Below are 259,107 nucleotides of genomic sequence, written 5' to 3' on the forward strand. Positions count from 1 at the left end.
ATTGAACTGTGTTGGGTGTTTAGAGCCATATCAAGTAGGATTTTGCTCCATGGTACCTCTCAGGTGAGTGTTGAGGCCTGAACAGTAGAGTCTGAGCTGGCTCAGCGGTTCTCAGGATCACCCTTGACCCGTGAGGAGTCTGTGGCCAGAGTGGCCAGCTGTGCTTCACACAGGCAGAGAGGGAGAAACTCTGCTTCTTCTGAGATGGCTGCCTTCACTGCTTGCCAGGGATACTCACCGAGAGCCTGCCATTGTCTGCCAACCTGAGACAAGCACACTTCATGTGTGTACGTGGACTGTGGGGAAATCAAACTTCCTTGGATTTCTCAGTGCTCCTGTAAAAAGCCGTAGCCTCTTGAGACTTGGAGATATATGTGCCATAAAAGATAAGAAAATTTTGCTTTCACTTTACCTGGAAGGCTTTTGTCCTTCACACAGCACAAGAATGAGATGATAGCTATTTGTTTAGTTAATGGTTCTGTTCCAAAAGGATAATAAAACATATATAGCAATTCTACTTCTTTGTATATACCAAAAGAATTGAAAGCAGAATCTTGAAGAGGTATTTGCATACCTATGTTAATAGCAGCATTATTCACAATAGTCAAAAGGTGGAAGCAATCCAAGTGTGCATTGAAGGATGGATTGATTAAACAAAATGTGGGATATACATTCAATGGAATATCATTAAGCCTTCAAAAGGAAAGAAATCCTGATACATACCACAATATGCATGAACCTTGAGGACTTTATGCTAAGTGAAATAAGCCAGTCACAAAAAGACAAATAGTATACGATTCCATTCATATAAGATACTTAGAGTAGTAAGATTCATAGAGACTGAAAGTAGAATAGTGGCTGCCAGGGGCTGGGGGAGAGGGGAGTGGGGAGTTATTGTTTAAGGGGTACGGAGTTTCAGTTTTGCAAAATGAAAAAAGTTCTTGGTGATGGATAGTGCTGATGATTGTACAACAACGTGAATGCACTTAATGCCACTGAACTGTACACTCAAAATGAGTAAGACAGTAAGTTTTATGTTATGTGTATTTTACCCCCCCCCCACACACACAAAAGATAATAAAACTTCTCTATTTCCCCAAGGGGCCAAAGAGTTACAGCCAGCACTGGGTCCCAAGGTTAAGTCCCCAAGGTTAGGATGAGAGTGGACACCGCCACTCATGCAGGAGATTTTTTCCACTCGGCTTTCATCATTGGGGTAAGGTCTGGGGCAAGAGGGGCTGATGCACCTATAGTTTACTGTAAAGTAATTGGCAAGAAATCGGTCTCTGTTCTATGTTGTGTGTGCATTCTGGATAAAATGAATAAAGATGAATATTAAAAACCCAACCTGTGCGTGTGTGTGTGTGCACACTCAGCTGCTGGCCTGTTGGGCGAGCAAGGGTTGCTCCCTTAGAGAAAATGAAGGTTCGTGGAGGAATTTCTGTACTTAAGGAGTGGAGAGGGGAGAGTGTCCCCACAGTTGCTGTGAGTGTGAGCATGGGGGGCACAGAGGCCGGGTAAAGAACATCCTTTGCCTCAGAGCCCACCTTTGGCAGACTCCATCCTCGGGGGTGAAATGGGCCCCAAGCTGCTCTTTCTACAGCATCTGTCCCAGATTTTTAAAAAGTGATATTAATTTGAGAGCCAAGAACTGTTTCTAAGCCCTTTATCTGTGTTTCTTTTGATCCTCACAATTCTGTGAAGTGGGTTCTATTTATATCCCTTTTATAGTTGAAGAAACTAAGATAGAGATTAAGGGATATGTTCAAGTCAGATTTCAGTTCTCACTTCTCAGGACATTTGGGGAAAAAGTGTTGGAACCCCTGTATCTTAGCCCTTTGGTCATAGCAGACCCTCTCACTTCCCCATTTCTCATCCCCAAGTGGTGGCCGAGCAGCTGGCCCTGGCAGGTGGGAGTCAGTGAAGTTTCCACACATGCAGGGAGTGAGCCCCCATCATCCTGAGCCGCAGGCTCCTCCCAGGGTAGGGCACAGGGAGAGGAAAAGGGAAGAACAGATGGAAAGGAGGGAGAAAGGGAGCTTCTAGGGACAGGGGTGATTAGTGGGCACCCCTTTGTGCCTGCCCAGATCCATTTCCCCTTTACTGTAACAGCACCCCCATTTTCCTTTTGGAATCACCCTCCCCCTTTACTTAGTCCATGTGGTGCTAGTGGGCTGACTCCAGGCACTGACTACATGGGTGGACGTGTGACCCTGGTCTGGCCAATCAGGGATGGCCATACCCCAAGGTGAGCTAATTAGAATAAATCCTCAGAGTTCAGCTGGAACTACTGGGACAGAGGTGTGCTTTGTCCTCTGGGGTTGCACTGCCAGGTAGAATACATTTAGAATACTGGAGGCCACCTCAGCATCCTATGGGAAGAGCCTGTGGGAGAATGAAGCCAACCAGAGGAGGGTAGAGCTGAGAGATGGTGTGATGGTTAATTTTGTGTGTCAACTTGGCTAGGCCATGGTACCCAGATATTTGGTCAGACACGTCTGGATGTTGCTGTGAAGGTGTTTATTAGATGAGATTAACATTTAAATCAGTAGAATTTGAGTGATTGCCTTCCAAAATGTGGGTGGGCCTCATCCAATCAGTTGAAGGGCCTTAACAGAGGAAAGACTGATGTCCTCTGAGGAAGAGGGCATTCTGCTGGCAGACTGCCTTTGGACTTGACCTGCACTATCACTCTTCCCTGCATCTCTGGCCTGCCAGCCCACCTTGCAGACCTTGAACTTGCCAACCTCTATAATTATGTAAACCAGTTCCTTAAAATAAAAAAAACCCGTCTCTCTATATGTGTATACACACATACACACACACACACACACACACACACAGGTATATAAAAAAAAATATATATCTACCTATATATATATATACACACACACACACACATATGAGGGTACTTCAAAAAGTTCAAAAGTTCATGGAAAAATAAAATTAAAAGATAATACATGAACTTTTTAATGTACCATCATATATCTCCTGCTGCTTCTATTTCTTTGGAGATCCCTGACTAATACAGATGGCCTGAACAGATTCCTGATGTCATTGTTTTAGCTCCTGGATCCAGCCAAACCTGACATCAAATATTCCTGGAATTTTCACTTCAGTAGTCCCTCGAGTAGGGTTTCTGTCACTCAGAACCCAAAGGGTCTATCTCAGGAGGGAGCAGTGAGCTCACACTGGCTGAGCTCTCATTCCATGCCAGGCCCAGTGCTCCCCTTTTACCATTGACCTAGGCCTTGAAGGATGCGTGGAAGTTCACATGGGCATGAGGAAGACAGGGTGGAGTGAGCAAGTGCAAAGCCACAGAGAAGTGGTGAAGCATAGCAAGCCCAGGAAACCAAACTATGTGGCCAGAGCGAAGGAAGTGACTGGCAAGAGACAGGGCTGGCGAAGTTGTCAGGGGCCAGGCGACGAAGGGCTTTGGATGCCAGGCTGAGGAGTTTGGACTGTCCTGAGGACAGTGAAGGAGACATTGAAGAGTTTTAAACAAGGCAGAGACAAGATCTGATTTATACTTTGGCTGGCTCGTTCTGCAGGGTAGAAGACACAAGGAAGCAGAGAGAAAATAGAGGCAGGGAGGAATAATTTCTGGCTGGAGTTTTTACTGATGCTTCTGAAATCAGATTCTATATGTCGTTTCTTTCTCATCTACTTGAAGCAGTACAGCACAGAGGTCAATAACATGGATTCCTGGATGCCTGGGTCTGGCTCTGCCACTTTCTATTTAACCTCAGGCATGTTACTTAATGCCTCGGTGCCTCGGTTTCCTCAATGAAGATAATGGCATTGTCTACCTACATAGGGTTTGTTGTAATGATTAAATGAGTCACTACACGTTTAGAGCTCAGCACAGTGTTTGACACATAGTAAACACCTAGTAGTTAGCAGCAATCTCATTCCTACTAAGGCTGCGGTGGGCTCCTGGGCTGCAAACCCCAGGCCCCAGGAGGACAGCTGCAGCCCTCTGCCCTCTCCCTGCACCAGATAGCCCCACCTGTCTTCCCTAGAAGGCTGTGCCTGCCCCCATGGGTTCACACAGAGGCATGGCCAACTTGGGCCCCAGGGAGCCGGGAAGTGTCAGAGATTCTTATCCAAATCTCAGTCCTGGGAATGAGGCTGGAACTGGGTGAGAACAAGCTTCCCAGTTCACACGGGCCCAAAGGGAGGGTCTCAGAAGCACAAAGGCCGTAAACTCAGGCCTTTCACCTCCAACCTCAAGATTCAGAAGTGAGAGACTCAAAGCCAGCTCAGCAAACCCTGAAGACCAACTTGGGAAGCAACTTCAATGAGATGAACAGAAAGCCAAAAGTTCAGAGTCAAAGGCATCCTCAAATCCTCAGGCTTTCTAGGTGTGTTTCCAGTGTGGGGTGCAGTAGAAAGGGCAGCTCTGCCACCCACTCACTTGACAATCACTCCCTCCTTGGCTTCAGTTTTCTTGAATTTCCAGTGATGGGGGTTAGATTCAAAGGTGACAAATAGGCTTCATCTTGTGGGCCAGATCTGATGAGTTGCTAGTGGCTGCCTGGTTGGCTGGTTAGAGAGAGAGCTGGGGTGGAAGTGGTGGTTCTGCCATGCGTGGGAGGGAATGGGTGGCACATGGGCAGTCCTTGGCCTGGGTGGGTTAGCCCTGATTGCTCAGTCTTGATCACTAAAGTGGACCCCATGTCTGGCCCAGTCGTCTTTGTGGACCCTGACCTCAGCCATGCTTCTTATGACTCCCAAAGCGGGTCAGGAACTTCTTTAGGTCCCCACTTCTATACAAATTTTCTGGATCTTTCTACTTTCTTACATGATTAATACCAGCTCATCTGCTGGGGAGAGCTGTGGGTTCAACATGGGACAACTTTCTAAAGGGAATTGATTTCCTTGATGACAATGAAGAGGGAGTCAGGCCTCATAAAAAAGCAAGCTGAAGCTCATTACAGTCCACACATCCTACCTGCCCTAGGCAACCTTACGGCTCAGAACTTGTCATCCATGTCTCCAGCCTCTTCTCAGTCCCCTTTCCTGCCCTACCCAGTGGCATACTTTCCCTGCCCTCTCCTCTAACCAGGGGTTCAAAACTCTCTTCATTGTCTCACTCGTCAAATTCTGATAAGCACCGATAAACTCATTTGCTCTGAGGTGCCAATAACTAAGAACAGCTGGAGAGGAATTTCAAATGGTAAGATTCCTGGCATCAACAAGCTGAAGGACTTAGCAGCAGTATTTGTGGGTCACAAGAGGGGAGTAACCATCACTGAACACAGAATATTAGCTGTATTCAAATGTTTGTGTGTGGGGTATTGTTGTGCCAACAGCCCAGAGTTTGAGACATTCCAGTGAGGGTTGCCCTACCCTATACAGCACATGGTAGAAAAGGGTACATACGGTCTCTGGAGCCATATTGCCTGAGTTGGAATCTCGGCCCTACTACTTCCTTACTGTGTGACCTAGGGCACAAATCACTCGACTCTCTTTTTCTTCTCATTAAACTTTGTTTCAATGGGTCTCAAAATTCTGTGACAGATTTTTCATTACATTGTCTCCACTAAAAAGTATTGATTTTAAAAACTAATAACTTAAAACTGCCACACAAAAAACCAAAATGGTCCATAAAATGTTCTCCTTCCCTTCTGAAGGCTTTATGATGCATTGTTATCATTAACCAGTCTTTTTCTATTAAACTTAAATGGCCAATTGAGATAAACAGTGCTGAGACAGTTCTTCCACCACTGGTTAAGACTGGGGTGGCAGGTATTAGGGATGACATTCATTTAGAATTTTGAGCTTTCTGGGCAGACTTGGTGACCTTGCCAGCTCCAGCAGCCTTCTTGTCCACTGCTTTGATGACACCCACAGCAACTGTCTGTCTCATATCATGAACAGCAAAACGACCCAGAAGAGGATAGTCAGAGAAGCTCTCAACACACATGTGCTTGCCAGGAACTATATCAATGATGGCAGCATCACCAGATTTCAGGAACTTAGGGCCATCTTCCTGCTTCTTACCAGAATGCTGATCCATCTTTTCTTCAGCTCAGCAAACTTGTGAGCAATGTGGGCTGTGTGACAATCCAGCACAGGGGCATAAAAAGCACTGATTTGGCCTGGATGGTTGAGGATAATCACCTGAGCAATGAAGCCAGCTGCTTCCATCGGTGGGTCATTTTTGCTGTTATCAGCAATGTTGGCACGATGAACATCTTTGACAGACACGTTCTTAACGTGGAAGGCCACGTTGTCTCCAGGAAGAGCTTCACTCAAAGCTTCAGGGTGCATGATAGAGTTTGGACATGTCCCCAGCAAAACTCATGTGGAAATCTGATGTCCAGTGTTGCAGTGTTGGGAGCTGTTTGAGTCATGGGGGTGGATCCCTCATGAATGGATGAATGCTCTCCCTGGGGGAGGGGAGCCTGAGTGAGATCTTGCTCTATTAGACCCACAAGAGCTGGTTGTTTAAAAGACCCTGGCACCTACCCTCTCTCTCTCTCTCTTGCTTTCTCTCACCATGTGATCTGCTCGTACCTTCTGCTGGCTGCTGTTTTCCGCCACAAGTAGAAGCAGCCTGAGGCCTGCACCAGATGCAGCTGTCCCAGAATCGTAAGCCAAACAAACTTCTGTTTTCTATAAATTACCCAGTCTCGGGTATTCTGTTATAGGAACAGAAAACGGACTAATACAGTGCATTTCAACAGACTTTACTTCAGTCGTAACATTGACTGGAGCAAAGGTGACCACCATGCCAGATTTGAGAACACCAGTCTCTACTTGGCCCACAGGGGCGGTACCAATACCCCCAGTTTTGTAGACATTCTGGAGGGGCAGACACAAGGGTTTGTCAGTTGAACGAGTTGGTGGCAAGATACAATCCAGAGATTTAAGCAGTTTGGTTCCACTGGCATTGCCATCTTTATGGGTAACTTTCCATCCTTTGAACCAAGGCTTGTTAGCTCTTGGCTCCAGTATGTTGTCACCATTCCAACCAGAAATTGGCACAAATGCTACTGTGTCAGGGTTGTAGGCAATTTTCTCAATGTAGGTGCTCACTTCCTTAATGATTTCCTTGCCTCTCTTCTGGCTGTAGGGTGGCTCAGTGGAATCCATTTTGTTAACACCAACCATCAGTTGTTTCACACCCAGCGTGTAAGCCAGAAGGGCATGCTCACAGGTCTGCTCATTCTTGGAGAAACCAGCTTCAAACTCACCAACACCAGCAGCAACAACCAGGACAGCACAGTCAGCCTGAGATGTAACTGTAATCATGTTTTTGATAAAGTCTCTTGTGTCCTGGGCATCAGTGATAGTCATATAATACTTGCTGGCCTCAAATGGCCACAGGGAGATATCAATGGTGATACCACGCTCGTGATCAGCTTTCAGTTTACCCAAGACCCTGGCACACCTGAAGGAGCCCTTTCCCTTCTCAGCAGCCTCCTTCTCAAACTTTTGGATGGTTCTTTTGTTGATCCCACCACACTTGTAGATCAGATGGCCAGTAGTTGTGGACTTGCCCAAATCTACATGTCCAATTATGACAATGTTAATGAGTCTTTTCCTTTCCCATTTGGCTTTGATTTAGTGGTGGTTTTCACAACACCTGTGTTCTGGCAGTAAACCCGTTGCGGAAAAAAAAAAAAGCCACTTAAGTCTTTATACACCAATCTTCTGTTAATAACACGGGTTTGATGACAATAATAGTACCTGCCTCATAGATTGTTGAGGGGAGTAGATGAGCTCAGTGCTTAGAGCAATACCTGGCATACAGTCAATGCTGTCTAAGTGTTGGCTGTTATCACTGGCTTCTGAGGAGGCCATGCACTAGTCCCAGGTATTGCAGCTTGAGATGGCAGACACAACGGTCCAGCCCTGGCCTGGCACATATCAGGTGTCAGCAAATATGAGCTCCCTCCTCCTACCCTGGTTTGAACTTGTGTCCAGAGCCAGGTTAGACACGACATAAGAAAACACAGGGGACTCTTCTGCATGGCTCTGGGAGCCAGTTATTAGAAAGTCACTGTGGCTTTGTCTCCATTGAAGAGATCGGAAAGTCTGGCCATCTCTCTCCTCTCTCTCTGTCCCTCCCATTGATTTCTTTCAGTCCCGCATGTAGTTACTGCATTTTAATCTGAGCCCCTTCCCCCAACCATGAATCTGGGAGGTCTTGGGAGCAGGAGTGTGTCTGTTTTATCACTGAGTCCTCAGGATCCAGCTTGGGTTCCACCCATTGTGGAATGAGGTGGGGGATTCAGCTGAACATGAGGCTCGACTCAGTGAACAGGTGGTGGGTGTCCCTGAGTGGCTCCCTGCAGCGTCCCACCTCAGGGAAGCTGTTTTCCTGTGCTCCCCTCACACACGAGGCACTCTCCCCTCAGCTCCTTTCCTTGGAACCCTGGTCAGTTTCCTTTTCCCACGCAGGCTTTGGTGGGGGAGGAAGCACACTGCAATCATCCTTTAGCAGGGCTGGGGATCATGACTTGCTGCCGACAGTCCCTCCTGCCTCAGCAGCCATGTTAGGTGGGATGAAAGCCCACCCCCAGCCACAGCTGATTGGACCTGGGATTGTCTGTCCCTGACCCAAGGGCTGCCCACTCGGGTGAGCTGGCCCAGTCAGATTCTACCTTGGGAATTAAGAATTGGGAAATGGAGGCTGAGCCAGACAGTGGTGGAGCTAGAGCTGAAAGGTCGCCTAGAGGTAGACAGGTGATTATGATGCCAGGTTCAAGCTGAGCTCTGAGGAAGCAGAGGAAGCTGGTGGCAGAGACAGGAGGCCTAGCTGTCACATAGCAAGAAGCTGAGAGGCTGTGAGGTAGCCACCAAGGGACAGAGAAAGCTGCTCCTCCAAGACACCTTAAATCGGAACCACCTTCCATTTCCAATTCTCAGGAGGTCTGTGACACCGTGTCTCCTCATCTTGGATTCCCACGAGACACCTATACTGACACTGCCCCACTCTCTTCCATTGAGCTAGTGTCTCTGGTCCCTGTAACTAGGAAGGCCTTGACTTGCCCCCTGCTGGGCCCTTGGAGTTACACATCCTGCTTTAAGCCCTCTCCTCCTCCAGGTGATTCTGCTGGATGTCATTTCATGGAGAGAGTGCCCCCTGCACCTTGCTCCCTCACATACTGTCTTGGTGACCTCACACCTCAGAAGCAGCAGTGGCCTTGCTGTCCTTGAGAGAAGCTGGGGTATCCTGCACCTTTGGGGCTCTTGCCTCCAGCTATGCTTTTTGGAATCGATCATAGTCCCTGCCACATGGATTTCATTTCCTGCTACCTCTGTTGAGAAGATACTGAAGCCCAGCCCAGCCAGTCTGCTGCTGCCTCAACCCTCTGTTCCAAGCCATCCCTGGTCATTGGATCACGTCCTTCATACCAGATCCAGATCACAGCACTGAGATCTGTTTTTCACTGCTATGGTTTGAATGTTTGTGCCCTCCAAAACTCATGTTGAGACTTAATCCACAATGTAGCAGTATTAAGAGGTAGGGCTTTTAAGAGGTGATCAGGTCATGAGAGCTCGGCCCTCGTGGATGGATTAATTCATCCATTCATGGATTAGTGGATTAATGCGTTATCACAAGAGTGGGTCTGTTCTAAAAGCCAGTTTGACATGCTCTTGCCCTTTTACCATGAGGTGTCCTCTGCCATGTTAAGAAGGCCCTCACCAGATATAGCCCTTGACCTTAGACTTCCCATCTTCCAGAACTGTAAGAAATAAATTTCTTTTCTTTATACATGATTCAATCTGTGGTATTCTGTTGTAACAATAGAAAACAGACTAAAACACCACCCTTGAATAGGGGCAAAACCTTATGGTTTTTTTTTTTTTATCTGACAGTCTTGAATCTGCTGCTCAAATCCACACTCACACTCACTCTCATAAACTGGAAAAGAAATCTCTTATTTTATTAATGAGCTCAAGTAAGGCTTGCAGCAGTGATCCTGGCAGCAATTACAGCAGTAGCAGGAGGAGAGGGATGGAGAGAGACTCAGGAGTTGGGTCCTATTAGGGCTTAAGGCAGGAGTCCCCCAGGACTGGGAGAGACCAAATTCACAGGACCAGATCCCTAAGGCCCTCTCCAGAGCTACTGGTTGCTCCCTCCCCCATCGTGGCCCTCAGAAGAGAGGCCCTCAGTGTTTCTTATCCAGCCCTAGTTCAGGGCCTGGTTCAGTTTGAAATTCCTGGGTGCTGGGTATGAGTTTACAGGGATGCCTTCTGGTGCCTGCAGGCTGGACTCTTTCAAGGATGGTCATTGGCTTTTGTGTTTGGGAGGTGGGTCCAGAGCTCATTGTCTTCTAGGGGTGAATTCGGTTTCTCCTTCTGGACTTCAGAAGAATGTCCTGTGGGGAAGAGGAAATAGGCCAGGTGGGTGCAGGCCTTTAGGGAGCCCATTCGGCCCAGAGCAAGATGCCACAACAGGCCCTGTCAACCTCCAGAGGCCCCTCTTGGTGTGGGCCCCAATGGTCACACACCAGCCACAGCCACAGCACACAGGAGGCCAGGGAGAAAGCAAGAGGGACACCTAGGAAGGGGGAAGGAGGGGACCAGGAGAAAGAGTGTCGGGGTTCCTTGCAAAAAGCAAGTGACAGAAAACAGGGCCACTTAGGCCATCCCAGAGGACATGGTATAGCAGGCCAACTGTCTTGGGAGCATGAGGCCCTAATGTTTTGGGAAACGTGTAATAGAAATATCAACAAGTCCACGCCCAGGTCTGCCCCAGATACTGCCAGCTGTGCGCTTCAGGCCACATCGGACACCAGTTCCACAGCCACCTGCCAGCTCTGTCCATGGGCACAGCCCTGTCACAGGGTGGGAAACACATCCCAAAGGTAGGCTTCACATTGTGTCCCACAGATAGAGCCCAGAGTCGAGGGAGGGAGAAGGCACAGAGAACAGTTTGGTCTGAGCAGGGCATAGGCCCTGACAGGGCACAACAGGACATGAGCAACTCTAATCTGCAACCCTGGTTCTTTGGACCAGCCTTAAAAACCTCTTAATAGTCCTGGCTCTAGCCAAGCATGGCGGCTGGGGTGGAGCAGGGGCTCCCAGCAGGGTGGCAGTCACAGGAAAGGGCAGCACATTTTTCTGAGGACACCTCTGGGAGAAAATTCTGGCTGGGCTTCCCGTGGGCTCTCCCAGCCCAGCATGCCTGGTTTGAGGCACTAGCTGTGCCCAAGAGGGAATGGTGCTCAGTGCTCCATCCTGCTCATTTGGATGCTGTGTGGGACCCGAGGCAGGTCCCAGGGGCTGTGGTGTGTCAGGATGCCTGGGTCCCACGCAAGTGCTCCAGACTGAGATCTGCTCCACTCCCTTGAGTGGGAAGGCCTTTGAGCCCGACAGAATTCCGGTGTGGCTAATAGCAGACCTGCAGCGCACTGCAGGGATGGTGCCTTGTGCACTCCTACAGATGCCAGTCCAAAGAACCTGCCGACAGCATGGGCAGCAAATGGCCACTGCACGCAGCATGGACAGACGGGGCCCCGCAGCCCTCCTGCCTATTCACCGTGGGCTCCAGCTGCAGGAGGAACCCATGTCTGTGCACGGGAGAATGGTCTTCAAGGAGCTTTCGGACTGGCTGGGGGCTTTCAGCTGCAGAGGAGGGACGAGAAGAGCTACATACACAGAGCAGAGCAGGAAACACAAAACAAGGCTCAGTTATTCCCTGGCAGAGCACCACTGGACCTCTCCATTCACGCGGCTCCTGCCTTGGGTCCTGATGAGGTCCTGGGTTCCAGAATTAGCAGCCACTAAACCTTGGTGTCTCCAAGACATGCAAGGAACTCAGCTTCTGCTGGGCAGGCACAGCCATGTTGGGCAAGCAGGGGTGTGACCAATGAGTGTGGAGGGGAGGTGATGTCATTAGGTGAGGCAGAGAGACAAAGATGGAGAGAGAGAGGAGGAGAGAATATAGATCCGCACAGATACAGAGGCAGACACGTAGGCGACCACAGAGAAAGAAAGACTGGGCCAAGGCTGTCTGGAGGTCCCACCAAGTAAGGACAAAAGCCTGTGGTCTTGGCTGTCTAGAGATGCAGCATGAGTGAATGTAGCTGGACATCAGGAAGACCTTCCAGAGAGTGAAGGATGGGCACAGAAATCTTTAAATGTTCTGATAATGTTAAAGGGGATAACGTTCTGAGTGGGGAATCAAAAATCCTGAGTCTTTGTCCCAACTTCACAGTTTACCTATCTGAGACCTTATCTAAGTCTCAGTTTCCTATATATAAGGAAGAATTTGGACAAGACAGCCTTGGAGGCAGCTCTGACAATACTTGAGGACCGTGACTTAGTTCTAGGATTTCTCTAGCCCAGGAGTTTTCTAGAAGCTATGACTACTAGAAGCTGTGTGCTTGGGCCATTTCTTCAGGCTGGATGAAGCCTGGGGGTGGGCTGAGTGGGCTAGAGGAAGGTGGCCAAGATTCTGGAAGAGAAGGAAGAGGAGGTGGTGGGCCAGGTGCCCGCACACACTTACAGCTCATCGTCGTACTCCTTGGGGGGGCAGACAGCAACAACAAGGTCAATCCAGTCCTGTGGGGAGAAGCCGTGGGACTTGGGGTGTGCTCAGGGGTGGATGATGGGTCTGCCCCTGACACTCCATCCCCATTTCTGGGCATCATGGCCCAGGATCAGCCAGCTGGGTCTTTCTTCCCGTGGGGAGGCAGGTACAGGCAGGGCTGGAGGTCCTCCTGTTGGGGACGGGCTCCACTGTAGGGTCCACGGTCTGGGGAAGTTTCTAGTCTCTGAGGCTCCAGAAACATAGACGCCAGTGTTGCAAGGCCCCAAATGCTTATCTATGGGCCAGGGCCAGGCAGTAACCTCAAAATCACTTGGGGGAATTTCTTAAAAGTGTAGACTCATGGACTTGGCTCCTGAAAATCAGGGGTGGATTGTGGGAAACTATTTTTAACAAGTTCCCTAGGCAATTCTGATGCACAGCCAACTGGGGAATTTCTGGCCTAGCTTTTTGATCTTAACACTGGATTCCCTTCATGGCATCACTGCCATCCTTGGCTCGCCCATCATTGTCCATCCTTGGATTGGGTATATCCATTGAAAAGTATCTGAAATTTCACTGGGCCCCTCTACCACGAGATAGCTCCTAATATTGAGCTGAAATCTCTTTCTCTTCCCAGGACTTCCTTCCATCCAATCCAACTCTGCCCTCGAGAATCACAGAGAACACTTCTGCTCCCTCTACCCTAATGCAGCCCTTCAGATAGTCAAAGACAGTCATCATGTTACCCGTAAGTCTTCTCTTCTCCATATCCCTTCATGTGGGTCCCAGGCCCATCTGGTCAGCATCCTCGGCACTGAACTTAATACCTCAGACTCGTCTGCCTGCATACAGTTGCACAGGTTGTGCATTGCACATGAGTGGGCACCATTCACACTATACTCTACAGGAGGGCACCACCTCAGATTGTGCAATGCACAGTCTGGGAGACCTCACGTGGTGGCCTTAACCCAGGTGGGTGTCTAATGTATGCAGAGCAGACTACCACAAGCCCCTCCTTCATTTTGGGTTCTCTGCTTCTGTTAATGACTTCTAGTAGCCCCAAGCTGTCTTGATTCCTGTTCAGTGTGCACTTAGAGAAGACCTTATGTCTTTTTGGGGGGTGGGCTGCCATGACCAGTCTTCTGCAGTCTGTGATTCTGCCACTGTCCTTTTGGACTCAAGGTCAGGAAATGATATTTATTTTTCCAAATCCCATCTTGTCATATTTAGACCATCAGCTGGATGGGATATGTGGGTGTCACCCAAGAGTTGCCTAGATTCTGGGTACTGGTCGGGTGGGACATCCTGACTATAAGTCTGACTGCAGAGGCCAGGGTTTGAGGTGGGCAGGCAAGGGAGGGAGAGGGAGAGTGGGCTCATTCTTACCCCACCCTGATTCCAGGCCTTCTGCAGGGTGGCCTCAGCCTCGGCCAGGGTGTAGTCTGTCACGATCTTGCCATTGATCGCCATGATCTCGTCCCCTTTCACAATGCCACCTGCAGGATGATGATGCTGATTGGCCAACTGGGCTGTATGTGGTATGGGCCTGGCCTGGGGCTTGGCAAAGGCGGTCACGCTGGGGCCACAGAAGAGGCCTGCTCCTAGGTTCTGAAGGCTCACATGGACTCGGAAAGCACAAGGGGAAACTATCTACCCAGTTACTCAAATGATATTTCCTCCCCACCTATCCACACACCTTCACCCCAGCTCAGTAGAATCAGGACACCAGTGACAAATCATTGCCACCCAGCTCTTGTACAGACCTCTGTTACTGCAGAAAGAGACAGACCTGCATTTCCTGAGGTTATCAGAGACACAAGTGATGCAAGCTGTCCTGCTCTGTGGCCCAGCCATGCTGATCTGCTTCAGGTCCCTGAACATGCCAGGCTCTTTCCTGCCTCAGAGCCTTCACGTACAGTTCCATCTGGAATGCTTGCCCTCTCTCTTCTCTTCTTCCATGTCTTATGAAACATCTCCTCCTCAGAGAGGTCTTCTCTGACCCCCAACTCAATCTAAAGTAGGTCTTCCCAATTATTTTCTCACAGAACTCTGATCCTTCTCTATATAGCATTTTTCACAATTTGTAATCATAAATTTATTTGTTATTTGTTCACTGATGGTCTCTCCTACCATACTGTCAGCTCCACGAGGGCTTAATGTAATACCTGGCACAAAATTGAAACCTAACAGATATTTGTTGAATCAATGAGTAGTGTTAAAAGCTGTTTCTGGATAAGCTGTTCTGTCACCTAATAATTTTGGGGAAAAGCTGAGTTATAAGCCAAACATAGTTATTGCAGGACTTGTCAGAGCCTTGAACATGCTAATATGCATTACAACTCTCTGAGAAGTGGACAGATCGTGCATGGTTTCCCATATCTCTTAGACATCAGAACCCTTTTTTGAGGAATTTTTCCCAGTCCTGATGTCCACAGAACATTCTCTGGGTTACATTGAAATAGATCACCCAGAAGCCTTGCAGGCATGATGGCCCACAGGAATGTGGTGTATGTTAGTAAAGATGGTGGCCGTGGTGGCTTAAAACACATGTGCTCCTGGGGAAACTTCCACGAGCTGCTTGCATGACAAAGCAGGGCGAAATACAGTTTCCTCTGCACAGTGGGACTGGGGCTACCTAGGTGACTTTTACTTTTCATTTTGTAAAAACCCAAGATGGGGCAGTAAGGCAGTGTTTGGGCTGGGGCTTTTTAAGTGGGGAGGAGCAGGAAGAGCCACCCATCCATCCTGGTCCTCTCTCCTTGCTAGACACCGGCAGACGGGTGGCCTCTTTGGGCCAAGCAGCAACCCCTCCCCCAGGTGGCACAGAAATGAGGACAGAGGAGGAGGGTTTGGGCTGGGCGGACAGCAGTGGGCCATGGTAGTGCCTAGAGGAGCAGCCCCTCCTAGAGCTGAGATGAAGGCTCAGAATGTGGCTGAGAGGGGCCTGGGGTCACCAAGGCCATGGGTGGCAGAGCTGGACTTGCACCCAAGGCTCCCAGTGCCCGCACCCCACCTTAGTAACCCACAGAAGCCTGGCTGCCTGCCAGCAGGTGACTTTCCCTTCACTCCATCTCCTGCCTCAGGCCCTCACCTTCTACCACCTCATCCTACCACTGCCAGCTTGTGCGAAAGCCCGACTCCAGCCCAGGGTCCCCATAGGGATCAGAGCATAGGCTTCCCTGCTCTGGCCTGGGGAGGTCGGGGCCTGGCACTCCCCCTCCGAGGGGCACCTATGCCTCCCCAAAGCACTTAGGAGCACTGAAGAGCCTCCTTGACTTGGAAAAAGAAATGGCTAATGGCAGGCTTTCAGACACGGACAGGTGAATGCGTAGATAATTTGAAGCAGGAGACCGTGCCTGGGGTTCACAGAGGCTCCGCTCATCAGCAGAGGGTGTTTTTGTTGATAAGGGGATAAAAGCAAAGCAAGAGGATCCTGCCACAAGAGAGACATGGGGTGCATGGGGAGCTGTCTGGCCCTCTAGGAGGGGACAAGGCTGCAGATGACCTCAGGCAGAAGTGGCACTTGTGCTGGGCAGTAAAGCAACATGACCAAACTGCCTGGATTCAAGTCCTGCCTCCACCTTTTATTGGCTGTGGGTCCTTGAACAAGTACTTTAAGCTCTTTATGCCTCAGTTTCCTAAACTGTAAAATGAGGATGATAACACTGCCTATGTTTGGGGTTGTTGTGAGGATTGAATGAGTGAACACACTGAACGTGCAGACACAGGGTTATGTGCCAGATACTTAGAACGGCATTTGGCACGTGATTAGTTCTCGGCAAGCATTTGGCCCTTTTCCTCACTGAGAGGATGGGTAAGGTTTGGATGGTTTCTCTCCATCTTCCCCCTGTGCTGTTCCCTCTTCCTGAAAGCTGTTTCTCATCAAACATTGACTTATCTTTAGGGCCTCACTCTTCCAAGGAGCCTTCCCAGCAGCCCCTGCTCCTTGGTGGATTGGGGGCTCCTCAGGGTTCCCACAGCTTCTGTCCACCACTTAGTTCCCTGACACCTTTAGCAGACTGCACTGTTATTGTCAGTATCTGGCAATTCAGAGCATGTTTATGCCATTAGCCTGGGAGCCCCTGGATGGCAGGGTGGCATCTGGCTTAGCCCACAGGTCCTGGTACCACCACGTGCCCTCAGGCAACGTGTGTGCAGGACTGGGCAGATGGCTGCATGGATGGCCTGGGTGAGAGGGTGTTCTTGCACAACTGCCAGCCCACTCCAAACAGGCAGCTGTTTGCTTTCCCAGGGGCTCCATATAACCATCGCACCATCCCCAAACCAGGGCATGGCTAGTCCCCACTTACCGTGCCGCTCAGCAGCCCCCCCTTCATAAACAGCCGAGACGACCACCTTCCCAACTGGGGAGTCCACACCGCCTTCCAGGGCCAGGTCTAAGGATCCTTCCTGTTTAGAGGAAAGCAGGCCTTAGGGAGCCAAGCAGACAGCAGCCTGTGAGCACCTGGACACCAAGAAGCCTCTTGACGGCCACAGAGACAGCAGGAGAAGCCATGGGGCCTACAGCAATGCCATCCCACCACGGGTGAGGCATCCCCAGAAGGGAGGGGAGGAGAGTGGGGACCTGAGGGGTCACCTAGGAGAAGCAGGGAACCAAGGTGGGAAGGGCAGGTGCAGACAAGGACAGTGGCCTGCCTGACCTCTGTTCCCAGGTACCTTCTTAATGCGCAGGAGCCGGACATCCTTCCCTGCGATCTGCTCTGGGGTGAACTAGAGGGAGAAAGATAGTGAGGAGTTCTGAGTTGGCCTGAGGGATGGGGATGGGGGCAGGGGTGGAAGGGGAGGCCAGGCCCCTGTGGGACACCGAGCCCCGCAGAGTACATGGACAAGGGGACCTTTCCCAGCCCCACCCCCACTGGTCTTCAATTGGGGGTCCCAGGCCCCATGGGGGACAATGGACACACATGCATGTGCACACACACACACATAACGTGGTCACACGAGTCTCAAATTCATTCTTCCCAGGACTACTGTGAACACTGAGCAAGAGCTGGCCTTGTAAACATACAGCACAGTGCCCGGAGTGTAGTTAGTGCCCAGCAAGCGTGACTGTTATAAACCACACACACACACACACACACACACGCACACGCGCGCGCGCGCACACACACACACACACACACGTGTGCCATACAGTTCACACTGGAATAATGCCATTTGGAAGGAGCCTTCACAGGAAAGAGCAGTTGGGGTGTCCTTGGGGCTCCTCATGTGCCCTACCTCATCCCCGGGCCACCCAGGGCCCAGAATGCACCATCAAACACTCTAATTCTACCCTCCACCCCAATGCTTGGGATTGCTCCCCCAGGGAAGGAAAGTTCTCTCTTACCATGGAGTAGGGGTCAAAGCCTTCCTCATACTTTCGGAAATCCTGGAGGCAAAGGGAGGGTTTTAGGGCCACAGAGCAGAGGCCCCTTGAGGGTCACTACAAAAACAGCCCCAGGGCAGAGAGGGCAGGTGGGGAGTGGATCAGATGCAAGACTCAGGGGTAGGGGAGAGAGGAGCAGGCATGGCCTGGGTGGGGAATGCAGGGAGGAGGCTGGCAGCCCCAACAGCCAGAACACGCTCACTCAGGGACCAGCAGGAAGCTGCAGGAAGTGTTAGGAGAACCCCGGCCCTTCCCTGCTCCTGTGGGGTGGGCGTCTGTGGCTACAGGGGCATGGTTGGCGTCTAGATGGTCTGGGCAGGCAGTCCTCCCTGCTGAAAGTCTTCCCAAGACGGAAGGGGGTGCTGGGGGGATCTGTGCGGCCTGGGGCCTAGCAATATTCATAATATAATGCTGACTAGAAGGTAAGAGGTCTCCCCAGGTTCCGGGAGCCCAGGTGGGCCCCTCAGCCAGAGAAGGAGGGAGGATATGCAGCTCGTGGGACCTGGCTTAATGGGGTTGCTATGGGGACAATGTCCCCAAGACTGAGAAACAAGGCAGTGAGGAGAAGGTAGCAGAGCCAGAACACACAGCCTTCTTCAGGAGTCACCCATAGTGAGTGGAACCTTACACAGGCCTGAGTGTCCAGGATGCTAACTAAGCCCGAGGGCAGCAGGGCTACGGCTAGTCCCCTGGGAAGGTGGAAGTGAAGAGAGCCCTTAGGCAGGTGCCCACACAAGCCTCGCCAGACTGAGTGGAGCCGCCCTCAGCACACAGTTCCCTAGGCCACACCAAGTGTCCCTGGGGCCTGTGTTCAGCATCACGGTGAGGTCACAGACCCCTCTATCCCTAGCCTATGGCAACCAAGCTCTCAGCACAAGATGAGGGCCAAACATCAGCAGATGGATCCCTGGGCACCTGCCTGCCATCCCTTCTCACTAGCTTTTGTCCCCCAGGCTCAACCCCAAAGAGGTCTTGAGCCTGGCCCAGTATGGAGGCCACATCCAGGTCAGTCTGTGGGTGTTGGGGCAGCATCCAGAGGAAGGGGTGCAGCAAACCCATGGGCAAGAGGGGACATTAGGCAGGATCTGAGGTCTATGCTCTTTTGCTGGGAAGGGCCTGCCTACCCTGGCTATGCCTTCTGGAAAACTGGGTAGTGCTGGCGATGCGCCTACTCCGGCCTGACCCTGAGAACCTGCTCTCAGGGATGGGCCAGATAGCAGGTTCTTGTGTGTCTTGTCTGAATTTAGATCAGAGGCTCATAAGCTGATCAGCCCTTAAAGAAGGAGCCCAATCTGTCATTTAACAGATGGAGAAACTGAGGCCCTGAGAGGTGATGCTCAGGCTCAAGGTTACCAGTCAGTGAGCAGGGGAGCAAGGGCTTGACTCCAAGCTTGGAGCTTCAGACTCCTCACCTCCTTGTTTCTCTCACTTAGGGCTGTTTGAGTCTTAAATAACTAGGTCCTTAACACCTATTTTATAATGGTGGTGCTTTGAGGGGCAGGGTGGCATAACATTTAAGAGCACAGGCTGCAAAGCCTGACTTCCTGGATTCAAATCCAGGGTATGACACTAGCTGTGCCATCACAGATGTGTTTCCAAATCTCTCTGCTTTAGTTTTTCATCTATAAAATGGGGATGATGATAATAGCCCTTACCTCCATTTGCTGCAAAGATTTAATGAGTTAATGTACATAAAGTAAAGAAACAGTGCTTAGCACAGCACACCTTCTGTTTTAGTTGTCTCCTGTCACTCCCCAGTCTGGGCTGGGCGCAGCCTCTTTACAGACACCTGTGTCTCACTGTGCAGCTGACATCTCCCTTTTGCTTCCTGCCTGTAGTCAAATCAGCCTGCAGTTTGATGGCGGGTGATCGCAGGAGGCCAGAGAAGCCAGGGCTGGCTGCAAGATTTTCCTCTATCTTGAGGCCTCTTTCATTAGTGATGAAATAGGCCAATGAAGCCAATCTTTCCTTCTCTCCTAGGCTGGAGCAAGGGCCTGTGACCCTCTGAGGGTTCTTGTGTCCTGCTTCTCGTTGAACTAATTAGCAGCAGCAAAAGAGGTGAGCGCCCAGGGATCCTGCTGCTTTCTCAGCCAAGCACAGGGTCTAACAAGCCCTAGGTCCCCTTCTGATGTGATACCCTCCCCAATCCCTGCTGCAGGCGATGGGCTCCCCAGCAGATGGCGCTCTGGACTACCTGGGAACCCACCAGTACTCTCAAAGAGAGAGGAGCAGAATGGGAGGGACGGGGGGTGGCAGGGAGGACCACAGGCACATGACGGGTATCACTTTACTTGTCTGAATGCTGTCTGATAAACCACCATCCTCTTCAACATCTCCTGAGGCTGCCAGAAAAAAAATAGTTCCACACCAGACATTACCAAGGTCTCGTCTGCCCCCTGGTGCCAGACCCCAGGCCTGCCAGCTTAGGGCTGCTCTGCCAATGCCCCTCCCAACAGATACTGCCAGACAGATGTTCGGGGCTGCTTAAGGCCCCCAGACACAGCAGCTACCTGGTCATAGTCAAGCAGACACCTCCCCTTGTTATTAACCACAGAACGAGATGTAAATGCAGCCACAAGCTGTCCCAGGAGCCTGAACTTTGCTCTTTGCGGAGCTGACAGGACAGCTAAAGCTCAAAATAAATATCTGATCTGTCCTGCCCTAACATTTGGATAGGGTTTCCTTGAAAGAGAAATAAAAATTCTGGCATGAGGCTCTCTTCTCACTGTGCATGGGAGGCCAGTCAGTGGCTGGCACCTCTGGAGGGCGCACCGGAGTCGCAGTTCCCTCAGCTGTCAGTGACTGAGGTGAGCAGCTCCTCCCCACCTCTGCAGAACCACACCTTAGGCTCTCAGGCCTAGTAAGGAGCGAGAAGTGAAATGGAGTAGGGGAGGACATCTGCGTAGGCCAGTTCCCTGTGAGATGTTCCACACCATGCCACCACAGGCATTGGGGCAGAGGCCAGAGCAACTGGGATCTCTGTGGGTTTTGGCAAGATGGCAACTTGGCTAAAAGCATGGGCTTTGGTGTCCAAAAGACTTGGGAGTAAGTGGTAAGTCCTTGGGCAGCTGACCTACTGACCTACCGCCTCTAAGCCTCAGTTTCCTCAAGTGTTAAACAGGGGTGACAACAGGAACCATCTCACCAGATTGTTGTGAAGATTAAATGAGACCACTCAGAGCCTGGAACACGGTAGGCTCTTAATAAATCTTAGCTATTACTATTATTATTATTAATCTTGGATGGAGCTCCAGGCTGTTTGGTCAAGTGAGGAACAGGAATTCCTCTGGTCATGTCAACATCCACTTATGCCCATATAGACTCATCTCTTGACCAATGAGGTTACAAGACGGCACCTGATCTGAGATTGTGTCCCACCTCACTCTCCGTCCAGAGGCAGCAGAACCCAGGGGAGACGGCCCTGGTCTGCTCCTCTACAGATGCCCTGGGGGGGGGACCCAAAGGGCTTACCAGGACCTCGGATTTTACAGCTGGCCTGTAGATGAAGTTAGGCTCCTGGTGGACCATGACAGGTTTGGAGATGGTGGACACGCCAGGGCCTCGTGGAGGCTGTGGGCTTGGGCAAAATGTCTATGGGGTTAATTTAAGAAAGAGCCATGTGAGGTCACAGTGGGGGTGGCCAAGGCCAGCTGTGGCACATCTACACACATGCAAATTCACACCCATGCACACGCCAAGCTGGCCTTGTCCATTCCCCCTGCTGGAGGTCCTGGGTTGTGATCTTCAGTGCAGCCTCGTGTGGGGGAGACAACAGCCACTGTTACTCAGAGGACACACTTTCAAAGCTCTCTCTCCATGGCCATGGGTGCCATCCAGTGTCCCATCCCTTTAAGTGCTATCTCCTTTGACCACAGTTCCAGACCCTAGACTGCAGCACAGAGCATCTGCTGTTCCTGGTGGGTGGGCACAGAGTTTCTAGAGGCCATGGAGTGAGGACCAGTATAAGTGGAATCCAGGTGAGCTGGTGTAACCTGTCTGCTTTGCTCTAGCCCATTTGATTATCTAAGCAAGGCCTATCTGATCCGGTCGCAACCCTGCCCAAAACCCTTCCATGGGCCCCCACTGACTCCCGAGCTCCGTGGCTTGATTCCCAAGGCCCTTCATGAGCTTCTCTACCTTCCCTTTCAGTCTCAGCCTTCACTCCTTCCCACCCTCCTCACACTGCCTAATGTTAGCCTCCAAAATGCCAGGCTTTCTTGCCTTGAGGCCCTAGCACGTGCTCTTTCCTCCTTCTGCTTTACCTGTTCAGGTCTTAGCTTGGATGTCGCTGCCTTCTGGAAGCTTTCCTAGAGCTTTCCTCTCCACCCGCTCATCACAGCACCTGTAAGCCTCGGTCTCCACCCTGGTCGTGTGGTAGTGCCCCACTTACTTGTCCTCCTCCTCACCAGACTCACTCAGCAGGGGCTGTGGCTGCCTGTCTGCTGGTGGTTCCCAGGGCCCAGCACAGTGCCTGGCATACAGTAGGTGCTCAATAAGCATGTACTGAATAAATAAATGAATGACTTGATAGTAGGGTGGGCACACGGGACAGTGGCTGGGGGTAGATCTGGTCCTGAACCTCCCTGTGTCAGGTGCTGGTGCAGCAGGCACACGTGTCAAGCCAAAACAGGTGTTCATCTCCACCACCTGATGCCACGGCTGGGCTGACTGTGTAGACGTGCGATCACTCACACTTCCTGTGGCAGCACTGATGACAACTCACCAGGGGCATGCAGGGGGGAGGAGATTGGGCAGGGCAGGTGGTACAGGGGCCACAGAGCTGACACGACCAGGATGAAGCCAACCAAACAGCAGCCCCTGGCCTTTGAGTCAGGGACTACCCCGGCTTTGATGTCGCTTAAGACATTTATGGTCCAGTTCTTCAGAAGCTCCTGGTGTAGGGGCTCTTTTAACCTTCCCTGTGCTCTGATCAGGAAATAACAGTGGGACCTTCATGATTCCTTGAAGAATCAGAGAAAGCTGGACCCTGTCTTGAATCTTGACCTTGCCCAACGTTTGGCTGAGATTATCTCCAATCCCATGTCTGCAGCTTCACCCACATTTTCTTGTACTCTGGACTGTCAATAGCCATAGCTCATGTCTACTGAACACCCAGTGGTGGACAGGTACTATGTGCCTGCCACTATTCTAAGTATTAACTTAAAATGCATTCGTGTATTAAGCATTTGATTGTCATAATAGGTAGGTGCCATTAGCATTCCCGTTTTACAGACAGGATGTCCAGGCTCAGATAGATGAAGTAACACATGCCCAAAGTCATTCAGCCAGTAAGTGGCAGAACCAGGATTCAAACCCAAACAATCTGACTCCCTGCTGTTCCTCTTGCCATCTTCATGTTCCCTGTACCTCCGATGCCCTTCTATCCTCCATGTATCGCCATCCCTCAAGGCTCAGCTCGTGAGCCCTCTACTCTGCAGAGGTGTCTTCAACCTTCCATTAGAATGAATCCCCCCTACAGCACATGGCCTATGCCTGTTTCACAATCCTGCCTGGGCAGCTGCTCATCCTTCAGATGGCAAATTCCTGGAAAGCACAGGTGTGCCAATCTCCTCTGTATCTCCTTCAACACTGCTCCCCTCTCCCTCAGACAAGCACAAGACAGGCTCAGTCAATGATTGCAGAATCAAATGTGTTGAGGAAAAGCTACTCCCTATCTTGGTAGGGGCCATTTACAGAGAAGGATGTGGCCCTCTGTGCCAGGTTAACTCAGCTCCCTGCAAAGCAGCTCCTGCTGGGCTCTGGGGAAAGAATCCCCGGAACAGAGAGACTTTTCCCTGTCAGGGCTGCAGGTCTCAGGACCGTCACTGGAGGTCCAGAGGGAGTCTCTCTGAGAGTCTCCTGCTGGAAGCTGCAGCCTTATTGGCATCTGGGACTTTCTTCATTCCCATTTTCCCTCCCCCAAGCTCTCCCAAGTGCTCTGAAATGCTTATTCTGCTCTCCATGCAGGAACTCAAATCCGTGCAGGGAAGGTTAATAAAATCCACTGGTCGGGTGATACTGACTACGCCCTCCCTCAACAGCCCCCGCCCAAGGCTGACCTGAGCTGTTTTAGTTCTGATTCAAGCCTGGCCCCACGGCTATGGGAGCAAAGGAATATTGTGTTTTTCCCTCCACAGGATCAAAGCTCTATGTCTTCTTTGGGGATTGCCTCTTCCAAAATGATCTTTGGATTAAGAACAATGAACAAAAATATGTCTTTTTTGAGAAAGATTGCTGTTCAGCCTCCAGACATCCAAGAAAAACATCCCTAGTCTTTTAATAGTAATTGGGAAATTTCTAGGAACTCTCATCGTCTTTTTTTTTTTTTTTTTTCGTAACTGGAAGTTGGCCAGAGATTTCTGGGTATTAGGTGTCTAGCCATTGTAATTGGCCAGTGCCATAGAAAATAGCACTGTAATGTCCTAATACTGCATTGGACAGTGTTATCACTTCATTTACAGAGCCTAATATCTGCCCCCCCCGCCCCCTGCCTTTTTTCCCTATTAAACCAGAAAGTCATTTCCCCCATTCAAGGCTTTCTGGGATAATATCAAGAAATGATGTGACACAGAGCTGGCTGGCTATTCATTAAAATAGCCTTGCAAATATTGCATTGAAAGTTATCAGTCCACACTAGCCAAGAGGAGCTAAGAGCAATGAATACTGAATGGATACACTGTTGCTCACCCCAAGGGTCACAGGTAATTCACCACACAATGTAGCACTTCAAAAGCAGCAGAAACCATACACATGCAGGTTGGGGGACTATTCCTGGCAAGTGGAGCGAGATGATGTTTCCTCCTTTCTCCACGCACGGGAGCAGTGGAGGACGTGGGAAACAGCAGCTCTCTCCACCCTTCCTGCTTCCAAGCATAGCATGCAGAACAGGGGCAGTACCTTTGGGGTGGGTGGGAAGCTCCGTTCAGGGACAGGGGAATTGGTGGGCTTGCCACTGTGGTTCTTTGCCTCCCAGTCCTCTGTTGGATTGCCTGTGTCCCCAGCACGGAAGGGGTGGTTGCCCAGTGCCTCTTCCAGTGCCGTGGGCAGTGGGCGGGTAGGCGTGAGGTCTTGGGTGGGAATGGACGGTGGGGGAGGGATGGGGATGGGGGGTGGAGTGTGTTGTACCCAGGGCGAGGATGAGGTGTTCACATGGCCTAATGAGGGAAGGACAGGTGGCGCCAGGACCTTGGAGGGTGGGTTGGAGGGTGGTGGGTGGGGCATCACAGGCAAGGCAGAAGGAGACTTGGGGGGATAGTAGAACATGTCCAAGGGGATGTCATCCAGGTCGGTGGTGTGGAGGTGAAGTCCACCTGTGAAGCGTCTCAAGGGTGGGGCCAGGGGAGACACAGAAGGCGGGGGAGGCGGGGGCCCTGTGGTCATCTGGGGGGTTGCAAGGAAGTTCTGTAATTGTCCATGCTGACTAGTGCTCCACTTCACAATATATCCAGTACTTTTCTAATTGGTTTCCATTGCTGCTGGGGACCCACCACCCTCAAACCAGAACCATGGGGGTACCACTTCTCTGCCACCTGGCTGCCCAGCTGAGCCCATGCTAGATAGCTGGTAGGGCGTGCCATTATGCCATCTGTGGGTGATAGGTAAGATGATCACATAGTTCATACTCTAAACTGGAACACACTTGAGAGTGTAGGGGACAGATTTAGTAATTACACCAAGACAATAGGCCTAATGGGGGCCATCTCAGATGAGCTGGGACTTATTGGTCACTCTGGAGATAAGACCAAAAATACAGACACGTCCCCTCTCCACAAGAGAGGAAGGGGGACGGGGCTGGCAAGGGTGGGCCCTGGACAGTGGAATGGGCACTGGTGTGGCTGGTGACACATGCCAGTGGCCATCTTGCCTCTCACTGTCCCCAGGATGGGTCATTCTGAGGGCAGCAGGAGGGTCTGTGTGGAAAGAGGGCTCTGTTACCTCTGAAATCTCATTATCAGCAGAGGAAATCTGCTCAAGGCGAGTCTGACAGAGCCTTTCCACCCAATACTGAATCTTTTCCGATTCCTCAAGGTCTTCCCGCTCTGTCTCAGACACCTGGGACCCAGGACCGGTGCAGAAAGGAGAGGACAAAGGGCACACTTGAATCACATGTGGGCAGCAATAGCACAGAGCACTTCTTTAAAGACCTTGGAGTACTGCTAGGTGTGCCAACTATCCATAAAGAGACCCAACTTGTTGCACCTGGCCCCAAAGGAGGTGGTGTGGTGGCGAGTTCACTTCACAGCCCTTACAGGCAAAATCAGAGAAGGGGCTTATGTACAGCATGGGATTAGCTGGGCCCCAGGAACGCCACAAACTCTGAGGCTCTTATGATTCTCCAAGAGTGGTCCTCTTGTAGCCTTCTAGCACATTCCAAGAATTTAACATTACTCTTTTTTCCCCCTCCAGGATGCCTTGTCCTCAGAAGCACAGATTGGCTTCATTTTTTATTTTGTAGTGAATTTGTTCCTAATGCCAGACCTAATGCAGCTCACATTTTCCAGGACTTCTCTGGTTTTATAATCGAATCAGCCTGGCATTCTGATTCATGGAAACATTAAAGTGAAGCAGAAACAATATCTCCTACAGCTAGGGAATTAAGGTCACCCATCTCACCTAGGAGATAAGAATTACTCAGGCTTTTAGATTGCTTTTGACATGTCTCCAGGGGACAGCCTTAGATACATTCCCTGGTTGAAGAGGTCTAGCCTCAGACACACCCTATGTTCATGGAAGCAGCCTCAGACTCACAGTCTGATTATCTGGGGCACAGCCTTAGACCTACCACCTACATAGAAGACTTAGCATCTGACCCGTACTCCCAGAGCCAAGCCAGGTTGGGAAGACCTAGTCTTGGACTCACAACCTGGGTAGAGAGGCCAGACTGACTCAGACTATGGACAGGTGAGTGGAAGGCTAACTTCAGATCTACGAGCAGGGAAAGGGGTTAGCTTCAGACTCATGCCCTGAGCAGGGAGAGCAGCCTCACAGCTTCACCTAAGAGGGAGAGGCCTGGCCTGAGACTCATACTCTGGTTGGGTGGGGTGAAGCAGCAGACTCAAACCTCTAGCCTGGTGTATCGGGCTAAACTGAGACCTACAATCTGGGCAGAGACTAGCTTTAGACCCATACCCTGAGCAAGAAGGCTAGTTTCAATTCCAAACATGCACCTAAGCTAGGAGCTAATCCCTGATAGCCCTGGGCAGGTGGGATGATCTCACTCTCCAGACTGGATGATCTCAGTCTCCAGACTTATCCCACCCTCGGACTCCATTTGAGGAGGGCAACTCTGGCTGGCCCTCTAGGAGCATCATGAGGAACAAATTCAATTGCGTCCCAGGGATGCTCACCTGCCTTGAGAACAGGACACATACCTCCTGAGCCAGCCGGTTGATCTTTAGTTGCTTTTCCTTCTCCAGCATTTCCTCTTTCTCTTTGTAAAGCTTTTGCTCAAACTCCAGTTCCTTCTTATTCTTTTTCAATTCCTGCAGGCTGTCATACTTGGTTTTCTTTTTATCTTTTCCTTTCTGAGCAGATGTGGCATTGTTCACATGACAGGGGTTACCAGTTGACACTATCACATCATAGCAAATAGGGCATCCAGTCTTCAGACAACACCAGGCAACGACCCTACTGTGAACCCCTCCCCCAGCTCTGCCCCACTGCACTGGGCATCGGACTTCAGGTTCAGGACAGACAACCACTGCTACTCATTGTAGCATGGGAGACACATTCCCTTTGCCAGCAAGAACTGGCTTATTAATTCACTAACTAGCTGCGTGGACTTGCTAAGATCCTTAACCTCTCTGGGCCTGATTTGCCTCATCTTCAAAATGGGGGAAATACCTCCCCACAGGCTTTCCATCCAGTGCCAAAGAAATAACATCTATAGGAGAGCTTTGTAAACTTCAAAGTTCTATATTAATAAAAAGCATTGTATTTATTTCCCAGGATCTGGGCACATGCCTTCTCCATTATCTGGGGAGAAAGGCATCTTGTGTTGATGATACATCCTGGGAGATTCTAGAGAAAATGTGGGAGAGCTGGCAAAGCCTCACCTGCACAGACCCTCTGTCTTGAGCTAGAGGAGGTGGGAACCAGATTCAGACCTGGGCCTCAAAGCCAGGGATATCAGATGTTGTCCGGATGCTTAAGCTCCAGACCATTTCATGCTGGAGAGTCCAAACCCATGGTTCCCTCTGAACAAGGCCCCTCAACTGAGGACTAGCGGAAGATATAAGACTGGGGGATTGGGGTGGGGAGGGGGGCAAGGATAACCAAACTCCTTTGCACTGGCCATAAGGGTTTGAGAAAATTTGGGGAGGGTGATGAAGGGCAAATAGACTCCCCTTTTTCCTGTTGGAATTGGACCCACAGAGCCGCTTTCCTGCCTGTTTCTTCCATGGGGTTGTAGGGAAGGAAGAGAATGAACATTTATGAACTGTCCACATACCTAGGGATTTGCATAGATTATCTCCTATGTAGGTATTATCCCCATTCTCTTGATGGAGGAGCTGAGGCCCAGAGAGGTGAAGTCCCTTGCCTGATGTCAGATATCTAGTAAGTAATGCCATGATTTAAACCTGAGTCTCCCAGGTCCCACAGTTTTTCTACTGTGCTGTGATGAGCTGGGGGCAAGGGGAACACAGCAGGAGAGGCAGGGGTCAGCCCCCATCACACAAAGCATGAAGGACAGATCACTCAGGAGAGGGATGACAGAGAGAGTCAACACCCTGGACAGTTTCTGGGGAAAAGAAGAAACCTCCTATTCACTGAGCTCACCCTCACCTCCAAAGGCATTCCTAGGGTCTGCCCTCAGATTTCTTGAATCATCTCAGTATCCAAGGCCAAGTGTGAGGAACTGAGTTCCCCAGCAATGGACACACAAATTTTATCCACAGCTGAGTTGTGGGTAATTATGGAACTCTGAGGGATTCATCCTATCTCCCCTCCTAAAGACAACCTCCACCTATGTGCACAGCTAATGTTCTTTGGAGGTGGTCCTCTCTAGGACCCACCTCCAGAGTAGTGTGAGTCTCTTGAAAAAATGGTTCTCATTGCTTCAGACTCCTGCTTGTTTTCTTGCCTACCCTATTCACAAGACTTAGCTCAGTTGATATATGAATCCCCACCATCAAGTAATAAATTCAGACAGCAATTTTCCAAGAGGAGCCAGAATCATTCTGCCTGATGGCAGCTTGCTAGAATAAGGGCATGGCTTCCCACAAGACCACCATAAATGGCTATTCTATTGGGCTAAAAAAATGACCAATGCTAAGATTTTACAGTTGGGTTCCTGGGTGAGGCAGGCTGACAACAGACAATTTCTGTCCCATCCCCAAGAAAGTAGCATCTGTTTACAGATGCAGAAGGGCAAGCTGCCCCACAGCATTGCCCACTGATCTCATACTAGCCCCCCATACAGGTAACTTCAGAGTGTGTGAATCTGCCTGCCTCCCCTGCCAGACTGTGGGCTCTTGCAAGTGGGGCTGGTCTGTGTGATTTATCCTAGCAGTTCTGGTGAAAGGGCTTAGTTAGAACCCTGAACCCTTCAGGTCCTGGCACTAACTTTGTGGGGCCACAGGATGGAGGGCCTTAAGCACCAGAGAGATTTACTGCCAGAGTTGGAACAGAAGACATTGGATTTTCATCTTCTCAAATAAGGGGAATTCATGCTTTTATGATCATGGCCATGGATAACCACTTGTATTATCTGGGGACTCAGGGTTCCAGCTGCTGGGAGACAAAGCATCTCACATAGCTCTAGAAAAAAGGATGATGGATTTTCAGAGCCAATGTGAGAGACATGGTTCTGCTGTCCTTTTAGCTGTCAGTTATTCATGGCAAATATTCCTTTGGGTCTAGACTGAGAGGAGAGGCAGATGGGGTAGCTGAGCTTTTGTTTCTACCTAGCAGCAATTTTTCTCTCTTTTGGAAATGAAAATAAAAACCAAAATACCAGCTGTTTCTGACTGAACTAATGAATAGGGGGAAAGCAGCCCTATCTCTTTACCAATAGCAATTTTCAAGTGACACGACTTCTGATGGGGGTGTGTGTGTGTAGATTCTAGTCCTTTTACATTTACATAATTATTAGTTCCTGGAAAAGATTTGACCTATTCATTTCCTTTTTATTATTTTTTTCCAATAAAATCCTGTGTCTGTGTGTGTTCTGTCCTCTCTAGCTAAGTTCTAGTAGAGACAGTATACAGAGAAAAATTAGAAATCTAACCCGATGACATATCATATGCAAAAGAGTTGGGCTATAAAATGTAAAAAGGAGAGTCTTATGAGACCAAGTCCTTTCTGAGACCATGATGGTATGGGAAGGAATCCCCTGAGGAGCTCTGTTCTAAGTTTATTCAATGCTAGGGCTGGCCAGTTAGCTCAGTTGGTTAGAGTGTGGTGCTAATAACACCAAGGTCATGGGTTTGAATCTCCACACCAGCCAGCTGCCAAAAAAAAAAAAAAAAAATTCCCTAACTCTGTTTATTCAGTGCTATATAAATCATGATCCATGCTCCTAGATAAAGAAGTTCACCTCTGTCAGGAATAATATTGCTGTCTGTTATCTTAACAGTAACTGTGCTGGAGGAAGGGGGTAGACGTTCCCAGTACATCTGAGATTCCCATTTATAGGCAAGGAGAAGTTACCTATCATCTGGGCATCCAGCTGCCAGTGCTTTGGTTTCTCGAGGGCCAACATCTTGCCAGAAAGAGCTGGTCGAGTGCTAACATCCAATTTAGTTCACCTAGATTTATGTGGATGCCTGGTTTCCAAATACCAAGTCATCTTGAATATACAATCTACAGATATCAACAGTGGTGTTTTCATTATCAAATGTCAAAGTGACTCAGAAAGACAAAGGACGGGAGAGTTTTATGGGGCCTGGAGCTACTGTAATAAGATTTAGAGAGAAAATTAAAGGCCCCGGAGTCCAGAAAAATGCATTATCCTGGGCACACGCAGAGACGTTTCCAGGAGAGAGTGTGACTGCTATGGTTCTCTGTCCCCTCTGAGGCAGCAACCTCCCCCTGCTACCCCCTCTACCTTGGCAGCCAGCCTGCACTGTGTACACCAACCCCACATCCCACTTTGTCTGACTTGGGCTTCTGGTCTTGGCCTGTAGTTCTACTTGGTAGAGAAACACAGCAGAAGCTTCCTGCCCCCGCCCTGTGCCCATCGGGGCTGGTGCAGACCCTTGCAGTGCCTGATATTACTTGGGCAGGTTTCATGCCATGAATGCCTCCCCCAACGATGCCTCTGCAACAGGGCCCTGCCATTTTACATCAGCCTGACAGAGAGGCACAGATGGGGTTAGCCTCCAGGTGAACAGGCCGGCTCACACTGTTCAGAGTTGACAGGAAAAGAAATGTTTGGAAAAGGCCAAAACCCACAGCAAACTCAGCAGCAAACCGGCACAGCTCCCAGTCCTGTCCTACCTTCCGGATGGTTGGGAATTTGCCATCGTAGCGATAAAACCATCCGAAAGCTACAAGAACACAGAGACCAGAATGATAAGACACAGTTCAGTCTGGCTAGAGCATCCGTGGACAGGAGCTGGGAACTGGGTTCCCAAGAAACATGTGGCTTTGTGAGACGTAGAAGGGCGCTGGCAGATCCAACAGCAAAACTGCACCCCATCCACTCTCTGCTTACCTGGCCTCACTGGGGTTGCAAAGCAGGCCCACGACCACCTAAGAAAAGCCCCAATTCCCAGGCTCTGGGTCACTCTCAAATGGCTCTCCCCAGGACACTGGCTTCAGAAGTCAGTGCCAGAAAATCAAAGAGAACACCCTGTGGAAGAATAAGCCTTTCCAAATCACAGATGTGGTCTCTAAACACAAAGTCCTGTTGAAAGAGAATGAGGTCTCTCCTAACCAATGCCTGGTCCCTCCATCCAAGAAATGGCTCAGGGCAAAAGAGAGCTTGGGTCTTTGCCTAGAACTGTTGTCAGACAGAACAAAACTGTCTTGTCTCATAGTGTAGGCCAAGTCCTCCGCTTTCAACATGGAAACAGAAGGCAGCGTCTGGGTCAGCTCTGGAAAGGACAGTTCCGGCATCAGTGGGCAGATGTACCCACAGAAAAGTGTATCCCTTTCCAGGCCACATAACCAGGCACCAGCCCCCTTCCTTCCCCAGCCAACAGCATAACAGGGCAATACCCCAAATCTGAAGCTCCCTGGGGCCAGGGGCAATGCCTTAATTAATTGCCTAACTTTGACCAGCCTCAGTGCTGGAATGGGCAGTTGAAAGCCCCCTGCTGGTCCAGGCACTACCCACTTAGCTGCTGGATGTGGGAGGAGTGGTCTAGGGAGTCCCCGGGGAAAGGACAGGGGAGCAGGGGAGGACTTGAGCCTGGGCAGTATTTAAATATTTGAACCAGTGGTTCAGTTGTACTGGTGTGCACCAACTGATTTTTCAGCCTGGTCATGAGTCATGTCCTCAGGTTTTATGTACAGTGCTTGGGCCAAGCCAGGGCTTGGAGGAGCTTTGCAGACCCCATACGTGTTTCCCCTCAGAGCTGGTTGTCTGCCCCGCTGTCAGGAGCAGTGGGCAGGGTGAGCAGAGCAGCAAGGCCAGGGAGCGAAGCGGGGGCGCAAACCTGCTCTCCCTGCTCCTCCATGCCTCCATCCAGGTCATCTGTGGGTTCGAGCTCAGGCTCAGGCTCCACTCCCTGTTTATCTACCCAAAGAAAGGAGGAAGCTGATGAACCAAGAGGGACTCAGAAGTTTGAGAGGCCAGAGGTGCTTCTCAGTAGCCTGAGGACCTGTGACCAGCTTCCTCCAGGGAAGCTGTGAAGTCAGGGGCAGGGACAGGGAGCCCAGAGCAAAAGTCTCTTGCTCTGATCTGACAGCAGCATGAGAACATTTTGAAGGGTGTTGGGTTGGAAGTTGGGAGGTTCAGTGAGAAGAATAGGAATATCTGAGTGTCATACACATCTGAGGGCAAGGGCTTGTCATGGGAGACCAGCTCCTCCTGCCTTCTTCTTACCACCCTTGCCTTGGAGTTCTGCGTCCCCTGGGAATGTCTAAGCAGTGTTGGCAGCAGATGGGGCTAACGGTCCCAAGGAGGTGGGAGATCCCCAAGGGTAAGTAGGACACATGTGGTGAGGAAGACATGAATTTTAACTTAATGTGGAGAGAATAGCACACTGTCTACTCCAGTTCTTTCCAACTTGGACTCATGCCTCCCCAGGACCTTGAAAGATAGGTACAAGTCTGCTTGCGAGTGGCTTTTTAATATTTCAAAAGCTTAAAAGAACTTGGCTATTGACCTATGAAAAGGTGTATATGAAGTTCCTTTGCTTTTGGTTTGAATTACATTTACTTGACAGTGGAGCACTAATGTTCCCTTGCTAACAAGGACTACTTAATAAAACAACGAGAACACAAAATGATTATTTAATAGTTTGGTAGGGAAAAAAACCTCAACTTCCAAATCATAGGGTTGATTGTGGTGGAGGGAGGTAATTGATGGAGTCCTCACTGGGGAGAGAAGGCTAGAGACGTCTTGTTTAAACCTCTTCATCTCTTAAGACTCCTCCGGTTTCAGGATCCTTAATGGAGATCCCTTCACCCTTCCCTTCTCTGCTTAGCTAGGGAAAGGTCTTTTAGGGGCCTCTAGGAAGGTGTGTCATGGCCTTGAGGGCTCGGCAGAATATTGGGATTCTGCTGGGTTGGCCATGGGTAGGTGGGAACGAGCAATTGTAAGAATCCCCTGGGGCAGGTAGGGGGAGCAGTCAGTCCCACCTGCATCATTAGGAAAATGGCTTCATTTTCCAAGTAAGAGATGCTCCACACTCTTTCCTGTTTGTTCATCCACCCCTTGCAGACACAGAAAACTGAGTCAGGTATTAACCTGCTGGCTGACCAGGTGGCAGAGTTGAAGGGTACGTCAGGGAGGAGCTGGTTGGGGCTGGTCGTGCTGGCCCAAGATGGCCGAGACCGTTCCAGCCTCCTGGAAACAGGGAGTGAGGCAGGAGAGAGCGGGCGCAGGGACCTTACTGCATTTCCTGACTTGTCTCCAAATTAGAATTAAATTGTCGGTGCCTATGGAGATGGATGACGGTGGCAGCTGCCCCGGCTTGGCCAGCAGACTCAGGCCAGCAAGCCCGTGCTTTGTGGTGCTGCAGTAGAATCCATTTATCTTGAGCAAAGGCAAATTCTTGCTCCTTTTAGTCTAGAAGCTTGATTTGGTTACAAAGCACTAAATAAATAGCTAGCTAGAAAAAGAGTTTCATTTCTAGGAAGGTACTAAATTGACTAGGATGACTTTCATGAGAAGCAATTAAAATTGATTTCTCTCCTTTTAAGGCTCCTATTTCACTCAAAAGAGTAAATTAGCTGCCCAGCTAAAACATGGATTATTCACTGGGAATTTAGCTCTGGCCACATCCTCAGCTAACACTGAATGTCATGGGGAAAGCTGATGAGAGCACGCTTTGTCTTTCCAAGAGGACTGTGAGATGACACTATGCTCTGCTGCTAGGAAGGAATGTGCTGGGAGCTGTCTGCCCTGCACCAGGGAGAGCTGAAATGGAACCATCCAGATACCCTGCACCTCTTCCTTGGTCCAAGTGGCCTGTGTTGGCAAGTCAATGTCCCTCTAGGGCTTGGATATGTTACAGAGTTGGGGACAGAGCTGTCCAGACCCCAGCACAATATCCCAAATGGCTGCCACACAGCAGAGTTGGGGAACCTTTGTTCTTGGGTCCAGATTCACCCCCTTTCTGGAGGTTCCCAGGTCAGCTGAGCACAATCAGCTGGAGTAAATCTGTCCATGTCAATTATAAACCAGAACAGCTATAAATGGGAGTAGAGACCCAACCAGAGAAATACTGAGATTGATACTCCCATCTTGCCCTGGAAGTGTGGGCTGCCTGATGAAGAGCCATCCTTCTCTTGGGGTTGAGAGTAGGTGGACAGGAGAGTAGTTGGTGGAGGCCTGGACCGAAATTGGAAGTGAGAATATAGGGCAGGTGGAGAGAGGAGATGGTAAGGGTGGTGGGAGCTGAGGACCCAGGATAGCACAGCCCCCAGACTGCAGTTTGGTGCCTGGAAAGGGCCTCCCTCCATCCTTGGAGTGGCATGACAGTGGTCCACGCACAGGAATGCAGGTGATAGGGACACTTCAGGGAAGCTCCTCCCAGTTTCCCATCAACTTCAGACCACCAGAGCCCTTCTTTGATGTGAGTTCTTTCCTTTCATCACTACTGTTAGCTTCACCCCAGCCCCAGCTCAGAACCAAGCAGAAAGAGGACATGACACCCAACTAACTAAGATGGTAATCTCGTGAGCTAGTTCCACTTGCCATAGCTCTCCATCTCCCTTCAGCAGCCCAGTGGCATGAGGGTCCACCTGCCTGAGTCTGCGTTGTTGGGGAGAGCCTGGGAGCTGGGTGTGTGCAGCAGGTCCCCGGATAAGGAGAGAAGACAGATTCTTCCCATGCTGATGCCCCGCACATGGCCCCTGACACATGGCTGTCCCCTATGAAGACAATGCAGCCCAGAAAGCCATGGGCTATGCATCCACCAGGGAGGTGGTGGTGAGTGGAGGGAGACCAGCAGTTCTGTCTAGTCCCCTTAACCCCGAGGCCTAGAAGGGAGCCCCCTCCCCTGGGCCCACGATACATACACTTTGGCTTGCGAAGTGGTACAGGGTGCACCTCGGCTGTGATGGTTTTAGGCAAGAGCAGCTGTTCCTTTGAGCCCCAGTCTTCTTCCCACTGCTTCTTAAACTTCTCTTCCTCCTCCACGATCCTGAGAGGAGACCCCCATGCCTGTGACTGGAGTCAGAACCTCCGCAGGCCCACCTCCTGCCTACCAGAGAACCCCAGCCAGCCTTGGGAGAAGCCTCACAGTTCTAGCTGTGGAGAATGAAACAAAGTCCCTGGAACTTGTATTTTAAACTAAAGTGTGAACATCACCTCAGCAACTACATGAGACTATGTTCTAGTTAAGCTAGTAGATGGCTTTACTAGGATTATGGAATGACTACAAGTAAGGGAGGATCCACCAGGGAAGGGAGGGTCAGGTAAAGTGGGTCTGGAGGTGGCCCGTGGCTGGCCACACTTCCGCGTGTACTGTCTTGTTCACACACAGACAAGTGTGTGCAGACACACATGGACCCCAGGTACTCACTGTTCCATCTCCTTCCGATATCTCTCATTTTCCTCTGCAGCCTTCTGGGCAATTTCCTTTCTCCTTCTGAAATACAAATGCAGATTGGCATGTTTGAGTCTATGCAAGAAAAGTTAACGCTTCTTTGTGGCTAATTCCTGATTTGAGAAAAGTTTTAAATGTGTTTTCAAGGCTCCCTTCTAAGGATGGCTGGACCAGCTTTGAGTTCGGGGAATTTTATTCAACAAAGTCTGGGCCCCGTGCTCCTGTGCAGTTTCGTCTGGCACTGCTGAGCAGAGACTCTGAGCTGCAGGAGCCAGGAGGCAGGTCCACATGAGGGTCACGCTCCACGCATCCACCTCCAAACACTTAGGTAAAGTGGCTCACCACAGGCAGGGTCCTGGCTGGATGAGGGTCCTCCCAGAGGGCCTCACCCCCCAGTGACTGCTAACCAGTTGTATTCTCCAGGCTAATTCTGTGATGGGGCAGATGGGCAGATCCTTTCTTCTTTCCTTTTCCAAATACTTGTTAAGTGCCTAGAATGTATCTGAATTTGGATTTTGATAGTAATTTTTTTTAATTTATGAATTGCTCATTCCATTTGTTCTCTCAGTCCCTCATTTTAACCACCCCTGGGGGGAGGAGGGCTTGTCACCATAGGTGGGAAGCCCTGTGGGGATTGCCAGGCTCTTAAACCAGCTTGGCCATGGGTGACTTTGGACACAAGTGGTTTAACCTTTTTGAGTCTCAGCCTCCCCTTCTGTAAAATGGGGTTAATACCATCTACCTCCCAGGACTATTGTGGGGATTAAATTAAGTAACATAAACAGGCCCTGATATAGCACCAGTCATATGGTAGGTACTCGATAAATGTTAGCTACTGGTAGTAGGATCCTCACTTTCCATATTCCTGGAGTCTTGGAAGCCAGGGGCTCTCCTCAGCAAGGAGGAAGGGGCCAGGTGGTCAGAGGCAGAGGACATACACGCTGACCTGTCCCTGAACCACCTGGTCTGAGGGCAGGCCTTGTGGGGAGGGTAGGTCAGCCCAGGACGCAGTGGGCAGGAAGCAAGGTGGGCGGGCTGTACGGTGGTCTGGGGGGGGGCATCCTGGGCTGGCCACACTCACTGCCGCTCCATCTCCTGCTGCTCCTGGAGGATCTTGTTGGACTCCATGGCCAGCCGCTTCTGCATCAGAAGCTCCTGTCGCTGCAGCTCACGCTGCCGCACCTCGGCCAGCCGCTCCCGGTCTGTCATGAACAGCTCTCGGCCCTGGTGGGGAGAAAAGAGCCTCTTCACTCAACCCCCTGGGGAACCTGGGCATCCACTGCCATAGACTTGGGGGCGAAGGTGCAGGGTGTCTTCTCAGCGCTGTGCCCCCAGGGTCAGGCACTGCAGCTCCTGTGGTCTCTGACCCAAACATCTCCTTGCTGGGCTGAAGTCCCCTCCCTCTGCTCTGTCAGAGCTTCAGGGAAGAAGACCTCTTGGCTCTTCTTGGGAGTGGGGAGTGTGTGGCAAGGATCAGGAGTCAGAGGGGCTGGGGCTGGAGGTCAGGGGTCATGGGACCCCCACCAGCTCATTCTGGACTTACAGCTCCAGCTACAATGGAGATGGTCAGGCTGCGGCTACTCTTCAGGATGTTCACGGCCTGTGGGGACAGGAGGACAGTCAGCTGAGGGCTGACAGACTAGAACAGTCCAGAGAGAGAGTGCAGAAGATCTCAGACACCATGGCGGTGGGGGTGAGAAGTAGCAGGGGGAGAGGATAAGGGCTGTCAGGTGAAGACCCCCAAACTCACCTCCTTGTGGTCCAGGTTGGAGAAGTCGATGCCATTGACTTCAACAATCTGGTCTCCTGTCTGGTGGAGAAAAAGAGAAGAATTAGTGTGTGTGCCCTCTCCACACACTCACCCATCTGCAGGAAGGGTTCCCCCAGGGTGCCAGGGTCAGACATTGGGTCTTCAAGTGGCTGCACATCAACTCTTGCTGATGAGTAAAGCAGTTGGAAAGCTCTGATGGGGTCCTGGGAGGGGATCAAGCTCACCCAGGCACCTCCCACCCCATAATTGTCTTATTGGCCATTAAATACATCATTAGAGGGTCATTTTTTTTGGTTAAATTTTTGACATTTGCTTTAAAAATCTGTTTGTAGACACAGGAGCCTTTGGGCTTCTCATACAGCAGAGACTATGTTGAATCATCATAATAGTTATAATAGATAACATTCATTGTCACTTACTATGCACCTGGAACAGTTCTAGCATATGTATTAATTTAATCCACACAACAACCCTTGAAGGAAGGCTCTATTATGCCTGTTCTATAGGTAAGGAAACTAGAGCACATAGACATGAAGTAACTTGTTCATAGAAGAGGCTAAGGGTTCCCGCTCTGGCATCAGACCACCTAGGTTTGAATCCCAGCCCTAATAAACTAGGCACATGATCTTGGAAAAAATCACATGCTTTCTCTAGGTCTCAGTTTCCTCATCTGTAAAATGAAAATAATAATGGTACCTAATCCTCAGAGTTCTCGTGAAGTGTAAAGGGCTTAGAGCAATGTCTGATGCAAGTTGACACTCACTGAATGTCAACTCTTTGATTATTATTACTGAATTCCCAAGCTCAGGAGTGCCGACTTTCAGAGCTGGAGAAAACTGCAGAGGTGTCAAATGTCACCCCCTTGTGAAGCCTTCCTGGGGGAGTGGGTTGGAACCATCAGCCAGTGACTGCAGAGAGAGGGCTGTGTGTGAAGGCATGCGCCTCCACCACCGAGTGCAGTCTGACCCTGTCCCACTGGGTCCCCACTGGGGCCAGCCCAGGGTCACTCACCTCCAACCCCACCTCAGCAGACAGGGAGCCAGGCTTCACATGGCTGATGAAGATGCCGGGTTTCTGGATGGGGCCACTGGAAATGCTGTGGAGGATGGGAAATGTGGGTCCCCTGCAGCCCCTGCTCATTCTCAAAGTCCTGTCCCCTCTGCCAGGGTATCCAGTGCTCAGGATACAGGTCACCCCTGAGCTCAGTACCAAGGCCCACCACTGCCTAGCTCTTTAGTCTCTGTCTCACAGAGAACCTACTTGCCATCCCTGACCCAGAATATAGCTCCACTAGAGTCTTTGTCACCCTATCTTGTAAATATTTATGTGGTTGCTGTCTATGTTAGGCTGTTATCTCCTACAAAGGAGGGATTTTTTAAATCATTTATCCTTGGCAGAAAAGTGTTAAATAAGTGTGAATAAAAGGAAATAATGAGAATAACTTAAATAACAATAGCTAATATTTTCCAACTGCTTACTACCTGCTAGGCACTAAGCTTGGTACTTCACTTTCTCCGCAACAACCCTGTGATGTGGGTATTATTATCCCCAATTTATAGAAGGAGAAACTGAGGCTCAGAATGGTTAAGTAGCTGGTCCAAGGTTCCAGAGCACGTTAAGTGGTAGTTCAGGGCTGGGACTGAGATCTGAGTGACCGTAGCACCCGCATGCTAAACAAGATCTCCCTGAGTGGCCTAATGCCTGTTTGGAATTTCCTGGCTGCCTCTTAAAGAAGCTAGCAAGGTAATAAGTGACAAGGGAACTGTAACAGAGGTGACCAGCTGGAAGGTTCAAGGGCCCACTAAACAAACATAGTTCTGCTTCTGGGCCTCAGTTTCCTTATCTGTAAAATGAAGCGTCTTAGAGTTGCCCCTCTGGCTCTATGGAAGGGAAATCAGGCACCAAGAAGTGCCATCACCCGTGGACAAATCACACTACTGGTAGACAAGCATCTCCTCAGATGCAGCAGTGAGGAAGAAGAATAGTGTTAAGGGCAAATGAGTGAGCGCCAGGGCGTGCCTGCCACCCACCTGCAGCCAAGGCCCCGGGAACCCACCAGGCTGATGAAGACCTTCTTCTCCCTGTTTTCCCGACTCCCGAGGGAGCCTAGGCTGCTCCACCCGCCCTGGAGGAAAGATAGAAGTGGGGTCATTGAGTGTCCACATGCATGCAAGTGGCCTCTTGAGCTCGTGAGACCTTCAGGGTGAGCGCTGCTGAATTCACACAGGCAAATCGCCATTCTGTCCCCCTGGAGGCATGTGTCTGCACCAGCTGGTATGGCTGAGGGCCTGCCACCCCACAGGAGCTTTCTGGATATCCTGGGGGCCCATTTGAAGCCCCTCAGGGCACATCCCTAGAGCAAGTCCTCCTTTCAGGACCAGCTGGCCCTCCTTGAAGACCACCCCACCCAAACCCCATCACAGGTGGTCCTGGCCCTTACCCCAGATTCTGACACAAACTGCTCCACATACTGCCATTTGAGGGGCTCGTCGGGAGAGCTGATGCGGAGGGGAAATAGAAGGTGGTTGTTAGGGAAAGATGTTTAGGGGACCAGGCCCTGAGTCCATATCTGCCACAATTGGAGCCTCCAGCCACTGCTGGCCCAGGAGCAGTGCTGGTCTTGGGGGAGCCTGACCCCAGGACCGATACTAGGACTCTGAACCCACAGGGAAGAATCTGCCTGCAGAGGAGGGTCCTGCTCACCTTTTCACAGGGATCAGGCCAATGTCTGTGGGAGAAAGGCACCAGGGTTAGGACGGCTCCCCTGCCCTCCCTACCTCCCCCTGGGTACCCCTCCTGCCACCTCACCCCACCATCACTGAGCCCCACCCCCCTGTGGCCTCACTCACATCTCACTTTTTTTTTTTCAGAAATAACGTATCCCCCTTTTGTCTCTAATTTGTTACTCACGTCTCACTTTGATGGACACAGTCTTCTTGGTTCGGATGAGGTTGATGACCTCCTCGTGGGTGCAGGAGGAGATGGAATATCCATTGATCCGGACAATCTCATCCCCTACCTTGGCCACAGAGAGGGAACAAGCACCACACCGAGGGAGCATCAGGCACCTGGGCAGGCTCACCACAGTCAGCTCTCCAGCAAAGGGAAGGACATCTATGCTGCCCCCCAGAGTACACCTTGATATGTGCCCTAGTACCTTATTACAACCAACCCACCCTCCAGCAGCCTGAGGGATCCCAGGGCAGGTGGCACTTCCAAGCAGTCTACCTGCCCCATCTCACAGATGAGGAAACCAAGATGGGGGTGAGTGGCACAGCCAGTGGGTAGCAGAGCTGGGAGTAGAACTCAGGACTGTGTACCCTCACTCTGGGGCACCATCAGGTTCTGGAATCCATGCAGCTCTTGCCTGGCATTTGCCCCACACCACCCCTGAGAAGCAGGCTACCCTGTCACCGTTAATCACTATGACAATGTAATTGAGTCGGGATGGGGACCTTCCATGACTCCTGACCCAAGCTCACATCACCAACACTAACACATGATCTCTTTTTTTCCACTCTATGGAAACTTGATAAATATTTTTAACTTTGCCATGGCCCTGACCTCTGAATTCCTATTCTGGGAGCAAGCAAAGAACAATGAATGAGCACAAGGCTTTGGCATCAGATATCCTGGGTTCAAATCCCTGCTTTTATTCTTATTAGCTGTGTGACCTCGGGCAAGTCTCCTGAACTCTCTGAACCTCAGTTTTCCTCATCTGTAAAATGGGAAATACTGTGGTTGCTGTGAGAATTAAGTGAACTTGTGCATGTAAATCCTGCCAGTGCATGGCACACAGTAAGTGCTCAATAAATGGTTGCTACTGTTTTCATTAGTTAGGCCTAAACCCACAATACTCTTCTCAGATCCCTCCTCTAAGGAGTTAGGCAACAGCATATAGGAAATGGGGGCTCAGGGCCTGAGGGACCAGCCCTGGATGCAGACCCATAGTGTGATTGCCCCCTGCTGGACACTGCTGCTGGCTCCTCCAGGCACCTTGGCCTTGGGGATCAATTTTGAATTTCCTCATTTAATAACCACAGGACTGAAGGATCCTCAGACTTCAGCTGAAACTGAGGCCCAGGGAAGTAATGTTTTCTCCAAAGTCACACAGCCAATAGCTGCAAAACAGGGATTGGATCCTGGATGCCCTTCTCCAGTCTGAGGCCAGTGCAGGTCAGCTAGGGTCTTAACTCAAACCACAGGTGTTGACCCCTTGGGGACTTGTGGGTACATGGGGGGACAGAAGCTGTACTCCCTGTGGGGTCTGGGTATGTAGGGGCTGGGCAGGCACATAACCTGTGAGGGGTTCTCTAGGCCAACTCCCATCCTTTATCACCCCCACAGAGTCACCTTCCCGCTATTGCCAGGAGCAATTCCCTCCCCCTCCTGGACATCAGATGGGAAACTGAGGCTCAGAGAAGTGAAGTGACTTGCTCAAGGTCATCCAGCTAGTGAACAGTATTGCTGAGATTTGAAGTCAGGTCTCCCTGACAGACCACAACCTTGTCTCTTGGGTGTCTGGAAGCAGAAAAGAAGGGCACCTGGCCAAGCCTGGCTGCAATTCCCTGCATCCTGCCCTCTCTGGATCCTTGCCACCTCTGAGAACCCTCCAGTCCCATGGGAAAGGCAGGGATTGCTCTGTCCATTTTACAGCTGGGACAACCAAGGCACAGAGAAACATTTTCTAGCCCTAGAATATATAGCAAGTTGTATAGCACGAGCTGCACTGTGCAGGACAGAGGATGGAGGTTAACACAGGATGCTCTTGAAAAATATCTAAAGTATCTCCAGCAAGGGAACAAGAGTAGAGGGATGGATCCCCAGGACTAGGTCCTACTTGAGGGTCCAAACCCCCTACATAGGGCCCAGCCTCACAGGTCAAATCAGCATAGGGTCTTCAGCCCAGCCGGGCTGTATGTGAACCTTCCCCTCCCCTGCCTTCCAGAATCTTCTCCTAGCTTCCCCCAGGCATGAGACCTCCCCAGAAACATGAACCCCAGACAGGCCAGCGGATGCAGACATTTTCCTCAAGCTCCTCTGAGTGAAGTTCCCTGTCTTGTTCCTAAAGGGACCCCAGTCGAATGATTCCCACACAGCCCGTGGCTCAGGTTGCAGAATCAACTTTCCTCTCCCTTTCACTCCTGTGTGGAGTCCTGCAAAAGGCCCTTTGTGCAGCGACCACAATGATATGATGATCTGAGGGACAGCAGCACAAAGGAGAGACAAGCTGCTCAGCCTGAGAAAGGGTTGATAATTCATAAGCCTGAGAAACAGCCGGGAGGTAAAACTCTGAGCTTCATTACAACGTCCCAGTGCCCCCAATCATCGAGGCCCCCTTGAAAAATGCTTTTCCTAGGGGGAGCATTCACCCTGGAAAAAAGAGGGCCTCAGCTGACGCCAAAAGAAGAACTCATTATGTTTTACTCTGGCTGCGTTTCTGGGCTGGAAAATGTGCTGCAGAGGACAGGAATAATGAACGGGCTGAAATTTCAGATGCCACTGGCGAGCCGTGAGACAGGGATTTAGAACAAAGTGATGTCTGTCAGCTGCCTGTTTCCACCCCCCACTCCACCGTGTCTCGTACCATTAGCCCCTGAGCCCCCTGAAGCCCCTGGCTTGGCAGCCCAGATTGGGATGCTGATAACAAACACGCTGGAAGCTCTGGGAGGTAGGAGGAGGGTCTCCTTTAACTAGACACACAAAAACACAGCTCTGGGCTCTAGTAGGAGTGGGACCTGGAGGTCTGCCCATCTCTGCTCAGACACTGAGGTGTGGGGACCCCAAGGGAAAGGCACATGGGGTGCTAAAGAGAGATCCCTGGGCTCAGCTGCCAGGAGACCCAGGTTCTAATTCTAGCTGTGCCACTTACTGGACTCTGAGCTTCTATTAACCCTGTAATGGGGATGATACATCCCAGGCATTTCCAGACAACTTGTTGTGAGTATGTTACCTGGCACATTATAGGTGTTTACTAAATCTCCTTCTCTTTGCTTGTTTAACAAACACACAGCACTTATGCATCAGGCACTGTTACAAACAATTTCTAATATTAATTCATTTATTCCTTATAACAAATTGATGAGGTAGATGGTATTATCCTCAACCCATTTTACAGATGAGGAAACTGAGGCATTTTGCCAAAGTCACACAGCTTAATGAGTATCAAAGCCAGGATTTGAACCTGGGTAATTCAGCTTCAGAGTCTATGCTCTTAAGCATCACACTGTATTGGGCTTTATTCCCCCTGTGGTAAAAGGTGACATGTCCAAAGCTTCAGGGGCCCAGACAGACTATGTTCCTCCTGCCGGAGGTGGGGAGGTGGGGTGATGTGCTGCCATAGCAGCTGGAGGAGGCAGCAGCGAGCTTCCCTGCTTGACTCAAGTAGACAGGCAATTGCCTGCGGCCTGATTTCTATGGTCTGCGAACACCATCAGGATGTATCAGCCTCTTCCTCTCCCAAAGGCTCAGAAAAGCGGGTGGCCACATTGTGCCACACAGCCGAGTGGATGGTAAGCAGTGATGCCCTGGCCCCACGTCCCCCAGACTCTGCTCACTCACCTGCAGCCCGACATTGTCTGCCTGACCGCCTTTGATGAGGTGGGAGATGAAGAGCCCACAGCCAAACTCGAGGCCCCCACGCACACTGAGGCCGAGCCCTTCGGGGTGCAGACGGTCCAGACGCACCTCCTTCAGCTTCCTGCCCCGGAGGAGAGGTGGGTGACGGCCCCACCACACGTGAGGAACTCTACCCACCCCAGCCTGACCTCTCCCACCCCTGCCTTGCCTGGTGGCTCCCTCCGCACCTCGAGCGCCGGGGGGTCAGCTGGTCGTATTCTACCTGGTGCTTCAGTGGGATCAGGGGCCGAATGGCATCAAATAGTGGCAGGCGGCTGGGCTCATTGATGACCAGCTTCAGGTCTCCCACGAGCACAGCCACATCCATGGTCCTGTAGAGATGCGAGGGATGCCTGGAGCCTCCCTGCTGACCGTTACCTCTGGGACCCAGGGATTTCCAGAGAAAGCAGTCTCCATCTGGGTCCCCACCCACCGGGCCAAGGCCTAGGAATTGAGGAGAACTCTCCTGAAAAACCCAGAGCCCCTAACCCTGGGCCGGGTGCCTCAGAAGGCTTCATTCTCATATAAATATCACAAGGAAACCAGTGAGCTGGGATTATTAACCCATTTTACAGATTAAATCAAGCCAGGGTTTCACACTCAGCTCTGCCTAGTTCTGAGGTCTAGGATCTTTCCAGATAGGAAACCTCTGTGTGAGATGCTGACCACCTCAATCATACCCCTATCTTCCACTCTGATCTGCTGCTAAGCCCTGTAATTTCTGCCCTTGTGTATCTCTCATATGCCTCCCGCTTCACGCTGTTCAGACATCTCCAGCTGCCTGCCGACCTGCTCACTCTCATCTAACTTTTTCTTTTTTTTTTTTTTTTAAATTTTATTTTGTCGATATACATTGTAGCTGATTAATGCTCCCCATCACCAAAACCTCCCTCCCTTCTCCCTCCCCCCCCTCCCCCCCAACAATGTCCTTTCTGTTTGCTTGTTGTATCAACTTCAAGTAATTGTGGTTGTTATATCTTCTTCCCTCCCCCCCCCGATTTGTGTGTGTGTGTGTGTATGTGTGTGTGTGAATTTATATATTAATGTTTAGCTCCCTCCAATAAGTGAGAACATGTGGTATTTCTCTTTCTGTGCCTGACTTGTTTCACTTAATATAATTCTCTCAAGGTCCATCCATGTTGTTGCAAATGGCAGTATTTCATTCGTTTTTATAGCTGAGTAGTATTCCATTGTGTAGATGTACCACATTTTCCGTATCCACTCATCTGATGATGGGCATTTGGGCTGGTTCCAACTCTTGGCTATTGTAAAGAGTGCTGCGATGAACATTGGGGAACAGGTATACCTTCGACTTGATGATTTCCATTCCTCTGGGTATATTCCCAACAGTGGGATGGCTGGGTCGTATGGTAGATCTATTTGCAATTGTTTAAGGAACCTCCATACCATTTTCCATAGAGGCTGCACCATTTTGCAGTCCCACCAACAATGTATGAGAGTTCCTTTTTCTCCGCAGCCTCGCCAGCATTTATCGTTCAGAGTCTTTTGGATTTTAGCCATCCTAACTGGGGTTAGATGGTATCTCAATGTGGTTTTGATTTGCATTTCCCGGATGCTGAGTGATGTTGAGCATTTTTTCATATGTCTGTTGGCCATTTGGATATCTTCCTTAGAGAAATGCCTACTTAGCTCTTTTGCCCATTTTTTCATTGGGTTGCTTGTTTTCTTCTTGTAAAGTTGTTTGAGTTCCTTATATATTCTGGATATTAATCCTTTGTCAGATGTATATTTTGCAAATATTTTCTCCCACTCTGTTGGTTGTCTTTTAACTCTTTTAATTGTTTCTTTTGCTGTGCAGAAGCTTTTTAGTTTGATATAATCCCATTTGTTTATTTTTCCTTTGGTTGCCCGTGCTTTTGGGGTCGTATTCATGAAGTCTGTGCCCAGTCCTATTTCCTGAAGTGTTTCCCCTATGTTTTCTTTAAGAAGTTTTATTGTCTCAGGGTGTATATTTAAATCCTTAATCCATTTTGAGTTGATTTTAGTATACGGTGAGAGGTATGGATCTAGTTTCATTCTCCTGCATATCGATATCCAGTTATCCCAACACCACTTGCTGAAGAGGCAGTCCCTTCCCCAGTGAATAGGCTTGGTGCCTTTGTCAAAGATCAGATGGCAGTAAGTGTGTGGGTTGATTTCTGGATTCTCTATTCTATTCCATTGGTCAGTGTGTCTGTTTTTATGCCAGTACCATACTGTTTTGGTTATTATAGCTTTGTAGTATAGCTTAAAGTCAGGTAGTGTTATGCCTCCAGCTTTATTTTTTTTGCTGAGCATTGCTTTGGCTATTCGTGGTCTTTTATTGTTCCATATAAATGTCTGAATAGTTTTTTCCATTTCTGAGAAAAATGTCTTTGGAATTTTGATGGGGATTGCATTGAATTTGTATATCACTTTGGGTAGTATGGACATTTTCACTATGTTGATTCTTCCAATCCAAGAGCATGGAATATCTTTCCATCTTCTTGTATCCTCTCTAATTTCTCTCAGCAGTGGTTTGTAGTTCTCATTATAGAGATTTTTCACCTCCTTGGTTAACTCAATTCCTAAGTATTTTATTTTTTTGGTGGCTATTGTAAATGGGCAGGCTTTCTTGATTTCTCCTTCTGCATGTTCACTATTGGAGAAAAGAAATGCTACTGATTTTTGTGTGTTGATTTTGTATCCTGCTACTGTGCTGAAATCATTTATCCATTCCAACAGTTTTTTTGTAGAGGTTTTAGGCTGTTCGATATATAGGATCATGTCATCTGCAAACAGGGACAGTTTGACTTCATCTTGTCCAATCTGGATGCCCTTTATTTCCTTCTCTTCTCTGATTGCTCTGGCTAGTACTTCCAACACTATGTTGAATAGGAGTGGTGAGAGTGGGCATCCTTGTCTAGTGCCTGTTCTTAAAGGAAAAGCTTTCAGCTTTTCCCCATTCAGGATGATATTGGCAGTGGGTTTGTCATATATGGCTTTAATTATGTTGAGATACTTTCCCTCTATACCTAACTTATAGAGGGTCTTTGTCATGAATGAGTGCTGAACTTTATCAAATGCTTTTTCAGCATCTATAGAGATGATCATATGGTCCTGGTGTTTGAGTTTATTAATATGGTGTATCACATTTATTGATTTGCGTATGTTGAACCAACCTTGCATCCCTGGGATGAATCCCACTTGATCATGATGAATAATTTTTCGTATGTGTTGCTGTATTCTGTTTGCTAGTATTTTAGTGAGGATTTTTGCATCTATATTCATCAAGGATATCGGCCTGTAGTTTTCTTTTTTGGTTATATCTTTACCTGGTTTTGGTATCAGGATGATGTTTGCTTCATAGAATGAGTTTGGGAGATTTGCGTCCGTTTCAATCTTTTGGAATAGTTTGTAAAGAATCGGTGTCAATTCCTCTTTGAATGTTTGGTAAAATTCTGCTGTGAATCCATCTGGTCCTGGGCTTTTCTTTGTTGGGAGCCTTCTGATAACAGCTTCAATCTCCTTTATTGTTATTGGTCTATTCAGATTTTCTACGTCTTCACGGTTCAGTTTTGGGAGCTTGTGTGTGTCCAGAAATTTATCCATTTCCTCCAGATTTTCAAATTTGTTGGCGTATAGTTGTTTGTAGTAGTCTCGAATGATTCCTTGTATTTCAGATGAATCAGTTGTAATATCGCCTTTTTCATTTCTAATTTTTGTTATTTGAGTCTTCTCTCTTCTTTTTTTTGTTAGCCATGCTAATGGTTTGTCAATTTTATTTATCTTTTCAAAAAACCAACTTTTTGATTCGTTGATCTTTTGAATTGTTTTTTGGTTTTCAATTTCATTCAGTTCTGCTCTGATCTTAATGATTTCATTCCATCTGCTAACTTTAGGATTGGATTGTTCTTGTTTTTCTAGTTCTTTAAGGTGAAGTGTTAGGTTGTTCACTTGCCATCTTTCCATTCTTCTGAAGTGAGCATTTAATGCAATAAATTTTCCCCTCAATACTGCTTTTGCAGTATCCCACAGGTTTTGGTATGATGTATCATTGTTTTCATTAGTTTCAATAAACTTTTTGATTTCCTGCTTGATTTCTTCTTGGACCCATATGTCATTAAGTAGAATGCTGTTTAATTTCCATGTGTTTGCATAGTTTCCAGAGTTTTGTTTGTTATTAATTTCTAGTTTTAATCCATTGTGGTCTGAGAAGATACATGGGATAATTCCAATTTTTTTGAATTTATTGAGACTTGATTTGTGACCTAATATGTGATCTATCCTGGAGAATGATCCATGTGCTGATGAGAAGAATGAATATTCTGAGGTTGTTGGGTGGAATGTTCTGTAGATATCTGCCAATTCCAATTGGTCTAGAGTCTTGTTTAGATCTTGTGTTTCTCTACTGATTCTTTGCCTAGATGATCTGTCTAATATTGACAGTGGAGTGTTCAGGTCCCCTGCTATTATGGTATTAGTGTCTATTTCCTTCTTTAGGTCTAATAGAGTTTGTTTTATAAATCTGGCTGCTCCAACATTGGGTGCGTACATATTTATGATTGTTATGTCTTCTTGATGGATCAGTCCTTTTATCATTAAGTAGTGTCCCTCATTGTCTCTTTTTATGGTTTTTAGGTTAAAGTCTATTTTGTCAGATATAAGAATAGCCACTCCTGCTCGTTTTTCTTTTCTGTTTGCATGGTAAATCTTTTTCCATCCTTTCACTCTTAGTCTGTGTGAATCTTTATGGGTGAGGTGGGTCTCTTGTAGGCAGCATATAGTTGGGTCCTGCTTTTTGATCCAGTCAGCCAGTCTGTGTCTTTTAATTGGGGAATTTAAGCCTTTAACATTAAGAGTTGTTATTGAAAGGTGTTGATTTATTCCTAGCATTTTATTGGTTGTTTGGTTGTCTTAGGTGTCTTTTGTTCCTTGCTTTCTGATTTACTGTTTGGTTTCTTTGTTTGTTGGTTCCTTAGGTTGTAGATAGTGTTTTTGTTAGCTTGTTTTCTCTTCATGAATGCCACTTTTATTGTACTAGCGGGTTTAGATTTTTCTTAGGTTTTTATGGCAGTGGTAGTTATTTTTCGGGAACCAAACCCAGTACTCCCTTGAGGATTTCTTGTAAGGGTGGTCTTGTGGTAGTGAACTCCCGCAGTTTTTGTTTGTCTGAGAAATATACTATTTGCCCCTCATTTCGGAAGGATAGCCTTGCAGGGTAGAGTATTCTTGGCTGGCAATCTTTGTCTTTTAGTATTTTGAAAATATCATCCCATTCCTTTCTAGCTTTTAGGGTTTGTGATGAGAAGTCTGATGTTAACCTGATTGGGGCTCCCTTATAGGTGATCTGACGCTTCTCTCTTGCAGCTTTTAAGATTCTCTCTTTGTCTCTGAGTTTTGCCAATTTGACTATGACATGTCTTGGAGAAGGCCTTTTTGGGTTGAATACGTTTGGAGATCGTTGAGCTTCCTGGATCTGAAGATTTGTGATTTTTCCTATACCTGGGAAGTTTTCTGCCACTATTTTGTTGAATATGTTTTCAATGGAATCTCCATTTTCCTCCCCTTCTGGAATACCCATGACTCGGATATTTGAGCGCTTGAGGTTGTCTGATATCTCTCTCAGATTTTCTTCCATGTCCTTGATTCTTTTTTCTTTCTTTTTGTCTGCTTGTGTTATTTCAAACAGCCCATCTTCAAGTTCAGAGGTTCTCTCTTCAACTTCGACAAGCCTGCTGGTTAAACTCTCCGTTGTGTTTTTTATTTCGCTGAATAATTTCTTCAGTTCAGCAAGTTCTGCTACATTTTTTTTCAGGACATTGATTTCCTTGTATATTTCCTCTTTCAGATCCTGTATACTTTTCCTCATTTCATCATGATGTCTAGCTGAGTTTTCTTGTATCTCATTCAGTTTCCTTAGAATTATCACTCGAAATTCCTTGTCAGTTATTTCAAGGGCTTCTTGTTCTATAGGATCTAGAGTATGAGATTTATTAACTTTTGGTGGTGTACTTTCTTGATTTTTTGTATTTCTGGTGTCTTTTTTTTGGTGTTTATTCATTGTGGCAGGGGGTTTCACAGTCCACCGGTTTGAGACTAATGACTAACTAGGATGTTGCTGTGGTTGCTAATTTGGTATGGCTCCCGCCGTGACTGTTCAGTTGGCCTCTAGTGTCTTGTGTGTGTGGTTGCCTCGGGTCTTGGGCTTCTCCCGGGATCCACCTTTCTGGTCAGCTTGTACTCTGCTGGGCTGGTGGATCACGTACCACAGGGTGTGTGATCTCTGTTGAGCTTTCACTTTCTGTACAGGACTTCTCCCCGTTCCGTGTGCTCTGGCCCAGGCTGTTAGATCGTGCAGTGGCGACCCCACCGGGTGTGTGGTTTCTGTCGAGTCTCCCCCCTCTGTGCACACTGTGCTGGGCTGGGGCGTGTCTTCTGCACCCCTCGTCTATCAGCTGGGCCTTCAAGACCCTGCTCAGCACCGCCTCGCCCAGGAAGTCTATCAGGTTTCTGCTAGGCACAGACAACCGGTCTCTCTGGGTGCCTTTGTAGCACTGTGTAGATCTTTCTCGGGTCTTGTTCACCTTTGTATCCCCCCGGTATAAACCGAGTCTAGTGCCTGCCTGCAGCCTGCTCTCCGGCAGGTTCAAGCGGACCTGGGAACTCTCCTACCACACTATTCCCAACCAGAAATTCGTTAGGCTTTTTTCCAAACTGGTGGTCGCAGAGATGTTATCTGCCTCCCAGTAACAGGAAGTTTACCGGGCCGGAGTCCAGGGTGTGGTGGAGTGACAGTCGGCCCGCCCGTACTTTCTAGCCCTCCCAACACTGGTCGGGACGCCCCACACCCCCAGCCCCGCCAGAGAACCGCGGAGGGAGTGGGAGAGGAGGCCGGCCCGCAGGGTCCGGAAAGCCCCGCGCCAGGCCAAGCAAATGGGCTCAGTGATGGCCGAGCAGGGCGGAGCTGCCCGCACCTGGGAAAATGGAGGCAGCACCGGGGCAGTGAGTGGCCTGGTGGTGCAGGCGGGAGCCGCGTGGGCCAGGGATCACTCACAGTGCTGTGCCAGGTCGGGCGCTCGCTCTGTCTCTGGTTTGTTGCCTTCCGTGTTCTCGGCGCTGCCGCCTCGGGCTGTTCAGTCGCGGCGCCGCTCGGGCGCTCCCAGGAATCTTCTTTAATGCCGGCCTGAAACCTCGAATCCTGAATAGGGCAGCTGGCCGCCTTCAGTGCGGCCCCAGCCTCCGGGATCCTGGCTGCATCCACAGCAGCCCTGGCGCCGTGTTCCCTGTTTCAAGACTCGCTTTTGCAGCTAAGAATCAGTTCTTTTCCTGCTCCACACTTCAAAGCTGTTGCCTGTAAATGAGGCAGCCTCTCCTGCCGGGGGCCTCATCTAACTTTTTCTAAACGTGAGTCACTCCCCTTCTTGAAACCCTTTGTCCAAAGACAAAACCCATTCTCCTTGGCAGGCACAGAGCCCTCCATGGCCTATCTCCATGGAACTTCTCCAGCCTTATGGCTATGTATGGTCTCTGTGTACCCCAGGTCCTACTCCCCCTGATTACTTACCATTCCCCATTCACACCCTGGGCTTTCATGCCTCTGCACCTTTGCTGATGCTGATCCCTCAGCCTGGAGTGCTCTTCCCTGATAGTCCACCTGCCAAAATCCTTCAAAGCCCAGCTCAAGCCTTCCTGTCCTCCCCCAGCCCCCACAGTTAGAAGTGAAAACTCCTTTCTTCACATTCCTACCTCTACTTAGCAGTTATTCTACTGTAATTTCTATCAGCATTCTTTGTGTTTGTAGTACTGTGTGTCTGTCCATCTCTCCCTACCAGCCCACGAGTGACTCAAGGAAAAGAAGTGGGTCTCATTCATTCCCAGATTCTGCATGGTGCCCAGCAAGTGGCAGGAGCCTGTAAATGTGTGCCAAATGAATCAAAAAGCAAGTGTGTGATCAGAGATATCTGACACAGGGGCTGGGACCAGTTGGCATTTCTTGTTCTGTCCCAACAATCACGCTCTATTGAGCCTATCTGGCTACTTGACAGTCTCTCCCATCAGTTGTGAGAAACCTGAGAGCAGAGACCAGTCTATCTTGCTCACAAGTGTAGCCCCAGCCCCTAGCACAGAGCCAAGCACTAAGTATTTGTGTAAATATTTGCTGAAACGAGCGAATGTCATGTCCATTTGACTCCCAAGAGCACTGAGAATCTGCCTCCTGAGCTCCTCTGTCTCAGAACAACTATTCTCGGGCTTCCTGAAGACAGAGGTACCCAGGGTGGTCCATGGAAGCTGGACCCAGCACACTTACTGATGGTACATCCGCAGCACGTCATAGAGATAGTCCTTCTCTGCATCATTTTCAATCAGAAAATCCACCTGGAAAACCCAAGGGCAGGATTATAGCTTAAGGCCCACCAACTCCGTATAAGACCCCACAGAGGAGAGGCCACCCCAGGGACCACCCAAGCATCTTCTCAGGGCTGGGTTTGTGAGGAGACCAGGGAAGCCAGAAGCCAGGCTGTCTGTCTGACCCCAGTTTGTCAGACCTGAGCAGACCACCCCAACGTGGCCACAGGGGTACCTCTGCACATCCAGATGTGGCTAGGCTGAGCCTTGTCCCTGGTGTGGTGGCAGGTGTGCACACACAGGGATGCACATACATATGCACACATGTGAAGGCCCATGTGACAGTGACACACCCCTATTGCTATGCCACCTGTACCTGGAAGCAGCCCATGTCTTACCTGATGGTGGCTGTAGTGCAGGATAAATGCTTTCAGGAAGGATTTGGGCCATTCACTCAGATAGCACATCCTACCCACTGGCAGCATCCTGCCACCAAATTCTGTGATACCAACAACAGGGAAACTCCACCTTGCTCTGTCCTGGCCTAAGCTGGATTGGCCTTGAGTTCTGTCCATTAGTCAGCCTTCTGGCCACTCCTTCCCCCTCCCCAGGTCCTTTCACGTCCCCTGTCCCCCGCAGGGGGAGAGTCAGGTTACATCACTTCAACTTTGCTGACGTCAATGGCTGGGGCTCTAAGGTCAGGTTCAGGAGCTATTTTATTAGCATCTCAATCCCAGGGGAGCTGGTGGGCCAGGAGCTCTGAATACTACTCCCTGGGATAGCTCAGTGTGAATCTCTATGCACCATGTCCTTGGCTCTCTCTTCAGCCCCAAACTGGGCAACAGGGCAAGGTGGAAGCCTGAGGGATCAGAAGGTCCCTCCTCCTCTAGGCTCTAGTCCTCAGCCCTTCATGGTGAGAAGCTGCTGCTGGAAGCTGCAAGATTCTACCTGATTGGTTCTCAGAGGAGGGCCAGAGCAGCCTTATTTTTCTGTGGGTATCTCAAGGGTTCTGAAAGACCAGGAGCAGTCTGTCTTTCCTAAGACAGGGAGGACATGCTGGGCTTAGCCCTTGGGATTTCTGAGCCTGAGCAGGGAGTACAGAAGGCAGATTTCTGGTTTCCCTCTGGCAGACCCCCTTCCCTCTAAAATCAGGCTGAGCATTTCATTGAAGATGAGAACAACCTAGCAGGCTTGCCCTCCGCTGACCACAGCCTGGGCTTCAGGTGCTACAGAAGTTCACCCCACCTGCTCCAGTAAGAGCACCCCTGCTTTTTCCCTACCTCAAGGGGCTCCCAGCCAGCTAGAAGATAGGGAATGTAAGCATCTGCTTGATGCATGGTACTATATCTTAGGATGGTAGACTGGGCTCTTGCATACACCACACAAGTGAGTACCTCCAAAAGCCCATCTCTGTAAAGACACAGCCTAGACTCTCTACACACTCTACCTGGGCTGCCCACATTGGGCTATGCTGGAGGAGTCTGAGCAGAGAAATGTATTGAACACCCCAAGGACTGGGGACTAGAAATATCTTTATAAATTAGATCATGTAACCTGCTTGCTTAATAGTTTCTCATTGCACTTAAAACCAAATCCAGACTCCTCACCTTATTAAAGCTCAACCAGCTCTCCTACCACTCTTCCTGGCTACACGGGCCTCCTTTTGGTTCCTCCCACAGGCCACACTCTCTTCAGCCTCAGGGCCTTGGGGTAACGCTGTTCCCTCTGCCTGGATTGTTTCCCCCCTTCCCTGCATGGCTGGCCTCCTTCCCCAGAGAGGTGTTCCGTGCCCATTCACAGAGAGAGAACCCACTCCCACCCCTCAGAGATGTTTCAATTCTGTCATCACATCAATTACAATTTGTAATTTAAGGTTTGCTTTTTTCGTGAATTGTTTTGTCTGTCTACTTCACTAGATGGAAAACCCCACAAGGCGAAGGATGAGGTTTGTTTTTTTTTAAATTCCTTGTGCTTAACACATAGTAAGTGCTCAATAAATAAATATTGAGTGAATTTGTCCCCCTGCCTCCTGGTATGCCTATACAATTCAGGTAGGAGGAAGGGAATCATGGGACAGAAGGGGAAGGGAAATATTTGCAGAGTCCCCGTGAGCTCCCATGCAGTGGCACCAGGAGCTTTTTATGGGCTTTAGTCCATGTTTTATCACACCAGCCCAATGAGGTTGATATTTTCACACCATTTTGCAGATAAGAAAACTGAGAATCAGAGAGGTTAAGTGAACTCACCCAAGGCCCCACAGCTAAAAAGCAGAGCTAAGATCTGAACCAAGGTTTGACTACAAAGCCTGTGCTCTTTCTGCTGCACCATGTCCATTTAGTATGACTGAGGCCTTCCAAGGGAAAATAACTCCTAAAGTTCCTTTAGGCCAAAGTTTCAAACCCTTTGCTTTCAAGAAATTCTTCCTTATCTTTAATCCCCATCTTGCTTTTGGCTTGGTTCACAATGAGTGAGAAAACAGAATATTGTTTGAATGACTCGTTAGGGAGCATAAAAGTCCCATCTGATTTAATTGGAAAGAGGATCCCTGACCTCTCTCCAGCCTCAGGGCCTTGGAGTATGCCATTCAATCTGCCTCTGTCTCTTTGCCCTAGAATTAGGCTCTAGCCTTTGGTGATGACACAAGAAAAAGGAAAGAGCCTCATTGCCTGAGGCTTTAGGACTGAAGTTCTCTGCCACCCCTCTTGGCAGAAATGCATTCAGCTGCATCATTAAGTTTCAATTGTGACAGGCTGTCCTCAGTAGACATTGTTTATTACGCACTAAGTAGAAGTAGAAGACTCAGGGAATTTCCAGCTTTGGGGTCTAGGATTATGTTTTTCTGCCTTCCCTGGGCCAAGCACATATTACTTGAGATGGTCTTTGTAGATAAGAGCCTGCTACCTACTTGGGGTCCCTGGATCCTGGCCCTTGTGGGCAGCCCTCCAGAGGCCCCCATCCAGAAATCGCACCCTAGCAGTTTCCTTCTGAGACAGCTCACAGAGTTCAGCTCTTCAGCCTCATGTCCACACACTCTCACCAGTTAGGTCATTCAAACCCTAGCTTCGGTCTTCCCTTGCCTGCCTGCTTCTCCAAGGTCATCTCCACCACATCCCAAGTGGGACTCAGGCTACAGCTGAACAGACCCTTCTCCCGACACACAGAAACCCCCATCCTCACTCAGAAAGTCCCATCTACCTCTGTATCCAACTCATCCATTAAAAAATTTCTCTATATAACGTAACAGCAGCGAAAATAGATCTGGTTTATGTGAATGCTCTTTAAATATGAATCTAAGTGAAAAATAATTTTTAAAAAAAGTTGAAAAATGGTTTCTGCACAGGAGATCCTACACATGGAGGGATCATTCCCCAGCTGGAAATGTCTCTGCAGAGAATCAGAGGTAACAGCACTGCTTTAGTCTCTGACCACACCCAAGTAAAAACACATACTCACGCCTCACTTTTCGGGCTTTAACAGGCACCAAGAAAGAAAACTGAGAAGGTTGGAAGTTACTCTGGAGGCCCTAATGTGCAGTAACATCACCACCATAACTCAAATTTCACTTTTTATATATTTAAAAAGTTATATAGGGGCCGACCCCGTGGCTCACTTGGGAGAGTGCGGCGCTGGGAGCACAGCGACGCTCCCGCCGCGGGTTCGGATCCTATATAGGGATGGCCAGTGTGCTCACTGGCTGAGTGCGGTGCGGGCGACACCAAGCCAAGGGTTGCAATCCCCTTACCGGTCACAAAAATGACAAAAAAAAAAAGTTATATAGTACCCTCTCCTGGAATTCCACCTAGCACCAGTCCAAGGGGCAGCTTCGGGGAGCCTCTGACAAGCCTCTGGGATCCCCTCTCCAGGGCACTTTGTGCCGTTCTCCCAGCAACTTGTGCTCAGGGCATGTAAAGCACCCTGTGCCTGGTGGGTCTCCCACACTCATTTCTTCCCTGCCCTCCACCCATGCGCTTTGTTTCCCTGCTCCCAGCACCTTGCTGTGCACATGGGCATGCAGTGCTCAGGGCTGTCTGTTGAATGAGGAATGAACTCTGCTTTCTCTAGTCTAGAGCCTTCCTTCTACCCTGTTGGCCCAGTGCTGGGTCAAGTCCCATGGCTCCTCAGCACCCATCTGCCACAGCCTCCTGGATCTGTCTCCTCTTAGTTCATGTCCAGCTTGTGACAGAAGACCAGTCTGCAGACCTGCGCAAGATGGACTCCCCTCCCTCCTGCCATGTGAGCTCGCCTTCATCTAAGGTGAGGTCCAAGACTCTTCTAGAGTCTTTCCCAATCACGCCAGCACAGAGCCTCCTCACCTGCCTCCCAGACGCTGCTTACTGATTGTCTGCCGTGACTGAGGAAATTTACAGATGAGAAACTAGAGGCTAAGAGAAGTGGCAGAGGTGAGACTTTAACCTAAGCCTGCTGGCTCTAAGACCTCTGCTTTTTTTCAAACCACCACATGGTATCCATTTACCATATATCACTTTTTTGTATGCATTGTCCAATATACATTTATCGAGTAACTACTGTGTGTAAGACACCAATTTTCTTTCTCCAGCTAGGTTTAGAAAGCATTTCCTTTTCTTGGATTCCTCTTGATGCTAGCTAGGCACAGAAACCCCAAGGAGTTTCTACAAGTAAGTGTTGGGGGGGTCTCTTTATCACACTAACCTCCCATCCTCACCCAGCATTAGCATTCTCTGGCTGATGCTCAAGTGGCATTGTGCTATCAGTCTGTATGAAGGAATCACCTCCACCCTCACAGTGTTCAGGCCCTTGCCTGGGGCTTTGGAGGCAAAATCTGGGCCGCCTCCTCTCCCTGTATTCCCCCGTATAGAGTAGCCCTTCAGGACAGCTGCACAGGGAAACCACACAACACTTAACTCTTGCAAATTCAACTTTCTGTGTGCACCCAGCCAAACAGGGAGACAGAGAGCAAGAACAAATTGAATAATGCATGTTGTTCCACTCGATGAACCCTCCTTAGGCTGTTGTGGGGATTCAACGAGTGAGTACGTGTAAAGCACTTACAACAGTGCCCGAGACATTTCAAAGGCTCCCAAATGTGTGCTGGATCTTTTCTTTTGTGTCTCCAGCCTTCTCTGCCCTCTCCCAGGAGACTCTGCCTGGTCTCCCATGCCCTCTGGCTTCCTGCTGTGTCCAGCCATGGGCAGGCACAAGCAGGAGAGGAGAGGGCGCTAGGAGAAAGGAATTGTTCTTAGTCCCTGGCTCACTGATTGCTGGACCACGATTAGGCAAGTCCCTCCACCTCAGGTTGCAGCTCCTGTCTGGGCCTCGCTCTGCAGCCCTGGTTCTCTCCAGTCTGGTGACCCTCCCTCCCCCAGTCCCTCATGGGTGCTGGCTTCCTGCTGCCAGCCCCAGGGTGTGTGACCACGCCTCGTCCTTCAGGTATCCCTGCCCTTTTCTACACTGTCCCTTCATAAAGCTCTCTTTGGTTTCCCCTTTGGATGAACCATCTGCTCCCTGCTGCGACCCTGGCTGGTATGAAACATTAGCCATTAGTGTGGTGGTACCAGCAGTATTTCCTCTCTGGGGACTCTTCCTCTACCTGTAAGATTCACCTCAAATGTCCCCTCTTCTTGTTTAAGCCTTTCATCAGCCTCCCCCACAAAGTCTGTAACATCATTCTCTGTGCGTGCAACAGCACTGTGTCCCCACCTCCGCCATGAGACTCTCCGAGTTGTGTTGACCTTCTCTCTCTCTCTTTTTTTTTTTTTTGGTCTTTTTCATGACCGGCACTCAGCCAGTGAGTGCACCGGCCATACCTATATAGGATCCGAACCCGCAGGGGGAGCGTTGCCGTGCTCCCAGCGCCGCACTCTCCCAAGTGCGCCATGGGCTCGGCCCGACTTTCTCTCTTTATCTGCCTGTCTCCTACGGACCTGTGTGTGGCCCAGACATAGGTCTGGGGTATGAGTGTGGAGGAGCCAACAAGTCCCTTCCCCAACCGGGTCTGCACACCTGTGCCTCAGTTTCCTCATCTGTAAAATGGGGATAAAAGTCTCTTTTTTATAGAATTTAATCCTTCTATGAGAGATTAATAATTGTTTTTATTATTAATTCAATGAGTTAATAATTATGAAGAGTTTACAACAGTGCCTGGCAAGTAAGTCCTATGTGTTTGTTAAATAAAAATAAGTAAGAATAAAGGGATGCAAATTCTATATCCTCAGCAGCTGGCAGGGAGTGGCCCTCCATGAATACTGGTGGGATGAATGGATCCAGCCACACTTCTTTCCAGGCCCTCATAGTGTGCACCCCAGATATACTGGGTTTATTTGCCTCTTGCTTTATTATTCTCTATCTTTTCTTTCTTTGATATTAAAACCACTTTATTTAGGTATGATCGATATGTAAAAAGCTGTGCATATTTAATTCATACAACTCGATGAGTTTGGGGGTAAGTATACACCTGTAAAACCATCACCACCATCAAGGCCATAGACATACCCTTCATCTTTTCAAGAGTCTCTTCTCTTGCCAGCTAGTTTGTAGCATTTGACCCAGTGCTTGGCACGGTGGTCATGTCTTCCTCCTGGTTCTCCTGCCTCATTTGCTGCTCCTTCTCCTCCGAAAGGTGGAGTGCCCCAGGCTGTCCTGGGTCTTTGTCTCTCTAAGTGACCTTATCGGTCTCAGGACCGACCTATACTCCAAGGACACACTGTTGCTTATCTCCAGCCCTGACCCCACCGGCCTTCTTAGTCTCTTCTCTACTTGAAGGTCTACATCTGCTCTTTCTCCCCAAAGATGGACTCACCTTTGATGTCTCTCTCCATATCCACAGCCTGCCCATCAGCAAAGCCTGTCAGTTCTACCCTTAACATGCATCCTCTGTCTGACCTGTTCTCACCTTATTCCAAGCTTCCGCCTATGGCCTGAGCTACTGCAGGAGCTTCCTGACTTGGGTTCCCCTTCTATTCTTGGCCCTTTCTGTCTGTTCTGTTCTCTGCAGGGCAATCCCTTTTACAGCGAATGTAAATTGGCCCTCCCATGCTGGCTTCTCATCACACTTCGAACAAAAGTCAAAGTCCTAACCACTGCCTACCAGGCCCCAACCCCTCTGACCCATTTATCACCGCTCTCTACTCCATAATTCCTCTCAGACACACTGTCCTACCTGCCGCTCCTAAGCACAACAAGCATATGCCTGCCCCAGGGCCTTTGCACTTGCTGGTCCCTCTTCCTGGAATGCTCTTCCACATGTATCCCCACGGTGCCTCCTCTCACTTCTTCCAGGTCTCTGCTCAAATATCACCTCTTCAGAGAGGCCTTCATCACTATGCTATATAAAGTACCATCTCGATACTCTCTTTCCCTTCACCTGTGTTAATTTTTTTCATAGCATTTGCCACTACTTGGCAGTATATGATACTTTTATTGGTTTACTTGTTAACTGACTGTCTTCCCCACTAGCATGTACTCTCTAACAGGGCAGGGGCTTTGTTTTGTTTTTCCATGCTTACAGTACTGCCTGGCACGTATTAGGAGCTCAGTCAATATCTATTGTATGTGTGAGTAAATGAATGAGTAAATGAATGGTTAGTAAATTCCTTGAAGGCAGGGACTCTTTCTGGCCTTACTCATGCTGCCCCACCCCCAGATGCCTAGTCTTGGGCAGGGTACAGTAGAGATGTCCATAAATGCATGATTGGTGAAAAGGTTGTAAATACTTTTTGAGCAAATGAGTAACCAAGTTCCTGCAATGCGCACGTGCTGTGAACAGAGGAGCAGTATTTCTTTGAAAAGCTGGTTCTCTGGGGGAGAAACCTTAGTTTCTGATCATGCCAGCCCTTCCACTCCTCTTCCTGGCCCAAGGCTGTTACCTGTTACAGGGAAGGGCATGTAAGTGCTGCTGGGGCCCTTGGGCAAACTGCACAAGCTGAGAGAAGCAAATGCCTGGGACCTATTGGCTCCTACAGCAGGACATCCTGTAGTCATCGGCTGGGAACAGTGTGGTTACTGTGGGCCCAGAGCACCAGTACTTGAATCCTGTTTAATCCTGTCTCATGAGGTAAGCACTAGGAATCCCATCTCACAGCTAAAGAAACTAAAGCTCAGAGAGATTAAGTGGCTTACCCAAGGTCTCACTGGCAGTTAGTGACAGGGACATTTGATCCCAGTTCTGTAACTCCATAAAATATACAACAGTGGACATTTGTTGAGGACTCTCAAAGTGCTAGGGTCTATGTAAGCTTCCTGCACACATGTAGATCTCATTCAGCACTCATGATATCCTTATTAGTTAAATATTGTTATCCTCATTTCACAAATTAGAGCACTGAGGCACAGAGAGGTTAAGTAACTTGCTCAAGGTCACACAGCTTCTTCTATTATAACACACTACCTTAAATACCACCTCTAACAACTAAGGATTTAGATTGCACATCATTCCCCAGGGGGATATTTGCTCCAAAACACAAAGAAAGGGACATCTAGAAAGCAATCAACAGCAGGCTATAAATTTCACCCAGCATCTTCTGCTGCTTTCTCTTCTCTCCCCAGTTCCTGAACGATCCCCAACCTAGGAGGGGAAGGCTGCTGCTGTCTCTGAGGCAGCAGGGCACAAAGTCCAACCCAGGCCTTGCCCAGCATGGTGCCTGCCCTTCCTGCACACACAAGGGCATTAATAGGCAATGACTCTTGTGATGAGGAAGAGCAGGGCTGTAGAAACACAGAGACCTGAGGCCATTTGGAGCCTGTGGAGCCTGGGGAGAAAAAACAGGGGCAAACTCAGGGGTGGAGTCAGGCACCAGAGACTCAGAGGTGATTCTCGCAAAACAGGCAGAGTAGGTACCCACTGGAAGAAGGCAAAAGAGAGGCTGACATTACAGTGCAGGGGCTGTAAAGTGAAATTCAAGCCCAAGTCTTGGGGTGGGGGATGAGAGGTTGAGCTCCTTCTAAGTGGGTTGCCTGAAATCTACACTCACCAAATGTCCTCAGTGGCTGAAATTTCTCCCCACACATCCTTTTGAAACAGGATGCACTGGTGAACACTATCTCATTCTGCTCTTGATATTTGCCAGCTGAACTCTTATGGAACTTCCAGCTATTTCTCAGCCCTGGGAGCAGGATCCGGGATGCCCAAGGCCTTGTTTTTAGGAGACTTCTGCCATTATGAGCTGTCCCTTGTGTGACCCTACCAAACATTGGTCCCAATAATCAACACCCAGCCGTGGGTAATTACTAGCAAAGGGTCTGTCTCCCACCCACACGGCCTGCAATTTGAGGGTACAGACTGGGTCTGGCACAGAATAGGTGCTCAAAACATGTTTATTAAATGAATGATCCTCAGCCCTGGGTCCTTAGCCCCTGTGGCCCACATTGGCTGGCTTCTTGGGTTTCTCTTGGCCTCTCTATGGGAAGGCAGGGGTTAAGCACCCTGACCTTGCCTGCCTATGCTCTGCCCCTCAGACCCAGGAAGGGGTTTGGCTTGGTCTAAAGACACTCCCCCTCTGGGGCTCTGGGATGGCCTCAGAGCACAGTTGACCACCTCTCAGGCAGGGCCTGTGAGTAGCTCCAGACACCTGTGGTTTCACTCCAGACTCTGAGGGATCCTAAGGCCTGGTGGGGAGGTCCACTGGGTCTCTTCAACGGTCCTCTGTCCCCAGGGCCTCAGCAGATCCTGTATAGCTTTAGAAACAGTTCTGGAAATGCCCAGCTTCCCATGATAGTCTTTTAGGACCCCGGACCACTAATGAAGTCCCACAGCAGGGGAGATGTGGCTCTGCCTGAAGGATGTGGCTGGCTAGAGCCCAGCTCCTCACACTCTCAGTACGTCCTCACTTCTTCCCCACTGCACCCTGGCCATCACCAGTTCCTCAGTTATTTCTCAGGCCCCGAGAAAGGTCCGGAGGCAGGTAGGGGACTCCCTGAAATGCTTCTAACTTGCATTTTGAGGTCAAAGGGCAGAGAGAGTACACACAGTTTCCTTCTCCCAGTCCTCACCTCTCAGATACTGCCCCAGACTCTCTCCACAGGCTTCAAAAGTCCTGAGCTGGGGGCACTAAGAAGCGGGGGGGGGGGGATTTGCCCACTATGGGGCATCTCAGAATGAATTCCAACCCCAGAGCCATCCCGGCCCCTGGAGGGCAGGAGAAAGGACACTTTGAGGAGATCAGTTTAGCAGTCCTTACACCTGGACTCGCAGTGCCCCCTTTCTCATTTTATTGGGATCCCTGTTGCCAGCCAAACGACCCTCAAGGGTGCCAGCCCACCCAGAGCCCTCAAGCTGGGCAGGAAAAGAGGGGTAGTACTGGAGCTGTCCCCCCCGACCCCCCGGGACTCTGGAGTCCCCGAAGCTGGGGCGCCTCTGGCAGGTCTGACCTTGTGCCGAAATTCTCGGGCCACCTTCCGGTCCATGGCTTGGCTGGATGGGGCCACGTCGTTGCACGACCAGCTCCCTTCGGGTGCCCGGCTGCCAGGAGCTGGCAGGAGCCAGCCGAGCAGCCTTCGGGATGGGGCGGGGCCTGGGAGCTGTGGGGCGGGGCCTGGGTGGGGAGGAGGCGGGGCGGGGCCGCTGGGAGGCGCGAGACACCTGTCGTGAATCGTAGTCTGTGTGTGTGTGTGTGTGTGTGTGTGTGTGTGTGCACGCGCGCGCGCGCGCTGCTGGTAGCAGTAGCGGGGCTCGAGGCTGGCGTTCCTCTTGAAATGGTCCCCAGTCACACGCGGTTAAGGACGACGATCGCGGAGACGTGGGGAGGAGGTTTGAGGCTTTTTTGAATACAGAGGTCTGGAGACTCTTCACATCGGTGGGTAGGAGGTGGGCCCCCTAGTCAGTTTTCTTTGGATACACGGGTAGAGACCCATCCGCCTTCCTGAGACCGTCACCCCATGTCACACATCTCGTCTTCAGCGTACATCCATAATGACCTCCTCCGTGCACTTTCCCCACTAGGAAGAAATCAGTCCTTGATCTGTGAAATCCCTGGGGGCAGGGCTGGGGCTTATTGGAGCCCCAGGGGCCTGAACCAGTATGGTAGTGCCGCCTCAACTGACTTCCCCTTCCACCTTCCCTAGGCTCCCCCCACTTCCAAAAAAGTAAAAACAAAACAAAAAAACAAAACCAAAAGAGAACCAAAACCGAATCGAACACACTCACACACATTTGCTGAAGCATGAAGAGACTGGCAGTGACATCCTGATTTATGGGTGACCTTTACCCGGGGTCCAGACTGTCTGGTTCATCTGATTCAATTCAGCCAAAGTTAGCTTAACTCTAGTGCTGGGTGCAAACACAGTAATGAACCGGGCCTGGGACAGACTGAGAGGAAAAGGGAGGGTCAGGAGAGGGGTAATCAAAAGTGTGAATGTATGTGCTTGGTGGGGTGGGGGGGAGGGGCTTTAACTGTGGGGTTTGTGCCCAGACTTAACCCAAGACAGGCACCTGACCTGTTTGCACCATGTCAGGGGGCAGGGGCAAGGAGATGGACAGCAGTCCAAATCAAGTAACCACTTATCCTTATAACTTCAGGAGCACCTAAAGACCACCTCTCTGCATCTCTCCCCCAATAACTGAAGTTTTGCAAGCTGACTATTTTGGGGCTAAATTATTGCCTAGTTTAAGATGCAAACCCTTCTGGAGAAGCACCTTAAAATACTATTCATGTTCTCACCTTAGCATTAACTAGTCAAGACAGAGATAAAAGATAAAACTTGTGGGATTTTCAATGGTCCAGAAAAGACCACACAAAATATATTCGCCTCCAACTACTTCATTGATTCTCTACATTTCATATGAGGGCACTTCCAACAGTTCATGGAAAAATAGAAGTAAAAGATAATACAAATCTTCTCATGAACTTTTTGAAGACCCTTCGTATAATCATTTATTTCATATTTAGAATCTAGGCAGAGTGGGAATTCCCTTACCAGGGGAATACGGTCCACTGGCCACCTCAGTCTTTCCTTTGCATAACCACTACTCCCACAGACTCCCTCCTTCTTAAAATGCTCCTCTCTCAGTTTTGAGGACAGCACTGAGTTCTGATCTCCTCTCCCATGAATGTTCCTTTTCAAGCTTCCTCTGAGAAAAACCTGCCTTCACCCATTACCTAACCAATGTCCTTTAAGGCTGCACCCTTGGCTCTCTCCTCTTCACCTTTCCGTCCATGCCCATGCTTCAGGTACCCTACGTAAGGATAGCTATGTGTGCTTTAGCACTACATGCTTAGAACAGTGTGTGGCATGGAAGAGATGCTCAATACACTTGTTGAATGGATGGATGAATGAATGAATGAATGCATCTTAAATCTGTATCCTTGCCCAGGGGTCTCCTGTGGCCAATATCATCATCATTATCTGCAAGCCCTGGCATCTAGTTCGTGTTCCCTAAATGTTGGCCCAGTGAGTGATGCACAGGTTCCCAAACCTCTCAGGCCCACTTTTTCACCATTTAAAAATTTATCCCAGGCAGAGATTATACCTGGTTCACAAAATTAAAGTTGTTTTTTTGGTATGACGTTTCCTCAAAAGACTTAAAATAGAAAAAAATACCATATGATCCAGCAATCTCACTGCTAGTTTCTAGTGTAAGGGGCTTTCAGGACCCAGGTTAGGGGAGCTGAGGGCTACACAGGCTGTCTCCTTACTTCCCCAGGGGACTTAGGGCTGGGTGATCTGGATCCAGTCTCCCCTGGGGAGGGGTAGCCACTGACCAAGAAGAGAAGAAGGCGAAGGCTGGGCCGTCGTCTGGCGCCTAAATTATGGTAATGAGTTGGGCAGTCCTGTCACTCTAGCAAGGGGAGGAGCCAAGTGCCTGGGAGGAGGGGCCGAGAGAGCCCTGGGGCATGAGAGCCAGAGGGACAGCGCCCGCCGCTGCAGAGCGAAGGTGTGACCCTGCCTCGTCCCGGAGCGGCACCGCGGGAGCCCGGCCCTGCGCTCAGGCTCCCTGTCCCCGCGCGCCCCGATGGGAGCCCCAGCGCCCGCGCTCGGCTTGCTGCTGGCTTGCGTCTGGCTGCCCCGGGGTGAGCCCGCAGGAGAGTCCCCTGCCGGTGCAGCGTCTCTGAGAGAGGAGTGTGGACTCAGGGAGATCGGGACTGGGGTCACGTTTAGGGGAACGGGCCTGGGCAGTTGGAAAGACGGAGAAAAGAGAGAAGGTCTGAGGGAGGGCAGAGGGACAGCCAGGGAGAGGGTCGGGGAGAGAGGACGTGAAAGCAAGAGAGGCAGACCTGTGACCCAAGGGGATGAGTCCCAAGTTAGGCAGGGTGGAAGAGATCCAAGGTGGCGAACTAGAGAGAACTGGGGCCCAAGCAGTGGGAGGAAAGAGGGAGACCCTTGTTGGAGAAGGGTCACTAGGGAAGGGGAGAAAGGATTTGAGAAGGCTGCAGGGAGATAGAATGGGGAATGCTGAGCGATGTGGGAGAGGCTTCCTACAGGTGGGGGACCGGTGGTGGGAGGCCCCAACAAAGGGAGGCATAGCTTGAGTGGAGAATAATCTCCTCTCTCCAGCTGCAGCACCCACCCACAGTGCAGAGCCAGCCCGGGAACCCAGGTGAGTAGCAATGAGTTTGTGGCAACCCCCCATCTTTATTCCTGACCCCGGGGGTTTAGCATGGAGGATGGGTTGGGCCTGGGTATGGTGGGGAGCATGGCCCATTTTCAGCCCTCCACACACACCAGACTTGTTTCTCATCTAGCCACAGCCGCCAGGAGGCGACCGTTGCCACAGGGGCTGATACAGCAGTGATGGGAGGCCAGGTAAGGGGAGACCTGGGGAAGGGGGCTTCACTGGGCAGGAGGTTTATTTCTGTCTGGATCTGAGGCTGCCAGGAAGGTCTGTACGTTACAGGAGGGCTGTCTCTGGAGTTACTCAGAAGGGAACAAACAGGTTCCTAGCAAGTCTGAAGTGTGCAAATTCATACACCACTTCTATTCTCACTTTTCTGGTCTCTTGGGGACCTGAAGCAGGCTCAATTTTTTTTTTTTTTTTTAATGGGAGGTGGGCACCAAGGCCCCTTCAGGAGACAGCTGAGCTCTCCCCTCCCGCAGGCGAAAGTAGGAAGGTGAGAGTTTAGGAGAGTGCAGTTCTCTTCTCCCTGCCTGGCCTGCGAAGGTCTTCAACTCTGTCACAGGCTCCTCTCTGTATCTTGAGCAGTGCCCTGGGAATGCTGCTCTGAGAAGCAAGACAAAAATGGGGCCACCTGGTGGAGGCTGCAAGGAAGGATTGGCTAAGAAGCAGAGCCCTGAGCTACTTACTGTCCTTTGAGTTTTGACCCCTCCCTGTTGTCCACCCTCCCTTTTGCCCACCCTCCTGGGATCCTCTGTGTTTGTTGCAGTTTTGTTTTCTCCCTTTGCCAAACTTCTTTGATCTCTGGATCAGGTCACTCAAATCCTCTTTCTAATCCTGGCCAGCATTTGTCTCCTTTCTATACCTACAGAAATGTTCCAAATGCAGCCTACCTGCTGCCAGGTCCCCCAGAGCAGCTTGAGCCTCAACTCAGGCTCCCCAGCCCCAGCGATCAGCTCTGGGTAGCCCGTTGTGCCAGCAGGTTGGGGAGCATCGTTTATAATAGAAAACAGTGAGTCTCAACTGCTTACCATTTGGAAATAGATAGATAATGAAGGCCCCAAGCGGGTGAGGAACATGCTTCTTCTCTAATGTGGATTCTCTGGGTCTTTTGTTTCTTGTTTTCCCACTCTTTCAGGTGCCAAGTTTTAGAATCACAGGCAAATACAGTTTGAGTTAAAAGGTAACATAGTTATTCTTTCCATAGATAGGGAAATGGAGGTAGGTGGATGACTTGCCAGGGCCTCGCAGTGAGCAGGTGCAGCAAAGTCTCCTGGTGAAGTTAGGCCTGTCTCTCTGTACCACAAATGCTCCATGTGACTCCACAAATCCTTTCATTTTAGTGGGGAAATGATCCTTCCTTCCTTGCTGGTTTCCAGGGTAGGCATATCCCCTTTTCCTTGGGGAAGGGTCACAAACATCTGGGCCAGGTGACCCAGGCAGTTTTCTCGCATTACTCCTTAAAGCAGCAAGGAGTTAGAAGGGCCCTCCTCTAATGGGACTGGAGTGGGGGTGGGGGGACTGGGGGCCATGTACCAAGGACACTTCGAGAACTCCTGTCTGGAATGCCCCAGACACTGGAAGTGGGGATGAGTCCCAGACCAGCAGCTGACCAACCTTCATTTCAATGCTGCCCCACTCCTACAGAGGTCAACCATCCTCCAGAGAATTGGTGGTGTAGACCAGGAGGTTCATGAATTTGGATGGGGAAAAAAAAATGCATTGCTATTTACAGGAACCTCAATCCAACTGAAATCTAGCATCCCTTTCAGTTATCACTATAGGCTACAAACCACAGGTATATTAACAGTGTCTGTGATGGTCACCAATAGAAATCACAGATACGAGAGTACTTCAGAAAGTTGTTGGAAAATAGAATTGAAAAATAATACGAATCTTTCTATGAACTTTATGAAGCACCCTCGTATTTTCCTATCACCTTATATCGTCGTTGATGCCTCAAGATAGCATTAACGCTCAATTTTGGCAGTGATAAGTCTTACCAGGTCTTGTTATTTAAGATGCTAATAAGAAGCACAAATATTACTAAATCACACATTTTTATGAAACATCTTTATAGCTGTGTTGCAGTGTAATTGATTTCCTTTGTACTCTTATGTTTTATTTTATGTATTTAAAAACATTGTTCTGAGAAGATGTCCACATCAGCTTCACTAGATTGTCAAAGGTTCATGGCATAAAAATGATTAAGAATCCCTCGTTGATCCTGAAGACTAATCATTTGGACAGGATTTGAAGAATTCTTTAAAAAGGCTTTGACTCTTTACAGCAGGGCCTGTCTTATCCCCATAACATGAGTCTCAGAGGCTATGCCATATCTGAGGTGGGGCGAGGAGGGCATGACACAAAGACTGAGTTTAATTAAGAGCTCTCTTGTGGCTGTAGAGCGAGATGAGGGTGGTGACTGTTTCCCTCAGCCCCACCTTCTCCTACTTTCTGTGGTCTCTAAGGGCTGGGAAGATAGGTTACTACCAGGATGGGAGCCTGGCTGCGTGGGCTGGGCCTGGGTCCGGGTCTGCTGGGTAAGGATTGCTGGGGAGAACCCAGGAGCCAGGCAGGAGCCAACGTGGGGCAAGAACACTGAAACCTGGCAAAGGATGGGCCGTGACCTCCCAGGGAGCCAAGAGGACAGTGAAGAGGAAGGGTATATGTGTCAGGGGACAAGGTAGAGAGACCATTTGCCGAGGAGGGTACCAAGATCTGGGGTTGGGCTCCAGGGACCCAGGCTTCTGAGTTCTTCCTGTGCTCTAAGCCCTTTGCTGGAGGCTGGGGTTCAGCCTGGGTACGTGGAGATGACAAGGGGGCAAATGTGTGGGACAAATGCCCACAGTGTGGTTTGTGGCTTCTTGGCCCTGTGAACAGAATACAAGCTCCAGAGGGCTCAGACTTTGTCCCATTCACTGCACCTAGTGCAGTGCCTGGCACACGGTTCTGGGGATATTGTCTAAATGAGGAGGTTGAGCCTCTGAGCTCAGGGGGAGCCACTGTACTGGGGTCCCACTCCCAGGGGACATGAGACACCTTGGACTGGAGCTCTGAGAGGTTGGTGTGCACGTCATCTAGCTGTGTGCTGCCTGAACACCCATGATGTTTGGGACAGTCCTAATTTCAGATGGTTTATGTCTGGAGAGGCCACGTATTGGGATTTGTGTCTGAACAATAGGGTTTCTTAGCCATGCCTCACCCTGCTGTCAAGGAGCTGAGTTCTGAGGACAGGGGGTGGTGATCTGTGAGGCGCTGTTCCTGCTTTTGTTGGAAGAGCCCCAAAGGAAGGCTGAGGTGGGGGTGGGGGTGAGATGTTCCCCTGACCTGGGGCCAGGGGCTGCTTTTGTTCCTTAGCTCTGCCTCATGTTTTTCTCCAGACAAGGGGGTTTTGTGGGGGGCTGTGGAGGACACAAAGTTTTACTGGGGAAGAAGGGAGGTGTTGGAGCCTGGAGGAGGGCATGTTTTCAGGCTGTGGGCCTCACTGGCCTGCCATGGAACTGCCACTTTGAAGGGTAAAAGCTGAGTCTTTGCTCCTCTGGGCCTAGGACGGGCCTCTCAGAGGAGGCCCAGGGAGGTGGAGTGGCTGTGGTAGGAGGGGCAGGGGAGCTCCCTACCTCCAGGTGATGAACAGGAAGGGCTGTGACCTCCATGAAGGCCACCAGTAGCCAGCCCTGAGGGCAGCCCTTGACTGGCCCTCTTCTTCCTCATGTCTCTAAAAGGAGGCTGAAGCCCTGGACTCCCTGGCCATATCTTCCTGGGAAAGGCGGCTTCATCGGGCTAAGTGTGCACCGTCGTGTAAGTGGCACCCTCCCTGTGGCTGTGGGCTGTGTGTGGGAGGGCCCTGGCTGCACAGAGGCCTGTGAGCACAGACGGGGGCTTCCCTTGGTCCTCCTGTGGCCTCTTTTCCCTGCTTGGGGTCTCCTTCCCCTTCCCCAGCCCAGCCTTCAGCACCACCCTGCCTTCTCCCTTCTGCCGGAGCAGCTGTCTCTCCAGAGTCCTGTTCCTGTGACCATGGCTCTGGGGCCTCCCCTCTACTGTCTGCCTCCAGGGGGACTGTGCTTCCGTGCTTAGTGCTTGTTTTCCCTCCACCTCACCCTGTGTCTGTGGCCTCTTCCTACTTCCTGTGGCACGGACCTTCATGCTGTCATCTTTTCTGTGGCCTATCCCCTCAATCTGTCCTGTGTCTGTGCCTACCCCCAGCTCCGTCCTATGTCTGTGGCCACTGCTCTCACCTGTCCTGTATCTGTGGCCCCTTCTCTCCTATGTCCTGTGTCTGTGGCCACTCCACTCCCCTGTCCTGTGTCTGTGGCCCCTCACCTCACATCACGGCTCCTTCCGTTACCACTCTCTGCCCTGTTTTGTCTTCTCCTCATCTGTGGCCATTCTCGCTTCTGTGTTGCACAGGGGAGGCCTGTTTGCCAGCCCCTGGTCTACACCTTGGCTCTTTCCCAGAGCTGATGGAGCAGTGAGGAAGAACTGCCACGGGGATCTCCAGGCAGTCTCCCTGCTCTCCTCACATACTCCATATTCTCAGTTCCACCTGCCTCGCCTGCTAGCAAGGAACGTAGTTGAGAGAACTGAAGGCCCAGGTGGGGTTGGCCTGGGGGCCACTCGGTGCATGCTGAAGGCAGATACTCTGTGTCCCCACTCCACCTGCCTGCCAGAAGGAGACAGGGCTGTGGTCTGAGGCACCTCCCTTGTGCACGCACTCAAGCTAGCTGCTGGGGAATGTTGGGGCTGCCTGTGATGATGGTCTGAGTTTTGTGAGGCCTGGGAGGGCTGGGGCCTGGTGCCCTGGTGCGAGGGAGGGGCTTCATCACTGGGTTCTGCCAGGCTTGGCTGGTGGGGAGATGCCTCTGTGTTTCCCTTGCAGACTTGTTCTCCTGCTTCAATGGGGGTGAGTGTGTGCACCCGGCCTTCTGTGACTGCAGACGCTTCAATGCCACTGGACCACGCTGCCAGATGGGTGGGTCTGGGCTCCATCCCACCCTCGGAGGGGCCATGGGTGCAGAGAAGGCTGGGGGAGAAAAGGGTGGCCTTGTCAGGGATGGAACCTGCCAGCCTCTGGCTTGGTGACCACTGCAGCTATACAGAGAGGCTCTCTTTTCCTTGCCTCAGTGTACAATGCTGGCCCTGAGCGGGACAGCATCTGCCGGGCGTGGGGACAGCACCACGTGGAGACATTTGACGGCCTCTACTACTACCTCTCCGGAAAGAGCAGCTACACATTGGTGGGGCGCCACGAACCCGAGGGGCAGAGCTTCTCCATCCAGGTGAGACCTCTGCTGCCCTGCTTGTCCAGGAAGGCAACCAGGCTCTGAAGGCTGGGCTGACCCGGGCTCTGCCTGTCATAGTTAGAGAGACTGACTCCTTCCTCCTCCCACCCCCCAGCTCCTGCCTAGGGAGTCTGCACAGCTCTCGCTCACCCACTCCTGGTTGCTCCTAGCCATTCATTCATTTAGTCACTTACTCACCAAGAGCTTATTAAGTGCATACTCTTTTCCTGGCACAAGACTTGGTGGTGCGAGGCCCAGTGGACAACAGCATAGATATGGTCTTTGTCCTCATGGAACTTATAGTCTAATGAAGAAAACAGACATCAAATGAAATGGATCATTTCAAGTGCAACTGAGTGCTACAGAGGAGAAACGTCAAATGCTAAGAGCTTGTGATGGAAACCTAATCTTGTTTATTGGGAAGGATGGTGGTGGTCAGAGAAGGCTTCCTGGAGGAAGTGACATTTCAGTTGGGATCTGAAGAATGAACTGAAGTTAGCCAAATGAAGAGTGGCAGGGGTGGGGTGGGCGTAAGAACATTCTAGGCAAAGGGAACATTGGGTGCTAAGGGCCTGAGAGGAGAAAGAGCATGGCCCCTCAGCAGAAATGATGGACGTCCTGGATGACTCAGTTTACGGTCCCCTCCTCTAAGGAGCCCCTGACCTCCCGAGCTGGCTGAGGAGCTCTTCTGTGTGTAACCAAAACTCTGCATCACGACCCTGTCATTGCATTTCTCTTGCGCAGGTCTGTTTCTGGGTTGGTCTCTTCTACCAGATGCAAGCTCTCTAGGCTCAGGGGCCATGTCTTTTGGTTTGGTGTTCTTACTGCCTAGATTAGTGCTCATTAAAAGTCTGTCAAATATACGTATACATGTGTGAGAGTCCCTGTCAGGCTGACCTGATTTACACACCTGCCCCTGTGTTGAGTGGGGAATCACACAGGTCACAGGTCAGTACTCCCCCACTTGGAGGAAAGTCTACTTGGGGAGCCAGCTCTGCTGGAGGCCACCTGGCCAGTACAGAGTTAGGGCCAAAGGGATGGGGATTTGGGGAGATCCTAGTGCACAGTGTCAATCTTCTGCCGGCTGAGTGTGATCCTTCTATCTCGGGCATAGACTTACTGTGAGGCTGCCCTGGGGCCATGCCTGGATGGGCCGCAAACTTCAGTCAATTCTCCCCTCTCTGCCTCAGGCTGCCCTACATCAGAGTTTTTCATGACCAAGTCATTTCATGATGGATATATTACAATTACTTAGACTAATGGGTTGCCACACATTAGTGGGTTGTGAAATCAAATTAATGAGTTGCAAATAGCATCAGAAAAAAAAAAAAGGAGAAGAGAAAAACCAGAAAATATTATAAGAATGCATTACACATTAATAGGGGTAAGCACTATTTTATAAAACTTAAAAAAATTATATATGTATTTCTTACTGTGAGTCATGGTCAAAAAAGCTTCAAAATCATTTGCTTAGACCATGAAGTAGCTTTTGCAGGTTCTGCTTTCAGTTGAAGTGGCTCCGGCCTGCTTAACCACATTTAACAGTAATCGAGTGGAAGTTTCATTCCTGGGAAGGGTTTCCACACAAGACAGGGACACATTTTCAGACCTTTTCTCTAAGATCTGGGCACACTGTGTCGCCACCTGCCTTGGGTCTATGTCCTTTGAAGTATGGGTTCTGTCTGAGCAGGGGGCAGAGGAGATATGTGTGTGTGACAAGCGACACAGGAGCAACATGTGCCTGTGTGTGCAGAAGAGGACTAGACTCTACCTGCCAGGGGCGCGGCAGGAGTGGAGAGTATTTATAGTGTGTGCACTGACAGTGCCTTGGGAGTACCTATGCAGGGTGCATATGAGGGTGTGTGTTTGTGTTTTGTACGAGTGTGAGAGGATGTGAATCAGCCTTCAGTCTGATGGGGTAACCTGGGAAGAATAAGCAAAAAAGTCCAGAAAGAGGGAGCTGGCACAATGGACTGGAAAGAGCCCTTAAATCTGAGCTTTCCAGACCAGGGTTAGAATCCTAGCTCTGCTATTTCCTAGCTCTGTGTGTGTGTGTGTGTGTGTGTGTGTGTGTGTGTGTGTATGTGTGTGTGTGTGTGTGTGTGTCAGAGAGAGAGAGAGGAGAGGGAGAGAGAGAGAGAGAAGGAGAGAGAGAGGGAGAGAGAACTCAGTCACGTCACCTCTCTGTGCATCAGCTGCCTCCTGCCTAAAATGCAGATAATCATTCATGGCTCTTCTTCCCTGCGGTGTATGGGGACTGGGAGAGATCACAGAGGAAACTCAGCCCCTCAGCATTAGTGGAAGCTCAGGGCCAGGCCTATGGCAGGAGCCTACAAACCAGCCTCTGAACCCCCCAATCAGGTGCACAACGACCCGCACTGCGGCTCCTCCCCCTACACCTGCTCCAGGTCTGTCAGCCTCTTCTTTGCGGGTGAGCAGGAGATCCATCTGGCCAAGGAGGTCACCCATGGAGGCGAGAGGTAACTAAAACACCTTCCTCCCCGAGCTGTCCTACTCCCCAGCGCTGGTGGTGATGGGCAGTTAAGCATCTGCCCTTCTCAGTCCTAAAGGACATTGTTTTCTGTGGGCAAACAGCAATTTCCACGTTGGGGCAGAAGCATCCTGGCAGGTCAGCTGGGTTTCTAGTCTGGGGTTTGCAGGAGGATGAGACCCTTGTGATTTTCTGGAACTCTTAGACCCTGTGGGTTTTCAGACAGTAGGTTTTCAGGAAAATAGCAGAGTTTTCCAGAGAGTTAAGAGTGTTACCACTATAAACATGCTTACTTTCTTGCCTTATGCGATTTGATGGAAATCTCCCCAGATGGGTCATACGCAGTTCCTGCCTTCTCAGAGCAGATACTGAGCACACTTTCACCCTTTTCTGATGGCATGGTGTCATTTCAAATGTCACTTATCTTGCTGAGCCAGCAGGGTTGCCTGGGGGACCGCCTGAGGGGTGAGGACTCTTTGCTCTCACACTAAATGGCCCCAGATGGTGGTCCTTCTGAAATCTTTCTTGCATCTCTTCCTGGCTGTCCTTGCCTTCCTCATGTTGCTGTCAGGGGTCCTCTTCCAATGACATTTCTCTCCATTCTCCTCTCCTGCTTCTGGAAACTGAGTAACCAAGCATACTGGGGCTGTGTCAGATTGAAGGCCCAAGGGTTTCTCCTGTGAATAAGGGGTCGTATATGAATCTTTAGGCTGGTTAGATAGCACTTTTGTTTCCCTAGCTGATTTTAAGCTGGGTTGCAAGTTGCAAGATTCCAGATTGGCTAGGAGTCCCGTGGCAGTAGAACTGGCAGAGCAGTCAGGAGTGCTGGAGGCTTGTGCCCTTCCTCGCACTCCCAGTCTTCCTCCTCTCTTGGCTTCTCTTCCCATCAAAGAATAAAGCAGATGTCTGCTTATACCATCTCTTCTGTCTTGGAGAAAGGAGCTGGAAAACTCAGTTACTTTAAGATTTATCCCTGCCAGGGAAATTGCAATTTTGAAAAGCCTCTGAAGACAAAAGAGTCCCTCTCTAATGGTGTACTTCCAGGCATCTGGGAATTCTGGGGATTCAGAGGAAGGGAATGTGGGGGTCTCAGATCATGGGTGTGGGATGGCTGGTCCTTTGGTGGAGGGTCTGGGCTAGTGGAGGTGGCATGGCCACCCTGCAGCTCTGGGCTGTGCCCCACAGGGTCCAACTGCCACATGTGATGGGGAGCGTGCGTCTACAGCGGCTTGCTGGCTACGTCATCGTGCGGCACCAGTCAGCCTTCACACTGGCCTGGGATGGCGCCTCGGCTGTCTACATCAAGATGAGCCCAGAGTTCCTGGGCTGGACCCAGGGGCTGTGTGGGAACAACAATGCTGACCCCCAGGATGACCTGGTGACCAGCTATGGTGAGGCACAAGGCAGGCAGCCTCTGAGTGGTTTTGGTGGAGGTGGGGGACAGGTCAGGCTGGGAGGGGCTGGAGGGGACAAAGGCAGAGCTCTCGTGTCATGGTCATGGTATATGAGAGGCCAGGGGCCCTTTCCTAACAAACGTGTGGCCTAGGCATGTTCTTAACTACTCAGTTTCCTCATCTGTAAAACAGTCATAATGAGAATTCCTACTAGGGTTGTGTGTGGATCTAATGGGCACTTTGCCAGGTGGGATTGATCCTGCAAGGTGGGGTGGGGGCGGGGGAAGGAGAGGAGCAGAGGGCCACAGAGAGCCAGGAGGAGAAAGGGCCCAGCTGGAGCCGAAGGTACCTACGGAGGAGAGGTAGGAAGTAAACACGGAGGCTGCAGGGACAAATCACGGCAGCCTTGGCCAGAAGGGAAGTGACATTTGAGCACCTACAATGTACCAAACACTTCACATGCACCATCTCACACAGTCCTTGCAATAATCTCATGGGGGGATTATTTCCTCTACTCTGCATTTGGGGAAACTGAGGCTCAGAGAGGTGCAGGAGCTTGTTCAGGCTGCCATACCAGTTCTACTTCCATTGCCTGATGTTACAGTCCCTGAGTTTGGAGCAGCAGGGAGCCACTACAGGTTCCTGAGTATTCTTTACTATTATGATCAAACAGCTTTTTCGGGAGAATGGCTCAGCTGGGAAACTCAGATTGGGACGGGAGCTCAGGAGGCTGGATTCTTCAAAACTCCTTTCCCATGGCTCAGAGCCCCTGCCCCTCCTGTCCCCCTCCCACCCCATGATTATGCTAGCTCTCCCCTACAGGGAAGCTAACAGACGATGTGGCCGAGTTTGTGCACAGCTGGCAGGAGCAGGCCCCCAACCAGCCTCCAGGGCCCACAACCTCCTCCCCGCCTCGCCCACCGTGCCTACAGCAGAGCCTGGGAGCCATGCAGGTCTGGACCCTGGAGAGAGTCCCCCCAGTTTCCTTTCCCCCACTCCAGTGCCTGGCTTGAGTTGGTTTCCTGTCCAGCTCTTGGAAAGCAATTGGCTGTAGGGCCCAGGGTGCTGGTGCCCAAGGCTGCTTTCTCTCCTCTCCTCCCTCCCACCCAAGCTGGAGTTCCATGTGGGGCTGGTAAAGTCACAGGGCTGTGCGCAGCCCTGCCAGTCCCCAGACCCGTGCCTTGCCCTTGCCCCAGGGTGTGTACGAGCGGTGTGAGGTGCTGCTGCGGCCCCCCTTTGATGCCTGCCACGCCTACGTCAGCCCTCTGCCCTTCATGGCCAGCTGTTCCAGCGATCTCTGCCAGTGAGTGGGGTGGTGTCAGCTTGTGGGGAACTCCTCCCAGTACTGTGGTGAGCGCTCAGCATGGGGGCCACTGAGTCTGATATCACCAGGCACTGATATATCTGCTTCCCAAAGCTCTGAAATTCCTATCTGCCTAGGGAGGACAGAGCTTCCTCATTCAGCTGAGGCCTGGAAATGGGGCCTGACCCCCTCAGGATCACACAACGAGTCAGTGGCAATGCCAGGACTAGAATCCTGCCTCAGGAATCTAGACCCGATCCTACCTCGGGTCTGGGGCTCTGCACCCCTAGATGCAGTCCTGGCTCCCTTTCGCATTTGGGTGGGGAGGAGGAGTGCCTGAAGCCCCTGTCTGTCTCTGTGGGGTGCTGGAGGGCTGGCAGCAGGATGGGCCTTGTTCCATGTGCCCTTGGTTTCCCTGTGCAGATCAGTGGGAGATGAAGTCACCTGGTGCCGGGCACTGGCGGAGTATGCCCGGGCGTGTGCCCAGGCGGGGCAGCCCCTCCAGGGCTGGAGGACGCAGTTCCAGCAATGCAGTAGGTGCAGCTGGGTGGTGGGCAGGGAGGAGTTCACACAAGCTCTGACTTGGGGCTGTGGGTGGCGTCCTCAGGCCTCAGCTCAGTGTCCTGTCCCACTCAGAACCACAGTTGCCAGAGTTTTAAGCCCTGAGTTTCCATCCTCATGTGACAGATGGGGAAACTGAGGCTTGTAGCAGGAGGGACTGGCCTGGGGCCACAGAATGAGATGAGGGTGGTGTTCAATCTCCCAGACCCTTGCTAATTTCCTGGACAGCCAGTGCTCCCTCTCGGACTAGGAGATCAGGAAAACCAAAGCTGTCCCACCCTCACCCCAGGGCCTGGGGGAGGGGCTGGATCCTGGCAGAGCTGGGACCAGTAAGGAGTTGACAGACCATGGCTCCCTCCTGCCCAAGCCGTGCACTGCAAGGAGAAGGCCTTTACCTACAATGAGTGCATCGCATGCTGCCCCGCCTCCTGCCAACCCCGGGTGTCCTGCGTGGACAGTGAGATCGCCTGTGTGGACGGCTGCTACTGCCCCAATGGTACGCTAGGGATGGAAGTGGGGGTCTGGCACTATCCTCCTGGCCTGGCACAGATGGGCATGAAGCAGGGCCTCAGAGGATGCCTGCTTGTGAAGTGAATAAAGTGAGCAAACAATAAGTGAATAAATGAATGAATGGTGTAAGGGAGGTGAGGGAGGGGTAGAACTGTGGCCTCTTGCAAGATTTATCAGGGTATTTGATTTCATCAGAACTGAGCTTTTCAAGGTGGGTAGATGAGGATAGGTCATTCATTCATTTATACACACATGCATTTGTTTACACATTTATCCATGTACAATTACTTTATTCTGTTTTTTATGGTGTGTAAATTTGCAGCACATCTATGGTGTACAACTCACTTGGCTAGGCAGAGGGTTGAGATAAAAGAAATATAAAGGTATAGGCATTGACTTTAGGGAGCAGAATCTGGTTTCAGGGCTAAGACACTCATACCACTCCAGTCTGAGGTATGATGTGGTAAAGGCCAGATCAGGGATTCAGACAAGAAAGATACAGGAATGTGGTATGGGGAAGGTTTTCAGGGAAGGCTTCCTGGAGCCTTATATTGGTTCTAGATGCAGTGACAGGCTTTCAAGAGGTGGTGGGGAGGTTAGTTAGTGTGTAAGTTTGGGGTGGGGGGAGGTGGAATTATTGCTCAGAAGGTGTTCATGTCTGGCCCAAGCCAAGGATTTATAGAGGAGAAAGTCTGAAAATGGTCTCAGAGGTGAAAGGACTTAGATAAGGAGATCTTTTTTGCAGGCCTTGGGGAGCCACGAACACTTTCTGAACAGGGGTGGAGGTGAGTTAAGTGGGCTTCTGCTGCCACCTTAGGGCTGATCTTCGAGGATGGAGTCTGCGTGGCACCAGCTGAGTGTCCCTGTGAGTTCCACGGGACCCTGTACCCGCCTGGCTCTGAGGTGAAGGAAGACTGCAATGCCTGGTCTGTATCCACTGCAGGGGGTGGGGGGAGGTAGGGCACTGCTGCTGGGGCTTTCCATCAGGGCTGCCCATATGGGGTCTGGGAGCCATAATGACAGGGGGACACTCACTCAGCATCTGTGAGTCTCAGGGGATCTCATTAGATCCAATCCATGGGGGGAGTCTCCATCACCCATTTTAGAGATGGGAAGACTGAGGACTGGAGGCAGGAGCCCTGCAATCTCCCAGCATCTAGCCCAGGGCTGGAGGGATGACCCCTTGCCTCCTTGGTCTCTGTCTTTCAGCACATGCACTGCGGGCAAGTGGGTGTGTAGCACAGCTGTGTGCCCAGGTACATCTGACCCCACCTTGGACTGTACTCCCTTCCACTGGACTCACAGGTTTTTGGGCAGGGAAGTTTTGGGGGCTAGGCCTCCTGGGGGAGCTTACTCAGTTCCATTGGCTAAACCTGCTCCCTTTATTTCCTCAGTGCCACTTTGCCTGGTTAAGGGATTGCTCCAGCCCCTGCCAGGGAGGACTTTACATGGGGTCCCATACATCTAAGGAACTTCCTGAGCTTGGGGGATTAGTACTGAGACTGGTTCCCAAGCTCAGGTCCTGATCTCCCCTCAGAGGGAGATCCCACTGACCAGGGCTCTCAAAGGGAAGGCTTGGCCTCCTTACACTGCTCTGGTTCTGGAGGACAGGGTGGTATGTCCTCTTCATGCTTGGAGCCTGCAGGGTGGACACAGCCCTCTTGGGGCAGCTTGCATGGGTCAGCGGCCTTCCTCTGCCCCTCAGCTGAGTGCTCAGTCACTGGCGACATCCACTTCACAACCTTCGACGGCCGCCGGTACACGTTCCCTGCCACATGTCAGTACATCCTGGCCAAGAGCCGTTCCTCGGGCACCTTCACAGTGACATTGCAGAATGCCCCGTGTGGCCTGGTAAGAGCTGGGGACTTCTAGGCCCAATCTACCTAGCTACCCCATCCACCACCCCCTAGAGAGACTGGGATTTAAGGCAGGGCCCTGGTCTTTCCATGGCCCATCCACCTGTTACCTCTTCTCTCTGGGTAGAGGCAGGGGCAGGTGACTGGGTTCTGGTCCCAGCTGAGAGTCACTTCCCTTTCCTGGGCCTCAGTGTTTTAAAAAATCTCTAAATTTGGTCTAATTCAACTTTATCATCTCTGCTTCATTGGATTGTACCTTTAACATCTCTGCATGCATCCATTAATTCATTCATTTAGCAAACACTGAATGCCAGTTTGTACCGGAAGCCATGCTGGGTCTTGGAGACTAGGAGACTGGAGTCATTAGACTTGACTTTGCCTTCCTGAGGCTTATAGATTGGTCAGTGAGGCAGGCAAGTGAACCTATAACCCACCATGTTATAGCAGCTGTGAGGACATAGGAGAATACAGGGTAGACTTCCATGGAGGAACTTTTCATTGTTTTTATTTTACCTGGGTATTGAGCAGCAAGGAGTTAAAAATGGATCAGGAAAGTCTTCCTGGAGGGGGTGACCCCTGAGCTGTGACAGCCACCTGTGAATGAACTGAGAAAACAGCCACCTTGCAGGCTTGGAGTACAAGATGTGTGTTTGTCTCTCAGTGGCGACTGCCTTGTCCCTGGGCTGACTGTCCTCAGTGAACCCTGCAAGCCCTGGTCTGGACTATGCCTAAGCTCTTCTCTGTACCAGAGAGCAGGGGCTCACACTCACAGCCAGGGCAGCTGCCCCCCAGTCCTGCCTCCCTGCTTGCCCTGCTCTGGCCCTCAGCACTGAGGGCCCTGAGTGTGGGCAGACATCAGCTAGAGGTGCCCCTCTCTGGCTCTGGGGACACAGACTGGGTGGAAGGCTGGGCTTTCTTCCTCTTTTGGCCTGAGTGACCCCCTCCCCTCTCTCTGTCAGAGAATGCCCTACCCTGCCTTTGGCTGCCCTCTGAGTCAGGAGACTGCTTGCCCTCAAAGGTGGGGTCACTCACATTCATCCCAAGGGTGGCAAAAGAGAAGGGACAGCAGACAGACACAGCCCAGCTGGACTCCTTCCTACTCATGGAATTCTAGAGTCTTAGAATACCTGAGGGCTGTGGGGCTTTAGGGCTTCCTTAGTCAACCTTCCTTTCTACTATGTCCTAGATAGGTGGCCAGCCAGCCTCAGCCCGAGGTAACCCACTTCATTGCTGGTCAGTGCCTCCTGATAGCGGGTTCTTTTTACCATGAGCCAGGTCTCCTCCTGTGACTTCACACTGAGGAACCGATGGAGGGCCAGCACGTGCCAGCGCAGTGCTGGGCACAGTGCAGGTTACACAGATGCATCATACCCTGATCCTCCCCCTCCAGGAGCTCACGCCCTGTAGGGGAGGCCAGTGGTACTGATTCAGACCCCTTCAGTATGAGATACAACAGGATTAGTGCCATAAGAGGGGAGTTCTGTGGAGGAAGAAATAGTCCTACAGGTCAGAAGAAAGGATCAGGCAAAGCCTCACGGCAGAGGTGGCATTTGAGCTGAGTGACCTAAAAAGTGTACCTGAAAAGACAGAAATAAGATATGTATGTGTGAGGACGGGAAGAAGGGCACTCCAAGAGTTGATTAGATTGTACAAGAAAAGCAATGAGGTTGGAATTCTAGAACTCATTAAGGCAGATGCAGAAGGACTTGGCAACTCACCGTCTGGTAAAGTAGGAGGTGTGTGTGAGAGAGGAGGAAAGTCAAAGACGAAGCTGTCACTTCAATCCTGGGTGACCAGGAGGGAGTGTGTTAGGGACATTAACAGAGAGGAGGAGCAGGAGGATGATGCTACAATATTTGCACAGTGCTTTGAACTTTTGACTAATCATTTTTGCACACAACATCTAATTTAAGGCTCAAAATACCCCCATGTGTAGTTATTATTATTCCCTCCATTTAAAATATGATGAGACAGTCCTGGAGAGGCTTGGGGCTTTCTTGATGACCCACCCCAGAATCAATGTGGTGCTTACAGTCTTCAAAGTGTTTTTAAAGTAGACTTTATTTTTTAGAACAGCTTTAGATTTACAGAAATATTGCAAAGGTAGAATTCCGATATACAGCCAGTTTTCCTTATTAACATCTTACATTAGTATGGTACATTTGTTACAAATAATGAACCAATATCGGTACATTATCATTAGCTAAAGTCCATACCTTATTCGTATTTCCTTAGTTTTAACCTAATATTTTTTTTCTGTTCCTGCATATAGTCAGTTTGCCTCCTTAAGCTCTTCTTGGCTGTTTCAGTTTCTCAGACTTTTCTATCTTATGATGACCTTGAAAGTTTTGTGGACTACTGGCTCCTCTATTGGAATTTGTTTGATGCTTTTTCTCATGGTTAGACCGGGGTTATGGGTTTTGAGTAGGAAGATCACAGAGGTCAAGTGCCATTTTCATCACATCTTTTCAAGAGTGCATATTATCAACATGGTTTATCACTGTTGATGGTGATATCGATCATCTGGCTGAGGTGTTTGTCAGGTTCCTCTACAGTAAAGTCACACTTCTCCCTCCTTTCTATATTGTACTCTTTGGAAGGAAGTCACTATAGGCAGCCCACACTTAAAGAGGGGTGTTACGCCCCTCCTCCTTGAAGGCAGGGAATCTACATAAATTTTTTGGAATTTTTCTGCATGGGAGATTTCTCTCTTTTCCTTCATTTATTTATTCAGTCATTTATTTACATACGCATGAACTCATGGAAATTTATTTTGTACTTTGAGTTATAATCTACTACTTTATTTTGTTATTCAAATTGTTCTGCTTTGGCCATCATGAGATCTTTCAGTTGGCTACTGTGTCCCTTTGACATACCTCATGAATGTGTGTATGTACATGTGTGTGCACTTCTTTACTTTCTGGTCCCACAAGATGCACCAGGCTCATCTTGTATGTTTCCTGTCCCAGTTCTCTTATCATTCATTTCTCCAAAAATACGTGCTTTCCTGGTTCCTTTTATTGGAGGATGGTACTAGAAACCAAGATCTTGGCACTATGTGTGCTCATTGCTACTGGAGCATCATTTCTTTAGGCCCTCTCAGCTGACAGAGAAAGGAAATATATGTACGAGGGGTCCTCCCAAAGTTCATGGAAGGATTAGTGTTAGCTTTTAACCCAATTTTTCCACAATCTTTTTGAAGTGCCCTTGTATAATCATGTACATCTTTGTATAACCAATATGTATATACACATCTATAAATATTTCTCTATATAACCATCTGCACAAGGATACGTCAAAAATTTCATGGAAAGATTCATATTACCTTTTATTTCTATTTTTCCATGAACTTTGTGAAGTACCCTCGTATTGATATGTGCTAAACATGAGTTCATATTGATGCTCCATCTCTAATCCATTACCATATGGATCATTATAGCCCCTCCCCCCACCTCCACTTGCTTGTCTGTAAACCCCCACTCCAACAGTAAGAAACCTGGCTTCCAAAGGTCAACACCTTTCTTCCTACCCCATTCAGTAAGGTTATTTCATACATTTGTAATACAGTTAGATTCTTTCAACACAGTCCTCATTCCATTCTGAGATCCCCTCCTGCATGATTGTTTAAAATTTGCATACATTAGGGTTTACTCATGGTGCTGTAAAGTTCTGTGGGCTTTGATAAGTGCAACCTCCAGAGTATTTCATGCATATTTTTAAATCTGTTCCCAACCAGGTAGGACCAACCAAGTATTGTATCTCTATTTTACAGGATAGAACTGGGGTCTGGAGAAGTTAAATGACTTCTTTAAGTTCTCATGCCTTTCAGTGACATCAGGACTTGAACGTGAAACTTTGACTAAAGGGTGTGGGCTTTCTTCTTGTACCAGTGATATGTCCATAGGTAAAAGATGAGTGAGTTGGACAAAGAAGGTGATATTTTAGACACAATAATTTTGGGCCGTTTCAGGAATTTTCTGTTCCCCTGAGCAGGAACTCAGAAGGATAGTTGTGGCTTGTTGCATGGTGTCTTTCTGAAAAGTTTCAAGCCCCAATTTCAATGCATTTGATTCTATTACCCTCCTGTTACTCTTTCTCTGGGTGTCTGTTGGACTTAGGATAAAGTCCAAAAATATTGCGAGGTGCTGCCTAAGCTCTTCCCTGCCTACCTCTTGAATCTTATTTTAAACCACTTTGTCCAGTGGGCTCTGGTCCCTCCGGTCTTCTCTATGTCCTTGAATGCATCAAATGCCTTCCTGTGACAGGGTTTTAGTACAGGCTATTCCCTCTGTCCAGATGTCTCCTTCCTACCCATCTCTCTTTGCACAGGTAGCTTCTCCACATCCTTCAGACTTCAGCTCAAAGGTCACTTTTTTTTCTGTGCCTCAGTTTCTGATCTACAAAATAGGGATTGGATACTAGTAGTACTTACCTAATCAGATGGCTGAGGATTAAGTGAAAGAACATATATAATGAGATTAGAACATAACCTGAACATAGTAACTCCATATTAAAGTTAGCTGTTATTATAATATCATGATAATATTGTGGTGTTATTAAGGCTTTTATTATTGTTATGATTATTTTCACATTATTATTATCATTCACAAGGATGATCTTTCCTACCTCTGCAGACTAAGTCTGGTTCCTTCATATGCTTTCCTAGCACCCTATACCTGCTTGCAGCACTTATCCCAGTTGTAATTAAACAATCAACTTTATAATTACTTATTTAATGTCTGTGTCCCACGCAAATATCTCTGTGAGGACAGGGATTATATCTGTCTTGTTTATCACTGTGGCCATAAAGCCTGGTACAGTATGTCTCGCACATAGTAGGTGCTCAGGAAATGTTTAAATGAATGGGTGTGTGGATGTCTTCCTGTGGAAGGGAGGTATGAATGGGCCCAATGTGTACTACCCATTTAGGAGGTGAACAATCTGAGGCCCAGAGAATATTAGCTCACTTCCTGCCTGCCTGTCAGTGTAGTGCAGGATGTGATACATAGAAAGAGCTATATAAACACACATAAAAGAATGAACTTAAAGTTATGGGTGTGGTCAGGTTGGGGATGTCAGTGTTTTTGAGGCTATCTGAGTTCCATCTCTGCTCTGTGTCTTTAGACAACCTGAGAGTCGACTATCATTTCTGTTACTGTTATCCCAGCTCTGCTACCAACCTTCTCCAATCTGAGCCACTGCCTGCTGGTTTCTCAAATGAGGGCATTTGGCTAGATGATCCCTAATATCCTCTGGGGCTCTGTCTGTCATTCTGAAGAGCCTACCCCTCAAACTGGGGTGGGGTCTCTGTCCTTGGAGGGCTCTGTTGGAGCCAGCAGGACAGACAGAACAGCTCTGCCCCTCTGTTGGCTTCTCTCTCTCCAGAACCAGGATGGAGCCTGTGTCCAGTCGGTGTCAGTGATTCTGCACCAGGACCCTCGGAAGCAGGTGACGCTGACCCAGGCAGGGGATGTTCTTCTGTTTGACCAGTACAAGATCACCCCACCCTACACAGACGGTACGGCTTGGGGTGGGCAAGAAGGCTAGTCGGGAACTGGCTGTTCTGGCCTCTTTTCCCAGGTTCCTCTGGACAAAAGCACTACTATATGGGCATGAACACATATTCTAGTACTAGGTTGCTCAGGCTAGAGGGCGCTTTGTTCCCAGGAATGTGGATTCCTAAAATGTGTCTTTGTCCTCATCCCAACATGACAGTGGGCTTCACAGCAGTATGATGGCTTCTCCTAACATTAGCATATCCATGGGGCAGTTTCCCATTCTGAGTCTCAGAATTTGTTTATTAATTACTTGCTATCCTGTCTTGATTCCACAAGATACTTACATGTAGCTCATAGGAAACATAACAAAAGTGGCAAGACTATTAAGAAATAAAAACCCAGAACCAAATGAAGATTTTTTTTTTAAAAGAAAGAGAGAAAAATGAAAAAAGAAAAAAAAAAAAAAAAAGGGCTCAAGATTGAGAGGAGTGGGGATGCATTGGCTTTTAAAAGGCTACAGAAATGCAAGCCATAAAAGGTGTAAAATTTGCTACAATTAAATCTAAAATTGATTCGTAAGTTTCCACAATAAAATTGTATTGTGGCTGTTGTGAAGAGAGTGAGTAGTTACAGAATTCTCCTTGCGCTGGAGGAGGAGCAAAGCTTTCAATGGCACTTGATGCTAAAAGAGGTTTCTCTGCCACTGTGGTAGGTTATCCCTGGGTCCTGATGTCATTAGTGAACAGGGTTTCCTCAACATCCCCCAAACCAACCCCATGGAAGGGCTTCACTGGGTCTGAAGACGGCTGGGTGTGGGGATCAGAGTGCGCCAGGCAGGTGGTGACGGTGGGTGGGGTGCGCATTGGCTGAACTTCCCCCCTTGGCTTCCGTGCCCAGACACCTTTGAGATCCGGAGGGTGTCCTCCGTGTTCCTGAGAGTGAGGACCAACGTGGGAGTGCGGGTGCTCTACGACCGCGAAGGGCTGCGGCTCTACCTGCAGGTGGACCAGCGATGGGCAGAGGATACCGTCGGCCTCTGCGGCACCTTCAACGGCAACACGCAGGATGACTTCCTGTAAGTGCCCCTGCCCCGGAACCGGAAGGAGAGGGGGCGCCCAGTATCCAGAGGCACTGACTAAGAATGTCTCTGCTAAGGGCCCTCACTGTGCTTGCTGTGCAGCATTAATGATTTATTTCTCTACCTTTAAATTTAAATGTATGTTTCATTTATGTTTCTATTCTTTTCTTTTCTTTTCTTTCGGCTGGCTGGTACAGGGATGAACCCTGGATCTTGGTGTTATCAGCACCATGCTCTAATCAACCAAGCTAACCAGCCAGCCCTTTCATTTATGTTTCTTGAAAGCAGTGGTTCACAGACTTCTGGTTGCAGAAGAGTCACCAGGGGAGCTTGTTAAAATGCTGATTACTGGGTTCCACTTCTCAAGAATTTGATTTAGTGTGGGGCCCGAGAATCTCACTTTTGATAAGCACGACTGTGATTCTAGTATATGAAGTCTATGGACCATACCTTGAGAAATCTGTTGCATAGTGAAGTTTTAAAACTGAGGGACTCAGGCTGCATTTGATTTGTCTCATGGTTTTGCTTGTTTTAATTGACTGTGAACACCTTTAGGTGAGTGTAAGCTTCTAGAGAGCTAAGGACACCAATATTCCCACTTCCTATCCCACTAGGCCAGTCTGACCCATATACCTTTCCTACCTGGTGCTTGAAGGCTTTTGAGCTTTCACCCTGTGAGTCTCCCAGTATTCAGGGGGATGCTGTTTCCCATGAGCTGACAGACAGTTGAAAGACTCTTTGGGCATGGTTTAGGAACTTGGGAGGGGACAGGATCAGACTTTCCAGAAAGGAGAACAAAATGATGATCCTGAAAGCTGGAGGTTCTGGCCAGTCCTTCAGTTGCATGCATTAGGTGATATAGAAGGAAACACTGGGGTCATTCTTTAGCCAGAAATGAGAATTCAGATTTTCTGTGAAAAACAAGAAAAAGAAAGAGCTGAGAGATTTCAATGCATGTACATTTAAAGATATAGCTTTCTATTTTCTCTTGCCTGGTGGCGCTGATGTTAGGACAGCTGGCCAAAATGGTGGGGCAGACCTTGGTTTAGTGTGTGGGCTGCTTGCCACTCTCCTAAATGTGAACTCTGGGTAGGAATATTGTTCTATGTAATGTGAGTGCTCTCACTGCCTTGGAAGAATATGGGCATGGTGGGGAGCCAGGTTCTTCCACTCTACCGCCTACATTGGGCTTTGGTGACTCTTGGAGACTGGCAATGTCTATGAAACATGCTTGTCCTCTTTCCTCCCTGCACTGCCCTCGTGTGACCGTTTCCTACCTAGAGACCCAAAAGGGTAGCCAAGGAGTTTTCAGGAACTTCCCGCGGAGAAGGGAGGAGGGAGGAAGTCTTAACTCGGTGAGGTTTTTTTGCTCTTCATGATGTCCCTGTTTCTCTCTTTCTGACATGAAGAGCTGGGAGTGGGTGGTGAAGGTGAGCAGTGTGTGGTCCCAAGTCCATTTTGAGACCTTTTGAAGCCTGTTAAATGTGAATAATGTGTGGTTACTTGTGCTCATATCCATAGTTGTATGTGTTTGAATGTGGCTGCATAGACTGTCTTGGCTGTTTGCATGTATGGCATATATTTGTGCTGTGCCCATGTGTGTGTATGTTGAGAATGTGTGCAAGTGGTTTATTTGGGCCTATACATGTTACACGTTTGGGTTAGCACCAGTGTGCCTCTGAGTGTGTGCTCATGACTCTGTGTGTGTGTGTATATGAGCAACTGGGTGCTCATCTGAGTGTGTGCTATTTGTGCCCCCGGGTCCACATGGACAAGTGTGTGACTCTCACAACAAGTGCTGTGCCATGGCTGCAGGTCCCCAGTGGGTGTACCTGAGAGTACCCCACAACTCTTTGGCAATTCTTGGAAAACACTATCTGCCTGCTCCCCACTGGTCTCTGGCTCCCCATTGGACCCCTGCGATGTGCACCTGCAAGCTGGTGAGGTTGAGGGGGGCGATGGAAGGGGGAAGGGGTGAGGGGGTTGGCTTTGAGAGAAATGAGATGGGAACTCTAGGCATGACGATGCAGGCCAGATTGGTAGGAGTCATAAGAAAAGGAACTGTGGGGAGGGGACAGGAGAGAAGGTGAAGGCTAGGCAGACAGGAAGCTTCATGTTCCACCACTGTCACGTACACACACATTTAAACCGGCTCCCCCATCTCAGGGCGAAAGCCACAGTCCTCCACATGGCCCCACCAGGCTCTCCCCTCTCTGCCCATCACCTCAGCTCACTTCTACTCCTGCTGCCCTCCCCTCTGCTCTGGCCACTCTGGCCCCCTTGCTGTCCTTCCTACGGCCAGCCCTGCTCTCCTCTCCAGGCCTTTGTGCTTGCTGTCGCCTCCCCCTGGGATGCTCTTCCCTCAGATAGACATGTGCCTCTGTCCCTCGCCTTTCACATTTTTGCTCAGACATCACCTTTTTATGGAGGCCTTCCTGGCCACCTGAGTTAATATTCAGTTACCCCTCCTGCCCCACCTCACGCTGCCTACCTTCCTTCCTAGCATTCTGTCGCTCCTTATATTCTTCCTCTTCCAGTTTACTATATAAATTGCCTAGTGACTGTCTCCTCCAACCAGAATGTAAGCTCCATGAGGTCAGGGATTTTTGTTGGGTTTGTTCACTCTTCAGTCTCCCTTCACCAGATGGATTCATGCCTGGCACGAGGTAGAATGCTTTGCATGAATGCACGCACACAAACACATGCATGCACACACACACACTCTTTCACCATTGTATACGCCCGTGCTTATGGCCAGCCACATATTCACACCCAATCTTACTAACCCACAACCTACATTCCCAGCCAAACGTGCACTGAGGTGCCTTCCCACATCCCTACTGTACACACACGCATGTACACACTGCCACACACACACTCCCCTGAGTTGTGGGGAGGGAGGGAGAGAACGAGTCCTGGGGTACCCTGCAAACAAGACTCCTGACCGCTTGGCCCTGTTCTTCCTGTCCGCAGCTGCCTACGCAGTGCAGTCCTGCAGCGTGCTCACAGGGGAGCTGTTCGCGCCCTGCTCTGCATACCTGAGCCCCCTGCCCTACTTTGAGCAGTGCCGGCAGGACACCTGCCGCTGCGGGCAGCCCTGCCTGTGTGCCACGCTGGCCCACTATGCCCACCTGTGCCAGCGCCACGGGCTCCCTGTTGACTTCCGTGCCCACCTGCCAGCCTGTGGTGAGTGCCCCACCCTGTGCACCCATGTATGGATGGACTGGAGGAGCCCGAGCTCCAGACTCAAGTGTCCATGCTCTCTACACTCTCTGCTGGGATATTCCCCGGTCTCCTGCAGCCTGACTCTCCCCCTCTTGCCCTCTCCATGCCTGCCAATGGCCCCATCACGTCAGTCACCCAGGCCTGACACTTGGGTCATGTGACTCAGGGCTGTTCCTCTTACCCTCACCTGCAATCCATCTCCAAGTCCTAAGTCCTGCCAATCCCAAATTCACCCACTGCTCACCACCTTCACTGCCACCACCTTAGTCAGAGCTACCTTCCCATTGCAGCCAGAATGAGCTTTCTAAAGATCACCGGCTCCATGGCCCTCATGGTTTAGCGTAAATGTGCCCACCCCCACCCCGACCCCAGCTACATACCTCCCCATGTCTTAGTCCTCTCTGTGCCTTCAGCCCCAGTGCAGGGACCACCCCTCGGTCAGCTTTTAGTAAATGTTTGTTGACTAAATGAAAAGGTACTGCATGGGGAGTCAGGAGGCCTGAGTTCTATTTCAGCTCTGGAGGTAACTTGCTGTGTTTCCCTGGGCAAGGCCCTCTTCTTCTCTGAACTAGTTTCTCCAGAAATGATTGAGCAAGACCAGTGGATCTTATCTCTGACTGCACATTAGAATCACCAGGATAACTTAAAAAATGCACATATCTGGGTCACATCCAGTATCAACTGAAACAGTGTATCTGGCAGTAAGGTCCAGGCATCAGCATTTTTTAAAAGCTCTCCAGGTGGCTTTGATGTGCAGCCTGGGTTGAGACAACTGAGCTTGACAGTGGATCTATTGGGTTTGATAGAGTGTGGGAGATCCCTGGGGGAATGGGATGGTGGCCAGATGAGGAGAGGGCAGCCCTGAGTCTTGGGACAAAGGGCCCCTAGAGGCTGCTAGAGAAAGCACACTTGATCTTCACAGCCTGTGTGTGTGATAGCCACTGGGGTGAGAGGGGTGGAAGCTTGTGTGTATCCACACACCCATGCGCATGCATGTGTCTGTGTGAGTACTGGGGCGGGTGCCGGGACATAAGGGGATGGTGAACTCTACCCCTCCCCTAATATTACTACCTAAGAGGATGGTCCTGTGGGGAAAAGGAAACACCTACAGTTTTCCAGGCTGAGCTTAGAAATGGGGCCCTCCACTGCTTTGCCATTCCAGTGTAGTGAGAGACAGAGGGACTCTGGAGTCAGGCCTGGGTTTATACCCCAACTCTGACCTTGACCTGTTATGTGACCTTGGGAAAGTGTCTTAACTTCTCTGGGTTTCAGTTCTCCTCATCAGGATGACAGCCCCACCCCACAGAGTAGTGGAGAAGAAGGAGATAAAGCATATGTCCCTTTCCCACTGCAGCACTGTCCTGTGAGGCCACCAAGGAGTATAGCCCTTGTGTGGCCCCATGTGGACAAACCTGCCAGGACCTGGCCCATCCTGAGGCCTGTGTGGTTGATGGTAGCAGTGACCTCAGCAGGGACGAGTGTGTGGAGGGCTGTGCCTGCCCACCAGACACCTATCTGGACACCCAGGCTGACCTCTGTGTCCCCAGGTGAGTGGGCGTGCTTGACCTCTGAGTTGGGTAGGGAGATAAGGCTTCGAGTCTCCATGGCATCTGAGGCTGGGGAGCCTGACTGGGTCTCTCATGCCCCTACTTCTTCTCATAGTTGGAGGCCAGGCCTTGGTGGATAAGGTGGGTAGGTGGGTGGCTCTGTCTGAACGTCCCTCTCAGGTCTCTCCTCAGCTTTGGCTCTTCAGGCCACTCCAGCTGGCTTCCCCACAAGACAGTATAACCCCCAAAAGTCAAGAGGGCCTCTCTCCCCTCATCTTCCCTCTCCTTCCACAAGTATTTACTGACTTCCTAGTAAGTTCCAGCCTTTTTAGGCCCTGGGAACTCAGCAAGGAGTGAAACAGAGTCCTGCCCTCATGGAGCTCATACTCTCAGGTGGTGAGACAGATAAACAAACAGACACGTAACACTGATGGGTAACAAGAGCTACAAAGTCAAGTAGGGCAAAGTGAGAACAGGGAGTCCTGTCACTGTTGTGTTATGTGAGGGGAACATGGAGGAAGGCCTTCTGCTCAAGTGATGTCTGAGCAGAGACCTGATAGAAGTGAGGACAGAGTGCTCCAGGCAGGGGATGACTGAGGCCCAGCTGGAGGAATGTCCTAGTGCAGCTGGAAGGTGGAGTGGGAGGTGGCGACCCCACATGATCCAGGTGACTGGCAGGGCTCTTGGTCCCCCTCCAGGCTTCTGTAAAATGGTGTAACATTCAATTCGAGCTGAAAATGGTGTAACATTTGATTCATGGTTTCCAAGTGGTGGGGGGCTGGGGAGAGGTCCCTTTAGAGGATAAATAGGAATCACTCAGGGGCCTTTTCAAACTACAAAATCCTCCCTTGAAATCCAGATGTGCACCCTGCCCCCACCCACATTGAGTGTCACCCACAAAGGAGGCCTCTGTGGGCTCTGTGAGGGGGAAGGAGGCTGTCGAGAAGCACTGAGGTGGGAGGAGTGCAGGCGGCCCTTCCGGCCTCGTGCTCTGCTCCTAGGCCTGCACGTGCAGGTTCCGTGGGAGATGTGTGAGGAGGAGACACAGCCTCTGCCCTCAAATGACCTACACAGAAGAATCGTGAGTTGGCATGGGAATCCCTAGCTTACAAGATCCCTGTGAGGAATCAATGAGATCTTGTATGTGGAGGTGCTTAGCCGGGTGTCCCTGGCCAGGTGTCAAAAATTTTAACAACCAGTGGGGCACAGGCACTGATCAGTCAATAGGTGCTGGGTGTGAAAGACCAGTACAGCTGCATCAGGATGCAATGCCAGCTGTCCCGGACCTGGCATGGGCACAGGAAGTGGTGGTCCTGTTCTTAGTGCCACTCCCTTCCTTGTTCCAGATGAGGCTGGCCTTGGGAGTGTATGGAGAGCAGTGAGGTATCCTCATCTAAGTTTGGTAGATGGCCACTGAATCTGGTACCCAGCCCTGACCTCTGTCCTTGGTTCCAGGCTGGCTTCCCCACTCCCTGGAGAGGTGTCACATGTCACAGCAGATGCTGTTACTTCTCTCTTTGTCCTTATGCCCTTGGCTGGCTATGGATGGGCCCTGTCCTTGGCAGTCTCTGCCTTAGCTCCTGAGTCAGCTTGCCTTTCTCTGTTTCTGGTTTTTATAGGAACCAGTGCTCCTGCCACTTCCAAGGAGTGGACTATCCCCCTGGAGACAGCGACATCCCATCCCTGGGCCACTGGTGAGCTCCCTAGGTGGCAGCCTTGCTGTGCTTTCTAAATAGAGGCTGCTGACGGAAGACAATGAAGCTGAGTGGAACTTTACACAAAGTGACACCCACCCCCCGCTGTGCAGGGAGTGGGGACAGAGTGAAGATGACTGTCTGAACCCTGCAGTGACCTGAGTGCAGTGATGTGGGTCCTGCAGTGAGGGGTGGGCTAACCCTGGTGCCACTGTCTCTCTCTGTAGCCACTGCAAAGATGGAGTCATGAGCTGTGACAGCAGAGCCCCAGGTAAGGATGACTGGCAGGGTGGGGCCCTTCTGGGACTCCCTGTGGTAGCGGGGTTATAGAGAGGAGACTGGGGAGCTCAAGCATGACCAGGATGAGGAGAGCCCACCCCAAGTCTTGCCCTACACTGGGCCTTCTGTGTTTCTCACCCTCTTGGCAAAGGCTCCAGCTTGGAGGGTGGCATCCTGAAACCCTGTCCCAGCCTCAGCCCCACCCTAGCAACTGTCCTTTCTACTTCAAGAAGAGAGACTAAGACTCTGTCTCCCTCAGGGACAACCACCTGGGGTTTCTGGACAGTTTCTTGACCTGCCTTGGGCTGGATTTCCTCGTTCTAAGCCGTGAAATATCTGTTGAGGCCATCTAGACCCAACCCGGCACTGGACACGGGGTCACAGAGATGGGGAAGACAGTCAGGGCCTTTGAAGCTCTCCCAAGCAACACAGATGGGAGCAGGGGTGGAAAGATGGTGGTCAACCTGCGAGGAGCTTGAAGGTGAGGTAGAGCTTGGGAGCTGGAGCATTTAGGGGAGGCCTCCCGGGACGGAGGAGCCCACTAAGGATACAGATTAGTGCAGATGGCACAGGAGTATAATCATATGGCAAGTGGTTAAGAGCAGAACCTCCAGGGTCAGACAGCCCGGGTTCAAATCCTGCCCAGCACTCACTAGCTGTGCAGCCCTGGGTAACTCACTTCACCTCTCTGAGCCTCCATTTCCTCTTTTGTGTATAACCTAGATTCCCACATCCTCCCTACATTTTGTGTATGTTTCTGAAAATGTTTTTCTTTTGGTCACTTCTGGCTTTGGATTTCTGCCTCTTTGGGACTTTTATCTTACCTCCTGTGGCTATTCCTTTCTCTCTGCTCCATCCCAGCCTGGGTATGGAACTGGACTCCCCTTTACTGACTTCCCTAAAAGGATCACTCACACCAAGCATGAATGTGCATGGCAGAATTTACTGAAGGCTTGGGGAGAGAGGGTGGGTTTATGTCACAGAAACAGGTAATGGGAAGTTGACTGTCCCTGTTGTTGAAGTCCTCTGACTGCCCTGCCACGCTGCTTAGCTATCCTGTTTCTGGCTCCTCTCCTGGTTCCTCTGGGCACTTCCTCTCATTTCATGATGCCTTTTGAAGGCAGAAGTGGCTTCACTCCATTATATGGGAAATGGGGGATAATAATACCTCACAGAATAGTTGCAGGATTAAAGAAGATAATGCAGGGGAAAGTGCCTGGAACAGCACCTGGTCTGGAGGACATGTTTAGGAACTGGCCCTTGTGGGGTGCTGCTATTGTGTGACTACACACACCCATCCCTTCCCTTGTGTCTGGGAACCCACGCAGTGCACCAGGAGCAGCCAGGGTGTGAGGAGGCAGCCGAGTCCATCTCTCCCTACATCCTCAGGCTACAGGACCCCAGGCCTCCCTGGCCACTCCTGCAGCCCAGGAGCCCACCCCAGGCCTGGTGCTCCAGAGCCTGCCTCCTTCTCTTCTAGCTGCTGCCTGCCCTGTGGGCCAGGTCCCCGTGAACTGCAGCCACCTGCATGCTGACCCTGAGCTGAGCAGAGAGAGAACATGCGAGCAGCAGCTGCTGAACCTGAGTGTGCCAGCCCATGGCCCCTGCCTCTCGGGCTGTGCCTGTCCCCAGGGGTATGTGTCCATGCTGCTGGGTCTCTCACTCCCAAAGGCTGGCAAAACCAGGGACCACAGGGGGTTGGGGGGAGGGGAGCAGAGAGGAGCAGTAGGGGGTAGGGCAGAGAAAACCTCGCCCAGCCTTGCAGGCAGGCAGTAGCTCAGAGCTGGCCAGTGGTGGCCATAATGGCCAGTGAGAGTCTGGGAAAGAGCAGCAGCTTGGGGATCCAAGATGGAATGGATTCCACGGGGCTCTGCTTCTCACTGAATGTGAGGCCTTGGACGAGGAAGGGGCCTAGAGAGGCTCAGTTTTTCATCTATAAAGTGGGAATAACAATACTACCTCCCAACTTAACAGGTTGTTGTGAGGATTCGGTGAGGCGCTGAAGTGGAAGCTCAGAGCGGGTGTCTGGCATGCTCTAGAGGAACAATGGGTTGAGACCGTGCCCAAGAGAGGAAACCATGTTTCAGCTCTCAACCTCTTTCCCTGCGCAGATCTGAGCAGAGTCCTCAGGTGGGGGCTGGTGCCCCTGTAAGATTCAATAAGAAAAGCCCTGCCCTGAAAAAATAGTCTTTCTTCTGGGTCCCTGAAACATTCGGGTGGCTGAGGGGCCTGGCGCCCAGTTCTGCCCATCCTCATTCCCAGGGCTGAGCCAAAACCAGTTGGGCACCTCATGTCATGACTTGGCAGCTCTGTTCTGTGCCCTTCAGCCTGTGCAGAGGTTAGTGGTCAGCTGGGAGTCCTGGCCCAGGCCTGGCAGCCAGGGAAAATGAGATAGAGTCATGGTTTCGAGGGTGGGAAGGGGAGGGGACAGTCAGTTGGAGATTTACTGTTTATAAGACACTTTGATGTTGTTACCCTCTTCAGTCTCAGAGCAACCATGGGAGAGAAGAGGGGAGAATCATTATTCCCATTTTGCAGATGAAGAAACTGAGGCAAGGGGGAGGGTGGAGGGAAGTTGTCTGTGTAAAGAACTATGACTCAAACCCAAATCTCCTTTCTCCAAATCCTGCCCCTTGCCCAGAGCATGCTGGCTCCATGAGGTCTAGGGTCTGGTTCCCTCCACATCACGAATAGGTAATGAGCCTGCCCCTTTCCAGGAAAGAGCATCCACAGGAGAACCTGCACAGGATCCTAGGCCTGACCACCTGCTGCTGCCTAGGCCCCAGCGGAGCTTGTGAAGAGTCTCTTTGTTACTGAAGGCTTCTTGTGGCACCATCCTGTGTGCACAGCCTGCCTCTTGGCCTGAGGTCAGGAAATGCTAGGGCTTCCAGGGTTGAGAACTGAGGGTCACTCACTGCCAAGCATGGTAACAAGGCCACAGAGGCACAGTGGGAGGAGCACTGCACTGGAGGCTGGGAGCAGTTCTGCCGACGCCTCATTGTGTGCTGTATTAAATTCCCTGTTTTGAGCTTATGCGCATCTCACAGGGGCTTATCCTTGGGAAGTTGTTATGGTCTCAATTTGTAAGGGAAAGGTAGGCATTTCCTATGATCCTGGTATACTCCTGTGCTGGGATAGGACTGCCAAAGATGCTCAAGTACCATTCCTAACAACCCCTGCCTAGGACCCTTAGTGCCCTCAAGTGCCATGCTCTCCATAGTGTATCTAAGAATCCCTGGGTGCTGCGTCTTGCTGCAAAGGACCCTGGGGCCACTGCAAGGGTCTGAGGAATGTCTGTGTCCCTCTCTATTTCTTTGCATCTGGGTGTTGAGCCAAGGGTCCTGGGGCCATGAGGCAATGAAGCACAGTGGTATGAGCACAGGCCCTGGAGTCAGGCTTGAATCCTGGCTCTACCACTTACTAGGTGAGTTAGTTAACGCTCATTTTTAAAATGGCACAGAGTAAACACTCCATGTGAGCAGACAGCATTTTCTTTCCTCATCTGCATCTCATGTATTTGCAAATGCCCCCGTCTGAAGGGGGCCCTGGAATGAGAGGGTCCCCTAAAAGGTGAGGGGAGGGTACTCTACAAATTTAGAGCACCTTGAGGACAGAAGCTGAAGTCTTTGCATGCCCTTCCCTGTGGTGGGCACACAGCAGGTGCTCAGGGACACAGGCAGGTTTGCCAAAGGCAGGTAGCACCACTGCTTCAGCCCCGTCCAGCAGGAAAAAGGTGGCAAGAGTTTCTAGAGGAACCAAATCAGAGACTTTGATCTCAAAGGCACCAGGAGGGGTAGATGCATAGTGGAAAAAGGGAGATTAAGTGAAAGCCAACTGGGACCCTAGCCCTCTTCCCCAGCTTTGTTCCCAAAATAGTGACATCAAAGCTTTTGCCTCCCAGGCCCAAGATGAAAGAGGATTCTTTCCCTGAAAATTGACTGAGCCAAGAGAAAAAAGCTACAGAAACTGAAACTTTGGGGGACTCCCCAATAAAATGGTTGGTTCCCTTTAAATATGGAGCCTCCAATCAGCTTTTAGTACCTCACTGTTTTTTTCTTTTAATTTTTTAAGAGTCAGACATAATTTATTTACAGTAAAATGCACAGATCCCAAGTAAACAGTTTGCTAAGATTTGACAAATTTATACCCTCTTGCGACCACACCCCTATCAGGATATAAAACACTTCCATCACAAAAATTCCCTCATGTCCATGCCCTTTTCCAGTTAATTCTGCCCCCACCCCCACCACCATCGTACTGCTTCGTTTCAGCATAGATAGCTTCTGCCTGGATAGAATCATATGGTATATCCTTTTCTAAAAAATTTATTATTTTTTCATTTTACGTGTTTATGGGATACAGTTTGTTGTTTCAATATGTGCATATATAGTGTAATGATCTAATAAGAATAGTTATCATATCTATCACCTAAGCATTTATCATTTTTTTGTGGTTACAACATTCAAGATCCTCTTTTCTGGCTATCTTGAAATATACAACACAATATTATTAGCTAATTCAGCCTAAGGCACCAGAATTTATTCTTCCTATGTAACTGTAACTTTGAAACTTTGCACCCGTCTACCATCCTCTTCCCGGCCCTCCCTACCACCTCCCCTTTCCTGCCTCTGGTAACCACTATTCTACTCTGTATTTCTCTTTTTTTTCTCCCTTTTAAATTTATTTTTCTTAATTGACTCACAATAATCATATATATTTACAGAGTACAATATGATATTTGGGTGAGTTCATGCTGTATGCAGTGATCATATCAGGGTACTTAGTATATCCATCGCCTCAAACATTTGTCATTTCTTTGTGTTAGGAACATTCAACATCATCTCGACTAGCTATTCAGATTCACAGTACTTTGTTGTTACTGTCGTCTCCCGATATTACTATAGAACAGTAGATCCCATTCTTCCTATCTCCCTGCATTTTGTATCCACAGGCCACCCTTCCCCCCCCACCCTCAGTCTCTAGTAACCACTATTCTACTCGCTACTTCTATGAGATCAACTTTTTTAGTTTCCATGTGAGTGAGAACATGTGGTGTTTCTCTTTCTTTGCCTGACTTATTTCACTTAACAGAATTTTCTGCAAGCTATCCATGTTGCTGCAAATGGCAGAATTTCGTTCTTTTTTTATGGCTGAATAGTATTCCATTGTGTATATAGACCACGTTTGCCTTATCCAGACATTCATCAATGGACATTTAGGTTGGTTCCATCATATCTTGGCTATTAAAGTCTGTTTTATCTGATTTAAGTATAGTTACTCCTGCTCACTTTTGTTTTCCATTTGCATGGTATATCTTTTTCCATCCCTTCACTTTCAGTCTGTGTGTATCTTTGTAGGTAAAGTGTTTCTTGTAGGCAGCATATGGATGGGTCATGTTTTTTAATCCATTCAGCCAGTCCATGTCTTTTAATTGGGGCATTTAATCCATTTACATTCCAGGTTATTATTGACATGTGAGTTCTTACTCTTGTCATTTTGTTGGTGGTTATTCTGATTGTTTTGTGTATCCTTTGTTCCTTTCTTCCTCTCTTATTGTTTATCCTAGTGATTTGGTGGTTTTCTGTATTGATAAAGTTTCATTCCTTTCTCTAATTTGTGTGTCTACTCTACCAGTAAGTTTCATATTTTCAGGTGTTTTCATGATTATTATTGTGGTTCTTTCTCTTCTAGAGGTAGGACTCCCCTAAGAATTTCTTGTAAGGCTGGTCTGGTGGTGATGAATTCTCTTAATATTTGCTTGTCTGAGAAATACTTTATTTCTCCTTCATTTTTGAAGGATAGCTTCGCTGGGTATAGTATTCTTGACTGGCAGTTTTTTTCTCTCAGTACTTTGAATATACCATCCCTCTCTCTCCTGCCTCATAGGGTTACTGTTGAGAAGTCTGCTATTAGTCTAATGAGTAATCCTTTATAAGTGACTTGACATTTTTCTCTTGCTGTTTTTGGAATTCTATCTTTGTCTTAAACTTTGGATAGCTTGACTACAATGTGTCTTAAAGATTACCTATTTGGGTTGAATCTATTTGGGGACCTTTGAGCTTCCTGGATATGCTTGTATCTTTCCTAAGACTAGGGAAGTTTTCAGCTATTATTTCATTAAAGAGGTTTTTAATATCTTTTTTGTTTTCTTCTCCTTTTAGAATGCCCATAATTTGATATTCTGTTTGCTTAATAATAACCCAGAGATCTTGTAAGCTTTGTTGATTCTTTTTCATTCTTTTTTCTTTGGCTTCCTGTGTTATTTCAAAACTGCTGTCTTCAATATTAGAAATTCTTTCTTCTGCTTGATCTAATCTGTTGTTGAGGCTCTCAGATGTATTTTTTATTTCATTCAATTAATTCTTTAATTCTAAGATTTCTGCTTGTTTTTTTTTTAATAATGTCTATCTCTTTGTTAAGTTTCTCATTCAGATCATGAATTGCCTTTCTGATTTTGATGAACTATTTGTCTTTATTCTCTTGTATCTCAGTGAATTTCCTTATGATCATTAGTTTGAATTCCTTTTCTGGCAGGTTGGCAATTTTTTATTTTTTGGGTCAGTTACTGGAGCATTATTTTGTTTTTCTGGTGGCGTCATGTTACCTTCTTTTTTCATGTTTCTCGTTTCTTTGTAGTGATATCTGTGCATCTGGTAGAATGGTCACCTCTTTGAGTTTTGTGGAGTAGCTTTTGTGGGAAAAGACTTTCACCTGCAAATACATCCTAGGGTATTGATTGATTAATTCACTTTTGCTATGTCTGTGAGTTATTCAGTGACCTATGCTTGGGAGGTTTGTGGCAGTTGCGGTGCAGTTTTGCTGGGGGAGGTATTGCTGGGTTGGTTCACAGGCTGGGGTTGTGCACATGCACCCTGTGGGTCAGTCATCTCAGGGGCTGGTTCACTGGGAATGTGGTTGCTGGATTGATTCTCAGGCCAGGGGTGTGGGCATATGATGTGTCAGTGTTTCTGGGACTGGTTTATCAGTGGCAGGGTCACTGTGCTGCTTCTCTGACCAGGGGTGAGCCTGCCAGGGGCACATCAGCCAAGCTGTTTCTCACTTGGATGTGTGTGCATGCAATGGCTCAAAGACTTGGGGGGTGGGACTTTCATGGATGTGACAACTGAGTTGTTTTTCTGAGCCAAGGGCATGGGTACACTTTTGCTTGGCTAGTTGAGTGCAGGTCTGCTGGTGGCCCTTCTGCTGTGCCACTTCTTGGGGGTCATGATTTCCTTGGTCGTCCAGGAGCTGGTCTGCCATGGATAGAGTTTCTGCTTCTGGGTGGTATGTGGGTCCACTAGGAAGGCCTGCAGTGAGAGGGCCTGTCCAGCTGCTTCTGAGACTATTGGCAAGGCCACTAGGTGGGACTGTTCAAGAGAGAACTGCCTGGCTGCTTCTCTGGAGCAGAGCACTTGATTTTCACTGGCCTGAGGGTATATTCATTACGGTAGAGACCCATGAACTGTTTTTCAGGGTTGGGGGCTAAGCTGGCAGGGCTAAGGGTTAGAGGGAGAAACAGGGAGTGGTCTGATCTCTGGCCAAGGACATGGGGGGTGCGTTAGTACAGCAGGACTAGTGTTGGCTTCCCATATGGCAGAACTAGAGTCACAGCCGCTGTGAGCCTGGGCTTCAAGCCTCTGGGATCAGGGTGTTACTGCCTCTCCTGTGAGTACACTGGGATGAGGGCAGAGCCTTAAGGCTGGGAAGGCACTGTGGCTACTGGCCCCAGGGCAGAGTGCCCTCTAGGCAACAGCTCTGGTTTCAAGATGGCACCATCCTGCATCAGCTTGGGTCACGAGAGTCAGGGTTGGGGAATGCGCAGTTTGTGCTACTGTTCTAAAGCAGCGCAGCTTGTGTATTCTAGGCCACTCCCCACACTTGGCTCTGGGCTTGTTCTGCCAAATGACCTGCTGGCCTCTGTGGTGAAGGTGAGGATTGGTGTGGGCCCTCTGCCTACCTTTTCGTCACAAGGGAATATTCTTCCTGCATTGATCCCAGTGTCAGAGACATGATGGTTGAGACCAAATGCCTCCTCTCTATGTTGCCATCTTGGGCTTTCGTGCTCCATAGAGATCTTGCCAATCTCTTGTTGTACTCCTACGCTCTCCCACAGATGTTCACATCAGCATTTAGCTGTCTGTTAGTTGTTCTTTACCTTTTCTGTGGAAGGAATGCACCTGAGCACCTCTAGTCCAGTATCTTGCCCTGACTCCTGGCTGTTCCTTTTCTGGTTTTTATTCTTCCTGTCTTCTTTTGGTTAAGTACTTTTTAGTATTCTATGTTATCTCCTTTTTTTTTCCATTTTAACTATACTTATTGATATTTTTATTTTTTTGTGGCTTTCTAGAGATTACAATATGTGTCTTTCACTTATTGAAGTCTACCATGAATTAATGTTTTACCGCTTTATGTATAATACTTGCAACAGTGTACTTTCATTTGCTTCCTTCTTGTTCTTTGTACTATTATTGCCATACATTTTACTTCTACTTATGTTATAAGTCCCAAATTTATTAATAGTAATCTTGCTTTAAATGATTAGTTATCTCTTAAAGAAATTGAGAATTAATTTATTTACGAACATATTTTTCATTTTCAGAGCTCTGCATTCCTTGACGTGGATCTGAGCTTCCATTTTCCTGAAAAACTCCCTTTAAAATTTCTTTTAGTTCTGGTCTACTGGCAACCAATTCTTTCTGTCTTTTCTTTATCTGAAAGTGTTTTTATTTCACCTTCACTTATGAAGAATACTGTATTAGTCAAGGTTCTCCAGAGAGACAGAACCAATAGAATATATATAGACATATGAGAGGGGATTTATTAGGGGAATTGGCTTGTGCAATTATAGAGGCTGAAAAATCCCACAATAGGCTATTACAAGCTGGAGAACCAGGGAAGTGGTAGTGTGGCTCAGACCAAGTCCAAAGGCCTCAGACAAGGGGGGCTGATTGTGTAACAATCAGTCTGAGGCCAAAGGCCTGAGACTCTGGGGATAGGAGGTGCTGCTGCAAGTCTTGGAGTCCAAAGGGCAGAGAACCTGGAGTTCTGATGTTCAATAGCACGAGAAGAAGGTTGTCCCAGATTTAGAAGAAAGAGAAAGAGAGACCTTTTCTCTGCCTTTTCTCTATCTGGGCCCTCGGCTGATTGGAAGGTGCCCCACCCACGTTGGGTGAGTTCAGATGTTCTTTATTCAGTCCACTGATTCTATTGCCAATCTCTTCTGGGAACACCCTCACAGAAATACACAAAAATAATGCTTTGCCAGCAATGTGGGTATCCCTTAATCCAATCAGGTTGACACCTAAAATTAACCATCACAAGTGCTTTCACTTAATATAGAATGCTAGGTTAACAATTTTTTTCTTTTGCTAGTTCAATTTTTATCATGATTCCTTTGTTATGTAATATGTATTGACTTTTTATAGATGTCCTCATTATTACTGTCAGCAATTGAAAATCATGTGCGTAAGTATGTTTTTTTGTATGTGTTTATTTTGCTTGGAGTTCATTGAGCTTCATCAAATTTGATAATGTTTTAGCCATTATTTTGTTAAATATTTTTCTACCCCCATTATTTCCTCTGGGACTCCAATTGTACTTACATTAGAGTACCTGATATTGTCTAAGTCATTTAAGATCTATTTATTTTATTCCCCCAGATGTTTCTCTCTTCTTCAGATTGGACTGTTTCTTTAGTCCTTCTTTCAAGTCTATTAATCTTTACCTCTGAGTATTTATTCTGCTCTTATGCCCATTCAATGAATTTTTTGTTTAATATATTACACTTTCAGAATTTCTTCTTTTTTATAGTCTTCATCTCTCTCCTCAGATTCTCTTACTGTTCACTCGTTATATCTATCTCTTTTTTAATGCTTAACCATATTTATAATAACAAAGTTCTTGTCTGCTAATTCCATCACATATATTATTTTGGGGTCTGTTTTAATTATTGACTGATTTTTCTCCTAGTTTTGGATCACATTTTCCTGTTTCTTCTCATATCTAGTAATTTTTCACTGGATGCTGGACATTGTGAATTTTACATTGTTGTGTATTGTATTTTGTTGTCTTCCTTTACTGAGTGTTGAACTTTTGATATATCAAGCAGTTAATTTATGGGTGCATTAGCTTGATCCTTTCAAGACTTGAGTTTGAGTTTTGTTAGTTTGTCTAGAGTAGCTCTGTTCCTAAGGCATGGTCTTTATGGTATCTCAATGGAAGGCCTGGGGTGTTAAGGGAGGTTTTTCCATCCTAGCTGCTCATAATCCCTATATCTCCCAGTAATGCTTTGTATCGAAAATTCTATTAATCTCTCACCTCCTTAATAGCCATTTCTTGTGAAGCCTTCAGAAGGCTTTCACCTCATGCACAATTTAGAATTTGGTCAAAGACTTAATGTAACTTGTAAGCAGAATTCTGGAGTTCCTTCTCTGAGCAGTGCCCTCCTATTTTATTTCTTGACATGCATATTGTAGCCACATCAGAAGCCCTGAAATTCAATTTCTGTCTCTGCTCCTCAGTGAGACATTGTGCTCTGCTTGTGTTCCATCATCCTGCATTATAGTCCAGAAAGTGCCTCCAGGCAGAAAATCTGGATATGGGGAGGAATTAACAAGGGACTCTTTTCAGTATAACTGTAGCACTCCTTCTCTTTGCCTTTTAAAAACATGTACTTATATTCCTTTGAGAAATAAAATAAAATAGGAAGGTTAAATAACTTGTCCTAGGCAGATCCTGGATTTGAACTAAAAATTGCTTATTGTCAGAGCTTTTGTTCTTACCCCTGCCCCAGACTTTACCCTTCTCATGCCTGCGTCTGGCGTGAATCTGTGGCCTGAGAACTTCAATAAATGCCCTGAGATTTCCTTGGCTTCTGTCTGGGAGTGGGTCAGATTTCATGGAAACCAGACAGGAAGGCGGGAACACTACAGCTTTGGGGCCTGTGGTCTGCAAGCTCCATGAACCACCTGGGCAGGAGGGTCAATGCCCATGTCTATGGTCTGTTCATTAGCATACAGTTTGTGCCTAAGGAGCAACTGGCATCTGCCAGACCAGGAGGTCTGTGGCTAGTAGAACTGAGCCTTTCTTCCTAATGAATAGTAGAGACTTCTGAGCTGGGCCTAGTCTCTAGTTTTTCCAGTTACCGAGGTGCCTCTGAACTTCATTGAGCTGTAGCAGGGTGGGCAGTAGGTACATGGTCAGTCTTTTCTAGGGCAAATGCTGACAGCCACTCCAGGGCATCCATGTGGGTGCAGGGTCCTCCATAGATGGCAGATATAGGAAGGGTGGTCTCCTGACCACCTGTGTGCTGTGTCCCTACAGCCTGCTCAGACATGGGGATGCATGTTTCCTGCCAGAGGAGTGCCCATGCACTTGGAAGGGGAAGGAGTATTTCCCTGGAGACCAGGTGATGTCTCCCTGCCATTCCTGGTAAGTGAGGTCCCCAAGCAGACTCTGCTTTTTGCTGGGAGGGTCATGGATATGGGGTACATGATCATGAGTATACTCTAGCATTCCCCTTCCACCATGTTTGTATTCATGTTGCATGTTTGTGTGTTGTGTGTTGTATAGAAGTTTGTGTACATATACAAGGGTATACATATAAAGGAATATTTTGGAGTATTTTTTTGTGAGTGTTTACATGAATATGAATTTGTTCAGACATGTATATGAATGTGTGTACATGCATATGTAACCATGACATTGTGTGCATATTTATATGAATATATAGGTATGGGTGAAAATCCAAAATACGTAGACTGCATGTGTGAATGTGCATGTATATAGATGTATATGAAAAGGCAGGCATTTATAAACTGAATATGTTAGTGAATACATACAATTAGGAATTCGTGTATGTATGCAGGTGTTTGTATATATTTGTGTGCAGATGCATCCTTTTAGTTTGTGTGCACATGTATGTGCAAAGTGCACAGACATATGTGTGCGTTGGGTATACACATTTGTATTCACATGTGAGTGAACATAGATGTATAAGTGTGTGTTTGTGTTTGCCTGTGAATATGTTCATGCTTATATATAAAAATGAGTGTATATATGAGTATGTTTGTATGTTCAGTGATGTAAGTACACATATGTGGGAGTTTGTGCACCTAGACTGGGCTAGTTCTGCAGCACCTGCTCTGAGCAAAGCAGCAGGGGTAGGCAGTGGGCAGAGACTCGGCCTCCTGATGGAGAGAGTGCTGGGGGAAGGAATGAGAAATGATAAAGTAGTGCCATCATGTTGGAGAGCAAACTTGGTCACTGTTCTAATATTGAGAACCAGCCAGAGATGGCCTGATATGAGCAGAAAGCCCTGGCACTGGGCAGAGGAGCTGAGAGAGGTTCCATTTTGGGAACCCATTCACTTAGCTAGAGCATGACCCCCCAACCCCTGTCCCATTCTGGGGTTGAAACTATCCTGTTTTTCTGGCCCAGAGGATGGCCATGGCATTTCTTTCCATGTTAGCATCAGGGTCACAGTCAAGCCCATCCGCTCTAAGGCTGGTTTCCCCAGATACATCAGAGTGTATCTACAGGGCCAGAGCCTTGGCTGTCTGACCCCAGAAGTCCCTGGGTATAATGTCAGGACACAGAGCTCTGCACAGGCTGTATACTCAAGTGTTGCAGGATTTTATGACTATGGCGGGCCATAGCTGTCCAGGAGTGCCAGGTGCCCATGGCAAGCAATCAGGGCTGGCTGGCCTGGATCCACCCAGGTGCTCAGGCCCGGGCCTGCCTCACTTCTATCACTTCACTGGATTCCAGCCCTTCCACCTGCATCAGCACCCCCACCACAGACAGGGGATGTGTAATACTCTCCTGTGAGCACACTGTGCTCAGAAATCAGATCCAAGGAGGAAGGTGGTAGATAGAGTCTGGAGCCAGGGCCAAGGGGCTGAGACTATTTTAGGATTTAGAACCCTGACATGAGGAGGCTTCTGTCTTCAAAGACAGGCTGTCTTCACGGGAAAGGCTGATTGGCCATAGGATAGGTATCCTCTGTCCCTTAGGAGACTGGGAGACGTATGGGCAAGTTCTTACTTTTTAACTCAGTTTTAAAAATTCTCCCTTCCTAACACATGTACAGACCTTCTCAACATTCCCTCTTGAAGGACATGCCACTGTGTCCCTGATTCCAGCTGCTCTCCAGTGCGGAGGTGGGTGGTGGACTGTGTCTAGGCTGGTGTGGCTTGAGCATTAGATAGGATCTGTTGACCAGGATGGGGCCTGGCTGGCAGCCACTGTGGGAGTGCACCGTAGAGATAGCTGAGTTGTAAGTCACACAGGTGGGTGTGCAATTGGATGCACACTCAGGCTAGGGAAGATGTGAAGTCAGTGAGTGACTGAGTGTGTGTCTGACGTGAGGTTGGAGAGAGCCTGCCCTCATTGTTGCTGTCACACATGGATCCCCAGATCATGTCTGCCCCTTTCCTCATGAAGATTTTGGCCCTGGACTCACTATCACTCTGTCCAATCCTACTCCTGTCCTAATTCTTGGAGATTTCAATATCCATTTAGAAATGTTTCTAGTATTTCCTGACGTCTCAATGTCTTCATCTTTTTTCTTCCAGTGATCTTTCTACACCTTAGTGGAGGGACTGGTCATCCTGTAGGTCTTGTCATCCCCAATAATTCAACCAGCCTTGATGATCTTGCTTCATGTTTTATAAGAAAATTGAAACCATCAGAAGAGAACTTTCCAAGACTCAGTACCCACGTATTGTGCCATTCCACCTACACCACAGAGGAACTAAGTGTCTGCTCCTATCCAAAGCCAATCCTTCCACTTGGGCTCCAGATTCCAGCCCTTCTCACTTGTCCAAAGGCAACACTACAGCAGCTCTCCCTTTTCTCTCTCATATAATCAACTTGTCGTTCTCTACTGGATCCTCCCCACTGCATAAAAATACCTCCAAGCAACTGCTGTATTTCTTTGCTCTCATTTTATTGCAAAACTTCTCAAAAAAGTTGTCTGTACTTGCTGTTTCCAATTCCTATTCTCCCATTCTCCATTAAGCCCACTCTAGTCAGGCATTTTCCCCACCATTCTATTGAAATTGTTCTTACCAAGGTCACCCGTAGCCTGCATGTTGCTACGTCCAGTGTTCATTTTTCGGTCCTCATCTTCCTACTCCTGTTAGCAGCATTGACACAGTTGATCACTTGTTGTCCATTCCCTCCTCCTTGCTACCTTTATTCATGTGGCTTCTGGGACACCACACCCCTTTGGTTTTCCTCCTACCTCTCTTCCTGCTCCTGCTCAGCTTCCTTTGCTGGTTCTTCTTCTCCAACCTCTTTTTGGGGGGTGGGGGAGGGGCTGGCCAGCGTGGGGATCTGAACCTTGACCTTGGTGTTATCAGCACCATGCTCTACCTAGTGGACTAACTGGCCAGCTCACTCTTCTCCAACCTCTTAATATTGGAGCACCCCAAGGGACCTCTTCTCTTTGTATTTATACCCATTCCCTCAGTGAACTCACCCAGCCTCGTGGCTGTAAGCCCCACCATATGCAGACAACTCCCAAATGTCCAACATTTGACTTCGTAATATTGATTTTTTGAAAAAAATAAAATTCACCTCTTTTCTTATTCTTTTTCCCCACCTGTAGTCCAGACCTCTCTTCTGAACTTACACATCTCTTCTGAACTTGACATCACCACATGAATATGTAATGGACGTCTCAAAATCAACGTGTCCAAAACTGAACACCTAATCTTTCACCTCAGACCTGCTTCTCCCTCAGCCTTCTCCATCTGGGCTGATGAAGACTCCATTCTTTCAGTTATTCATGCCAAAAAGCCTGGAGTCATCTTTGAGGCCTCTCTCTCACTACCCATATCAAAGCTGTCTGCAAATCCTTCTGTTTCTACCTCCAGAATATATCCAGAATCTGACCACTTCTCACTCCTTCCACTCCTGTTAACCTGCTAGGAGCTGCCATCATGTCCTCCTTGATTTGCTGCAGTAGCCTCCCAACTGGGCTTTCTGTTTCCTCTTGACCCCCTTCAGCTTAGCCTCGGTGCAGCAGCCAGAGCAGGACATAATCAAATCATGTCGTTCCCATGACCAAATCCTCCAATGACTCCCTCTTTCATTCCTAGCAAAAGCTTTTTGGACCCATGGCATTTGGCCCTCCATCATCCCTTGGAATTCCTCTCGTGTGCTCCCTTCTAGCAATGTTGCCTCCTGAGTGTCTCCCAGGGCCTTTGCAAAGATTGTACTTTCTGCCCAGATGTTCTTCTTCCATAAGTCCATATAGTTAACTCTCTTACCTCCTTTAAGTCTCTGCTCACATGTCTCCCAACCACCTTATTTTAAAATTGCAACCCACTCCCACACAATCCCAATCCTCTTTATCCTGCTCTTCCCCATTCTGTAGCACTCAGCTTTGTAACACACTATAGTACTTAGTTATACTTACTTGTTATTTTTTAAAGTTATTTATTGTATATCTCCCCCTTCTAGAATATAAGTTTTACAAAGGCAGAGGTTTGTTAGTTAGGTTTTTATTGTTTTGTTTTGTTTTTCCTGTTTTGTTCACTGATGCATCTCAAACTCCTGGAATAATGCCTGGGATATGATACGTGCCTAGTATTTGTTGAATGAATGAATGAATGGAATGGTAAAGAGAGTGTGGACTTTGGAGTTAATTAGAGTTGATTTAAATCTCAGCTCCATTGTGGATTGGCTGTGTGTCCCTTAACCTCTCTGAACTCCAGTGTCTCCTACATAAAGTGGGGATCCCAATCCTGCCCTTCAGGCTTCTGTTAGAGGTTGATGACATTTGCTAACTCCTTGCCCTAGGGCACACAATGTGCATTCAGTAGACAATGGCCCTGTTGTGGGTACTCAAGTACAGGGTGTGGTGTGCCCTGCAAGCTGGTCTGGGTGTGTGTGTTTCAGCATGTGCCAGCAGGGCTCGTTCCAGTGCACCCTCCACCCATGCGCCTCCACCTGCACTGCCTATGGTGACCGACATTACCACACCTTTGATGGGCTCCTGTTTGACTTTGTGGGGGCATGCAAAGTGCACCTGGTCAAGGTGAGTTCCAACTGGCTCCATGGGGAACCAGAATAGCAGGGGCTAAGGACCTTTCAGGACATGTTGACAGTCTGGACTCCAGTCTCATGCACAATTGGGTGGGCAGAGAGATCTAAGCCCTGAGGTGTGGCTGCTAGAGATGAAAATAAGTGCTGAGAGCAAAGCTCAGGGTTGGAAGGAATCTGCCAGCCATAAAATACCCCACTGCCTGTCCACTCACTGTTGTATTCTGGCCACATTGGGTCCTCATGGTTTTGCTCTCTATAATAGTAAGACCTAATGCTTTTTAAGCTTTTAATATGTGTCTAGTGGCCCACTGGGCCATTTTTGTGAATTATTTCACTTAATTCTTGCGGCAACCCTACAAGGTTGGGTTAATTGACCCCATGTTACAGATGTAGCAACTTGGGCATAGGGAAGTTAGGTAACTTGCCTGAGGTCACACAGCTAGTCAGTGGCAGAGCTGGGGTCAGGTTTGAAGCCAAGAAATCTGGCTGGAGAGTTAGCATGCTTCAGGAGTCACATGTGAAAATCGTTGCTCACCTGGAGGAAGAGGACTGGAGATGTGGATGGCACAGTGAAGGCAGGATCCCCCTAGGAAGAGAAGAGGGGCACCAACATGGTTGGGGGGAAGTTCCAGACACACACCCAGGGGACCTTGGTTTTGCTAAAGGCCTGTCCATCTCATCATGTAAGAGTAACAGTAATAATAATAATAATAATAACAACAGTGACAAAACCTTTTATGGAATGAGCCCTAACTATGAGGCAGGCACTATACTGGGGTCTTTCACATAATATCAATAACTCCACAAGATCAAGGTTATTGACCTTATTTTGTTTATTTTATAAATTTCAAAGGTAATGCATGCTCTTCACTAATACTTAAAACAATATAGGAGTATATATTAACAACAAATATTCCCCTTCACATCTCTTCCGTTCCCCTCCCTGCTGAATAACCACTCCCAGCAGTCAGGGGTGAGTCCTGCAAGACCATTTTCCATGAGATATGCAAACATGCACATACACGCACACGCATGCGCACACACACGCATGCGCACACATACTCTTTGTTTAGTTTATATGAATAGGATTCTGCAATTTGCTTTTTTAACTTAACAGTGTACCTTGGACATTATCTCATATAGTCAGTACATACTGTTTTCTTTTTAACAGCTGGGTAGAATTCTACAGAAAGTACTCTAGTTTGTTATTATTATTATTTATTCCCCATTGATGAAACTTTAGGTTGTTTCCAGTATTTAAAAGCTGCAACAAATATTTGTGTGGATGTATCTCTAGGTTTTTGGAAGTGGAATTGCTGTATAAAAAGTTATGTACATTTAAAATATTCTGACAAACCGCCTTCCAGAAAAGGCTTACATCAAGAGGGTCTGAAAGACAGTGCCCCTTCCCCACACCTCTGTCAACACCAATTGTTCTATTATATATTAATTCATTGATTCATTTACCAGATCCTTTTGGGAGAGTCACTACATGCTAAGCACGGCACTAGGCACCACAAAATGAAACTGAGCTTAGGAAAACTGAAGTAAGTTGCCTAAAGTCAGACAGCTAATGAAAAGTAAAAGTGGACTGAAAACCACTTCACAGTTCTTTTCCCTCCACCTCTGTGCCTCTCACAGGATCTCTTTGCTCTCTGGTTTTATTGGGCTCATTTATTTTCTCCTCAGAGCACATCAGATTTGAGCTTCTCTGTGATTGTAGAAAATGTAAACTGCTACAGCTCTGGCATCATCTGCAGGAAATTTATTTCCATCAACGTTGGGAACTCACTCATCATCTTTGATGACGACTCAGGAAATCCTGTAAGGCCTGGTGCTGGTGAAGGTTGTATAGACAATTTACAGGTTACAAGGGAACTGGGGGCAGAAGAGGGCTAAGGACTTGTTTCCTTACCACAGCAGTTTCTCTTGGAGCACCACTGAGTTAGGAGCCCAGAATGAATTCCTTGGCCAGGGGCAGGAATGCAGAGGTCAATGTCAGGGCCTGAGAAAGGCATGGGCATTGGCGAGGGTGCAGGGTTGGGTAGTGACTTGTAGCCAGGCCCAGCTGACCCGAGCTGGCTTTGGAGGGTACTTGGGCTTCAGGACTGACCATCTCTGTCCCCCTAGAGTCCCAAGAGCTTCCTGGATGAGAAGCAGGAGGTACACACATGGCGAGCAGGGTTTTTCACGCTGGTGCATTTCCCACGGGAGCACATCACCCTCTTGTGGGACCAGAGAATGACAGTGCACGTCCAGGCTGGGCCTCAGTGGCAGGTAGTCATATGAACAGTGACCCTCATGGGCTCCTCTGCTCCTGCCTGGGGCAGAGCTAAGCCATGGGGTGTCTGTGCATGAGCCATACACTCACTGAACAGCCATGAAGAGCATGACTCTGTCCCGTCTGCTCCCACCCTACTCTGTCCCTTCTCCTCTGACATTGCCCCTATCCCTCTTCAAATTGTGACCCCAGCAGTTGCTTCTGGGTCCATGACAGAACCCTGGGCTTGTGGTGATGCCTTTGCCTACAGCTCACCTCTGCTGTGCTGGCGACTGACTGTGGTAACATCTCTCTTTTCAGGGACAGCTAGCAGGTCTCTGCGGGAACTTTGACTTAAAAACCATAAATGAGATGAGGACCCCAGAGAACCTAGAGTTAACCAACCCCCAGGAGTTCGGCAGCAGTTGGGCTGCAGTCGAGGTAAAGCCTCCCTACACTGGCCTTTGCCCCTCACTCAGGTGGGCACTGGTCCACACTGAACCGGGTCCCAAGTCAGGGAAAAGGGACATCAATGTGAGGCTGCTCCTGCAGATACTCTCTCAGCCTTTGGCCAGCATCGCTAGCCCTAGACTCTGTCTTACAGCCTGAGGACTTGCATCATTCCATCTCACAAATCTGCTGCCCACCCTGCCCTGGACCAAATACTGGTGGGAGAATGGGGGTGGGTGGGAAGGAGACCAAGTCTCTGTTCCCCGAGAGTTGGCCACCTAGTGGGGAAGGTGAGGCTTGTTGAAGCATGGCCATCTTACCCATCTTGCCCGCCCCCCGCCCCAGTGCCTAGCACTAGGTCTAGCACAGGGGAGAGACCAAGAGAGACTGATATGGGTTGGAACAATCAGAGAAGGCTTCCTGAAGGAGGTAGAACTGGTGCTGGTACTTAAAGGATAGATCATATTCAAATAGATGAATATATCAGAGAGAATGCCTCTGACAGGGAGAAAACATTAGCAGAGGCTAAGATGAGGGGAGTGTCCCCTCATTTGGTTTGAGAGATGTCTGACAGGCTGCCAAGCTGTGATCTGCAGGGAAAGGAGTATTAAATTGAGAGCAGGAGGCCTGGTTTCTTGTCTTGCATCATCCAATAACTTTCTGGGTGATCTTGATCTGTGGTTTTCTGTGAAGTGAGAGGGCTATGCCAGGAGAGGAAAGATGAATAGACTTTACTTCATGTGAAAACTCTGATCACTCAGAAACAGCTGCCTGGGAAGCTGTGTTGAGAAGTATCTAGGACTTGTGTCAGGCTCAGCTGGAAGGAGGACTGTGATTGATTTTTTATGTCTGCCATGGGTGCAGTGGTGGAGAGAGGTGACATGAGTGTTGCATTTTTGCCTTTCCTGGATTAAGTGATCTTAACTGTCTGCTGGGGAGTAGACGGAGATGAGCCCATGTAGACTCAGATAGAGGAGCAGTTGGCCATAGCCTGGATCTCTCAATGTAATCCTGATGTGAGACAAGGCTGTTCCCACAGCCTTGAAAAAGTGTGTCCTAACCTAACCCACCCCTATTTTAGAGAAGCTGGGTGGGTGACTAACTTTGTTGTCCTCCTACCGCCCATATTTCTCTCTTGCTCATGCCCTTAGGCCTAGTCTGGGCAGCTCTAGTGAACACGCAGGTCTGGGGAAGGAGATTCAGCAGACATTGAGGAGATCTGTATTAGTTATCTATTGCTGTGTAACAATATTATTCGGCTTAGCAACATTAAACAACATGTGTTATCTCAGTGTCTGTGGGTCAGCAGTCAGAGCCCAGCTGGACTAGGTTCTCTGCTTGGTGTCTCACAAGGCTGCAGTCAAGGTGTCAGCCAGGGCTGGAGGCTCATCTGCATGCTCAACTGGGAAGGAATTGGTTCCCCACCTGCTTGTGTGGCAGTTGGTGGCCTTCAGCTCCTTACAGATGCAGGACCGAGAGCTTCAGTGTTTTGGCTAGCTGTTGGCCAGAGACCACCCTCAGCTTCTAGAGACCACCCACACTTCTTGCCCTGGGGGTTCCCCAATCCCTAACATGGCTTCTTGCTTCCTTACAGCCAGCAAGGGATACTCCAGCAAGATGAGCTCTTTGACCTTATGTAACATAATCATGTAACATGTGCACAAAACCACTTACGTCCCATCACCTGGGCCATATTCTGTTGGTTTAAAGCAAGTTATAGGTCCCTCCCACATTCAAGGGGAGGGGAATTGTATAAGGACATGAAAACCAGGAGGCAGGGATCGTGGTGGCCTGAGTCTGTTTGCCACACCAGGTAATGGGCATTTGGGGGATAGGAGGTCAACAGCTCTGCCTTTGCCCCTCAGTGCCCAGATACCCTCGACCCTCGGGACACATGTGTCCTGAATCCTCTCCGAGAGCCATTTGCCAAGAAAGAGTGCAGCATCCTGCTCAGTGAGGTGTTTGAGACCTGCCATCCTGTGGTGAGTGACCCCAGCCTCAGCCCCTCCTGAAACTCCTGCCCCCTTTCCTGGGATCCCTTCTACTCTCAGGCTCCCTCACGCCTTGGAAGAGACAGCTCAGGTCTAGAAGAGAGACCATCTCTGCCAGTCTCCTGCCTCCAGCCTGCTCAGATGAGTCCCTCCTGTTTCCCCAGATGACCAGGGACAACAGTCAGGCAAACAGAGCTTCTGAGCTCTCTTCTCAATCTGGCTTTTCCTCCTTATCAGGAAGTTCTTCTGAATGGTGAACCCGATCCCCTCATGCTGCACCATCTGTTGCCTGTTCTTGCCTGAGTGGAGACAGGACAGCAGTGCCCACTCTGCGTGGCACCCTCCAGGGCCTTGAAGTCAGACTGGCTTTGGCTGTCTCTGGCCTGGCTGGCGGTTCAGACCCTGCATCTGTTCTTCAGCCACTCCCTTACCCCCTGCATCAGACAGCCAGGCTCAGGGTAGAGGATCGCTTAGTTCTCAAAAATGGGTGTCTGCTTGAGCTCTGGAGCTCTTGGTTCCATCCAAGCTGCCTGCCTTTCTCTCCTCACCCCACATGGCAGCTCACCCTATCCCACGGTCCCTTCATGTTTGAGATCTGCCCTCTGACCTCTGACTTCTGACCTCTTCCAGGTCGATGTCACTTGGTTTTACTCAAACTGCCTGATGGACACATGTGGGTGCAGCCGGGGTGGTGACTGTGAGTGCTTCTGTGCCAGCGTGTCCGCCTATGCCCACCAGTGCTGCCAGCATGGGGTGGCCATTGACTGGCGGACCCCGCGCCTCTGCCGTGAGTGTCCCCTGTGGATGGCCAGTGGGATGCCATCACTCTGGCTAGTATTTATTGAGTACTTGTTGTGTGCCAGGCACTAGCTGCTTTGTGTATATGATTCATTGAGTTCTTACAACTACCCTTTGAAGTAGGACTCTATATTCTTATTGTACAGTCGGAGAACCTGAGCTTAGAAAGAGAGATTAAATAACATGCTCAAGGTCACAAGAGTTAGAGGTGGAGGAAGGGTTCATCCCCAGTTAGTCCTCTTAGCCACTTTGCTAGAAGAGTCAGGAGCCCTGGATTTCAGACCCAGAGCTGCCATTTACAAGCTGTGTGACCTCAAACAAGTCACCCAGCCTTGCTGGAGCTCAATTTTCTCATCTGAAAAATAGGAAAAGACCTGCCCCACAAGGTTTACCATGAGGATCAAACGGGATAGTAAATGTAAGAGCCCTTTGTCAGCTGAGATGCGCAGGTCCCACCAGAGGCAGCACGGTTATCACTTCATTCAGAGCAACAGTGGTCTGCAAACACTTTTGATTGCACACCCCTGTCAAATAAAAATATTTGGAACACACACATATGCACACATACATCTGCACACATACATCTGCATACATAAATGTATGTGAATATGTATACTATTAGTAGTGTAATTGTATATCACAAAACACATACAAAATAAATATTCAAAAGATGAAATAAATATTCAAAAGATGAAATAAATATATAGAAGTTGAGTTAGTAATAAATTTATCATGTATTATTTATTCCTGCACGCTGATGGATTTTTCTGGTGCAAGAACACTCACTTTGGGGTGCGATGGCAATTACACAGACTCTATCTGGGTTCAGACCCAAATTCCACCACGCTGGGTAGCCTGGGGCACGTACCTTATACTACAGGTTTCTTCATCTGTAGCAGAGGGGTGGAGATAACTTGTAGGGTGCTGTGAGATGTAAATGAGACGATGCATGTAGAGCACTTGGCACAGTGCTCAGTGCCTCCGCAGGGTTGCTGTTGTTTTCACGGAGATGTGGGTGCTGTCATGTCCTGAGCTCTGGGGGCTCCAGACAGGATGACCCCAAGGAAGATGGAGCAGAACCTGCCTTTGGCCTCTTTTTTCTCTGCCTGTTTTTCCCTGAGAACTTCCAGCTGCCTCTCCCTCCACTTCTCTGATAAAAATCCTTTGGGAAGGAGAAGGACACATGCATTTACTGAGGATCTACTGTGTGCCAGGCCTGTGCCTTATGTGCATTGCCTCATTTGGTATTCAGGACCAGGGTGAGAAGAGCAAGGCACTCACTTGGGGCATGAGATTTAAGGGGGCTCCCAAAAACTCAGTAATCAAGATAAATGATATTTAGTGCAATATTTTTTGAACTTAAAAATTAATGCAAAAATATGCTTGGTGAACAAAATATCAGAGGATCAATATTATTGATTTTTCTTTTGTCTCAGGCTCCAGCATGGCTCAACAGGACACTGTCACCGATCCTGTCTTTATCTTTAAATTTTGTTCATCATGGATTTTTTGCATTAATTTTGATATTTTTTAAAATATTGCATTAGAATAGTGTTTGTCTTAATTATTGAAATTTTGGGGGCCCCTTAAATTTTGCACCTGAGGCAAGCACTTTGCCTTACCCTCGTCCAGGCCCTAGCAAGTCTATGGGGCAGATGCTAGTAGTTGTCCCACCTTAGAGGGGGGCATTAAATTTCAGAGAGGCTAAGTAACTTGCCCCAGTATGCACAGCTGATGAGTGAGAGAGATGGGATTGGAACTCACGTTTGACCCTAGAGAGTTGACTTTTAATGACTCTTCTGGGCTACCTCCCATTGTCCTGGTACACACTAGAAACCAGAGATTTGGTGATGGTCTAATTTTCTAGTTCAGTCTTCTGAGTCCACAAATGAGGAAAGATAGGTACTTGCTTATGGCCTCCTGACACCTTGTGCTCTTTCCAGAGGGCAGTGCCAGATATATTGACCATGGGGTATGGGATGAGGAGTGGAGTTGGTAGTGCTATTCAGACCATGCTTAAGTGTGAAGCAGACCCCTCCTCAGCCTTCATCCCAAGCCTATCACACTGGCTCTTCATGGCCTTGCTCCTGGCTGTAGGTGTCCCCTGCTGTCCCCCCAGCTTACCAGTGGACTGAAGAATCCGTAGCTGATAGACCTCCGAACAGGCTGTGGTGCTGGGATGGGCCACTAGAGGGTGTGCCAAGCTCACGCTTGCAGGAGCTTGGAACAGCCTGGCTGGTGGAAGCACTTTTGCTGAGCAAGGGGACTTGCACAGAGGGGCCTGAGGAAGCCTGAGATCCAGGGAGTCCCTGGTCCCCTTCCCACCCGGGGCTCTTGGAAGACTGATTTCCATCTCGTGCTTGCGTCCCTCCAGGGACCTTCTGCAACACTTCTGATTGGAGCTCCCACCCCTTGGTTCTAATCCTGCTCTTTAGGGCCACACAAAACATATCTTTCTGTCCAACATTTATTCATTCATTCATTCATTTGACACATCGCTGAGCGCCTACTCTGTGCCAGGCTTTGAGCCATTATATTCCATCCCTCCTAAGACATCTGAATCCAATGACCATCCATGAATCTTGAATTTGGGAGGCAGGTCAGGACAGGCCCCTTGGGGCAGGAGGGAAGCTGGGATGCTAGGGGCCTTGCCCTGTCCATATGTTCCAGGCTCTGGGCCGCTCTCAAGAAGTCTCTATTCTCTCTCTTTCAGCGTATGACTGTGACTTCTTTAACAAAGGTAAGCCCATCCTACCCATGTGGAGCTTAGGGCCCGGGGCACCACCAGCCCTGCTTGAGGCCACATCAGCATCAGCCATCCTGAGGTGCTGCTGGCCCTGGAAGAGCCGTGACACTGGGCTGGAAAGGACTCCGTCATGCTGAGAGCCCTGACAGTGCAAGGCCCAGGGATGGCCCAGAATTCTGTCCCCAGTGGTTCCTGCAGCCCCTGTCCAGGGCCCAGGCCAGGCCCCTCCTGGGGATTGTGCTCATGCAGGGCAACTTCACCAGGAAGCAAAAACCTCATTTGCACCATGTGCCAGCTCCTGGGACTTCACAATCTAGCTCACCAGGCTCACATATGTCATCTTGGGTTCCCTGAAGGTTTGAATTGGCAAAAGCAAATGCAAGCCACTCTTTCTGAGGATGGCTGGGGCAAAACAAGTGGCCTGTAGGATGCATCTTCAAATTCAGCCATGGTCGCAGGGTACCAGAATGTTCTCCAACATCTAGGTTAATTAAAACACTGGTCATGACCGAGGACCCAAGGGAGGTTAAAGACCAGTGTTAGAGCCAATTAGTCAGTTTAATCACTGGGGTTGGGTGGATGGGGGAGGGACAGGGAGGGGAGGGCTTCCCAACAGTAGTTCTCAGCACTGAACTTCATCCACTTGGGTCAAGGTCAGGGTCAGCCTTTGGCAGAGTTAGATGCTCATCTGGTCCTGGGTGCTGTTCACCTCTGACTTCCAAGCACCCCCCCCCCCACAACCTCCAGGCACTGTCCTGCCAGGAACAGGCCTCTGTGGGGATAGATCCAAGACTTTGTCGTCAGTTATCTGCAATACCAGATTTTGGTTTGAGCAACATCACCCTGGCTAGAGTATGGGGGTGAAATGGAGGGGGACAGATTAGAAGCAAGTATACCAATTAGGGGGTCTGCAAGATGAGGGATGAACCAGGGACTGCAATCCTGCCAAAATGTTAGCACCTAGGACTCTTTATGGTCAAAACCCTCCAACCCCTAAAGGGATGAATCTGTAAAGGGACAGCTGCAGTCCCTGGGACAGGCAGGGTCTGTCTGACATCAGGCAAGACATTTCAGCAAAACAGCTCTGAGCAGAGTTTTCTGTGACATTTTGGATGGCAGTAACTGGCAAAGGACAAGCTGTTTCTCACATCCTCCACCTACCCACCTGCCCACACATCCATTCCTTGCTGCGTTCTTCTACCAACATTTTCTGTGGTCCAGGCCTGGGAGCGCTGGGAAGGGAAGGGTAAATGAGACCTGTCACAGCGGTGGCTAGAGCCGGCTCACACTGCCTCTCTGGCACCAGTTGTGTTCTGCACTCTGCATTCAGTTGGTTGCTTGAAATTGGCCACAGGTGGAAGTATTTACACCATGGAGATCAGCAGACACCACAAACTGGTTTTTGTTTGTTTTTCTGAGAGCTGGTTGTTAACCATTTACCAGCACAGCATTGCCTGTCTCCCGTCTAGTGGGGGAGACAGACATGGGCCTCTGATCCAGATCCTCATCATAAGAGCTGTGATTGGTGTGTGCCATGCTCCCGGGCTGGTGCAGCACAGGGGAGGAGAGGGTGCAAGGAGAGCTCCACCAAGGAGTTGACATTTGAGCTGGGCCCCAGAGACTGAGTGGGCATTTGCCAGGCACAAAACAGGGAGACTACTGTGAGTGGGTGGAACAGCATGGATGGAGACACGTGTGAAATAGCACAGTTCCTCGAAGGAAGAGCAAGAGAAGTTAAGTGTGGCAGGAGCCAGGTGTGGGGAGTGGGCGGGAGGCAGGCAGGGGTTGGGGATGAAGGGCCCCTGAATTCAGGCCGGGCTCTTTGGAGACTATCCTGATGGCAAGGGGGAGCCACTGGCAAGTCCCAGCAGGGAGTGCGGCTGGGAAGGTGACTCAGGCAGCTGTGGGGAGGAGGCATGGCAGGGGGAGGGGGGCACAAAAGACAGGACGATCAGATGCAAGGCTATTGCAGTTGTTTAGGAAACTCATGACCTGCTCCAACCCATACTGACAACTACAGGGACCCCAAACACACAAAGTGACACATATTTGAAATAAATAAACACTGACATTGAGCCCAAGCCTTCCTGGCCTTCAGCCCTTGAGTCTTGGGTGGGCACAGACTGGGTCTGATGCCTTCTCCCAGATGTGACCTTGGATAGAGTAGTAGCTGTCATGGTAAAGTTTCAGGCAGTGGGACAGGCCATGGAGAGACATTTGGGGGCCCAGATGTCCCTTGTGGGTGGCCCTTTTCTCAGGCTCCCTGTGAAATGATTCAGGCACTGTGCACAGGGTCGGTTCCCTCTAGGGGCTGGCAGCCTGGGGTTCCTGTCCCTTCCTTCTCATGGGAATCAAGGTGCCTGGGGCCTGGGATGAAGGAAGCCACCAAGAGTCCCTGCTTGGCATCCTCCCTCTTCCCCTCCCCTCCAGGTGGGGATGGGAGGTAGGCAGAGGCCTGGGAGGTAGGCTGTGACTGGGCCTCTTCTCTCCAGCACTGGGTAAGGGTCCCTACCAGCTGTCCAGCTTGGCAGCCGGTGGTGCCCTCGTGGCCGTGAAGGTGGTGGGTGATGACATAGTCCTAGTGAGGACAGATGATGTGGCGCCAGGGGACATCGTGAGCTTCCTGCTGACAGCTGCTCTGTACAAGGCCAAGGCCCACGGTAAGGCCCACCCTGGCCCCATTCTTGCCCTTTTGGGAGGGAGGCAGATGCTGAAGGAGGGGAGAGTGCTGAAGCCTTAAACCATCTGTAGTGGCTGGAGAAATTGTGCCCTTTCCCAGTTGAGATGGTTTCTGGGTCAGTCTCTTAGCCTCTGGGAAGAGACACTTTCCATCTTCTTCCCCCAAATGCTGGGGAGGCCTTCATGCCTTGTTTTATGCCATAGCTGTGTTCCAGAAAAGTCAAATGGCAACAGCTCCTCCTCCCTCTCTTTCTCCCCTCCTGCTTCCCCTCCTTTTTTACCTCCCCTCCCTCCTTTCCTTCCTTTCATTGAGCCTTAATCCCATGCCAGGCACAGAGCTGGACACTGGGGAATCAGGGATGTAGGAGACGCAGTCCCTGCCTAGCAGAAGTCCACAGTCCCATAGTCTTGTCAGGGAGACAGACATGGCCAAAAGCAGTTGCCACAGCTGTGGGAACACTTAGGAGATTCCCCTAACTTAGTCTTGGGGAGTCAAGAGAGGCTTCTTTCTTTCTTTTTTCTTTTCTTTTATTTTATTTCTGGCAGCTGGCTGGTGAGAGGAACTGAACCCTTGACCCTGGTGTTACAAAGCTGTGCTCTAACCAGCTGAGCTGACCAGCCAGCCCCAGGAGAGGCTTCTTGAAATAAGGGATGTTTGTTCCCCTGGGGTGAGGAAGAGTCAGGAAAGGACTTGTAAGCTAAGCTCAGGAATTGGGACTTTATCCTGAGGGCAATGGGGAGCCATGGAAGGGCTTTGAGGAGGAGAAGGACACCCTGGCTCCTGCCCAGCTCCAGGCATAGCCAAGGTTCCCAGCTATGGGTGATGTTCTATAGTATGAGCCCAGGGTACAGCAGGGTTGCTGGGCAGAACCATGTAGCTGCACGTGGAGGTCTGGGAGTGAAGAGCCAGGGCTACATGGGGGACAGAAGCACTCCCACCACCCCGAAGAGAGCGCTTCCTCCTCAGACAGTTCTGATCTCCAGGTCTGTGTGCTCCTGCTTGAAGAAGGGTGTCACAACCTTCCAGATGTGGTGGGCCATCTGCTTAGTGAGAATTTTCTGTTCTTCCTTCAATATCTTAAGTAAAGTGTAGTCCAGAGGGAGTGTTGACTGGTGGTTTTATGGTGGTGCTTAGCAGAGCCCCAGAGTCACCTGGCCTTGGAGAACATCACCGTGGGAAGGATCCCTAGAGGCTGTCAAGTCCAGGCTCCATCTTGCAGATGGGCCTGGGTCTAATGGGCACAGTGAGAACCCAGGCTCCCCGCCCCTATCCTGTGCTTCTTTCCTTGTACTGTGCCCAGGGTACTCAACAACAGAAGAAAAAATGCCTTCCAGGTGAGATCTGGGGTGGCTGCATGGAAGAAGTGTACTTGAGTTGGGCCTTGAGGGATGGGAGAGATGGAGATGGGAAGAAATGGAGAGCAGAAAATGTCAGAAGGGAGGATTCAATCATCGAGGCCTGGGCTTCTCACTCTGGGGGGTCTTGATGTCCTGAAGGGACACAAGCCACAGCCCAGCACATCTCCCTGGAGTGTTGCTGTTACTTGAAGATACTGGGGGGATGTTACTTATTTATTAATAATTCATTAATAACAATAGCTCACATTTCTTTAGTACTTACCATGTGTCAGGTACTGTTCTAAGTGTTTCATATATAATAACTATTTCATCCCCACAACAACTTTAGGAGGTATATGCTATTATTTTCCCAATTTATAGGTGAGAGTACTGAGGCCTAGAGAGGTTAGGTCATTTACCCAAGGATATATTGTTCGTTAGTGACAGGAGCCAGGCTTTTGGCTCCAGAGTCCTTTATCCTAACTACGGTGCCATGCTGCCTCTCACACAAAAAGATTAAAAAAGAAATACAGTTTAGAGAATAGAAGTAGAAGTCACTTGAATGTTTAAGGTAAAACACAAAACTTTGCACCTGAAGGTCTGGGTTTCAGCCCCTGTCCTGTTAGAAGGACTTCAGGGAAAATGGCTGAGAAACTTTATATGGGCCAACCCCCGTCTTGCTGAAGGAGGAAACCAGGGCCCAGAAAGGGTAGGTGACTTGCCTGAGGTCACCCAGTGAGTGCGAGTGGGGCTGGGCCTGGGACTCGGTGCTCTGTCCCCCTGTGCTGCCCCTGCGTGCTCTTGCATCCTGTCCCTGGAGCTGGCTGTGAGCTGGTGAAGTCAGCCCGCATGGGTGCCAATCCTGCCTCCCTTAAGCGTGTCAGTGTGACTCTGGGCCTCGCTTCCCTCATCTGTAAAATGGGGATAGCAATATCATCACCTTCTAACCTATTACAGAATTTACCTGTTCATTATATTTATCTTCCCCCCACTTGAATGTAAACTTGTTCCCTATTATGTCCCCAGCGCTGGGAAGAGTGCCTGGCACATAGCAGGCACTCAGTAAATATTTGCTGCTCAGTGAATGGATTTACCACTTCACAGGGTTCTCATAGGAATTTAATATAATAATCTGCTGGTAAAGGACTCGCTTAGCATAGTGCCTGGCACATAGCAAGTCATTTATAAGGAGCAGTCATTATTATTGATATTAACAATGAATTCTTCCTCCAGTTATCCCATGTCTTCTCATGGCTGCCCAGGGAGGCATAACAGGAACACTATAGGTCCCTCCTAGGGACACAGGGGACACACAGGCCCCTGCCAGGCCCTTCACATACACCTTATTGGTCATGGCTCGCGACAGCCCAGAGTGCTAGTTCACTTGCCCACACACAGCTGGGTACTGAACTGGGACCCCAGGCCCCATGTTCAGACCTTCAGGTGTGGGGGGGATTACCCACCTAGTGGCCAGCCCCCATGCCCTAGAAATGGGCATTTATGGAGATGGAAAGGTGGGTCTCTGCACAAGCCACTTCCTCTGTCTGGGACACTTTCCCCGTCTGTGAGTTGGACTGAAATCCACCAGCTTGGACGCTCTGGGATTCTGTGAGGAGCAGGACCAAAGCAGAGGCACCAAAATGTGGCAGATCACCAGACCCCAGCTAGTCCCACATGTCCAGAGTGTAACTCCATCAGGCAGCTGCTTCTGTCTGTTTTATTCGCGGTTGTATCCCGAGTGTCTAGAATAGTGCCTGGCACACAGAGGGTGTTCAGACATGTTTGCAGAGGGAGGGAGGGAGGCAGAGAGGTAAGGGGATGGGGAGAGAAGGGGACAGTTCCCACCTTCTGAGGCTCAGCAGTTGGAGACTCTCTAGCTCTCCCCTCTCCCTTGGCAGGGGTGGTGTGAGCAGGGGCAGCCAGCAGGTGGGCTGCGGGAGGCAGACAGGTATAAGGGAGCGGGGCCCGAGGCACTGAGAGCACATACTGTGTCGCCCTTCCCCAACAGTCTGGATCCCCCCTCTGCACTGACATTACCCATGTGTCTCTCTGCAGACTTAGATGTGGTGTCCCTGGAGGCAGCAGACAGACCCAACTTCTTCCTCCACATCACGGCCAACGGATCTGTGGAGCTGGCCAAGTGGCAGGACAGCAATGCCTTCCGCCATCATGCCTCCTTTTCATTGCACCAGAGGACATGGCGGGCGGGCCTGGTGGCCCTGGAGTCCCTGGCAAAGCCGGGCTCCTTCCTTTATGCGCTGGGCCCTGTGCTGGCCCTGCGGCAGTACGAGCACACGGAGGCGTTCCGACGGGGCACGCTCTTCCGCCTTCTGGGTAGGTGTCCCCCTGCCATCACCCTTGACCCTGGCCCTGCACTCTGCCGTGCTTCTTGCCTCTCCCCACCTCACCTTTCTTCCATTTGCCCCCCGAGAGATGGGATCCTCATTCTCCTAGCACAGGGAGGCCACACAGGTGCCGCCCCTGAGATGGAGGGTGGCCCAGCTTCCATGTTGGTGGCCTGGGAGCCATGGGCAGTGTGGCTTGGGGTCTGGCCAATTTCTTGGGTCCTGCCTACTGCTCCAGGCCAATGATATGGTCTAAAAATACAGCGGCTTTGTGGAAGTGAGGCAAGAGGTGATCCTGGCTGGGGCTTTGCAGCCTGCTGGCTCAGGTTTCTTGCTGACAGGGGCATATGCATGCTCCGGAGCTCCAAGACTGCCCGCTGGGGCTCCAGACTCAGAAGCCGCAGCCTCCTCTCTTCCAATGGGAGGCCTAGGCCCCTGGGCAGTGAGGGGGCAGCTCCCTGACTTCCCACTGAGGCCAAAGTTCCCAGGCTTTGCCATCCCCCTGTTAGGTGGGTCCACCCCCCAAATATTGTTCTGTGCCTAAATCCTAGAGGAAGCGATCATAGTTTCTCTACCACTCCAGGCTGCCTCTCTGTCCTGCATGTATGCATGTGTTTGTGCCTATGAAGGCATCATGTACTGTATGAGGGGACCCAGGTACACGGACACATACGTGAATGTATCTGCAGCCAGCCTCTTCATTTTGTCACCCACCTTCAATCCAGGGCTGGTTCTTCACATTCTTACATTCAGCAGTTATTTATTGAGTCCACCAGTGAACCCCACCCAGGACAGAATTATCGCTGCCTGTGATGACAAGGCTTTCTCATAATAGGAATGCTTGTATCCCTCTCTGGAAGACACTGGGGCAGAGTGGAATGAGCCCGGGCTTTGAAGCCAGACAGCTTTGGGTTCAAATCCCAACCCTGGTCACTTGGAGGAGAACCCGCATCTGCCTGTTTCTTTACCTGTAAAGGATGTTTGCCTCAGAAGGAGTTGTAAGGCTTGACTGTATCTCAAGGGCTTCACTCTGGGCCTAGCACATAGTAGGTGCTCCCCAGGCTTTTGGAAAAGCAGTTTTCTAAATGGTCAGCAGCAGTGTGAGGATTAGGGTGTCACGAAGGGGCTGCCAGGGTCAGGCTACTCCCTCCAGCCTGCTGCAGAGCCTGCCCATGCCTCCCCGCCCAGGCCGTGCTTTCAGAGACTGATCACTTGTGCCAAGTAGTCTGGGGTCTGCCTCCAAGCCCCCCATAAGCCACAGACCTTCCCTCATTTATTAAGGCACTGGCCACAGGGCCTCTTTTGAGAATATCTCCCCTGGAAAAGTTTAATTTTCCTGTCATCATCTGTGCCTCAGTTTCTTCATGTATAAGTTGGATAATAATACTACCTTCTTCAGAGGACCATTGAGGATTGATGAGTAAGTACCTGTGCAATGACTGCTGTAGTGCTTGGTGCTATTTGAGGGTTGGCTATTATTGTTATTATTACTATTAGCCACAGCTACCGGGAGCAACAAGGGCCGTGCTCAGACAAGCTGCATCCCAGGTCCTGAGAGGCTTCTCAGGGAGGGGAACAGAGAGAGCAGAGCTTGGAGAAGGGCAGCTCCCTTGTCCGTCTGGGGCCAGATACCTAGGCCTTGGGCTGAGAGAAGGGATCCCTCAACATCTCGTCCATCTCTCAAGGGACAGTCTCTCACCTCCATGGAGGTCTTGCAGGGCAAGGAGGAGGTGACTGTGTCCTGGGGTGCAGGGCAAGCCTGGGACCAAGGGCCCAGAGGGGCAGGGATGGGCAGCCTTCCAGAGAAGTCAGGATCCAAGCCTCATCATCTCCACCCCTCACATCCCAACTCCAGCTGTCCACGCCAGAGCTCCCCCAGTCCTCAGCCCTTCACCAAGTTCCCAGAGCCCCATCCCCAGGACCCCCAGGCGCTGACCCCAACCATCATGAATGCAGTTTTCATTTAGCTTGGCCTTTTGGTCTTCTTCACTTTTCCTGCATGAGTCCATTTGTCTCCTCCGGGGGGCAGGGAGGGCATGGGCTGAGCTAGGATTGCTTCTGCTCTGGCACCTGGCCCAGAGCTGGTGCCCAGTCTCACTCAGTCGAGGGACTCGGGTGGGTCTCCTTTCTAGATGCCAAGCCCTTGGGGGCTGCCTACCCCATCTGTGAGTGGCGCTATGATGCCTGTGCCAGTCCCTGCTTCCAAACCTGCCAGGACCCACGGGCGGCCAGTTGCCGGGACGTGCCCAGGTGAGGTGCCAGAGCCTGTGGGCATGGAGTCAGGTTGTGTACCAGTATGCATGCTGTGTACACATGCACATGTGTGAATGGGTTTGTATGTGGTCTGTGGCATGTGCATGAGTGCATACTGAAGCGTGCGTGTGTATGTGTGTGTGTGTGTATTCACCTATACTTGAGTATGAGTGTTTCATGTGTCATGTGTATGGGGATGTGTGTACCAGAATGAATGTACCTTTATACATGTGTGCCATATATATATATATAGGCACATGTGAGTATCTATTTGTGCATGATGTGTGTATAGCTGAGCCTTGTGTGTGTTTGTGAATACAGCTACGACTGTAGATGAGCTATCCACACCTGCGTGTATGTGAGTGTTGCGTGCAGCTGTGTGTGCACGACACTGTATACAGTGATGTTTGTGGGAGTCTGTGCAGATGTACATGTATGTATGTGTAAATATTTTGAAGTCCTGCAGGCTTGGAGGGGGTATATGAGGCTGTGTGAGAATGTGCCTTGGTGGAGACACATGTGACCAAGTTCATAAGTGTGTGCATAACCATACCTTGTTCATATGTGTGTTCCCCTCTCGGTAAGAGGGGCAGGATTTGTAAGAGTGTGCAGCATACACATCTGTGTGTGTGCGCTCCTGTGCACATGGGTCTCTATGGAGGCTCATGTGAGTGTGTACGTAAGTGTGCATGCACACGTGCATGTGTTATAAGAGAGGATGAGGCCTGTGCTCTATCAAGGTAAAAGGAGGTGACCCTTCCCATATTCCAGACCACTAACCTGCTCCTGGCTCCATCCCCAGGGTAGAAGGCTGTGTCCCTGTGTGCCCCTCCCCCAAGGTCCTGGATGAAGTCACACAGAGATGTGTCTACTTGGAGGACTGTAAGTGCCTGGATTTCTCCTTCCCCAGGGTCTCACTGAGCAGTCAGGCCCCAGAGCCCAGGTCCCAGAGAAGCAGGGTCAGCATAGAGGCCTCCGGAAGGAGAACACTAGAACAGGCAGAGAGCACATTTGGCCCATTTGCCCATTTCACAGACACAGAAAGGGACAAGCTTGAGGTCTTACACTGAGTAGGTGGTACAGCCAGACTTAGACCTGAGGTCTGTTGGCTCTGGGCTCAAGGTTCAAAGTCTGGGGCAGAGTCTAGATCTGGTGACTTCTTTGAAGTCACCCAGTGCCACAGGACAGACCCCTTGCTGCCTGACCAGTGGAAATGGCCTTTGCCCCATCAGCGGGAGCACCAGACCTTGAGCCCATATGACAGCCCTGCCCAGTGATGACCCCCAGGCCAGCAGTCAGCTACCTTCTGAACCTCTCCTTTTGTCTGCTCAGGTGTGGAGTCAGTGGTTTTGGTTCCCCCAGAGGCCCTTGGCAATGAGACCCTGCCTCCCAGTCAAGTGCTGCCCACCTACAGTGACAAGGAGCCGCAGCTTTTGCAGGAGACTCCCAAGGCCCCCACCCACAGACCAGCCCTTGCCCCATCTGCCCCACTCACCACAGCCCTGAACCCAACGATGGCAGCCACTGAGGGCCCAGTGCTGCCTCCAGGCCCACCCCAGGTCACCCTGCAGCAGCCGTTGAGACTCACTGCATCCAACCTCCCTGCCCACCCCACAGAGGCCCCAGCCGGCAAGGGAGTGACTGCCAGCTTCCTGGCCACCCCCAACACCCTGGAGTCCTCATTCCTACCCCTTTCGCTGCAGACACCCGTACCTGGTACTGTGCCAGGTGCCGTGGAGACAACCAGGGTGACTGTGACCTTTGCAGGGAGCCCCAACATCACAGTCTCCTCCCGGTCACCCCCCGCAGCTCGCATACCACTCATGACCAAAGCTGTGACAGTCCCAGGCCACGGCTCCTTGCCTGTCAGGACGACATCCCTACAGCATCCCTTGTCAGCAAGTCCCTCCTCCAGGCCTGTGGCTTCCCCTGGAGTGACTTCCAGGTCCCCCACCTCCTCGGGATCCCACAAGGCTTTGCTGACACCTGCAGTAACTAAGGTTACAAACAAAACAGGGATCCCCGAGCTCACCCAGGCCCAGAGTGTTTCAAGTCCCAGCAGCCCCGCAACTGTGGCTAGAACAGCAGCAGAACAGATTCCCCTCAGTTCCCTTGCAACCCAGAGAGTGGAGATGGTACCACCCACAGAGAGGGATGAGCCTGGGCATGGCCAGCCCATGGGCCTGCCTGCAGCCACACTTCCAAGCCCACTCCCCACGGCCCTGTCCCGTCCAGCCCGGCACACCACCACAGCCACCAGGCCTCCAGCCCTGCCCCCAGGGACCCTGGCTGCTGCCAGCCTGTCCACAATTGCTCACGGGCTGGGGGCCACACCCTTCGTGCCTCTGGAGTCAACTTGGCCATCCCAGCTCCTCTCTGGCCTGCCTCCTGACACCAGCCTGCCCCTGGCCAAGGTGGGCACATCTGCCCCAGTGGCCACACCCGGACCCAAAGGCTCTGTCATCAGTCCTGCACTCCAACAACACACCACGTCTCTGGCCGTGGCCATGACTGCACCTGCTCAGACATTCAGCCCAGCACTGCCTCTCAGCCCAGCCATGGCGGCCCAGGAGCACCCACCCAGTCACACAGCCCCCCAGGCAACAGGCACAGCTCCAGGCCTGCCTCTTGAAGCCACGTCACCAACCTCTGAAGTCGTGGCGGTGGCTGAGGGGGTGGCCTCCATGGTGTCTGTTGCCCCACGAAAGAGCACCACACAGAAAATGGCCGTCCTATCCAAGCAGGTGTCTCCACCCACCTCCATCTACGACTCTGCCCAGGGCAGGCCTACAGAGCTCACGCCAGCTGTGACTCACAGCCCAGCACCGCCGGTAACTGAGGCTGAGGGTCCCTGGGCCAGCACAGGGCCACTAGTGCCCACATCCTATCCCCTGAGCCGTGTCTCAGCCAGGACAGCCTCCCGAGAGAGCTCTCTGGTCCTGCTGCCTCATCTGGCTGATGCCCAGGGAACGTCGGCAGGGCCTTGGCCCCCAGTAGAGCCAGCGGGCAAGGCCACCACTGTGCAGTCTGGGCGCTCAGCCCCGACCCCGAGCGTCACAGAGGGTTCTGCTGAGGCCTTGGCAACCACCACAGAAGCCAATGCATCTCACACCTGTGTCGTGAGTGACTTGTCAGGGTTCGGCTACCTGTGTGTGGGCCCTCCTTCCATGGTTTGGACACCACCACACCCACATTCCGAGGCCCGCTGCAGCTTCTGTCTCTTAACCAGCTGCCAGGCTGCATGCAGAGTCTCACTCACTGTCCTCACCCTGTCCCAGGCTCCTGATACCTGAAACATTCTCCAGTCTCCTCTGGGCCCCTGACGCCATAGCAAGGTCCCACCCTGCCCATCTGGGCCCTGGGGCTAATGGATGGCTTGGTGTGATGCCCAGGGTGTAACAGTGCAGGTGTGCCGGTGTGTGCATTTTGTGTCTGTGTACCTGTGTCAGACTGTTGTGCACATATTTGTGTTCGTGTGTGTGAGACAGCATGAGCGCTCATATCTGTGTGTTCTTGGGTGTGCGATGGGTGGTGGTGTGAGACATCTTTGTGCCTTTGTGCCTTTGTGAGATAGAGAGGCGGGAGTGCGTGTGCATGTATACTTGGGTTGCTTGGAGTATGAGCTAGTGTGTTTGTATGTCTGTGTACCCGGAGCTCTCAGCAGAAGCCTGACAGATATGCAGAGGTCTCAGGGAATCATACCTCTGATCCCCAATCTCATACCAAGCGCAGCCCCAGGTCCCAGATGGCTTGTGGGGTGGGTGGAGAGTGAGGGCACCATTCCCTAGTAATTTTACCTCAGTGTCCCCTGCCCTACTAGAACCTGTCTTGTGGTCAGGATCTTGTGCCCTCATGGCTGGGGGCATGGGGTGGAGTAAGGCTGTAACCCCTGGGGTGGGCACTCACACTGTCCCTCCACCCTGTGCTCTAGCCAATCGCCGAACAGGACTGTGTCCGCCACATCTGCCTGGAGGGCCAGCTGATCCGTGTGAACCAGTCCCAGCACTGTCCCCAGGGCGCTGCACCTCCTCCCTGTGGGGTCCTGGGCCTTGCTGTGCGAGTGGGAGGGGACCGCTGCTGCCCCCTCTGGGAGTGTGCCTGTGAGTCCCCCTTGCGCCTGTGAGCTCCTGTGTCCTCCTTGCACCCTAACCCCAGTGTGCCTTCTACCCCTGATCTGTGTGCTCCCCAGTCTCCCCTCCTGTGGGACCTCACATCTTAGTATAACCCTGACCTGGCAGATTTTCTACCCTTGCCACCTCTGATCTCTGTGTGATGCCTGACCTGAGTGACCCTGAAGAACTGCAGGGCCTCTGAGTCATCAGGAAAGGGCCCAGGTCCCTGCCCTGCCTTCCTAAGTGGCCTTGGCCTCAGAGGCATCCCTTTATTCTTCTCTTGCCCTGCCTTTCTCCTCAGGCCGATGCTCAGTCTTCCCTGACCTGAGCTTCGTGACCTTCGATGGGAGCCATGTAGCCCTGTTCAAGGAGGCCATCTACATCCTCAGCCAGAGCCCAGATGAAATGGTCACTGTCCATGTCCTCGACTGCAAAAGTGCCAACCTGGTGACCACCCCTTCCCTCCCTGCTGGGACCTAGGAATAGAACTAGGTTTAGAGGGGAGACTGAGCAGTGAGCTGGGCTTTGTGGGGTGCCAGAGGTGAGGACAGATGTGGAAGCCCCAACGGCAGCTCCCTCTGTCTTCCAGGAGTCTCCTGGAATGGAAAGGGCCTCCCAGCTGCAGGCCAGGTGACGGGTCCCTTGGTGACCACAGGGAAAGAGTGGATGGAGCGTGCCATCTCCTGGCCCCTCCTGGGGCCTGCACTATTCCCAGCTTCTTAGGTATTCCCAGCTTCTTAGGCCCATGTGGAATGGCGCTGAAGTGCAGAGGAGCTGGGATGCCACTCCAAGGATGTGGACTGTGGTCATGGGTGCCAGATGCAGGGGATTGCTTACTGGGATACCCTATGAGCCAAGTGGAAGGATGCAGATTTTTTTTTGACTGGGCTTGCATGAGATCAGGTGGGGCCAGAGATGTTCCGTGGGATTTTGTACACCATCTGCACCACCCAGTGGGTGTCCCTGGCATAGTGAGAGGGTGGGGAGAGTGTGCTCACACTTGCTGCACTTGTCAACCTGGAGGGGGATGCAGGACAGGGCTCTGGTTGATGAGGGCTGGGCTCTCTCTGCAGGGGCACCTGAACTGGCCCCCGTTCTGTTTGGTGATGCTGAATGTGACACACCTGGCCCATCAGGTCATCATTGACCGCTTCAACCGGAAGGTGAGTGCATCAGAGAGCTGGCCTCCAGGGCAGGGCAGCACCGCAGTCAGCAGAGAGGCAGAGTGTCCAGGAGTGGAGGGGCTTTGAGGCTTAGTCACTACTGGGGGCAGGGGTGGGAAGGGGACCCTGTTAAAAAAATGCAAAATTAGGTGTATTTGGAAGTTATTTTAATTAGAATGTTTGTGGCCATTCTAATGTCAGTGGAGGAAATGTACCAGGAGGTTTATTGTGCCAGAGAAGAAATCAGAATGGCTAGAGACAGTGGCCTTAATAACTATGCTTAAAATATCTCACTTTTGCAACTTTTACAAAAACATATAACCATGTGAACATATTACCAGGGCCCCTTCCAAGCAGAGGACTATATAAGTGAGAAGTGAGTAGCCTTGAATTTTAGCTTTGTTAGCTTTACGTTAAGTCCACCTCCATCAAGGAGCCCGGGGTGTCCAACAACAGCTCACTTGTGTAGGGTACCCTCCCCAGAGGTGGGCGAGAGGGACTGATCTGTGTCTGCCTCAGGTCCCAAAGTTGTGACTCCACACCCCTACCCCCCATTGCTGAGCCAAGACCTGCAGCCTTCCTGTTGGAATCTGCCCTGAAACACTGAACACAGGGTCTACCACACTCTGTGGAGCTCTCAGGAACGGGGGCTGAGGACAATGGGTTTTACTCCCTGAGTTTCATCCTTTAGTTTTTTTTATTTTTCCATTTTAAAAAATTAAGGTATAATTTACATACAGTAAAATTCACCCTGTTTAGTATGCAATTCTACAAGTTTTAACAAACACCTGCAGTCATGTAACCACCACCACAGCCCTGATGTAGAAGTTTCATCACCCCAAACACTGCCTCGCAACCCTTTGTTGTCAACCCCTCCCCCACCTACCAACCTCTGCCTGCTGTCCTGACAGTGCTGCCTGTTCCAGAATGTCATTTCAATCGAGCCAGAGTATATGGTGAGATTCATCCATGTTGTTGCATACATCAGTAGTTTGTTCCTTTTTATTATTGAATAGTATTCCATTGTGTGGGTGTAGCACAGTTTATTCATTTACCAGTTAGAAGGCAGTTGGGTTGTTTCTAGTTTGGGGCAATAACAAATAAGGCTGCTCTAGACATTTACATACAGGTTTTGTATGGATAAAGTCACCATAAGTGGATCTCTGGGTTGTATGGTAAGGGTACATTTAACTTTTCAATGCTTGCCCAACTGTTTCCGAAGTGGGCACTTAGCACTCCCTCTGCTGATGTAGGAGAGCTCCAGTACCTTCAAACCCTTGCCAGCCCTTGGCAGTGTCAGTTTGTTCATTTGTTTGTTTGTTTAGTCATTCTAGTAGGTGTGCAATAGGACCTCATTGTGGTTTTAAGTTGCATTTCCCAAATTACTGATGACGTTGAGCACTTCTTCATGGGTTTATTTTACATGAGACTTGTTCCGTGGTGAGGTGTCTGTTCAAATCTTTTGTGCATTTTAAAGATTGTTTTATTGAGCTTTGAAAATTCTTTGTATACTTTGATACAAGAGCTCTATCAGAAATAAATATTATCTTCCATTCTGTATCATGGTTTTTCATTCACCCACCAGTGTCTTTCAGAAGGCAGAAATTCTTAGTTTTAATGGAGGCCACTTTATCAATTTTCTCTTGTGTGAATCATGATTTTAGTATTGTACCTAACAATCCTTTGCCTAATCCAAGGTCACAAAGATTTTCTCTTATGTTTCCTTCTAGAAGTTTTATAGTTTTAGGGAATGTTTCTAGGTGTATGTTGCATTTGAAGTTAATTTTTGTAAACAGTGCAAGGTACGGATCGAGATTCATTTTTTGAATATGGATACCCAATTGTTCCAGCACCATTTGTTGAAGAGACTATCCTGTCTCCATTGAGTTGTCTTTGCACCTTAATCAAAAATCAATTGCCTATTAATGTCTGGAATTATTTCTAGGCTTTTAATTTTGTCCTATTAATTTGTCCTTTCATCAATGCCATACTGTCTTGATTATTGTTTCTTTTCATTAAATCTTAAAATCGGGTAGTTCGAGTCTTCCACCTTCTTTCTTTTTCAAAGTTGTTTTGGCTATTGTAATTCCTTTATCTTTCCGTATAAATTTAGGATCAGCTTGTTAATTTCTATGAAACATCTTGCTGGAATTTTGATTGGAATTGCATTAGATATATAAATTGTTTGGGGGAAGAACTGAAATCTTGACATTAATGAGTCATTCGATCCATAAACATGGTACACTCTATTTCTTATTTGATTTTTTTCTTCATTGGTGTCATGTAGTTTTTAGTGTAAGGATTTTGCATGTATTTTGATAGAGTTATCCCTTAGTATTTTATGTTTGGTGCTATTGTGATTCTGTTGTTTTTATCCCACTTTCCAATTGCTCATTACTAATATATGCAAATACAGTTGATTCTTGCATATTGACCTCGTATTTTGCAATATCGCTAAACTCTCTTATTAGGTCTTTTATTCTTTGGGTTTTTCTACATAGACAGTGATGTCTTTTCCACATGGAGACAGTTTTATTCTTCCTTTCCAATGTGTGTGTTTTTATTTATTTTTCTTGCCTATTGCACTGGCTAGGACCTCTAGCATGATGTTGAATAAGAGGGTTTGGGAGCAGACATCCTTGTCTTGTACCTGATCTTAGGGAGAAGACATTCAGTCTTTCACTACAAAGCCTAATGTTAGCTGTAGTCTTTTTATAGATGTCCGATATCAGGTTAAGAACATTTCTTTCTATTCCTAGTTTGTTGAGAGTTTTATTACCATGACTAGAAGTTGAATTTTGTCTAATGCTTTTTAAAAAAATCTACATTGAGATAATCCTATTATTTTTCTTCTTTAGATTGTTTATATGATAAATTCCATTGATTTTTGAATGTTGAACCAGTTATGCATTCCTGGAATAAACACTTGGTCAGGATATATTATCCTTTTTACATATTGTTGTCCTCATGGTGGGTATTAGTCTAAATTTTCTTTTCTTTTAACGTATTAGTTTATTTTTGATATCAGAGTAATGCTGGCTTCATATAAAGCATTAGAAAATATTCTTCTCTTTTCAATTTTCTGGAAAAGTTTGTATGTACTTGGTAATATTTATTCCTTAAATATTTTGTAGAATTCAACAGTGAAGCCATCTGGGCCTGGGCTTTTCTTTTGGGGAGGTTTTTTAAATGCACGTTCAATTTCTTTAATAAATATAGAGCTATTCTAGTTACCTGTTTCTTCTGTCATCTGGGCTGTCCGGTTAGCTCAGTTGGTTAGAGCGCAGTGTTGGTAACACCAAGGTCAAGGGTTTGGATCCCCATACTGGCCAAAAAGTAAAAAAATTTTAAAAATAAGATATGGTTCGGTTTATATATATTGTGTTGCTGTTTGTTTTCTCTTTCTTCTATCTGTTCTTCGTTCCCTTTTCTCTTTTTTTCCGACCTTCTTTTAGATTATTTTAAATTATTTCATTGCATTTCCTATGTTGGATTACTATCTATACCCCCCCCCTTTTTTTTCTATTTTGGTGATTGCTTTAGGGATTATAGCATATAATATTAACCTGTCACAGTCTAGCTTCAAGTAACGTTATGTCGCATTGCATATAGCATAAGACCTTTATGACGGTACATTTCCATTTCTTCTCTCCCAGCCCTTGTGCTATTGTTGTTATACATTTTACTTCTACATTTGTTATAAACTTTATAGTGCGTTGTTATTATTTTTCCTTAAGCAGTCAATTATCTTCTAAAGTGATTTTAAAACAAGAAAAATTTGTATTTAGCTATGTGTTTACCATTTATGGTGCTCTCTATCCTTTACATAAATCTGGATTTTTATCTGATACCATTTTTCTTCTCCTTGAAGGACTTACTTTAACACTCTTATAGTACTGGTCTGCTGGTATGTCTGAAAGTCTTGATCTCACCATTTAAAAAAAATATTTTCACTGGGTATAGAACTATAGGTTGTTTTTTTTCTTTCAATAAAGATTTTGCTTCCTGTCTTTTTAAAATCGAGGTGAAGTTGACATAACATAAAAGTAAACGTTTTAAAGTGGACAATTCAGTGGCATTCAGTACATTCACAATGTTGTGCAGCCACCACCTCCCTAGTTCCAAAACATTTTTACCCAAAACCCATCCCCCTTAAGCAATTGCTCCCTATTCATCTCTGACCCCAATCCCTGTCAACCATCAATCTGAATTCTGTCTATGGATTTACTCATTCTGGATATTTTATATAAATGGAGTCATATAATATTTGTGTCTGGCTTCTTTCACTTAGCCTCATTGTTTTTGAGGTTCATCCATATTGTAATATGTATTGGCACTTCATTCATTTTTATGACTGAATAATATTCCATTGTACGTATGTACCACAATTTGTTTATCCATTCATCCATTAATGGTCATTTGGGCTGTTTCCACATTTTGGCTATTGTGAATAGTGTTGCTATGAAGTTCCATTATCTTTTGCCTTGCTTATTTCTTATAAGAAATCTGCTGTAATTCTTATCTTTTATTATTATTATTGAAATATAATTGATGGTGCATATATGTGGGGTACAGCATTGACTACCCATACCTGTGTGCAGTATGTGATGTTCAAATCAAGACAATTAGTATATGCAACATTACACAATAGACTCATTTTTTGTGGCCCCTTACCAGTTTCTAGCTAGCTCCTCTCCCCCTCCCCCTTTCCTACCTCTGGACGTCTCAGTTCTGTTCTCTCCTTTTGAAAGTTCAATGAATTATTGTGACAGTTGCATCTTTCTCTCTTTTCAAAATTTATTTGTTTTTGTTTTGTTTTGTTTTGTTTTGTTTAGCTCCAACTTATAAGTGAGGACATGTGGTATTTCTCTTTCTGTGCCTGGCTTATTTCACTTAACATAATTTTCTCTAAGTTCATCCATGCAGCTGCAAATGGCAGACTTTCATTCTTTTTTATGGCAGAGTAGTATTCCATTATGTATATATACACCACATTTTCCTTATTCAGTCATCCATCAATGGACCAAGTTGGTTCCAATTCTTGGCTATCTATTGTAAATAGAGCTGCAATGAACATGGGAGTGCAGCTATCTCTCTAACATGATGATTTCCATTCCTTCAGGTATATACCCAGAAGTGGGATTGCTGGATCATATGGCAATTCTATCTGAGTTGTTTGAGGAACCTCCATACTGTTTTCCATAATGGCTGCACTAATTTACAGCCCCACCAACAGTGTAGGAGGATTCCCTTTTCTCTGCATACTCACTAGCATTTGTTATTCTCTGTTTTTCTGATAGGAGCCAGTCTAACTGACGTGAGATGCTATCTCAGTGTGGTTTTGCTTTGCATTTCTCTGATGCTTAATGAGGTTGAGCATTTTTTCATGTGTCTGTTGGCCATTTGTATATCTTCCTTTAAGAAATGCCTCTTTAGCTCCTCTGCCCATTTTTAAATTGGGTTACTTATTTTTTTGCTGTTAAGTTGTTTGAGTTCCTTGTATATTCTGGATATTAATCCCTTGTCAGATGCATAGTTTGCAGATATTTTCTCCCATTCTGTAGGTTTACTTTTTGCTCTGTTAATTGTTTCTTTTGCTGTGAAGAAGCTTTTTAGTTAGGTATACTCCCATTTGTTTATTTTTTTCTTTTGTTGCCTTTGCTTTTGGGATCTTATTCATAAAATCTTTGCCCAGTACTACTTCTTGAAGTGTTTTCTCTATGTTTTTTTTAAGGAGTTTTATAGTTTCACATCTTATATTTAAGTCTTTAGTCCATTTTGAGTTGACTTTGATAAATGATGAGAAGAACGGGTCTAGTTTCATTATTCTACTTATGGATATCCAGTTTTCCAAGTACCATTTATTGAAGCAGCAGTCTTTTCCCCAATGTATGAACATTGTTGCCTTTGTCAAAGATCAGTTGGCTGTAAATATGTGGGTTGATTTCTGGGTTCTCTATCCTGTTCCATTTGTCTGAATGTCTATTTTTATGCCAGTACCATGTTGTTTTGGTTACTATAGCTTTGTAGTATAATTTGAAGTCATTTTGTGTTATGTCATGTCATTCTTATCTTTGTTCCTCTGTACATAATGTGTCTTTTTTCCTCTGGCTGCTTTTATGATTTTTGTTCTATCACTGTTTTTAAGCAATTTGGTTATGAAATGCCTTGTAATTCATTTCTCTTTTGGGGATTCTAATTACATGTATATTAGGACACTTGAAGTTTTCCCACAGATCACTGAAGCTCTGTTCATCATTTTTTTCAGTCTTTTTTCTTTCCATGCTTCATTTTGGATAGCATCTATTACTCTGTCTTCAAATTCATTATGCTTTTCATCCACAGTGTCTGAACATCTATTAATCCCATCCAGGATATTTTTCAATTTAGACATTGTTTTTCATCTCTAGAAGTTTGAATTGGGTCTTTTTGATATTTTCCACATCTTACATTAACATTCTTTTGCCTTTTTCTACTTTCCTTTTTTTTTTTTTTTTTTTAAAGATGACCAGTAAAAGGATCTCAACCCTTGACTTGGTGTTGTCAGCACCACGCTCTCGCAAGTGAGCTAATCAGCCATCCCTATATAGTGATCCGAACCCTTGGCCTTGGTGTTATCAGCACCACACTCCCAAGTGAGCCACGGGCCAGACCCTTTTTTCCACTTTCTTGAACATATGGAATATAGTTATAATAATTTTTTATGTGTCCTTGTGTACCAATTGTAACATATATGGCATTTCTGGGTTGTTCTGAAACATTTTTTTTTCTTTCATTATGGATTGTATTTTCCTGATTTTTTACATGCCTGACAATTTTTTATTGGATTCCAGACATTGTGAGTTTTGCCATGTTGGTTTCTGGATATACTTTCATTTTATTTTTTAAAAATATTTTTGAATTTTGTAGCAGTTATGCTACTTGGAAACAGTTTGATCTTCTTGAGCCTTGCCTTTAAGCTTTGTTAGGTAAACCCAGGGAAGCCTTTATTCTAAGTGTAATATTTTTCTTCATATTCATTCTACATACTGATTCCTCACTAATGAAGCAATACCCTTCTTCATAAACTATTGTATACCCTATGTTTACGAGGTTTTTCTATTCTATCTAGTGGTAACTCCAGCTATTCCCAGCCCTGTGTTAGCTCTGAGGACCTTTCTTTCTGTTCATTTCAGGTGGTTCTTTCCCTAGCCTCAGGTAATTTTCTCATCTGCTTACACTGATCAATATTCAGCTGAAAACTCAGGATAAGGTCAGGACAGGGTCAGAGGACTGCAAAGCTTCAGAGCGCATTCTTCACGCTCCCCCACCCCCCACCCATCTCCAGCTCTCTTCTCTTTAGTATTCTGACCTACAAACTCTAGCTATCTGGGCCTCTGTGAGCACCCGGCTCTTGCCTTATATACTCAGGGAGACAACCAGGCTCTGCCTGGGTTCCTCCTCCCTGCGCTGTGGCCTAGAAACTCTCTAAGCATTAATCTTGGGCAATCATAAGGTTCACCTCATTGTTTCCTTCTTTTTGGGGATCACTCTTCTGCACTACCAACTCTTCAATGTTGGAAAACTGTTGTTTCATATATTTTGTCCAGTTTTTTGATTGTTTAAGGGGGCAAATCCAGTCCCAATTATTCGATCTTGGTCAGAAGTAGAAGTCCAAGTACTTAGTTTTGGAACTTTTGTCCTTTGTCCTTACTTGGACTTGGAATCCCGTGAATACAGGTGAGGCTTTCTGGGCTTCAGGTATGGATATTCACTCCCAGAACTTGGAGAGCACTCATGGATCACGGAGCCCAAGACCCTATCTGTGCAAATGAGAAGGCTCAGACTGTGAGGGAGCTAGGGATTTCCCAAGGTCACAAAGTTTTCTGACTCCTGGGCTGGGGCTCTTTCTACTCCAATACAGTAGTTCACGTACTGGATAATTTGCAAAGTGACTAATAAAACAATCTATTCTTGAAGGGAGGAGATAAAGTCATAACAGATATTTTTAAATCTTAGTATTTTAATCTCCCATTTTTACAGCATAAAACTAATAATCCGTGATACATCTGAATTTAACCTTGTCAATATGTAGTAGAAGTTGTAGCTTTGGATTTAAAGTGTTTGTGAATATTAGGCTGTGTTGCATATTTAATAAATGTTGATTAAGCCCCCAATTTATGTCAGGCCCAAAGGCAGATGCTGGGGATTCAAAGATGAATTAGACAGAGTTTCTGCCCTTAAGAAACTCACAGTCCACTGGGGATATTGATGAGGGAACAAATAGATTCTGTCATAATAATCAGCACAGAGATGAGGAGACCCCAAAGGAGGGGTGCCTAACCCCAAGATATGGAATTTAGAGAAAATCTCCCAGAAGAAATGACCTGAGCAGAATCAGGAAAGAAGAGAGTGATTGGGAGGGCTCAGGATTTGTGTTTGGGGGCATTGAGATGCAGCCTTCCTTCTGCTGCTGCATTTCTTGTTTCATTGTTTTTTTCTTATAAAAATATTTTCAGAATCCTCCATGCCACCTTGGTCTATGTCTTGGTTGTATGTGCCTGAAATAGAGCCGGGCACATAGCAGGTGCCTAATAAATCTTTGTCAGATAATGGACAGATGGATGAGTGGATGGACAGACAAGCTGTGCTCACACGGAACCCCTCCTCCCCAAGGTGACTGTGGACTCACAGCCTGTGTGGCCACCTGTGAGCAGGTATGGGTTCAGAGTTGAGGACACAGGCCACATGTACGTGATCCGGACACCCTCACCTATACAGATCCAGTGGCTCCATAGCTCGGGACTCATGATCCTGGAAGCCAGCAAAGCCAGCAAGGCCCAGGGCCATGGCCTGTGTGGTGAGATGGGACCCAGCTGGGGGGAAGGGATGTTTCCCAGGTCCACCTCCTCCCCCAGACACAGGTTTTGGACCAGGAAGGGCTGGGACAGGGTACCAGGCCAGAGGTAGGATCAGCAGAGCTGCCACATCTGGGAGACCTAATGTCCTATATTTGGGGTTGAAGTTGCCAGCAGGGAGATGGTGCAGGGCTCTGGCCTCAACCAGTTGTCATTTCAGCCAGGATTGTCTGTCAGTTTGCCTGACAGCCTCCTAATGCCAGATAATCCTTTCCATCTGCATGCGTCTGGGCACTTCACAAAGCACTTCTACACTATGATCTCACTTATTCCAGGCCATTTACACAAAAGCCCTGAGAGGTGGCCATTTATTCCCATTGAAATAAACAAGAAAGGGGGCTCAGAGAGGTTAAATGGCTTGCCTAAGGTCACACAGCAGAGCTGCCACAACTCACAGAACTAGTGCTCTTCACGCCATAGCATGATTGCAGAGAGCATGCTCTAAGGAATGGGATGTATTTTGATAAGAAAAAGGGATGCAGGAGGAGTCTGGGTGTGGGCTGCTACTCCTTGCAGGGGCACAACCTCATGGGCACCCTTGCGGCACTCAATGACAGGCTATCATGGTCATGATGATGGGTGATATAGGAACACTTACACACACACACACATGCATGCCTTCCATTCTCCACCTGCACCCATTGTGTTCATTCACACTCATGTCCCAGTATTCATGCCTCTACACATGTGCTAACACATGTGGGTCTGCTCCATGCTCATTCTTTCCTTTGTGCAACACATACTTACTATGTACCCATCACCAGGGACATAACAGTGAGCAAAACAGACAAAATCTGTGTTATGGAGCTTCCATTCTTACTGACAGAAACACCTCTCCTTACACACACTCACCCACCATCACTGCCATCCTTTTCTCACCATTTCTTGCTTCTACTTTGTTCATCCCTGGCAAAGAGCACTGTGGTCAGCAGTAGCCTGGTGAACCAGCTCCTCCCTAGGATACCTTTGTGACACCCCGTAGTGACTCAAAGCCAAGACCCAAAACATGTCCATTGGGACTATTAAAATCTGAGAGCTTTGCTTTAAAACATGCTTTATGCTCCTCAAATAGTGGTTGGAGGTGTCAGAGTAGAAGTCAGATCACTCATATCTCCAATTTTATTTGAACTAACACTTGATATTCAGGGCACCCTGCTAGGGGAATGCTGAGATAAATGAGAATCTAAAGGAAAATGAGTCTTTGCACTCAGAGAGCTAAAATCTTTTGTGAAAGACAAACCTGCAAACTAGTAACTGTTATACAGAATTAGAAAGGTCGTGGTCGGGTGCATCCGAGGTGTCCTTGAAGGAAGGACATCTGAGAAAGCATTTCAGGAAGACATGGGCAGGGAAGTGAGTGTCTGGAGCCTAGACTACGTAGACGGTGTATGAGAGAGGAAGCTGGAAGTTCAGATCACACTAGAAGCTGCAACAGAGAAGCTGAAGCCCTGACCCCACCTCAGTGCCTCAACACAGCACAAGTTCATTTCTTGCACATGAAAAGTCCCACGTGATTAGTGATCATTCAGAGACCCAGATTCCTTCCACCCTGTGGCTCTGCCATTTTTCAACATGAGCTTCCAGAAGAGAAGACAATTGGGAAGTTTTTACAGACCAGGCCTGGAAGTGGTGTCCATCACCTTCATTCACATTCCATTGGCTGGGACTGGGTTACACAGTCTCACCCAGCTGCAAGGGAGGCTGGGAAAAATAGGCCGACCATCTGCCAGGAAGAGCAAGCAGGTGGTATAACTAGCTAGCAATCTCTGCTAAAGCAGGTTTTTGGGGGTACCTTTCTATTTTGATGTAATGTCAAACTTAGAAGTTGCAAAAAGAGTGTAAGGAATTCCCATATACCTTTTACCCAGATTTACCAATTATTCACATTTTGCCCCATTAGCTTCTCTGTCTCTTTCTCTCCGTGTATGCAAATGTAATTTACATACACACATTTTTTCTAAATCATTTGAGTGTAAGCTCAAGATATTGTATCCCTTTATCCCTAAATACTTTGATGTGTATTTTCTAAGAACAAAGATGTTTTCTTACACAGCAGGTTTCCTAGCTTCTCTGTGCCTCATTTTCTTATCTATTAAATGGAGCTAATAGTAATGCTGTCCTGAAAGAATTGTTGTGACAAGTACACAAAGTGAGAGTGGGGACCTGGGAATGGTAGTGATTATTGTGACTATTGAGATAATTCTACCCCTTTCAGGTATCTGTGATGGAGACGTAGCCAATGACCTCACCCTGAAGGATGGCTCTGTGGTGGGCGAGGCCAAGGACCCTGCTCCCTTTCTGGACAGCTGGCAGGTGCCCAGCTCCCTGACCTCTGTGGGCCAGACACGCTTCCGCCCAGATAGCTGCACTACGGCTGACTGCTCGCCCTGCCTTCGCATGGTGTCCAACCGTACCTTCAGTGCCTGCCACCACTTCGTATGTACCAACTGGGGCCCAGTGTTAGGGAGACCTCCTGGGTTGGGGAGGGCAGTACCTACCTGCAGAGGCTCCTTGTTCCCCAGGCAGGGCAGGGAGGAGCTGGATCCTGGGATGTAGGGCTTCAGGGTAGGCAGCACTGCCTGACGCACATGCCCAGGTCCCCCCTGAATCGTTCTGTGAGCTGTGGATCCGGGACACCAAGTACGTGCAGCAGCCCTGTGTGGCACTGACCGTGTACGTGGCTATGTGCCACAAGTTCCACGTGTGCATCGAATGGCGGCGCTCCGACTACTGCCGTGAGTGGGGGACAGGGGGTCTCTTTCCCAGGTTTGCTCATTCATTCATATTAACTAATAAAATTAAAATATTTTATATTTTAATATTTATATTTAATTTTATATTATATAAAAATACATACATATTTTATATTAATTAATGATCAATTTTTTATTATAATTTATATTTTAAAGTAATAAGTAATTTTGGTTTTATTTATTATTTAATTTCTTTGAATCTCTCTTCTATAAAATGGGGACAGTAATAGTAGCTCCCCAGGGTTGTTTTGAAGATGGTAGGAGATAATGTGTGATGGTGCCTCACACGTGCCCGACACATAGTGACCATCCTGTAAATGTTAGTTCCCTTCTCTTAATTTTTGCTCCTCTTTCTCTTCTTTCAGTCTCCCCTTCTTCCTTGAGGATGGAAATGAGATCCACCTCCTCCCACCCCCGTTAGGTTTGCAATCATGGTGTAGCCGGGGGTGGCCTGGGCTAGAGTAGTTTGATATATAAATGTGAACACATCCAGAAAGGCTGGAAACAGCTCACAGGAAGACCACAACTACAATATGATAGATTAAAGGGGAAAAGACAAAAATCATCTACAGTGGCGTTTTTCAAACTGTGGATCCCCACTCAGGGGCTATGAAGTCAATTTTGGGGTCAGCACCAGCATTAAAAAAATGCAATAGAAGAGCATAGAAAATACTATTGCACAAGAAAGATTAAGAATTATTTCATGAAAAAGATTTCTTTTTCAATATATCAGCCTGGCTGATATAATTCTCAGTCCTGGCTACCCTTTGAAATCATCTGGGGAACTTCAAAAAGTATTAATGCTTGGGCCCACAGTCAGAGATTCAACTGATCTGGGATGGAGTCCTAGCAATGGTTTTTCAAATGCGACCAAGTGATTCTTTGCAATCAAGTTTGAGGTCAACTGTTCTACATGCTTGTGTGTATTGACCACAATGTAAAATCTACTTCTTCCTGTCAAGAAATTTTGAAAACACTGATCTAATTCAAAGGGTTGGCAAACTTTTTCTGTAAGGGGCTAGATAGTAGATATTTGAGGCTTTGTGGGCTGTATGGTCTTGGTTACAATGTCTCAATTCTACCATTGTAGTATAAATACAGCCACAGACACTATATTAATGAACAGGCATGCCTGTGTTCCAGTACAACTTTATTTGGGAAAACAGCCAGCAGGCCAGCTTTGGGCTGTGGGTTGTACGTTGCTGACTCTAGATCTGAGGAAGAAGTTGATGTCGCCAGGCCTCTAAACTTATGCCCTCCCTGCTGAGGTGCTGGGGATGCTCTGAGCCCCTCCTCACCCCTTCCTGCTTTTCATTCCCAAAGGGGAACCCTGCCTGGGGTCTGAGCTAGAGTGTTCCCACTGTGCCCCTGCAGCCTTCCTGTGCTCCAGTGACTCCACATACCAGGCATGTGTGGCAGCCTGTGAGCCCCCCAAGACATGCCAGGATGGGATGCTGGGCCCTCTGGACCCAGAACAGTGCCAGGTGCTTGGCGAGGGCTGTGTCTGCTCCGAGGGCACCATCCTGCACCGGCGCCACTCCACACTCTGCATCCCTAAGGACAAGTGTGGTAGGTTCCTTCCCTCCTGGGCAACCCTCCAAAGCTGGCCTCACCCTGGGGCTCCTTTGCCCTCCTGCTGCCCATGGCCGAGGTCCCTCTGTGTCCCTTCAGCTCTGCTTTGGAGGTGGCCAGTGTCCCAGGGAAGGTCTAGCCTGGGGCAGTCTGGGTCTCCCCCAATTTCTCAGTCCCTTGCACCCCGCCATGCCCCCCACTTCAGCCTGCACAGACAGCACAGGGGTGCCGCGGGCCCTGGGGGAGACCTGGAACAGCTCCCTCAGCGGCTGCTGCCAGCACCAGTGCCAAGCCCCAGACACCATCGTCCCGGTGGACCTGGACTGCCCAGGCCCCCGTCCTGAGAGCTGCCCGCGCTTTGGGGAGGTGGCCCTGCTGCTGCCCACTGAGGACCCCTGCTGCCTGGGGACTGTTTGCGGTGAGTCCCGCCCTTCACTTCGCTGGACCTAAACTGTAAGACGGTTAAAAAGCTCCAGTCCTACCCATCAACCTTGATGGATAGGACAAGGCCTGGGAAAATTAGAGCATCTCGTGGGGGGTGAGCTGGGGGAGTGGAGAACCCTGCCTGAGGGGCAGGAGCCTGGTTGACTCTTCCTCCACCACCTATACAGCCTTACAACCTCAGGCAAATCTTATATCCTCTGTGCCTTGGCAGATTCTCCTGCAACATGAGGCTGATAGTAGTACCCACCTTGGATTGCTCTGACAATCACATGCTTTAATACTGGTTTGGAACAGCAGCTGGTGCACATGGCACATCTTGAGGAACATTAGCTCTTACTACTCTTCCATCCTGGTCCTGGACCCTGCTTGACCTGCAGAGGCCCCTTCCAGGAGTATGGGTCCTGGAGCTGGGGGGAGTGATGGGGGCCAAGTGTCCAGGGATTGGGCAGTGCTGGAGGTGGGGATGTCCCGACCTCCAGGTGACAGGTCCTATGGCCTCTGGGCCAGTGTGTAACCAGACTCTGTGTGAGGGCCTCGCCCCTACCTGCCGCCCAGGCCACCGGCTCCTCACCCACTTCCAGGAGGACTCCTGCTGCCCCAGCTACAGCTGTGGTGAGAGGCCCAGGGGGCGGGGAGATTGGGATATGGCCTGAGGCGGGTGGAGGAGTTTAGGTGCTGAGGACTGGGTTCTGGCTGGAGATTAGGGCAATGCCAGGATGGGTGGCCAGGCAATCTCTATTCCCAGCATCTAAACTGTCTCTTCTCCCCAGAGTGTGACCCAGATCTGTGTGAAGCAGAGCAGCTCCCCAGCTGCCGCCAGGACCAGACCCTGATCACGGGCCGCCTGGGGGACTCGTGCTGCACCTCCTACTTCTGCAGTGGGTAGACAGGCCATCTGGCTTGCAGCCAGCCCCTTCCTCATGCCTGCTTCTTTGGGTGGCTGGGAGGAGAAGCTAGGGGTCATCAGGTGGGGTGGGCATAGGGAGAAGGGTGAGCTCACTGTCCAGAAAGCAGTGTAGGAGGAAGAGCAGCCAACCCCGCATCGCCCCCTAGATCACTGAGCATGAGGACATTGGCGCTTGTTCAGTGTAAGACGTCAGGTGGTCGTGAGGGAGAGCTTCCAGATTCTGGTTCCAGGGCAGTTCAGATAAGATTATGAAATGGGTTGTTGAGGTATCCCACACCCAAGCACCCCCAGTGGCCTGCTCTGTACCACTCCCCTGTGAGGGGGGCTGCTGTGACAGTGGTGGCCCCTCTCCCCACTCAGCCTGTGGCGATTGTCCAGATACCATCCCTGAGTGTCAGGAAGGGGAAGTGCTCACTGTGCACAGGAACACTACAGAGCTCTGCTGCCCTCTGTACCAGTGTGGTGAGTCCTGGCTGGGCACATGGTGGGCCATGTGGGGAGGGGCTCCAGGACCTTTATATGCGCATGGGGCCCCTTCACAAAGTCCTCACCCCCAGCTCCAAAGGGTGGCGCAGCTGCAGCCATGATGAGGGCAGGCCCCACCCGAAGAAGCTGGGCCAGGCTGTGGGAACTGTCCACTCCATGGAGGCCAGAGGGAGGCCTGGGTTGAAGGGCAAATGCTTAGGTCCCTCCAGTACCCCCAGCATTGATGCAAAGTCCTCACTCTCTGACTGACCCAAGGCCTTGCTTTAGGGTCCCTTTCACCACTGCGTTACCATAGGGCCTTCTCATGGGGCTGCTGAAGGCCCTATGTTTTGAAGCCTCTGAAGCACTTTTATTTTATGATGATAAATAAAAGTAGGCCCTTTCTCATATTTTTACAGAACATAGTACTTGTATGTACAATGTACATACGATGTACCATGTTTTAGTATCTTGATATAGTATGTACTGTGTTCACAGTACCTTGATATAGTGTGTACTGTGTTCATATAGTATGTACTGTGTTCATAGTGCCTTGATATAGTGTGTACTGTGTTCATAGTGCCTCGATATAATGTGTACTATGTACATAGTACCTCAGTGGTAACTATTAAGCATAGGACATCCAGCATTATGGATTTTAAGTGAACCTAGCATGAAAATGAACAAAGTATGACTCAACGTATAAAATTGCTCTGCACACCAATTGTAGGAAAAATGTGAGGTGACCCTCACTTGCACAGGGCTTTGGAGGTGAGCGGCCTCCACCAGGACATCCCAAGGACAACCCTAATTGGCTCAATGTCAGGAACCAATTTGGAAACAATGTAGGCTCCTATGAGAATTCCCCAAATGACTCAGCCACTCGACCACTGGCTGACGGGCAGCTCCCCCTGGGGCCTCAGAGGCCACTCGTCGCAGCGTTCACAAGCTGATTTTAGAAGTCCACTGCCCTTTCTCCTTCTCTTCCCCTCTTTCTGCTCCTCTCATCACTCCTCCTCAGCCCTCCTATCCTACTCGCGTTCCTCCCCATGTTTCTCAGGAGCTAGCTGATAATGTGGAAGGCGCGCAGGCGTAGTCAGACAGTCATGGATTTGAGTCCCAGTTCCGCCATTTACCAGCTGTGTGGGCCAAGCCAAGACTGCTCATTTGTAGAATCATGATAATAGTGTCTGCCTTGAGGGGCATTCTGAAGGTTAGAGATGATGTATGTGAAGTACATAATGGTCCTTGGCACACAGTAGGGGCTCAGAAATGGAGGCTGTTGGTATTATCACCTTCTCCTCATCTTCATCATACTTTCATTATTATACAAGCATTATATGTGCATTGTAGAAAGTACAGAATCCAAGTAAATGCAAGAAAATGACAATGCCATCTTCCTACTTGCTAGATATGCCACTGTCAACACTTTAGTACTATCCGTCCAGATACTCTATGCTTTACCCAAACGAGGTCATTCTGGGCATGCTTTTTTACCTGTTCTTTTCAGTTAATGATCTTTACTTTCCCTGTTAATAAGTTTCAACTCATCTCATACCCAGTCTATGTTTCTCCTTGCTTCTCCAATCCAGGATCCAATTCAGGACCACACATTATAATTATGAGTTTTAAGTCTCTTGCAATCTAGCATGGGCCCCTTTTCTGCATGACACCACATTGCAGAGTTGGGGCAGTAGACCTGGAGAAAGTCCCACCTTCTGGCTGTATCCAGTTGCTTCCTCTTGGAGCTGTTTAGCTGTCTCTTTACACTCTGAGCTTCCTACAGACTGAAAAATAGATCTAAGGCTTGGTAGATTCAAGTTAGAAGTATTTGGCTGCACAGTACACGCCCTTCATAGTACATCTCAGCAGCAGGCGCTTACTCTCTGGTTGAGCCAGTGCCACTGATGTCAGTGTCGGCCCTGGATTAGGGTAGTCACTGTCTGGTCCCTCCATTTTACATTTACGTTTTCCCCCTTTTAACCAGAAAGTAACCCATTATTTTGACATGATGCAAATGTCCTTCTTCCCCCCGCTCATAATTTTTTGGAACACCACTTGATAATCCCTGCCTGTGCCAATGATTTTATTAGTAAATCAATTAAGTCTTTCAGTTTTCGGACCCTCTCCTTCAGTGCCAGCCTTGCCCTGCCCCTCCCATCTCCACCCAAGTGTTGCAGCCAGGGAGTTTCTCACCCTTGCCTTGGTCTCTCAATAAATGAGAATGGCTGAGGAATCCTAAACTAAGAGAGGTCAGCCTGAAGACTGGGAAGAAAGGAAGCGTGAGCCCTAGAGGGCACCATCGGCTGAAGCCAGGCAGGCTCGGGTGGGCCACGAAGGGATGAAGTTTCCACAGGTGGGAAGAGTTGTGTTCCACGGAGGGAAACGTTCCCCACTGGCGGACCTTACCCTGGTCACTGGCTCCCCTCTGACTACTGCTCTTAGGATGACACAGTCTCCAGGGGAGGGAGGCCCAGTTTAATGAGTTTAAAGTTCTGACACTGTCATATCACTAATGCCTCACAGGAGCAGCTCCAGGACCTCCTGAAATGGCTCTACGGGGTGACTGCAGGGGCCCTGATGCTTTCCCTGGACTTTAGTCCTGGCGGGTGTCTGAAGACATTGGGGGGACTTAGGGAGGAGCTGGGAGGTGCCCCCTCCTCAGCCAGTGCTGCACTTCTAAGGAGTCACACTGCAAGGCATCAGCAACTGATGTGTCGGCTGCCTTCCTTCCCCACAGTGTGCGAGAGCTTCCGCTGTCCCCAAGTGCAGTGTGGCCTGGGCACTGCCCTGGTGCAGGTATGGAGCCCAGACCGCTGCTGTCCCTACAAGTCCTGTGGTAAGTCCCCTGGATTAGGGTGCTCACTGCCTGGGCCCTCCATCTGATATTTACATTTTTCCTCTTTCAACCAGAAAGTAACCCATTACTTTGACACGATACAAATGTCCTTCTCAAGGCAGAGATCCAGGGCCCCTGCTGAGGAGAGGGTGGGGGAACTGGGCCCCACCACTGTCAACTTGGCTCAGATCCGACCCCTCCAGAGTCTCTATTGGGAAGCCACCAAAATCACCTCCGTCCTCCTGCATCGCTTTCTGAGTGCTGAGCATTTAGCTTACGTCTTTATCTTTCCAGGATAAAGGAAGAAATAAAGCAATCCCCCATTCCTAAAAGCTTTTCCATCTTAAAACATCTTTATTGCAACTGGCTGATAGTTCACATAACTTTTGTTAAAATTCACCTCACATCCTTTTGGGAGGCAGGTGTGAGAATCAGCGATCAGTAATGAAAGTCAGAGAACTTGATATAAAAATGTTATTCAAAAAGAGTTGAGAAACTCTATTTTGCCTCTGGATAGTTTGCCGGTCTTTTTCCAGGCCTCACTAGAATGTAAACTTCATGAGGGCAGGGATTTTTAGTCTGTGTTATTCATGACTTTGTCTCCAGAGCACAGCAAAAAAGCTCAGCATGTGCTAAAACTATTTGTTGCATGAATGAATGCATCCATTCTGACCTGGAGCTCCCAATCCTTGAGGTTAGGCTGGCGCGTCCCTGAAGTCAGTGCTGGCAGGCAGCCCCCTCGCCACTTAGAACTGGCCTGCTCATGGGTAAAGGCTGGGAGTGGTGAAGCTGAGCTTGCTGGAACATGTACTTGGGAAATGCAGGATGGTAGAAGTTCTGCCCATGCCATGTTTATTCCTGGAGAGGTCCCACCTCTGCTCTAGAGTGGGCTCCAGATGAGGGGGAGGGATGAACCCCAGGCAACAAAAGCAAACCTGTTCTTGGTCCCTCTGCCTGTTTGTCCTCACTCCATACCCAGTGGGGAGTTTGGAGTTCAGGACCCGTCATTGCCCACCTGCCCACCTAGAGGAACGGCAGCCCCACGTGGGGATGGAGGGAGGCTGAGATTTGGGCCTCTCCCCACCCCTGCCCTGGGCTGGGGCTGCAGTGGGGGCTGTGCCAAAGGAGAAGCGCTGCCTGTGGGGAGGGGTCTGGGAGGCCCAGGGGACTTCCACCTGCGCAGCCCTGGTGAGGTGGGTCCTGCCCACTCCTGTCTTTCAGAGTGTGACTGTGACACAATTCCGGTGCCCCGCTGCCATCTGGTATGGAGACCCTGCTCCTCCCCATCCTCCTTGGTCTGCCCTCCTTTTCCTTTCCTCCCTGTCCCCTCCCCTGGAGTCCCTACTCCTTTAATCTGGTGCAAAAGGCCCTAGATTGCAAGTCAGCATTCTTGTCCCAAGCTCTGCCACTGGCTTCCGGGCACAGTGCCCTCCTTGGTAAAGAGGGTGTGATCGTGCTTCAGAGTTGTGCTGAGGGTTGAGTACAGTGAAGATGAAGAAGGTGGTGAGGGTCCTGATGGTGGTGACGGTGGAGATGGTGAGGATCGCGATGGCGACCATGACAACCATGACAGTAGCTAATGTGTATTGAGAGCTCACTACATGCCAGGAACTTTCCTAGGCCTTTTATGTGCATTACTGTATTAATTCTCAACCCCCAAAAGTTGATTCTGTGATTATCTCAACTATACAAACAAGGAAGGTTAAGGCCATGGAGCTAGTAAATCACAGAGTCAGGATTGGATCCCAGGAAATCTGTCTCCAGAGACCATGCCATTAACCACCAGGCTGCACAGCCACGGAGAAAAGTGAAAATACCTTAAGAAATGTGCAGTTATGCTTATGTCATCTTCTGGATTATATGTCCCTACCTCCCAGCACACATTTCCTCTCATTTTGTCCCCCGTCCCGAAACTGGTGAAAAAAGAAGGGAAGTGTTGTGAGCCGAGCCAAGCGGGGCTCAGGGCTGGCCTCTGTGCAAAGGTCCCTCGCCGTGGAGGGGAGGACGCTGGGGAGCCCTCCTCCGTGGGAGGCTTGGGAGCCACACTGGGCATTTCTCTCTTGGCGGGAGGTGACTGAACTTCCAGGGTGCCATGGGCACTCGGGCCCGCCAGCCTGCTCCCCATCCACTGCAGGGAGGCAACTGACATAGAGGGGTCCAGGTGGCAGACTGCTCCTGGGGGTGCGGCTGAGCCCCCCATCCCGGGGTGCTGACAGCCTCTTCCCCACCCAGTGGGAGAAGTCGCAGCTGGACGAGGAGTTCATGCACAGCGTGGAGAATGTGTGTGGCTGCGCCAAGTACGAGTGCGGTGAGTGGGGCAGGGAAGGCCTGGGGTGCAGCCGGGCTGGGCGGCCGTGGTGGGCTGGGCTTTAGACTGTCACCACCCTGCACGCTCATCCAGTGAAGGCCCCCGTGTGTCTGAGCCGTGAGCTGGGGGTGATGCAGCCGGGCCAGACGGTGGTGGAGCTCTCGGCGGACGGTGTGTGCCACACCTCCCGCTGCACCGACGTGCTCGACCCCCTCACCAGCTTCTACCAGATCAACACCACCTCCGTGCTGTGCGACGTCCACTGCGAGGCGGTAGGGAGCGTGCAGGGCGGGGAGAGTGGGGGTCAGGGAGGGCTAGCCTGGAAGGCCCTTGTGCTCCAGGAACAGAGGGGCTTGCAGCCTTCCCGAAGCCCCTAGACAAGGCTAAAGAGGGCATCAGAGGGATCCTCGGAAGCTTCTGCAGGAAGTGCCGGGAGAGGGGCTGGGCTAGGAGAGGCCAGGAGGGCAACACCAAGAGCAAAGAGACAGGTGTAAGGCCTGGCAGGGGTGGGCATGTGACAGAGAGAAAACACATGTATTGAGCACCTACTGAATGCCGGGCACACTCCTCAGCCTTTTGGCTCATGTTTGTGTCACTGCCATTTGTTGAGCACTTGTACATGCCGAGTACCTAGGAAAGCAACTGGCTTCTAGTGAGGGCTAAGTAAGTGTTAGTTGAATAAAAGGGGTTAGAGTTATACCCATTTCTCAGATGAGAAAACTGGGGTTTAGGGAGGGTCCATCATTTGTTGAAAGTCAACTCAATTGAGGTCCATCTGGAACCAAAACAAGCACCTGTAGTTAGCAGAAATGCTGCCTCTGGGAGGGTGGAAATGCTCTTTGTCCACTGGGGCTGGGTCTAGGGATGGCAGTGAGGGAGGCATAAGGTCCACTTAAGGATGACCTGCCTGTCTGAGATGGAAGAAGCCTGGAGTTCCTCTTCCCAAGCACCTCCAGGGGGCCTTTCTTGGGCACTGGGCTCGCTCGGAAACAAGCAGACAGTGGAGAGCGGAGGGTGAGGTGGGCACCTAGCTGAGGCCCGCCCTGCCCTGGCCTGCAGAACCAGGAGTATGAGCACCCACGGGACCTGGCGGCCTGCTGTGGCTCCTGCAGGAATGTGTCCTGCCTCTTCAGCTTCCCCAATGGCACTACCTCCCTGTTCTTGGTAAGCATTGCCCTGACTGCCCCCCTGGGGAGGTGTCCCAGAAAGGGACCCTAGGACCAGGACTCGCTCTGGCTCCCAGGCCAGGGCTGGGTGCAGACGGGGTCCTGGACAGTGCCAGGTCCTGGGCTGCACTTGTTTTGGGGGCTATTCCCATTAGCTCCATCTGGCGACAAGCCCCATCGCTCTCTCCTGTGTCCTCCAGCCCGGTGCATCCTGGATCACAGACTGTGCCCGCCACCACTGCAGCAGCACTCCCCTGGGCACCGTGCTTGTCCGCTCACCCATAAGCTGCCCACCGCTCAACGAGACCGAGTGTGCCAAGGTCAGTGCCTCCTCTTCTTGCGGTGTGGCCTTAGGCCAAGGGCATTGGCTGTGTCACTGGTGGCGTTGGGGGCAGGACTGGGGTATTATGTGCAGGGGCATCAGAAGAGGGGTTCGCTGGAGCCTGCACTGCCACCCTAAATCCACGTCTCTCCATGCATTTTTTCTCTGACCACATCACACCCGCATCCTCCCACATTGCACAGCCACACACTGATGCATGCAAACACACACTGTCACATGTGCTAGGCACACTCGTACAGAAACCAGCACAGGCAGTTGGCCACTCACACACCACACACTGCACAGGGACAGTAGCACACTCAGCATGCCAGTGCACACACCATGCACCATCACACCCCGAGGCACTCACATGGGCACGTTCTTGCTCCCACCCATAGTTCAGTCTGTGAAAGGGCTGACAGTGTCCAGCACTAGCACAGATAGCTTTCAGTATAGGCACACCTCGAGGAAAAGGATTTCTTGGAGAGTTTGGGTTATTGCTGAATGTTAAAGTTCCTGATATTAAAATTGGACCTTTGAGGATTTCTGACTTCCCTAGAAAACGAATACATACACACCCCTGATGATACTCATACATACACTCACACATGCAAGATCACACATGTACTCACATACTAGGATCTTGTGGGATCTTCTGGAATTTTGTATGGAATCTTGCTGATATCTTGACTCCTGGTCTGGGACAGGGGTCTCCCCACCCACCGTTCCCTCCTCTTTCTTCAGGTTGGGGGCTCGGTGGTGCCTTCCTTGGAAGGGTGCTGCAGGACATGTGAGTGAGCATGGGGGAGCAAGGGACTCTGGCGGGGGGACCGGGTGTCATGTCAGAGCTCAGAGGCTGGGTTCCTGGCCTGGCACCTATGACAGAAGCTCTTCAGGTGTGAATAGATGTTGGGATAACCCCCCACCATGAGGCTCATGACACTGACACAAATATGCAGATGGCCAGAGGCCATGCTTATGTCCTTGTCCCAGTACAAGGCCTCTTCTTCTTGTTGGAGACAGAGGACATTACATTCAGGAGGCCAGTAGCTCACTAGTCACTCTGCCTCCTCCTGTCCCTGCTGATACCCCCAGCCCAGATGCCCCCCACATGTATTCTCCCTTGAGGTTAGGAGCCCTGGTCTTGGAGGTGCTCCTGGTGGGATCCAGGCCTCCAGTGTCCCTGACTGAATCTGAGTGAGAAGTCTGTACATCTGTCTTTATACCTGGCTCCTGAAGCTCTGAACACCAAGCACCTGCAGCCCCCAACCAGCCTCAGGACCTATGCCCATGTACCTACCCTCCTCCTAGGGTACTCAGACCCCGTCCTCAGAGGACTGCAGAATTTTGGGTCCTTTTTTGTTGACATCACATATTCTGAAGAAGCTGGGCTCAAGTCCTCATTGGCTGATCCCTGACACACAATTTCACGTTTCCTGAATGTCCCGTGTGACTTGCGACCCATGTCCCTCTCCCCAGGTTCCCCGGGGACCCTGTTTCCTGTGGTCCCCGTTAGCTCTGCCTCTCCTCCACGGGTTAGTGTCCACTGCCACCCAGGTACTCCTCTCGGAAGCCCACTGGACTGGAGGCAGGCAGCCGCATTGCTATTTCCAACAATGTCCCTTCTGCTAGGTGGCCCTGAGCTCTGGGGGTGGGGGTGGGGGAGGTCCCCTGCTCCCTGCCTCTGGCAAAGGCCATTTAGCCCACAGTGCATGCTGGGTAGAGAGCTGCATCCCCTGGGCTTGCATGGGAGTGCTTCAGCAGTGCCCACTCACCTGGCGCTCACAAATGTCCAATGCCACCACCGCTTTACTCCCGCTGGTCACTCAACTAGTCTGGTCACTCAGCCAGAGGGCCACAGCCAGGACAGCCCTTGATTCTGATTCTCCTGCCTTGTGGGAGCACAGAGGGAGGAAAAAGTGGACCTAGCTCTGGCCAGGAGCCATCTAGCTGGTGTGATAGGAAGCCTCTGGGGTGAGGCCCAGAGACCAGAAGAAAAGATTCCACCGCACTTTTGGTAGGCTCCCTTTTTTCTAGAGCGAGTCCACGCACTGGGCACGTATTCATTGAGAACCAGCTCTGTGCCAGGCACTGTTCTAGGCACTGTAGACACAGCACAGACAAGGCCTTGAGGAGCTGACATTTCAGTGGGAGAGACAGAACAACAAGTAAAATATATAATAGGATGGATGCATTGAGTTTTGTGGGGCCTGAAGCTTATACAATTTGGGGGCCTTCATTAAGAAAAAGAATACAAAATTACAAATATATATTGAGATGTGAAAGTGAATATTTATTTAAAATGAGAAAAAACCTCACAACAGATTATGGAAGGGACCCATGCAAAAGGAAGCCCTGAATCTATTAGGCTTCAACAGTGCAATTACAAATGTGTCTCTGATAGGACAGTGATTGTGCTCTGGATACAATAAGGCAGGGGAGGGGTCTGGCAGGAAGGACTGGGTGGAGGGAGGGAGGGAGGTGCAGTTTCAAGAAGGGGATCAGGAAAGGCCTCAGTGAGGAGATATTGGAACAAATTGCTAAAGGAGGTGAGGGCGTGAATGAGCCACTCCATTGGTTGTCTGTGAGAGGCATGATCCAGGTGGAGGAAAGCCCCTACTCATCAATAGCCATTCCTGCAATAGCTCTGCCAGGTGGGCGAGTCCCTGGTCCCCTTTGATTGATATAGAAACCCAGAGAAACTGCTGTGTGAAGCATCCTACGAGGGACTGGGGTTTCCATTTATTCAGGAGAGTGCAGAATCTGGATGCTAGAAGCCCTCTCAGTAGGAAAACTGAAGCTCAGAGAGGAATGAGGACACACTTAGGGGTGACAACAGGGACTAGAGACAGATGTTGGGGCTGGGGTGGGGAGGCAGCCTGCCCCTGTCCCCAAATCCTCCTCTTCCCTAGCACAGAGTCCCCAAAGGGGCCCCGCTGGCCATCCCAGGCATCTTCCTCTGTCTTGCTTGCTCATGCTGCTCTGTCTTTGCCTCCCTGACTCCACCTCCTTCCAGGGCATCGGGTTAAAAGGCTTTTCCCCTGATGGGGAAGGGCACTCATGCATGGGCGCTAACGCTGGGAGAGGGACCCCCCCAGCATGACACTAACTGCCCCAGGCTGGCCCATCCTGCTTTCCCCAGGGAGCCTGTCTCAGCCATGGCTGCTTCATCCACCCTGTCCCCCCAGGTAAGGAGGATGGACGCTCCTGCAAGAAGGTGACCATCCGCATGACCATCCGCAAGAATGACTGCAGGAGCAACACCCCTGTGTGTGGTGCCCGCATGGTGTAGGGGGGCAGCCAAAGATGGGCACAGGGGGCTTGGGGGGGGTGAAAGCTCCACAGGCTGCCTCACTGGCCTGCCCATCTCTAGGTGAACCTAGTGTCCTGTGATGGGAGGTGCCCGTCTGCCAGTATCTACAACTACAACATCAACACCTATGCCCGCTTCTGCAAGTGCTGCCGTGAGGTGGGCTTGCAACGACGCTCTGTGCAGCTCTTCTGTGCCACCAATGCCACCTGGGTGCCCTACACAGTGCAGGAGCCCACCGACTGTGCCTGCCAGTGGTCCTGAGGCCTGGGGGCCAGGGCTGCTGGACCACCTCTGCCACCCTCACTTTCTGATTCCAGCGGGCCCAGTGTGTGTGGGGGGTGGGGGTGAGGATTACAGGTGGTGGGAAGCTGGTATGTGCTGAGCACTGAATAGTGGTCAGAGGCCTCAGGAGTGACCAGAAATGGCCACACCTGCCCATCCTGGCTACTTCTCTGGGCTCCACCTCCTTCACACATAGGAAAGTGCCTCAGCTGAGGGCTCAAGAAACTCAACTCTGTCCCTGGCTTGAAGTTGGGAATGGGCGTGGATCCAGGGGCAGCAGCCCCTGCACATCTGTGACTCTGGCCACAGTTCTCTGGTGGAGGGGGTGAGAGCTTTCCCAAGATGCTGGGACCGAAGCTGGACCAAAGACCAAGCAAAGGGTCAGGATGGGGTGGCCCCTGCTCTTTCTTGGCCCTTTGGACCACAGGAGAAATGCAGACACAGTCAAAGGAAAGGGGGTTTCATGGCAACATGCAGGCCTGAGTACAGCTGCCCAGAAGGGCTTCCAAAAGCAAAGAATATGGGTTTCAGGGCCCAGGTCCTCTCACCAAGGTCTGTGAGGTCAGGCACAGAAACTGAGTGGGCTCAGTGACCTTGAAGTCCTCTGTAGCCCCAAGAGGGATGTCCTGGTGTTCTGATATTGATATTGTAATCCAGGGAAGGATTTAGAAGAGCAGGCCCGTGCCTGTGCCTGGTAACCCGCCCCCAAGCTGACCTTCCTGGCAGGTGGGCTGGCTATTGCCAGGCGGCAGTAGGGAAGAATGAATTCCTCCTCAGCAAGGATCCAGCACTACTTCCTGGGACGCTGTGGATAGCCCACCCCTCCAAGGGCCGTAGATGGTTTAAAGGGTACATTCAGCCTGCAAATGTAGCTAGTGGCTTTGCGATGTGCCTTTTCTCCAAGGACTTAGCAGAGTTGGTCTCTGGAGGGGCCTGAGTGAGGGTTTTGTGGCTCAGCCAATTCCAGGCTCTGTGCTCCATGGGACTGTTTAGCAGGAGAGCGTCTGTCAGTGGAAAATGCAGCCCTGTGCGTGTGCTGCTGCCACGTCCCTGAACATCTGTCAGAGCCTGGTGTCTGAACCAGAGTGTCCTTCCTAAAGCCAGGGCCAGAGCCCCCTCCACACCCCACTCTGTAGGCCCCCCACCCCTATGCCCCTTTTTGCCATTGGGTCCAAAGGGCATGAACATGGAGTTGTTCAGGCCCCAGCACTGCCCCATGTGTCTGGAGATGTGTGACTGCCCTGGCACTCCTTGGAGTGAGGGGGTGGTGCCAGGATGGTCCCCAGTGGTTCCTGCAGCCTCCTTGTTCCCCTGTGTTCTACTTATGTATCAATAAACCACTGGAAGGCTTCAGGCCTCTGAGCATCTCTGAGAATGCCAGCTTTGCTTTGAATCTGAAGGAGTGTCAGCTGTGAAGAGAAGACCCTATTTTTGTCCCTGAAGGTCAGCCCAACTTCTGCTCCACCCATGCCCAGCACCATGCCCCACTGAGAGCAGGCCATTGGTGGGGGTCTGCTGGTTGGAACTGAACTGATCAGAGACTGGCTTCTGGAGGAAACAGGAAAAGAACACTGAGAGCTGGGGAGTCGACACTCAGGTGAGGGCACTGAGGAGTGGTTCTAGCTCTGTGGGGCCAGGCACACATACCTGTCACATAGGATGTGGATGGAGCAGGCCCTGAGAGTAGGTGTAACGTTGACCTATGAACATTTCTGTATTTATTTCCTGGTTGTTCTCCCAAAGAACTTTGTAAGTTTTTGCTGCTACATTGATGGTGCTAAGGTTAGGGAGAATCCAGGGATAGGATCTAAGTGATCATTTAACTTTAAAGGACAGTCAACACACCTAAAAAGCAAGTGGGAGGGTACTTTCCTAGATTGTCCCATGTGGGAAGGAGGAGGATAGGGCAGGAAATATCCCTCAATAAGAGGAGGGATTCATTGGGCCTAAGTTAGTGCTTAGGGTGCAAGAGCTTCACCCCACCTGGAGGGGGTACAGAGTGTCTTTTTGAAGCTAACACTTGGAAGGCTTGGATTTTATTTCACAAGTAAGCTTCTCCCTTCATGGTATCTCTGTCTGCTAACATGGACCCTGGGACTTTTCCTAACAAAAAAGGAGTTTCATAGCCTCATAAGCAGCACACTTTAAAATAGGCAATGGATCAAAGAAGAAATTAGACATTTTGATCTGAGTAATTATGAAATTATAACACATTAAAGTTGTGTTTATATGCAGATAAAGCATATAAACTTGTGTTATATGCAGATAAAGCAGCACTTAAAGGGACATTTATAGCCTTAAATGCATACTTTGTACTTTTAAATTTCCCGTCATTATAGCTGGAGGTGGGGTGGGACAGGGCTTTCAAACTTCTTCATCACTAATGATGATCGTTGGCTTGTGGTCATTTCCTTAGCCACAACACAATTCCTAAATCCCATATCAATAGCTGTCAGGGTTTCAAGCCCTGAGCTCAACAGGGCATGACTTTAAACATACCTTTAAAAAGAACTGATTTAAAATACTGATTCTATTATACAGCAAGATGTTCATATGAAGGCATAGGTGGTTCTTTAGCCATTGCTGGAATCTCAGTGCTCCCAGCTGTTCATCCCCCACCTCACCACCACATCCATCTATTACATCCGGGTAGGAGAAAGCAACTTTTGAAGAGTTAGCTGTTGTGTGTGAGGCAGAGGCAGAGGGCATCAGGTGTCAGGTCAGCAAGCCTTGGCCTAAATGTCCTTCTGCAGTCTGGGAGGGTGGCCCCAGACTTTCTGATGCCCGTTTCCCACATCCGATCTGTCACCAGTGACCCAGCTTTGGTGGCCTTGCTCTCCTGGGCAGTCAGCAACAGCTCTCAGCCCTCCTGTTCTACCCTCACCATACATGCACAGGGGGCATAGCTTCAGATGATCAAACCCCATTTCTGGAATCACAGTGTGCCTGGTTGTTCATCCCACACCTCACCTCCACTCCCACCCAGCCACCGCCTCCTGCCTGCTCCTCCTGGAAGCCAACCTTCCACTCCAACCTTTTGACCAAAACTCCCAGTCCTGTTCCCCTGAGAGTCCTGATCCCCTATATCCCCTCTGGCCAAACCAACTGTTTTAGGCTAGGACACTTTAGTAAAAGACTAACAAGAGGCAAATCACCAAGCCTCCTCTGCACTGTGGAGAAGACAGAAGAGGGTGAGGATTTTGAACTTTAATCAGTGTTGCCCAATTGCCCTCCAAGGAAGCAATACCAACAGTGTTGATACGATTGTTCAAGGATACAATTTGGAGATGTTGATTTAATTAAAAATACATGGGGGGGCACTTTAGGAAGTTTGTGGAAAGATTTGTATTATCTTTCAATTCTATTTTTCCACAAACTTTTTGAAGTGCCTTTGTATATCCATTGACTAAGTCATCCTATTTCTAGGCAGCTAGAACCTGTGACTATACTAATGTACATGATAGAAAGTACTTTGCAGATGTGATTAAGTTAGGGGTCTTAAATTGGGAAGATTATCCTGGATTATGCAGGTGGACACAATGTAATCACATGGGTCCTTATAAAAGGGATGCAGGAGGGCCAGAGTCAGAGAGAGAGAGATGAAATGACAGAAGCTGAGGTTGGAGTGACACACTTTGAAGTTGGAGGAAGGGGCCGTTGACCAAGGAATACAGGCAGCCTCTAGAAGCTGGAAAATCCAGGAAATGGATTCTCCCTAGAGCCTCCAGAGGAACACAAGCCTGCTGACCTCTTGATTTTAACCCAGTGACACTGATTTGAGCCTTTTGATCTCTGGAACTTTAAGAGAATAAATTTGTATTATTTTAAGTCACTAAGTGTGTGGTAATTTGCTACAGCAGCAATAAGAAACTTATATAGCATCTAAAGAAAATTTATACAGAGGCATGTGCTAGGGGTGCTCATTGCAGCATTGTCGTAAGTTTTAAAAATTGCTAACTTTAAATGCCTATTAATAGGGATTGATTAAATATCCTGGTACAGCCATACCGTAGAATAATACTATGTAGCCCTTTTGTGCACTGACATGTTGGGCTCTATAGGATATGCTAAATGAAGAAAGGAAATTGTGGGTTGGTTCCTACAGAATGACCCACCTCCTTTATGCACCTGTGTGAGGGGCACACACACACCTACCTGTATCTCATTCTCTTGAGGGGCTTTGAGGGTGAGGATGGCTTTTTCTGGCTGTTAGGGCCAGAACAGACCCAAGGCTCTACTGTAGCATCTCCCCCACCCCCGTCTCTTCCCCACTCTCTGCATATGATTTAAAACTTGCGACAACCCTGGAGGCCACACACCCAACGGGTAACAAAACAGAAGCCCAGGACCAGCCCAGCCACTCAGAGAGTTGGTGGCCAAGCAGGATGGTTGCCCAGCCTATAGCCTCCTGTGACGTTTTGCAAACACGAGGGGTTTTGAGCCGCAGAACCATCCCATTCTCCGTGGTGCAGGCTCAAGTTCCCGCCCTGATTTTCTGGGCTTAATCCTCTTCCTGTGGAAATCAATAAGGACATTGTGATGGAATGATTCACGTTCAAGGTCAGGCCGGAGCAAATTGGAGGCGACATGCTGATTTTACTGCCCTCACTGAGAGGGGAGCCAATCCTGCTCACAGATCCCTTAACCCTTTCCTTGCCACTCCTACCAGCTCTATCAGCACTGGCCCCCTCCCCCCAGTTTAGGACCCCATGGCCTTTTCATCCATGTGTGGCCCTGTCTTTTACATGTCCTCAAGGCTCTGGACCACATAAGGCTAACCACTTATCATGGTGGTTTGGCAACAGCAGATGGCAAATTTGGGAACAACTTCAAGTTAAAGGTCAAACACGACATGTATAGTTTCATCACATGCCATCCCAGGAAATCTCTCTTCCCCTCCGCAAATATTTCCCCCTTCCAACCATCTTTTCTGAGTCCCAGGACTCCTCTTCCCTGCTTTCCTGGGTTATCCCACAAGGGAAGGTAGAGGAGAGGTGGGGACCAAATTCTTCATATTTATATTCTTTTCTGTGGCTCAAACATGATAGAGATTTATTCTTCCATCCTGTTTTTAAAAATAGCCAAAATAGGTGTTCCTGAGTAGCTAGAACTTGTGTCTAAAATGATTCAGAGGTCTGGGCTCCTCTGTCTTGGGGTTCCACCATCTTCAGCACGAGTCTTCCAAGGTTGCCATGTTCAAGTGCAAGGAGCCAGTGCTGGCGAGGTCTACAGGCAGCACGCACTGGACGTCTGCAGTGAGGACTGAGCATGGCCTGCTCTCTTCCACTCACATTCCACCCGTCACGCCTGACTGCAAGGGAGGCTGGGGATGTAGTCCCACTGTGTGCCCAGGAAGATGAGAAAATGGGTCTGGTGTGCAGTGTCTTCTCAGGGAGGAAGTGAAAATAGTGAGGAGGACAACTCTGAGAAGTTTGGCTGAAAAAGAAGGGCTAGGGCATAAGGTCAGGGAAGGTTTATTTGATGATTTGAGGAAGGCAGTGACTTGACCATATGTCTTTGAAGGAGCCAATGGAGGGAGAAGAAGGGCTTTGCCGTGGAGAGAAATTGAGGGCCTCAGAGGGCCCAATGCTGGCACGAGGAGGGACAGTGATGCATATAGCACCTCTGGTTGCGTAGTCCCTGCCCTAGATTTTTATTTATCTCTGTGTCCCCAACAACTACACAGAGGACATTGGAAAATGAGTATGAACATGTCCCAAAGCCTGAAGGTAAGGAGGCCTGACAGCAAGGAGTTAAAAGGTGCAGGGGTGGGCAGAGCTGGGGAGCCAGGTGCCCCCACAACCTACTGTGGCGGTGCCAGTTAATCCCCTGCAGCAGGCAGAAGGCCTGCACAGCTGTCTCTCTCAAGCTGGAATTGTACCCACCTCCCTAGCTGCCCCCGGCCCCTTGCCCAGAGATCCTGGCAGTCCAGGGATTGGGTGGGGGTGGGTGGAGATGGGCGGGCAGCATAGTGGCAACTGGTCCAGCCCCTGCACCCTTGGGGAACTCATTCTGTAGAGCTGAGCCATCCTCCAGGGTTACTCCTCAGCCTCTGCTTGCCATGAGGACCCCACCTCCTCCCTGCTAGTCGAATCCAAACCCTGTTCCTGCTTCTCCCACACAGCATCGATTCCTGCCTCTGCATCTCTGCCTCACCTAGATTGCCCCTTTCCTCCCTCTCCCTAGGCAGTTCCTGCTTAGCTTTCAGACCAGCTGCAACACAGCAGCCCACAGGCTCCCACCCTCTGACCTCTAGTCCCCCACAGCCCTGGATTCTGCATGTCTGGGGCCTCACATGCCAGCCTGTATCTATGCTCTGCTCAGGGGAGCAGGGTGCAGGCCTGGCTCCAACAGGTGTTCATTTACTCACCCCATCTTTATTCACAATGGATGAGGTGGCTAAGGCTCAGAGAGGGTAAGTGACTTGCACAGCTGGAGAGTAGAGGAATCAGGACTTGAGCTCACTTCATTTAACTCCCATACTCATACTTTCCTTCTTAGCCATGAAGAACAATAGGAGGACTGCTGGCAGCCTGATAGCTTGTACTCCAAGCCCCTTCCTCCAGGAAGCCAGAGGGGGTAGTGGAAAAAGTGTTCTAGTCTCTCTTTTGCCAATTAGCAGTTGTAGGACGTTGGCAAATTTCAAGACTCAGTCCTCCATGGTGAGGAGGAGCGACAGGTTCTGCATCTCAGGGTTGGCATGAGGGTGAAATGAGATCATGGTTGGGAAAAGGCTGGACAACTGCAGAAGCTGTCCCATGTTTGAGCCTGCCTGGCTCAGCCAGGGGATCCCAGTCCAGCAGGGCCCAGGGCAAGAGGGAAGCAGGAGTAAGCGGTTGGCCCCAGCCCAGCCCAGCCCAGCCTTAGTCTGGCAGGCTTGGGGCTCATCCCTAAGCCTATGCCTCTGCTGTGCCCCAGCCAGCGATGCCATCCTGCCTCTGTTCCACCTGAACTAAATCACTCTTCATAGACAGTTGGAGCTGAAGAAGAAGCAGGATGTGATGGAAAGTGTCTGGATTGTGCAGTCAGGCTCTGTCTTGGAACAGCTATGTGATTTATCCTCTCCAAGTCTCAGTTTCCTTGTCACTAAAATGGGAATGAGAGTCTGGCAAAGTGATGGTGAGAATGTTCATAGATAAAGCCCTTGGCCTATGATAGGCATTTAATGAATGGAGCTATTGTTATCACTATGGAAAGAACCTTAAAGATCATCTTCAAGCTCCACATTTTCAGGAGTAGGAAACTCATCCCAGCGAGAGACAATGACTCACCCAAGGTCTCACTGCAAGGTGAGCAATGGTGGAGGCAGCACCAGACTCCAAACCCAGTACTCCTTCCATGCCTCTGCCAGGGAATATTCCCTGAGCTCCAACCCAGGGTGGGTCTTCCTGCTTTGACCCCACAGCCTCTACTATCCAAGTCACCCAATGGGCCTTCTGAGAGCCCTGTCTCCTTCTAAGACAGAAATCTCCCCAGGTAGGACCCATGCCTCTTGCTCCTGCCAGAGCTTCCCCAAGAGTAACTATCACATGGCGGGGTCCTCTGCAAGGTGTGCAGCCCCAGCCAGGGAAGCCGATTCCTCAGGGGGCTTCCTAGGACTTGGCTTAGTTGGGTGACATCAACTCCTCGGATGGAGGGGAGAAAGAAGGAAGAGAGGGAAGGGTTAAAGGCTCGGCAGCTGGGGCAGGCAGCCTGCAGACGGCCCAGCCTAGTGCTGGGGGGCCTTCACCATTCCATTCCTTTGCAGATCAGTTACACCCAGCTGTCTCCCTCCCCACTGCCAGTGCCCCTCGGATTAGGCGGGAAAGGATCCCCGGCCTGCAGCCTGCACACGGCCCATAGGGAACAGTGCCTGCAGCCCACGCCTCCACGACAGCTGCTGAGTGTCAGGCAAGAACATGGATCAGTAGGATCCTGGCAGAGGTGCCCCAAGCCCAGGCCCTGCCCCCAACATGTGCAGGAGGGGCTGCTGGAGGAGAAAGGGGGGTCTGTAAGGGATTTGAGAGGTACAGGGAAGGGACTGCTCTCAAAAATATCTCTTCTGTGCATATGTCACAGTGCCTCAAATTCCACCATTAGACATCTTAAAATTTTGGATCTTCCAGAGACACCAATTAAAAGCTACACCCCATGGAGCAGCTGGCACTCTGATGCACTGTTGATAGGAATGTATTGGTAAAACTTATGAAAATTTAATTTTACAAAGTATATATGAAGTTACTAAAAAATATCTGTTCTTTTCTCAGTAGTTCCACTGAGGATTTGAACTTAAAGAATAATTTAACTTAAGGAAATAGTTTATACTATGGAAAAAATGTGGACCATAGTTTCAAGATTTAAAAAAAAGCCACTAATGCTATAAATACTCTCAAAATACTCACGAAAGTCAGATGAGAAGACAAAAGAAATTTTAAAACAAGAAAATATCTGTATCTGTGCTGCAAAACATGAAACGGTTCAAACAATGGGCCAGAACATGAAGTTTCTGGAAATTATAAAGCAAATGGAAGTCAGCATAGTATACAGTTAAACAGACAGCCTGGGTTCTAATCCTGGTTGCTTCACTCACTAGTGCTGTGACGTTGGCAAATTACTGAACCTCTCTGAAATTTAGCTCCCTCAACTGTAAAACTGAAATAGTAATTATAATAGTCGTGAGAATTAAATGAGGATTAGAAGAGATTCTGTGTGGGAAACAACCGTCGTCCCACCATCAGGGGACAACGAGCATAAAAACCAGCACCACCCGTGAGTGAAAGGTTACGGTGTGTCTCCCCCAGCCATTTATGTACATGGCTGCTAAGAAGCCCTCACAGTACCAATTCTGATTAATCTGGACTCTTATTGTACGCATTAGCAGTCAAGTAAAACTTACTGTCTATTTGAAAAAAATGGACAGCCCTGAAATGGTGCCAAGTGAAATTCTATCAATTTGAAAAACAGGAAAGACATGAAGAGTATTCTAATTAACATTCCCAGGATGATTAATGAGGATATTGTATTCGTAAAATAGAAAGCTTATATGTAAAATCACAATCAAAAGACAAAACAAAACAAAATTTTAGAAATTAAAAACATACATGATCTCTGCTTCCACCACAAAGGGCAACTGGTACCTGACCTACCCTACAATTATAAACAACTAGAAAATTGGTCAAAATACATGAAATATATGTTTTTAGACATTGGGTAACAGACAATACACAGCCAGGATCCAAAAGAGAAGGGAAACAAATGAAGTAAGCCTTACTAGAAAGCTCAAACTTCTACCTGGACTATTTTTTGGAACAAGGCACAGGGAGGGGGACATCCCAGCAGAGCCTGGTGGTCTCACTGAGTTGAAGAGACAGAGATCAAATTCAGGATGCCTGAGGCAACTGGAATTTGTGAGACAGAATAAGAGAGATAAGGGACCTATGTAGGGAAAGAGCTCCAAAATTTTTTATAGATTAAGGCTGTTGCTGAGTGCTAAGGTGCACCTGTATAAGGTGAAAATCCATAAGGCTGGGCAAAGGACTACTGAGTAATTGTAAACGGAGCAATTTCCAGATCTTACACAGGGCTGGGAGACACTCAAGTTCTTACTATCTAGAGTGGAGAAATTGCATTGAACAGGGCACTTAACTTAGCCTCTGGAAAGGGTCACACCTTAGAAATAGGACTAAACTAGCCCTGGAGTAAAGGCCACCCTAAACCTGCTCTAATTAAGCCCTGAAACAAGCCTCAAATTGACCATGCTGATACATAACTAACTTAACTATAAGACACAACAAAGTCTAAATATTCTTTGAAGGAAAAAAAATTCAGACATTCAACGCATGATATTAATAATGTCCAGGATTCAAGAATAAATTACTAGACATACAAAGAAGGTGGAAAATGTGACCCATAACAAGGAGAAAAATCAGTCAACAGAAACAGACTGAGAAATGACAAAGGTGATATTAGCAGACAAGGACTTAAAAATAGCTAATATAAATACACTCAAGAAAGCAGAGAAAAATTAACATAAGAGGAGAGAAACAAATATTTTTAAAAAGAACATAGAACTTCTAGTGATGAAAATACAAAAGTTTAAATGAAAATAGGATTAACACAGATTAGAGAGCACAGAAGAAAGGATCAGTGAATTTGAAAGCATAACAAGAAAAATCATCCAAAATAAATTAGAGTAAAAAAAAACTGAAAAAAATAAACAGAGCCTCAGCGACCTGTAAATGATATGAAGAGATCTTAATCCATGTAATTTAAGCCCCAAAAGGACAGAAGGTAAAGAAATAATGACTGAACCCAGAATACACTTACGGCCACATAACAATGTTTCAATCAACAATGGACTGCATCTATGCAGTGGCCCCACAAGATTATAGCATATTTTTATTGTGCATTTTCTATGTTTAAATACGGTTAAATACACAAAAACTTACCATTGTGTTACAATTGCCTTTAGTATTTGGTATTGTAACATGCTGCACAGGTTTGTAGCCCAGGCGAAACAGGCTATACCATTAGCCTACACACGTAGTAGGCTATACCATATAGGTTTGTATTAAGTACACTATAATCACACAATGATAAAATTTCTCAGGCTATACCCCCATCATTAAACGACACATCACTGTACGTGGAGAACTCTTAAAACTGAACAACAAAAAACCAACATAATTAAAAAATAAGCCAAGGACTTAAACAGACACTTCTTCAAAGAAGATATACAAATGATCAATAAGCACATGAGAAGAGGCTCAACGTCACTAATTATTAGGGAAATGCATATCAAAACCACAAATTATAACAATTAGGATGGCTATTATTTAAACAAAGAAATATAAAAGAAAATGACAAGTGTTAGTGAGAATGAAGAGAAATTGGAACCTTGTGCATTGCTGGTGAAAATGTAAAATGGCACAGCCACCATGGAAAACAAAAAGGCAGTTCCCTCAAAATTAAAAATATAATTACCATATGACCCAGCAATTGCACTTCTGGGCATATACCCCCAAAGACTTGAAAACAGAAACATAAACAGATATTTGTACATCCGTTTTTACTGCAGCATTACTCACAATAACCAAAAGGTGGAAGCAACCCAAGTTTCCATCAATACATGAATGGATAAACAAAATGTGGTAGATACCTAGAGTGGAATATTATGCAGCCTTAGAAAGAAAAAAGTTCCCGACACATGTTGTCACATGGATGAAGCTTAAAAACTATGTGTTAAGTGAAATAAGCCAGTCACAGGAATAAATATTGTATGATTCCACTTATATAATGTACTTAGAGTAGCTTAGCTTAGTAGTCAGCCAATAAATTGGCTTAAGCAGAGGTTATGCTTAAACACCTCAAAATGCTTAAACACCTCAAAATCTACAAGGCTCCATAATCTGCCTATCAATTTGTATGTGGTGTGACCAGTGCACTCAATAAGGAAGACATACAGATGGCCTACTGGTAGATGAAAAAATGCTCAATATCACTAGTCATCAGAGAAATAGAAACCAAAACCACACTGAGATATCATCTCACCCTAGTTAGAATGGCCATTATTAAAAACAATAAGAACAACAAATGCTGGCAAGAATGCAGGGAAAGGGAAACTCTTCTACACTGTTGGTGGGACTGTAAATTAGTACAGCCATTATGGAAAACAGTATGGAGGTTCCTCAAACAACTACAGATAGAGTTACCATAAGATCCAGCAATCCCACTGCTGGGCATATAGCCAAAGGAATGAAAATCATCATGTTGAAGTGATACTTGCACTCCCATGTTCACTGCAGCTCTATTTATGATTGCTAAAATATGGAACCAACCCAAATGTCCATTGACAGACAACTGTATAAGGAAAATATGGTATATATATACAACAGAATACTACTCAACCATAAAAAAGAATGAAATTCTGCCATTTGCAGCCACATGGATGAGTTTGGAGAGAATTATGTTAAGTGAAACAAGCCAGACAAGGAAAGGAAAGTACTGCATGTTCTCACTTATAACTGGGTGGAGGGGAGGGGAGGGGAGGGGAGGGGAGGGGAGAGGAGGGGAGGGGAGGCAGGAAGGAAGGGACCTAAACAATTCCTTGAACTTCCAGAATACTAGAGATGAGGGTGAGGTGGGGGGCGTTGAGGAGGGATAGGGTGGGTGAAGGGCATAAAGAAAAATCACAATTTGTAATAATAACAATATACTTACAATAAATAATATTTTAAAAATTGCGGACATGGTACTGACATAAGGATAAACATATAGATCAATGGAATAAAACTGAAAGCCCATAAGCAAATCCTCACATTTGTGTCAAACTGATTGCTTTTTTTTTGTTGTTACTAGTCATATATTTTATTTTTTAATTTAATTTTATTTTGTCAATGTACAATGTGGTTGATTATTGTGGCCCATTACCGAAACCTCCCTCCCTCCTCCCTCTCCCCTCTCCCACCCAACAACCTCCTTTCTGTTCGCTTGTGGTATCAACTTCAAGGAATGTGATTGTTGTGTCTTCTTCCCTCCCACCCCCCCAGTTTATTTGTGTATTTATTTGTTTATTTTTAGCTCCCACAAATAAGTGAGAACATGTGATATTTCTCTTTCTCTGCCTGACTTGTTTCACTTAATAAAATTCTCTCTAGGTCCATCCATGTTGTTGCAAATGGCAGTATTTCATTCTTTTTTATAGCAGAGTAGTATTCCATTGTGTAGATATACCACATTTTCCATAACCACTCATCTGATGATGTGCATTTGGGCTGGTTCCAACTCTTAGCTATTGTAATATAGCTGCAATGAACATTGGAGAACAGGTATACCTTTGACTTGATGATTTCCATTCCTCCAGGTATATTCCCAGCAGTGGGATAGCTGGGTCATATGGTAGATCTATCTGCAATTGTTTGAGGAACATCCATACCATTTTCCATAGAGGCTGCACCATTTTGCAGTCCCACCAACAATGTATGAGAGTTCTTTTTTCTCCACAACCTCGCCAGCAAGGCACCAAGCCTATACACTGGGGAAGAGACTGCCTCTTCAGCAAGTGGTGCTGGGATAACTGGATATCCATATGCAGGAGAATGAAACTAGACCCGTACCTCTCACCATATACTAAAATCAACTCAAAATAGATTAAAGAATTAAATATACACCCTGAAACAATAAAACTTCTTAAAGAAAACATAGGAGAAACACTTCAGGAAGTAGGACTGGGCACAGACTTCATGAATACGACCCCAAAAGCAAGGGCAAACAAAGGAAAAATAAATAAATGGGATTATATCAAACGAAAAAGCTTCTGCACAGCAAAAGAAACAATTAACAGAGTTAAGAGACAACCAACAGAGTAGGAGAAAATATTTGCAAAATATACATCTGACAAAGGATTAATATCCAGAATATACAAGGAACTCAAAAAACTTTACAACAAAAAAACAAGTAATCCAATTAAAAAATGGGCAAAAGAGCTAAATAGGTATTTCTCAAAGAAAGATATATGAATGGCCAACAGACACATGAAAAAATGCTCAACATCCCTCAGCATTTGGGAAATGCAAATCAAAACCACACTGAGATACCATCTCACCCCAGTTAGAATGGCTAATATCCAAAAGACTTTTTTTTTTCTTTTTTACTGAAATACTCTCTTTTAAGTAGTCCAACTTTATTATTATTATTTTTTATCATTTTACAATGCAATTGATTTTCATGGCCCTTTACCAATTCCTCCCTTTCACCCCTCCCTTTCCCCAAACTGATTGTTGAACATGTGCCAAGACAATTCAGTGGGGGAAAAGAACAGTCTCTTCAACAATGGCGCTGGGACAACTGAATATCTACATGCAAAAGAAAGAAATTGGACCCATTCCTTATGCCATATACAAAAACTAACTTCAAATGGATTCTAGATCTAAATGTAATTGGTAAAACAATAAAACTCTTAGAAGAAAGTATAGGAGTAAATTTTCACTACCTTGGGTTAACTAAAGCCTTCTTAGATGTGACACCAAAAGCCCAAGTGACAAAAGAAATATAGATATTTCAAACTTTATCAAAATTAAAGCCTTTGTTCTTTAAAGGACATCAAAAAAGTAAAAAGACAATTCACAGAATGGGAGAAAATATTTGCCTATTATGTGTCTGATAAGGGACTTGTATCCATAATATTAAAAAAAACTCTTAAAATCAATAGTAAACAACAAAATAACCCAGTTTAAAAAACAGACAAAGGATATGAATAGACATTTCTCCAAAGAAGAAGTACAAATGTCTAATAAGCACATAAAAAGAGGATCAACACCATTAGTCAGCAGGGAAAAGGGAATAAAAACCATAATGGTTACCACTTCACACCCACTAGGATGGCTATAATAAAAATGTCAGATAATAACAAGTGTTGGAGAGGATGTGGAGAAATTGAAACCCTCATACATTGCTGATAGAAGTATGAAATGTTTCAGCTACTTTGGAAAATAGCAGTTTCTCAAAATGTTAAACATAGGGTTACTGCTATGGTTTGAATGTGTCTCCCAAAGTATATTTGTTGGAAACTTAATCCCCAATGCAACAGTGTTGAGACGTGATTAGGTATGAGTGTTCTGCCATTATCACGATAATGCCATTATTGCAGGAGTGGGTTAGTTATCACAGGAATGGATTCCTGATGAAAGGATGAGTTTGACCCCCTTCCATTCACTCTCTCACCCTCTCTCACTCTCTTGCCTTTCACCATGGGATGATGCAGTAAGAAGGCCCTCACCAGATGCTGGCACCTTGATATTGGACTTCCTAGCCTTCAGAACTGTGAGAAATATATTTTTTTCTCTACAAATTACCCAGACTGTGATATTCTGTTACAGCAACATAAAATGGACTAAAACAGCTACCATATAACCCAGCAATTCCACTCCTAGTATATACCGAAAATAATTGAAAACGTATGTCCACATGAACACTGTACACAAATGTTCATTGCAACATTACTCATAATAGCAAAAAGTGAAAGCAACCCCAATGTCCATCCTCTAATAAATAGGTAAATATGATTCCACACAATAGAATATTATTCAGCCATAAAATGGAATGCAGTACTGATAAATGCTATAACATGAATGGACCTTGAAAACATCATGCTAAGTAAGTCGGTCACAAAAGAGCACATACTGCATGATTCCATTTATATAAACTGTCCATAATAGTTCAATTTATAGGAACGGAAAGTAGATTTGTGGTTGCTCAGGGCTTGGGGGTTCCTGGGTGAAGTGAGAAATGATTGCTAACGTGTACTGGGCTTCTTTTGGGGCAATTCAAATGTTTAACAATTGATTTTTGTAATAGTTGCACAAATCTGTCAATATAATAAAATACATAGAATGGTATACTTTAAAAGAGTGAATTGTATGGTATGTGAATTATACCAATAAAACTGATATATAGGATTATACACATATACATATGCAATAATTGTTGAACTGGACAAGAAAAGTAAGAACTAACTATATGCAGGCTGCAAGAGACAGAATTTAGGAATAAGTAATTTGAAAGAAAAAAACGGAAATTTGTATATTCTGCAAATGGAAACCATGAGAGAGTTGGAGAGGCAATATTAACATAGATGAAACAGACTTTAAGACAAGAAATATTCCTGGAGGCAAAGAAGAATGTTTCATAATGATAAAATGTTGAATACATCAAGTAGGTACATCAATTATATATGTGAAAGCATTTTACAGCACAGCCCCAATATATATGAGGCAAAACCTAACATAATTGAAAGGAGAGATAGACAATTTGACAATTATACTTGAAAATGTTAATACTCCTCAGAGTTAGTAGAAAAACTGTTGAAAATGTTAATATTCCTCAAAGTTAGTAGAAAATAAGCAATAATATAGAGGACTTAAACAACACTGTCAACCCACTTAACCTAAATGACATATGTAGATTACTCCACTTAATGATAGGAAAATAAACACTTTTCAAATGTTGAATAACACTTTTATTGAGACTATTACATTAGTCTCAATATATTTTAAGGAATGTCATCATACAAAGTACATTCCCCAACCACCGTGGAATTAAATTAAAAAATCAACCAAAGAAAGATACCTGGAATATCTTTAGTTAAGATATTTAAATATTTAAAAATTAACACACTTCTGAATAAAATAAGGAAAAACCACAACTGGAGTTAGAAAATACCTTGAACTGAAAGAAATGAAAACAATATATCAAAATTTATGAGATAAAACTAAAATAGTCCTTAGAAAAAAATGTATAATTGTAAGCACATACTGGGAAGGAAGAAAGATTCAAAATCAATAACATAAGCTTTTCACCTTAGAAGGCCATAAAATGAAGGCTGCATTAAATTCCAAGAAGGAAGGAAGTTAATAATAAAATTAGATCAGAAACCAATGAAATAGAAAGAAAAGAAAAACAATTAAAACCCCAAAATTTACTCTTCGAAAAATTAACAAAAGTGATCAACTTTTACCCAGATTGACCAAGAATAAAGGAGAGAATACACAAATTACCAAAATCAGGAATAAAGGAGGGGATATCAGAATGGACCCTACAGAATTAAAAGACAGTATTATGAATAACTTTATTCCAACAAATTACACAAGTTAAATGAAGTGAAAAATTCTGAGATAGATATAAATGACCAAAACTGACTCAAGAAGGAATAGAAAATATGAAAACAAATATATTAAATAAAGAAATTGAATTGATAATTAAAATCATCCCACAAAGAAAACTCCAGGCCCAGATGCTTTATCTGGTGAATTCCATCAAACATTTAAGTAATAAATAACACAAATCCTACATAAACTCTTTCAGAAGACAGAGAAGGTAGAAACACTTCCCAACTTATTTTATAAAGCTGGTGTTACCCTGATACCAAAGCCAGACAAAGACATGACAAGAAACAAAACAACATTACAGTATCCTTCATGAACACAGGTGCAAAATTTTTTTTTTTTTTTTATCAAATGCTTTTTATTTTTTTATTTTTTTTAAAATTTTATTTTGTCGATATACATTGTAGCTGATTATTGCTCCCCATCACCAAAACCTCCCTTCCTTTTCCCTCCCCCCCCTCCCCCCCAACAATGTCCTTTCTGTTTGCTTGTCGTATCAACTTCAAATAATTGTGGTTGTTATATCTTCTTCCTCCCCCCGGTTTGTGTGTGTGTGTGTGAATTTATATATTAATTTTTAGCTCCCTCCAATAAGTGAGAACATGTGGTATTTCTCTTTCTGTGCCTGACTTGTTTCACTTAATATAATTCTCTCAAGGTCCATCCATGTTGTTGCAAATGGCAGTATTTCATTCGTTTATATAGCTGAGTAGTATTCCATCGTGTAGATGTACCACATTTTCCGTATCCACTCATCTGATGATGGGCATTTGGGCTGGTTCCAACTCTTGGCTATTGTAAAGAGTGCTGCGATGAACATTGGGGAACAGGTATACCTTGGACTTGATGATTTCCATTCCTCTGGGTATATTCCCAACAGTGGGATAGCTGGGTCGTATGGTAGATCTATTTGCAATTGTTTAAGGAACCTCCATACCATTTTCCATAGAGGCTGCACCATTTTGCAGTCCCACCAACAATGTATGAGAGTTCCTTTTTCTCCGCAGCCTCGCCAGCATTTATCGTTCAGAGTCTTTTGGATTTTAGCCATCCTAACTGGGGTTAGATGGTATCTCAATGTGGTTTTGATTTGCATTTCCCGGATGCTGAGTGATGTTGAGCATTTTTTCATATGTCTGTTGGCCATTTGTATATCTTCCTTAGAGAAATGCCTACTTAGCTCTTTTGCCCATTTTTTAATTGGGTTGCTTGTTTTCTTCTTGTAAAGTTGTTTGAGTTCCTTATATATTCTGGATATTAATCCTTTGTCAGATGTATATTTTGCAAATATTTTCTCCCACTCTGTTGGTTGTCTTTTAACTCTGTGAATTGTTTCTTTTGCTGTGCAGAAGCTTTTTAGTTTGATATAATCCCATTTGTTTATTTTTCCTTTGGTTGCCCGTGCTTTTGGGGTCGTATTCATGAAGTCTGTGCCCAGTCCTATTTCCTGTAGTGTTTCTCCTATGTTTTCTTTAAGAAGTTTTATTGTCTCAGGGTGTATATTTAAATCCTTAATCCATTTTGAGTTGATTTTAGTATACAATGAGAGGTATGGATCTAGTTTCATTCTCCTGCATATCGATATCCAGTTATCCCAGCACCACTTGCTGAAGAGGCAGTCCCTTCCCCAGTGAATAGGCTTGGTGCCTTTGTCAAAGATCAGATGGCAGTAAGTGTGTGGGTTGATTTCTGGATTCTCTATTCTATTCCATTGGTCAGTGTGTCTGTTTTTATGCCAGTACCATACTGTTTTGGTTATTATAGCTTTGTAGTATAGCTTAAAGTCAGGTAGTGTTATGCCTCCAGCTTTATTTTTTTTGCTCAGCATTGCTTTGGCTATGCGTGGTCTTTTATTGTTCCATATAAATGTCTGAATAGTTTTTTCCATTTCTGAGAAAAATGTCTTTGGAATTTTGATGGGGATTGCATTGAATTTGTATATCACTTTGGGTAGTATGGACATTTTCACTATGTTGATTCTTCCAATCCAAGAGCATGGAATATCTTTCCATCTTCTTGTATCCTCTCTAATTTCTCTCAGCAGTGGTTTGTAGTTCTCATTATAGAGATTTTTCACATCCTTGGTTAACTCAATTCCTAAGTATTTTATTTTTTTGGTGGCTATTGTAAATGGGCAGGCTTTCTTGATTTCTCCTTCTGCATGTTCACTATTGGAGAAAAGAAATGCTACTGATTTTTGTGTGTTGATTTTGTATCCTGCTACTGTGCTGAAATCATTTATCAATTCCAACAGTTTTTTTGTAGAGGTTTTAGGCTGTTCGATATATAGGATCATGTCATCTGCAAACAGGGACAGTTTGACTTCATCTTTTCCAATCTGGATGCCCTTTATTTCCTTCTCTTCTCTGATTGCTCTGGCTAGTACTTCCAACACTATGTTGAATAGGAGTGGTGAGAGTGGGCATCCTTGTCTAGTTCCTGTTCTTAAAGGAAAAGCTTTCAGCTTTTCCCCATTCAGGATGATATTGGCAGTGGGTTTATCATATATGGCTTTAATTATGTTGAGATACTTTCCCTCTATACCTAACTTATAGAGGGTCTTTGTCATGAATGAGTGCTGAACTTTATCAAATGCTTTTTCAGCATCTATAGAGATGATCATATGGTCCTTGTGTTTGAGTTTATTAATATGGTGTATCACATTTATTGATTTGCATATGTTGAACCAACCTTGCATCCCTGGGATGAATCCCACTTGATCGTGATGAATAATTTTTCGTATGTGTTGCTGTATTCTGTTTGCTAGTGTTTTAGTGAGGATTTTTGCATCTATATTCATCAAGGATATCGGCCTGTAGTTTTCTTTTTTGGTTATATCTTTACCTGGTTTTGGTATCAGGATGATGTTTGCTTCATAGAATGAGTTTGGGAGATTTGCATCCATTTCAATCTTTTGGAATAGTTTGTAAAGAATCGGTGTCAATTCCTCTTTGAATGTTTGGTAAAATTCTGCTGTGAATCCATCTGGTCCTGGGCTTTTCTTTGTTGGGAGCCTTCTGATAACAGCTTCAATCTCCTTTATTGTTATTGGTCTGTTCAAATTTTCTACGTCTTCATGGTTCAGTTTTGGGAGCTTGTGTGTGTCCAGAAATTTATCCATTTTCTCCAGATTTTCAAATTTGTTGGCGTATAGTTGTTTATAGTAGTCTCGAATGATTCCTTGAATTTCAGATGAATCAGTTGTAATATCGCCTTTTTCATTTCTAATTTTTGTTATTTGAGTCTTCTCTCTTCTTTTTTTTGTTAGCCATGCTAATGGTTTGTCTATTTTATTTATCTTTTCAAAAAACCAACTTTTTGATTCGTTGATCTTTTGAATTGTTTTTTGCTTTTCAATTTCATTTAGTTCTGCTCTGATCTTAATGATTTCTTTCCGTCTGCTAACTTTAGGTTTGGATTGTTCTTGTTTTTCTAGTTCTTTAAGGTGAAGTGTTAGGTTGTTCACTTGCCATCTTTCTATTCTTCTGAAGTGAGCATTTAATGCAATAAATTTTCCCCTCAATACTGCTTTTGCAGTATCCCACAGGTTTTGGTATGATGTATCATTGTTTTCATTAGTTTCAATAAACTTTTTGATTTCCTGCTTGATTTCTTCTTGGACCCATATGTCATTAAGTAGAATGCTGTTTAATTTCCATGTGTTTGTATAGTTTCCAGAGTTTTGTTTGTTATTAATTTCTAGTTTTAATCCATTGTGGTCTGAGAAGATACATGGGATAATTCCAATTTTTTTGAATTTATTGAGACTTGATTTGTGACCTAATATGTGATCTATCCTGGAGAATGATCCATGTGCTGATGAGAAGAATGAATATTCTGAGGTTGTTGGGTGGAATGTTCTGTAGATATCTGCCAATTCCAATTGGTCTAGAGTCTTGTTTAGATCTTGTGTTTCTCTACTGATTCTTTGCCTAGATGATCTGTCTAATATTGACAGTGGGGTGTTCAGGTCCCCTGCTATTATGGTATTAGTGTCTATTTCCTTCTTTAGGTCTAATAGAGTTTGTTTTATAAATCTGGCTGCTCCAACATTGGGTGCTTACATATTTATGATTGTTATGTCTTCTTGATGGATCAGTCCTTTTATCATTAAGTAGTGTCCCTCATTGTCTCTTTTTATGGTTTTTAGTTTAAAGTCTATTTTGTCAGATATAAGAATAGCTACTCCAGCTCGTTTTTCTTTTCTGTTTGCATGGTAAATCATTTTCCATCCTTTCACTCTTAGTCTGTGTGAATCTTTATGGGTGAGGTGGGTCTCTTGTAGGCAGCATATAGTTGGGTCCTGCTTTTTGATCCAGTCAGCCAGTCTGTGTCTTTTAATTGGGGTATTTAAGCCTTTAACATTAAGAGTTGTTATTGAAAGGTGTTGATTTATTCCTAGCATTTTATTGGTTGTTTGGTTGTCTTAGGTGTCTTTTGTTCCTTGCTTTCTGATTTACTGTTTGGTTTCTTTGTTTGTTGGTTCCTTCGGTTGTAGATAGTGTTTTTGTTAACTTGTTTCCTCTTCATGAATGCCATTTTTATTGTACTAGCGGGTTTAGATTTTTCTTGGGTTTTTATGGCAGTGGTAGTTATTTTTCAGGAACCAAACCCAGTAGTCCTTTGAGGATTTCTTGTAAGGGTGGTCGTGTGGTAGTGAACTCCCGCAGTTTTTGTTTGTCTGAGAAATATACTATTTGCCCCTCATTTCGGAAGGATAGCCTTGCAGGGTAGAGTATTCTTGGCTGGCAATCTTTGTCTTTTAGTATTTTGAAAATATCATCCCATTCCTTTCTAGCTTTTAGGGTTTGTGATGAAAAGTCTGATGTTAACCTGATTGGGGCTCCCTTATAGGTGATTTGACGCTTCTCTCTTGCAGCTTTTAAGATTCTCTCTTTGTCTCTGAGTTTTGCCAATTTGACTATGACATGTCTTGGAGAAGGCCTTTTTGGGTTGAATACGTTTGGAGATCGTTGAGCTTCCTGGATGTGAAGATCTGTGATTTTTCCTATACCTGGGAAGTTTTCTGCCACTATTTTGTTGAATATGTTTTCAATGGAATCTCCATTTTCCTCCCCTTCTGGAATACCCATGACTCGGATATTTGAGCGCTTGAGGTTGTCTGATAGCTCTCTCAGATTTTCTTCCATGTCCTTGATTCTTTTTTCTTTCTTTTTGTCTGCTTGTGTTATTTCAAACAGCCCATCTTCAAGTTCAGAGGTTCTCTCTTCAACTTCGACAAGCCTGCTGGTTAAACTCTCCGTTGTGTTTTTTATTTCGCTGAATAACTTCTTCAGTTCAGCAAGTTCTGCTACATTTTTTTTCAGGACATTGATTTCCTTGTATATTTCCTCTTTCAGATCCTGTATACTTTTCCTCATTTCATCATGATGTCTAGCTGAGTTTTCTTGTATCTCATTCAGTTTCCTTAGAATTATCACTTGAAATTCCTTGTCAGTTATTTCAAGGGCTTCTTGTTCTATAGGATCTAGAGTATGAGATTTATTAACTTTTGGTGGTGTACTTTCTTGATTTTTTGTATTTCTGGTATCTTTTTTTTGGTGTTTATTCATTGTGGCAGGGGGTTTCACAGTCCACCAGTTTGAGACTAATGACTAACTAGGATGTTGCTGTGGTTGCCAATTTGGTATGGCTCCCACCGTGACTGCTCAGTTGGCCTCTAGTGTCTTGTGTGTGTGGTTGCCTCGGGTCTTGGGCTTCTCCGGGGATCCACCTTTCTGGTCAGCTTGGACTCTGCTGGGCTGGTGGATCACGTACCACAGGGTGTGTGATCTCTGTTGAGCTTTCACTTCCTGTACAGGACTTCTCCCCGTTCCGTGTGCTCTGGCCCAGGCTGTTAGATCGTGCAGTGGCGACCCCACCGGGTGTGTGGTTTCTGTCGAGTCTCCGCCTCCCTGGCCGCACATCTCCCCCCTCTGTGCGCACTGTGCTGGGCTGGGGTGTGTCTTCTGCACCCCTCGTCTATCAGCTGGGCCTTCAAGACCCTGCTCAGCACCGCCTCGCCCAGGAAGTCTACCAGGTTTCTGCTAGGCACAGACGACCGGTCTCTCTGGGTGCCTTTGTAGCACTGTGTAGATCTTTCTCGGGTCTTGTTCACCTTTGTATCCCCCCGGTATAAACCGAGTCTAGCGCCCGCCTGCAGCCTGCTCTCCGGCAGGTTCAAGCGGATCTGGGAACTCTCCTACCACACTATTCCCAACCAGAAATTCGTTAGGCTTTTTTCCAAACTGGTGGTCGCAGAGATGGTATCTGCCTCCCAGTAACAGGAAGTTTACCGGGGCCGGAGTCCAGGGTGTGGTGGAGTGACAGTCGGCCCGCCCGTACTTCCTTGTCCTCCCAACACTGGTCGGGGACGCCCCATGCCCCCAGCCCCGCCAGAGAACCGCGGAGGGAGTGAGAGCGGAGGCCCGTCTGCAGGCTCCGGAAAGCCCCGCGCCAGGCCAAGCAAGTGGGAGGGCTCAGTGATGGCCGAGCAGGGCAGAGCTCCCCGCACCTGGGAAAATGGAGGCAGCATCGGGGCAGTGAGTGGCCTGGTGGTGCAGGCGGGAGCCGCGTGGGCATCCACCCCCCGAACAGAGCTGTGCCAGGGATCACTCACAGTGCTGTGCCAGGTCGGGTGCTCGCTCTCTGTCTCTGGTTTGTCGCCTTCCGTGTTCTCGGCTGCTGCCGCCTCGGGCTGTTCAGTCGCGGTGCGGCTCGGGCGCTCCCAGGAATCTTCTTTAATGCCGGCCTGAAACCTCGAATCCTGAATAAGGCAGCTGGCCGCCTTCAGTGCAGCCCCAGCCTCCGGGATCCTGGCTGCATCCACAGCAGCCCTAGCGCCGTGTTCCCTGTTTCAAGACTCGCTTTTGCAGCTAAGAAACAGTTCTTTTCCTGCTCCACACTTCAAAGCTGTTGCCTGTAAATGAGGCAGCCTCTCCTGCCGGGGGCAAAGTGGCGTTGAGCCCCCACGACCGGCCAGCAGCTGTAGTCCTCCCTTAAGAGATGGTGAGAGGAAGGTCCACAAGTTTCCCGGCTGCCTGAGGCCCAGTGGCCGCCTTTTACACCTCAGCTACTCCGCGCGAGCCGCCGCAGCTGCCGCCATCTTGAAACTCCCCGCAAAACTTTTAAATAAAATATTAGCAAACAAAATTCAACAACATATAAAAAGGATTGTACATTATGACCAAGTGGGGTTTATCCCAGTAATGCAAGGTTGGTTTAACATGAAAAAATCAAGTAATGTAACACACCATATTAATAAAATGAAGAGCAAATTTCACATCATCATCTCATTAGGCACAGAAAAAGCACTGAGAAAATTCAACACCCATTCATTGTTTAAAAAACCCCCGAAAAACCTGTCAATAAAGTAGGAATGGAAGAAAACTTTCTCAACCAGATAAAAGGCATCTTCAAAAAACTTACAACTAAACTCACCACTTCTATTAAATGATATACTGGAAGTATTACCAGTTCAAAAAGCAGGAAAAAGAAATTAAGGACATAGAACAGATAAAAGTAAAACTATATTCACAAATTACAGACTTTCTATGTATAAAATACTAAGGAAATGACTCAAAAAAGCTACTAGAACTACTAAGTGAGTTTAGTAAGGTAATTCAATACAAACTCAATATGCAAAAGACAACTATATTTCTCTATAATAGCACAAACAACCCGAAAATGAAATAATAAAAATAATTTCAATCACACTAGAATAAAAAGAATAAAATACCTTGAAATACATTTAAAAAACATACAAGACCTATATGCTGAAAACTACGAAGCATTGCTGAGAGAATTTAAGGAAGATGTGAAAGACGAGAGAGAGATATTTTCTTCATGGATTGGAAGATTCAACACTTTTAGGTTAGTGATTTTCTCCCAATATATCTATATATTCAATGAAATCCTTATCAAAATCACAGGTATACAGTGACAAGTTGTTTGGTATAAAGTGACAAGTTGATCCTAAAATGTATATGGAAAGGTAAAGAACCTAGAATAGCCAAAGAACAAAGCTGGAGAATTTACACTACCTTTATTCAAAATTTACTATAAAGCTACACTAACCAAGACAGTGTGCTGTGAGCCTAAAGATACACATATAAAGTTATGGACTAGAATAGAGTCCAGAAATACACTCACACAATAATATTAAGTCAAAAAATTAATAAGAACATGAGCAAAAATTTGAGCTTGCACTTCACCAAATAAGATACACAATGGCAAGTAAGCATATGTAAATATCCCAGCATCATTGTTTATTAGAGAAATCCAAATTAAAATCACAATGGTTAACACTATGCACTCTCTAGAGTGTCTTTATAAATGTCTAAAAGACTGACCTACCAAGATTTGGTGAGATGTGGATAAATGGAACCCTCATACATTGCTGGTGAGAATTTAAATAGTACAGCCACTTTAGAAATCAGTTTATAAGTTTCTTTAAAAGTTAAACATATGCTTTTATAGACCCAGAAATTCCACCCCTGGAAATGGAAATTTCTGCCCTACAAAGACTTGCAAGCAAAGTTTATAACATCATGCATAAAGGCTCCTTACTGGGAACGACATAAATGTTCATCAACAGGTGAATTAATAAATAAAATATGATATGCACACACAATGGACTACTACTCAAGAATAAACAAGAAATGAACTATTAATACATGCAACAACATGAATGAACCTGGAAAACATTGGGCTAAGTGAGAGATTTTGAACACAAAATCTTTTATGATTCTTTTTATATAAAATTTCTATAAAAGCCAAAAATATAGAGACAGAAATCAGATCAATGGTTACCTGATGCTTGGGATAAGAGTGGAATTTATTTCTAATGAACAGGAGGAGGACTTTTCAGGGTAATAAAATTGTTCTAAAACTGATTGTGATAATTATTGCAGGACTGTATAAACTTACTAAAATTCATTGAACTGTAAACTTACAATGGGTAAATTTTGTGTTTTGTAATTTCTACCTCAGTGCAATTTTTTTTAAAACTTACTGTTTAAAACAAAAATGACAATGTTTTGTATGGTAAATGTTATAGGTAGAAGTAAAATGTATGATAACAATAACACAAAGGATAAAATGGAGGTATACTGTTGTAAAGTTACATAATGTATACACAGTCTAAATATAAAGACACATGTAGGCTAAAAATGAAAAAATAGGAAAAGAACTTATGCAAACACTAATTATACAGTGTATATACTAATATCAGACAGAGTAGACCTCAGGGCAAGGAAATTTATCAGAGATTTTTAAAAAGGACATCTAACCATGAAAGAGTCAATTCATCAAGAAAACATTCAATAAATAATTTGTATGCATCTAATAACAGAGCTTAAAATACAGAAGCAAAAAAAGGTTTAATTACAGTTCAAGATTTCAGCAATCTTTTACCAATAATTTTTAGAACAAGTAGAAAATCAGTAAGGCTATAGACTTGAACAACACTGTCAACCAACCGCACCTAATGTATATTCACGAACACTCCACCCAACAACAGCAAGCAGAATACTCATTCTTTTCAAATGAACATGAAATATTTGCAAAGTTGACCATATTCTCAGACATAAATCCAGTTTCAATAAGTTTAAAAGAATACTATTATAAAAAACATTTTATCTTACCGCAATGGACTTGTATTAGTCAGGGTTCTCCAGAGAAACCAAATCAATAGGATATATTATAATTATAGGAGAGGGATTTATTAGAGGAATAGCTCACGTGGCTATGAAGAAAAGTCTCACTACAGTCCATCTGTAAACTGGATGCTGGTAGTGTGGCTCAGTCCAAGTCCAAAGGCCTCAAAACCAGGGAAGCTAATGGTGTCCTTGGTGTAAGTTCTGGAACCCAAAAGCTGAAGAGTCTTGTGCTCTGATGTCCACGGAGAGGAGAGAAGATTGTATCCCAGCTCCAGCAGAAAGAGAGAGCTTCCCCTCTTTCCTCTCTCTTTTGTTCTCTCCAGACCCCCAGTGGATTGGATGGTTCCCACCCACACTGAGGGTGGGTCTTTCCCACCCAGTCCACTCAGACTGTCATACTAATCTCTGTTGGAAACACCCTCATGGACACACCTAAAAAGATAGCTTTACCAGGTTTCTCAGCATTCCTTCATCTAACCAAGTTGACACTTAGAATTAACCCTCAAAGGACTTAAATTAGAAATCCTTAATAGAAAGATTTCTCAAAAATCTCCAAATACTCAGAAATAAAACACACCTCTGAATTACCCATGGGTCAAATAAGAAATTAAAAAGAAAATTAGATGTGATTGGAAGTTAAAACACATCATAGTTTGTTGAGTATATCTATACCACTATTTAGAAGGAAAATTATAACACTAATTGCCTGAATTAAAAAGAAAAGAAAAATCTCAAATCAATAGTCTCATCTTTCACTCTAAAAAGCTAGAAAAAGGAAAAAAAAGTAAATCCAAAGTAAGCATAAGAAAGAAAAGAAATAGTTAATGTTGGAAACAATGAAATGGAAAATTGAAAAACAATAGAGAAAAATCAATAAAACCAAAATTTTGTTCTTCGAGAAGCTTGGTAAAATTGATACACTTCTAGCCTAACTAATCCAGACCAAAAGAGAGAGGAATAAATTACCAATATTAGGCATTAATGAAAGGATATCAACACGGATTCTAAAAGCACTAAAGGAGGATAAAATATTATTATGAATAACTTAATGTCCATAAATTGAACAACATAGATAAAATGGAAAATGGAAACTGAAATAAATAGAAATTGACAAACCAACAATTACAGTTGGAGACATCAAAACTCCCCTCTCAGTAATTAATAGTAGACAGCAAATCAGTAAACATATAGATCTGAACACTACCAATCAAATTGACCTAATTGACATTTAAAGAAAACTCCACCCCAAAACAGCAGAATACTCAAGAAACATTCCCAAGAGAGAACATATTCTGGACCATCAAACAAACCTCAAGAAATTGTTTTAAAAATTGAAATTATATAAAGTATCTTCTCTTACTAAATATAATTAAACTAGAAATTAATAACAAATATGTGTAGAAAATCCAAAAATATTTTTAAATTAAACAATGTATTTATTAATATCCCATTGGTCAAAGAGGAAGTTATAAGAGAAATTAGAAAATATTTTGAATTGAATGAATTGAACACACAACATAACAAAATTTGTGGGGAGCAGGTAAAGTATAGTGTACATAAATATTTATAGCATTAAATGCGTATGTTTGAAAAAAAGAAAGGGCTTAAATCGATTTTTAAATATTCACCTTAAAATCAAGAAAAATAAGAATAAATTAAATCCAAAGCAAGTAGAAGGAAGAAAATCATAAAGAATATAAATCAATAGAATTTAAAAAGATAAAACTTATAGAAAAAAATTGATGAAATTCAAAGCTGGTTCTTTGACAAGATCAATAAAATTTATAAACTTCTAGCCAGGCAGATCAATAAAAAAGAGATGATACAAATTATCAGTATCAGGAATGAATGAAGGATCAGATCCTACAGACACTAAAAGAAAATAAGGTACTGTAAAGACATAATGCTCATCAATTTAACTACTTCAAAGAAATTTAAGATTTCTCGAAACACAGACGCTACCATACGTTACTCAAGAAGAAAGAAGACACAACAATCACAATTCTTTGAACTTGTTAAGACAAGTGAACAGATATGATGTATGGCGGGGAGAGAGGAAGGGGGGAAGAGGAATGGGTAAAGGGTCACAAAAATCAACTATAATGTATACTGAGAAGTTAAAAAAACAATTTAAAAAAAGCATAAATAAATTTGAATAGAAATGTCTAAAAAAAAGAGAAAAGAAAATAGACCCATAATTAAAAAAAAGATATTGTGAAGACATAATGCTCATCAATTTAACCACTTCAAAGAAATTTAAGATTTCTACACAAACTACCATACATTACTCAAGAAGAATTAGATAATCTGAATAACACTGTATCTATAAAAGAAATTTAATTAGTAATTAAAATCTCCAACAAAGAAAGCCTCAGGATCAGGTAACTTTGCTGGTAAATTCTACCAAATACTAAGTGAGAAATAATACCAATTATATGCAAACTCTTCCAAACCATTAAAAAGGATGAGATACTTTGCAACTCATTGTATGTGACCAGCATTATCCTGATACTGAAACCATAAAAAGACAGTATGAGAAAAACAAACTACAGGCCAATAGCTCTCATGAATGTATATGCAAAAATCCTCAAGAAAATATTAGAAAATCAAATCCAGCAGTATAAAAAAAGAACAAAATATCATGACCAAGGGGGCTTTTCCCGGGTGTGCAAGGTTAATTCAGCATTTGACAATTAATCAATATAATTCATCATCAACAGACAAATAAGAAAACCATAATATCATCTCAGCAAATGCAGAAAATGCATTAAACAAAATTGAACATTCACAATACAAACTCTCAGCAAACTAAGAATAGAAGGAAACTTCCTCAATCAAATAAGGGGCATCTAAGAAAAAAAAAGTATCATTATACTTAATGATGAGAGACTGAGTACTTTCCTCCTAAATTTGAGAACAAAATTAGGATGTCTGCTCTCACTCCTCCAATTTAACATAGCACTGTAACATAGCACTGAAAGCTCTGGGCAATGAGGTAAATGAAGAGAAAGAAATAAGGCAATACAGATTGAAAAGGAAAAAATACGAGATAAAATTGCCTCTATTATAGATGACATAATTGTCTCTGTAGAAGACCCCAACGAATCAACAAAGAAGCTACACAACTAGGAGTTTAGCAAGGCTCTAGAATACAATGTCAATATATCATCAATAAAGAATTTGAGGAGGGGAGGGTCATGTCTGGCCGGGCCATGATCAGGGCCATGGCTGTGGCAGCGCTGCCGAAACTGCGCCCCTCCAAGCCCCCACCCTCCTCCTCCTTCAAGATGTCATCTTACTGCCCCCACAGCCGCTACCACGGACTCGAGTGGCCGCACCAGAGTGCGTTTGGCTCAGCCAAAATCACTGGGCATGCGCCGTAGCAACCTCCCACCAAGACACTTCCGGTAACATCTCGTGACCCGACCAAGGCTCCCACGTACTTCCACTCAGGCAAGCAGAAGTTGTAGGAAGTTCGCCATTTCTGGTCCTCCCGGCCGTGCAATAGAATAGAACAGCCCCCTGATGTGAGAGAGGGACAGCCTCTTCCAGTTCCAGCCTGGCCCAGAGGGAGTGTTGTGACCTGAAACTGCCCACCCACAACCTGCTAAGTTCCCATGTACAGGGATTGGGGGGGTGGGCAGGTTGTGACTCTGTGGAGCTCAACCCAGACTTCCTGGCACATATGATACCCAAGGTGGAGTGGGCAGCTCTTCTGGAGGCAGCCAAGACCTTGCACCTAGTCAAGATGCCGAGAGAACTGATTCAGAGGTATGGGCGTGATGAGCAATTTCTGAGAAAGATGCACTGGTGGATGTATTGAAGGGTACCCTGCAGTGCCCAGAGTCTGGATGTCTGTTCCCCATCAACTGTGGGATCCCCAGCATGTGGCTGAGTGATGAAGAAACCAAAATTTAATTATGCCAGGCATCAGTTTATCACTTTGTGACTCTGTGTATGTTTGTTTTTGTATATCCCGTTTATTAGTTCTGTTATGTGTATTCCCCAACCCTTGACCCAATGACACAGAACACACAGTGTTCTGGAGCTAGATTGTGTGTGTGTGTGTGTGTGTGTGTTTCTCATTAAAGGTTCAAAACAAAACGAAACAGAAATTGAAATTAAAATTTAAAGTAATTACTGTTATTACTCAGCATTAGCTGCTATAACAAAATAGTGTATATCAGGTGGTCTACAAACAACAAAATTTATTTTCTCACATTTCCGGAGGCTGGAAAGTCCAACTATTAAGGGGAGGGCCAATTTAGTCCCTGGTGAGGGCTGTCTTTCTGGCTCACAGATGGCCACCTTCTCACTCTCCTCACATGGTAGGGAGAGAAAAGGGTGGGGGAAGGGAGAGAAAGAGATCTTCCTCCTCTTATAAGTCCACAGTCCTATCTGATTAGGGCCCCACCCTTATGACTTGATTTAACCTCGGTTACTTCCCAAAGACTTTATCTCCAGATACGGGCACACTGGGGATTAGGGCTTCAGCATATAAATTTTGGGGGAACATAATTCAGTCCACAGCAAGTACCATGAAATACTTATGTGCAAAGCTTACAAAATTCAAGCAAGATACATATGTGTAAAACTACAAAGCACTAATGAAAGAAATCAAGGAAGACCTAAATTAATGTGGCTTTGGATGGGAAGACTCAATATCTTTAAGATGTTAATTTCGCTATAACTGATCTGTAGATTCAATGGAATTCTAATAAAAATCCAAGCAGAATTATTTTTGGTAGATATTGACAAGCTGATTCTAAAATTTACATGGAAAAGCAAAGTTACTAGAGTAGTCAAAACAATTTTGAGAAACAAATTTTATACTACTTGATTTCAAGATTTATTATAAAGCTATACTAATCAAGAGAGTGTGGTATTAGGTAAAGAACAGATGCATAGATCAGTGTAACAAAGTAGAGTCCAAAAATAGAGTCAAACAACAGTAATCAGGAGTTTGCAATTGGCAAAAAAATAGAAAAACAGATTAATAGAACCTGATAGAAAGTACAGAAATAGATACATACATGGACAACAGATTTTCAACAAGAGTGTAAAGGCAGTTGAGTGAAGAAAGAATATTCTTTTCAATGGTGCTGGAATAATTGTATATTCATATTTAAAAAAAAAAAAATTTCAATCCGTGTCTCACGCCATGTACCCAAATTAACTTAAAACAGATTACAAACTAGTTTTATGTAACTCAAAATCAGATAATGTGAGGCCTCCAACTTTGTTCTTTCTCAAAGTTGTTTCACTATTATAAATCTTATGCATATAAATCTTAGAATCAGCTTGTCAATTGTATAAAAATGCTTAAGATTTCGATGAAATTGCACTGACTATAGATCAATTTAGGGAGAATTGACATCTTAGCAATATTGTGTCTTCTGATCGATATACACAGGATATCTCTTGATTTATTCAGATCTTTTAAATTTTTCTCAGCAATGTTTTATAGTTTTCAGTATACAACTATTACACATCCTTTGTCAGATTTATGCCTAAGTATTTCGTATTTTTGATACTATTAAAAATAGTATTGCTTTTTAAATTTTAACTTTTGATTGTTCATTGCTGGAGTATAAAAATACAATTGATTTTTGTGTGTTTATTTTGTATCACGACACCTTGGTAAACTCACTTACTAGGTCGAGATGCTTATTTGTATATTCCATGTAATTTTCTAAACAGATTAGCATGTTGACTGTGAAGATAGACAGTTTTATTTCTTCCTTTCCAATCTACATGTCTTTTATTTATTTTTTTCTTGCCTTATTATACTATCTAGAGCCTCCAGTACAATGTTGAATAGAAGTGGTTGGAGAAGGCGTCGTAGATTTGTTCTCAAACTTGTTAGAGAAATCATTCAGTCTTTTACCATTAAGTATGATTTTAGCTGTAGGTTTTTCTGTAATGCTCTTTATCCAGTTGAGGAGGTTGCCTTCTGTTTCTAGTCTGTTAAGAGTTTTTTGTTTTTTGTTTTTAATCAGGAATAAATATTGGTATTTGTCATATACTTTATCTGTATATATTGATATGACTGTGTTTGTTTTTCTTTATTCTGTTAATATGGTGAATTTCATTGATTGATATTTGATTACTAAACTATCCTTGCATTTTTTGCATAATTCCCATTGGCCATAATGTATTAATTGTTTTATAATATTGGATTTAATTTGGCAAATTTTGTTAAGACTTTTACTGCTACTATATTCATAAGGAATATTGGTCTGCAGTTTTTTCTATGTCTTTGTCCTGTTTTGCAACTGGGGTAACAATGGCCTGATAAAAATGAGTTGGCAAGTATTTCTTCCTCCTAAAATGTCTGGAAAAGATGGGTTGAATTGGTATTATTTTGTTCCTTTTTTAATTCATTTTCTGATTGTTTTCAGACTTAATGAATATTTTGTTATTTCATTTTGTCTCCACTATTCACTTATTATTTATATCTCCTTTATAAATTTTATTGTAGTTTCCATAAGGTTTGTAGCACACACCTTTGTTTAAACACAGTATTCATTTAACAATGTTTTTCCACTTTTCGTATAATGTAGAAACCTTGCAATGGTATACTTCCAGTTCCTCCTTCTCATTTTTTGTGTTATTATGATACAGTTTGCTTTTACATATGCTATTTTCAGCACTTCAATGACATTTCTCCATTGTCCTCTGAATTATGTAATTTCTGACAAGAACTCTGCTGTATTTCTTAATTTGTTTCTCTATATGTAATCTTTTTTCTTTTTGACTAACAATTTTTTAAAAAAATTTTTATTTTATTTTGTCAATATACAATGTGGTTGATTATAGTGGCCCATTACAGAAAACTCCCTCCCTCTTCCCTCGCCCCTCACCCTCCCAACAACCTTATATCTGTTTGCTTGTCGTATCAACGTCAAGGAATTGTAATTCTTGTGTCTACTTCCCTCCCACCACCCAGTTTATTTGTGTATTTATTTATTTATTTTTATCTCCCACAAATAAGTGAGAACATGTGATATTTCTCTTTCTCTGCCTGACTTGTTTCACTTAATATAATTCTCTCTAGGTCCATCCATGTTGCTCCAAATGGCAGAATTTCATTCTTTTTTATAGCAGAGTAGTATTCCATTGTATAGATATATCACATTGTCCATATCCACCCATCTGATGATGGACATTTGGATTGGTTCCAACTCTTCACTATTGTAAATAGTGCTGCAATGAACATTGGAGAACAGGTATACCTTCGACTTGATGATTTCCATTCCTCTGGGTATATTCCCAGCAGTGGGATAGCTGGGTCATATGGTAGATCTAATCTGTAATTGTTTGAGAACATCCATACCATTTTCCATAGAGGCTGCACCATTTTGCAGTCCCACCAACAATGTCTGAGCGTTCTTTTTTCTCCCTAACCTTGCCAGCAATTATCATTTACAGTTTTCTGGATATTAGCCATCCTAAATGGAGTGAGATGGTATCTCAGTGTGGTTTTGATTTGCATTTCCAAAATGCTGAGTAATGTTGAGCAGTTTTTCATGTGTCTGTTAGCCATTCGTATATCTTCCTTTGAGAAATGCCTATTTAGCTCTTTTGCCCATTTCTTAATTCAGTTACTTGTTTTTTTGTGGTAAAGTTGTTTGAGTTCCTTGTATATTCTGGATATTAATCCTTTGCCAGATGTATATTTTACAAATATTTTCTTCCACTCTGTTGGTTGTCTTTTAACTCTGTTAATTGTTTTTTTTTTTGTGTGTGTGTGTGTGGAAGCTTTTTAGTTTGATATAATCCCATTTGTTTATTTTTCCTTTGGTTACCCATGCATATGGGGTCATATTCATGAAGTCTGTGCCCAGTCCTACTTCTGGTAGTGTTTCTCTTATGTTTTCTTTAAGAAATTTTATTGTTTCAGGGTGTATATTTAATTCTTTAATCCATTTTGAGTTGATTTTAGTGTATGGTGAGTGCTTTGGGTCTAGTTTCATTGTCCTGCAGATTGATATCCAGTTATCCCAGCACCATTTGCTGAAAAGGCAGTCTCTTCCTCAGTGTATAGGCTTGGTGCCTTAGTCAAAGATCAGATGGCTGTAGGTGTGTGGATTGATTTCTGGATTCTCTATTCTATTCCATTGACCAGTGTGTCTGTTATTATGCCAGTACCATGCTGTTTTGGTTATTATAGCTTTGTAGTATAGTTAAAAGTCAGGTAGTGTTATGCCTCCAGCTTAATTTTTTTTTTGCTCAGAGTTGCTTTGGCTATGTGTGGTCTTTTGTTATTCCATCTAAATTTCTGGATAGTACTTTCCATTTCTGAGAAAAATGTCATTGGAATTTTGATGGGGATTGCATTGAATTGTATATCACTTTGGGTAATATGGACATTTTCACAATGTTGATTCTTCCGATCCAAGAGCATGGGATATCTTTCCATCTTCTTGTGTCCTCTTTAATTTCTCTCAGCAGTGGTTTGTAGTTCTCATTATAGAGATTTTTCACATCTTTGGTTAACTCTATTCCTAAGTATTTTATTTTTTTGGTGGCTATTGTACATGGGATAGCTTTCTTGATTTCTCTTTCTGCGTGTTCACTATTGGAGAATAGAAATGCGACTGATTTTTGTGCATTGATTTTGTATCCTGCAACTTTGCTGAAATCATTTATCAACTCCAAGAGTTTTTTTTTTTTTTTTAATTTTATTTTGTCGATATACATTGTGGCTGATTATTGCTCCCCATCACCAAAACCTCCCTCCCTTCTCCCTCCCCCCCTCCCCCCCAACAATGTCCTTTCTGTTTGCTTGTCGTATCAACTTCAAATAATTGTGGTTGTTATATCTTCTTCCCCCCCCCCCGGTTTGTGTGTGTGTGTGTGTGTGTGTGTGTGTGTGTGTGTGAATTTATATATTAATTTTTAGCTCCCTCCAATAAGTGAGAACATGCGGTATTTCTCTTTCTGTGCCTGACTTGTTTCACTTAATATAATCTCCAAGAGGTTTTTTGTAGAGGCTTTAGGCTGTTTGATATATAGGATCATGTCATGTGCAAACAGGGACAGTTTGACTTCATCTTTTCCAATCTGGATGCCCTTTATTTCCTTCTCTTCTCTGATTGCTCTGGCTAGTACTTCCAACACTATGTTGAATAGGAGTGGTGAGAGTGGGAATCCTTGACTAGTTCTGGTTCTTACAGGAAAAGCTTTCAGCTTTTCCCCATTCAGGATGATATTGGCAGTGGGTTTATCATATATGGCTTTAATTATGTTGAGATACTTTCCATCTCTGCCTAACTTGTAGAGAGTATCATGAAAGAGTGTTGAATTTTATCAAATGCTTTTTCAGCATCTATAGAGATGATCATATGGCCCTTGTGTTTGAGTTTATTAATATGGTGTATCACATTTATTGATTTCCATATGTTGAACCAACCTTGCATCCCTGGGATGAATCCCACTTGATTGTGGTGTATAATTTTCTGTATGTGTTGCTGTATTCTGTTAGCTAGTATTTTATTGAGGATTTTTGCGTCTATTTTCATCAAGGATATTGGTCTGTAGTTTTCTTTTTTTAGTTGTATCTTTACCTGGTTTTGTTATCAGGGTGATGTTTGCTTCATAGAATGAGTTTGGGAGAATTGCCTCTGTTTCAATCTTTTGGAATAGTTTGTAGAGAATTGGTGTCAATTCTTCTTTGAATGTTTGGTAGAATTCTGCTGTGAATCCATCTGGTCCTGGGCTTTTCTTTGTTGGGAGCCTTCTGATAACAGCTTCAATCTCTTTTATTGTTATTGGTCTGTTCAGATTTTCTACATCGTCTTGGCTCAATTTTGGTAGTTTGTGCGTGTCCAGAAATTTATCCATTTCCTCCAGATTTTCAAATTTGTTGGCAAGTAGTTGCTTATAGTAGTCTCTACTGATTCCTTGTATTTCAGAGGTATCCATCATAATATCACCTTTTTTGTTTCTAATTTTTATTTAGGTTTTCTCTTTTCTTTTTTTAGTTAGCCTTGCTAATGGTTTGTCAATTTTATTTATCTTTTCAAAAGACCAACTTTTTGATTCATTGACCTTTTGTATCATTTTGGGGGTTTAAATCTCATTAAGTTCTGCTCTGATCTTAATGATTTCTTTCAATCTGCTAACTTTGGGTTTAGATTGTTCTTGTTTTTCTAGTTCTTTAAGGTGAAGTATTCGGTTGTTCACTTGCCATCTTTCCATTCTTCTGAAGTAAGCATTTAATGCGATAAATTTCCCCCTTAATACTGCTTTTGCAGTATCCCATAGGTTTTGGTATGATGTATCATTGTTTTCATTAGTTTCAATCAATTTTTTGATTTCTTCTTGGATCCATATGTCATTAAGTAGAATGTGGTTTAATTTCCATGTGTCTTTATAATTTCCAGAATTTCGTTTGATTTCTAATTTTAAACCATTGTGGTCTGAAAAAATACATGGGCTAATTCCAATTTTTTTTAACTTGTTGAGACTTGATTTGTGACCTAACATGTGATCTGTCCTGGAGAATTATCCATGTGCTGATGAGAAGAATGACTATTCTGAGGTTGTTGGATGGAATGTTCTGTAGATATCTGCCAAGTCCTATTGGTCTAGAGTGTTGTTTAGATCTTGTGTTTCTCTGCTGATTCTTTGCCTACATGATCTGTCCAATATTGATAGTGGGGTGTTTGGGTCCCCTGCTATTATGGTATTAGTGTCTATTTCCTTCTTTAGGTCTAATAGAGTTTGCTTTATAAATCTGGCTGCTCCGACATTGGGTGCATATATATTTATGATTGTTTTGTCTTCTTGATGGGTGAATCCTTTTATCTCTTTATTATGGTCCTCATTATCTCTTTTTATTATTTTATTTTATCTCTTTATTATGGCCCTCATTTTCTCTTTTTATGGTTTTTAGTTTAAAGTCTCTTTTATCAGATATAAGAATAGCTGCTCCAGCTCATTTTTCATTTCTATTTGCATGGTACATCTTTTTCCATCCTTTCACTCTTAGTCTATGTGAGTCTTTATGGGTGAGGTGGATCTCTTGAAGGCAGCATATAGTTGGGTCCTCCTTTTTAATCCAGTCAGCCAGTCTGTGTCTTTTGATTGGGGGATTAAATCCTTTTACATTAAGAGTTGTTATTGAAAAGTGTTAATTTACTCCTAGCATTTTATTGATTTTTGTTTGGATGTCTTAAGTGTCTTTTGTTCCTTTCTTTCTGATTTACTGTTTGTTTTCTGTATTTGTAGGTTTCTTGGGTTGTAGATACTTTTTTTCTCTTCATTGTTGGCATTTTAATTTTACTAGTGGGTTTTGATTTTCTTGAGTTTTTATGGCAGTGGTAGTTATTTTCCAGGTGCCAAACCCAGTACTCCCTTGAGAATTTCTTGTAAGGGTGGTTGTGTGATAGTGAACTCCCGCAGTTTCTGTTTGTCTGAGAAATATACTATTTGCCCTTCATTTCGGAAGGATAGCCTTGCAGGGTAGAGTATTCTTGGCTGGCAATCTCTGTCTTTTAGTATTTTGAATATATCATCCCATTCCTTTCTGTCTTTTAGGGTTTTAATGAAAAGTCTGATGTTAGTCTGATTGGGGCTCCCTTATAGATGATTTAACGCTTCTCTCTTGCAGCTTTTAAGATTTCTCTCTTTGTCCTTGAGTTTTGCCAATTTCACTATAACATGTCTTGGAAAAGACCTTTTTGGGTTGAATACAGTTGGGGATCTTTGAGCTTCTTGAATCTGAAGATCTGTGTCTTTTCCTATACCTGAGAAGAGTTCAGCCACTATTTTGTTGAATATGTTTTCAATGCAATCTCCTTTTCCCTCCCCTTCTGGAATACCCATGACTCAGATATTTGAGTGCTTAAGGTTGTCTGATATCTCTCTTAGATTTTCTTCAATGTATTTAATTCTTTTTTTTTGTCCTTTTTTTTTTTTTTGTCTGCCTTTGTTATTTCAGCCCATCTTCAAGGTCAGAGGTTCTCTCTTCTGCTTCTGCAAGTCTGCTGGTTAAACTCTCTGTTGTGTTTTTTATGTCACTGAATGAGTTCTTCAGCTTGGCCTGCTGTGTTACATTCTTTTTCAGGGCATTGATTTCCTTGTACATTTCTTCTTTCAGGTCCTGTATACTTTTCCTTGTTTCATTGTGTTGTGTAGCTGAGTTTTCTTGTATCTCATTGAGTTTCCTTAGAATTATCACTCGAAATTCCTTGTCAGACATTTCAAGGGCTTCTTGTTCTATAGGATTTAGAGCTTGAGAGTTATTACCCTTTAGTGGTGTACTTTCTTGATTTTTCATATTTCTGGTATCTTTCCTTTGATGTTTAGTCATTGTGGCAAGAGATTTTACAGTCCACTGGTTCAACACTATTGTCTGGCTAGGATGCTGCTGGGGCTGCCAATTTGGCAAAGCTGCCTCAGTGTCTGCTTGTTTGCCTGTTGGCGCCTTGGGTGCATGGTCACCTTGGGTCTTGGGCCTCTCCGGGGAGGTGACTCTCTGGGCAGCACATACTGGGCCGGACTGGCAATCGGGTCTGGTGGTGGCGAGACCTTCCTGCTAGGTTGCGCTCTGGCGCCATGGAGCACATGGTCTCCACGGGACTTGGGTCTCTCCATGAGCGGGGGGGGGGGTGCCTCTCTGGTCAGCGTGCACTTGGCTGGGCTGGGGGTGGGGTCCTCCAGTGGTTGTGAGGCCTACCTGCTCAGTCGTGCACTGGTGCCACAGGGCGTGTGGTCTCCGTGGGACTTGCACCTCTCTGGCAGGGTGCCTCTCTGGTCAGTGTGCACTTGGCTGGGCTGGGGATGGGATCCAGCAGCAGCAAGGCCTACTTGCTCAGTCACACACTGGTTCCACAGGGCATGTGATCTCTGTGGATCTCAGGCCTCTCTGCTTGGCACACACTCAGCCGGGCTGGGGATTGGGTCTGGCGGCGGCAAAGCCTACCTGCTCGGTCATGCACTGGTGCCACAGGGCCATCAATTTTTAAATAACTGGCACGAATAACCTCTCTATATAATTTGTCATTTTGTTCCAACACTCTTCAAGATTTTTTCTTTATTTTTGGTGTTCAGTAGTTTGATGTGTTTAGATATAGCTTTTCTTGGTCTTGTTTTTTGGTTAATTGGTTGATACTTATCCTGTTTGGGGTTCTCTGAGTTTCTTGGATCTGTGGCTTAATGTCTTACATTACATTTGAAAAATTCTCTGCTATTAGGTCTTCAAATATTTGTCAACCTTTTCGCACTAGGGTCTTTATTTATTTGTCTACCTACCTACCTACCTATTTATTTATTTATTTATTATAACAGTTGATTGCACATATCTGTGGGGTACAGAATTGAATATCAATACTATTGTGCAATATGTGTTGCTCAAATTAGAATAATTATTATATTTGACATTATATAGCCCCATTCATGTCTTGAATGGCCCAGATGAACTGCAGACAGTCTGGGTGATGCAAACAGGAGGACTGGTGAGCAGTTGTTCAATCTCTGCCATAATAATCCATGTGTTATTTTATGAATATAATATTCTCTCAAATTTCTCTGAGTACAATAATTGCAATTGCAAGATCTTTTCTATTATCATCATTAATTGTTTCCTTTATTTATTTATTTATTATTATTTTTGGAGGGCTTTCCTGTGCTTCTTCAGTTTAATGATTCTATTTCATGCTGTTATATCAATCCAATCTAATATGTTTTATATTTTCCAGAAAATTATCAGGATGTATAGGGCACTGCTGTATCTCTTTGCAGCTTTCCAGTGTCAGTATGGTTTTGTTCTTAGTTTTTACATTTCTTTTGTCATTTCAGTAAGATTTTAGCAATAAAATGAGTTAAACATCTGAACTGGGTAGAGTATTGCTATGGTTTGAATGTCCCCCCAAAATTCATGTGTTGGAAACAACCCCCATTGTCACAGTATTAAGAGGGTGGAAAATCCAATTATGAAAATTAAAAGGTGGGACCTTTAAGAGGTAATTAGATTGTGAGGGCTGTACTCTTGTGAATGGATTAATCCATTGATGGTTTAATGGGTATGGTTCTAATGCATTAAAAGGAGAACAACTGAGGAGGTTAGCTCTCCCTTGCTCAGCCCGTTCTTGCCATGTGATACCCTGGTTGCCACAGGACCCTGTAGAGAGTTCTGACACAGAAGGCCCTCACTAGATGTGTTCTCTAGAATTTGGATTTCCTAGCCTCCAAAACTGTAAAATAAATTTCATTTATTTATAAATTACCCAGTCTAATATAAGCAGAAGAAATGGACTAATACATAAAATTGGTACCAAGAAGAGGGGTGTTGCTAATAACAAATACCTGAAAATGTGGAAGTGGCTTTGCAACTGGGTAATGAGCAGAGGCTGGGAGAATTTGGAGCAGCAGACTGGAGAAAGCCTAGATTCTGTTGGGGGCTTAGAAGACAAGAAGACCAGGAAAAGTTTGGACTGTGTTAGAGAGTGGTTAAGTGGTGATAACCAGAATGCTGATAGAAGCATGAACAGTAAAGGCCATTCTGAGAAGATCTTAGATGTAAATAAGAAGAATGAGAATGGAAGAAAGACCCTGAAGACATTTCAGAGATATTTGAGCCATCTCCTTCCACCACAGGCCCAGAGGCCTAGGGAGACAGAATGGTTTCAGGGAATAGGCCCGAGGTACTCTCCATGGACTCCCTGCCCAGGGTCACCTCAGGATGCTGCTCCAGCCATGGCAAAATTGTCCCCAGGTACTGCTGGACCCACTGCTTTGGAAGATACAAGCCAGAAACTTTGGCTGCTGTGTCCATGTGGTATTAAGTCTGCAGGCTCACAGAATACAAGAGCTTGTGGAGGTATTGCACCCAGATTTCAAATAATTTATGGAAAAGCCTGAGGACCCATGAAAAGATCTGTCACAGGGCAGAGTCACCACATAGGGCCTTCACTAGAGCAGTGCTTAGTGGAAATGTGGGGTTGGAGTTGCAGCAGAGAACCCCCACCAGAGCCATGCCTAACTGAGTTGTGAAAGCAGGTCTGCCACAAGGACCCCAGAATTGTAGAGTTATAAGCATGCAGTGCCAGCCTAGGAGAGCTGAAGCATGGCCTGAGCCCAGGAAAGCCATAGAAAAGGGGCTACCTGAGGACCTGGAGACCTAACCTTCACACCAGTATGCAGAGGAGTCAAGGTAGATTATTCAACAGCTTTGAGATTTGATGCCTGCTCTGCTGGGTTTTGGACATGCTTGGAGCCTATTACCCCTTACTTTTGGCTCATTTCATTTTATAATGAGAATTTCTGTCTTATGCCTGTGTCCCCATTGTATTTTGGCAGTAGATAACTTGTTTGATTTCACAGTTGGAACTTTGGACTTTTGAGCTGAAACAAGCTAAGACGTAGGAGATGGAATGAATGTGTCTGCACGTGAGAAGAACATGAATTTTGAGGGCCAGGAGTGGAATGCTATGGGTTGAACGTCCCCCAAAAGTTCATGTATTGGAAGCAACCCCTGTTGTAACAATGTTAAGAGGTGGGAAATCCAATTATGGTAATCAAAAGTTGGGGCCTTTAAGAGATAGTTTGATTGTGAAGACTGTACCCTCATGAATGGATTAACCCAGTGATAATGTAATGAGTGGTAATGGGCATGATTCTGATGGCTTTGAAAGGTGAGTAAGTGAGGAGGTTACCTCTCTCTCGCTCAACCCATTCTCACCATGCAATGCCCTCGTCACTATGGGACCCAGTAGAGAGTTCTGACATAGAAGAAGGCCCTCACTAGATGTGTTCTCTGGACTTCGGACTTCCCAGCCTCCAACACTGTGAGAAATAAATTTCATTCTTTATAAATAACCCAGTTTCAGGTATTCTGATATAAGCAACAGAAACTAATATGAGTATCATAACAAGAAATGGTGATTTTTATAATCTGTTAATGGGTTACAAGTAATTTCATGTATTTGAGGTTCCCCAGGAACTTGGAATGGTACTTCCTTGCAATGAGCTGAAAGGTTTCCTTAATCATGGGACATCATAATTGATCTTAGATATGGCTTAGATATTGTATTAGTCAGGGTTCTCCAGAGAAACAGAATAGGAGATATATACACATGTATATAAATAAATATATATATATATATGTAAGAGTGTGTATGAGAGTGTGTGTGTGTGTGTGTGTGTGTGTATATATATATATATAGAGAGAGAGAGAGAGAGAGAAAGTCAGTAGTGTATTCAGTCCAAGTCCAAACACCTGAGAACCAGAGGGGTTGCTGGTGTAAGACCCATAGTTCCAAGAGCCAAGAGCTCTAATATTCAAGGGCAGGAGAAGATGAATGTCCCAGCTCAAGAAGAAAAAGAGAGAACTTGCCCTTTCTCTGCCTTTTTGTTCTATCTAGGCCCCCAACAGATTGAATGATGCCCACCCATATTGGTGAGGGCAGGTCTTCTTTACTCAATCTACTTATTCAAATGCTAATCTCTTCCAGAAACACCCTCACAGACACATCCAGAAATAATGCTTTACCAGATACCTGGGCATCCCTCAGCCCAGTCAAGTTTACACATAAAATTAACCAACATAAATACTGATTTTTTTCTTTAAAGAAACTTCAGCTAAGCTCTCTAACTTAGTAGTCACAGAGTATGAAATATGAAATGTAAACAATAAAGTTTTATCAGAATGTTTATAGAACTTGGTTGAATCTGGTACTGAGATGAGAACTGCTCTATTAATCCTGGAGTATAAATGGAGCTAGAGCCAATCCAGAGACCAGGTGAGGCCTGGCTAGAGGGCTTTGCCCAATAGAGACTAGAGTTTTGTACCAAACAAACTAAAATATCTTAGAATTTGAATGCAAAACAGAGAAAAAAGAGTCTGTTAGTTTGGTGATAGAAGCAGAAATGAAAAACTAAAAAAAAAAAAAAAAAAAAAAGACTGGCAGCAGGAGAGGTTTTAATGAGTAGAACCATGAGTCAACAGGCCATCAGTGAGTAGAACCATGAGTCAGCAGAAGCCAAGAGTCAACAGGGACCCTGGTAAACATAAGGTATAAAAAATTGTATGTGAAAAGACATATATAGAGAGAATGTGGTCTACAGCTACATCACCCTGAACATGCCTGATGTCATCTGATCTTGGAAGCTAGCCAGGATCAGGCTTTGTTAGTACTTGGATGGCAGATCGCCTGGGAATACTAGGTGCTCTAGACTATTAATCCCTTGTCAGATGCATAGTTTGTAAATATTTTCTTCCATTCTGTAGGTTGTCTTTTCACTCTATTGATTGTTTCCTTTGCTGTGCAGAACATTTTTAGTTTGATATAATCCCATTTGTTTATTTTTTCTTTTGTTGTTTGTGCTTTTGGGATCTTATTCATAGTCTTTGCCCAGTCCTACATCCTGGAGTATTTCCCCTACGTTTTCTTCTAGGAGTTTTAAAGTTTCAGATCTAATATTTAAGCCATTAGCCATTTTGAGTTGAGTTTGGTATACGGCAAGAGGTACAGATCAAGTTTGATTCTTCTACATATGGATATTCAGTTTTCCCAGCACCACTTATTGAAGAGGCTCTCCTTTCCTCCTTGTATGTTTTTGGTTCCCTTGTCAAAGATCCGTTGGCTGTAAATACATGGGTTGATTTCGGGGTTCTCTATTGTATTCCATTAGTCCACATGTCTGTTTTTATGCCAGTACCATGCTGTTTTGGTTACTATAGATTTGCAATATAGTTTGAAGTCAGGAAGTGTAATAACTCTGGCTTTACTTTTTTTGCTTGGGATTGCTTTGGCTATTTGGAGTCTTTCATTGTTCCATATTAATATTAGGATTGTTTTTTCTGTTTCAGTGAAGAATGTCATTGGTATTCTGATGGGGATTGCATTGATCTGTATATGGCTTTATACAGTATGAACATTTTCACTATGTTGATTCTTCCAACCCATGACTGGGGAATGTCATTCCATCTTTTGGTGTCCTCTTTAATTTCTTTCAGCAGTGATCTGTAGTTCTCATTATAGTGACCTTTCACCTCCTTGGTTAGATTTATTCCTAGGTATTTTATCTTTTTGGTGGCTATTGTAAATGGGCTTGCTTTCTTGATTTCCTTTTCTTCTTTTTTGTTTTTGGAGTATAAAAATGCAACTGATTTTTGTATATTGATTTTGTGTCCTACAACCTTGCCGGAATTGTTTATCAGCTCTTAAAGTTTTTTGCTAGAGTCTGTTGGGTTTTCTATTTATAGAATCATATCATCTGTAAACAGGGACAATTTGACTTCATCTTTTTCTGTTTGGATGCCCTTTATTTCTTTCTCTTGTCTAATTGCTCTGAAAAGTATTTCCAATACAGTGTTAAATAGGAGTGGTGAGAGTGGGCATCCTTGTCTTGTTCTTATTCAAGAAAAAAGAAAAAGCTTTCAGCTTTTCCCAATTCAGGATGATATTGGCAGTGGTGTTTGTTGTATATGGCTTATATTGTGTTGAGATACCTTCCTTCTATATCTAATTTGTTGAGAGTCTTTTTCATGAAGGAATGTTGAATTTTGTCAAATGCTTTTTCTTCATCTATTGAGATGATCGTATGGTTTTTGTTCTTGATTTTGTTGATGTGGTGTATCACTTTTATTGATTTGCATATGTTGAACCATCCTTGCATCCCTGGGATAAATCCCATTTCATCATGATGTATAATCTTTTTTATGTGTTGCTGTTTTCTGTTTGCTAGGAAATATATCCATTTCCTCCAGGTTTTTAAATTTGTTGGCATATAGTTGTTTATAGTAATCTCTAATAATTCTTTGTATTTCTGTGGTATCAATTGTGATGTCTCTTTCATTTCTGATTTTTGTTATTTGGGTCTTCTCTCTTTTAGTTAGTCTGGCTAATGGTTTGTCCATTTTGCTTATCTTCTCAAAAAAACAACTTTTTGTTTCACTGATCTTTTGTGTCATATTTTTGGTCTCTATTTCATTTAGTTCTTCTCTGATTTTATTTTATTTTATTTTTTATGATTTTAATTATTTCTTTCCATTTACTACATTTGGGATTTGATTATTCTTATTTTTCTAGATTTTTGAGGTATAATGTTAGGTTGTTTATTTGAAGTCTTTCTATTCTTTTGATGTAAGCATTTATTGCAATAATCTTTCCATTTAGTACTGCTTTTGCAGTATCCCATAGGTTTGGGTGTGATGTGTTGTTATTATCATCAGATTTGGGAATTTTTTTGATTTCCTGTTTGATTTCTTCTTTAACCCATATGTCACTCAGGAGCATGCTGTTTAATTCCCATGTATTTGCATGGTTTCCAAAGTTTCATTTGTTATTGATTTCTAGTTTTAATCCATGTGGTCTACAAAGAAGACATAGCAATCATAAATATATATGCTCCCAATATTGGTGCACCCAGATATATAAAGCAAACATTATTACACCTAAAGAGAGAGATAGGTCTCAATACAATAATAGTTGGGGACCTAAACACCACTCTTTCAGAATTGGACAGATCATCTAGGCAACAAATCAGCAGAGAAACACAGGATTTAAACTACACTTTGGACCAATTAGACTTGGTGCATATATATGTAGACTATTTCACCCAACAACTAGATAATATACATCATATTCTCCTTATCAGCACACGGAACATTCTCCAAGATGGACCACATATTAGGCCACAGGTCAAGTAACAAATTTTTAAAAATTTAAATAATTTCATTCTATAGGCTTTTAAAAATAAATAAAAATAAAAATGATTTAAAAAATAAAAATTTAAATTAAAAAAATTTAAAAGATAGAGAATATGGTTGGTAGTGGCTGCCATGAAAGAAATGACAAATTTTTGGTGCAGTAGAAGAGTTTACCAGATTGCACTGGACTGTGAATGACCTCCCAGTTCCTGAACTATTTTCAAGACTCTGTGAATCTCATTAAACGGTTGCTCCTGAATTTTTATGAGGTCTGACTACATGACTGTCATTTGTGCTACAATGGATGCTGTTGGTTTCTACCCAGGTCTAGCAACCTTTCCCCTCACAAAGAAAATCCCAATTTTAGGCAGGTATCCACCTATCCTCTGCATAGTCATGGGCTTCAGAGAAAGTTGAATTCATTCCCAACTTCATGGGTAGATCCAGATTAGTCTAAGCCAGGGTTGGCAAACATTTTCTTAATAGTAAAGGCTTTGAAGGCTAAGAGACAACATGAAAGGTATTACATGGGTATTTATATAACCATTAGAATGTAGCCACTTAAAAATGTAAAAACTATTCTTAGCTTGTGGCCTGTAAACAAACAAGTGGCTGGCCAGACTTGGTTCCTTGGGCTGTGATTAGCCAACCCCTGCTCTAAGGCAGTAAGCACATGGCTCTCCTGGTAACTACTACTGGTCCAGGGATGGGTATGTGACCTAAAGTTGCCCAAATCAGACTCAAGAGAAAGATCCACATTCCATGGTGGGGCAGAGATTGTTGTTCTCTATCCCATTAGGCTGAACAAAAGAAAAAAATCCCCCTTCTCTTCTGGCAGCTGTCTTACAACTAGGAAGCAACCATCTTATGAAATGGAGTAAGGAAAAACTGAGAAACAGAAAGAACCTGAATCCTTGGTGGCATGGTTGAGCTGCTGAATCAACCAGTTCTGAAGCTCTCTTCATTGCTAGCCTTCTTGTAACATGAGTTAATAAATGCTCTCATTGTTTGATGCAGTTTAAGTTGAGTTTCTGTTATGTGTAGCCAAATCCATCCTGTATCCATATAACCAGTCTTCCATTACATTGCTTGAGTCTCTTCTTCATGCAGATGAAAGAGGCAGACTCACACAGGCAGGAACCTAACAGGACTGGGCTCCTTGCCTTTCATTCTGAGCTACTTGTCTTCTCCCTCATTCCCCAGTCATCTTACAAATTGGTCCTTAACTTTGACTACAACCCACCCCTCATCTCCAAACTGTGGAGCCCAGATCTGTCACAAGACGCCTTTAGGACAACCCTGGCCCTCACTGACTATGAACCCAACTCAGCCCTTGAATTATGTCCAGTAAGGAATCTTTTTTTTCTCTCAATTTCATTTATATTTTATTTTTGTGGGGTATAGTGTGTTGTTTCATTACATGCACATAATGCACAGTGAATCTAGACAGCACCATTTTGTACCCATTAGTCCAACCCATCTCATCCCCCTACCACCCTCTTCCCCTCCCAGCCTCTGGTACTCTGGTAATCATTATTCTACTCTCTACTTCTATGCAAACCACTTTTTTTTTAGATTCCACATATGAGCGAGACCATGTGGTATTTGTCTTTCTGTGTCTGACTTACTTCGCTTAACAAGATGTTTTCCAGTTCTGTCCATGTTGCTGCAAATGATGGCATATAATTTCTTTTTATAGATGAATAGTATTTCATTGTGTATATATACCACAGGTTTTAAAATCCATTCATCCACTGATGGGCATTTAGGTTGATTCCATCTCTTGGCTGTTGTGACAGTAAAGACTTTTTATGCCTGTTGCATGACCCCACACTAGACAGACCCATAAATGAGAGCCTGACTGCCAGGTTCTCATCCTGGCCCTGCCACCAACTCCCCGTGAGATCAGTCATCCCTCTCTGGGCCCTAGCATTCCTCTACATACAATAATTGGGCTGGACTAGGTGTCTCAGGATGTCTCCGAGCTCTGACATTCCAGGATTCCTGTACTCTGAGATTCATCAAACTCCACTTATTCTGGTCAACCCAACACCCTATTTTGCATTGGCACACAGCCATTCAGTACTGGTCTCCTGAACTCTAAGATGCATGTAGAAGGAGGAAGATAGCAGAAAAACAAAGTCCTAAAGCCCCTGGGTCATGGCCCTGGAAGCCCCTGATTCCAGGGATAACAGGACAGCCTTTACCCAGATTCACTCCCTGACAGGCCAAGAGACTTGGCCCTAGTCTGTAGAGACACACAGGGAAGAAGGGGAAGTGCTAGGAAACAGTTTCCAGGGACATGGGACAAAAGGAGAAAGGACTGAGATGATAGATGGGAATTTGGTGGGAGGTGAGAAGGAAAGGATCAGAGATCCCAAGGGGCCAGGATTGGTCACCAAAGAGATCTCTGTTCTCTCCTTCTCCCCTGAAGCTGTGTTGGCCATTTCCTCCTCCAGCCCCTCCCCGCCAGCTCCATCAGCATCCCCTTTCCCCATCCTGAGGCTTGCTCCAATTTCAAAGCTTTGCCTGGTCCCAGCTGGGTTGGGAAACCAAGGAAGGGAGAAAGCATAATTTTTAGTCCTGTTTTGGGGAGGGGGCATAAAGAAAGGGCTGGGTGGCAGAGAGAAGAGAAGTACAGCCTTTTGAAATGAAAGCCAGGTCAAACTCATCGGAGATTATTGTAGGAAAAGCCCCACTTGTCTGATAGAGCCCAGATGGTGGGCAGGCTTGCAGAGGCTGCTGACAGATCCTGATGGTCCACAGCCTGCCTCCAACTCCCTGTGCTCATTTTGGAGAAAATGATGCAGGCCCACCCCCTCAAGACGCTGGGACTACCCAGAGCTGTCTCGAACCTAATGGCTCTTACTCAGCTACCCACAGACACAGGCACACGCATGCCCACGAACCTATCATACACAGAGATGGGGGAACAGACATTGACCCAGCACATTCTTCCATGGGAAGCCTGGCTGGCGGAGAAAGGCCCCTAGCTGGAAGGTGGTGGGAAGAGGGTTGTGACCACCATCATAGCTTCAAACCCTCCCTGCACCTTCCATTGGGCCCACTCACTGCTCCATCTCTTTCCTTCTCTCTCCAGCCAAGCTCTTCAAAAGAGTTGTTTCCATTCTCTGTCCTGAACTTCCTCACTTCCCACTCAATCAACCTCTTGCCATCTGGATTCCATTGCCCCCATGCCATGGAAACTGTCCTGTTCTGACCACTTAACTGCTAAGTTTAATGGACGTTTCTTGGTCTTTAATCGCCGGGACCTCTCTGCCTCCTTCATTGGCTTCTCTTCTTTTGCCTTTCCATCGCTTTTCTTTCCCTTCCTTAAACATAAGAGCTCTTCTTGGTGCTGTCCTCAAGTTCCTTTCTCTCAATACATGTTTCTCCTCCTCCAAAGACTTTAAACATCAACTATAGCCTGATGAGGCTCAAAGCTACACGGCCAGCTTCATTCTTTCTCTGGGACCCTGACTTGTCCACCTATCTGCCTCCTGATATCTCCTCTTAAGCACTTAAAACTCAACATGACCCAGACTGCAGTCCTTACCACCCACCCATCCCCCAACTCCTCCTCCTCTGGGCTCCTCCTGTCTCAGTAAAGGATACCATCATCCACGCAGTTGCAGAGTAGACTCCTTACCCCTCCAGCATCGTCTTGTCGCACAGAGCCTGTTGATTCTGCCCCCTAAATTGCACTTGAGTTCTGCTCCTCTCCGTACTCAAAGGCCTCAGGTGCCCATGCCTCTTCTATTCTCTCCTGGAAAACTATAGGCAGCTTCCATCTGATGACTCAGTCTCCATCCTTGCTCTGCTCCAATCTGTCTTCCAAAAACCTTACCTCATCATCATTCCATTGCTATCCTATTGCCCTCTCCCCCAGCCTGCTCCACTCATGGGATGCAGCCAGCACTGCTTATCCCAGCATTTGAGGCCCTTCACATTTGACTCCAGATTGCTGTCCTGGTTGCTGTCATACCTCTCCTGAACTTTGCCACTCCCATGCCCCTGCAATCCAGCCACACAGATGTGCTGCCCTCTCTATGCCTTTGCTTTCACTGCCTGAAATTACTCTCCAGCCTCTTATCTGGAAAACCCAGATGTCACCTCCTCTAGGAAGCTCTCCCTTGTTCCCTCAAGAAAAATAACTCTTTTCTCTGGACTTTCACAACACCTTTTGCATGCCTCAGATGCAGCACTTACATTGACTTTTACTTCACTCCTTATATTTCTGCCTCCTTTGCTAGACTGTGAACTCCTTGAGGGCAGAAGTCATCTTTGTATAGCCGCTCCTTAGCCCCGGGCATAGAATATAATGGGTAATCAAAAAATATTTGATGAATGACTAAATGATTTTATATCAAATATTGTGGCTGCCTTCTTGAAACCAGGTCAACATTAGACTTATTTCTCTGTGCCGAATCTAGGATCTGAGGACCAGTCTGGCTGGGCCTGGATGGAGCATAAGGCAGAGCGATTATTTCCAAAATGAGTGTTTTCAGTGGTATAAGCAATTTTTTGGTGAATATCTTTGTGCCTAAAGGTATTTCTGTATTTTGGATTCTTTCCTTGTGACAAATAAGAAAGAAAAACAATCAGACTGCCTAGCTCTTCTCTGGGATGTGCTAGGCCTCCAGAGTGGGGTAAGCCTCCTCTGCAACTCTTCTGGGACCTTGCCCTGGAACTCAGGTCAAGCCAGGAGTTACTGATGTAACATCTCATTAAGAAGTTACAGGATATGAGTGCTCTTTGAGGATAGGATAGAATGATTCTCCTCCAGCATGGGTGAGAATCTGGGACTCAGAGAAGGGGAGCAGCTTATCTAAGATTATCTGAGACAATCTTGAGAGACCTAAGATTCAATCTTGAGATCAATCTTGAGAGACAATCTACTAGCCAGACCTAAGAACCAAGGTTTTCTGACTGCCACACCTTGCTCTTTCTCCCACATCTCATGCCTGCCTTGGAACTGCCAGCACTAAACAAATTCTCATGGGAGATTAGAGATTGTCTCAGGAAGGAGCAGGGGCTGTGGGGAGAGCAGAAATCTTAAGAACAGGAAGCAATAGGCCTACCCCAGAAGGCAGCCATCCAAAACCTTCTCCATTCCCCTATCCTCAGAAGGACATTAGCTTAGTAGCTTCCAAAGGGAGATAGGGATGGAGGGGTGGGCAGAGGGAAACTAAGGCACTTAAAGAATGCGGTAGGACCACCTTGACCTCCTCCTCATCCTTCTTAATATAACAGATAATAATAATAGCAATAATAATATACATTTAATTGTCTAAGCCTCTCAAGTACCACGTCACTCATTTTATACATATTGAAACAGGCTCAGAAAAGTCAACCAACTTATTCAAAGCCACACGACAAAGACCTGCTAGACTCCAAAGCTCACAAGATGACCTACAATGACAGAAGTTTCCCATCTTCCAGCCAGTTTCAGGCCAGGTCTCCATTGAGCACATCAGGAAGGCAGGAGCCCTGAATCCTGAGCTCCCACCTCTTACAGAGAGTTGTTGTGAAGGATAAAAGATCTATGTGAACAGACCCAGGCATTATGGACACCTGATTTATGACAAAGATACCACTGCAGTGCAATGGGGGAAATGATATTGTCAGTAAATGGTGCTGGATCAATTGAATGTCCATAGAGAAAGAAGAGAATGTTGATGTCCTCCTCACCTCACACCACACACACAAATCATTCCAGCTGGGTTACAAATCTAAATGTGAGAGGTAAAACAATAATGCTTTTAGAGTAAAATATAGGACATTTTTGTGACTTTGGTATAGGCAAACATTTCTCCAATAGAACACAAAAAGCGCTAACCAAAAAAGGGAGTTTTTAGAATAAATTAGACTATATTAAGATTAGGAATATTTGTTCATCGAAAGATGCCATTGAGAGAGTGAAAAGGCAATACATCAAGAGAATGAGCAGACAAGCCACGGACTGGAGAAAATATTTACAAAAGACATATCTGATAAAAGTGTATCCAAAATATACAAAGAACTCTTAAAACTCAACAATAGGAAAATGAACAACCTAATTAAAAAATGGGCAAAAGATCTGAACAGACACCTCACCAAAGAAAATATACAGATGGCAAATAAGCATATGAGAAAATGCTCAGCATCATACGTCATTGGGAAACTGCTAATTAAAACAACAGTGAGATAACACTACGCATCTATCAGAATGGCCAAAATCCAAAACACTGACAACACCAAATGCTGGTGAGGATGTGGAGCAACAGGAACCCTCATTCGTTGCTGGTGGGATTGCAAAGTGGTATAGCCACTTTGGAATACAGTTTAATAGTTTCTTACAAAACCAAACGTACTCTTACTGTACAACCAAGCAAGTGCATTTCTCAGTACTAATTCAAATGAATTTAATGTCCACACAAAAAAATTGCACACAGATGTTTATAGCCACTTCATTCATAATTTCAAAAACTTGGAAGCAAGATGTCTGTCCATCGGTAAGTAAATAGACAGATAAACAGACAATGAAATATTATTCAGCACACACAAAAGAGCTTTCTAGTCATGAAAAGACATGGGAGAGACTTAAGTTCATATTACTAAGTGAAAGAAGCTAATCTGAAAAGGTTACATAGTGTAGGATTCCACCTATATGACATTCTGGAAAAGGCAAAACTATGGAGACAGCAGGAAGATCAGTGGCTGCCAGCAGTTAGCGGGGAGGAAGGGAAGAATATGCAGAGCACAGGAGATTTTTAGGGCAGTGAAACTATTCAGAATGATACTATCGTGGTGGATACATGTCATTATCCATTTGTCAAAACCCATAGAATGTACAACTCAAAGAGTAAGCCCTAATGTAAACTATGGACTTTGGGTGATAATGATGTGTCAATGCAGATTCATTGATGGTTACATGGGAGGGGTTACATGGGAGCTCTGTACTTTCTGCTCCATTTTGCAGTGAACATATAACTGCTCTATTAGAAAGTCTATTTTTCAAAGAAAAAATGGCAACACGGAGCGAGAGAATGTAGTGCAACACATATCCAACAAAGCACTTATATCTAAAATCTTACAAATCAATAAGGGGAAAAAAAGACAACGCAATTTTTTAAAATGGCAAAAGACTTGAATAGGCGCTTCTCAAAAAAAAAAAAATCCAAATAATATCCAAGTGGTCAATAAATGTATAAAATCATGCTCAACTTCACTACTCATCAGGGAAATGCAAATTAAACCCAACACACAATAGCACATTCAATGTCACTGAAGGTCTAGAGAAAAGACTAAATACCAAGATTTGGTAAGGATGGAGAAACTAGGACTAGGAACTGCTAATGGGAATGTAAATTGATATAATCACCTTGGAGAACTGACTTGCATAATTTATCAAAGATAAACATATGTATACCCTAAGACCCAGCAATCCCACTCCTTGGTATATACTCAACAAAAAATGCTCACGTATATCGACTTAAAGATATACTAGAATGTTCATAACAGCACCATCCATAACAGACAAAAATTGAGAACTACCAAAATGTCCACCAACAGTAGAACTGGTAAATAAGGTGTGAGATATGCATGAAATGAAATACAACAATGAGAATAAACAAATTACAACTACACAGCAACAAGAATAAATCTTGCAAACATAATATTCAGTGAAAGAAGCCAGAAATAAAAGTATGCCATTTATGTATGGCATCATAAAGTTCAAAACCAAGCAAAACTCTCTGTGGTGATGGAACATTTTTTGTATCCTGGTCATGGAGGTTGATTTACATGAATCAATGTATGTGTTAAAATTTCATAGAAATATACACCAAAAGAAATAAGTGCATGCAAAAACTGGTCAAACCTGAATCAGGTCTGTAGCTACATTTATATTATTGTACCAGCGTCAATTTCCTGATTGATTATGTACTGTGGTTCTGTTATTCCACACTGAGGGAAGCTGGGTAAAGGGGGCTTGAGAACTCTCTGTACTACTTTGCAAACTCTTGTGAGTCTAAGATTATTTCAAAATAAAAAGTTTTAAAAAAATAGACTAAATTAATTTACAGTGTTAGAAGTCAGGATAGTAGTCACCCAGTTACCCTTGGTATAGTCAGAAGTGACTGGAAGGGCGTACTAGGGTGCTGTCATGGTCTGTTTCTTGATTTGGGGGCTAATTACACTGAAGTGTTCATTTTGTGAAAATTTATCAAGATATTCATTTATGTGCATTTTCTCTATGCATATTATACTCCAATAATATTTTTTTTTAAAGCAACAATATGCTCGAAAAGAGCTTGACACAGTGCCCAGCACATTCTCAGTAAAAGTGTTTCCTACTCTTTAACTGTGGCTGTCTGCTACTTACCCATAGGACTACAAGGGTGGGAGTTCCAGGCAGTTATCTGGGGAATTAGCAAGACCTTCTGGCAGGAGAAATAGACCCCCATGTGAGGTCTACTGTACCTCATCCCAGCACTGAGCACAATATAAGGGGCTTATTGTAATAACTAGGCACATAACTTTACTAATCACCAATAATCTTATTGGTTTTTTGCTTAGAGTGAAATACACTGAAAATATAAAACAAATCTTGACAAGATAACAATCAAACAATATTCTGTTGCTATGAAGAACTTAACACAAATCACAAAGGGTATGCTCTGATTTTAGAATTCCTGGGGGGAAGAAGGGGATCCAGCTATTTGAGCCTTTTTGATAAGCTGTGCTACACTCACAGAAGCTGCTGCTTCCTATAGTTCCTTAAAGAGTCTTTATTTTTAATTTAGAGAAAGAACATTCTGCCAATGTCTGATGTGATAGAAAACTTTGAAACTACAGAATACACTACAGAAATGCAGATACTCAGATTGTAATATTTCAAAGTAACTATCTCAGTAAATTCAGTTTTAACATTTTGCCAGTTTGGTTTTCTAACGATTTTATGCAAAACAGTATTGATAAAACTTCAGAAGGGTTACTTGAGAATTGTTTTTGTACCTTTGGTGTGTCTACCACGTTGAGTTTTTCACCCATTTTTCATGGGATTGGAGTAAGAAATGCAAACAAAGCCAGTTGCTGTACTTAGCCTCAGAAATCTTGTGTCTCTGTTGGCAGTTGCTATATCAATTACAGGATGAAAAATGATGAACTATAATCCCTTCCCCTAAAGAATCCGCAGATCAGAGAACCATCATATGTTCTGGAGCATACGACACAAAAAATTTTAAAGTATTATCCTTTCAACCAAGAGAGTTTTATGAGGTAGGAAATATGATTTAAAACAGTTGGTTTTTACATGGCCTTTAGGACAATGACACTGTTCACTGTATTTTGTTAACTGGATTACAATGTATGCATTACAATTCGAATATGCAAGAAAATATAATTTTATTGTTCTCTCTATATTTTCATATTGTTTTAAAGTTTCCAAATGAACTGAAGGCGGGGGAAAAACTTATACTCCAACTCTTCTAGTTAAAATAGCTTCTGAATTAACTCATCTTTGGGGTAGCTTCTCGTCCTTCAAAGAACTCCTCCTTCACTCTCTCTTCTCCCTGAATGCAGTAGAGGCACCAGGAGGGAGCAGGATGTTTCATGCCCCGATCCATGGAGGAGGACTTCTGGTCTGAGCCATATGGTTTCTGCTCACCTGGGGGAAGGGGCACCTTGACCCACCTGGTCTCTGGACGTGAGCCTCTGTCCTCCTTCATCCATGTTGACCAATCCCATAGTCTGTGCTCTCAGCATAGGCAAATCACTTGGTGACTGCTTTCTGGAAAATGGCCCTCTCATCTTCTTCTTGGGCTCTGATGCAAGCTACTGACCCTCTAAGACTCAACTAAACTCTCGCCTGGACACCAAGCTTTGGGCTGCCTACTCACAGCCTCTTGTAATGGGAATATTCGGACCTCCCAGCCGTGAGGGTCCTTGGACCTGGTGATTCTTAATTCTCAGCCATCTTCTCTGCTTGCCAGAGTTGTACAGGCTTCTGGATCTCTTCCACAGCATGTGAAGATTACTTCAAGCTATCAGTCTAGAGCTTATAGTGTGTAAGTGGGGCATGAATGCTTGCAGCATTTCCCTGAACCTGTTGGGGCGAGTGTTTTTATTGAGGTTTTATCATCTTTCCTTTCCCCTGTATCCCTGGACTGAGGCGACATCCTGATCTTATTTCATCCTTTCCTAGCAACTGAAGAACACTCTGCTTTCCCTTCCTGTCTGAAAGGACTTCTCTTACATCATTTCTGTCTCCCTTCCTACTCCAGCCCCATAGCCCTGAGTTTGATGGTAGAAATGCTATAGAGCACAAACCCAAACCACAGAGAATAGAAAAATACACCAGGAGGGGTATCAAAATTATATATGATCCCTGACATATGATTCTGACCAAGTTTCCTATATACTTGTAGCTAACAAGCAGCCAGGTTTCAAAGGGCTAGCAACCACTACAGCAGTTTGTCCTAGCTAATGCTCACACAAACGTCCAGATTCTTCTGGCAAAGGGCAGGCAATGACCAGTTTTCATAGGGCCTCCCAATATACCTACCAGATATATGTGTGTTATTTTTGCATATAAATATAACTCAGGTATAGTATTGGCCTAATCCAAAGATTTTAGAGTAATAAATTCAATAGAAACATTCTTTGACAAAGTCTAAACTCCAAAAGCTGAATTTGACCTGTCATACAGAGATTTCTTCTGCTCTTTTTATTAACCCACTGATGTTTTTATTTTTATTGGTACAGAGTTCCGGTCAAGATGGCACAATAGATGGTACCTAGCATCACTCTCTCCCACAAATCAATGAATTTATGACTATAAAAATGTAACATCAGCCAAGCTGGGGCCGCTGGAGCTCAGGTGAAGAGGAGGAGAGACCTACGGAGTTCATGAAGGTGGGAGAAACCACGATGAGAGAAAGAAAAAGCTGCTCTGAGTGTTTTGGCCTGTGGCTGCTTTAATGCTGGAGCACGTGGAGCAGGAGCCGGCAGAAGCCGCAGCTGTGACCTTCAGATGGAGTTACTTGGAGGTAGAAGGGGAGAAGAGGACCTTGGTGGCCCTCAGGACAGCAAGACCACTAATAGGGTTCCCATGGACCCACGCTCTGAAGAGTCAGAACAGCCAAAAAAGGGGAGCCATTCAGAGGCGGGTGAGTCATCATAAGGGACTGGCACAGGGCCCGTCCCATGGGAAGTGTTTGGAGCACCGGTGATGGGGGAGACGGGCACACCAGGGGAACACTGGGACACAGCAAGGACAACTGATCTGCCCCCTAATCAGCACAGGACCACTCAGAGGAGACTGGTCAGGAATGCAGAATTGCATGAGGTGCAGTTTAATGAAAAAACTCAGGCCCAGATCTGAGTTTATATACAACCCAGGTGCACTGAGTATCAGAGCCGGAAGTACCTATAAGGTCAACCATTAAACCCTGAGCTGCTCAAAAAATCTTCCCTAGGGAAACAGCAGCAAAGCAGCAATTTAGGTCAACCACAGGGCTCAAGTACTGGTTCCCATAGGAAGTTCCCCTGTGTTAGAAGTAAGCAAAGGACAAAAAGTTAGTTCCGGCCCAGGTACACCACCAATGCCTTGGGGCCTGCCAGAGGACATGAGGCATGGAGCTGAGGGCAGGACCCCCACCCACAACCACTCACACCACCAGCACCTTGGGGCCCTGCCCAGGAACCTAAGGATTGGAGCCAGGGACTGGATCCCACTCCCACATCCAGGCACACCACCAATGCCTTGGGGCCTGCCCAGGGACCCAGGGCTAGCAGCAAGTGACTGGACCTTCCCACAACCAGGCACACTGTGACACACCTCAGGGCCCTGTCCAGGGGCCCAAGGCATGGAGAAGGAGACTGGACCCCCCTCCTACAACCAGCCACCCCTCTCCAGCACCTTGGGGCCCACCCAGGGACCTGGGGCATGGATAAGGGGACAAGACCCCCCTCCCACAACCAGCTCACCGTGCCAGCGACTTGGGGCCTGCCTGGGGACCCAGGGCATGGAGAAGGGGACTGGACCCCCTTTCCCACAACCAGCTCACCATGCCAGTGCCTTGGGGCCTGCCTGGGGATCCGGGGCATGGAAAAGGGCACTGCATCCCCCTCCCATAATCAGACACCCCACACCAGTTCCTTGGGTCCTGCCCAGGGGCCTGGGGTATGGAGCCAGGAACAGGACCCCCCTCCACAACCAGGCACCACATGCCAGCACCTCAGGCCTGCCCTGGGACCTGGGGTATGGACCTGGGGACCAGACTGCCCTCCCACAACCAGGCACAAAGCACCAGTGCCTCAGGGCCCACCTGGGGACCCAGGCCATGGAGAAGTGGACCGGACCCCACTCCCACAACCAGGCTCACCACACCAGCACCTTGGGACCCACTTGGGGACCTGGAGTATGGAGCTGGGGATCAGACACTCTCCACAACCAGGCACACTGCCAGCACCAAGGAGAATGACAAAAACATCTCCTCAATGTGGATGGCCCACCACAGCCACCACGATAACCATGGCTGCCGCAAAGGCAGCTAGACACCACGACCACCATGCAGATGGTCTGCCAGCCACTAGAGTGCGTTAACACAAGGAGAGTCACCAGCAGACATAAAGAAAGGAGGAGGATGCCTCCCTCCATAGAGCCCATTTCAGAGTGATGGAAGAGGCATCTGCTCTATGATAGTATTGGGGGACCTGATCACACCTCTCAGCATTAGACAGGTGATTTGGGCAGCAAATAAACAGAGTAACCATTATTCTTTCAGAGGGTGAGAAGAAATCTAGGGTGATTAGAAGGGAGAGGAGGGAGAGAAAGGGGGATGGGGAGGAACATAAATAATAATTACTATTAGTAACAATATATATACTAGTAATATTGATTTGATCAACATATCTCAATGTTGAACCCCCAAAATTTGTATAATCAATTTTGATTCAATAAAAAATAAATAAATAAAAATAAAAAATAAAAAAAATTTTTATTGGTACAGTGTACTTTGATCTTGTAATGTTTAATCAATTAAAGACTAGTAGAATGGTAATTAAGTATTACTGGGCAACTGGCATAAAATCATATTAATGGAATAGTGCAAAGATGCATTTTAATATACCTTAGATCTTACCTCCTCTGTTGCAATAATTGTTACACATCACAATACTGTAGTTGTATGTTTAAATCCAGATCTTACATCCTATATTTGAATCCTGCGTAAGTATGTGTTTCTTTGCTAATGCTTTCATGCTAATTTTTAAGTGTTTTAGTATATTTAATAGCCACAACCAATACTCTTGCCACCTCCGACTCATGTGGATTTCTCAGAGTCACTGTTTTTAATGCAGCATTCTTTTACATCTTCCTGCCTCTCCTGGGCCTCTGGCTCACACCTGAAACCTCTGCCCGCACCTTGGGAGGGACATGATCATGTAGGGCCTGATGCTGGGTTATCCTAATCCAGGAATAAAATAGCCGCATCCATAAGATAACAGACTATCATCCAAGTCTGCACATTGGCTGATCTTTGGAGCTGGTCAAAGGCTAAATCCTTAGCCACCTGGGGACATGTCTGGATCTTTATTGTTCTTCAAGCTACCTTCCCTCTAAATACACATGGAAAATAGCTAACATCTATTGAGAACTTATTATGAGACAAATACTTTACATTCATCACCACAGTTCATCTCCACAATGAATCTTTGAGGTACGTACTTATAATCCTATTTTATAGCCAAGTAGAGTGAAGCTCAGAGAAATTAAGTAATCTATTTGAAATCACACAGCCAGCAAACAATAAAGCTGTGATTTGAACCCATCTAACTCCAGTGCTCTTAGCTATTAAAATTGAGATATGGAAAAGTTAAATAGCTTGTCTACAGTTATAAAGCTAGTAAGTGGATGGACTGGGATTCAAATCCAGATATTATCTAACTCTAAATCTTTGTTCTTAACCCTCCAGGACAGGGAAGAGGAATGAAACAGAATAGGTCTATGAGAGTAGCATAGATTCAGATGATCATAGCAGGCACTAGCCTTTAAATAGAAACTGGATAGAAGGTTTGTAAAAGACAGCCAATCAGAGATTCATTTCAGCTGACTGGATGGTGGGTCTTAACCAGTCAGAGAACAAGGTCTTTGGAGAGCCTGTGGTGGACCTGACCAATGGGAGCTGAAAATTGTGATAGGGGAATGTTGGGACTGACCAATCAGTAACTGAGAAAAGGTGACTATTCAGTTAAATGGACCAATCAAGGAGTCACAGCTACGCCTGCATCTCAGGGCTAGGAAATTGCTCCTTGGAGAGATAATCTGACTTCCTAATGGCGAAAGGCCATGCTGGTCTCTGACTGGCGCCAGGGTTCCAGGAAACAGGTCTGAGACCATCTCCATGCCAGCAGCAACTGCCAGGGCGACTTTGCTCATAGATCAGCCATGAGGTCAACTGTTTGAGTGACTCACATCGTGAAAATGAGGCAGCAGTGTCAGGCCTTACTGTTTCTCTGTAAGCATTTAAATTGATTTTTGCAGCTGGTTAAATTCCCCCGTTTGTTTTTATACAGAGGCTTAGGATGAGGTTGGATATCAGGTCCAAAGATATTACCAGGTAAAACAGCCCTTCCGCCCCCTGCCATGCAAGATCCAGACTCTGTGACCAATGAAACTGACTGGCCAGGAGTCACTCTCCGGGACGGCCTCACTGACAGTCACTGCCTCAGACAGCCCCACTGCTGACAGCCTGAGGAAGCCACCACCACAGACTGAGAGAAAAACCTTAGCTAAAGACGGGGACAGTCCCATCCCACCCACTGCCACCAGTGTCAAGAAATCACATTTCCTCAGGCCCCTGCAAACCATATGATGCCTCCCTTTTGGACAGAAACTTCAGAAGCACCAGGAATTATGCGGAGAATCTTCAGGGAAGGAAAGGAGGCCCTGGTGCTGCATCCCTTGGAGTTAACCTTCTGTTCAAAGCTCTTTCCTACTGCTCTCTCCATGTGAGCAGCCACGGTGCCGCTTCCCAGTTCACACAGCTTTCCAGGCATAGGCACACTGTCTTGGTTTGGGTTGCCCTGAAAGCAGAGCGTGAGACAAGGACTTGATGGAGGTGGTCTCCTTGGAAGAAGATCTGAGGAAGCAGAAGTGTAGGAATAGCAAAAGTGAGACAGGGAAGCAGGAAAAGCTTAAGATGAGGGTATTTCCTTGCGGTAACATACGTAGGCATAGGGGGCTCGATTCTGCTGGAACCTATGTGAAGTGTACCCAGTGCCTCCCAGAAGTCTCCATCTGATAGATGATAGCAGGAGACTTTATCCACCACCATCTCCCCCCCTTCACTGAAAATTGTTCCTGGGGAAGTTAACTGCTTTGTGCTTCTAGGCAATGTTTGCAGGCTGTGAGCAAGCTTCTGTGGCAGGGGGAATCCCTGAATCAGAATCCGGAAAGCCTCTGGCTCCTTCCTGCTTGAGGTAGGACACTGAGCATAAGTCTGAGCTTGCACAGAACTAACTGTCCACCGCAGCCATGGCTGACATCAGAGGTGGGCCAGTAGCTTGTGGTGCAGCAGCGGAGAATACACACACTGGAACCTTCCTGAACAATTTTCTGAGCTCTGATCGAGAACAACAGGGAAATAAACTCAAAAGGAGCAAGAAATGGGAACGAGTTTACCTCCCTAAACTAAGGTGTGCAGTATTCCACACTTCTACCTCAAAGGCATTGTAGAAAAACCTACAACTTCTGAATTCTGCAAATTTGGGTTCAAGTCCTGGCTCTGCCACTTAGTAAGTTAGTAGACTTAGGCCTCCATTTCCTTGGGTGTATACTAGGGATAAAACTACTTAAGTCAGTTGTATGCAAAGATCTGGGAACACAGTAAGCCCTTTCTTGACATACGGCAGCTCTTACTAAAGGGCTGGCACATTTTGAGCACCGTCACAGACTCATGCCAGGAGCCATCTCTGTGCTCCAGGCTGTACCTAAGGGAAGGCAGCCATTTCATCTTCTCTAGACAAGAGCTGCCTGATGTCCTGACACTTTTAAGGCCAATACCAGATAGCCGTATGGTCTCAGCTGTCTTCATCCAGAACCCTAACAGAACTACTTCTTGTCCTAGAGATTTGGCTCAAACCAGTTAGGAGGTACAAGGGAAGCAGGTCTGAGTGAGATATGTAAAATACAGGTATTTTTTAAAAATGGAATGATGTGGAAAAGATCAGTCTTTGGAGAACTATCTTGACCTTTCCCTCCACAGTGGAAGTAAAAAATGCAAACTTTCCTCTATGAACTTATCTGTTTCAAAGTCTGGGTTCCATACCATTGGGTGAAGAAAGCAGGACAATGTAATAAGCAAACTCAGATTCCAGAGGAGAGTGCCTCTATGTGTCATCTCCAACCATCTGTGTTCCTGAATTGCGCTAAAAAGTGGTGCTATCTACCAAATACATTTTTAAAACTTGTTTATTTTCCTTATTCAGTTGTTTCCATATTTTTATACCACTCCTCAAATTTCCCCCTCAGATGACCTGAAATTTGAATTATTTAATCTGGGTTAAAAGGGTCATGTGTTTTAGTCCAAAAACCTTCTTCCTTGGGCCTCTGCCGTGGGGGTCTAGGGCAGGACAGGTGCCCCCATATAGATCTATCTGACATGCAGACAATAGGTCTGCAGGAGAATTTCTCTAGGAGAAGGTGGTGAAAGAGCCCCATGCTGGGAGTAGAGAGCATAGGCCCTCCAGCAGGCTCTGCTGTGAATGGACTGTGTGAACTTGGGCAGGTGCCTTACCTCTTGGGGCTCCAGTTTCCTTTTCTTTAAGGTGAGGAGCTCAGATACGAGGTGTTCTGAGGGTCTGTAGATGTGATCCGTGGGGGCTTAGGCAGAAGTCCCTGCACACCCAGGATTTTCCGAGCTCCACTATGGCGTCCCTGGTCTGCCTAGGGGCTCCCGCAGGGCAGGATCACATTGCCCCAGATTCCGGGACTGGCTGTGGCACAGCCCCGGGATCAGGTGACAGATCCATCCAGCCTGGACTGGCTCAACCTCTCGGCTACAGCAGCAACCATGGGGGCTGTAAAACCAGAGCTAATGCAAGCCAGCTGGAGGCCAGGACAAGATTGATGAAGGACAGCAAGAGGATTTGGCTGGGGCTGGGGGAAGGAGGCTAGAGAATAATTGGTCCTGCCTGCTTCCCAGAGGCCCCCAAGCCAGGTAAACCTCATTAAATGGGAACCCCCAGTGGAGAATTCCCGCTCATGACCCAGAGAAAGAAGGCCTGTTAGGAGTTAATTAGTGGTGAAAGTGCCAATTGGGGCAAGTGTTTAAACTATTAAATGGCTGAGCACCTGTTTAACTACAAACAACTGATATGTCAATTATCTGACCATTAAAGCAGGTCCTTATGATAGTGATTACCAACCTCGGGTGATCCTCAGTGTTATGTTAAGCATGTTTCCAATGCGATGACCCTGATTGGTCAGCCATGGGTGAGAACCACTGGCCTAAATTATTTACTAGCCCAGGATCTGTTGGCCCAATCTCAGTGGCTACATGTATCAGCAGGCGACAGATACTACTACCAGGACTCTTTCTATAATTCATTTAGCGTTTGCCATGCACCAAGAACAATGCTGGGCTTTTAGAATGCATTGTCTTTTTTAATCCTCATAACAGCCATGTGTGGTTGGTGTTGTTATCCCTTGTCTACGGAAGATGATGTAATTGAGCTCAAAAAGGGGGAGAAATTGAATAGAGATAACAGAATTAGTTAAGTGGCGATGATTATATTTGATCCAAGATATTTTGACTCTAGAACCCAAATCTTCACTTTATCCTTTTTAATGATCCCCAAAGCCTTTTCTGTCCTTTGGGTGATTAAGGCAAAACTCTCTTAGGCTTTTGAGAATAGTCATAGTGCTATTCAAGATGTTATCCATTATATAGATTGAAAAACCAAGTCCCCAAAAGGGGACATTTATTTATTCAAGGAGTTCAGGTTTATGGCTCTCATGTCTGGACCATTTTTCTCTAGACAAAGCTATCAATCTGGAATTATGGACTAGAAAGGAGGAAAATAGACTGGTCTCCAGTGCTAAATGTCCACATGTGTTACCCTTGTATTCAAGAGATAGTGATTTAGTTAGGGGCACTGGGGTCTAATCACAGCCACATCACTGACCCCAAGTGTGACCTGGGACAAAGCACTGAACTTCTGCAGGTCTCAGTTTTCCCATCTGTCAAATGGGAATGTCACTATCTGGTCTGCCTTCTGCCTTGTGAGTGGAAAATAGGCGAGAAAAAAAAGAGTATTGTCATGGCATAAGGAATTGCTCCAACTGGTGTAGAGCAGATTTGAGTTTCAGGTCCTCTCACACAACTACATGGCAACTTAGGGCTTGAAAAGATGGCCCTTTAGGCACAGGATCCAGAGCCAATCTTCCCCTTCCTGGGTGACAGGAGGCTAAGGAAAACGCTTCCTAATTTTGTCTAGGGAGCATGCAAGGTGGTTGACCAGATGGCCCGCTGGGCCTTCTTCCTGTGATTCCTGGTCTTGACTTTATTGGTCAGGCCAGGCTTGACCAGGAGCAGCCTCCTCCAGAGCCAGCCTCACCTAGGGGCCCCATGCAGATGCCCGCCTAGTTCCCTTCCGGCCCCGGTGGAGGCATGAGCCTCCCCCCGCCTCCTGCCTGCTCCACACTCCTCGGCCGACAGCCCAGCAGCTGTTGCCTCAGATCAGTGTGGACCATCTAATCCCCTCTCTAGAGCCCTGGCCCCCTCCTCAGGCAGTAAATTAAGGAGGATGTAAGAACAGAGGGCACCAGCGTCAGCAGAGCGGCATCCAAAACATCCTCCCCCACCCTGCGCCTGAGTCATAGGGCCCTGAATTGGCCCCTCTCCGCCCGAGGTGGGGAGGAGGAGGCAGGGAGAGCCAGGCCTGCTGGAAGAGAGAAGCCGAGAACCCAGGGGACAGAAAGGGCAGGGGCCTTATAGAGAGGACCAGGGCTGGGCTTCCGGGTGTTCTAGCTCCGTCGCCTTCCTTGTGACTCTGTGTGAGACCCCAGATCTCTACACCACAGGGCAGGGAGCCCAGACATCAGTTTCTTTATCATGCCCTGACTTCCTGATCCCGTCTCCATCACAGGCCACTCCAGGGCCTGTCCCAAATCCCTGTGGTGAGGGGCTGTGGTGGCAGAGGCATCTCTGGCAGCTGTCCTCACCTCCTGTCCCTGAGAGTGTAATCTATAGGATTGATCTAAAATTCTATTACTCTCTGACTTAAAAACACCATCTAAGACTCCTATGCAGATAATATATTGAAACCCGTACCAAGAGCTTCCTGATTTGACTCCAATCTACCAACAAACTGAAAATGGATGAAGAGGGAGAAAGATGGCCAAGTAAAACTGATAGCAACCATGCGCATGGCCTAGAAAAAAGAGCAATGTAGGGACCCTGCCCAGTTTTTTAGAGATGTCATATGGAAGGAGGGGCTGGTGGATGATGCAATGGTCTGGTGCAGTGATCGGAGTAAGATGATAAATGCCAGGAGCCTGAGATTTTAGGTCACTGAAGTCAATACCACCTTTTAGATTTCACTGAGATGTAGTAGGAAACAGGATGGAAATATTTCATGTGCACAAAGAAGACGTGTCCATTTAGAGGGAAGGACAAAAAATCCTACACGTCAGAAACATCAACATTTGTGTTTTAGACTGGCTGGTTAGAGCACAGCCTTATAGCACCGAGGTCACGGATTAGGATTCTCGTACCAGTCAGCCACAATCAAACAAACCAACCAAAAACCCAAAAAACGTTTGTGCTTTAGTCTTGCATTAAAACCGTTTATACGATGATGACTATCAAGTTTCCATTTTCAGGCCAACTCTCTCAACTGAAGTCCAAACTCATATCTATCAGCCTCCTTGAGGTCATCACTTGAATAAACAACAGACCTCTCAAGCTTAGCCTATCCAGAACCGAACTCCTGATCTCCTCCCACAAACTTGCTCCACATACATCCTTTCCAACCTCAGTTGAGGGCGACTCCATCATTCATGTTACTCAGGCAAGAACCTTGATGCCATCTTTTAATCTCTTTGTCTCCCCTCTCCACCCACTCCCATCACATCCGATCTGTCATGACATCCTATTGGCTCTGCTTTCAAATACTGTATCAAAAAGCTGACTCCTTCTCACTCCCACCCCTGTTACCTCCATGGACCACACTACAATCGTTTCCCCCGGATGACTGCAGTACAAGCCCTCTCTAAGTCCTCCTGCTGCTACCCTCACCTCTGCCCCTCAGCCCCACCCCATCTATTCTCAGCACAGCAGCTAGAGGAATCCCTTTAAAAGTGTCAGTTAGGTCTCATAACTCATCTGTTCCAAACTCTTCAAGGCTTCCCATTTCACTCAAGCTGAAAGCCAATGTCCTGGCAATGCCCACAAGGCTGCACATGATCTTTTTCCATTGACATTTGGACCTCATCTCCTGCTACTCTCCCCCTTGCTCTGCTCCAGGGACACAGACCTCTTTGCTGTGTCTCAAACCTGACTGACATGATCCTGCCTTAGAACCTTTGTTGTAATTGTCCTCCACCTGGAATGATCTTCTGCCAGTTATCTACCCTCCTAACTCCTCATCACCTTCAAGTTTTGCTCAAATCTCACCTTTTCAAGGAGGCCTGCCCTGACCACCCTTTCACATCAATTGAAGTCTTCCCTTTCCAGCATCAGGATCTTCCTGACCCTGATGTACATTTTCTTTTCTTTTTTTCTTTTATAACACACAGTTAGAGTGTATAATTGACTTATTTATTATCTTTATACTTGTTGAACATCTCTCCCACCTAAAAGGTAAGCCTCACAGGATCTGTATTTTGTTTACTTCTATATCCCAAATGTCTAGTACAGAGCTTGGTCTATTCATGAATGAATGAATCAATCAAGTTTGTAAATGGGAAAGGTGTGTCTCCTAACACTTTCCTGGCTACGTTAGAGAAATGGAGGTTGAGATATTGAAACATATTCCAGGGCTTGCCTAGAGATCCATTTCAGCAGTGATAGGGTCCCCATCCATTACAAGGGACTTGTGGTTAAAAATTAAATATATCACAGACCTTGAGGTGTTATTAATACAGCCATACTTATAGCTGATCCAATAGAAACTGCCAAAAATCAGAAACACTTATTCCCAGTATTCCTCTGGTTTACCCCATGCCTACTGCCCTGTTCATGACTTCACAATTGGGTAACTGTCTTTGTTCTTGATTTAGCGCCTTAACTTTAGATATCTGTCCTCACACCCATAGCAGTCAATGACTGCTGTATTAGAATGCCACTTGTGGACTTTGGCCACTCAATGCAAAAGGCTTATTTTGTTACCAACTTTTGCCTCATTTTCATTTTTACCATCTGGGTATGAGAAAGCACATGTATTTGTTTTTTGTTGCTGTGTAACAAATTACCACAAATTTGGTGGCCTAAAATAATACTCATTCAACATCAATTGTCATCAAGGAAATCCAAATCAAAACCACAATGAGATATCACGTCATACCCACTAGGATTGTGCTAATAAAAAGACAGATAACAAGTGCTAGTGTGGATGTATTCCCACCACACGTTTCTTCTGGGAGCATAAACAGTGCAGTCACTTTGGAAAACAGCTTGGCAGTTCCTCAAAAAGTTAAACATAGAGTTGTCATGTGACCCAGGAATTCCACTTCTAGATATATACCCAAGAAAACTGAAAATGTATGTTTACACAAAAACCTGTTAAGAAATGTTCATAGCAGCTTTATTCATAGTAGCCCCAAAGTGGAAACAACCCAAATGTCCATCAACTGATGAATGAATAAGTATAAAGTAGTATATCCATACACTGGAATATTACTCAGTCATGAAAAGGGATGATATTCTGATACATGCTACAGCATGAATGAACCTTGAAAACATTATGCATAGCAAAAGAAGCTAGATACAAATGGCCACATGTTGTGTAATCCCATTTACATAAAATGTCTGGGAGAGGCAAATCCATAGATACAGAAAGCAGATTAGTGATTGACAGGGGCTGGGGGAAGGGAGGAATAAGGAGTGACTACTCAATAAATATGGGCTTTCTTTGGTGGAAGAGGGACAGTGAAAATATTCCGAAATTGGATAGTAATGATGGTTGCACAATTTTGTGAATATACTAAAAGCCACCAAATTATGCACTTAAAAAACACCCTTTAATTAGGTCACAGTTCTGTAGTCAGAAATCTGGGCGGGCTTGGCTGGGCTCTAGTTTCAAAGTCTTACAAGCCTGACATTGAGGTGTTAGTAGGAGGGTGGGCATGAGATACATCCCAAGAATATACTTCCAAACTCATTCAGTTTGCTGGCAGAATCCCGTCCTTGTGGTTACGGTGCTGAGGTCCCTTTTCCTCACTGGCTGCCTCTCTCTCAGCACCTGAGGGCCACCTGCATTCCCTCTCATGTGGCCTCTCTGTCTTCAAACCAGCAACAGCGTGTTGAGTTCGTCTTATGCTTCAAATCTCTCTACTTCCCCTTCTGTTACTGGCTTGAGGGAATTCTTTGCTGTTAATAACTCAAGGGATTAGATTAGACTCCCTCAGATAATCTCCCCTCTTTAAGGCCAACCGTACCATACAATACAGCACAATCAGGGGAGTGTCATATTCACAAGTTCCAGGGATTGGGGCGTGGAATCTTGGAAGCCATTCCTAGGAATTCTACCACTAGAGCACCTGGTAATTATTTTGGGGAGACTTGCTGACAGTTCAGTCTCCGGAAGGAGCAAGTATTCCTGAGCACCTGTTCCATCCACATGCCGAGGGTCCCTTGAGTTACCCTTTGTCTCCCTGGTCCCTCAGCCAGTCCCAGCACATATTGTGTGCTCAGTGATACTCATTAAATGTCTGCTAATTGAATGTTCCTACCCTGTGGGAAATCACTGTTCACCTAAGAAGACAGACCCATACATACACCAGGAAGCTTTGGGGGACTAATAGCCATGCTAGGTAAGCACCATTGGTAAGAACACAAGGGAGGATGTGTCCTGGCCAGTTTGATGAAGAGAGGTGATAGGAACCCTGAAAGTAACCAAGCCATTTTTAAGCTTGTGATAACCACAAAGGTTATCTGCATGAGATATATGCCAAGCATGTCCCCATTTTTGGAAGGCAAATTTCAAAAAGTGGGAAGAGAAGATAGACAGGCTCCCATAAGCAAATGGGTTATTCAAGGATAAAATATTTTAAAATTTAATTGCACATGATTCCTGTGAAGAAGAAAAGTGGGGGAGAATTGGGGGGTCGGTGGTTAGTAGCCAAAGAGAACAAGGGAGACTGATATAAACTCTGCAGAGTGTCCTCTCACGGTCACATTCATTCTTTCAACAAATATCTACTGAGTGCCAAGTATCTACGGAGGGTTCTGCACTAGGCATAATAACACAAGGAGAAAGCAGAGGGAAAATGTGGGAGGCAGCCTTGGAGATGGCCCCCAGTGATCCCTGCCTCTTGGTATAATGTGATCCCTTCCCTTTGAGAGTGAGTATCAGCAGAAGTAATGGGATGTCACTTCCGAGATGAGATTATAAAGAGATGGGCATTGTTTTGGGTGTACTCCCTCTCTCTCGAGCTCTCTTGGTTCACTTGCTACAAGAGAAGCCACCTGCCATGTTGTGAGCTGCCCCACAGAGAGGCCCACATGGCAAGGAACTGATGTCTCCAGTCAACAGCCACATGAACGAGCTGGACATGGATCCTCCCCTAGTCAAGCCTTGAGATGATGCAGCTCCAGCCAATACCTTCACCGTGGCCTTGTGCAGTCCCTGAGCAAGACCACTGCCAAGGTGCTCCTGGATTCCTGATCCACAGAAACTGTGAGATTATAAATGTTTATGGTTTTAAGTTGCTAAATTTGGAGTGATTTGTTATGTGGCAATAGATAACTTTTATAATAAAGATAATGCAGGAAAGACTGTAATACTTTATAATAGTTATAATAAAGCATATAAAGACTGTAGCCCAAAATCAGAGGCAGGACACACACCTGAAGATGAACCAGAGAGAGGTCTCTGGGGAATAGAGCCAGGAAGGGAGAGGACCGTGTAGAGTGAGACTTGGGAAAATGCTAGACAGCAAAAAAGGATTTCTTGGGTTTTGGTCAGGGCAAGAAGCAGAACAAAGAAGGCTTCCTATTGGGGATGAAGGTGGTGGCAGGAAAACTCTCCAGTTTCATCCTGCACCTACTGTCTCCATAGGGGCCAATGGGTCACAAGCTGCTTCATTCATTTCTCAAATATTGCCAAGGGCGGAATTAGGTCAGCTTGGAGCAGATTGAAGAAGGGGATGTGGGGGGAAATTGTCCTAGAGCTCAGAGGTCTGCTGAATACATTCTTCTTTAGGCCCTAAGAAATTCTACTCTGGGTCCCAACAGCACATGAGGTGAGATTGAAGTGCTGTTGGTAGTCCTCGGGGAGATCTGGGGAATGGGAGAAGTCATATTGTTAGAATACATGTTAACTGTAAATATTATTGTGCACTTAACATTGTGCTAGGAACTGTTCTAAGCGCTTTCCATGGATTTTCTCATTCGATTCTCAAAACAACCTTATGAGATAGATACTTCTTATGATCAGCTTCCTTTGACAGATGAGAAATATGAGGTGCAGGGAAGTTCAGTAACTCGATAAAGACACAGGGTATCACAGAGCCAGGACAGGGCAGGAGTCAGGAGGTCCAGACTTAATGCCTTTGCCCTAACCACATGGCCCTATTACCACAGAGATGGCAATGCTCATATTCTCCCACTTGGGGAGAAGCAATTTGGCTCAGCTAGCATAAGTATGAAGCTTCCTGAGATGCGGGGCGTGCAGGCACACAGCCCTGTGTCGGTCATGTGTCTGTGTGTGCAGTGTGAATGCGCATATGCTTGATATTTGTGTGCCTTGTGTTCTGAGCCAGCAAGTTGTTGGGAAAAGCTGAAGGGAAAGGGGCGGGGCACTCATACAGTGCCCAGGGTGCCGGGAAGCAGCAGGAAGTTGGTTAGTGGGTCAGGCAGCCGGTCACCCGAGCAGGAGGGTGACAGGTGGGCAGGGTTGTCGGGGGTGACCAGCCAGCTCCCACCTGCCGGGGCTGTCCATCAGCACCAATGCTGGTGGTGCCCAAGGCCAGGACCCCCAGCTGGCCAGCCCAAGAGACACACCCTTCCAGGGAACATCCCACGGTGGCAGAGACCCCTCACAGCCAGTCCCAAGTCCTAGCCCAGACCTGAGTACCCAGACTCCACCCTGTCCTCTCTTACCCACTCCCACACCAGAGGCTAAGAGCTGCCTTGGCCACCTCAGATGCTGAGAGCTAAGTGATGGGATGAGTTGGGGTGGGGACACATGGCCAGTGGGTGTCCTCCCACACTTCACATTCGGATGAATGGAAGTACATAACCTTGCTAAATTTGTGGGATCGGAAAATGCAAAAGGTCCTCAGAGGACATCTAAATCACACCACTTTATTTTTCAGATAAGCAAAACTGAGGTTCGTAGAGGCCCTGAGAACCCCAGGGTTCAAAGATCCTGGGATCCATCAGGTGTCTGGCAAGAGTTTGAAGATTAGACCTGAAGTTTAGCTGCCCTGAGTGGAAGCGAGTCCTGCCTGGGTACAGCGTGAGCAGGTGGAGGCTGTAAGAATGTGTGGCGGGGGAAGAGGGAATCCCGGGACTTTACACATCCAGGTAGGGGAGGGGACCAAGGTCTGGGCAGCCGCGCAGGGAAATGAGAGGCGTAGAGAGTGTGGGAGTGGAATCCAAGTCGTGATCCACTGGAGGGGACAGGCACGGAGCTGGCAGGTGCGTGGCTCTGGGGTAGGGGTGGGCCCTGCGGATCCTGCAGTGGGGACACTGGGATGCGGGTTGTGGCTCTGGCCTGCCTGAGGACGGAGATGGAGGCTGGTGGGCACACGGGGAGGTCCGGGGGCGAGGTCGATGCGGTGGCAGCGCGGGTCAGTGGGCGGCGGAGGGCTGGAGAGCTTTGTGCAGGGCCGGGAGGTGGCAGCCGGCGTGCGGAGGGGCCCCGCGGTGGGCGCGCGGCCGCGGCCGGGGCGGGGCTGGGGCTGGGGCTGCGGTGAGGGGCGGCGCGTGGCCGGCCGCCCCCAGCTGTGGCGTCGCTCAGGCCGGGCTTAGCGGGGCCGGGGCCGGGGATTAGGGGCAGTGGCCGCACCTGGCGGGGCGGCCGCAGGGCTAATGCTGTGTGACCGCGGCCGCCCCGCCCGACAACTGGCTTGCTCCCCGCCGAGAAGGGCTGTGGGCTCGTTAGCCCGCGCCGGCGTGTGCCGCGGGGGCCTGCGGCTGTCGCTGATGGCCACCGGCTGCGCCGGCCTGAGGGGTCCCGGGAGTGAAGCTGCTGTCCCACCGCGTGTCGGGGCTTTGAGGGTCAAGTGGGGGCCCTTGATTGTGTGCCCCTGTGAGCAGTTGTCACTGTGTGATGATGCGGCTCTGGGTCTGAGTCCCTGGGGCTCTGACTGGAGGTGCCTCTCAGAGATGACAGTCCTTGTTATTACGCTATGTGGACTATGTGTGTCATTGTCCAGGACCTTAACTCATATTGCAAGTGTCTCTGTACAAGAGACTGTCTATGGGACACCTCCATGCGCTGTGTGTTTAGGGGTATCAGGAAGATCTCCCACCTTCCTCGGGGTCTGCTGCCCAAGTTCCCTCTGTGGATATTACCTTTGGGGTGCAAGTCCCCCCCACCAGCTGTCTACTTCCCAGCATCAGTGTCTCAGCCATGTACCATGCAGGTTCCAAAATCCCTGGTGCTGAGATGGAGACCATAGGAGGAAAATTCTGGCCACTGGGCTCCTGCCCTCCCTAAATTCATGACTGCCACCCTCAAGCCCATCCTCAGCACAGGCCTAGCTCAGGGACCCTACCACACTTTAACCTGCCCATTTTTTACCAAAATAATTGGATCTGAACAAAGTTGTGTTAGAACTAAGAGTTCTTATCTAATGCCATGTATGAGCCTCTGGGCCTTTGCACCTGCTGTTCTTTCTGTCTGGAAGGAGTCCCCACCTCCCCTTTCCTAGAGTTCAGGAGCCACCTGCACTAGAAAGTCTTCCCTGGGGCAACCCACTCCACCCTGCCCTTCCTTCTCCTTGCGGAACCTTTGATCACACCCGGGCTCGGGCTGTTCCAACATCATTTCCATCTCCTGGAGATTAGTTGCTCCATGAGAATAGAGGCAGGGCCCAGATCAGGTCTGGACATATAAGCGGCAGGGAATGTTCACTGAGCTGAGGCACTGGGTAGGCAGAGCCATTGACCCTGACCCTGCCATGAACACCTAGAGAGAGCCTGCCTGGGCTTCACTTCTAAAGGGCAGGAAGGTCTGGCCAGCCCTGCCTCCACTCACTCCCCCTTACATGCCCTCTTTCCTTCCAGGGAGGTACCCAGCAGCAGCCCGTAGCAGCCCTGCCCCACACCACACTCCCCAGCACTGAGGAGCTGGGCTGAGCTGTCCTCACCCGCCCTCTTGGCCTCACCCTGGCCCTTCCCTGGCCCTGCCTGGGGATGCCAGGACCCATAGCAGGTGCCTGGATGGGCTTGGGGCTGGAGAGAGGGCTGGGCACAGCAGGCCAGCCTCTGGCCAAGAACAGGACTCATAAAGAAATAAGTTCCAGAATCCTCCTCTTCCTCCTCCCCACCCACTCCTTAGTTGTGTTAATAATAACAGCTACCATTTACTGGGAGCTTTTGGTCTGCCTTTGCCACAGTGATTGACACTGTGTGTGCATTGTCCTTTTACTCCTAAAACAATCCTGAAAGGTGAGTATCATCATCCCCATCTTTCCCAGGAGGCACTAGAAATTCAGAGAGGTTATATGCCTTGTCCAAGGTCATCTAACTTGTCAGTGGTAGAGCCAAGATTCACACCCCAGATCTTTCCACACCTTTGTCCTCCAATGCTGACCCCAGGTGCTGCTCTCCTCACCCTGGGTGGTGACTCTCTGTGACACATCTGCCTCTCATATTAGGGTGGGAGCTGTGGTATAGCGAGGAGTGTCCTATCTTCTTGATTGCTCCAGAGCAGGAATTAGGAATGCTTGGCTGTTAGACGGCACAGCATGGTGGTTACATGCATGGGTTCAGGAGCCCAAGTGCTGGGGTTCAAATCTCAGATGTGTCTTATTTGCTCTATGTTCTTGGGATGTTAATCTTTCTGTCTCGGTTTCCCCATCTATAAAATGGGCATGAAAATAATATGACAGTGTTTAGGAAATTAAATTAACTTAGGAAAAGTCCCTGCCCTATACTAGGTATTATATGTGTTAGATATTGCTCTTATTACCTCCCACTAGACTAGCATGGGCTCTCTCCCACTCACTGCTGCATCCCCCAGCACTTAGCACAGGCCTGGCCTGTAGTAGGGCCTTCCATTTCTCATCTGTAAAATGTGGCTAAAAATATCCAACTGCTGAGATTGAGGGGATGTATGTAAGTAAAGTGCCTGGCACATGGCAGAGGTTGTCATCAGTAGTGGCACCAGTGGGGGCTGTCAGCAGGGTAATGGAGGGCAGGATCAGGTTGGGCTCTCCTGTACACCCCATCGTTGCAAACAGAGGCAGAGGCTGCACCCAGCACCATCCTCCTGCCCATGCACACAGAGCCTTGCTCAGACTGTGGCCCCTCCACTCTGTGGAGAAGCCCCCACACCAGTGGGTACCCTGGGGTAAGATGCCTCTTCCTCAGCTCTTTCTGGGCCTTCTCCCAAGGGACTGGCAGCTTAGGACTTTGGGAATGGAATCAAGTAGACAGGGAGGCCTCCAGGAGATCATCCTAAGCCAAACTTTAGGAGCAGAATCCTGTCTTCAGATAAAGTCTTAGGCGAAAATCCTGATACATAAAGCAGACAGAGGGGCCAGTTTGTTGATATAAATTAATTTATAAGTTCATATATATGGCTCTTATTTCTTATAAAGTACATTACTATTCTCCACCAGCTACAACAGAGCCTGGCACACAGTAGGCACTTAATAAATAATTGTTGAATGAATGAATAGTCAATCAGTGTGTGGGGGGGGGGTCTGAGGCTATTTTGATGAATACAGATACATGAAATGGGGGTTATGCATGATAGCTAGAGAATCCTACTAGCCTGAAATTCTATCCAACATTTGTGAAATCCCTGTAGCACTTCTGAATGGCCCGGGACTCCACAGAGCTCAGATTGAAAATGGCTGGTCTTCCTAAGTCCTCATTTTGGTGCATGAGGACACTAAGGCCACAGGGTCAGTGGCAGAGCCAGGCTAGAACCCAGGACTCCTGATTCCCCATCCTCGGACTCAGGCCCTCCTCAGCCCCTTGGCGTGATGTGTTCTGGGGCCGAGGGTGGGGTCCTTCTGTCCATTTCATCCAGTCTGGGACAGCCTGTGTGCCAGTGGCTCACCGTCCTGCTCCAGCATTCCCATCAGCCTCTGCCCCAAACCTGAGCCAGGCCGGAGCCAGGCCCTGCCCACTGGCTGCAGGACAGGCTCTGTTCCTAATGTGTCATCCGCAGAAGGAGGGCCCATTGCCGGAGACCCCTCTAGGAACCATGAACTCCAAATGGTGGACGTTCCCAAAGAATGCCAGGTTAGCAGAACCTGCGACGAGGGTGAGGAGCAGGGGATGAGTACAGCTATTGAGGGCCTGGACAGGGGGAACACCCAGGAGCACCCCAGACCATGGGCCCCAGAGCAGTTGGGGGGTATTTATGGGCCTTCCTATAAACTTCTGAGAGGGTAACTTTATCCTGCTTCTTTCGGCCAAGTATCCTCCTCCAGCAGCTGGTCACAAAGCTGGTTAATCTCCCAGAGTGCTCAGCTTAAAACCCGTGACTCACAGCACAGCCAGTGTGGGGGAAGGGACAGCCGCCTCCAAAACGTGGCGCCCAGAGTCAGCTGTTCTGGGTGCCTTCTCGGGTTTCTCCTACTCAGCCTGAGGTTTGGGGACTTGTCTTCCCTCCTGGAGTCCTGCTCTTCTCTGAACCCCTAGGGCCATGAGAGGTCGGGGTCCTGGGCGGAGGGCCAGTTCCAGGGCCTTGGCTTTGGCAAAGCCCTCAGGCTGTCCCCAGGAATGACTAGTAGGCATTGGCCTTCAATAGAAGGGAAAGGTTTCAAGTGTAACTCAGGAAGGGGTAGGGAGGTTTGGCCCTGAAATTTGGGCCTTTACAGACCTGGAAAAATTCCCTTTAACCATGACCCTCACACTGTAGATCTGTCATTCCTTGTCAGTGTGTGACAAGGAGAAGCATCGGAGAATGGCTGAAGGGAGCTAGCAAAAAGTAACACAAATGTCCAGCGGCCTCTGCCCTGATATCAGCAGAATAAACACAAGACCTTGAAGGGAGAAAAGATGAAGTAGAGAATGTGCCTTGGAGCTGGAGAGACTTGGGTTCAAGTCCCAATTCTGCCATTTGCTAGCTGAATAACTTCTCTGCACCTCAGTTTCCACATCTGTAAACTGGGGATAGTAATGGCACTTACCTTGGTGGGTTAATGTGAGCATCAGTTGAGATTCTGTTTTCCTTACTTAGTATCATCATCATCATCATCATTATTGCTCAAAAGGCAGGAGAATCCATTTTTATTTGTCAAGGACTTATGTAGTTATAGTGGGAGGGAAGCTAATGGCTTGAAAGGCTTTCAGTGACTCCTTTCATTTTGCAGGGAGTCTATTCAGATGAATATAATTCTGAAAATGGTAAGGGAGTATCTGCCAACCAGTGTCATTGTGCTTGTTATGACTGAAGACCTAACCTAAGAAACAGCTATTGCAGATACATAATGGAGGGTCCTAGTGGTAGCTCTACTGAGCAAAGCAAAAATCATGTGTTAACCCTTGCTACTATGTACTGTGGCTCCAGTTATTCTCAATATCTTCTATTCTATTTGAAAAGTCCTATAAACATCCAAAGATTCCTGTGGTTGGGGAGGAACTAACCACTTTATAAGTTCCTATTATAGGCCAGGCACTATGTATGTTATCGACCACATCTAATCCTTGGAAAAACCCTTGGGGTGGGTGTAGTATTATCCCCAGGTGGCAGACTAAGTCTTCAACAGACCCAATTCTTCACTCCTCCTTGTGTCCATGCCCTTTGCCAGGTGACTTTGCAGTTCCTCACATCAGGAGGCATATATTATATTTCTCCACATCTGCATTCTGAGTTTCTCCATGTAACTTGTTTTGACCCATGGTATATTGCTATGATTTGAATGTTTGTACCCTCCAAAGCTCATGTGGGAACTTAATTTCTGATACAGTAGCTGAAAGGTGGGGCCTTTAAGAGGTGATTGGATTGTGAGGACTATTCTCTCATAAATGGATTAATCTCTTCATGGAGTAATGGGTTATCATGGGCGTGGACTGGTGGCTTTATCAGGAGAGCAAGTGAGCATGCTGAGGTGCCCTTGCCCGGGCCTCGCCATGTGATTGACTGCATAGCCATGGGACTCTGTACAGCATTCCCACCAAGAAGAAAGTCATCACCAGATGTGTCCCCCAGACTTTGGACTTCCCAGCTCCAAAACTGTAAGAAATAAATTTCATTTCTTTATAAATTACCCAGTTTCAGGTATTCTGTTATGAGTGACAGAAGACAGACTAATACAGATGTTAACATATATGACTCAAGCAGAGGTTTGAAAAATTGCATGTGTGTTTCTGCTTGTACTTTTGCACCACTGCCATCACCATGAAAACATGCCCAGGCTAGTCTGCTGGAGGGTGAGAAGTCTGTAGAGAAGAGCTGAGTTGCCCCTGTTACCCCAGCCAAGACTAGCCTGGATCAACCAAGAGCCAGTCAACCACAGCGTGTGAGTGAGCCCAGGCGAGCCCAGAACCTTTGCCGAGATGAACCCAGAACAGCCCAATCTAAATAGCTAACATGCAGACTCGTAAACTAAACCAATAATTACTGTTTGAAGCTTCTGGGTTCTGAGGTGCTTCATTACATAGCATTATCGTGGTAACAGATAACAGACATACCATTTTTTAAAAAGTAGACTACATTTTTTGGAGCAGTCTTGAGTTCACAGCAAAACTGAGCAGAAAGTGCAGAGACTTCCTACATACCCCAGCTCTCACACACTCATAGCCCACCCCAATATCAACCCCCCACCAGACTGACACATTTGTTGCAATCCATGAACCCACCTTGACACATCATTATCACCCAAAGTTCACAGTTTACATTAGGGTTTACTCTTTGGGTCGTACACTCTGTGGGTTTTGACAAGTGGATAATGACATGTATCCACCATGATAGTATCATACATAATAGTTTCACTGTCTTAAAAATCTTCTGTGTGCCACCGATTCATCCCTCCTGCCCCCCAGCTCCTGGCAACCGCTGATCTTCTTACTGTCTTCGTAGTCGTGCCTTTTCCAGAATGTCACATAGTTGGAATTTGCAGCATGTAGCCTTTTCAGCTTGGCATCTTTCACTTAGTAATATGCATTTAAGTTTCCTCCATATCTTTTCATGGCTTGACAGTTCATTTCTTTCTGGTGCTGAGTAACAGTCCATTGTCTGGATGTATCAAAGTTTATTTATCTGTTCACCTACTAAAGGCCATCTTGGTTTCTTCCAGGCTGTGGCACACCATTTTTAGAGGAGGAAACTGAAGAGCAAAGAGGCCAAGAAGTCTGTCCAAAAACACACAGCCAAGTGGCAGATCTGGAATTAAAACGTAGATGGGTCTTATTCCAGAAGTCATGAAGTTTCTATTCTTCTGTTGAAGTATCTCTGAAAACCTATGCCCTTTTAGATCTCTCTGTTTCTGCCTGTTCTGGTCCCTCAGCTCAGAGTGCTCTTGCTTCTCTCTCTGTCCATCTGTATTTAGCTCAAAGTCTATCTCTGTGAAACCTTCCCCATTCCCTCTTCCCCACTCCAGCCAAGGTATTCATTGGTCCTTTCCGTGTGTCTCCACTTTGAGTGCCTTGTGTTGAGGATATTATGTGAGTTCTCGCTGAGGCACATTCCAAAGTGAGGCCCCCAAACCAGGATACAAGCATTTCTAACTAGCAGTTCAGAACCAATTATCTTAGGGCATTGAGGGTTTGAGGAAGGATTTTCTTTGGGGAGAGATATTGGGGCTATGAAGACTCCCTCACAGGAGTTAGTGGGGCGGGCCGCTTTCTTTACCTCAAGTCAACAGTGAGGGGCTTTAAGGAGATTATGTGGGGATCTTAACATATCTCCCCTGAAGTCTGGGGCGCTTGGTAGGCTGTCATCTGAATCACACAAACAAAACCTAAAAAGTGACAAGATGGATCAAGGGCCTGGGGTTACGGAGTAGAAGACTGCATTCCCAGAGATGTCCAGGAAAAGATTGATGAGCGGTCACATGTAAGAAAGGATCAGCATGGGATGGTATAGGTTTTTCCCTAGAGACTCTCTGGAGAGCAAGGGGCCTTGACAGAAGAAAACTGGAGGTAGACCACCAAAACCATAGAGTTGCAAGAGATCTAGGGAACAGAGATGCAGCTGAGAGGTCTCCAGCACAGTGGGCAGGAAGGTGCTCCAAAGAACCCATGAAAGCTCCTATGGAAAGAACGGGCTTTGAAATACCTTCCATGCCTGACCAAGGTCACAGGTTCAGATCCCTGAACTGGCCAGCCACAGAAAATAAATAAAATAAAATAATAAAATAAAATAAAATACCTTCCATGCCTGGTGGGTGTGACTGTTGAGTTTTGGACAGTTTTGAGACCCTGAAAATAGCTGCTGTTGATTTAGTACTTACTAGGTCCCCAACTTTGTGCCCTGGATACACTTCTTGTGCATTCTCTTACTTCACATCCATAATAGCACTTTGAAAAACATAAACTGACATTTCCACTTTTCAGATGTGGAAATGGAGGCTCAGAAAGATTGAGAGACTTGCCAAAGTCACACAGTTAGTGCCAGAGTCAGGAGTGCACCCTAGACAATTTGAGTCCAGAGCCTACAGGCTTAGCCATATCACTTACGCTGCTTCCCTTCAAGTGGCTCTTACTTCTCGTCCTCCCTAAGAACCTCTACTGCCCTCTCAGGGGCACACCATCTGTTTGCTTGGGAGACACCCACCCAACCTCTCTGCAAAACGTGGAGAACTTATCCTTAGTTACTTAGCATTAGTCAGCTTGTCCAACAAATATTTCTTGCTTCCTTTTTTATGTACACATAATTTCCTAGGCATTTCTCAGCTACCACATTCACCATATCAATATACATTTTATTCCTTGGGGCCCATGTTATTGCCAGACACATAGTATGTGTACATATTAGTTAGGATACAGATTAGGCTGCTCTAATAACAAAGACACTTAAAAATGCAGTTTATTTCTCTCTTACATAAAATTCCAGGTAGGTGGTCAAAGAGTTGCATGGCAGTTTAACAATACTAGGGACCGAGATTCTCTCTTTGTCTTATTGCTCTGCAGATCTTCAACATGCAACTTTCATCACACGTTTTAACGTGGTATACTAGACTCCTATTGCTGCAGAAGCAAGTTGCCACAAATTTAGTGGCTTAAAGCAACACAAATTTATTATCTTATAATTCTGGAGGTCAGAAGTCTAAAATGGGTCTTACAGGACTAAGATCAAGGTTGGCAGAGCAGTGTTCCTACTGAAGGCTCTAGAGCAGAATTCATTCCTTGCCTTTTCCAGCTTCTAGAAGCAACCTGCATTCCTTGGCTCATGGCCACATCACTCCAACCTCTGCATGTGTAGTCATGTTTTCTTCTCTGAGTCTAACTTTCCTGCCTCTCTCTTTCTCTGCCTCTATAAGGAATCCTGTGAGAACATTGGGCCCACCTGGATAATTCAGGATAATCAACCCATCTCAAGATTCTTAATTTAATCACGTATGCAGAGTCCTTTTTGACATACAAGGTAACATATTCACAGGTTCTGAGGATTAGGACATGAACATTTTGGGACAGGGCCATTATTCTGTCTACCACAGAAGGCTACTCCAGATCCTGCCAAGCACCCATATTCTAACAAATGGGGAGGGACGAAGAAAAGAATAGCTCCTTCCTCTCAAGCTCATAACCGAGATATTGCACACAAATTCCTTCCACTCACACCCTACTGGCCATAACTTAGTCACATAACCACAGCCATGTGGTCAGAGAATAAGTAGAGATGCACTCTGGAAGGCCTTGAATGCCATGCCAGGACACTTAGGCTTTATTCTCAGGGTGCTGAGGAGCCATGAAAGGGTGTTATGCAGGGGAGACACTGCTAGTTTTCTGTTTTAGAGTCGTCAACCCAATGGCAGTGTTGGGACAGATTTAAAGGGAACCGAGACTTAAGGCAAAACTCCAGGTGTGAGGTTGTTATGATAATAGAGATGAGCGTTGTCAAGGGCGGCCCTACAACAGAGGTAATTGGAGAAGAGAGAAGATGGCTTCAAGAAATATCTGAGATGAAATCAGTAAGATTTGGTGGCCAATTAAGTGCAGGTGCAAGAGAGAAAAGGTGAGAGATGATACCCAGGTTCCTACATTAGGCAACAGAGTGGATAGTGGTGACAATGAATGAGAAAGAAAGATTTCCTGAGGACCAGCTGGATTCCTGGGGAAGATGATGAGCACATTTTGGAACACGATGAATTGAAGGGCTGCTGAGACATCCAGGGGGAGGTGTTGAATGGACAGTTGGACACACGAGTCGTTGGCTCACAGAAGAGCTGTTGGCTGGGGAAATGGATGCAAATGAACTCATCTGCATATAGGTAGTGGCTAGGTCTTAGAAATGAATGACTCCACAGAGAGTGAGAAGAAAAGTGTGGGCAGAGGACAGAAGTCAGTGGGAACATCCGCATTTAAGGGGCAGACGGGGCAGGAGGAGATTGGGATGTAGGCTTGAAGAGAACAGCCAGTGGTCAGACTAGACCAAGAAAGGATGTTGTCTTGGAAACCAAGGGAATAGAACATTTTCGAGAAAGAGGACATCGACAATGACTTAAAGGGAGTCCTATAAGGCAAGGAGGGAAAAATGTCCCCTTAGCAATAATAAGTTGCTGGTGGCTGTTTTGGTGAAGAAGTGTTGGCAGAAGCCTGTCTTTGGGAAGCTACTGAGAAGGCAGGAGGCGAGGAAGAGGAGCCAGCAAGTGTAGACACTCTATAAGAAACTTGGTTGCAGATGCCCAGATGTTATGTGTCCCCAAGGGAAGAACACAACATCGCCTACAGAACAGTCTGCCTCAAACAAATCAAAGCTGAATCTGACCAAGCCTCCATTCAAAATACAGAGGATGGATGAACTTGTTAAACCACACCATAGGGATACAATCTGAAAACGCCAGACCATAAGAAACTCTGCAGGACAAACAACCCAGTTCTTTTTTTTTTTTTTTTTTTTGTCTTTTTCATGACCGGCACTCAACCAGTGAGTCCACAGGCCATTCCTATATAGGATCCGAACCTGCGGCAGGAGCGTCGCTGCGCTCCCAGCGCCGCACTCTCCTGAGTGCGCCACGGGCTCGGCCCAAACAACCCAGTTTTTTAAATAAATAAATTGCAGAGATAAAAAAAGATATGGAGGGAAATGTTTAGATTTCAAGAAACCTAAAATACAGATCAGCCAATTGCAATCACAATGCAGACCCTATTTGATCCTGATTTAAAAAAACAAAATTTATGAGACATTGGAAATTTGTTTACTAACTGGGTATTTGATGATATAAGGAATTACTGTTAATTTTTTAGTGTGCTAATGATGCATATTTATATTTTTAAAAAGAAGTCTTTATGCCTTAGAAATACGTAATCAAATATATACAAATAAAATGATATGATGTCTGAAATTTGCCTCAAAACAGTACAAGGGAAGGAAGTAGGTGCGGCATTAACAGGTCAGGTGTGAACATGAGCTAACAGTTGCCAGAGCTGGTAATGGGGTTCATTATATTATTCTGTCTATTTCTGTCTATGTTAGAAATCATTCATAAGAAAGAGTGAAAAAGAAAGTTTGGCTGGGAACGAAGCAGGGGAGGGCCGAATTGATGGGGACCAGGTTTGACCAGCCCAGCAAGGCCCCACAACCCGAGGTCTCTTTCTTCCCATGTTTTCCCCACCTTCCTACCTCTTCTTAGTTCCTGGGACAAGCCCACTCTGAGTTCCCATCCCAGGATAGCTAAAGAGGAACAGTGAGACCTAAGACCTGAGTCAGATGGGTCAGGATGTCAGGGCAGAGGTGGCCTCTCCTTGACTGCAGAGAAATCATATCAACACCAGCCCCTGGTGACCATGTGTTTGCCATTGTCCACTACTGATGAAGGTGTCCCTGCTTCAAGGGCATGAGGTGGGGGAAAGTTTCAGAGACTCCTGGGCATAAAGGGGCCTCAAGAAGTCATCAAGTCCATTCCCATCTCCAAGGTCTGGGCTCTTAGAGTTGGCCAAATACATAGTCAAGAGATGAATGTTTCCATCACAGGGTCTCCATATTTAAGTACATGGGGACCCTGGGCGAGCAGCTTAGCTCTCTGGGCCCCAGGTTCCTACACTGTGGAACAAGGATAAATGTTGTTGCTGGTGTTGGAGAAGGGTGTGGACACTGGCTGCTGAGATGTGGACCCTGTAGGACCTCAGCCTTCTCCAGGGGGGATGCCTTCACAGACAGCTGCCTCCTTGGCCCCCATTCCCTGCTCCTGGCCCTGCTTGCACCAGCCTCTCTGCATCTGTCATCAGCCTGCTCTGCTCCCCCTGGGCCAGGCTTTGGGGGCGGCTGGCAGGCTGCCCGTGTGCACAGCAGAGGTGGTGACGCCTGCTGCTGCAGACAATGTTTCACAGGCTGCATCATCACCCACACTTCCAGCCGCCCCCTGCCCACTGTGGCCCCCAGTTCCAAGAGGTCCAGAATCCAGAATAACCCAGCCAGGATCCCAACAGCCTCATCCCCACCCGACCTGCTGCATGCCCATAGCTTCCACCCAGAGACAGACCAAACAAGGCAAGAATAATCTGCAAGCTCCTACAGCGCACTGTGAGACAGGCACGGTATGTATGCATGCTACATGCCTTGGCTATTGAACCCTTACAATCCTACAAGGTAGGTGCTAGAACTGCTCACATTTTACAGTCGGGAAAAATGAGACCCAGAGAGGTTCCCCTTGTGACGCATCCAAGGGCAGAGCCAGCATTTGAATCAGGTCTACGAGACTCCAAGGCTGGTGGAGACAGCTGGGGAGCACAGCCCCACCATGGCTGACCCAGTCTCCATGTCACAGGTCAGCACCACATTCTCCTAGGCCAAGTTCAAGTGGGCTGAGGGAGATTGTGCTGCCTTTTCAGGAGAAGCAAAAGACTATAATGTTCATGGTCCCAGTGCTCCTTCAGGTGGGGAACCCCAAGTTAACTGCCTTTCCAGTCTGGGAACAGGCTTCTGATCTCACGCTGAGCCCCAGCCTCTCCCAGGCTCTGATTCACACATGCCAGTGCTGACAAATGCTCACGTGTACCTGGCCCTGCACTGAGTCACGTGGATGGGGTCTGAAGACAGGCTTCTCTCCTCCTACCCACAGAAGGGAGACCCAAGTGGAAGGCTGAGAGGCCAGGGAGAAGCAGGGACCCCCGCAAGCCCCATCCTGTGTGTGAGTGAGCCAGGAGTCCAATACCTCCATCCTACATGCAGAGAATGTGGGATCCAGGGAGGGGCATGGGAGGGCTCGGGGAAGGTCACACAGCAGTGAGGTGAAAAGCCTGGTCTTTGGGCTCCATTCAGGTTCTCTCCACTTTATAAAGTTGCTGTCCCCTCCCTGCGATCCCTCCACCTACTACCCTCTACCTTTGACACAGCCTGTGTCTTACCTGGAAAACTGGTGGGCTTTATCTCTGACAGAGCCCACTCACCCTTCTGGGGGTCTGAAGTAGCAGGTCCTTAATGACCAAAGGGACCCTAGATACAGTGTCAGCCATATAGGGAACATCCCAAGGCATGTTGTCATGCCTCCTGGCCTTTGATCATGCTGTTCTCTAGGCCTGGAATGCCTTTCCCTCCAGCTCTCCCCTTGGGACTCCTACTCATCCCTGAATACCCAAGAAGAAGAATACCAATACCGCCTCCTTGGGGAAGTCTTCCTGGGAATCCACAAGAGAGTTCATTGCCCCTCTGGGTGTTCCCACAGGGTGCTTTGATGATTCAGTCATGGTCTCTCCCTCCGCACTGGATGGAGCCCTCTGAGGCCAGGGGACCTGTCCTTAGATCCTGCTGCAGTGCCTGCTGAGGCCTGGAAACAGTGGGGATTTAGGGAATCCTTCAGGGGTGCAGGGAAAAGAGTCCTACTGGGACACATGGGCCATAAATCTCTTTCCCAAACCAGGGAGAAAGCAGCAATGCAAGAAAGCTTCACGGAGGTGGCAGGATACCATGTGGATGTCAGATGTCACCAGCAACCAGAGAATCTGTCATGAGGTTCTCAGCTCTCTTTCCCTCTGCTAGGAGACCCTTGTCCCGGGTGTCTCTGGCCAGAGGTGGGCAGGTTTGGGGAAGAGAATCAGCCTTCCCCAGGGCACCCAACCTCCCTTCAGAGGCGTGTGGCTGAGGCAGCTGCTGTGGGCAGCAGCTGGTGTCTGTCCCCGGAGCCCAGCGGCTGCATGTGCCTCAATCCCAGTCCCTTGGAGTCCCCCAAGCTGGCAGGTGGACCGATTAGGCAGAAAGAAGGCAATAGAGAGGGGTGGGGGGCCAAGCCCCCCCAGGTCACCACAGCTGCCCACTGGATCCTACCCCTTGTGCCGTCCCCATCCCCAAGCCCCTCATCACCAGCTCTCCCCTTAGCCCCGAGCTGCTCCTCCTTAGCCCTTAGATGGAGGCCTGACCTTATCTAGGCAGGAAGATTCCGCTTAAAAAGTTTAAACTGGAAACTGCAAAGAAGAGATGGATGCTACAAGCCAGTGTGCCCCCTTAGTGTCTTCTTTCCACATGGGGCGAGGGACGACCAGGCATGCTCACACTGGGACCAAGGTGTGCATGTACCTGACATAGAATATGACAAGGTGGGACACAAGGTGTGGTGTGTACACAGCCTGTGAGGTGTGTTCTGTAGGTGAGGGGTACACAGCAGGGGAGGTACACACATGTGAGGTTTACGTGGAGTGAGAAGGACACACAGTACATGAGGTATAATGTGTGTGATGTGTACGTGTGTGAGCCATGAACACAGGGTGGAAGACATGTTCTATATACGAGACACACTCATGTATGAGGTATACATGGAGTGTGAGGTGTAAACGGTGCTAGGTGTACATGTGTCACAGGTGTCAAGAGTGCACAGAGTGTTGGGCATGTGATGTGTACACAGTGTGAGAGCCAGAGCTGTAGAGTGTGTGAGATGTGCACAGTGTGGGGGGTAATGCTGTGTGAGTGTACACAATGTGTGTGTGAGGCATCCGTGGAGTGTTATGTGCACACAATCTAAGGAGGTATGCAGAGTGTGATGCACACGATGTGTGAGGTGTGCAGGTGTATGAGATATATGTAGAATGTGCAGCATACGTCAATGTGTGTGAGGTGTGCACAGAGAGGAATATGTACACAACGTAAGAGGTATACACGGTGTGTGAGGTGTGCATAGCGCGTGAAGTGTACATGGGGTGTGAAGTGTACATTATATCTGAGATGTACACAGTGTGTGAGCTATACACAGAGTGAGGTACACATAGTGTGAAGTATGCATGGAATGGGAGGTATACATTATGTAGGAGCTGTACAAGGAGTAAAGTATGCATTCTGTGAGAGGTGTGCATGGAGAGTTAGGCGCGCATGGAGTGTGAGGCACGCACGGAGCGTGAGGCATGCACGGAGTGTGAGGTGACCACGGGATGCGGGACCAGGGAGGGTGAAGAGCTGGATAGGCGTGCCCCCCCACATACACACTCAATGCCAGGCTCATCCCATGCCTGTGTAGCATCCCACCCTCACTTCACACTGAGTTGGGCTAAAGCTTAGTTCTAGGTGAATTTATAAATAATTTAAAAATTTATATCTAGAAAATTCCCTCCTGAGGAAAAATTGTTCAATTTAGGTTCTATGACAGTATTGGAGGAATTTTTAACTGAAGAGAAAAAAAAATGTAAAAAGCTCTAGTCCATTAAGCCTAATTTTAAAAGAATTTCTTGTTTTTTAAAAATTCTTTCATTAGGAATAACAAACCACCCATCAAATCCTATCCTCAAACTCTTATCTTGTGCCACCCCCACGTCCCTCATCCAACCCACACAGCACCAGACATTCAGGCCATAGGTTCTTGGAAGGAAGGAGCGATGCTTGTTTTGTCCACCATAGGATCCCCTGCTCCTAGCCAAGGCAGCTGTCCCATAGAAGGTGCTCAATAATTATTTGTTCTCTTTGCCCAGAACGTGCTTCATCAGGTGGCCACATGGCTCGCTCCCAAACCCCTTTTACCTCTTTGTTCAAATGTCACCTGGTCAACCTGACTACTCTGTTTAGTACTGTAACCAGCCTTGCCCTAGCACCCCATTCCACTCATCTTGCTCTCTGCTTTTAATATGTTTCCATAGCATATGTTATCTTCTAACATAGTACATAATTTACCTATTGTTATGTTTATTGTTTATTGTCTATCTTACCTTGTCAGAATGTCAGCTCCACAAGAAGAGGGGATATCGTCTGTTTTGTTCCCTGCTATATCCCCAGCTCCTGAGTAAGCGTCTGCTGAATGAATAAATGAACCACAGACTGGATGACCAACAGTGGGTGCACGCCCGGCACAGGGCATATGCCACCCCACAAAGCCTGAACATTGCACACCAAGTGGGAAGTGTACATGCCATTGGTTGTCCTCTGTTCCCTTCCCCTCTGTGTGGGCCCCTGTTCTCCAACCCCCAGCTCATTTACCAGCCTCCCAAGCCCTGCTTGTATGTAGGAGGCTGGGGAGTATCCCAAAGTAGGAAGTGTGGCCATCTGAGGAGAATTTCTGGGACCCCGGCCCTGAACCTGGGACCATGTCTATACCCTGGCAGCATCACAATCCCTACTGACCAACCCAGACTGGCCCCAGGGCAGGATCTGTATACATGGGATAGGCAGGTTCAGGCTTTTCCAGGGAGCAAGATTAGCAGCGGACAGAGGGGGACGCTCGGGATGGATCCAGGGACAGGAAGGGAAAGGCTGGGGACAGAGAGGGGACCTGGACCTGGCCCTGCCAAACCTGGCTCATTAGTGTTTTCACCTTCTGGTCCTTTGGCACTCCCTGCCTCCAGCCAGATATGCAGCCTGTGCCAGCCCAAGTGTAGAGGCCACAGGTCCAGCCTGGGCAGGGGTGCGTTCAGACTGGGGCAGGTGCAGGCTGGATTGGGTTTCCAGAGGCTATATATATACATATAAAAGCTGCCAGGAGCCCCAGGGCCGGACGCTCCCTGAGGGTGCAACACTGCGGGGGCCCAGCCCAGCTCACATTCCTACCCAGAGGCTGGTTGTCCATTTATAGCCCCTGAGCAGGCAGGCCAAGGAAGCTGAGTAGGAGGACTGGAAAGGGCAGAGGAGAAGGGGACAGCCCAGGCAGCCCTCCCTCCCCATTTCCCACCAAAGGAGACTCTCATTGTGAAAAAGAGAGAGAACAAAGGACCACGGTGAGGTATGCACTTGCCCCAGATCACAGAGCCTAGCAGTCTGCTCAGCCCTGTGTTGGAGGGAGAGGTGCCGGGGGACACCCCCCATAGGCCCACAGCCCATTGCCAATAGCCTCTCCCGGAACAAGTCCAGCACCCGTGGACAAAGGGTACTCTTGACCAGACTCTGCAGTGTAAGAGTTTGTACTCTTTCATTTTCTGAACTTGTCCTTTTCCCCAACCCAGCATTAGGACTAAAGGGACACAAGGTCACAGGGTAGACACACTTCTCCCTGCTCTTTGGGGAACAGAGATGGGATGACAGTGTTGTCAAACCTCCTTCCAAAGATATGCTATTACCAGAAGGGTGATCCCAGGCAGGTGTAGATCCCAGGCCTGGAAAGGCCTGGAAAGGTCACCGAGTTCAGTGAGTTCCAAACTTTTGTTGAGCAGCAGAAGCTTTGAAGCAAACAAAAATCCCACTTGGAAGCCTAATGTAAAAGTGCCATTTTACTGCTGCTATGTGTGTGCTTTAAAACAGTGCTTCCTAATTTCAGAAAATGAAGCTATGAACCAAGTTTAAAAGTGTCAGAGCAATTGAGATTTATAAGCCACAAGTGATAAAATACTAAATGTGTTTGGTAAGTTAAAACATTGACTTATTGTAAAGGCACCTCAATGACAGCCCTGAGGAAATTTTTATGAACACAAAACACAAAAAGCAAAAGTTGTAATCACTTAAGTCTCAGCATCCAATTTATTTCTATATTTTCTTTGCTTGCTCAGGTTTCAGAAAAATCTGGATTTGCAGACATCTGTAGTTTGAAGAGCTCACCTGGAAATCTCAGAGTACTCTTCTGAATTAAGTGGATTTATTCATTCATTCAAGAAATATTTACTGAATGTCTGTGTGCCAGGCATTCTTCTGAAGCTTGAACAAGCAGGAAGAAATATTTTTTAATATAACAATTAATATTATCATTAATATAACATTACTTAAATCAATAATATAGCAATTATTTACATTCCTCATTGTGACTCAAGCTTATAAGAACCACCAAAACTCTCTATAGTATACTATTACAATATTGCAGCAGGCCATGTGTAGTTTCCCATCATAAGGGAGCATGCCCCAGGCAGATGAGCCTGAGCCTGGCCTGGGAAGAGCAAGTGTGACAAAGCATTATGTTTAATCATGCATGTGACCATCCAGTTTGGATGAAATACAACCATCCTCATTATTGACACATTTATTTCAAGAAGTTCAAATATATACATAGAGATCCAAAGGGCATGAGACCACCCATTCATTCATTCAACATTTATCAAGTGTCTACTATGTGACTGTTTCGTGGGGACCTGTTGTGGTTTCTGGAAATGCCATGGTGAACAAATTGTCCCTACCTTCTTGGGGCTAAGACAATCAATGCACAAACTAATAGAGAAGATCATTAAAGAGAGGCAATGCCAAGAAGGAAATGAGCAGGGTGATAACCCAAAGTAAGAGAGGCAGCTTCCATAGAGGGAATGGTCAGAGACATCCCAAAGAGGCAATGTTTGAGCTGAGATCTGATCTAAGAAAAGTGGCAAATCTTGGGAAAATCCCAGGGGAAAGTGCTACAAGCTTAGAGCAGTAAGTTCAAGACTCCAAGGCAGGACCCTGTTCAGAGTGTTGGAAGAAAGGAAAGGAGGTCAGGCTAACTGGAATGGAATGATCAGTGGGGACGGTGGTTCCAGGTGAAGACGAAGAGACAGGCTGAGGCCAGCTCGTGCAGCACCTTTTAGACCAGGGTAAGGAGACAAAATTTTATTCTAAATGCACTGAGAAGCTGTTGTGCAGTTTGAAGTAGAAGAGTGATATAATCCCAATTACATTTTTAAAGGTTTGATCAGACCGCTGTGTAGGACTGGGTCCCACTGCAGCAAGAATGGAGGTGAGGAGAGCAGTCAGGCTATTGTGGTCATCCAGGCCAGCAGTGTGGCAGCTTAGTCCAGGATGGTAACACTGGGTAGACAGACTTGAGAAATGTCTTTTTCATGCCCAGACCCCCACCTGGAACTCCAGCCTCAAAAATCCCCCTGCCTACTCCACATCTCCATCTGGATGTCCAATATACATTTTAAATTTTGCCCAAACTTGGACTCTTGATCTACCAACCTCAAACCTGCTCTTTTGCAGCTCCATTCTTCCAGGAGTCATCCTTAACTCCTCCCTTATCTCAGTGCCCACATCCAGTCATGAATAAATCTTGCTGGCTCTATCTTGAAAATATATCTGGAATTCAACCACTTTTCACAAGCTCTACTACTGACACCCAAATCTAAGCTACCCTCACATCTCACTTGGATTATTGCAATAACCTCCTAATTGTCTCCTTGCTTCTGCCCTTGCCCTCCAGTAACCAGCATGCTCCTGTTAAAATGTAAGTCAGATGATACGTTCTTCTCTTCTGCTCAGGCCCTCCAATGAAATCCAGTCTCAGAATACAATCCCTTTCCTCCCTCTCTGACCCCATCTCCCACCACTCTCCCATTACTCATGGTGCTCCAGACATACCAGCCTCCTTGCTGTACTTTAAACCTGCCAAACACGGTCCTGCCGCAGGATCTTTGAACACACTTGTCCCTTTATCTGGCTCCACATATCTGCAGAGATCTGCTTCTGCCTCCGTTCATTCAGGTCTCTGCTCAAATGTAACCAGTCCAGAGAGGACTTCCCTGAGCACTTCATATAATGAAATAATCTTCATCACTTTGTTCCCTTGACTTGCTGTAGTTTTCTTCGTAGAACTTATAATCTCCTGACATCATATACTTCTGGCCTACAGTGTAAGCACTGTGTGGGCAGGATCTTGGTTTTGTTCATTGCTTTATCTTCAGCAGCTGGACCAGTACCTGGTGGATACTCCATCACATGTGCTAATGACTAAATGAGGGTGGTGCTATGGAGTGAAGAGAGTGAGTACTTCATGAAGGGGGGCTTTCAGCACTACTACCAGTGGCAGAAAAGTGAAGAAGGTAGGGCCCCAAAGCAGCCTTCTGGATTTGGTGGGAAGATAGGGCTTCCCAGGGCTCAGAAAGGCCAACTAGAATGGCTTCCAGTAGTTAATGAGAAAAGCACAAAGATCACTCTTGCTTAAATTTCTGGTTTGCGGGACTTCCGATCAAGATGGCAGAATAGACAGTACCTAGAGTCACCCTCACTCATGATCAAACAATTTACAACTATCAAAAAGCAATGATCTGCCAAGCTGGGGCTGCTAGAGCTCAGAAGAGAAAGAGAGACCTGAGGAGTGCATGAAGTCAGGAGAAGCCACCACGAGAGAAAGAAAGGACCACTCCAACCATTTCAAGCACCAACCATTTCATAGCTGGCCTGGGTGAGTGCATAGAGCAAGAGCTGGCAAAAGCCGCAGCTGTGCCCTTCATATGAAGTTTCTTGGAGACTGCAGGGGAGAAGAGGGCCCCAGTGGCCCCCAAGCCAGCAAGACCACTAACAGGAGTGAGAGGCCACAGACAACTGAAAAGAGGAGCCACTCAGAGGCCGGTGAGTCATTGCAAGGGACCTGCCCATGGCCTGTCCCATGGGAAGTGTTTGGAGTGCAGGGGGTGGAGGAGACAGGCCACCAGGGGAGCACTGGGGCACAGCATGGACAGCTGATCTGCCCTCCAATCAGCACAAGACCTCTCAGTGGGGACTGGCCAGGAATACAGATCTGTATGGGGTGCAGTTTGCTGAAAAGACTCAGACCCAGACCAGAGTTTCCACACAACCCAGGTGTACTGGACCTCACTAGACCCAGAAGTGCTTACAAGGTCAACAATTAAAATCTGAGCTGAACAAAAAGCCTTCCCCAGAGAATCAGCAGCAAAGCAGCAATTTAGCTCAACCACAGGGAAGTTCCCCTATTTCAGAAGTAAGCAAAGGATAGCAAATTAGTTCCAGTGCAGAGTTTAAGTGGTGGGAATAGCCAATAATCCAACATAGAACAGAAAGGAAAAAAAAAAAAAAACACAGATCAGAGACAAAGTTCTGATATTAACCAGTAAAGGTCTAACACCACCAAAGAACACCTATAAAACCTAGAAGGAAAGGAAGCCCCTGGGGCTCACAAGTAGGGGAAGGGCCAAGCACCTCAGCCACACCCCCACATTGGTGTCCAGTCCTGCAACCACCACCAGGCCACTGCCCCCTGGGATCCCCTGCCAGAGTAAGGGGGGTGCCACAGGTCTTGACCATGCCCCCTTCTCTTCCACCCTACCCCCCACTCCCTTCCATCTCCTCCTCCCCCAACTGCTCTGCAACATCTTAGAATGTAAATAATATTAATTAATTAATTAATTAAAAAATAATAAATAAAAATCTGTATTTGAAAAAAATTTTTTTTCTGATTTGCTGGAGGGGAGACCCAGGCAGAAGTGTATGGTCAAGGGAGATTTCTAGCTGGAGTGCTGACAGGAAGGCGGGGACTGCAGAGTCATGAAGAGGCTGAGAGGCTCCACGTGGGAGGGGGATACTCTGGGGCATGTAGGAGAGCCAGAGATCCCATGCAGTGGTTGCCTTCTCTGTTCCCAGACTCTCCAGTGAGTCTGCAGGGAAGAGACACAGCTGAGGCCTCCACGGGAGCTCAGCCTGGAAACCGCATGGGCCCCTGTTAGGGCCCAGTGCCCTGACAACCGCTAGGAAGCCCGCTGGGCATACCGTCCAGCGGCTGCTGGGGACAGAAACAAACCCTCTTGCTAGTGTAACCCTGCACCTCGGACTGAGGGCTTCCGCGTCTTGGTCTCTTCAGAGTTTCAAGACCACCACAATTACTCCAAGAGATCGCTGTCATCCCCGAATTTATAAAGTGGAAACTGAGGCTTGGGAAGACGTGACATCCACAAAGTCACACGGTTGGGAAACTGTGGAGTCTGGCCTCAACTGATCTACAAATCCTACTCTCAAAGACTCTCAGGCCAGGTCCCCGTGTTGACGACCCTTGAGAAACGCGCTTCCCTTGGCTCAGCACCTGGCGCCAGGAGCAGACAAGCGCCACGCAGTCGGAGTTTTCCTCCCAGCTGAACAGTCTAGACCCCAGGCCACGACACTGGACACCCGGCTGACAAAACGGGCAGGCTGAGGTGGTCGAGAGTCCACTTCTCTCCCTCCTGACCCAGGCAAGACACGAATTTGGAGAGATCGGCGCGAAGCTTTAGCAGCGATCCCTGACTCCTGCACAGACGCGGCGGGGATTCCAGCGTTCAGGGAAGAGGCGCCGGGCCCGCGGCCCACTGAGCGACTCACTCCCAGGGCAGGCCCTGGCCGGGTGTCACAGCCTCCACGTCCACTTTGTGTCAGCCTCGCCCACTTAGATTCTCTGAGTCTCACTGTCTCTCGTTGCTCGCTTCTCTGTCCTTAATTCTCTGGCTTTCTACTCTCTGTCTCTCAGCCTCTTTGGGTGTACCGCACCGTCTCACTGTCTCAGCTCTAAGTGTGTTTCTTCCCCATTACCTTGAGTCTCTCTCCAAATCTCTCCCGATCTGCTTTCTACACCCGCCCTGCTCCTGGGTCCCCCACAAATCAGGGGACAGAGGAGGGCCCAAAGTCAGCCCGGAGGTGAGCGGGCGCGGCCAGCGTTTCCCGCAGGCACAGGAGGAGTCGGGTGCGGCAGAGGTTTGGAAACGGTGTGCCCGAGAGCCAAGTGCAGCCGCGTTGGGCTGCCAGTCTGTCTCCCTCCCTGCCTAGGAAGGGACCGGAGCGCGCTCCAGCTAGTGCAGAGGGGCGGGACGGCAGCCACTCTTTCGCCCTGCCGGCCACCCTGGGGACCCCAAGCTCCACCCTGCTCTGTTCCCATTGGCCTCGGCCTCCCCCGCCCCCAGCCGCCTGCCCTGGCTCCCGGGCGTTTAGACTACTACGGATAAATAGCTCAGGGCGCCTGGCGCGAAGCTAGGGGTGGGGAAGCCCCAGGGCGCTGCCACTGCTTTCCTCGCCACGCATCAGGCCAGACAGGACAGAGAGGGGTGGGGGACAGTCCGGTGGGCATTCAGACTCCCGGCACTTTGCTATCGCACGGCTGGGGCTCCGGAGCGGCAGAAAGTTCCGGGCAACCTCTGCCGCTCCTCTGGGCGAGGCCAGGACGGCGCCGCCCCCCCGCCGGGATATGGAGCTGCTGTCGCCGCCGCTCCGCGACGTAGACTTGACGGGCCCAGACGGCTCTCTCTGCTCCTTTGCCACGGCGGACGACTTCTATGACGACCCATGTTTCGACTCGCCAGACCTGCGCTTCTTCGAGGACCTGGACCCGCGCCTAGTGCACGTGGGCGCGCTCCTGAAGCCCGAGGAGCACTCGCACTTCCCTGCGGCCGTGCACCCGGCCCCGAGCGCGCGCGAGGACGAGCATGTGCGCGCGCCCAGCGGGCACCACCAAGCGGGCCGCTGCCTGCTGTGGGCCTGCAAGGCATGCAAGCGCAAGACCACCAATGCCGACCGCCGCAAGGCCGCCACCATGCGCGAGCGGCGCCGCCTGAGCAAAGTTAATGAGGCCTTCGAGACGCTCAAGCGCTGCACGTCCAGCAACCCGAACCAGCGACTGCCCAAGGTGGAAATCCTGCGTAACGCCATCCGCTACATCGAGGGCCTGCAAGCTCTGCTGCGCGACCAGGACGCCGCGCCCCCTGGCGCCGCCACTGCCTTCTACGCGCCCGGCCCTCTGCCCCCAGGCCGCGGCGGCGAGCACTACAGCGGCGACTCGGACGCTTCTAGCCCGCGTTCCAACTGCTCCGACGGCATGGTAAGGTCGAGACCCCAGGAGAGAGGAGAAATAAAGGCAGCACTGGGGATATCTGGGAAGCGTTTCCTAGGGCGGGGAGCTGGGCTTCCGGGGAATTTGGGCAGGGACGCCGCCTGGGAGTGGGCCCCCGTCTCCTGGGCAGTTGTCACTGGGGTAGCCAGTGCTTTTTGGGGGCAGTGGTGCCGCGAAACAGCTGCGATCCGCCCGATTGGGGAGGGCTATTGGAACACTGCTGCTCCGACGTGAGGATCTGCTTTTTCTCCACTTATCCCTACTTCCAAAATGCAGATCTGTGCCCTTAGGTGACCGTCCGCCCAGGGTTTGGCCCTGGATGCTGCAGATCCCAGCTCCTGCCCATCCTTACCCTCCAGCCAGGACAGATCCAGGCTCGGAACTCGTGGCTGAGAATTGGGAGAGTTAGGGAAGGGCAGCTACAGTGGTGCCCGGGCCCCGCGAGGTCCCACGCCCTGACTCGGTCGCCCTTGCCGTTTGCAGATGGACTACAGCGGCCCCCCGAGCGGTGCCCGGCGGCGGAATTGCTACGAAGGCGCCTATTACAGCGAGGCGCCCAGCGGTGCGTATTCCGCGTTTCGCCCAGCTCGCGCCCCTTCCTCGTGCTCTTTTGAGCTGTCCTGGCTTCCCTCTATCTAGCCACCCACCCCCCGCCCCCATACATACGGGATATACTGGGAGGTGGTGCAGGGAATAAAATACTAAGCGTGCAGCTCCCTCCCCTTTCTTCCCGCCCTCATGCTGGATCGCCCCGCACTTATGCTTGGATCGTCCCGGACTTTGACAGGTCCTCAGTTTCTCTCCTCTACCCTAAAGCACTGGCCCGGGGGTGGAAGACTTGTCCGCAGCTCCACCCCTGCTTACTAACCTACCTCTCCCCGCGCAGAACCCAGGCCGGGGAAGAGTGCGGCCGTGTCGAGCCTCGACTGTCTGTCCAGCATCGTGGAGCGTATCTCCACGGAGAGCCCCGCCGCACCCCAGCTCCTGCTGGCCGACGCGCCGCCGGAGTCGCCTCCGCGCCCGCAAGAGGCGGCCACCCCAAGCGAGGGCGAGCGCGGCGCCCCCACTCCCTCCCCGGACGCTACCCCGCAGTGCCCTGCGGGCGTGAACCCCAACCCGATCTACCAGGTGCTCTGAAGGGGCAGGCTGCCGCGTTGTAGGGCGCCGCTGCCCTCCCGCCCGAGGGATGGTGTCCCTAGGGTCCCTCGCGCCCAAAAGATTGAGTTTAAGTGCCCCTCACCCACCCCCACCTCCCCCCGCCAACAGCGCTTTAAAAGCGACCCCTCCAGAAGCTGGAGAGGCGGGATAACTTAAGTGTGCTTCTGGACCCCGTCCCCCAGGGCAAGGACACAGTCCATTTCTTCCACACAGCACCCTTTCCCGGAGACCTTCCGCTATGGCCGCTCGGTGTTCCTCGGTGGGCCAGAGCTGATCCTTGAAGGGCTAGGTCCTTCCCCTTCCTTTGCCTCCTCCCGCATGGAGGGATGGATAGACCCTGCCCCCGAACACACAGGTTGTTTGGAAGTGGCGTGGCCTCTCCTTTCGGGAGCCCTCGCGACATCCACCCTTTCCCACCGCCTGCAAGGTGCACTCCCGTCCCAAGTGTAACAGGTGTAACTGTAACCCACCCCCACCCCGTCCCCTGGTTCAGGACCACTTTTTGTAATACTTTTTGTAATCTATTCCTGTAAATAAGAGTTGCTTTGCCAGAGCAGGAGCCCCTAGGGCTGTATTTATCGCTAAGGCATGGTGTGTGGTGCAACAGGGACTTTGTATGTTTATATGGCAGGCGGGCGAGCTGCGGGCGCTCGCTCAGGTATTCGAAATAAAGACGCTAATTTATAGCACGGTGACTCCGGCTTTCCCTGGGCATGGGGGCGGGATCCAGAGGAGAATCGGCAAACCCCGCCAGCTGTCCCGCAGCGATCCCTGTAGGCCGCTGACGGATTGCAAGGAGGAAACCTGCTATCAGGGGAAGAAAGGGTGCGTATGTCTCAAATATGTGGGAGATTCCTCTGACCTTGACACACATCACCTCACACAGTCAGTGGTTCTCATGGAAGGATGCACATTAGTTCGATTTGAGTTTTTTTTTTTTAAAGATCCATGTCTAAACCCATCCCCCAGAGATTCTGATTTAATGTATCTGCCTCAGATACCCAGGCGCGGTGGGGGGGGGGGGGTATTGGTATTTTTCAACAGCTCCTCAGGTGATTCTGAAGTGAGTGCAAGGTTGAGAGGCACACCCCTCCATACACACAGTGTGAACCCTGGTGTGGTATCCAGAAGGATGCAGGGATCACTGGAAGGTCGTGGCCCCTCGTCCTGGTGGGTATAGAGGATGTGATAGGGTGCTCACAACATTATGAGGGAAAACTAAATGAGTGTAGAGGAGCATTGTAAGCTGTACGGCACTTACAGGCCCTTAGTGATAGGTGTGGCTGCAAGGCAACAGCACAGAAGACCAGACAGGCACCGACACCTCTACTCAGCCAGTACGTAACCCAGCAAGTAGAGCATCCGGCACTGTCAGACCTCATACAACACAGGAGCCTAGAGCCTGTGAGAAGAGGGGCATGACTCTGAGAGCAGAGGAGGGGTCATCTATTTAGCCAGGGTGTTGGGAGTTTCCCAGAGGAGGTGCCATTTGAGCTCTGTCTTGAGGAATAAGAGTAGACAATGTGCCCACAGACCCATACACACCCACAGGCGAGAAATCCCCCCCCCCCACACACACAGAGGCTCCTCTGCCCTCCCCTGGGTCCAAGGTCCCTGGAGGGACAGTCTGGCAAAAGTTCTTCCCCACTCACATATCCCCCCACACACAAACATACACTTGCCAGCAGGACCTCAGTACCTCTTACATCCCACCCCTATAGACCCTCTTCCTGAAAATTCTACAGGCCCATTTTCAAGGGCTTTGTTTGTCCAGTGGGGAGCCCTTGGGAATGCAGGTAGGATGTGATGCCTGAAAGAACGGCCTTGTTACGTATCTGAGGATCTGCTGTGTGCTCTGAGGAGAGCCTGTGCTCACCCCAACACAAGGTCCCTGAGGATGTGCCCAGAACAGAACAGAGCTGTTCTGTTAGTGATGATCCTCCACTGTCTTCTGGCTGCTTCCCTGGATGCCCCTTGGGGCTTTTTACATTCATTTGAGACCCACTGGGGCTCATTTATAAATTCATTCATTTGACAGATGCTAGGTCCCATGCTGGGTGAAAACACATGTCATGTGTGTGGAGGACCTAAAGCTCTGGTTTGCTTCTGGGTGGGCGCTGGTACCATTATAGAGATGGGGACCTCAGGAGGAGAGGCAGGTATGGGGACACATTTAGTCCAGGACGCTTCTGGTTGCAAGTGATGGAAACCCCATTCAAACTAACTTAAACCCCCAAGGGAATGTGTTAGAAGGACATAGGGCAGCTCACATACGGGAGTAGAGCTATAAGCAGCTCAGCATCTATGGGCCTCGAAGCTGGGACCAGAGCTTCTTTCGCTCTTCCAGGAATCCCCTTCCTTGTCCTACTTTGCTTCACTCCTTCTAATCCATATTGGTTTTCTCCAGCAACTTGGGGTTACTTTAGATTTCACCATTAAACTGTGGTTAGAAAATTCCCAGGGAAGAACTCTAATTGGAGCAACTTAGGTCATGAGCCAGGATTTGAACCCAGACAGAGCTCCAGAGACTGCACTCTTCACTGCCTTGCTCTGTGACCTCTGCAGAGAAAGACAGGAGGAAGGAAGTGAGAAAAGTTAGGAGGGAGGGGAGCAGCTGGAGATTGGATCACACCGTGGAGGATGGGATTTGAGGTCCTCTCTTGGCCTGTTCCTTAGCTCAGTCTCCTCAAGGCAGTGGGTGGGGGTGGGAATCTAGCTGAGCCCAACTCAATTTGCAGTGTAGATGAAACATCCTTTGCCCATGGGGCCATGTTTATTTGAGCTGGATCTGAAGAAGCACCAGGGCCATGCCCTCCACCGAGACATATGCATATGTCTTACACATATGTGCTCATACAATAGCACACGTGTACCCAGAGTACACCACCAGAGGCTGATACACCATGAAGCCAATGAAGTTTAAGCTTCAGGTCCTTTCCCTTATATGAGCTCCTTCCAAGGCCATGGGAGAAGGCCTAGAAATATATCTACATGATCTAGTTTCTTTTCTAATTTGCCAAAGTAAGTCACTTTAAACAATCAATTGTGACTATCATCTCTTTCTATTCTGACTTCCTGTTGTGTTGGGTGGCATTTATGGGCATGTTGGGGTCCTATCTAAAGGTATGCATTTCATCTGGGTTGAGCGGAATATATTTTAAATACATGGAATATAAAACAGAAGCAAGAATGATGAACAATGAAATAAATTAAAATGATTCTGACATTGAGAAGACAATTGTAACCAAAAAATATACTTAGATCACACCAAAGAGTAGTTTATTAAAAGAGATAACTTTCAAACAGAATTATGGAAAAGACTCTTGCATTGTTTGATAATCCAATTAACAAAGAATAAGGAATTATATGATCACACTGGAAAAAGATTTCAATTTTTTGCTTATCTGACCCAAAGTACTGACATTAACAAAGATAGCATAAAATTCATAATATGCCACTAGAACAAGATCTTAACATTATCAACACAATTTTTAATGAAACTTGACAATTAAAAGTACTTAAAATTAAATACTTTTTCACCACACAAGAAAACTCAAAATGCCTTGAACTCTTACAGCCCACAGATGGAAGAAACTTGATTGAGGTTTCCCCAAATTTGACACCAATCCTAAAACTGTACATGACATTTCCAATAGAGTTGTGAGGCTGAAAGAAACCTAGCTAAATTATCCATAGTACAAAACAAGTTTTGACCAAACGTGTTGAAGGAAAGACTGAATTATCTCTTTATTCTCTGTATAGAAAATGATATAATAAAATCATTGTCACAGGAAGAGGCAATCAAAAAATGTGCAGCCTGATGTGAATGGAAAGGGGTAGGCAAGACTGGAAAAGGCAGGAGAAAGAAGTAAGAGGAGGAAGATAAGAACAAAGACGATGGTGTGGGGCCGGCCCGAGGCTCACTAGGGAGAGCTTGGTGCTGACGACACCAGCCAAGGGTTAAGATCGATCCCCTTACCAGTCGTCTTTAAAAAAAAGGCAACAGTGTGGAGATCATGAAGAACAGGTTGGTTCTAGCTCAGTTTTTTCTCGTCTATACAGTATTTAAACCACTTGCACACAAGTCACTTCTATTAAAAAAAAAAAGGTAGATGTGTGGCTGTGTAATATTTGGTTTTATATGGGACAGGGTCATTTTTGTATAGTAACAAGTTTTATTTTACTTTATTTTGTTTTATTTTAGACAGCATTTAACAGTTTTAATTCATGTTGAACTTTCCCAGTCGTGGGGAAAAGTGAGTCCCATAATAGGTCAATAGCTACTAGCTATAGAATCAGCTCCCTGGGGTCTAGGCCTGACTGTGCCATCGACCACATCTGAGACCTTGGGAATGTGACTTGACCTGTCTGAATTTCAGTTTTCACTCTGTGTAGTAAATTAGTGACTTTAAAAGGTAAGACCCGGTTCTGAAAGTTTTTAATAATTCACTTAAAACATTTCAGAGAAAGAAGAAAGATAATAAAGTAGATGTTTTATAGATAAGGGACTGGGACCATGACAAAATGAGATTTTTCTCAGCATAGGCAAATCATTTATAACCTCCAGTTAACTGATTCTTCCTTCTTTTACTTTTCCTTATTTTTTATTAAGATATAATTTACATGCCATAGAATTCATCTTAAAGTGTATAATTCCATGGTTTATACTATATTCTCAAGGGTGAGTAAGCACCACCACTATCTGATTCCAGAGCGCTTTCATACCCTTCAGCAGTCACCCTTTTCAGCGGTCACTATGCCTTTTCCCCCAGCCCCTGGCTACCACTCATCCACTGTCTGTCTCTATGAATTTGTCTGTTTTGGACATTTCATGTGAATGGAATCACACATAAAATTTGTAATACGCCACTATAACAAGACATAACAACTTTTAGCATATTTCCAGGTTCATCTATGTTGTAGCATGTGTCAGTTCTTCATTCCTTTTTACGGCTGAATAATATTTCATTGAATGGATATATCACATTTTGTTTATCCACTCATCAGTTGATGGACATTTGGGCTGTTCCCACTTCTTATCTATTATGAATAATGCTGCTATGAACATTCACATGCAAGTGTTTGTGTAAATGTATGCTTTTAATTCTCTTGGGTATATACCCCAAAGTGGAATTGCTGGGTATATGATAATTCCATGTTTAAATCTTTGAGTCAAAGTTTTTCCCAAAGCAGCTGTACCATTTTACATTCTTATCAGCAATGTATGGGGGTTCCAATTTCTCCACATCCTTGACAACACTTATTTTTGTTTGTCTTTTTTATTCTGGCCATCCTAGTAGGTGGGTGTGAAGTGGTGTCTCATTGTGGTTATTTCCCTAATCACTAATGATGTTAAGCATAGTTTCATGTGCTTATTAGCTATTTGTATATATGTATTACATCTTCTTCGGAGGGATATCTATTTAAATATTTTAGCCATTTTAAAATCAGGTTATTTGGGCTGGCTGGATAGCTCAGTTAGTTAGAGCATGGTGCTGATAACACTAAGGTCCAGGGTTTGATCCCTGCACTGGCCAGCAGCCAAAAAAATAAAATAAAATTCGGTTATTTGTCTTTTTGTTGTTGACTTATGAGAGTTCTTTATATATTATAGACACAAGACCCTTATCAGATATATGATATATATGATTTGCAAATATTTTCTCCCATTCTGCAGATTGTCTTTTCACTTACTTGATAGTGTCCTTTGAATCACAAAAGTTTCTTTTGTTCTTATGAGGTGCAATTTATGTACCTTTTGTCATTTTTCGCTTGTGTTTTTGACTTCATATCTAAGAAACCATTACTTAATCTGAGTTCTTCTAAAGAAGAGTTTTATAGCTTTGGCTCTTACAATTAGGCATTTGGTCCATTTTTGGTTAATTTTTAATATGGTATGAGGAAGGGGTCCAAATTCATCTTTTCCATATGGATATCCAGTTGTTATAGCATTATTTGTTATAAAAACTGTTCTTTTTCCCGATTGAATTGTCTTGGCACCCTTGTCAAAGGTTAATTGACCATAAATGCATGGGTATGTTTCTGGACTCTCAATTCTATTCCATCGATCTATGTATCTATCCTTATGCCAATATCACACAGTCTTGATTATTGCAACTTTATAGTTAGTTTTGAAAG

At 47.2% G+C, this 259,107-nt stretch overlaps 3 protein-coding genes and 1 pseudogene across 3 annotated transcripts; 2 read left to right on the plus strand and 2 right to left on the minus strand.

Moving 5' to 3' along the window:
• Positions 1-5,767: 5,767 nt before the first annotated feature.
• On the minus strand, positions 5,768-7,561 carry LOC134376838 (elongation factor 1-alpha 1-like; annotated as a pseudogene).
• Positions 7,562-9,928: 2,367 nt separating this feature from the next.
• On the minus strand, positions 9,929-63,186 carry USH1C (USH1 protein network component harmonin). Its single transcript, XM_063093322.1, has 27 exons — positions 63,108-63,186; positions 52,726-52,793; positions 44,624-44,767; positions 44,379-44,517; positions 40,728-40,836; positions 40,521-40,545; positions 40,258-40,315; positions 39,848-39,942; positions 38,829-38,913; positions 37,797-37,856; positions 37,590-37,646; positions 37,128-37,270; positions 36,023-36,088; positions 35,517-35,641; positions 31,323-31,372; positions 27,254-27,406; positions 25,818-25,934; positions 24,780-25,262; positions 21,354-21,473; positions 20,174-20,224; positions 17,844-17,885; positions 17,171-17,224; positions 16,804-16,903; positions 13,880-13,989; positions 12,470-12,525; positions 11,501-11,609; positions 9,929-10,337 (listed from the first exon to the last, which is right to left on the minus strand). The coding sequence occupies exons 1-27, from the start codon at positions 63,141-63,143 to the stop codon at positions 10,293-10,295; spliced, it is 2,700 nt and encodes an 899-aa protein (XP_062949392.1). The 5' UTR covers positions 63,144-63,186; the 3' UTR covers positions 9,929-10,292.
• Positions 63,187-65,688: 2,502 nt separating this feature from the next.
• Positions 65,689-156,441, plus strand: OTOG (otogelin). The gene is given in 56 exon segments (XM_063094972.1): positions 65,689-65,766; positions 65,768-65,878; positions 66,402-66,479; positions 70,014-70,089; positions 71,168-71,260; positions 71,413-71,567; positions 73,932-74,050; positions 75,247-75,452; positions 76,278-76,408; positions 76,652-76,758; positions 77,182-77,291; positions 77,687-77,815; positions 78,647-78,755; positions 79,039-79,085; positions 79,535-79,680; positions 85,071-85,203; positions 86,081-86,258; positions 88,077-88,201; positions 89,235-89,447; positions 90,841-91,033; positions 92,653-92,727; positions 92,955-92,998; positions 94,487-94,640; positions 104,329-104,436; positions 108,913-109,051; positions 110,749-110,883; positions 111,190-111,336; positions 111,641-111,760; positions 113,635-113,751; positions 114,391-114,547; positions 117,272-117,298; positions 119,797-119,964; positions 123,377-123,655; positions 125,799-125,916; positions 126,722-126,801; positions 127,252-129,038; positions 129,851-130,019; positions 130,333-130,478; positions 131,105-131,194; positions 139,850-140,033; positions 142,307-142,527; positions 142,688-142,826; positions 144,219-144,413; positions 144,622-144,834; positions 145,368-145,472; positions 145,631-145,738; positions 146,128-146,229; positions 148,973-149,071; positions 150,293-150,333; positions 151,304-151,379; positions 151,473-151,651; positions 152,439-152,543; positions 152,746-152,865; positions 153,612-153,657; positions 156,056-156,135; positions 156,241-156,441. Coding segments are annotated over 56 exon segments (8,811 nt in total).
• Positions 156,442-250,615: 94,174 nt separating this feature from the next.
• MYOD1 (myogenic differentiation 1) lies at positions 250,616-253,655 on the plus strand. Its single transcript, XM_063093920.1, has 3 exons — positions 250,616-251,799; positions 252,295-252,373; positions 252,698-253,655. Exons 1-3 carry the CDS (start codon positions 251,170-251,172, stop codon positions 252,946-252,948), a joined length of 960 nt encoding a protein of 319 aa, XP_062949990.1. The 5' UTR covers positions 250,616-251,169; the 3' UTR covers positions 252,949-253,655.
• Positions 253,656-259,107: the final 5,452 nt, after the last annotated feature.

This window comes from Cynocephalus volans, chromosome 4, assembly GCF_027409185.1.
Source record: "Cynocephalus volans isolate mCynVol1 chromosome 4, mCynVol1.pri, whole genome shotgun sequence".
Classification (NCBI taxonomy): Eukaryota; Metazoa; Chordata; class Mammalia; order Dermoptera; family Cynocephalidae; genus Cynocephalus; species Cynocephalus volans.

Excerpts from the sequence above, each read along its gene's own strand:
- MYOD1 (XM_063093920.1), top strand. The coding sequence starts at position 251,170 with ATGGAGCTGCTGTCGCCGCCGCTCCGCGACGTAGACTTGACGGGCCCA. Across the intron at positions 251,800-252,294 it reads CCAACTGCTCCGACGGCATG|ATGGACTACAGCGGCCCCCC; the intron begins GTAAGGTCGAGA and ends TGCCGTTTGCAG. Across the intron at positions 252,374-252,697 it reads TTACAGCGAGGCGCCCAGCG|AACCCAGGCCGGGGAAGAGT; the intron begins GTGCGTATTCCG and ends CTCCCCGCGCAG.
- USH1C (XM_063093322.1), bottom strand. The coding sequence starts at position 63,143 with ATGGACCGGAAGGTGGCCCGAGAATTTCGGCACAAG. Across the intron at positions 40,546-40,727 it reads TGTGTCCATCAAAGTGAGAC|ACATTGGCCTGATCCCTGTG; the intron begins GTGAGTAACAAA and ends TTTCTCCCACAG. Across the intron at positions 35,642-36,022 it reads TATCGGAAGGAGATGGAACA|GATCGTGGAGGAGGAAGAGA; the intron begins GTGAGTACCTGG and ends GTCTCCTCTCAG.